The following is a 243,793-nucleotide window of genomic DNA, read 5'->3' on the forward strand; positions in this document are numbered from 1 at the left end:
CCAGACACCCACACTCCAGGACAGGCAGGTCCGTGTCTGGTGAGGGCCCCCTCCTCAATGGCCATCTTTTCACTGTCCTCGCATGGCAGAAGGGGCAGATGAGGGCCTTGGGGCCTTTTTTTTTTTTTTTTTTGAGACGGAGTCTTGCTCTGTCACCCAAGCTTGAGTGCAGTGGCACGATCTCGACTCACTGCAACCTCCACCTCCCGGGTTCGAGCGATTCTCCTGCCTCAGCCTCCCGTGTAGCTGGGACTACAGGCACGAGCCACCACACCTGGCTAATGGTTTGTATTTTTAGTAGAGATGGGGTTTCACCATATTAGACAGGATGGTCTCGATTTCCTGACCTCCTGATCCGCCTGCCTTGGCCTCCCAAAGTGCTGGGACTACAGGCATAAGCCACCACGCCCAGCCGCCTGGCTAATTTTTTATATTTTTGGTAGAGACAGAGTTTTGCCATGTTGGCCAGGCTGGTCTCAAACTCCTGACCTCAAGTGATCTGCCTGCCTTAGCCTCCCAAAGTGCTGGAATTACAGGTGTAAGCCACCACACTTGGCCTTTTTTAAAAAAATTAAATTTTATTTTATTTTCTGAGACAGGGTCTTGCTCTGTCACCCAGTCTGGAGTGCAGTGGTGCAGTCTCGGCTCATTGCAGCCTCCACCTCCCAAGCTCCAGCAATTCTCCCACCTCAGCTTCCTGAGTAGCTGGGACAATAGGCGTGCACCACCACGCCTGGCTAATTTCTGTGTTTTTTGTAGAGATGGGAGTCCCACCATGTTGCCCAGGCTGGTCTTGAACTACTGGGCTCCAAGTGATCCACCTGCCTCAGCCTCCCAAAGTGCTGGGATTATAGGCATGAGCCGCGGCACCTGGCTGTGATGAACTGCTACAGTGAATTTTACCAACTTGTTTGGAGACATCAGATGCCGTCAATACTTTGTAAATGTTGTGCATGAGAGACACCTGTGACCTACTTCTTCTCACACCGGTGCTGGGTCCCACCCCTAGAAATTCTGGTTCTATTGGTCTGGGGTGTGACAGTGGGTGGTTTAAAGCTCCCAGGTGATTCTAATTTGTAGCCAAGGCCAAGAACCTCTGCCCTGGAGCCTGCTCCTCAAAGTCTGCTCCCGAGAGTCCTCGGAGGGCAGAGAGCAGGCAGTCAAGGAAGGCTTCCTGGAGGAGGAGTGAAGAGGTGGCAGATAGCATTCCAAGCAGAGGGCAGGGCTTAAGAGAAAGCACAGAACAAAAAGCACCATCAAGGGGCTCAAGAGAAGGCACAGAACAAAAAGCAGCATCAAGGGGCAGGAAAGAACAAGCTTGATGTTTCTGAATGTCGTAGCTGGGATACTGTGTGTGCAAATTGGAGAAGACCCAGCCTAAACAGGCTTGTGTGCAAAGGGAGTTTACTGGTGTCAGCATCAGCCCCATCTGGGAGCTGGTTTGAAAGGCAGGACCTCAGGCTCCTCCCAGGCCCCTTGAATCGGAATCCGCATTTTAACAAGATTCCTGGGTCTGCTCACTCATGTTTGAGAAGCACGGCTTTAGAAGATGAGAAATGGAAGCTAAAATTTAAGCATGTCTTTTTCATTTTCTTTTTTTGAGACAGAGTCTCGCTCTGTTGCCCAGGCTGGGGTGCAGTGGCACGATCTTGGCTCACTGCAACCTCCACCTCCCGGGTTCAATTGATTCTCCTGCCTCAGCCTCCCGAGTAGCTGGGATTACAGGCACTCATCACCACGCAGGCTAATTTTTGTATTTTTAGTAGAGACGGGGTTTTGCCATGTTGGCCAGGCTGGTCTCAAACTCCTGGCCTCAGGTGATCTGCCCACCTCGGCCTCCCAAAGTGCTGGGATTACAGATGTGAACCACTGCACCCAGCTATTCTGTCTTTTTCCACAAGCCAGCACAGCCCATACTGTATCTGCACATCACATCTCCCAGGCTTTCTTGTCTTTGCATACAAGTCCCAGGAATGCTACTTGTTGCTCGATGATGGGGCAACCCAAATTTTCCCTGCTTTACCCTCTGATCAGTAAGACCATGTCTTTTTTTTTTTTTTTTTGAGATGGAGTCTCGCTCTGTCGCCCAGACTGGAGTGCAGTGGCACAATCTCGGCTCACTGCAACCTCTGCCTCCTGGGTTCAAGTGATTCTCCTGCCTCAGCCTCCCGAGTAGCTGGGACTACAGGCATGTGCCACCACATCTGGCTAATTTTTTGTATTTTTAATAGAGACGGGGTTGCACCGTGTTAGCCAGGATGGTCTCAATCTCCTGACCTCCTGATCTGCCCATCTCAGCCTCCCAAAGTGCTGGGATGACAGGCGTGAGCCACTGCGCCTGGCCGAGACCATGTCTTATTCATCTTTGTACATCAGCATAGTGTGTTGCAAGAATCCTGGAATGAGTTGGGTATAAAATCAGTACAGTACCCTAAAACTTAAAGTATGATAAAATAAAATAAAATAAATAATAATAAAAAAGAAAACACTGATAACAACAACAACAACAACAACAACAACAACAACAACAAATCAGTGGCCGGGCGCAGTGGCTCACGCCTGTAATCCCAGCCCTTTGGGAAGCCGAGGGAGGCGGATCACAAGGTCAGGAATTCGAGACCAGCCTGGTCAATATGGTGAAACCCCATCTGTACTAAAAATACAAAAATTAGCCGGCTGTGGTAGCGGGTGCCTGCAATCCTAGCTACTTGCGAGGCTGAGGCAGGAGAATCGCTTGATCCCAGAAGGCGGAAGTTGCACTGAGCCGAGATCGCGCCACTGCACTCCAGCCTGGGAGACAGAGTGAGACTCCATCTAAAAAAAAAAAAAAAAAATCAGTTTACAATTGATCATGTGGAATTCGAAATCATGGGCTCAAACGATTCTCTCACTTCACCCTCCCAAGTAGCTGGGACTACAAGTGTGCACCACCATGCCTGGCTAAAGTTTAACTTTTTTTAAGAGATGAGGGCTTGCTATGTTGCCCAGGTTGGTCTCAAACTCCTGGGCTCAAGTGATCCTCTTGTCTTGGCTTCCCAAGGTGCTGGGATTATAGGTGTGAGCCACCATACCCAGTGTAATTCTTATTTTTTTATTTTTTAGACCGAGTCTTGCTCTGTTGCCTAGGCTTGAGTGCAATGGCGTGATCTTGGCTCACTGCAATCTCTGCCTCCTGGGTTCAAGTGATTCTCCTGCCTCAGCCTCTTGAGTAACTGGGATTACAGGTGTGCACCACCACGCCTGGCTAATTTTATATTTTAGTAGAGACGGGGTTTCACCATGTTGGCCAGGCTAGTCTTGAACTCCTGACCTCAGGTGATCTGCCCGCCTCGGCCTCCCAAAGTGCTGGGATTACAGGCATAAACCACTGCACCCAGCCTCCTGATTCTTTTTTTAAGGGACGATTAGTAAAAATAAATGTCAGCAACTTGGGAGCAGTGCTAAGCCAAGCCCTGTGTTTGCTCTACTTCCTAACCCCCAAACAAATGTAACTAAGCCACTGGGGACCTCCACCGTGTGGATACTCCCCTCCCTTCCAATTGTGAGCTCCTCAAAGATGAGGGCAATGCCGGCTCCAAAAAGCACATGACGCATGAATGAATTTGTGAGTGGGTGCAGACAACCTGTCTACACAGGTGTCAGCTTTCCTACTAGTGAAGCAAGCTCCAACAAAAGATTTTTTTTAAGGCAAAGAAAAAAGAAAAAAGAGAAAAAAGTCTCCCATAGGTTGCTTGCCTCATGTGTCCACAGAAGATAATGGATTGCGTTGAAATCCAGGAGCCTTTTCTCTGAAACCCAAGGTCTGTGAGCAGCAGAAAGCGGGTGGTCAGAAGATCTGATAAAAGAGTCTAATATTCAAAACAGCCTGGTTAAATGTGCACAGCCTCAAATGCAGACGTGAGCCCCATGCTCTCAGGATGCACTGACATTGTTTCGTTATCGAGATGAGGCACTAATGTTTCAGAAGAGTGATGGTGGAAGACAGCTGAAGATTTCCTGTCATTTGAGTGTTTATTTATAATCCCTCCCAGTCTCAGTCATTGCTCCTAAAAGCGTCCGCATCAAGATGATGATTAAACGCAAATACCTCATCAGGTGTCCCCTAAATCCCGGGGTACAGATGGGTAATCTGGAGGTACCTTCCGCCCTGCACAGAGGGAGCATCGAAGCTGCAACCCAGGCTGGACCAAAGGAGGACACGCCAAGCGTTCTCCTTGGGGATCCCCCGATAAGGAGGAACAAGATCCGTCCATAGCTGAGTTGAGCTTTTCCTCAGGAATTCAGCTCCATCCACCTGTAACAAAAAACCCAATTTAGGGCTGCGTGCAGTGGCTCACACCTGCAATCCCAGCACTTTCGGAGGCCGAGGTGGGTGGATCACTTGAGGTCAGGAGATCGAGACCAGCCTGGCTAACGTAGTGAAGCCCCTGTCTCTACTAAAAGTATAAAACTTAGCCGGGTGTGATGGCGCATGCCTGTAGTCTCAGCTACTCAGGTGGCTGAGGCAGGAGGATTGCTTGAGCTTGTGGGGTTGAGGCTGCAGTGAGCCAAGATCGCGCCACTGCACTCCAGCCTGGGCGACAAAGTGAGACTCTGTCTCAAAAAAAAAAAAAAGGAAAGAAAAACAATCAAGCTATTTAGAGGAAATAATACACACGTTATTTATAAAAGTCTGAAACCAGGCTGGGCGTGGTGGCTCATGCCTGTAATCCCAGCACTTTGGGAGGTTGAGGCCGGAGGATCGCTTGAGCTCAATGGTTCAAGACCAACCTGGGCAACATGGCAAAATCCTTTCTTTGCAAAAAGTACAAAAATTAGCCAGGTGTGGTGGTGTGTGCCTGTAGTCCCCGCTACTTGAGAGGCTGAGATGGGAAGATGGCTTGAGCCCAGGAGGCAGAGGTTGCAGTGAGCCGAGATCACACCAGTGCACTCCAGCCTGGGCAACAGAGCCAGACCCTGTCTCAAAAAAAAAAAGAAAGAAACAAACAAAAAGTCTGAAACCAAATTGCAACTTGTGCATCTTATGCAAATTGTACAGAAGTCGTACGCTACTGATTACACTGAGTGGCTTTATGCACTCACTGTAGGGTTACCCTTAGGAATTTCTGATTCGAAACCCACCGAGGCAGCTCTGATTTCGCTGATAACTCCATCGCTCTTCTCTACCTTCTCCACCATGGCTCGGCAGTTGGCCCATCCGTACCTGGCTGCTCAAAGGCTTGACTTTGACACAATAAACGGGAACTCGTTCACAATGAAGCCATCTCACACCAAATCTATGTGTTCTACAGTGATTCCAATGCTAGTCGGGGAATAAAAGTTTAACACAGACTTTACAAAACAGGAGATTGCCAGAAACAATATTTAGGTGTTTCCTTTACCATGAATTCATGTTAGAAGGTTCTGGATGCCTAGGAAAATATAATTCGACATAACTTAATTTTTTTGTTTGTTTTTGAGATGGAGTCTTGCTCTGTCACCCAGGCTGGAGTGCAATGGTGCAATCTCAGCTCACTGCAACCTCCGCCTCCCAGGTTCAAGCGATTTTCTGCCTCAGCCTCCTGAGTAGCTGGGATTACAGGCACGCGCCACTACACCTGGTTAATTTTTGTATTTTTAGTAGAGACGGGGTTTCACCATGTTGGTCAGGCTGGTCTCCAACTCCTGACCTTGTGATCCGCCCGCCTTGGCCTCTCAAAGTGCTGGGATTACAGGTGTGAGCCACCTCGCCTGGCTGACATAACTTAATTTTAAGAATGTAATAGAGGCCGGGTGTGGTGGCTCGTGCCTGTAATCCCAGCACTTTGGGAGGCCAAGGCCGGCGGATCACTTGAGGTCAGGAGTTTGAGACCAGCCTGGCCAATATGGCGAAACCCCGTCTCTACTAAAAATACAAAAATGTGTCGGGCATGGTGGTGTGCCTGTAATCCCAGCTACTTGGGAGGTTGAGGCAGAAGAATTGCTTGAACCCGGGAGGCGGAGGTTGCAGTGAGCCGAGATCACACCACTGCACTCACTCCAACCTGGGGCTCCTTCTCAAAAAAAAAAAAAAGAAATTACATTAAATTTTATTTTGTTTTTGAGATGGGGTCTTGCTTGGTCACCCAGGCTGAAGTGCAGTGGTACATTATGGCTCACTGCAACCTCAAATTCCTGGGCTCAATTGATCCTCCTGCCTCGGTCCCCCGCGTAGTTTGGACTACAAGTGCTCACCAGTATGCCTGGCTAATTTCATTTATTTTTGTGTTTTTAGAGACAGGGTCTCACTAAGTTGCCCAGGTTGGTCTGGAACTCCTAGCTCATGCAGTCTGCCTACCTTGGCCTCCCTAAATGCTGGGATTACAGGCGTGAGCTACCGTACCCAATCCACATGTCCTTCTGTTTTTTTGTTTTTTGTTTTTTTTGAGATGGAGTCTCGCTCTGTTGCCCAGGCTGGAGTGCAGTGGCACGATCTCCGCTCACTGCAACCTCCGCCTCCCGGGTTCACGCCATTCTCCTGCCTCAGCCTCCCAAGTAGCTGGGACTACAGGCATCCGCCACCACACCCAGCTAATTGTTTGTATTTTTAGTAGAGACGGGGTTTCACGGTGTTAGCCAGGAGGGTCTCGATCTCCTGACCTTGTGATCCACCCGCCTCGGCCTCCCAGAGTGCTGGGATTACAGGCGTAAGCCACTGTGCCTAGCGTGTTTTTTTTTTGTTTGTTTTTGCTTTTTTTTTTTTTGAGATGGAGTTTTGTTCTTGTTGCCAGGCTGGAGTGCAGTGGCGCGATCTCGGCACACCACAACTTCCGCCTCCCAGGTTCGAGTGATTCTCCTGCCTCAGCCTCCCGAGTAGCTGGGATTACAGGCATGCGCCACCACGCCTGGCTTATTTTGTATTTTTAGTAGAGACGGGGTTTCACCATGTTGGTCAGGCTGGTCTCGAACTCCCGACCTCAGGTGATCCACCCACCTCAGCCTACCAAAGTGCTGGGATTACAGGCGTGAGCCACCACGCTGGGCCGCGCACGTCCTTCTTCTAAAGCATCAGCCGTTGGCGGCAGAGCCCGCTCGAATCCAGCACGTCCTCCTCTTCACTAATTACAGCCAGTCCTCACTATAGGCTTTTGGAAACTGCAACTTTAAGGAAAACGACATGTAACAAAAACTATTTTTTTCCTTGTTAACATTATAATGAAACAACAAACAACCTAATCTGAAGACCTGTTTTACTTTGTTTTGCTTAAAGTCAGTTTCCAAAGATCCACTGATGATGTTAAATGAAAACTTCACATCTTATTTTGTAGAGATGGGGTCTCGCTATGTTGCCTAGGTTGGTCTCAAACTCCTGGGCTTAAGTGTTCTCCCCGACCTCGGCCTTCCAAAGTGCTGGGATTATAGGCGTGAGCCACCTTGCCCGGCCCTTTTTAATTTTTAGTTAATTAATTATTATTTTTTATTTTTAGAGACAGGGTCTCGCTCTGTCACTCAGGCTGGAGTGTAGTGATGCAATCATGGGTCACTGCAGCCTGGAACTCCTGTGCTCAAGCGATCTTCCCGCCTCAGCCTCCCAAGTAGCTGGAACTACAGGGCGCCACCACAGCTGGCTCAGGAAAGGGCGTTCTAAGGAGGAGACATTTAAGCTGAAACCTTGTGAGTGAGAAGCAGCCAGTCATGTGAAGAGGGTTCCAGCAATATAGAACATGCTGCGCAAAGGCCCCGGGCCGGGAAAGAACTTGAATTGTTCCCAGCACTGGAAGAAATCCAGAATGCTGGGCTTGCTGAGCTTTGGTGAGGAAGTCACAGAGGCAGGGCGTCCCAGGCCTTGCTGGGGGAGGTCCTGAGCCCAGGTTGTCGGATAAAATGTAGGGCTCCCAGTTAAATTTTTTTTTTTTTTGAGACAGAGTCTTACTCTGTCACCCAGGCTGGAGTGCAGTGGTGAGATCTTGGCTCACTACAACCCCTGCATCCCAGGTTCAAGCGATTCTCCCGCCTCAGCCTCCCAAGCAGCTGTGATTACAGGCACCCACCACCACGCCTGGCTATTTTTTTTGTATTTTTATAGAGATGGGGTTTTGTCATGTTGATCAGGCTGGTCTCGAACTCCTGACCTCAGATGATCTGCCCGCCTTGGCTTCCCAAAGTGCTGGGATTACAGGCGTGAGTCACCACACCCGGCCAACTCAAAATTTTAAAAACATTAAATGGTACCTTACATGTAGAGAAGTTGAATAAAACGTAGTTTTTCCCCCATGATGTTCTTTTAGAAGTTTTGTGTTTTTTTTCTTTTGAGACAGGGTCTCACTCTGTCACCCGGGCTGGAAAGCAGTGGTGCCATCTTGGCTCACTGCACTGCAACCAGCCTGGGCAACAAGAGCAAGACTCCATCTCAAAACAAAACAAAACACAAAAAACAAAAAACAGCACCCCTGCATAGGACAGCTTCATCTGACGGCACCACCGTCTTCTATGTGGACTGAAAAAAATTTAATTACAAGCTGGGTTGGGTGGCTCACGCCTGTAATCCCAGCACTTTAAAGGCCAAGGCCGGGCGGATCACCTGAGGTCGGGAGTTCGAGACCAGCCTGAACAACATGGTGAAACCCTGTCTTTACTAAAAATACAAAAATTAGCCGGGCGTGGTGGCGGGTGCCTGTAATCCCAGCTACTTGGGAGACTGAGGCAGGAGAATCGCCTGAACTGGGATTACAGGCACACACCACCACGCCCAGTTAATTTTTGTATTTTTAGTGGAGACAGGATCTCACCATGTTGGCCAGGCTGGTCTTGAACTCCTATACGATCCCACACCAGCATTCCTCAAAACCGTCCAGGTCACCAGAAACACTGTCACAGCCCAGAGGAGCCCAGTGAAACATGGTGACCAAAGGCGATGTGGGGGCCTGGAGCAGAAAAGAAAATTAGGGGAAGAGTAAGCAAACCTGAATCAACTACCGACTTTGGTTAGTACTAATGTAGCAATATGGGTTTATTCATTGTAATAAATGTACCATACTAATATATTTTTATTTTATTTTACTTTATTTATTTATTTTTGAGACTGAGTGTTGCTCTGTCGCCCAGGCTGGAGTGCAGTGGCTCGATCTCGGCTCACTGCAACCTCCGCCTCCTGGGTTCACGTGATTCTCCTGCCTCAGCCTCCGGAGTAGCTGGGATTACAGGTGCGTGCCACCATACCCAGCTAATTTTTGTATTTTTACTACAGATAGGGTTTCACCATGTTGGTCAGGGTAGTCAAACTCCTGACCTCAGGTGATCCCCCCGCCTCGGCCTCCCAAAGTGCTGGGATGACAGGCGTGAGCCACTGTGCCTGGCCCACACTAATATGTTAATAATAGGGGAAACTGGGCATAGGGCATATAGAAACTCCCTGAACTAGCTTCTCAATTTTTCTATAAATCTAAAACTCTTCTAAAAAATAACATCTATTTTTAAAATTCTATTAGACAATTCTCATATCAACTTTCTGTAAAGGACTGACAAAGATTCTTCTATACTACATTTTTACTTTTTTTTTTTTTTTTTTTTTGAGACGGAGTTTTGCTCTTGTTGCCCAGCGGAGTGCAATGGCACGATCTCGGCTCACCACAACCTCTGCCTCCTGGGTTCAAGCGATTCTCCTGCCTCAGCCTCTGGGTAGCTGGGATTACAGGTGTGAGCACCATGCACCACAACACCTGGCTAATATTGTATTTTTAGTAGAGACGGGGTTTCTCCATGTTGGCCAGGCTGGTCTCAAACTCCTGATCTCAGGTGATCCACCCGGCTCAGCCTCCCAAAGTGCTGGGATGACAGGCGTGAGCCACCGTGCCCAGCCCTTTTTTTTTTTTGAGACAAGGTCTTGCTCTGTCACCCAGGCTGGAGTGCAGCGGCACAATCACAGCTCACTGCAGCCTCAACTTCCCTGGGCTCAGGTGATTGTCCCACCTCAGGCTCCCAAGTAGCTGGGACTACAGGTGAGCCACCACGCCTGGCTATTTTTTGTAGAGATGGGATTTTACCATGTTGCCCAGGCTGGTCTCAAACTCCTGAGCTCAAGCAATCCATCCGCTTCCACCTCCCAAAGTGCTGGGATTACAGGCGTGAACCACTGTGTCTGGCCCATTTTTACATTTTCAAAAAATGTATTGAATATTATACACATAGAAGTGCCCAAGCCATCAGTGTACAACTCAATGAATTTTCACAAAGGCGACCATTTACCATTGCTCAGACCAAGGAACAGAAGGTAACCAGCACCCCAGAACCCCCCTCACTCCCCTTCCTCTGCCTACCCCCTCCTCAGCAAGAGTAACCACGACTGGAACTTGTAAAGCTATGTATTTGTTCTGCTTATTTTTAAATCTTATGTAAATGAATCATAGATGATCTCACACTGCATTTTAATAGACACCACCATTCTCTTTCTCCTCTCTAGGGCTTTCAGCACTTCTCAAATCTTACAAGTTGTGAGAAAATGTATCATTCTTTTACGCTCAGCTGTGTCAAACATCCTAAATAAAGTTCCCAAACCCAGGAAAGCCAGGGACGGTCTGCGATTTGCTGTTCCCAAACCCACGAAACCCAGGGACTATCTATGATTTGCTGTGGCTTCACCTGTTTGGGTCTAGGTTGCTCACGCCCACCTGTTCACCCTTATGAGAACCCATCACATTAAGAAGATGGAAAACAGGCCAGGTGCAGTGGCTGACGCCTGTAATCCTAGCACTTTGAAAAGCTCAGGCCAGGATCACTTGAGACCAGGAGTTCAAGACCAGCATGGCCAACATGGCGAAATTCCGTCTCTACTGAAAAAACAAAAATTAGCCGGGCATGGTAGCACATGCCTGGAATCCCAGCTACTCGGGAGGCTGAGGCAGGAAAATCGCTTGAACCCGGGAGGCAGAGGTTGCAGTGAGCAGAGATCGCGCCATTGCAATCCAGCCTGGGCCACAAGCGCGAAACTCTGTCTCAAAATAAATAATAAAAGTTTATCATATTTTATTATTTAGTCATAGCTTATTTAGACGATACTTGTATTGATTTGCCCACAGAGTCACTCTGGGTTGAGACAGAAAGCAGTCAGAAGCAATTCGTGCTCTCTGTTGGCATTAGCGCTAAGAATAAAATAAGTCAATACAGTCGCTTCCACAGTATGACAAAAGGTTCCGTCTTGATCAGTCATTTTCTGACCCAAGGTCACAGCTCTTGCAAAATTTTACTGTAGCTCGACAAACTCTCCATATCAACTCCACATTACAAGATCTTTCATTTCTTCAATTAAACAACTGGAAATGGATACCATCCATGCTCTCAGATTTATGATGTCAATAAAGCCCATTATGATCACACCCTGCTGTTGAAAAATGGGATGGCAGGGAACTGGCAGGCTGTTTTTAGGTCACCGTCTTACACAATACCAACCGCCCATCAGGTTGTTTCAAAGGCTTTCAGCCACTGACTAATAGAAAAAGAGACTGCATACAACGTTTCATTCATGTTTTGCCAGGCTAGATACATTTGTTGTAGCGGTCTCATATTTCTAAGTCCGTGGAAAAACCTGAAAGTATTTTTTTCTTGAAAATTTTTTTGAAAAAAAAGGTATTCTTTGTACAATAACTATAGAGAAAATATGTTAAAATGTCACAACAGTGATTCCATATACATTCAGTTTCTTTTTTTTTTTTTTTGAGACAGGATCTCATTCTGTTGCCCAGGCTGGAGTGCAGTGGCGCAATTTCAGCTAACTGTAGCCTCGACCTCCTGGGCTCAAGCGATCCTCCTACCTCAGCCTCCTGAGTAGCTGGGACTACAGACAAGCTCCACCACACCAGGCTAATTTTTGCATTTTTTAAATAGAGACGGGGTCTCACTCTGTTGCCCAGGTGGAACTCAAGCTCCTGGGCTCAACTGATCCTCCCTCCTCGGCTTTCCAAAGTGCTGGGATTACAGGCATGAGCCGCCGCATTCAGCCCAAATTCACCTTGTTTTTCTTTTTTCTTGAGATGGAGTTTTGCTCTTGTTGCCCAGGCTGGAGTGCAATGGCTTGATCTTGGCTCACTGTAAACTCCACCTCCCGGGTTCAAGCGATTCTCCTGCCTCACCCTCCTGAGTAGCTGGGATTACAGGCATGCGCCGCCACGCCCAGCTAATTTTTGTATTTTTAGTGGACATGGGGTTTCACCATGTTGGCCAGGCTGATCTCCAACTCCTGATCTCAGGTGATCCACCCACCTCGGTCTCCCAAAGTGCTGGGATTACAGGTGTGAGCCACTGCAGCTGGCTCAAATTCACTTTTAAAGTATTATTTTATGATGGGAAATATTGATAGAGGGTACATGTTGCATTTATAAGTTTTAATATAATTTTTCATTTATTAACTCATTGGACAACCCAGTAAAATGCCATTAGGAGTGAGAATCAGGAATGATGGATTCAGGGTCTAGTTGCAAGACTGATCACAGGCCATTAACCTCTGAAAAGCCTTTATCTGCTTCGGTGAGTGCTTCCAGAGTTTGCAGCATGAATATATGTCCACGAATATAAGTTTGATACGATAGTGAGAGTCTGCCTATTCAGAAGAAAAAGTTGCCCAACTGGATTTAGTTTATCTTCGTCTCAGTGTTCTTTGTTTTAATTTTAAAATATTTGAGTATTAAAGATTGAATTCTCTTTGGGATGATGGAAACATTCCAGAAATAGACAATGATGATGGTGATACAACCTTATTAATGTACATAATGGCACTGACTTACGCCCTTAAAAATGGTTTAGGCCAGCCTGGCGCGGTGGCTCATGCCTGTAATCCCAGCACTTTGGGAGACCGAGGCGGGTGGATCACCTGAGGTCAGGAGGTCGAGACCAGGCTGGCCAACATGGTAAAATCCCGTCTATACTAAAAATACAAAAAATTAGCCGGGGGTGGTGGTTTGTGCCTGTAATCCCAGCTACTCGGGAGGTTGAGGCAGGAGAATCACTTGAACCCCGGAGGTGGAGGTTGCAGTGAGCCGAGATCGCGCCACTGTACTCCAGCCTGGGTGACAGAGTGAGATTCCGTCTCAAAAAAAAAAAAAAAAAGTTTCAGTGGTACATTTTGTTATGCTTTTTTTTTTCTTTTGGTAGCGACAGGGTCTCACTAATGTTTCCCAGGCTGGTCTCAAACTCCTGGACTCAAGCATGTTAGCATATTTTATCACAATTTAAAAAATAAAGGCCAGGTGGCTGGGCATGGTGGCTCACGCCTGTAATCCCAGCACTTTGGGAGGCTGAGGCGGGTAGATCACCTGAGGTCAGGAGTTCAAGACCAGCCTGGCCAAGATGGTGAAACCCTATCTCTACTAAAAATACAAAAAAATTAGCTGGGCGTGGTGGCGGGCACCTGTAATCCCAGCTACTCAGGAGGCTGAGGCAGGAGAATTGCTTGAACCCAGGAGGCGGAGGTTGCAGTGAGCCGAGATCATGCCATTGCACTCCAGCCTGGGCGACAGAGCGAGACTCGGTCTCAAAAAAAAAAAAAAAAGGAAAGAAAGAAAGAAATTATCTGTGATCCTTAGATTGTTTGTGAATCAGTGGCCGCTTTGGCTCCCCGTGGGGTTCGTTTTAGTGTTCTATTTCTCCCCCACATCACTACCTTCTCCCAACAGCCACTGCATCTGCCTCACAGTTGCGAGATAAAATACAGGATGCCGAGGCCAGGCGCAGTGGCTCGCGCCTATAATCCCAGAGCTTTGGGAGGCCGATGTGGGAGGATCGCTTGAGCCAGGAGTTTGAGACCAGCCTGGGCAACGTAGCAATGCCTTATCTCTGCTAAAAATAACAATAGTAGGCCACCACAGTGGCTCACACCTGAAATCCCAGCACTTTGGGAGGCCGAGGCAGGCAGATTGCTTGAGCCCAGGAGTTTGAGACTAGCCCAGGCAACGTGACAAAACCCTGTCTGTCCAAAAAAATACAAAAATTAGCTGGGTACAGCCGGGCGCAGTGGCTCACACCTGTGATCCCAGCACACTGGGAGGCCGAGGCGGGCAGATCACCTGAGGTCAGGAGTTTGAGAACGACCTGATCAACATGACGAAACCCCCTTTCTACTAAAAATACAAAAAATAAATAAATAAATAACTGAGTGTGGTGGTGCATGCCTGTCGTCCCAGCTACTCGGGAGGCTGAGGCACGAGAATCGCTTGAACTCAGGCTGCAGAGGTTGCAGTGAGCAGAGATCACGCCACTGCACTCCACCCTGGGTGACAAAGTGAGACTCCATCTCAATTAAAAAAACTTAGCCGGGCATGGTGGGGCATGCCTGTAATTTCAGCTACTCAGGAGGCCAAGGTCGGAGGATCACCTGAGCCCAGCAGTTCAAGGCTACAATGAGCCATGTTCATGCCACTGCACTCCAGCCTGGACAACAGAATGAGACCCTGTCTCAAAATAAAAAGACATTTTAAAAAAGGAAATGATTTAAGGGACCTAGCAGAGACTATAATTACCTTTTCTCTTGTTTAATTAATAAAGGGATGTCTAGAACATTTTACTGTGGCTAATATTCCCAGAGAGAATCACTTCTTGATTTGCTGATAACACAAATACAGGGTCCCAATAGCATCCAATAATTCACAAAGTAATTTTTTCAAGATTAGCACCATGTTCCCACGGGAGCTCACGTTGCTGTCATCCACACTGCACACGTTGCAGGCAAGAATTTTATTCACCTGTTTATTCTGCCTCTTAGAAAATCTATTTTAATTATTTAGGAAACGTTACCAAGTAAAATTTTAACCTCAACGGTTGATCAAAGTCACATTACAAAGTTGTATTTGCCTTATGTGCTGGTGAAATACTTTAACACTTGTCTACACTTCAAACGAGAATTTACAAAGTGAAATGAGAGGACTCAAAATTTAATTTTTTTTTTTTTTTGAGGCGGAATCTCACTCTGTCGCCCAGGCTGGAGTGCAATGACTTGATCTTGGCTCACTGCAACCTCAGCCTCCCGGGTTCAAGCGATTCTCCTGCCTCAGCCTCCCGAGTAGCTGGGACTACTATATACTGAGGAAGCTTTTCTGGTTTTTTAAGAAAAAAGTGGCTGGGCATGGTGGGTCACGCCTGTAATCCCAGCACTTTGAGAGGCCAAGGCAGGCAGATCACGAGGTCAAGAGATCGAGACCATTCTGGCCAACATGGTGAAACCCTGTCTCTACTAAAAATACAAAAATTAGCTGGGTGTGGTGACCCACGCCTGTAATCCCAGCTACTCGGGAGGCTGAGGTAGGAGAATGGTGTGAACCTGGGAGGCGGAGGTTGCAGTGAGCCGAGATCTCGCCATTGCATTCCAGCCTGGTGACAGAGCGAGACTCCGTTTCAAAAAAAAGAAAGAAAGAAAGAAAGAAACAATTGAGATGCCTCCTGAAAAAAAGAAGAAAAAGGTGGAGAAAAATAAATTTTTTTTTTTTTTTTTTTTGAGACAGGATGTTGCTGTGTGGCCCAGGCTGGAGTGCAGTGCTGCGATCACGGCTTGCTGCAACCTTGAACTGCTGGGCTCTGGGGATCCTCCCACTGCAGCCTCCCAAAGTGCTGGGATTACAGGCACACACACCACACCCAGCTGATTTTTTGATTTTGTGGAGATGGTGTTTTCCCATGTTGCCAAGGCTGGTCTCGAACTCCTGGGATCAAGCGATCTTCCCGCCTTGGCCTCCCACAGTGCTGGGATTACAGCGCTGGCATGCCTGGCGAAAATGTGATGTTAAAAGTGTTAGAAACCAATACAAGGGAAAGAATTTCCCACTTTGTGAGCTGTGGGTGTCCCTTGAGTGGAACTAGGACACCCATAGAACGCTGCTGTGGCCATGAGCCCTCTGGGGCCATTTGCATGTGAGCCCCAAGAAGGAAGGTGGTGGGAGGAATGGACACACCGAGGAAGCTGGTCTGTTAACAATGACTATTCTCTGCTTCTTTTGTTTTTTTTCCCTACTTAATTGAAGGAAAATATGAACTGAAAGAGGGGAATGAATGGTAAAGCCAGTTCAGCAGGTGCAGTCTTATGCAACCCATGTTAGTAACAGTTATCCACAGAATGTAGCCTTTCATATTTTCCCATCCATTGTTTCAGAGTATGCTAACTTTGACCTTTATGAGCTTTTTAAGGGAGTTATGTTTATCTACATTTTACACATTGTTTTAAGGTTCTAGAGAAGTAACTTCTAATATCTTACAGCAAATTATTATTATTATTATTTTATTTATATTTATTTTTTTGAGATGGAGTTTTGCTCTTGTGGCCCAGGCTGGAGTGCAATGGTGTGATCTCAGCTCATTGCAACCTGCGCCTCCCAGGTTCAAGCGATTCTCCTGCCTCAGCCTTCTGAGTAACTGAGATTACAGACGTGGGCCACCACGCCCGGCTAATTTTGTATTTTTAGTAGAGATGGGGTTTTACAATGTTGGTCAGGCTGGTCTTGAACTCCTGACCTCAGGTGATCTGCTCACCTTGGCCCCCCAAAGTGCTGCGATTACAGGCTCGAGCCACTGCGCCTGGCCAAATTATTATTACTGTTATTTTTTCAGACAGGGTCTTGCTCTGTCACCCAGGCTGGAGTTCAGTGGTGCGATCACAGCTCACTGCAGCCTCAACCTCCCCAGCTCAAGTGATCTTCCCACCTCAGCCTCCAGAGTAGCTGGGACTATAGGCGTGCACCACCACGTCTGGCTAATTTTTTTTTTTTTTTTTTTTTGGAGAGATGGGGTCTCACTGGGTTGCCCAGGCGATCTCGAACTCCTGGGCTCAAGTCTCGGCCTCCCAAAGTACTGGGATTATAGACATGAGCCACCACACCCAGCTGATCATACAGCAAATTAAATTAAGGGCTAAAACTAGCAGCAAGCGCTATGGTACCAATCTGCCAGTCTCCCTGTCATAGCATGCAGCAACCTAGATATGCCCTATCAAGTGAATTTAATGCCTTCTCCCCTTTTTTTGCAGCTTTGTTACATATCAGACGCAGATATTACTTACGAGTATTGAATGATCCCCTCAGTAAACACCAGCTATGCAGGAGGTGCTACCTTAGCAATAGGAGCTTCAGTCTGGGAGGAGAGTGGGACATAGAAGCAAATAAATACATCACGTTTCCCACAGGGCGCACATTTTGTGTTCATCTTCGTCCCACGTCCCACTGGATCTGTCCAAACTTTTCATTTTTGACAGACAAGGAAAATGAAGTTCAGATGCTTGAGTGACACAGCTAATTAGTGGCAAGGCTGAGACTTTTGACCAGACAGCCTGACTTTTAGTTTCTACCATGCATGTTAACTCCTCCTAAACCCCATTTATTTTCTCATTTCAGACAACTGCGCAATAACACTGCTAAGATAAAAGCGCTCTGATTAATGCACACTGAAATTAAGCAGGTTAAGAAATATCTATTGTCCTTTTCTCAGAGTGATAATTTTAAAAACTGAAATTGGTCTTTTGCACTCGCAGTTTTCTCTTGCTTCCTTAATTAAACATTTGCGAAATATGAGAACAATATAAATAGGTTCTCAAGCTCTGAGCAAACCCTTAACCATGTAAATAAGCCCCATAAAGAACAAAGCCTGGCCGGGTGCGGTGGCTCACGCCTATAACACCAGCACTTTGGGAGGCAGAGGTGGGAGGATCACTTCAGCCCAGGAGTTCGAGACCAGCCTGGGGAACCTAGGGAGATCCTGTCTCTACAAAAAATACAATAAATTAGCTGGGTGTGGTGGGGGCACGCCCGTAGTCCCAGCTACTCGGGAGGCTGACGTGGGAGGATCACTTGAACCTGGGAGGTTCAGGTTGCAGTGAGCTGTGATTACATCACTGGACTCCAGCCTGGGTGACAGAGCAAGACCCTGTCTCAAAACACAAATAAATAAATAAATAAATAAATACATAAATACATAAAATAAATAAAAGTAGAGTAGAGTTGGTTCATTGCAACAGATACTGTCTGGCCCACAAAGCCCTTTACATATAGCAACTTACAGAAGAATTTGTGCCCCTGTGATAGATAGCATTGGAGGTTTCCGCCTAGGGAAAGCTGTGGTGCAGCCCTGAGAAGCGTCATGTGGTAAGATTCATCCCTCTGAGGGCATGAGATGGGCTGGGGCAGGGGAGATGAGAGCCCCTGCAGCGTGCTGCTCCATCCCCTGACAACACTGCCAGAGCCGCAGGAGGGTGGCAGCAACAGATGTGGAGAGACAAGGGCAGGTGCTAAGGAAAAACAGAACCTGGCTCCTGATGATGAAAGTGGAGGAGAAGGGAGGATTCAAGGCTGCCTTTGAGACGCTGAGCTTCAGTTACCAGGTGTTTTCCATAGAATTGGAAGGTGCTGAGCTGGCTTGGGGTGAGCTTAGGAGCTGAACTTTAGATACTTGGCAATGCTGCAGACGGCTGGCAAGGTGGGGCTGGAACAGCTCAGTCAGAGATGTTGTTAATGGCCACATAGCTGGCAAAGGTACGCTGCAATGATTTAGGAGGGTTTAAAAAATTATATATGTTTATGGCTGAACGCGGTGGCTCATGCCTGTAATCCCAGCACTTTGGGAGGCTGAGGAGAGCAGATTATTTGAGATCAGGAGTTCAAGAGCAGCCTGGCCAACGTGGTGAAACCCTGTCTCTGCTAAAAATACAAAAATTAGCTGAGTGTGGTGGCGCGCACCTGTAATCCCAGCTACTTGGAAGGCCAAGACAGGAGAATCGCTGGAACCCGGGAGGTGGAGGTTGCAGTGAGTCAGGATTGTGCCACTGCACTCCAGCCTTTGTGACAGAGCGAGACTCTATCTCAAAAAAAAAAAAAAATATATATATATATATATATACGTGTGTGTGTGTGCGTGTGTGTTTAATATAAATGGTGCTGAAACATGGCCATGACAGCACTCCCAAGACATGGGCCCTTCCTTCTGTTGTCACCTCAGTAAATTTCCCGTGGGATAGGCTTCCAAAGGTCAAAGCCTGTGCCTTGTGTGCTTATGCCCTCTTCTGCTCCCTCTAGTACGGGGTGCCAGACATGCAGCACGCAGGAACCACCCCAGGTCCCTGGGCACGGACTACAGACGCTGAGTTATTTCAAGCCCAGCAGGTTACTCACTTCAGCTCAGCACCTCTCACCTTGTCCTGCGGCTTTCAGTTCCTTTTTCAATTCACCGTTCAACCTTTTTTTAAATTTTTATTTATTTATTTATTTTTTGAGATGGAGTCTTAAAGAGCTTAGGAGCTGAGCTTTACATACTTGGCAATGCTGCAAATGGCCGGAGCGCAGTGGCGCGATCTCGGCTCACTGCAACCTCCACCTCCCAGGTTCAAGCATTCTCCTGCTTCAGCCTCTCGAGTAACTGGGATTACGGGCACCTGCCACCACAACACATTTTTGTGTTTTCAGTAGAGACGGGGTTTCGCCATGTTGCCCAGGTTGGTATCCAACTCCTGACCTCAGGTGATCTGCCCACATTGGCCTCCCAAAGTGCTGGGATTATAGGTGTGAGCCACCACGCCCAGCCTCCAGTAGCTCTTAAATTGCTTCTTTTTGGCCCTAAACATGATTTCCACATCTAGTTCTTCCAGTCCCTTTTGCAGGTTACCTCACTCCTCTTCTCTACATAAACTTCTGCAAAAGTTTACAAAAAATCTGTAAATGTTAGTGTATCTACAACCTATTTATTTATTTATTATTATTATTTTTTCTGAGATGGAGTTTCACTCTTGTTGCCCAGGCTGCAGTGCAATGGCGCAATCTTGGCTCACTGCAACCTCCGCCTCTCGGGTTCAAGTGATTCTCCTGCCTCAGCCTCCTGAGTAGCTGGGATTACAGGCATGTGCCACCATGCCGGCTAATTTTTGTATTTTTAGTAGAGATGGGGTTTCACCATCTTGGCCAGGCTGGTCTCGAACTCCTGACCTCAGGTGATCCACCCGCCTCAGTCTCTCAAAGTGCTGGGATTACAGGGGTGAGCCACCACGCCTGGCCTACAATCTATTTAAAACATGATTAGGCCAGGCACAATGGTTCATGCCTATAATCCCAGTGCTTTGGGAGGCTGAGGCAGGAAGATTGCTTGAGTCCAGGAGTTCAAGACCAGCCTGGGCAATATAGCGAGACCCCATCTCTACAAAAAATACAAAACTTAGCTGGCGTGGTGGTGTGCACCTAAGGTCCCACGGGAGGCTGAGGTGGGAGGATCACCTGAGCCCAGGGAGGTCGAGGCTGCAGTGAGCTGTGATCATGCCACTGCACTCCAGCCTGGGTGACAGAGTGAGACCCTGTTTTGGGAGAAAAACAAAAAAGATGATCAGTCCTTTGATGGAGTGAGGAGTGGGGGTGAGACTAATTATGCCAGTAATTGATCTATTAGTATTTCAGCTCCTGGGAGGAAGACCATAGTCACAGGATCAATGTTGGAAAAGTTATAGTTTTGTTAAATAAATAAAAGCTTATCTTGTAATTCATTAAAATAACTGTCAATTTTTTCTACTGATTAGAACGTGTAAAGTTTATGACTATATATTTTGCCTGTCACTCCTTTGTGACAGCTCCTAGATGTTTTGACAGCTGGCATGCTCTGGGGAGCTGACCATGTAGCCAACTACCATTTCTTTAGCCAGACATGTGAGCTATTTCAGCTCTGACCCTTGTTCGCTCACCCTTGACTTCTGCATCAAGCGGCAAGGGCAAGCTAGCATTTCTAGTCCTTATTTCTGTTCGTGTACATCCAAAATATATTGACAAGTCAATCCTATTGTTAAGAGCAAGCCAATTTCACAGAACTGCTATAAAAAATGGAAGAAACAAATTCCGTACACAACAAGGGAGACTTAATTTCACAAGCGTGAAGCAATTCCACTCTTTTAGGCTTGTATTTTGAAGCGTCATGGCTTATGAGAAGCCTGTTGTGTCCTGGCGAGGCTGACACTGTTTGCTTAACCTTATTTAGCTTTCTGCAAAAATTAATTTAATAAAACGTGACAAAATTAAAAATTTTTTAAAATATTATTGCTTCACTGAGGCTCAAATGAAAAATGCATGAAAACTATTTTTATATTTTTTCCTCTCCTTTAAGATGGACTTAAAATGCTAGTTTATTTTATTTTGTTATTTTGTGTTTTTTTTTTTGAGACAGAGTCTCTCTCTGTCCGGCTGGAGTGCAGTGGCCCAATCTTGGCTCACTGCAACCTCCACCTCCTGGGTTCAAGCAATTCTCCTGCCTCAGCCTCCCGAGTAGCTGGGACTAAAGGCGCATGCCACCACGCCTGGCTAATTTTTTGTGTTTTAGTAGAGACGGGGTTTCACCGTGTTGCCCAGGCTGGTGGCCAACTCCTGAGCTCAGGCAATCCACCCACCTTGGCCTCCCAAAGTGCTGGGATTACAGACGTGAGCCACCACCCCCGGCCACTAGTTTATTCTTTAGGAAAGATAAAGATAGGTTTTTTTTTGTTTTTTTTTTGGTTTTTTTTTTTGAGATGGAGTCTCCATCTGTCACCCAGGCTGGAGTGCAGTGGCGTAATCTTGGCTCACTGCAACCTTTGCCTCCCAGGTTTAAGCGATTCTCCTGCCTCAGCCTCCCGAGTAGCTGGGATTACAGGCTCCCGCCACCATGCCTGGCTAATTTTTGTATTTTTAGTAGAGATGGGGTTTCACCACGTTGGGCTAGTCTGGCCTCGAACGCCTGAGCTCAGGCAATCCGCCCTCCTCGGCCTCCCAAAGTGCTGGGATTACAGGCATGAGCCACCAACCCCAGCCAAAAATATGTTCTTTTAAAGGCAGAGACTGGAAAGGAATAGGGACGATTTAAAAACCCACCTCTTCCCATTATATTTGAACTGGTGAAATGCAAGTACTTTATTTTGCTTCCCAGTATTATTTGGGAAATTTAAAAAAATGAGGAAAAGAAAAACTGTATTTTAATAATAACATAAAACTTTGTTCTACAGTGGTATTTTTCTTTTATAATATGTGTGTGTTATATGCACCAAAGTTGTTCTTCTCTTTTTAAAGAGAAACTTAAATAATGCTACATGTGGACAGTAGTAGGTGACAAATTTAATGGACTTAGTTTTTGGATCTTACTTGCCCTGGGTTGTACTCTGTTAACAAAAATTAGTATAAGTCATTAAACTAAAAAGATTTCTAAATGGAAGTAATTAAAAACATGAAGAGCTGAGAAAATTTTTGTCAGATTCACCTAAGTCCAATCCTTAGCACATCTAATTATATATATATTTTTCATACATAGATATACACATCTAGGGTTTTTTCTTTCTTTTTCTTTTTTCTTTTCTTTTGAGACGGAGTCTCGCTCTGTCGCCCAGGCTGGAGTGCAGTGGCGCGGTCTCAGCTCACTGCCAGCTCCGCCTCCCGGGTTCACACCATTCTCCTGCCTCAGCCTCCGGAGTAGCTGCGACGACAGGCGCCCACCACCACGCCCGGCTAATTTTTTGTATTTTTAGTAGAGACGGGGTTTCATCTTGTTAGTCAGGATGGTCTCCATCTCCTGACCTCGTGATCCGCCCGCCTCGACCTCCCAAAGTGCTGGGATTACAGGCGTGAGCCACCGCGCCCGGCCCATCTATGGGTATTTTCTTGATGTACTACATGCTAAATGTATCATTAGATATAGATATATTATATTAATTAATTAATTAATTTTGTAGAGACAGGGTCTTACTCTTGCCCAGGCTGGAGTGCAGTAGCGCCATCATAGCTCACCACAGCCTTGAACTCCTGGGCTCAAGCGATTCTCCCCCCTCAGCTTCCCCAGTAGCTGGGACTACAGGCATGCATCATCGCGCCTGGCTCATTTTTTCTTTTTTTTTTTTTTTTGGAGACAGAGTCTCACTCTGTTGCCCAGGCTGGAGTGCAGTAGTACAGTCTCGGCTCACTGCAACCTTCCTCTCCTGGGTTCAAGCGACCTCTCCCGGGTTCAAGCGATTTTCATACCTCAGCCTCCTGAGTAGCTGGGACTACTCGGGTGGGCGGGCGGCGCCACAAGACAACCAGGCACTCACCACCACGCCTGGCTAATTTTCGTATTTTTAGTAAAGACGGGGTTTCACCATGTTGGCCAGGCTGGTCTTGAACTCCTGAGCTCAGGTGATCCGCCCGTCTCTGCCTCCCAAAGTGCTGGGATTACACGCGTGAGCCACCGCGCCCGCCCTTCATAATATAGATAGATAGATATGTTTATTTTTTTCCGGCGCACCGTCTTTTGGAATCCAGCGACCACAGAGCCACACGCGGCTGTGAGAGCGCACGGAGACCCCTCCCCGCGCCTGCGGCTGTCTTGCCCCTCTAACTCCCAAGAAGGAAGAAACGGGAACCGGGCTCCCCTCCCCTCCCCCGAGGGCTGAGTCTGAGCGCGTTGGGGGCGGAGCCAGTGAGCGGTGGGGGCGGAGCCAGTGAGCGGTGGGGGCGGAGTCGCTGAGGACGGGGCGGGGCCTCGCGCTAACGGTCGCGTGGCCGTCGCACCTGCACGAGGCTGTGGCCCGAGCGTCCTGTGGAGAAGCCGCGAAGCGCGGGCGACCCGGGGGTCGGGCGGGCCAGGTCCGCGAGGCCGCGGCTGCAGCTGTGCAGGCCCGGGGAGCAGCCGGCGGGCCAGCCTCGGGTAAGCAGCGGCGTGGACGGCCAGGTGGCGACGCGGGCCAGGCCTCCAGCTGTGGGGCGGCGTCCGAGGAAGGGAGCCCGCGCGGGTCAGGGCCCGGCGTTCGGCTGGCGGAGGCCCTGTGGGAGCGGCGGGCGCGCGCGTGCCGGGAGGGGAGCGGGCGGAGCCGCGCAGCGTGTGGGGTACGTGCCTGCGCCCTACGCGGAGTCCGGTCGTGGTCGCATCCTCGGCTCACCGCGGGGTTGGCGGGGGCAAGTTGTCTTGTGGCGCCGCCCGCCCTCCCAGCGCCTCCCGCGGCCCCCGAGCTTTGGCCCTCCCGGGGCTTCTCGCGGCTGGTGCCGGAGGAGGATACGCGGGAAAGCTCCTCCCGGAGCTGAGAGCGGCGGACATGTGGGTCCTACTTTGAGTTTTCCAAGCCCCGACCTGGCAGTTAAAAAGTGCAGTGGTGGCTCACGCCTGTTTTCCCAGCACTTTGGGAGGCCGAGGTGGGCGGATCACCTGAGGTCAGAAGTTCGAGACCAGCCTGACCAACATGGAGAAACCCCGTCTCTCCTAAAAATACAAAATTAGCCGGGCGTGGTGGCGCGCGCCTGTAATCCCAGCTACTTAGGGAGGTTGAGGCAGGAAAATCGCTTGAACCGGGAGGCGGAGGTTGCGGTGAACCGAGATCTCGCCACTGCACTCCAGCCTGGGAGACAGAGCGAGACTCCATCTCACAAAAAAAAAAAAAAAAAAAAAAAAAAAGGCCGGGCACGGTGGCTCACCCCTGTAATCCTTTGGGATTACCTCAGCTTTGGGAGGCCGATGAGACCAGCCTGGCCAACATTGTGAAACCCCATCTCTACAAAAAATACAAAAATTAGCCAGGCGTGGTGGCGGGCGCCTGTAATCCCAGCTACTCGGGAGGCTGAGACTGGAGAATTGCTTGAACCCAGGAAGCGGAGGTTGCAGTGAGCCGAGATCACGCCACTGCACTTCAGCCCCCGCGACAGAAAAAAAAAAAAAGTGCAGATGTCTGCTGGGTGCAGTGGCTCGTGCCGGTCACCCCAGTGCTTTGGGAGGCCGAGGCGGGAAGATCACCTGAGGTCAGGAGTTGGAGACCAGCCTGGCCAACATGCTGAAACCCTGTCTCTACTTAAAAACAAAAACAAAAACAAACAAACAAAAAACAAAAATTAGCCGAGCTTGGTGGTGGTGCCCCTGTAATTCCAGCTACTTGGGAGGCTGAGGCAGGAGAATCACTTGAACCCGGGATGCAGAGGTTGCAGTGAGCCAAGATCGTGCCGTTGCACTCCAGCCTGGGCAACAGAGCGAGATCCTGTCTCAAAAAAAAAAAAAATCATGGGAAATCATGGGAACCTCATCACTGAGCTCCCTGGAAACTTCTTCATTTGTCTACAATAGCAAGATAGAAATCACACTTGTTCCCATAACTTCAGTGCATGTTATAAATGTAAAATTAGCTGTTAACTACAATTCTGTGTCTCCAAAAGGCTAATTGTAGCAATATTATCCTCAGTTTACAAATTAGATCGCTTTTAAAAGGGCTCATGTATTCATTTACTGAGCACATACCCGGCAGCTGCTGCCTGTGAGGCCCTGAACTGCGTGGTCACTGTGGGGTGCAGTGAGGGCGTGGCTCTGTCCTGACGAACTACCGTGTCATGAAGGAGAAAGACAACACAGCAGGCAACTAGCAGTGTCCCCAGGGGAGTTCAGAGGCACGACTGCATAAGGCAGGGTGGCAGGAAAGGCCTCTACTAGAGACCTGAGGAGAGCCTGTCCTGGGAAGACGGGGATGCTCGAGAAAGAGGCGCTGCATCTGCAAAGGCCCGAGGCCCAGGCTGAGGAAATGCAGCCAGGGTACCGGAGAGCGGTTCTCAGGGCAGAGGCCAGGTCAGCTGGGCATGGCACGCTGCCGCAAGGAGTCTGGATTTGAGTCAAGGTGCAATGGGAAGGGTTTTTTGTTTGTTCGTTTGTTTTTTTTTTTTGAGACAGAGTCTCGCCCTTTTGCCCAGGCTGGAGTGCAGTGGTGCAGTCTTTGCTCACTGCAACCTCCTCCTCCCTGGTTCAAGGATTCCCCTGCCTCAGCCTCCCAAGTAGCAGGGATTAGAGGCGTGCGCCACCATACCTGGCTAATTTTTTTGTATTTTTAGTATAGACGGGGTTTCACCATGTTGGCCAAGCTGGTCTCAAATTCCTGACCTCGCGATCTGCCCAACCCCATCTCTACAAAAAATTCAAAAATTAGCCAGGTGTGGTAGCAGGCTTCTGTAATCCCAGCTACTGTGGAGGCTGAACCAGGAGACTCGCTAGAACCTGGGAGGTGGAGGTTGCAGTGAACCAAGATCGCACGATTGCACTCCGGTCTGGGCAACGGAGCAAGACTCTGTCAAAAAAAAAAAAAAAAAAAAAAAAAAAAAAAGAAGAGCTGGGCGCGGTGGCTCACGCCTGTAATCCCAGCACTTTGGGAGGCCGAGGCGGGTGGATCACAAGGTCAGGAGATCGAGACCATCCTGGCTAACACGGTGAAACCCCGTCTCTACTAAAAATACAAAAGATTAGCCGGGCGTGGCGGCGGGCGCCTGTAGTCCCAGCTACTCGGGAGGCTGAGGCAGGAGAATGGCGTGATCCCGGGAGGCGGAGCTTGTAGTGAGCCGAGATTGCGCCACTGCACTCCAGCCTGGGCGACAGAGCAAGACTCTGTCTCAAAAAACAACAAAAAACAAAACAAAACAAAATTGTAGGGTAAAAGAGACAGTAGTTGTTGAATGAAGTCATCTCTGAATTCTCAGATTGAGCTCTTTAGTTCATGTTAATTTTGTATCTGTTAAAGTGGCCAGGTAGAGAAGCAAGTCATATTTTTTGTGGGCAGACACTAATGTCTATTACCATATACCTCTAACGGTAGCAGACAAATAAGGGAATTCAGAGAGATAATAGGATACCATGTCCCACCAAGAGATGCTAAGGGGTAAAAATGTGGAGAAATCGCTTGGTGTGTAGGTAGTTGTGTTTGTACAGAATATTCAGCCACTGAGTCAAATGTCTGACTCATCCTCTCGACTCACATGTCTGGCAATTTGGGCTGTAAATAAATATTAGTTGAATGGTTGGATGAGTGAATGAATTTGTCACAGTTCGGCAAGTGTTTTAGATAGTGACATTGCATTGTGAGCCACATCAGACCAGGCCAAAGAATGAATGAAAAACTTGACACAGCTTAATTCCCAAATGTTTCTTCTGGCACTGAAAGGCCTTGAATACAAAAACTGGTGCATTGGATAATATTGACAAGCAGTGCCATCATTGATTGTGAGCCTGTGTACATCCAGGCATCTTGTATACACTGTTTCTACTTTTCACTGCCAGGTGGATGTTATCCACAATTTAAGGATGAGGAAATTAATGTTTAGTAATGTTAAAACACACGACTACAAACTAGTGGTGCTGCAATTCAAAATCATATTTGACTAACTCCACAGGCTGCCTGAAATTCAGGTGTCATGAGACACGTCCTTGAACTGGAGCGGGTGGGTGTGGGCATTCCCAGAGTTAAAGAGGCCCTGGATTATAAAGTGAAGTCAATTTCTTTGGTGTAGCTTACAATTTTTCTACAATAGAACCTTTTAGAGTGATGATATTGAGGGACAAACCACCATTTCGTTCATCTGATATTTATGGTTTTCAGTTATGAAATACATACATAAAAATATGTAAGATGCCACCTCTGCCCTCATGGAGTTTTACTATGTAGAGGTGTGTTTAAAATCAATACTTTTCCCGGGCTGGGCTCAGTGGCTCACGCCTGTAATCCCAGCACTTTGGGAGGCCGAGGCGGGTGGATCGTCAGGTCAGGAGATCGAGACCATCCTGGCTAACACAGTGAAACCCCATCTCTACTAAAAATACAAAAAAATTAGCTGGGCGTGGTGGCACATGCCTGTAGTACTAGCTACTCGGGAGGCTGAGGCAGGAGAATCGCTTGAACCTGGGAGGCAGAGGTTGCAGTGAGCTGAGATCGTGCCACTGCACTCCATCCTGGGCGACAGAGCGAGACTCCGTCTCAAAAAAAAAAAAATCACTACTTTTCCCTTTACACAGTATAATCAAATGCTCAATTTGAGGTGTTTACAGTAGATTTTTGCTGTATTTTTTGAGGTAAGCTTGATGCTAATATATATTTAAATCCTTAAATGTCCCACTGAGGCCGGGCGTGGTGGCTCATGCCTGTAATCCCAGCACTTTGGAAGGCCGAGGTGGGCGGATCACGAGGTCAGGAGATGGAGACCATCCTGGCTAACACGGTGAAACCCCATCTCTACTAAAAATGCAAAAACAAAATTAGCCAGGCGTGGTGGCAGGCGCCTGTAATCCCAGCTACTCGGGAGGCTGAGGTGGGAGAATGGCGTGAACCCAGGAGGTGGAGCTTGCAGTGAGCTGAGATTGCACCACTGCACTCCAGCCTAGGCAACAGAGTGAAACTCCATCTCAAAAAAAAATGTCCCATTGAATCATCTTGCATGTAAAACTCTAAATTTGGCTGGGCTTGGTGGCTCACACCTGTAATCCCAGCACTTTGGGGGCGGGCGGATCACTCGAGATCAGGAGTTCGAGACCAGCCTGGCCAACATGGTGAAACCCCGTCTCTACTAAAAATACAAAAATTGGCTGGGCATGGTGGCAGGCGCCTGTAATCCCAGCTATTTGGGAGGCTGAGGCAGAAGAATCGCTTGAGCCTGGGAGGCGGACGTTGCGGTGAACTGAGATTGTGCCACTGCACTCCAGCCTGGGACACAGAGTGAGACTGATGTCTCAAAAAAAAAAAAAAGTTAAAAAAAATTAAAAAATAAAATAAAACTAAATTTACATGGTGCTCAAAAACTACTAAATTTTACATGGTTTTAGAAATGAAAGTTAAAAATTGAAACCTACAATAGCTATATCATTCAAAATTATAAAAGGACATTCTGAACATGTTTTCTGTAGGTTTAATCGGTATTAATTTACATTTTACCATTATAATAAAAATTTTCCAAAGCAGTAAACTATCCAGTTTTTCCTAAATAATATTTTATTTTATTTTATTTATTTATTTTTTGAGATGGAGTCTCGCTCTGTCATCCAGGCTGGAGTGCAGTGGCGCCATCTCAGCTCACTGCAAGCTCCGACTCCCGGGTTCACGCCATTCTCCTGCCTTAGCCTCCCGAGTAGCTGGGACTACAGGTGCCTGCCACCACGCCCAGCTAATTTTTTGTATTTTTAGTAGAGACGGGGTTTCACCATGTTAGCCGGGATGGTCTCGATCTCCTGACCCCGTGATCCGCCCTCCTCGGCCTCCAAAAGTGCTGGGATTATAGGAATGAGCCACCGCGCCTGGCCAATAATATTTTATTTTATTTTATTTTATTTTGTTTTGTTTTATTTATTTTTGAGACAGAGTCTTGCTCTGTTGCCCAGGCTGGAGTGCAGTAGTGCGATCTCGGCTCAGTGCAACCTCTGCCTCCCAGGTTCAAGCACTTCTTCCTGCCTCAGCCTCCCAAGTAGCTGGGATTACTGGTGCCCGCTACCACGTGAGGTTTCGCCATGATGGCCAGGCTGGTCTTGAACTCCTGACCTCAGGTGATCTACCCACTTCAGCCTCCCAAAGTGCTGGGATTACAGGTATGAGCCACCATGTCCGGCCCTAAATAAGATTTTAAACTCTTGGAATTTTTTAAATGATTTATTTCATTTATTCAATTTAAATATCTAAATTATATTTTCTAAAATGCAGATTAAACAAATGGCAAACTCCTTTGCAACGAGGATTTTCACCACCCTTTCAGATCTGCAGCCAAATATGGCTAATCTGGTAGGTTTCAATAATGTGGTGATTTGCTTACTAATGACATTTTATGTGATAACATTACATCAATGTTATTGATTCATTCAACACATGCTTTTATAATTGGCAAGTATATAGATACTCATTGCATTGGTATAATTGTTAGATATTAATTATACCTAAATTACTTTGTATTTATGCCACCTAGATGAAAATTAATCTTTATTTGTGTGTAGAGTAGAAGATATGATTGTAGATATGACTAGTAATTGTTCAAAATGATCAATAGATGTATTATTTTACTTAATATTTTATAAAGTGAAAAATTTAATAAATGCTCAAATTTAGCATTGTAAAATTAAACCAGGCCAGGCACGGTGGCTCATGTCTGTAATCCCAGCACTTTGGGAGGCCGAGGCAGCTGGATCACCTGAGGTTGGGAGTTTGAGACCAGCCTGATCAACATGGAGAAACCCCATCTCTACTAAAAATACAAAATTAGCTGAGCGTGGTGGCTCATGCCTGTAATCCCAGCTACTCAGGAGGCTGAGGCAGGAGAATCGCTTGAAGCCAGAAGGTGGTCTCAGTGAGCCGAGATCGCACCATTGCACTCCAGCCTGTGCAACAAGAGCGAAACTCTTCTCAAAAAAAAAAAAAAAAAAAAAATTAAACCATTTTGTTCAGCAGTAGCAATTTTCTGACCAAATTATCCAATTTATGGTCTAAGTACTTGACATTATGCTGCTTTTATGATATAGGTTTGTAACAGGTGTGTTTTCTAAAATGATTATGTGAAAGTTGACTTTTTGAGTAGGAGTTACAGGGGAATGCAATGATTTTGAACACACCTCGACTGTTACTTACTTAAAAGAAAACTAGGTGGAATCATCTTATAAGTTAAAGAACTTATTGTAAAGCAGCCACCACACACCCTTACCTTTCCTGCCCCTGAGCAGTCTGCTATTTATATTTTGCTTTTGCAAACTAGATTTCTTACAATGGGATACATTTACATATAACTTTAATAATTTAAAATTTAAAAATATTAAAAAATAACAATTGTTATAGTTTTTCTTGAAAGGTAAACTATTTGCTAATAATGGTCTCTTCAGATAGAAAGTTTTACTCAACATTTCCATTAGTTGGATTTTCCAACAAAATTCAGTGAGATCTGCATGTATAAGGAATTGAAGAAATAATATCAATGTGTCTAAATAAGCAATAAGGCTAGCTAATAGCTCAGCTAGAATGTAGGAGTCTTAAAAGCCTGATTGTAATTTAAATGTCAAGATTATTGTAAGGTTAAAATCAGTTGCTGCAATTAGCAAAAGAAGTTTAGTTTTTTTCCTTTCAGAAAAGGTATTCATTTTTATTTTTTATTTTTTTATTTTTATTTTTATTTTTTGAGATGGAGTCCTGCTCTATTGCCCAGGCTGAAGTGCAATAGTGGGACCTTAGCTCACTGCAACCTCTGCCTCTGGGTACAAGCGATTCTCCTGCCTCAGCCTCGCGAGTAGCTGGGATTACAGGCACCCACCACCACACCTGGCTGATTTTTTGTATTTTTAGTAGAGATGGAGTTTCACCATGTTGGTCAGACTGGTCTCAAACTCATGACCTCAGGTGACCCACCCGCCTCAGCCTCCCAAAGTGCTGGGATTACACGTGTGAGCCACTACACCCGGCCCATTTTTATTTCTGAAAACACATTTAAATTTTTTCTTCAGTAGTCACTAAAGAGAACATTAAACATTTTGAGGAGATGTTAATATCTCTAAGGTTTAAGATCTAGGACTTTAGAATTTAGATTTATTAGCAGCAAAATATAAGTTTTGTTACAGTCTAATTTATATTACTGTCCAGCATGTTTGGATTAAGAAGCTAAGTGATTTTATGTGGATTGTTAGAAAACCCTATATAAAGGAAAGCTTTGAAGACTGTGGCAAATTAAATTGCATTATACATGTGCTTTGGATGAATTCAGTAAGGATTGATAGCATAGGGCAGTTATTGTGCTCCATCTAGTGATTGAAAATAAAGTAGAAATATGCTAAGTATTAAATGATTATATTTGTAATAGTAGTTAACTTTTGGATTACTTTATACTATTCCTTGTGGAATTGAACATTTATGAACTTCTTTTAGATGTTTGCCTGGAATAAATACATTTAAATGGTTCCTAGTCAGAAATGTTTGTTAGAGCCAGTAAAGTATAACAAGCCCATGAAATTAAATTTATCAAGTACATCTGTGTTTAATATTGGTCTTCTGTGACCTTTTTGTTTTTCAGAAAGTTATCGGTATAGTTATTGGGAAAACAGATGTCAAAGGCTTTCCAGACAGAAAAAGCTGAGTTCTGTTTAACTCTTTGTTTCATTTTTCATCAACTTTGGCTTATGACTACAACAAAGTATATTTAAGTGATTAATTTTTCTATGCCTGTTTAACTCCTTAAGAGCAATGGTCATGCTCTCTATTGGATGGTCAAGTACCTGATTCAAGGCTCTCTCCCTCCCTCCCACATTCTCCCTCTCTCTCTATATATATGTATATATACACATATATGTGTATATATGTATACGTGTATACACACACGTGTGTATGTGTGTGCATGTGTGTATGTGTGCGTGCACACGTGTGTGTATGTGTGTGTATATATGTATATTTGAGCACATGTGTTCTCTCTTTTTTTTTTTTGAGATGGAGTCTCGCTGTGTCACTCAGGCTGGAGTGCAATGGCACGATCTCGACTCACTGCAACCTCTGCCTCCGGGGTTCAATCGATTCTCCTGCTTCAACCTCCCGAGTAGCTGGAATTACAGGCACATGCCATCATGCCCAGCTAATTTTTGTATTTTTAGTAGAGATGGGGTTTCACCATTTTGGCCAGGCTGGTCTTGAACTCCTGACCTCAAGTGATCTCCCTGCCTCGGCCTCCCAAAGTGCTGGAATTACAGGTGTGAGCCACCATGCCCAGTCCCTGGTTGATTTAAAAAAAACAAAAATTTGTAGAGACAGAGTCTTGCTCTGTTGCCCAGGCTGGTCTCAAACTCCTGGGCTCAAGTGATCATCCTGCCTCATCCTCCTAGAGTGATGAGATTACAGGCATGATGCTTTTATCTTTAAGGTAAATAACCAAGCTGTCATCTGGTACCCATATCATTTGTGCCTGCACTTTATTTCATCTTAACTAATTAGATCAGAAATACTAAATAAATAGTGTGAGGAAGTCTATATATCTTTTTACCAAATTTCAGAAGGCATCACTTAAAATGTGTGAATTAGAAAAAAGTAGTTATTAAAATACTTGCTAAAATTATAAAAATGAAATATACGGTTTTTCGCCAGGCACAGTGGTCACGCCTATGATCCCAGCACTTTGGGAGGCTGAGGTGGGCGGATCACCTGAGGTCAGGAGTTTAGGACCAGCCTGACCAACATGTAGAAACCCCCTCTCTACTAAAAATACAAAATTAGTCAGGCATGGTGGCAGGCACTTGTATTCCCAGCTACTCGGGAGGCTGAGGCAGGAGAATCGCTTGAACCTGGGAGGCGCAGGTTGCAGTGAGCCGAGATCACGCCATTGCACTCCAGCCTGGGCAGCAAGAGCGAAATTCCGTCTCAAAAAAAAAAAAAAAAAAAAAAAAAAGAAATTCACAGTTTTTCACCTATCAGACTGTGAGGGAAGGAGAAAAACTTCTGTGTTGTTTGACTTCTTTTTATGATGACATCTGTGGTATTCCTTTTTTGGCGGAAGTATGCTTACTGACTTAAAACATTGTACATATAACATTATATTTTTATCAAAAATTCCAGCAGTACCAAAGGTCATAGATTTGAAAAGTGAAATTCCCCCTTTCAGCTCCTCACTCGTGCCAACCTAGTCCTCTCCCCAGAGGTAGACACTAATAGATAGTTCAGAATATGTCTATAATTTACATGTATATTAGGTTATATTAATTTTTTTTAAAATTTGAGATAGGGTCTCGCTCTGTCACTCAGCCTGGAGTGCAGCAATGTGAATACAGGTCACTGCAGCCTCAACCCTGGGCTCAAGTGGTCTTCCTGCCTCAGCCTTGCATGTAGCCCGGACAGGTACATGCTACCATGCCTGAATAATTTTTGGAGTTTTTGTAGAGACAGAGGGTCTCACTTTGTTGCCCAGTCTCGAACTCCTTGGCTGAAGCAATCTTACCCCCTTGGCCTCCCAAGGTGCTGGGATTATAGGCAGGAGCAACTGCACCCAGCCAGGTTGTAATTTTTAATTAGCAAAACCAATATGAAATTTCTATTTTGGAAAAAAAGTATTTGCTGACCCCTAGTGGTCCTCATTAAGTAGCACATAATTTGTTTTGAAATAACTTATTTTAATTATTTTTAAAATTTATTTTATTTTTTTTAGAGACAGGGTCTCACTCTGTTCTTCCCCACCTCTACTAAAAAACCTTGTCTCGCCAGGTACGGTGGCTCATGCCAGCACTTTGGGAGACTGAGGCAGGCGGATCACGAGGTCAGGAGTTCGAGACCAGCATGGCCAACATGGTGAAACCCCGTCTCTACTAAAAGTACAAAATTAGCTGGGCATGGTGGCAGGTGCCTGTAATCCCAGCTACTTGGGAGGGTGAGGCAGGAGCATTGCTTGAACCCGGGAGGCAGAGGTTGCTGTGAGCTGAGATCGCGCCATTGCACTCCAGCCTGGGTAACAAGAGCGAAACTCCGTCTCAAAAACAAACAAAAACGAAACCCGTTTTTACTAAAAAAAAAAAAAAAAAAATACAAAAATTAGCCTGGCATGGTGGTGTGCGCCTGTAGCCCCAGCTGCTCAGGAAGCTGAGTCCCAGCTGCTGGGAGGCAGGGGTTGCAGTGAGCCAAGAGATCGCGTCACTGAACTCCAGCCTGGGTGGACATTTCATAAACACCCTGAACTCATTCTTCCCAAGCTGGAGTGCAGTGGTGCATTCAAAGCTCACTGCACACTTAAACTGGGCTCAAGCAACCTTTCCTCCTCAGCCTCCCAAGTAGCTGAGACTAAAGATGAGTGCCACCACTAATTTTAAAATTTTCTGTAGAGATGGTGTCCTTCTATGTTGCCCAGGCTGGTTTTGAACTCCAGGCCTCAAGTGATTCTCCTACCTCACCTCCCAAAGTCCTGGGATCACAGGGGTAAGCTGTTGTGCCTGGCCAATTTTTATTTTTATTTTATTATTTATTTATTTATTTATTTATTTATTTATTTTTGAGACAAGAGTTTTTCTCTTGTCACCCAGGCTGGATCTCGGCTCACTGCAACCTCCGCCTCCTGGGTTCAGGCGATTCTCCCGCCTCAGCCTCCCGAGTAGCTGGGATTACAGGCGCGCACCACCATGCCTGGCTAAGTTTTGTATTTTTAGCAGAGACAGGATTTCACCATGTTGGCCATGCTGGTCTTGAACTGACCTCAGGTGATCCACCTGCCTCGGCCTCCCAAAGTGTTAGGATTACAGGCGTGAGCCATCGCGCCCGGCCTATTTTTATTTTTGGGACGGGGTCTTGCTCTGTTGCCCAGGCTGGAGAGCAGTGGGGCAATCACAGTTTGCTGAAGCCTTGAACTTTTGGGCTTAAGCCTTGAACTTTTGGGCTTAAGCAGTCGTTCTGCTTCATCCTCCTAAGTAGCTGGGACTGAAATAACTATTTAGATCTTAATTATGACTTAGGTTGAAACAACAGTAAGAAAGAAAACAAGAACCTAAAGTAATACCTGGATGGCTGAAGTTTACATGTTTTTCCCTCCAAATACACAGATCACCAGGGAAGGGAGCAAGGGGGCAACCTGTTACCACTTCAGTTTGAAATTCATAGAAGCATGTTATAGAATATACATCTGAAAGAACATTTTGTACTATGCATTTGAGTATTTTTATTATCATAATCAATAGTTATTTGATTAAACAAATAATCATTTGTTTATAATTGAAATGAAACTTTTCATGTAACACTTATCAAAAGGCAGAGAAGCGATTGAAACTCTTCATTTGAAAAATAAAAGCATTGGTTTTCCCTTAGATATTGGATCAGAAAGGTACACTTTCAGCTTCACCATTCGGGATTCACCAGCACATTTTGTAAATGCAGCTTCCTGGGGCAATGAAGATTACATCAAGTCTCTTTCTGACAGCTTTAGGGTTGGTGACTGTGGTAAGTTGGCATTGATTCTTAAACTTTTTCCATCATAGTGTTATTCCTGTGGTATGTTTATGGTAACTATACTGAAGGAGTTGAAATGAGACACAGTTCATAATTCTCAAGAACTTTATCAGAAAAAATCAAGTGTTAAGAGTATAATGCAGTGGGGCACGGTGGCTCATGCCTGTAATCCCAACACTTTGGGAGGCTGAGGGGGGGTGGATTGCGTGAGTTCAGGAGTTCGAGACCAGCCTGAGCAACATGGCAAAACCCCATTTCTACAAAAAATACAAAAAATTAGCTGGGTATGGTGGCGTGGGCCTGTAGTACCAGCTACTAAGGAGCCTGAAGCAGGAGGATGGCTTGAGCCCTGGAGGTGGAGGTTGCAGCGAGCCAACATCGTATCTCTGCACTCCAGCCTGGGTCACAGAGTAAGACCCTGTCTCAAAAAAAAAAAAAAAAAAAAAAAAAAAAGACTGCAATGCAAGGTATTCAGAATGTTACTTGAAGCATACAAACGTGATAGTTATATTTTTACTAGATAACCTTACTGTCTTTGGTTTATTACATATTTCAATTTGCATCAACCCATATTATTGTTACAATTGGTTATCTTTCTATAGACATATAATACGGCCACTGAATATATTTTTATAAAAGTTGACATTTGACCACTGAATAGATTTTGATAAAAACTGATATTTAAATTGTTAATGGGATTTTAAGGAACTTTACTTTTAGTTGAAATACCAAATCTTTTACATCTATTCACCCCAGTATCTCTTTGACAGAACAGCCTCATATAGTAGAAAGAACAGGAGACTTTGAAAACACAGAGGTCTAGATTCAAATCCCAGTTCCAACATTTACTTACATTATGGCTTTGAGAAAATTTCTTAATCTTGTTGGGTCTCAACTATGAAATAATACCTCATTAGGTTCTTGTAAATATTAAATGAGATGGTGTACCTAGTATAACGTGTGGAACTTAGTCACTCAACAGATAACTTTTATGAGCCCTAGCCTCATAAAAGGAACAAGAAAGCATGTATACTAGTTCTTCACGATAGGAAAAGAGAAAAAAGTAATGCAGGTAATGAAAACACTCCTCTTTCATACTGTGGTCTCAAGCAGCCAACTCCCCATACCAGTTATTTAGAACCTAATCATATATTGCCTTGTATTGTTAACTTTCAGGACAATGTATGGTATCTCTCTAGTTGAATAATAGGGTCATTGAACATATGGACTATGAAGGCAGAAAGCTTCACAAACTTCTTAGGGCCCAGTATAGCTATAGACATCCCTTGAATAAATGCTGGAATATTAGTTACATATGGAGATAAAGATTTCAATTTTGACATCTCAGTATCAAAATATGTTATATGTTGATGATGGAGAAGATGAATGAGGTGAGAAATTTTTAAAGCCTAGAGTCGATGATGATCATAAATTAAACAGGATGTTATTTAGGATGTTAGTGTTTATCTTGTTACTGTTTTGTAATATCATCATACTTTGCCCTCTGTTTTAGTGATAATTGAAAATCCTCTGATCCAAAGAAAGGAAATAGAAAGAGAAGAAAAATTCAGCCCTGCAACTCCTAGGTAAGCATCTGTCTAGCATAGAGATTGTGCCAGAATGATCATTACTAATAATGTTGTATCAGATTAGCAGAGATCTTACTAAAAGTGTTCTGTTTCTATTTCAATAAAAATGAGGAGTTTAATTTTCTCTTACAAAATTCATCTTTGATTATGACATAATTTACTTTGATACAGAGTCACATGAAAAATGGCTTTGGTTTTAGTACTTTGATTCTCATTCTTAGATTTACAAAAATTTGACTTTGTCATGTTAAAACTGAATGAGGAGAAAAGATAAACTTTGGAAATTACATCTGTCTTTTTTCATGTCAAGGTATCCTTCTACTCACAGGCTTACCATCTTAGGGCAGATTCCTTCGAAGCAGAGCTTGAGAGGAGGACTCTTGTGGGAGTGGTTGGTTGAGGGTGAGCTCTCAGGGGAACCCTGCGAGGATAGACCAGGAAGCAGCTGAGCAGAGAAGTGGGTTCACCTGGAGCCTCAGCTGGAGCCGGGAGGGAGCTCTGGAGTGGGAGTGGTCCCTTAGAGTAGTGCCCTGGCTGTAGTCCATCCACTCCCCAAATCCCCAGGATGGGGCGGGGCATCAGCTCAAAGGCGGGTCTGGCAGTTCTGGAGAGAAGGATGTAGCTGTGCCCTGTACCAGCCTGTAAAGGGCTCTTGGTGGGCACGGCAGTCTACGGCATTTACACTCGCATCAACTGTGACCCGTTCCCACCTTCTTTTCTGACCTCATCTCATGCCAGACTCTCAAGCCTCATTTCTCTGTAGCCACAGTGAATTTCTTTATATTTCATGAACACCGTGAACTCATTCTGCACTAAGAACTTTTGTATTTCCTTTTATTTTTATTTTTTATTTTTTACTGAGACAGAGTCCCACTCTGTTGCCCAGGCTGGAGGGCAGTGGCACGATCTCGGCTCACTGTAACCTCTAACTCCTGGGTTCAAACCATTCTCCCACCTCAGCCTCCCAAGTAGCTGTGATTACAGGCACACGCCCCACACCCAGCTAATTTTTGTATTTTTAGTAGAGGTGGGGTTTCACTATGTTGGCCAGGCTGGTGTCGAACTCCTGACCTCAAGTGATCCACCCGCCTCGGCCTCCCAAAGGGCTGGGATTACAGGCGTGAGCCACCGCGCCTGGCCAAACTTTTGTATTTTCTATTCTCTCTCTGCATAGAACATTCTCCCATCTGTTTGACTGTTTGCTTCTTTGGGTTATTGACTCACAGCTTAAATGTCATCTTCTTCAACCTTCCCCATCTACTCTGTTTGTGGTAGCGCTAATGGTCAATTACTGGGATTTTGCCCTGGCTTTTGTCACCATAACCCAAGTCACCGTCTGAGATTGTTTGATTCATTGTTCTTGGGTCTCCCCCTCACATATGTGAGCCTCATGAGATCAAAGGTCTTGTCTGCCTTCTTCACCACCATATCCCTTGTGCCTAGCATAGGGTCTGGTATATAACAGATTCTCAGTATTCATGGAAGTGATGGATGGATGGTTAGATGGAGAGAACATTCTTGGTAGAGGGAAGAAACAGGAAACCTCCTGTCTTTTCCAGAACAGTTAATATTAGGTTGAGCCATATGAAACTGCTGATGTTTTACTATTTTTCATCTAGAAATACCAATTTCGTAATGTAATAGTCTGATACGGCTGGAATGCAGGGCATGGGCAGGAGGAGAAGCTTAAGGTGGAAGCAGAGATATTTTACAGACAGCTTTGCTTTCATACCGAGTTATTTCCTTTGTGACTGGTAGCCACAATGACGGTCTTTGAGCTGGGAAATAATATTTTCATATTTGTGGTTTAGGAAGATCACTTTGCTTATGGAGGATGGACTGTAGGGGAATGAAGCTTAGTTAGGAGAGCAAGGCAGTGGCTTGGGAGAGAAGTGATGAGGTAGGTAAGTGAGGCCGAGCAGTGGGGAGGAGGTGGGGCTGGGTTAGAGGACTGCTGGGGCACAGAGTCCAAGGGCCAGGAGGGACTCGGTGCAGGAGGGAGAGCTCCTCAGTTCGGGCTCACTGTGCCAGTGTTCTGCGTCTGCTCCATGCAGAGCTCAGCAGGGGTAGGAAAAACACAGTCCGTGACCTGAGGCACTAAGGCAGAACAGCCAGGTCCATAAGAGAGAGAAACAACCAGTCCTTGGGTTTGTATACCTCTGAAAGTTTCAGAGCGCTTTTATGGTCCTATTTTTTTGGAGAAGGAAACAAGCGCAGAGTCTTGGGCAAGATCAGACAAATGGTATGCTTAGAACCCCGACACAAATCAATTCTCAAAACATTTCCTTAATGAAAGTGCACTGTAAACAAAAAATGTTTTGCTGTATTATTCAATGTTTCTAAGAGTAAAAAGTATATATTAGTATTGTCTAAATTTCAATGAAAAATGTAGTTTAAATGTGGACCTGGAAATATTTTTCTATCCAAAGATCACTTTCAAATAACTTTCTTGTGTTTTTGCAATTTAGCAACTGTAAACTGTTGCTCAGTGAGAATCACTCAACAGTAAAAGTTTGTTCCAGTTATGAAGTGGACACAAAGTTACTTTCTTTGATACATTTACCTGTTAAAGAGTCTCATGATTATTATTCACTGGGTGACATTGTTGCAAATGGACACAGTCTTAATGGGAGGATTATTAACGTGCTTGCAGCTGTGAAGTCGGTAAGTTAAAACCCTGACAAAGCCAAGTGCATTTTGGCAGGGGAGGTGCAGTCACTTGTTCTGTGTTTGGGATGGAGTGGTCACGATCAGCTGGGGTAACTTTTCTTCTCTATCTTGGTAGTATGCTGAATTAAGAAAACAGTAACACTTCTCATTAAAGGAAAACTAGCTTTTTATCTGTGGATGAGTAGTAAAATAAAATTGTATTTGAATGCTAAATGCAGTGTTCCACTCTGCTCATAAATGATCTGCTAACTATAGGATAACTTTTTATACATTGCTTAAACAAAGATGTAAATGGAAAGGGTAAGCTTATTGACTCGAAAATCTCCATGACCTTCCTTGAAGGGGCGTAGTTGAATAAGTTAAGGGATCAGTTCTGTGCCTTTGTGCTCAGAGCTGCCCAGCAACCAGGGAGAGAGTGGGAATACACACTGCCCTGCTGTAGGGCTCCATGGTCTAATAGGTGGAGTGGGACCATGCTGGTGAGGTGCACGGGAGGATGGCACTCCATGGGGCACCAGGGGGGTGTTCCCTTCTGGTGCATCAGCGTCTGTCTGAATTACTGTAGCAAGTTCTGAGCTCTGTAGTTGGACAGACCAGAGCCACAAGACAGAGATTGAGATGTAGACCTCAACAGTAAAGTTTCACAAAATAAAGTACATGAAAATTAGTCCAGGCACAGTGGCTTACACCTGTGATCCTAGCACTTTGGGAGACCAAGGCAGATGGATCACTTGAGCCCAGTTTAAGACCAGCCTGGGCAACATGGTGAAACTCCATCTCTACAAAAAATACAAAAATTAGCCGGATGCGGTGGTGTGTACCTGTAATCTCAGCTGCTTGGGAGGCTGAAGTGGGAGGATCACCTGAGCCTGGGAGGTTGAGGTTGCAGTGAGCCAAAATCATGCCACTGTACTCCAGCCTGGGCAATAGAGGGAGACCCTGCCTCAAAAAAAAAAAAAAAAAAAGTCCTGGCATGGTGGCTCATGCCTGTAATCCTAGCACTTTGGGAGGCTGAGGTGGGTGGATCACAAGGTCAGGAGTTCGAGACCAGCCTGGCCAATATGGTGAAACACCATCGCCACTAAAAATACAAAAATTAGCTGGGTGGCCTGGTGCGGTGGCTCACGCCTGTAATCCCAGCACTTTGGGTGGCTGAGGCGGGAGGATCACGAGGTCAGGAGATCGAGACCATCCTGGCTAACACGGTGAAACCCCGTCTCTACTAAAAATACAAAAAATTAGCCAGGCGAGGTGGTGGGCGCCTGTAGTCCCAGCTACTCAGGAGGCTGAGGCAGGAGAATGGTGTGAACCCGGGAGGCAGAGCTTGCAGTGAGCCAAGATTGCGCCACTGCACTCCAGCCTGGGCGACAGAGCGAGACTCCGGCTCAAAAAAAAAAAAAAAAAAAATTAGCTGGGCATGGTGACAGGTTCCTGCAGTCCCAGCTACTCGGGAGGCTGAGTCAGGAGAATCACTTGAACCTGGAAGGTGGAGGTTGCAGTGAGCCGAGATCGTACCACTGCCCTCCAGTCTGGGCGACAGAACAAGACTTCGTCTCAAAAAAAAAAAAATTAGCTGGGCATGGTGGCAGGTACCTGTAGTCCCAGCTACTCAGGAGGCTGAGGCAGGAGAATTACTTGAACCCAGGAGACAGAGGTTGCAATGAGCTGAGATGGCACCACTGCACTCCAGCCTGGGTGACAGAGCGAGATTCTGGGTTGATAAATAAATAAATAAAGAGGCAAGAGTAATTTCTTAATATAGAGAGGGATGATAGTCAAGAGACAAAAAAAAAAAAGGAAAAAACACACATGCTTATGATAGTTCATGTAAGTAAATGTGAATTGCTTGTCATATTAAATGGTGACTGAGAGAACGTGACCCTTTCAGATTGCAGGGCCCTGGCTGTGGAGGACATGCCTGCCACCTGGGGAGCATCTGTATACTTTAGGGAGAAGGAATAAGCCCGCTATATGATCATCTTGAAAAGCAGGAGAAGTCACTTTGTAGGCAGTTTATGTTCAATCCTATTCAGTTGTTCAAAGGAGTGCTCAATTGTTTGCGATTTCCCCAAATTCTAGACAATGCTATTACATTTATAATGAAGTAAGAATTGTCTACAACCCTGAATGAATATAGTAGTGTAAGCAGGAAACTGCGGCAGCTTTCCCACCCCCTCAGTGAGTCTGGAACCTTTCATATGTCACGTCACTTCTTCTCATGCCTTTCATCTCCCCTTTGGCTTTCAGCCCTCTTACATTTTCTTTTCTTCATACTTTTTTTTTTTTTTTTTTTTTTTGAGATGGAGTCCTGCTCTGTCACCCAGGCTGGAGTGCAGAGTGCAGTGGCGTGATCTTGGCTCACTGCAACCTCCACCTCCCGGGTTCAAGCAATTCTCCTGCCTCAGCCTCCCGAGTAGCCAGGACTACAGGCGTGCACCACCATGCCCAGCTAATTTTTGTATTTTTAGTAGAGACAAGGTTTCACCATATTGGCCAGGCTAGTCTCGAACTCCTGACCTCGTGATTCACCCACCTCGGCCTCCCAAAGTGCTGGGATTACAGGCGTGAGCCACCGAGCCCGGCCACTCTTCACACTTTCATTTAACCTGTTGTTTCTTCCTCTCACCCCCACTGGCGTTTCACTTTAAAACTCCTTTTTAATACAGTGTTCTCCACCTCTCCAACCCCAGATGTTAGGCTGACCTCTCAGCCTCTGGCTGTCCTTTCTAGGTCCCTTTCTCTGGGCACCACAGATGCAGTGGTGGCAGAGGTGGGGGCGGCCAGTGACTGTCCATGCTGGGCCTGCTGCTGTGCATCTCTCAGAGGTGCCTGCCGTTCCCACATGAGAAGCCACTAGGTGGAGAGAAGGGTCCTAGTTTCAACTCTTCTTTTTTTTTTTTTAACTTGCTTTAATGGGCAAGAGCATTTCCACTTCTTTGATCATCTCACCCCACAATGGACAGAATTGGACAGTGTCAAAATTTCCTGTGTATCTTGCATGTGGCTCTCACCATGGTGCCCTGTGGAGAAGGCAAAGGACATATCCTATATTTGTTTGTTTCCTGTGGACACTTTTTATACCACAGATATGCTATATTTGATGTTCACTAAGACGGAGATGCTGAGCCCCAGAGAGCCTGAGTCCATTCAGTCATATGAGTTCCACGCTGAGCCGTGGGGATACACAGGTGCTGGAAACACAGTCCCTGCCCTCGAGGAGTCCACGTAGATGCCCCAGAGGGGCCTGTCGTGGAGCTTTGTTGTGACATGTTAAAAAGACTTTCAGTCTCTACTTCAAGCACCTGTCTCCCTGTGTCTCTTAAAAGTGTTGTGTGACTTACAACTTCAGTTATGTACATGTAGTTTAGAGATAGAAGATGCTTTAAAATAATCAACTATATATTACTGGTTCTTGCTAGTTTAATATTTCTAATTTGGTGTTTAAAAGGGGAACATTTGAGTATTTTCATCAACAAATACTTAAGTACTTCTACATACAGGTGAAGAGTAATGATTTATTTCCATTTCTAAGGTTGGAGAGCCAAAATACTTTACAACTTCAGACCGGAGAAAAGGCCAGAGGTGTGAAGTTAGACTCTATGATGAAACAGAGTCTTCTTTTGCGATGACATGGTAAACACCGACGTCTGTTCCAAACTGTGAAATCCCTGTTGTTATCACCAGGACATTTTCATTTTATCAAAAATATGATGGACTTCATATCAAGAGAGGATAATGATAGGAGATGAATGATATTTTAAAAAATAAATCTCACTCTTGAATGTTGAGTTGTTATGGACACCACCTTAAAATGAGGTCTTTAGATGGCATGGAATTGCTTAGGAGGACTCCACCGTGCCCAGTTTTATTATTGAATTCTGTCGTATAACAAATGATGTTTTATTAGGTCCCATGGAACAAGCCAGAGTTTCCCTCTGTGCTTCCTGGGAAGTGTCCTGGAGCAGGGCAGGACACAGGGGCACGTGGGCCAGGGTGGGGACTGCACCCTGAAGCACTGCCAGGTACAACAAGGCATTGTCTAGACCTCTGATGCCTGGGTACCAAAGGAACTGATTTCAAAAATGTCTTCAACCCATCAAGGCCCCTGAGCAGTTTATCCACTGGGGGACACTCACCTTCATGGTCTGAAAGTGTGAGTTTAAAGTCTTCAGGCTTTAGTTCTAACTAGCCTGGAGTGATTAAGTGTTGGAAAAATAAATAAAGAATTGGCAGAGCAGAGTATTACTAGAGGAGAGTGTGTGTTGAAGGAATGTTCTCTCATGGAGATGTTAAATTCTCCCTAGGAGGAAGCTGGCATCCTTAAGACTGGGAGGTCTTTGACCACCTTGGGGATGGCTGACCCCAGCCACTGAAGCTTTCTTTTATTGTTGTAAATAATATGTCACTATCAGTTTTTTCTAGTGTATTCAATTTGTATTACTTCTTTTTAAACAAATGCAGTTGGGATAATGAATCCATTCTACTTGCACAGAGCTGGATGCCACGAGAAACAGGTATTATCATTCAATGATTGTGTCCAATATTTGTCATTTTATATCCTCCCATGTAATAATTTTAAATGGCTTTTTTCCCAAACAGTAATATTTGCCTCAGATGTAAGAATAAATTTTGACAAATTTCGGAACTGCATGACAGCAACTGTAATCTCAAAAACCATTATTACAACTAATCCAGGTAAAAAACTTTGTGAAACCTTTTATCCCTTTGGAAATGACTGAACACATTTCAATATTTATACAGTATATTTAAGAATGAAAATTCAGCCTGGATTTAATTCAAATTAGAAGTAAAAATTGCTTTATATAACTTTTTTAAAAACTTACAATGAACTTTGATATCTTTACTAAAGAAATGTGAGGCCGGACGCGGTGGCTCATGCCTGTAATCCCAGCACTTTGGGAGGCCAAGGCAGGTGGATCACCTGAGGTCAGGAGTTCAAGACCAGACTGGCCAACATGGTGAAACCCAGTCTCTACTAAAAATATAAAAATTAGCTGGGCTTGGTGGTGGGCGCCTGTAATCCCAGCTACTCGGGAGACTGAGGCAGGAGAATCACTTGAACCCAGGAGGCGGAAATTGCAGTGAGCTGAAATTGCGCCATTGTACTCCAGCCTAGGCCACAAGAGCAAGACCCCGTCTTAAAAAAAAAACAAGGCTGGTGCGGTGGCTCACACCTGTAATCCCAGCACTTTGGGAGGCCAAGGCAGGCTGCTCACAAAGTCAAGAGATTGAGACCATCCTGGCCAACATGGTGAAACCCTGTTTCTACTAAAAATAGAAAAATTAGCCGAGCGTAAAAGTGTGCGCCTGTAGTCCCAGCTACTCGGGAAGCTAAGGCAGGAGAATCACTTCAACCCAGGAGTTGGAGGTTGCAGTGAGCCGAGATTGCACCACTGCACTCCAGCCTGGCGACAGAGCCAGACTCCGTCTCAAAAAAAAAAAAAAAAAAAAAAAAAAAAGTGAAAAACCAGATTAATTTTAAAGTATAATTCATTGTGATAATTTTTGAGAGATCGATTTTATTGCTTGGATGCTAAATTATTGACTAATAGGTAAATTCAGTTTTGCTACATTCAAATAACTTTTACTGCTAGGACATTGATAACACATGCATACGCGTGCACACAGTACTCTCTGTGTAGTATCATTAGCTCATAACTGCACATTAAATGCCCAGACGATCCCCTGGAGTGGTTGTTGAAGGAGTTACAGTTTACTACAGCATGAAATCAAGGGAGCCAGACTGGGGAGATGAGGGATTAGTGCCTGTGAGCATTCCCAGGGTGCTTTATAGTGCAGACATAACTGTCAAGCCAGTACTGCCAAAGAAATGGAGTAATCAATCCTTCGCCATCTCATGAAGCTATGAGTATAGTATGTAGTGTATCATTTAAAACATACGCTCACTCTGCTGGTCTGTAACAAAGCATCAGCAGTGACAGAATTATAAAGCAATGTGTGCTTTTGACCAAACCATTATCAGCATTTTTAAAAGATAGAATTACTATGAGGAATGGTGTAAAATATTGAGACTCTGGTTTTTATATGAGTACTCTGAATCTTGCACATCCAACACATGGATGTTGTCTCCTTGAAGGCAGCACCATGGGAGGAGATGTGCATGCCCCGAATTGCTCTTCACTGAACTAATTTACTGAGCATGTGCTGTATGTTGGGTGCTGTTCTGGGGTGCAACGACAAAATGGATAAATATTTCCACCCTCATGGAGTTTACCCTCCAGCAGGGAGAGACAGAGAATAAATAATGAAGATAATATGTCCGTGAATTATGAAATATTTAAGGAGAACAGGTGGAACAGAGTCAGGAGGACCTAGAGAGCCACAAGGTGGTCAGGCACGCCGCATGGGAGAGTGACGTTTGAGCAAAGACTTGATGAGGAGGCTAAAGGGATAACCAAGGGAAAGCCCTGTGCCTATGTGTGGGAGGAACGCCCAGGGGCTGGTGTGGCTGGAGCCCAGGAGTTCAAGGCCAGCAGGAGCTGTTCTGAGAAGAGATGGGGCACCCAGGAAGAAGGCCTCGGAGGCTGTTAGAGTGCACTGGCTTCTGCTCTGCATGGGGTAGCAGGCTGGGGTTTGGAGCAGAGCGGTGACAGCATCTGACTTGGCTCTGAGAGGTTTGCTCTGACTGCTCTGTTGGAAATTGATGGTAACACACGATAGTCTATTATCAACACTCAGGACAACAGCGTGACACTCTTCAGTTTTTTCTTTCCTGGAGGGAGGTACTATGTATGGTTTATTTATTTTAATTTAATTAATTTTTTTTTTTTTGAGACCGTCTCACTCTGTTGCCCAGGCTGGAGTGCAGTGGTGCGATCTCGGCTCACTGCAAGCTCCGCCTCCTGGGTTCACGCCATTCTCCTGCCTCAGCCGCCCAAGTAGCTGGGACTACAGGCGCCCGCCACCACAGCCAGCTAATTTTTTTGTATTTTTTAGTAGAGACGGGGTTTCACCATGTTGGCCAGGATGGTCTTGATCTCTTGACCTCGTGATCCACCTGCCTTGGCCTCCCAAAGTGTTGGGATTACAGGTGTGAGCCACTGTGCCTGGCCTAATTTTTGTACTTTTTGTAGAGATGCGGTTTTGCAGTGTTTCTCAGGCTGGTCTCAAACTGCTGGGCTCAAGTGATCCACTGGTCTTGGCCTCCCAAAGTGCTGGGATTACAGGCCTGAGCCACCGTGCCCTGCCTGAGCATCTTATATACCTTTTGCCTATCTGATGGGAGCTTATGACCCTCTCCCCAGAGTAGTGCTATTCCCATGTGTAGAATTTGCATAAACTGTCATATTCCTGGACCCCAAATCCATGAAGCCTAGGCTGAGGCTCTTCTTTTAAAAGGATTTTGCTGGCCAGGCGCAGTGGCTCATGCCTGTAATCCCAACGCTTTGGGAGGCCGAGGTGGGCGGATCACTTGAGGTTAGGAGTTCAAGACCAGCCCGGTCAACATGGTGAAATATCATCTCTACTAAAAATACAAAAATTAGCCGGGCATGGTGGTATGGTGCCTATAGTCCCAGCTACTAGGGAGGCTAAGGCAGGAGGATCGCTTCAGCCGGGGAGGCGGATGTTGTAATGAGTCGAGATCATGCCACTGCACCCCAGCCTGGGCAACAGAGTGAGACTCTGTCTCCAAAAAAAAAAAAAAAAAAAAAAAAGGAGAAGGGATAGGATGATAGGATTCTCCTTATTGCTATTGCTGGCTTATGCCAGACATGCAGGAGGGACCAGGAGGAAAAGAGGGAAGTTTTAGATCACTCCCTGAAGGCATGTTCTGTAGCATAGTTCTAGGAGATGAGTTACCTAGTTATCGTAGATGATGCTTAATTCACCTGAAGAGATGAAGAGAGTAACAATGGAATTTAGCATGAAATAATGTATTCTGCAAGCCACATTACATTGTGTGGAAGAGGAATTTTGCTATTGCTTTTGTGGAGGATATTTAATGTGTTTAATATCAGTAGCAGTCACTGATAGAAAAAGATACTACTGGATCAAAATTTATCATCTTTTTGCCTACAAGAAGGGACAAGCCATAAGTGAGACTCCATCTCTACAAAAAATTAAAACAAAAATAGCTGGGCATGGTGGCATGTGCCTGTGATCTCAGCTACTCAGGAGGCTGAGATAGGAGGACCGCTTGAGCCCTGGAGGTAGAGACTGCAGTGAGCTGTGTTCATGCCACTGCACTGCAGCCTCGGTGACAGAGCAAGACCCTGTCTCAAAAAATAATAATAATAATAAAATAAAGCCGTGATGGTTACTTTGGAAACATTTTTTAAAATGTTGGCATTATCATTTGTAGATAATGCCATTTCAGGAAACTTGAGAGAGCACACAGGCATTCAGCGAGCTGTGAGGTAAACTTGATAGAGTGTATTTCAGTCCCTGCCCTGCCACACAACCCTAAAACGGGGACAGGAATGACAGTGTCTACAGCCGTTTTTAGGCTACTCAAGGGCAGCCCGATTTATATGGGAACTTTGTTTTCTGATCAGTAGGTCATATTAAAGTAATCACAAAGTAGTTCCTTCTTTCTCTCTCTTTCTTTCTCTTTCTCTGTTTTTTCTTTCTCCCCTGCCCTCCCCTCCCCTCTTCTCTTTTCTTCTTTTTTTTTGGGGGGTCTCAAACTCCTGACCTCAAGAAATCCTCCTGCCTCAGCCTCCTGAAGGATTACAGGTGTGAGCCACCTTGCTTGGCCCAAAAATAGGCTTTGTTTGTTTGTTTGTTTTTTGAGATGGAGTCTTGCTGTGTCACCCAGGCTGGAGTGCAGTGGCGCGTGCTCAGCTCACTGCAACCTCTGCCTCCTGGGTTCAAGCAATTCTCCTGTCTCAGCCCCCCAAGTAGCTGGGATTACAGGCGCGCACCACCACACCTGGCTAATTTTTGCATTTTTAGTAGAGACGGGGTTTCACAATGTTGGCCAGCCTGGTCTTGAACTCCTGACCTCAGGTGATCCACCTGCCTCAGCCTCCCACAGTTCTGGGATTACAGGCGTGAGCCACAGCGCCCGGCCCAAAAATAGCTTTTTCTCTTTTTTTGAAATGGAGTCTTGCTGTGTCGCCCAGGCTGGAGTGCAGTGGCGTGATCTCAGCTTACTGCAATCTCTGCCTCCTGGGTTCAAGTGATTCCCCTGCCTGAGCCTCCTGAGTAGCTGGGACTACAGATGTGTGCCACCATGCCTGGCTAATTTTTTGTATTTTAGTAGAGACGGGGTTTCACCATGTTGGCCAGGATGGTCTTGATCTCCTGACTTCGTGATCCGCCCGCCTCAGCCTCCCAAAGTGCTGGGATTATAGGCGTGAACCACCACGCCCAGCCCATCATCTAGGTTTTAAGCCCCACATGCATTAGCTATTTGTCCTGATGCTCTCCCTCCCCTCACCCCCCATTCCCCAACAGGCCCCAGTGTGTGTTGTTCCCCTCCCTGTGTCCATGTTATCTCATTGTTCAGCTCCCACTTATGAGTGAGAACATATGGTATTTGGCTTTCTGTTCCTGTGTTAGTTTGCTGAGAATGGCGGCTTTCAGCTTTATCCATGTCTCTGCAAAGGACATGATCTCATTCCTTTTTATGGTTGCATTGTATTCCATGGTATACATGTACCACATTTTCTTTATCCAGTCTACCACTGATGGGCATTTGGGCTGGTTCCATGTCTTTGCTATTGTAAATAGTTATATCAGTTTTACTTTTAATTTCCTGGGCTACACCTGCCTTATAGAAATTAAGAAGCTCTAAATGGCTTGTGTTCATCCTAGCCAGGTGTCCAGATTCCCTTGTTTCTTTCTCTGCCCTGAGAGTGCTTATCAGATAGTGAGGCCACAATTCCTGCCTTTCTCTGACAGTCAGGATAACCCTATTGTCAGTGAGGACCTGCAGTGCTGGTACCCACCCATCCCTGCCAGCCCCCATCACAGGAAGCTTGTTGGCTGGATTTCTGTGGCCTCACTCCAGCAGATGCTCCCATCTGAAGCACAGCAATTCATGGTGCATATCTCTCCAAGTTAATAGAGTTCTGCATTCATTCATTTGCCCATGACCTTATCAGTATTTTTGAATGCCTTTTACTTGCCAAGAATTGAGATAATGTAAATTTCTGGAACAAGGAAGGAGATGAGTGGCTGGTCAGATGGATGTGAGGATAGTCATCACGTGGGACACTGCGTGCCGGCAAGGATTTGACAACCTAGTTCTGAGAAAGAACAGGTAGAAGACTTGTATTCTGGGAGCAAGGAGGAAGAAATGCCCAGATCTTCCCAGGGGAGTTAGGAAAGTGCAGACATTGTCAAGACCATTTGTAGAATATTCAGGGGGGCCTGGGGTACTTAATCATATGCCAGAGGCTGGGGTCCTGGGGTCCAAGGGCATCATGGGGGAGCTCTTTCCAAACTCGCGTTCCTGCCTTCTGGCACAACACCCCTGACCCTTGAGCACACTCATGTGCCAACGTCTACTAAAAATACAAAAAAGGCTGGGCGCGGTGGCTCACACTTGTAATTCCAGCACTTTGGGAGGCCAAGGCAGGCAGATCACGAGGTCAAGACCATCCTGGCTAACATGGTGTCTTTTGATGAACAGAAATTCATCAGCCTATTTTATATATTTCAATTGCCTTTTGAAAACCTTTTTTTTTTATGATGAGTAAAGAAATACATATAAAATTCAGAAAAAATATATAAAAACATAAACAGGGAAAACAAAGATCACCTACAATCCCACTGTCTAGAGAGAATCATTTTTTCATATATATTCTTCCAGATAATTTTGCATTTATATATGTATTTTTTTTTTTTAGACAGAGACTTGCTCTGTTGCCCAGGCTGGAGTGCAGTGGCCCTATCTCAGTTTACTGCAAGCTCCGCCTCCCAGGTTCACGCCATTCTCCTGCCTCAGCCTCCCAACTAGCTGGGACTACAGGCGCCCACCACCACGCCTGGCTATTTTTTTTGTATTTTTAGTAGAGGTGGGGTGTCACCATGTTAGCCAGGATGGTCTCCATCTCCTGACCTTGTGATCCACCCGCCTCAGCCTCCCAAAGTGCTGGGATTACAGGCGTGAGCCACTGCGCCCGGTCCCTTATATATGTAGATTTTTTAATTAAAAGGGTATTGAACCACATAGGTTAGTAAGCTGCTCTTTTCACTAACATCTGTTTTAGATGTAATGTGGTGTACCTCTCTATGTTTACAGAATTCTACATCACATTGTTAATGGCCACGTAATATTCTATTTGATTATATTCGTACATGTCTTCACTTTTTACTATTAAAATGATTTTGGATGATTTAAATGTGATTTAAATGATAATCAGTTTGCTTTTTACTTATTATGCATTTTCAATTTAAGATACACCAGAAGCTAACATTCTGCTGAATTTTATACGAGAAAATAAAGAAACAAATGTTCTGGATGATGAAATTGACAGTTATTTCAAAGAATCCATAAATCGTAAGTGACCCTTTAAATATATTTGGATTTTTTTTAAAGGCCGAAATTGGGCCTGTAAAGGTTTGTTTGACATGGTAAAAGATACCAGATTCCTATTCTGTAACTCCTACATTTCTACTTTCTAAAGGTAGCTTAAAATAGTGGGCATCTTTTTCTTTTTCTTTTGAGCCCAGGAGTTCATGAGACCAGCCTGGCCAACATGGAAAACCCCGTCTCTACGAAAAACACAAAAATTAGCCAGGTATCATGGGATGTGCCTATAATCCCAGCTGCTCAGGAGGCTGAGGCAGGAGAATCCCTTGAACCTGGGAGGTGGAGGTTGCAGTGAGCTGAGATCCAGCCTGGGTGACAGAGCGAGGCTACACTCCAGCCTGGGTGTCAGAGCAAGACTGTATCTCAAAAAATAAAAAAATAAAAGAAACACAATACAGAATGCTTGGCCAGGTGTGGTGGCTCACGCCTGTAATCCCAGCACTTTGGGAAACCAAGGAGGTCAGGAGTTTGAGACCAGCCTGGCCAACATGGTGAAATCCCATCTCTACTAAAAATACAAAAAATGAGCCAGGCATGGTAGGGGGCACCTGTAATCCCAAATACTCAGGAGGCTGAGGCAGGAGAATTGCTTGAACCCAGGAGGCGGAGGTTGCAGTGAGCCGAGATCGCACCACTGTACTCCAGTCTGGGCAACAGAGCGAGACCCCGTCTCAAAAAAAAAAAAAAAAAAAGAAACATAATACAGAATGCAACAAAGAGCCCCAAATAAACAGTTATTTGGTTAACATCTTTTAATCTATCTTTTTGTGCATATATACTAATAGAAGGATAAAGACATAAAAATATTATAGATAAATAGTTACACATCACCATCTTTTTATTGAAGAAAATTAAATTTCATGCACTAGACATCAACAAAAGAAAAGAAACCAATGAAGTGCTGAAGGAACCGGATAAGTTCTCATAAAAGTTTTCTAACCCAAGTAATATTAGTTCCTGGAAGATTCTTCTAAGATAAAGAAAAATAAAAATGAATAATAGGTTATTGTTTTTAGTTTTGTAAAGTTTATTTTTGTTGTTGCTTCACATCCTCACTAATGTTGTGTTATTACTCTTTTAAATGTTAGGTGTTTAATGGAATTCTCTTTTTTTTTTTTTTTTGAGATGGAGTCTGGCTCTGTCACCCAGGCTGGGATGCAAAGCCGCGATCTCGGCTGAGTGCAACCTCCACTTCCTGGGTTCAAGCGATTCTCCTTCCTTAGCCTCCCAAGTAGCTGGGATTACGGGCACACACTGCTACACCCAGCTAATTTTTTATTTTTAGTAGAGACAGAGTTTTGCTGTGTTGGCCAGGCTGGTCTCAAACCCCTGACCTCAAGCGATCCACCAGTCTTGACCTCCCAAAGTGTTAGAATTACAGGCATGAGCCACCACATCCGGCCTACTCTTGTTTAATTTGTATTTTCCTGATGATTATTGAGGCCAGTACGTGTATTGGCCATTTTGATAACTTTTTTTTGTGATGTACTTTATTTATTTATTATTTTATTTTATTTTATTTTTTGAGATGGAGTCTCGCTCTGTCGCCCGGGCTGGAGTGCAGTGGCGCGATCTCGGCTCACTGCAAGCTCCACCTCCCGGGTTCACGCCATTCTCCTGCCTCAGGCTCTGGAGTAGGTGGGACGACAGGCGCCCACCCCACGCCCGGCTAATTCTTTGTATTTTTAGTAGAGACAGGGTTTCACCATGTTAGCCAGGATGGTCGCGATCTCCTGACCTCGTGATCAACCTGCCTCGGCTTCCCAAAGTGCTAGGATTACAGGCGTGAGCCACTGCGCCCGGCTGTGATGTACTTTTAAATTCTCTTCCCCATTTAAAAAATTGAGTCACTGTCGCCGGGCGCGGTGGCTCACGCCTGTAATCCCAGCACTTTGGGAGGCCGAGGCGGGCGGATCACGAGGTCAGGAGATGGAGACCATCCTGGCTAACACGGTGAAAACCCGTCTCTACTAAAAATACAAAAAAAATTAGCCGTGGTGGCGGGCGCCCGTAGTGCCAGCTACTCGGGAGGCTGAGGCAGGAGAATGGCATGAACCTGGGAGGCGGAGCTTGCAGTGAGCTGAGACCGCGCCACTGCACTACCGCCTGGGCGACGAACGAGACTCTGTCTCAAAAAATAAAAAATAAAAATAAAAAAATAATTTAAAAAAATCGAGTCACTGTCTTTTTTTTTTTTTTTTTTTTTTTTGAGATGGAGTTTTGCTCTTGTTGCCCAGACTGGAGTGCAGTGGCGCCATCTTGGCTCACCACAACCTCCACTTCCCGGATTCAAGCGATTCTCCTGCCTCAGCCTCCTGAGTAGCTGGGATGACAGGCATGCACCACCATGCCTGGCTAATTTTTTTTTTTTTTTAAGTAGAGACAGGGTTTCTCCATGTTGGTCAGTCTGCTCTCGATCTCCCAACCTCAGGTGATCTGCCAACCTCGACCTCCCAAATTGCTGGGATTACAGGCATGAGCCACCATGCCCAGCTGAGTCACTGTCTTTTTCTAATTGATATTTAAGAATTCTTTAGATAATTCTGGATGAGTCCTTCATCTCATTGCAGACTGCTAGCATCTCCCACTCTGTGGCTTGCCTTTTCACTTTTTAATGGTGTCTTTTGATGAACAGAAATTCTTCATTTTAATGAAGACTAATTTCATTTCCTTTTTTTCCTTATGTTTTGCTTTTATGTCCATTTATAGAATCAGTGTTTATATAGCTAACATAGTAATTTTTCTGTTACTTAAGCTACTGCATGTTCTCATTTGTCATATCTTTCCATTCGGATGTAATCTTTTATATTTTTTAGACTATATACAGAACTGTAATACTTCTTTCTGTTTTTAGTAAGTACAATAGTTGATGTCTACACAGTTGAACAATTAAAGGGAAGAGCTTTGAAGAATGAAGGAAAAGCTGATCCTTCCTATGGCATCCTTTATGCCTACATTTCCACACTCAACATTGATGATGAAACTACAAAAGTAGTTCGAAATAGATGGTAAGGATCCGTGTCACTTTTAGCAAATTCATTTTTGTAAGAAATAATTATTGTTAATAAATTTTAAGCTCTCTAAAAGTTAAAGCTGTTTGTTGACGTAACAGGGGTTATGTATTTGAGATAAACGTATAAAAAACTATACTGAAAAGTTTCCATAGCAAACCAGATTAAAATATTATAATTGCCTTTTAAAATATAATCTGTATTTCCATAATTCTAACATATAAAGATACAATGTGAGAAACTTTTGACAAACTTGTCTAATGATTTGGCAGAAAGCTATTTTGGTTGCTAGGCCCTATAGCAATGTAGTGACAGCATTTAAAAAAAATTATTTTCAAGCCAGGTGCAGTAGCATGCGCCTGTAGTCTCAGCTACTCAGGAGGCTGATGTGGGAGGATCGGTTGAGCCCAGGAGTTTGAAGAGTTTGAGTCCAGCCTAGGAAACATCAAACCTCTTGTAGATCAAAGTTAGTATTTACTTGCATAGAAAGTAAACTCCAGGCCCGGCACGGTGGCTCACGCCTGTAATCCCAGCACTATGGGAGGTCGAGGCAGGTGGCTCACCTGAGGTCAGGAGTTTGAGATCAGCCTGGCCAATATGGTGAAACACCATCTCTACTAAAAATACAAAAAATTAGCTGGGTGTGGTGGCGGGCACCTGTAATGCCAGCTACTTTGGAGGCTGAGGCATGAGAATTGCTTGAACTCAGGAGGCGGAGGTCGCGGTGAGCCGAGATTGCGCCATTGCACTCCAGCCTGGGCGACAAGAGTGAAACTCTGTCTCAAAAAAAAAAAAAAAGAAAGAAAAGAAAGTAAACTCCAGTAGATTTAATACTCTTAGCTAAAAGATGCTTGGCAAGAAATGTGTAATATTATTAGGAAAGTCTCTCTATGGATTTTTATAACTGAATTTTCATTGAGATAATCCTAGATTCACATGGAAGTATAAGAAATAATAAGAGGGCTGGGCGCGGTGGCTCACGCCTGTAATTCCAGCACTTTGGGAGGCCGAGGCGGGTAGATCACGAGGTCAGGAGATTGAGACCATCCTGGCTAACACGGTGAAACCCTGTCTCTACTAAAAAATACAAAAAAATTAGCCGGGCATGGTGGTGGGCGCCTGTAATCCCAGCTACTCGAGAGGCTGAGGCAGGAGAATGGTGTGGACCTGGGAGGCAGAGCTTGCAGCGAGCCGAGATCGCGCCACTGCACTGCACTCCATCCTGGGCGACAGAGCGAGACTGTGTCTCAAAAAATAATAATAATAATAATAAGAGAGATCCCTTGTGGCTTTTGCCCCGTTTCCCCCAGTGTTACCATTTTGCAAGTGATAGTACCATGTCACAGCCAGGATATCAACACCATTCAATCCACTGGTCGTATTCAGATTCCTCCAGGTTCACATGCAGTCGTGTGTGTGTGTTCTCATTAGTTTTATCACACTTGTAAGTTTGTGTATCTATTGCCACAGTCAAGATATTGACCTCTGAATTTTTAAAACATTTTATGATGTGGTATTAAAGTTGAAAAAACTAATGTGGAGGATGCTGTGTAAGGCCTTGTATTCATTTTTTGAAAAATAGTTTTCAAAAATTGAAAAACTAATTTTTTTCCCTGTACATTTATTATTGATATCTGAGGAAAAGCATCTAAAATTTGCTAGACCAAGTGATCTGTGGTTAGATAAGAAACCACTATCTTCAGTTTATTTCCCCTATTTGAGAAATTTGAATTAGTTTCCCTGTTTAAAATTGCTAAAGTAAGGCTTGCTTCAGAAATATGGAATAGCATAAATCACTGAAAGAGAGGAGAGTGTATCACCAGCAGTGTTAATAGCATCTGGGTGCTACCCGGCCAGCCTTGCAAGGCTTTCTGTATTTGTAGAGAAGGCCCCGTGCAGGCCCATCCAGTGAGCAGCTGTTGAACTCGTGCTTTCCAGGCACAAGACACAGTTCCTGCCCTCAGAACTCCCAGCCAGGGAGGTGAGAATAAGGAGCTGATGCAACAGCACCAGTCAGTCCTGAGGCGTGCACTCTGCTGCTGTTCCAAGAGAGAAAGGCTGCGGGCTGGGATACGAGAAGGGAGGGCCCCAGCAAGGAAATGAGACTGGGATGGACCTCGAGGGCTTGGCCGAGGGAGGGAAGGAGGGCAGGCAGAGGACTGGTGTACGCAGTTTCAGATGACTCCTGAGAATGGCTGCGTAGAAAGTGTGTTTTACTGTTTTTTACGACTGTCTTGTAGACCGCATAGCACTGAACACTCAGTAAGTTTTCCACACACTGTCGTAGAGTTTTTAGTGATAATTCTTTTTCTGCTACAGATGAAATTTGTGGCTTAGGGCATCACATTTTATCATTGTCTTTGTTTCTTTTCAGTTCCAGCTGTGGTTATATTGTAAATGAAGCATCTAACATGTGCACAACTTGCAACAAAAACTCCTTGGACTTTAAATCTGTCTTTCTCAGTTTCCATGTGCTGATTGATCTGACTGATCACACAGGCACCCTTCATTCCTGTAGTCTCACAGGAAGTGTTGCTGAGGAGACTTTGGGCTGCACGGTAAATAGCAAAAAGGAAGAAATGTTTAGAATATTTCCAAAGTGAATGCTTTTTCCCAAAAAAATATAGGTTGTTTTGTCAAACATTTGATAGAAATTGATTCACTAATAAACAGCCTGGGAAAAAATCATCTTGCTTTAAACACACATTGCTTTGATGAACAAATGTTACATATTTTATATCAAAATCCTCGCTAATATTTACTATTATGAGTAATGACTGAGGCCATTAGCCTAAATGGATAAATAAACATGATGTTTTAGGGCTGGGCACCGTGGCTCACGCCTGTAATCTCAGCACTTTGGGAGGCCAAGGAGGGCGGATCACTTGAGGTCAGGAGTTTGAGACCAGCCTGACCAATATGGCGAAACCCCATTTCTACTAAAAATACAAAAATTAGCTGGGTGTGGTGACGTGCACTTGTAATCCTAGCTACTCAGGAGGCTGGGGCACGAGAATCACTTGAACCCAGGATGTGGAAGTTGCAGTGAGCCAAGATCACGCCACTGCACTCCAGCCTGAGTGATAGAGCAAGACTTGTCTCAAAATAATTAAAAAAAAAAAAACACCAAGGAAACATGATGTTTGATATAGTCAAGTAACGATGGGTAAAACAACAAGTCGGAGATGTTGATCAGTCATAAGGTGGTTTTTCTAGGAAGATTTGGCTGTGTTTCACCTACTCAGTTACATAAAGTCAGCTACATGTTTTCTCCTTGGTTTGCAGCTATACAACAGCAGCAGATACTTAGGGATTAGCATGTGCATTTGGCAATAGGCACCTGTTTTTTATTGTTAAAACCAGCTCATGAAATTTACCATTAGACTTTAGTTCCAAATTCTGCTTCCACTTTATTGAGGGGATTTTTCCTTGCTGAGATACCTGATTACCTTTGGAGATTTTGCTTATATAGCCTTTCCTGCCTTATCTTCTCTATCAAAACAATTGAGTTGGCTGGGCATAGTGGGTCATACCTGTAATCCTACCACTTTGGGAGGCTGAGGCAGGAGGATCACTTGAGGCCAGGAGTTCAAGATCACCCTGGGCAACATAGTGAGACCCTGTCTCTACAAAAAATAAAACATAAAACAATTAGCCAGAGAAGAGTAGTGCATACCTGTAACCTCAGAAATGGGAAGCTGAGGGAGGATTGCTTGACCCCGGGAGTTCGAGGCTGCAGTGAGCTGTGATAGCACTGCTGCACTCCAGCTTGGGCGACAGAGTGAGACCCTGTCTCTACAAACAAAAACAAACGATTGAGCTGTAATTACTGCAAATAAAATTTCATTTCTAATGAGAAAGTTTGTTTCCCACTGTTGTCAAAAATGAATTTTCTTTGTAAACTTCAAATATATTTGTCTCATCTTTTTTTTTTTAACCAGGTACATGAGTTTCTTGCAATGACAGATGAACAGAAAACAGCATTAAAGTGGCAATTTCTCTTGGAAAGAAGCAAAATTTATTTAAAAGTTAGTGCATTTTATAGTCCCATATTATTCTATATATTTATTATTCTGTATATTCAAACCATAAGAAAAACCTAGATAAATTCGAGAATTTATTATTTCTAATGCCCAGTTCCCAGATGCGCATAAGGATTCAGCTATCCTAAAAGCAAAGGAAATAGCCAGGGGTTTTTTCATATTGTATAAAGGAGTTACCAAAGACATCAAAGAAAATAGACCAACAAAGAAAATATCCTTTAAGGTTAAATCCAAAACAGGGGAAAGGGCTTTAAAATCAGAGCTGATGGGTGCAATAGTGCACACCTGTAATCCCAGCTACTTGGTAGGCTGAGGTGGGAGGATCGCCTGAACCCAGGAGTTTGAGGCCAGCCTGGGCAACATAGTGAGACCCCTCTCTTGGCCCCTGAACCCCAAAAGGTCAGACTAGGTTGTCCCCACCCCCACCCACCCTGTGGCATTCCCTTCAGTTAGTGAGGCAGTGTAAGATAGCACAATGAAGTGCTTGGATTGTTGCGGGGAGACAGATCTGGTCTGAATCCTAATCCCACCACACCTCAGCCTGTGAGACCCTGCAGAGCTTAATTAAATGTGCTAACCTGCAAAATTCCATGATCCTCCAACCCTGAAGGGCCACAGTTGCCTCCTGAGGCACTTCAGTGTTGGAGGATCCTCGAGTCTTAGTGTTCAAGGTGTCAGAGGAGGAAAAGTGCAGTGAGACAAACTCCCCTATTGCAGATGAGAAAAGTGGGACCAAGAAGTGTTGCCACTTGCCCTGGGTCACAGGTGAGACTGGACCCAGCCAGCCTCGTTGCTTCACTTCATGGTTCTCAACTCTTTTCTCTTGTATTCTCCTGCAAGTTAATGTGCTCCCGTTTGTGTGGTTATATCTACTGATACTTGCTGTACTGCAGCTTAATACTGAAAAAATTTTAAAACATTCTAGAGCACACATTCCATTTGTGTCAGACTAATGGTATCATGGAGCCTCTAGAAAACATTGCGTGCTGATGAGAGAATTAGTGTTATTATGAAATTAGTTTTCATCTCATGGACATCCTGCAGGAGCATTTGTGAATGCTGCATCTCCTCCATCTCAGCCTCATAAGCAGGTTTTCCCATTTTCCATGGCCACCAACACATCTGAATAGTTTGCAGACATGGAGTCTCCAGTGGCCTTACCAATATTTCTAGGACCTCGGCTTGAGGCCTCTTCACTACCAGGCCAAAGGCAGAAAAGTTGCAGTAAGATGCTGCATCTCTTCAACGGTTAGCATGGGCCCCTAAATACTGTCTCTTTGCAAGTCAGGGCACGCTTAGGTCCTTGACCGACCCTGTATACTTTCCCTCCAGACAGGAGGCACCACTTGCTAATGAGTCTGATCAACTTAAGTTCATGGGAACTTAAGAGTTTTCTAAATTTGATTCAAATACAACAATGAATGACCCTCAAGTGGATACTGCACTTTCCCAGAGAATGTGTGTAACAGGTGTTCCAGGTGGCTTTAACAAATATTCATAATTATGGACAAGCTGCTTCATGCATTAGGTAACACAGTATTTTACAAATAAAAAGATGTAAAATCCAAAACCAAAATCCAAAAACCATGATGCATACAAAAATAAAATAACACATGTTGAAGATTTAACTCATTAATTAATGAGGGAACCAGTAAGATATAGGGGAGAAGAAGGATTCAAAGGGGAATTGGTTCATGACCAGCCTGTCCAAGATAGTGAAACCCCATCTCTACTAAAACTACAAAAATTAGCCGGGCATGGTGGCAGGTGCCTGTCATCCCAGCTACTCAGGAGGCTGAAGCAGTAGAATTGCTTGAACCTGGGAGGCAGAGGTTGCAGTGAACCGAGATCTCACCACTGCACTCCAGCCTGGGTGACAGAGTGAGACCGTGTCTCAAAAAAAAAAAAAAAAAAAAAAAAAAAAAGGAAAGAAAAAGGAATTGGAAGAATAGATACATAGGCAGGCAATGCAAAATGCTGAATGGGTTTGCTTGTAGATGAACCTCTGGGCTCCTCTATAGGGCAGAAGCAGTGCATCTTCACTCAGACAGACTTCATGGGGATTCCATGAGCAGGGTCATTCGAATCACTGTCAGCTTTCTACAACCTAGTTCTAAAACAGCTCAGTCCGTGCAATGGGAGATGTAGCCCCTGTAGAATCAGACAGCTCTGAACGTGTTCTAGCCAATGTCAGACTACCACAACATTCCATTGAAAGGGTACCCACTTATTGTTATTGCCCATTTAAAGTCTTTCACAGTTTTCCCTGATGTTGGTACTTTTTTTTCTCTCAGTCTTGAAATTAAAGTGGTTGATATGTCCTTCCACTCTATATTAAATAAAATGTTGGTTAAAGTGCTGTATAAATTATAAAAAATAAGACTATTAAAATAAGACTATTATTAAATTATGTCATCATATTCCTGTAGTCTCACAGATTGAGTCCCTGCTACAGCTTAAAGTCTATCACAGTTGGTAGTCTGAACACACATTAAGCCCTTTTTCCTATGTTATACTTTTTTTTTTTTTTTGAGACAGAGTCTCACTCTGCTCGCTCTGTCACACAGGCTGGAGCATGTGGTGCGATCACAGCTTACAGCAGCCTCAACCTTCCCAGGCTCAAGTGATCCTCCCGCCTCAGCCACCGAGTAGCTGGGACCACAGGTGTGCACCACCACACCTGGCTAATTTTTATATTTTTAGTAGAGACAGGGTTTCACTTTATTGGCCAGGCTGGTCTTGAACTTCAGGCCTCAAGTGATCTACCTGCCTTGGCCTCCCAAAGTGCTGGGATTACAGGCATGAGCCACCTCACCCAGCCCTGCATTAGACATTTATTTTACTTGGGGGGGTGGAGGGGACAGAGTTTCGCTCTAGTTGCCCAAGCTGGAGTGCAATGGCACAATCTCTGCTCACTGCAACCTCTGCCTCCCGGGTTCAAGGGATTCTCCTGCCTCAGCCTTCTGGGTAGCTGGGATAACAGGTGTGTGCCACAATGCCCGGCTAATTTTTTGTATTTTTAGTAGAAATGGGAGTTTCACCATGTTAGCCAGGCTGGTCTCGAACTCCTGACCTCAGGTGATCCACCCGCCTTGGCCTCCCAAAGTGCTGGGATTACAGGCGTGAGCCACTGCACCCGCACCCGGCCACATTAGACTTTTCATCCCAACTTTCATACCTGAGAGAAATAGCATGAAAAGTGACAAAATTTTTACAAAATCAGTCAGAAGCTGGGCCTGTAAATTAACTGTACTCCGAGACTGGAACTCTTCCCATCATCTTACAGCTCTAATGGAAGTTTATATTAATATCTGTAAACAAAACTTTCATTGCAGTTCTCTATTCGTGATCATTGATTTTTCAACTTGATATACAAAGGGATTTTAAAAATTAACCTTTTGTCTCTTTTTCTGTTTCTCCTCGCAGTTCGTTCTATCACACAGAGCAAGGAGTGGATTGAAAATTAGTGTACTCTCGTGCAAGCTTGCAGATCCTACTGAGGCAAGCAGAAACTTGTCTGGACAAAAACATGTTTAAAACGGTCTATCATTTTGAACTCTGGAAAAGTATAAGGGTTTTAACTCCCTTTAAAATGGAATATTAATTTGAAAATTATGGGGAAAATTGCATTTTGTTTACATGTGGTGAACATGTTTCTAGAAATTGTTATGGTGGAGGTGGTCTGGGTGAGTCTGAAGGCCTCTCTCATCTGACCTCCCTTCTTAGAAGGCCTCCTACTGTCTTTGCCTTGTCTCCTCCCAAGTTGGAAAATGTTTACATGAATTAATAAACAGATTTAATCTTCTACAGATTTGAATGATTTATTTTCTTTTCCACATAGTTGAACGGCTTTGAGTGAGTTTCTTAATCCTGAGTGAATGATTTATTTTCTTAAGCCAGTTTATTATTTGTCTTGGTTCCCTGGAAAAAGAGTAGGACCTCAAGGCCTGGGCACGGTGGCTCATGCCTGTAATCCCAGCACTTTGGGATGCCAAGGCAGTCAGGAGATCGAGACCATCCTGGCTAACACAGTGAAACCCCATCTCTACTAAAAATACAAAAAATTAGCTGGGTGTGGTGGCACGTGCCTGTTGTCCCAGCTACTCGGGAGGCTAAGGCAGGAGAATCTCTTGAACCTGGGATGAGGAGGTTGTAGTGAGCTGAGATCCAGCCACTGCACTCCAGCCTGGGCGACAGAGCGAGACTCTGTCTTACAAAAAAAAAAAAAAAAAAAAAAAAGACCCCTAAAGACTACTTTCTGAGAGCTGGGTGGTGACTCGTCATCTGACAGATCTGACAGGATGAGGGCAAGGGGCTCTTGGCGCTGGGTGGGAATAGCCAAAGTCGTGGGCAATCCTGTGTGACTGCTTTGAGCACCTGGGGCTCTTCTAGTCCCTGGTCTTCTCTGGTGACACGCTGGAGTGCCCAGTGCTTGTGGAGGCTTGCTGGCTCAGGGCTGACATGACTGAGTCTGAATCAACTGGGAGGAGACCAACTTCAAAAGGTTCATGAGCGTGCCTGGGTCTCAGAACTCTGAGGGGGACCTACTCAGGACATGAGGACGACAGCTGCCACTTTATCTGTTTGCTTTGCAGCAGCCACAAAGTAAACGGCTCAACTGCACACCATTGAGAGTCACTTGCTTCAGGGCGCAGACTCCAGCTGTGAAGACCCACCGCTAAGGTCAGTGTTGACCCACGGCCTGGGAGGTTTGACCTGGTACTTTAGAAGGCTACATGCCCTCCACCACAGGATTGAAAAAAAAAGGAAAAAGTGAGTATATGAAACTGTTTCCTAAGGCTGGTGTTGGGAGATAAACCATCTTGTCAGTCATGTTTTATCTGGCTTTTACCATGTGCAGCCACAGAGGAGGGATGCAGGTTCCCCCCCAAGTGTGCAAATTGTGGTGATAAGGTAATGAACGACTTGACCTAGTTGTGCAGAACAGGACTTCCATCCTGCCTTGGGGAGAACTGGGGGGTTTGTGAAGCCAGGTGAATGGGGAGGGTGGACAGGGAAGGAAGGAGAGGAGAGAAGTGAGGGTGTCGTGGTTGGTGCTGGCTTGGCTCCCACTGTTGGTTCAGCAAGAGTGGGTATGGTGCCCCCTCCACTGAGCCCCGTGTCCAGGAGCTCAGGAGAAGCCACCTTACTCGGTTAATTTTAAAACATTTTGTAGAGACAGGGATCTTGGCATTTTGCCCAGGCTGGTCTTGAATTCCTGGGCTCAAGTGATCCACCCACCTCGGCCTCCCAAAGTGTTGGGATTACAGGCGTGAGCCACCGTGCCCAGCCGACACTTATATTTTTTTAAAAAAGAGGAAAATAGGCAAGGCGCGGTGGCTCACGCCTGTAATCCCAGCACTTCGGGAGGCTGAGGTGGGTGGATCACGAGGTCCGGAGATGTAGACCATCCTGGCTAACACGGTGAAGCCCTGTCTCTACTAAAAATACAAAAAAATTAGCCGGGTGTGGTGGCAGGTGCCAGTTGTCCCAGCTACTCGGGAGGCTGAGGCAGGAGAATGGCGTGAACCCAGGAGGCGGATCTTGCAGTGAGCCAAGATCATGCCACTGCACTCCAGCCTGGGCAACAGAGCAAGACTTTGTCTCAAAAAAAAAAAAAAAAAAGAATGACCATAGCCATGATGCCCAGCCTTAGCTGGGGTGTCGGTGTAAAGGTATTCTTAAACAGTCTTGTCAAGTGCAACATGGTAGTTTTTTTTCCTCTGCAATTTGGCAAAAAGTGTCAAAATTTCAAAGTGCAAACCATTTCATTGATTTCACTTCTAAGACTTCCCTAAGGAAACAAACAAGTGCCAATGATGTAGAGCAGGGGCCCAAACTTTTTGGCACCTGGGAATGGTTTGGTGGAAGACAGTTTTTCCATGGATTGCCGGGGCGGGGGGTGGGGATGGTTTCAGGATGAAACAGTTCCACCTCAGATCCAGGCATTAGATACTCATAAGGAGTGCGCAACCTAGATCCCTCGCATGTGCAGTTTACAAAAGGGTTCACGCTCCTGTGAGAATCTAATGCCACCACTGATCTGACGGGAAGCAGAACTCGGGCGGGAATGCTCACTTGCCTCCTACTGTGTGGCTCCGTTCGTAACAGGCCACGGGCTGGTAGCAGTCAGTGGCCTGGAGGCTGGGGGACCCTTGCTGTAGAGTATATGGAGGATGCCCCTTGCATCATTGTTTCTAATAGCAGAGCATCTGAACCGTGTGCAATCTGTCGGGGATGCTCCACCCAGAAAATCTTCACTTGCTGAAGTCCCTCAGCTTCTATGAGGGTCAGAAAATTACCTGAGGAAGCTATGGAAGGGGCGGGGAGAGCAGATTCTGGTGCCAACAGACTCCTTGCTCCAGAGCTTCCCCTTGGGTTCACCAGCTGACTGAAGCTGATATCCAGCCCAGAGACCACTTTCTTCCTTGGAGTTTGCTCCCTGCCCTTTCTGCTTCATTACACTTCTCTTCTCCTGAGAGCACTCCTTCAGCAAATCACGGGAACAAGAATCCCCATCTTAGGCTGTGCTTCTGGGGTACATGATCTAAGATACAGCCATTAAAAAGGGTACCTGTACTTATATTCACTGACCTGGAAATATGTTCATAATATATTAAGTGGATGTGTAATACTCATTTTTTTATAAAAGCCCAATGAACATGTTTTAAAAACACAACAGAAGAACAGATGTCAAACCATACATTCTGTACAGACTAATACACTGTGGAATTATTTTCTTAAGCGTGATAATGGTTTCATTTCCATGTAGGAGAATATCCTGATTCTTGGGAGGTGTACGCTGAAAGGGCGGAGTCTTTCTGCAGTCACCATCCCAACGCATTTCCAAAATATGGGGTTGGGGTGTGTGTGTGTGTGTGTGTGTGTGTGTGTGTGTGTGTGTGTGTGTAGAGAGAGAGAGAGAGGTGCATGTCTGCATATATACACATATATGGCGGGGAGGAAGGGAGAGACGTAGGACCAGAGGACAAACATAGTGAATGCTGGTAATTGTTGAAACTATTAAAGGGCATATGGAGTTCATTGTATTGGTTTTTAAACTTTTTCATAGGTTTAAATGTATTCAAAATGTGGAAAAATGTTATCTTCTGAATGCTAGGATTACTATGATTTTAGCAATATCAGGAATTGTCGGACTTGGTGTCTCTGTTTTTGATTCTTGCACGTAAGGACTTTGTGTGCCTACACCTGCAATGCTGATGTCAATGTTTGTGACAAAGCTTGTTCTACCACTGTGGTGAACACTGACCCCAGGGGCACTGTACTCGGTGCTGGCTTGTGCCACCTACTAGGGCTGCATGTGAGCACTGCTTCTACTTTATAACTTTGACTTTAATAGTCTGTCAACTTGGTAGCTATATCTCAGCTGAACCGTGTACCTGGTAGCAGACTAATAATACACTTCCAGCATGAGCACACCCTTTGATCCAACTCTTCCACTTATAGGAACCTAGCCAAAGGAAAAAACAGCACATGTGCTGATACTAGCAAATCATTAGAGACAATCTCAAGGTCCAAAAATGGAGGCTTGACTTCAGAATCTTATGCAATCCATCAAAGTTGTACTGCAGAAATGTGTCAGCTAACAAGGAAAAAGATGGTCACAATATACAGTGAAATAAGCAAATTAAATAATTGTATGGTATAGCTGGGCGTGGTGGCTCATGCCTGTAATCCCAGCACTGAGGTCAGGAGTTCAAGACCAGCTTGACCAACATGGTGAAACCCTGTCTCTACTAAAAATACAAAATTAGCCGGGTGTGGTGGCGCATGCCTGTAATCTGAGCTACTTGGGAGGCTGAGGCAGGAGAATCACTTGAACCTGGGAGGCAGAGGTTGCAGTGAGCCGAGATTGTGCCACTGCACTCCAGCCTGGGCAAAAAGAGTTAAACGCCATCTCAAAAAAAAAAAAAGAAAAAAAAAGAAAAGTGTATGGTATGAGCAAACTCTTTAAAAAATTACAATTATATCCACAGACTTGGAAGAACTTGCACTAAATGCTTAACTTTGGCTGTCTCTGGGTAGATGAAATTTTTGGTGTTTTGTTCTAATTGCTAATCTCTATTTTCTGACTCTTCTGTAATTACATGCATTGCCAAGCAATGAAAAAAATAATACTAAAAGTAGTTAAGATAGCATGATACTTAATAAAGAAATCCAATTATGGCACTTCCTCATACTAAATTATAATTTAAGCATGGGGTTGCAGCATACCTAAGTGTCTGATTCTTCTTATGTGTCTACTTACAAGATGCAGCCCGCATTGTGGTCAAAACTTCAGGTTCTGGTCTTGGGTGAGCTGGGTTACATCTTGGCTCTGCCGCTAAGCTGAGTGACTTTAGCCAGCCTTCCTAGCCTCTAGATCTGTCTTCATCTGAGTAATGGGGATGGTAGTGATCATACTAAGCTTATGGCTTGGTTGCTGGTTACACAACACGTGGAAATACAGAATAAACTGCTTGGCATGGTGCCTAACAGTACTGTGTTCAATACATGGTGCCCGTTACTACTCAATCAGATGTCCTCGGCTTTCTTCAGGGGCCAGCAGATGATGTGAAAGCGAACAGGAACCCCTGCCGAAGCCCAAAAGACTCCTCCCGGCATTGACAGCTACGCTGTGCATCTTGCCTGGATGTTTTTTCAGAGGAGGGTGCAGGCAAGAGCAAAAGCAGCAGTCCCAGGCTATTCAGCTTCCACAAAGCCTCCTTATCTCCGGTTGGGAAGTACAGTTGCTGATTAACTGTGTTAACACAGCACAGTGCTCAGAAGGCCAAAGGTCAAAGACTAAGGTTTGAAGCCCCACAAGGAGGAAATATCCCTCCTCGTCATTACTGGGGGAAAAAAAATTACACTTGTAAGCCACTTAAAAGGGAGCACCTTTATTTGGAAAACAGTAATTTCAAAATCATCTCCCGAACTTAGAATCGATGGGTCTGGGTAGATACCCTAAGTAAACAGGTGAAATCTTCATTAATTGTTCACTTATTAAGTAAAATTTTAAATTAACCGATTATGTACAGGAGTGTTTTTCACATTTCCTGATAAGAATCACTTGGAATGCCCTGTAAACACAGCCTCACTGGAGATTAATCCTATCAAATTGATTCAGTGAGTCCGAGATGGGCCAGTAATTTGGAAATTTTTGTTTTTACAAATGCTTCCTGATGATGACCAAGTCCAAGAAAATTTGGTAAACAACGGAAAGTTATCTGGAACATAACTTTCAGTTTTCTCCGCAGTTTTTAAATGCTGAACTACTAATCATCCTAGAGATAACCCACTGAAAAGTCTTCTCTAATCCAGTTTTACAAAAGGAAAGTCTTTTTAACATATGGTTTGATAAAATGTTTTCCGAAGAAATACTTTACTTGCCTGTTTTCATTTCTGGCCCATCCGTTCTACTTCACGTTTTCTTGAAGAGTCCATCTTCTATGAGTTGAGGCATAGCAATCTAATCATTTTTAAAATAAATGGTTTCTTTTTTTTTTTTTTTGAGACGGAGTCTCGCTGTTGCCCAGGAGTACAGTGGCGCAATCTCAGCTCACTGTAAGTTCCGCCTCCCAGGTTCAACTGATTCTCCTGCCTCAGCCTCCAGAGTAGCTGGGACTACAGGCGCCCGCCACCATGCCCGGCTAATTTTTTGTATTTTTAGTAGAGACGAGGTTTCACCGTGTTAGCCAGGATGGTCTGGATCTCCTGACCTCGTGAGCCGCCCGCCTCGGCCTCCCAAAGTGCTGGGATTACAGGCGTGAGCCACCGCGTCCGGCCAACAAATGGTTTCTAATTAAAGGATTGTGACATTTAATAGCCGTTGCTTGCTCTTGTCTTGCTCCCTTCTCTCTCGAAACTTGTTAAGAAATAACTCAATATTCTGGCTTTTCCACTTTAAATCTCATACTGACCAGCCCGTGTATGCCAGCCTCGATCTCATCGTTTTCTTTAACCGGTCCAACTCCCTTTGGCGTCCCAGTCAAGATAATATCTCCTTCTTCCAAGGTTATGATCTTAGAAACATAGCTGATGATGTAGGGGATGGAAAAAATCATGGAAGATGTCTCACCCTCCTGTCTGAGTTCGCCGTTGACCTTGAGCCAGAGCTTCAGCTTGTGAGGGTCAGGGATCTTCTCCTTGGGCACGAACGCGCTGACCGGGCAGGACGCCGTGAAGCTCTTCGCCAGAGTCCAGGGCAGCCCCTTCTTCTTGCACTCGTCCTGCACGTCCCGGGCGGTCATATCCAGGCACAGGGCATAGCCGCCCACGTAGTCCATGGCCGCGGCCTCGGGGACTGCGCGGCAGCGCTTGCCCATCACCACGCCCAGCTCCAGCTCGTGGTGCAGGTTGCGAGTGTACGCGGGCATGAGGATGGGCGAGCCCTCGGGCGCGTAGGCCGTGGACGGCTTCAGGAACAGCACGGGCTCGCTCAACACCGCGCTGCGCATCTCCCTGACATGGTCCGCGTAGTTCCTCCCCACGCAGACGATGTTCTTTCCCCACTCCCAGAAGCGGGACAATGGCCTGGATGCTGCCATGATTCCCATCAAGTGCCCCTGTAGTCACGTGGGCTGGGCCGGTCAGCTGATGCCTACGGCATCCCGGAGAGGACCAACTGCCTCGGAACGCTGTCCCCCGCAGCGACGGCCCGTTCCACCTCGCGATCTGCCGGGTACCCGGGCGGCGTGGCGCTCGGCCTCCAAGGATCCACTGTGCGGTGCCAAAAAAGAGGCAGAGGCTCGCGGCACAGCTCTCCCGGCGCAGCTCTCGGGCCGCCGCCACCGCTCCCAGGCCCGTCTCCCGGCCCGTGGCAGTCGGGGCTCGCGGACAAAACAAGTTGAGCGCGAGCGCGTTGATTGGTTGGCGGACGGTGCGAGGTGGACGCTGATTGGCTGAGGGCAGCGCGAGGCGGGCGCTGATTGGCTGCGACGCGCCGACGCCGGTGTTTTGCAGCCCTGGGCAGCTCGGCAGTCCAGCCCGGCCCGGGTCATGGTGGTGGGCCGCGGGCTGCTCGGCCGCCGCAGCCTCGCCGCGCTGGGAGCCGCCTGCGCCCGCCGAGGCCTCGGTGGGTGCAGCGGGGCGGTGCGGGCCGGGGGACGCGGGCCTGGCTGGGCGGGCAGCGGGCGGCGCCGGGCCGTCGTTTGGCGACCGCTGACGCGGTGTCTGTTGCGCAGGTGCCTAAGGCCGCGCTGCGGGGCTGGAGCGGAGGCGGCGCAGGCGCTGAGGCTGGCGCGGAGCGGGCGCGGGGCCGCGGGTGCGGAAAGCGCTAGGTAAGCAGGGCCAGGCCTGCGTCCGCCGCGGCCTCCACGCTCGGGCTGGGCCGGCCGCGCCCCTGACGCCTCCAGGGCATCGCGTCCTGCCCGGGCCGGCGCCGAGGAGAGCCTGGGGCGCGGCTCTAAGGCGCAGCGGGCAGGGCCCCGGGACGCCTGGCCCACCCCGCACCTGCTGCCCCGCTGCAAGGACCGCGGTCTCGCGGCGCCGCTTGCGGTGGTGGAGCTGCCCGCCCGGCGCCGGAGCCCCCCTGTCTGGGGACCCGGCGTGTCATTCGCCCGAGGTGGTCGCGAGGCCGGGCCAGGCCAGCGCCCCGGGCGGGTGCGCAGCGCAGGGCACTGGGCGGGCGGAGGCGCAGGCAGGGAGGCGTCCCTGGCGGTTTCCAGGTCTCGCCGAAAGCTGTCAAGGCTCTGCAGGGGGTAGAATGTCGCCATTGCTAAGGAAAGGACATGGATTTTGAGGTCCTCAGAATTACAGTTTTAGGGACATTCATAAGGGTCCAGGCAGAGAGTTCCAGCGGGACTGTGTGCATCGGCACGGCGTGCGTGCCCCATTCTAAGGGAGGCCCCAGCCCCCGTATTTGGTGCCGCCCAGTTCAAGGGAAGCAAGATGCTGTGAAACTTCCTGATTTAAAAAAGAAGTGCAGTGACGCACGCCTGTCATCCCAGCACTTTGGGAGGCCGAGGCGGGAGGATCGCTTGAGTCCAGGAGTTCCAGACCAGCCTGGCAACATGTTGAGACCTCATCTCTACAAAAACTAAACAAAATCAGCCGGGCGTGGTGGCACACAACTGTAGTCTCAGTCACTTTGGAGGCTGAGGTGGGAGGATCGCTTGAGTCCAGGAGGTCGAGGCTGCAGTGAGCCTTGATCGCAGCACTGCACTGTAGCCTAGGGGACAGAGTGAGACCGTATGTCCATTTTTTTTGTTGTTTTTGGGGCCAAACCGAACATGTTCCTGGACTTGGCCCAGGCCCCAGGCTGCAGGTCCTTGACCTGTACAAAGTATTACAGTTACAAAACAGCAAGCCGGGAACATTTGTCAGGCAGTGCTGGGCTGAGTGATATGGAAAGGGAATAAGGTTTCTGCTGGTGTTGGCACCAGCTGCGTCTTTCCTCAGAAATAAAGGCACCTCCCTGGGTTGTCAGCTTCTTCAGGAGGCTGTGATGGTCCCCAGGGGAGGCTGAGCGCCAGTTGTAAATGACATTTTCTTCGCCTGGGCAGTGCAGTGGCCAATCTCGGCTCACTGCAACCTCTGCCTCCCGGGCTCAAGCGAGTCTCCTGCCTCAGCCTCCTGAGTAGCTGGGACTACAGGCGCGCGCCAACACGCCCGGCTAATTTTTGTATTTTAGTAGAGAAGGGGCTTCACTGTGTTGGCCAGGCCGCTCTCTTAACTCCTGACCTCAAGTGATCCGCCCGCCTCGGCCTCCCAAAGTGCTGGGATGACAGGCCTGAGCCACCGCACGTGGGCAGTATTTTTGTTTGTAATGTTCTGCTCTTTGTTTGTAATGGAGCTCCTTTCCAGGAGGACGCCCGGCACTCGGAATCCTGTCGCAACCCTTCTGCACCCCACTTGCAGCCCCCAGCACCCACACTCTGCTTGGTGTGCTCCTTGAGCTGGGGTGGTACTGAGGCTAAGGGGAAGGGGAATATCACAGGAAGCTGCTCATATAGAAACCTTGGTATTATTGTTCCTGAGGAGAATGATCTGGAAAATGCCCAGCTGGTTGTCAGGCGGGTAATAGGATATCTTTGTGCAGTGATTGAAACTATAGTTTGGGCAGTTTCCCCGGCTGTGGAAATAAGGTCGGATTCCGCATTTCGATGGGCCCTGGAGACGCGTGTGTCTGTCAGTTGGTGGCTGCTGCCCATTTCTGGATCCCTTTTGGGAGAAGCCCCTGCCGTGGCACCTACCCCAGGACTGCACTGTCCTCTGCCACCTTCTGTGGTTTCTTCCCCGTGTAGAGCGGAACTGAAGGTATTGTCGGGGCCCCCGTGTATTGTTAGATTTAGTAGGAGTTTCATTGCTGAAAATATTTTTGCATTGGTCGACTGGGTGGCAGACACTTTTGTCCCTTGGTCACCCACTCCTCTCAGCTCCTGGGCCTTCTGGGCCCCTGTGGCAGAGTCCTTTGGGTCAGTTGGATGGTGGTTTTGTGTCCTCCACACTTGAATCTGGGGCAGTTGTGGCCAACTTTCCGTCTCAAAGGAACTGCTGATTTTTTTGCATATCTCACATTCGTGCTGTTCAAGAGCAAGTATTGTTTTTTTTTTTTTTTGAGACTGTCTCACTCTGTTGCCCAGGCTGGAGTGCAGTAGGGCGATCTTGGCTCACTGAAACTTTCACCTCCCGGATTCAAGCAGTTCTCCTGCCTCAGCCTGCCGTCAAGTATTGGTTCTTTCTGGCTAGAGGCTGAGAAGGGCTGTGAGTAACTGCATGGAACGCAGGCTCGCTTAGTCAGTGGTGGCAGCACAGCTTGCTGGAGGGCAGATGGCCAGGCGGGGGCACCCCTAGTCTGTGTTCCCTTCTTCACATTCTGTCCCTGAGTCCGGGGTGTGAATAATCCAGCACTGGCAGTGGTTCGCCTCACAATCAAAAGCTGGCCATCCTGTCCTTTTAGAGTTCTCAAAAAAGAAAATAGAGATCATAAGTCTGAAACAATTGATTTCCATGAATGTGAGCATGAGTTAGTTCCTGTGTTCTCGTCAGGGATATATGAAGATATTCCTTTTTTTTTTTTTTTTTTTTGAGGAACAGGTTATTGTCTTGTCACCCAGGCTGGAGTGCAGTGGCACAGTCATAGTTCACTGCAGCCTCAAACTCCTGGGCTCAAGTGATCCTCCTGCCTCAGCCTCCGGGGTAGCTGGGACCACAGGCATGCACCACCATGCCTGGCTAATTTTTAAATTTGTAAAGACAAGGTCTTGGCTGGGCGCGGTGGCTCACACCTGTAATCCCAGCACTTTGGGAGGCTGAGGTGGGCGGATCACAAGGTCAGGAGATCGAGACCATCCTGGCTAACACCATTAAACCCGTCTCTACTAAAAAATACAAAAAATTAGCCGGGTATGGTGGCGGGCGTCTGTAGTCCCAGCTACTCAGGAGGCTGAGACAGGAGAACGGCGTGAACCTGGGAGGCGGAGCTTGCAGTGAGCCGAGATCTCGCCACCGCACTCCAGCCTGGGCGACAGAGCAAGACTCCGTCTCAAAAAAAAAAGAAAAAAAAAAAAGACAAGGTCTTGCTATGTTGCCCAGGCTGGTCTCAAACTCCTGCCCTCAAGCAGTCCTCCCACCTCAGTCTCTTAAAGCGCTGGGATTCCCGGCAAGAACCACCATACCTGGCCAGAATATTCTTTTTCAAAGGAACCTAGAAAGGCTGGGAAGCACTGCAGCTTGCGCGTCCTGTCGTGGAGGGCCTGGCGTGGACGCCCGCTGAGTTGTGCTCTGTGTCTGCAGGTCCAGCCCTGCTGGGAGTTTTCTGCCACACAGATTTGCGGAAGAACCTGACCGTGGACGAGGGCACCATGAGGGTGGAGGTGCTGCCTGCCCTGACCGACAATTACATGTACCTGGTCATTGATGATGACACCAAGGAGGCTGCCATTGTGGATCCGGTGCAGCCCCAGAAGGTGCGCATGGCTGTGCCTGGCTCTCCCTGCCCTGGTCACCCAGCTCGGAGTCCTCACCCCCGATGGGTTTCCTAACCGCAGTGTCCTTGCAACTTTGCCTAAGCTAAATGGAAATTAGTCTCCGGCCACTCTGTTAACAGGGCCCCAAGAAGGGTGGAGGCGAGAGGCAGTGACACAGAAAGCACTGTGCAGTACAATCCTGGGCACTTGAGTCTTCTTGGGGGCTTTCTGCCCCTGCATGCTGCCTCTGGGGGTGGTGCCCTCAGAGCTGGAGGGGCTTGGAGCGGTCGTAGGTGGTTGCAAGAGTGTCAGGCTGAGCAGGAAGGAGAAGGTGCTTTCACTGGCTCTCCTGGAGCAGGGGAAGCCGGCAGGGTCAGGACGGGCCACGTCAGCGGCCCCTCATGGCGTGTCCTGGGTTCTGCTGGGCACCCTACCATGTAGGCCAGCAAGCCAGGCCTAGGAGTGTGACAGGCCTTTGTCCTTCCCCGGGGCCACTGCAGGTCGTGGACGCGGCGAGAAAGCACGGGGTGAAACTGACCACAGTGCTCACCACCCACCACCACTGGTAAGTGCCGCGTCTCACCTGGGGGTGTGGGACCTGGCTCACTTCTCGCCCCGGTGGGTTTAGGGACATCAAGGCCTGTCTCCCCCCACAGCTCTGTCTGCTTTGTGAGGACAGGCCCCCAGCAGACTTCTGAGAAAGACCCGGGACTCACCGTAGACCCCAAGGGGCAAGTCTGGTGCTCAGTGACTCTGAGGCCCCGAGGGTGAGGGGAGAAGGCTACAGCCTTACCCTCAGGCCCCACCCCCCGGCTCTCTCCTGGGCCATGCGGGCTTGTGCCCTGGCACGTTGGCCTCAATGTTGGGGAGGAAATGAGTCTACAGGTGAGTGGTTTTTTTTTAAAAAAAAAACAACAACAAAAAAAACAAGCAGCCAGCCGGGCACGGTGGCTCATGCCTATAATCCCAGCACTTTGGGAGGCTGAGGTAGTTGGGTCACTTGAGGTCAGGACCAGCCTGGCCAACACGGTGAAACCCAGTCTCTCCCGAAAATACAAAAATTAACTGGGCGTGGTGGTGGGCGCCTGTAATCTCAGCTACTCGGGAAGCTGAAGCAGGAGAATCACTTGAACCCGGGAGGCGGAGGTTGCCGTGAGCCAAGATCGTGGCATTGCACTCCAGCCTGGGTGACAGAGCGAGACTCCGTCTCAAAAAAAACAAAGACAAGCAGCCATATCTGGAGAGGTTGGGTTTTTAAAAATCCTTGAAAATGGATGAATAAAATGCCCTGTCTGGGTTCTAGGGTTGGCATTGCCTGCTCAAGGCCGTTGTTCGGCTTTTAGAAATTTTTGAGGCTCTTCAAAACTAGAGAGACTTACTTCTTTTTGCCAAGCAAGCGCCCGAGGGCAACCGGCACCTTTCTCCTGAGCCAGGACCCGTCTGGCACTGCCCTAGGGCCTCTCAGCTGTGGCTTCCCCAGCCTCTGTGTTGGGGTGAAATGAAGCCTTTGGTCCTCTCCTTGGTGGTGGGAGCGCTGTGCTGGTGGCTTGGCCAGGGTTTGATGGAAGCGTCATGGTTCACACGCAGCTGGACTTAGGCCTGGAGAGTCTCAGGCTCTGTGAGTTGGGCCCCACGAGCCTCTTCGGGGTCATCAGAGGTGTCCGTGCAGGGACCTGGGCTTGAGGGGCGGTGCCTGCAGCCTCCCTGGCCCTTGTCCTGTGTGGCTGAGCTGCTGTCTCAGCACATTGGCCTGCCTGTCGTGCGAGGCCCCTGCTGCCACCATGCCTCCTCCTGGGGACCCTGGTGGTGGCCTCTGTGTGGCTGCCTGGCGCATCACAGCTTGCTGCAGCTCCCTGCCTCTCCCGGCCTCGCCGCAGACGTCTCTTTCTAACACTGTGGTGCTTTTTAGTTCCCTGGCCCCTCTAACATTCATGCCGACACGTGAAGTCCTAAGCCAGGCCCTAGCTTCAGCGGGGTGGGGTTTGCTCACCGATGGTGGGTGGTGATGGGCAGACCAAGGCCTGTGGTGCCGTGCCCTCCTGAAGGGTGGGAGGGGCAGAGGGCAGCGGCCACCACTCCACCCTGTTATCTTGGGGCCCAGTGGTGCCAAGGCAGGCGGTTTCTGGTGTGGTTGCTGGAGTCTTCATGGGAGGCACACGAAGGAGTCTGTGATATCATGTGAGACCCGGGAAGGGCCCCTTCAACCGCCCCTTTCTGAAATGCGGGTCAGGCAGGCTCCCCTGGGGAAACCTGGGCGCGTAGGAGGCACCTCCACCTGCTGGAGCTGGCCCAGGCTGGCCTCCCCTGCAGACAGACCGCGTCTAGGGCCAGCTGCTCATCCCAGACGCACCCAGGTGATTCCCATGCTGAACAGTTTGATCTCCTGCCAGAGTGTCGGGCCACAAACTGGGCAGCACATCAGGATCACCTGGGGGCCTTCAAAAATCAAAAATCCACCCCCAGGCCATGCCCCAGACCCACTGCACCAGGACAAGAAATCCACCCCAAACCACGCCCCAGACCCACTGCCCTAGGATGTGGGGGTGGGAACCAGGTGGTGCTTTGTAAAGACGTGCAGGTGGTAACCCCAGGCCCCCACGCTCAGAACCCTGGCCACAGGATCATCCAGGTGTCTGTGATTTGCTTCCTCGGTTTCCTTTGTGAGTGCAAAATAAGTGTTGCGTTTGACTAGGGTTTAAGAGCAGCAGGCAGCCCCCTCAGCTCAGCAGGCAGCCCAGGTCTCCTATTTGACTTCCAGGGACCATGCTGGCGGGAATGAGAAACTGGTCGAGCTGCAGTCGGGACTGAAGGTGTACGGGGGTGACGACCGTATCGGGGCCCTGACTCACAAGATCACTCACCTGTCCACACTGCAGGTAAGGAGTGAGCCCTGGAGGTGCTCCAGCGTGGCCCTGCCAGGAGCGTGGGGGAGGGGGGTTCCCTCCCCGCATTCTCTCTGCTCCCTTACCCCAGTGACCTGGGAGTGCTCTCAGTGGTCCTCTGTGGGAGCGTGGATGGTCTTCTCTGTCTAGGCACAAGGAGAGGAGTGTGCAAAACGCGGCTGTGTGCGGGGCTGTGAAGCAGGGCTCTGAGACCCTGGGGGGCAGGCCATGTGGGCAGGGTCTTGGTGCCAGAGCACAGCACACAGGTGGGAGGGCACTGCGAGGGGGTCTTCAGCCTTTTTGAGGGTGTGAACATTTTTGAAGTAAAGAATTGGGGCAGATTGGGACAGGAAAACAAAAGGCCATGTGTGGGAAGGAAAGCCGTCTTTCCTAGCCAGATGGCGAGCGTGGATTTGGCCCAGTTTTGAAGGAGGAAACAAGCCCCTTGGTTTTTTACACGCTCTTGTTCCAGGGTGGCCCTGCACTTGGGGCGCACCCATGGAGTGAGCAAGTCCCCCAGTCCCGTGGTGGGGAGCACCTGCCCCACCTTCACGGGCATTTCCCTCGGAGCTGAGGAGGCCCAGTAGGGCCCAGGCGGCGCGCCGTGACCCCGGGAGATGGCTCTCCAGGGTGTCTGGGAGCACACGCGGTTGCCTGCTTTGTTGAAGGTGGGGTCTCTGAACGTCAAGTGCCTGGCGACCCCGTGCCACACTTCAGGACACATTTGTTACTTCGTGAGCAAGCCCGGAGGCTCGGAGCCCCCTGCCGTGTTCACAGGTGCGTGTTCGGGTGTGGGTGGGGGCGGGGGTTCTTCGTGAAGACCCTGTGTCTCCTGCCAGGCAGGCTCACAGGGCAGCTTCGTGGCCTTCTCTGTTGCACCGGTGTGAGGGGGCCCAGGGGTGGGTGCTGGGGAGCCTCATGGTGGGGCTGGCCGATTCCTCCCATGATGTGTTTGGATCGTGGTCTGGAAGGAAGTTACGCTTGCAGCAAGGGCTGTGCTGGCGGAGACTACTGGACAGCTGGGGTCCGGGCGGGTCCCACGGGAAAGGAGTCAGTTTCTTCTAGCAGGGCGAGGGGTGGCTCAGCCCTGGGGCCGTGTTCCTTGATGCCGTAGTGTGGACTCAGGGACCTGTGCTAGTCTGGGGGCCCTGCCTGCCTCCCAGGGTGGTTGCAGACCTGTGGAGCCACCTGTGGAGGTCATATGGCCGGGGGACGGCCTCACTGTAGGCCGAGCCCTTCATGGCTGCGGCCTTCTAAGGCAGTGTGGAGGCTGCTGGTGGTGGGGGCTGCCTCCCGTGCTTGTTACTGTGGCCTTGTCCTGACTGGCCTCACAGTGCGGGGTTTCACCCGGTAACTCGATGTGGGCATCGTACGGCTGGGAGGCCTCCTGGTGGGAGGTGGCAGCCCCAGCCTTGAACCCAGGTGGGAGTGACCCAGGGCCACACTCGGACCCCTGGGTGGAGTCAAACCAGGGGTGCAGGGAGAAGGTGTGGCCAGGGAGCCCCAGAGGAGGGCGGAGGGCATGGCGGGAGGGACGGGCGCCTCGCTGTGAGGGATAAGGCGCCTTCAGGCTGCAGTGCGCAGGGCTGGGGGATGAGCCTGGGTGGTGCTGGTGTAGGAGGGATGGAGTTGGGGACCTCAGATTTAGGATTCTTCTCAGGGCAGCGAGCACTGAGTCCCTGGGTCTCACCTGTGCCTCCTGGGCTGTGTGCCTGGCACAAGGACAGCCCTGTGGAGCAGAAGCCCCAGGCCCCAAGTTCGCCTCTGTCTGCCCTTCCCTATCTCTGGGGACTCCATGGCCTCCTGCTGGTCCTCAGACTCGAGGTCTAGGGCCCTTCAGGGGAACAGGCTCCCCACCGTCCATTCCCATCTCTCGTGCCCAGGAGGACTCCTGGCCTTGGCCTGTGCCCAGCACCGCTGCATGCTTCTCTGCCCCAGGCGGTGAGGAGAAGTGGGGCGGCCTCACTGTGCTGGGTGCTGGGCACCCTCCTCTCAGGGGACTGCCCTGTTTCTGGGGCCGACGGCCACGTGAGGTCAGCGAGGCCAGGACAGCCGCGAAGCAGCAAGAGGAGGGCAAGTGGGGACAGAGGCCTGGGCAGTGATGGGGTGGGGATGCCGTCCTGAGGCCGAGGCCAGAAGGAGCCTGGGTGCGCCTGAGGTGCCCAGCGGTGTGGGCCGCATCTTCCGCCGTGGGTGAGAGGTGGTCCCGCTCAGCTCAGCCAGGGTGGTGAGACCTTGGTCACAGGGTGGCGCTGGTGGCTGGGGCCAAGGGAAGATGGGAGCCAGGCATGGGCCTGAGAGGGGCTGCTGCGTGTTCGGGGAGAGGGCTGGGTTTGTGAGGGTCTCAGAGCCACAGTTGGTGGGATTGGGGGCAGTGAGGGAGGAGTGACTTGGGTTTCGGGTCTGCACGGCCAGTTGGGTGGTTGGACTGTCAGCTGAGACTTGGAAGGAGATGTGGGAGCCGGAATGCAGGGGGGCTGAGTCTGGGCAGCCGTGGCCGGAGGGCAGCCAGGGTTCGGGGCCTGGGCCTTGCCGGTGAGTGTCACCCTGCTCCTGGCCCCTCCTGAGTCCTAGCCACCAGCCTCGAGTGGCCCCCACCTCGTGGCTGTCCTTGTTTCCAGGTGACACCTTGTTTGTGGCTGGCTGCGGGAAGTTCTATGAAGGGACTGCGGATGAGATGTGTAAAGCTCTGCTGGAGGTCTTGGGCCGGCTCCCCCCGGACACAGTAGGCAGCGCCTCCCTGCGGGCCAGGGTGTGGGGGGCCTTAACCAGGGCGGGGCTGCTCTCCCTCCTGGCACCCTCTCACCGGACACCCCCCCGGGGGCATCCAGGTCCCGTCCCTGAGGACTTTCACGGGTGGTAACAGCCTTCCGAGCTCACCTGTCACCTCTCTCCTCAGAGAGTCTACTGTGGCCACGAGTACACCATCAACAACCTCAAGTTTGCACGCCACGTGGAGCCCGGCAATGCCGCCATCCGGGAGAAGCTGGCCTGGGCCAAGGTGAGTGGGGCCGACACTGCGCGGTGCCTTCCTGTGGGCTGCTCAGGGCCGCTGTGCACAGCGGGGTCGCCAGAGTGGGTAGACACTCACACTCTGAGCCCAGAGAGCAGGCCTGGGATTCAGGCCAGTGTGGCCCAGCTCGCCCTGCACGGCAAACCCAGGGGTTCTATCGAGATCCCTCTGCCTCGGAGGGTCTGGAGTAGGCCTCAGACGCTGCGTGTGTAAAAAGTGCCCAGCCTGTTCCCACATTCTGAGCAGTAGGGTCAGGCTGGCAGCACGTGGCTCTGCTGGCTCTCCAGGCCACAGAACGTGGCTCTGTGCCCAAAGGACTCTTATCTCCACGGTGGCCCCACGTGAGCCTCCATGGCGTAGCCCAGGCCAGCTGGGCCAAAGACTGCCAGGAGCAGGACGGGGTTCTCCGGGGGTGTGTTTCCCCGAATTCACTGGAAACGGTGTCACAAGCACGCACGCCTGGGTGGTCTCAGGCGTGGGCTCCCTCTGCTGAGTGGAGTGAGAGTCGCTGCCTCTGACAGGGTTGTTTTAAATAAATCACCCGTTTTTTTGAGCATTTTTTCAATTTCTTAGAGTAGAGGTTAACATTATTTTACAATATTTACTCGTACAAATTCAAACTCTAAATCAGATGAATCATAAATACTCATCTTTTTTTTTTTTTTTTTTATTTTGAGACGGAGTCTCCCTCTGTCGCCCAGGCTGGAGTACAGTGGCGTAATCTCAGCTCACTGCAACCAGCACCTCCCGGGTTCAAGAAATTCTCCCTGCTGGCCGGGTGCGGTGGCTCACGCCTGTAATCCCAGCTACTCAGGAGGCTGAGGCAGGAGAGAATCGCTTGAACCCAGGAGGCAGAGGTTGCAGTGAGCCAAGATCGCTCCACTGCACTCCAGCCTGGTGACAGAGCGAGACTCCGTCTCAAAAAAAAAAAAAAAAAAAAAAAAATTCTCTCTGCCTCAGCCTCTTGAGTAGCTGGGATTACAGGCGCCAGCCAACACGCCCAGCTAATTTTTCTACTTTTAGTAGAGATGGAGTTTTGCCATGTTGGCCAGGCTCGTCGTGAACTCCTGACTTCAGGTAATCCGCCTGCCTTGGCCTCCCAGAGTGCTGAGATTACAGGCGTGAGCCACGTCACCTGGCCCGTGTGTCTGTCTTGAGTGGACAGATTGCAGTTTGAGGAATGTTGATGATGTTTGCACTTGTGTAATCCCCTCCACAGTCCAGATGTGGAACTTTCCACTACCCCAAAGGCTCCTGTGTCCCTCCCATGTGGCGTCCCCGCCAGCTGTTGCTCTGCTGTGACCTCAGGTCACTTTCTAGTTTCCCATGAACAGAATCTCATTGCTCCGTCATCTCTGTGGCATTCTCGGCCCCGCTGATGTTGGTGAGGGTCAGCCACGCTCTTTGCTTCTGAGTAGCCCATTGTGTGGAAATGCTACAATTTGTTTATGCATTTGTCTGTTTCCAGTTTTTTGCTATTTGAATAAAGCTGCTATGGACATTTGTGTACAAGTCTTTTGTGGACATGTTTTTATTGCTCTTGGATACTACCTAAGAGTGGAATTGCTGTGTTGTGTAGTTAAAGGTGTGAACCGTTTTCCAAAAATGGTTGTACTGTTCTACAGTCCCCCACCAATGCTTGAGTTCCGGGGCCTCCATGCTGTGCCAGCACTGCTTGGTGGTGTCGGTCTCTCCAATTTTTGCCATTCTGACTTGCCTGTGGTGGCGTCTCACTGCCTTTAAAATGTGCATTTCCCCATGACTAGTGGGGTTGACCATCTTTTCATGTGTGTCGGCCTTTGGATGCCTTCTCATGAAGTTTATGTTCAATCTTTTGTCCATTTTAAATATTGGGTTTGGCCTGTTGGGCTGCTCTTGTAAGAGTTCCTTATATCATCTGGAAATAAGTCTTTGTGAGATATATATAGATGTGTGTGTGTGTGTGTATATTTATTGATTTATTTGTTTGTTTGTTTTTTGAGACAAAGTCTTGCTCTGTCGCCCAGGCTGGAGTGCAGTGGCGTGATCTCGTCTCACTGCAAGCTCTGCCTCCCGGGTTCATGCCATTCTCCTGCCTCAGCCTCCTGAGTAGCTGGGACTACAGGTGCCCGCCACCACGCCCAGCTAATTTTTTGTATTTTTAGTAGAGATGGGTTTCACCGTGTTAGCCAGGAAGGTCTCGATCTCCTGACCTCGTGATCCACCCGCCTCGGCCTCCCAAAGTGCTGGGATTACAGGCATGAGCCACCGCGCCCGGCTGAGATATATATTTAAAAGTTGTTTTTCTCTCCCAGCTCATGGCTTGCCTTTTCATTTTCTTAACATTGTCTTTTGGAAAATAGTTTATAGTTTTGGTGAAGTTCCATTTACTTATTTTTTGTTTGTTTCTTTTTTTTTTTTTTTTTGAGACGTAGTTTCACTCTTGTTGCCCAGGCTGGAGTGCAGCAGTGCGATCTCAGCTCACTGCAACATCCACCTCCTGGGTTCAAGCGATTCTCCTGCCTCAGCCTCCCGAGTAGCTGGGATTACAGGCGTGCACCACCACACCCGGTTAATTTTGTATTTTTAGTAGAGATGGGGTTTCTCCATGTTGATCAGGCTGGACTCGAACTCCTGACCTCAGGTGATCCGCCCACCTTGGGCTCCAAAAGTGCTGGGATTACAGATGTGAGCCACTGCGCCCGGCCTACTCAATTTTTCTTTTATGTTTCTTGTGCCCTTTCTAAGATCTTTGCATACCCCTAGCTCACAAAGACTTTCTCCTGTGTTTCTTCCTAGAAGTTTTAAAGTCTTAGCTTTTATATTTACAAACAATTTACAGTGTTCCCTTTCAAGATGGTGTTTGTGTGTGGTGCGAGGTGAGGGTAGAGGTTCACCCTCTCGCAGTGTGACCCCGACGTGTTCAGCGCTGTCTGTCGAAGGACTGTCCTTTCCTCCCTGGATTGCCTTGGCACCTTTCTGAAAAGAATGGGCCCTCTATGCCCGAGTCTGCTTCTGGTCTCTGCTCTGTTTCGTTGGTCTCTATGACTTGCCACGGTGTCCGAGGACAGCACCTTGATGACTGTAGCTCTGTGCTGAGTCTTGGCACTGGTATGTGTGAATCCTCCAGTGTTCTTTTTCAGAATGGTTTTAGTTGTTTTAAGCCTGTTGCATTTCCGTTTTCAGAATCGTCTCGTGAACTTCTATGAGAAAAGCTAGACTGGCTGCTGATTGGGACTGTTGTGATAACTGATGTGGCGAGAATTGCGATCTTAACATTGAGTGTTTCTGTGAGCTTTCCATCTATGAGTGTCTTTAGCTTTGCTCAGCAGTGTTTTGAAATGTGCGTGTTCAAGGTCTTGCACGTGTTACTAAATGGGTCCCTAAGCACTTCTGGTCATGATTATTTGTTGATACTAGTTAGAAATACAGTGGATGCATATTAACTTCCTGGGTGTCTTAGTCTGTGTGGTGTTGCTATAAAGGAATACTTGAGGCCGGGTGACTCATAAAAGGAGGTTTATGTGGCTCATGGTTATGCAGGCTATATAAGCAGCATGGCCTGGGCGTCTGCACCTGGTGAGGCCTCAGGCTGCTTCTGCTCATGGCAGAAAGGGAAAGGAGCTGGTGGGTGTGAAGCATGTGGCCAGAGGAAGGAGAGAGTGGGGGAGGCAAAAGGTTCTTTTAAACAACCAGATCCTGTGGGAACTAACAGCAAAAACTCGCACTTGGAGCAGGGCACCAAGCCGTTCACAAAGGATTCCCCCCATGATCCAAACACCTCCATTAATTGGGGATCAGATTTGAGCATGCATTTGGAGGGATGGACATCCCAGCCGCAGCCCCGTGTGAACACCCAGAAGGGAGTGGCCGGGCTGGACGGGAGGTGTGTTTGACTTTTAAAGAAACTGCCAAACTCCCCTTCCCCGGTGCTTGTGGTGTTTGCTTTCCTGCTGGGAAGGCGTGGGCGCACCAGCTGGTCCCCGTCTTTCGTCTTTCGGCATGCGGTGGAGCGAGCCGTTTGAAAGGAGGTGCTGGAGCCCGGTCCCTGGTGAGAGGCCGCCTCCTGCAGGGCGCCTCCCATTCTGCCGCCTCTGGTTTTCTTAGCAGTATCTTTTGAGCAAACATTTTTAATTTTGATGGTCCAATAGATTCTTTTATGCTTCATTCTTTTTTGTCTCCCATCTAAGAAATCTTTGTTTATCCCAAGGTCAAAAAATTTTCTCCTGTATTTTCTTTTTGGAATTTGTATAGTTTTAAAACTTAGTATGAACTCCCACCCCCCAAATGTCTGCTGGATCTGTAATGATATTCCTGCTTCTATTCCTGATTTTGACAATTTGTGCTTTTTTTTTTTTTTTTTTTTGAGACAGCGTTTCGCTCTTGCTGCCCAGGCTGGAGTGTAATGGCGCGATCTCGGCTCACTGCAACCTCTGCCTCCCGGGTTCAAGCGATTCTCATGCCTCAGCCTCCCAAGTAGCTGGGACTACAGGCATGTGCCACCATGCCTGGGTAATTTTTATATTTTTAGTAGAGATGGGGTTTTACCATGTTGGCCAGGCTGATCTCAAACTCCTGACTTCGTGATCTGCCCGCCTCAGCCTCCCAAAGTGCTGGGATTACAGGCGTGAGCCACTGTGCCTGGCCTGTCATTCTTTTTTTTTTTTTTGGTTGGGGAGAGACAGCGTCTTGCTCTGCCGCCCAGGCTGGAGTGCAGTGGCACAATCTCGGCTCACTGCAACCTCCGCCTCCTGGGTTCAGGCGATTCTGCTGCCTCAGCCTCCCGTAACTGGGACTACAGGCCTGTGCCATCATGCCTGGTTAATTTTTGTATTTTTGGTAGAGAGGGGGTTTACACCATGTTGCCTAGGCTGGTCTCGAACTTCTGGGCTCAAGTGATCCTCCTGCCTTGGCCTCCCAAAGTGCTGGGATTACAGGCATGTGCCACCACGCCCGGCCTCATTCTTTTTGATAGGTGTAAAATATACTATTGCGTGGGTGTCACCCATAAATCATTTTACCAATCCCAATAGGAGGGACGTTGAGAGTTTTCAACTCCTTTTGCACCCTGGAGTCCAGAACCCACACAAGGTGGAGCTCTTCTGAGCTGTGCTGCAAGGACTGAGCTTATTTTTTTATTTTTATTTTTATTTTTTTGAGGCAGAGTCTCACTCTGTCACCCAAGCTGGAGTGCAGTGGTGCGATCTCGGCTCACTACTGCAGCCTCTGCCTCCCGGGTTCAAGCGATTCTCCTGCCTCAGCCTCCCAAGTAGGTGGAATTACAGACATGTGCCACCACGTCTGGCTAATTTTTGTATTTTTAGTAGAGACGGGGTTTCACCATGTTGGCCAGGCCGGTCTCAAACTCCTGACCTCAGGTGATCCACCTGCCTCGGCCTCCCCCAGTGCTGGGATTACAGGTGTCAGCAACCGCGCCCAGCCTGTCGTTCTTTCTTTGGGAGACAGTGTCTTGCTCTGCTGCCCAGGCTGGAGTGCAGTGGCATGGTCTCGGCTCGCTGCAGCCTCCACCTCCTGAGTTCAAGTGATTCTCCTGCCTCAGCTTCTCGAGTAGCTGGGATTACAGGCGCCCGCCACCACACCTGGCTGATTTTTTGTATTTTAGTAGAGATGGGGTTTCACCATGTTGCCCAGGCTGGTCTCGAACTCCTGAGTTCAGGCAATCCACCCACCTCGGCCTCCCAAAGTGTTAGGATTACAGGCGTGAGCCACTGCGCTCGGCTGACTGACCTTATTTTTGTCTTTAAATGCTTCGTACTTGGTAGGAAAAATAGCTAGAACATTAAAACTCATTTTAATAGGTAACCTAAAAGCTTATGACAGTTTGTACTTCCTCTGTTTTAAAGGTCTCCTTAGAAGTGTTAACTTTGCTTCCCTCGTAGGAGGCAGAGGGAGATTTCTTAGGATTGAGAATGTTGGTGGGAATACAGGGAATATTTTAAAACATTCTCAGATTCTTTTCACCAGAAGGGAAGAACAGATTAGTGAGAAACCATCTTGGCATCCACCAGACCCCCGCTTGGTGCAGCTCTACCAGCTGAAGAGTCACTCACCGACACCACTGCCCATAGCAGGTGGGGAACCTCGGGGGTGAGGCGCGGTGGTCTTGAGCGTGTGCGTGGGCACCAGCAGCTTCTGTCAGAGCTCTGCCCTGAGGCCCTCCTGGTGCGGCTGCGGTAGAAGGGCCGGGGCTGCGTGGAGACCCCGCTGTTGCCGCCCTGTGTTTTCCTGCTAACTGTTGGCCCCGTGGCTGGGTTTGCATTCTCCTCCCCCCGCCCCCACCCCCTCTGCCCTGGTCAGTGCTGGTCAGAAGGGAGACCATCTCCATCTCGAGAGGAGGTGACCAGCTGCGTGCCTGCAGGGGCTTGGGTGGCCTCCCCTGCTGCTGGTCCCTGTGCCCCTCCTCCCCGTGCTTGCTGTGAGGGTGCAGCTGTGGCGGTTTCTTTTCTGTGTCTCCTGCATTGCTGTTACCTCCATAACGTGAAATGTAAACCACGTGAATGAAAAGGAAGCTCCGTCCCTGTCGTCCTCTCCAGGCCGGTGCGGGAAGGCGGATGTGTGGCTCATCCCGGACGCTGGCTTCTCTTCCCTCTTCCACACGCGCACACCCGCCGGGCTCTGCTCACCTTGCCTTCTCAGCCTTGTCAGTCAGGCAGTGTCCTAAGGTTACCAGGAGGTGTTCTGAAGCATCTTTTTTGAGACGTGATGTCGCTGTCACCCAGGCTGGAGGGCAGTAGCACAGTCTTGGCTCACTGTAGCCTCGACCTGTGCCCAAGCGATCCTCCCACCTCAGCCCCCTGAGTAGCTGGGACCACAGGTGCCTGCCACCATGCCTGGCTGGTTTTTTGTATTTTTAGTAGACACAGGGTCTCGCCATGTTGTCCAGGCTGGTCTCAAACTCCAGGGCTCAAGTGATCCATCTGCCTTAGCCTCCCAAAGTGCTGGTATCACAGACGTGAGCCTCCGTGCCTGGTCTGCCATCCTGTGAAGTTCCCGTGATAAAGTGGCGCGTTTCTCTTGCAGGAGAAGTACAGCATCGGGGAGCCCACAGTGCCATCCACCCTGGCAGAGGAGTTTACCTACAACCCCTTCATGAGAGTGAGGTGAGGCCCAGGGCAGGTGGTGGGCGCGGGCCTCTCCCCTCTGGCAGTCCCACTGCTGCACACACAGCCGGTACGTCCGAAACCCCAGATGGCTGAGGCTGCCTTGGGGAGCTGTCGCAGGTGCAGCCGCAGAGCCCGAGCACTCTTCTTGGGGGGGTCCGGCCTTTCCTGGCACCTTGGCCGGGGTGTGAGTCCTTCTGGACCCTGGAGTTCAGAACCTGTCAGAAGGGGAGTGGCTGCCTCCTCCCCGCCCTCCGTGTCCTCTTAGGGCTGGGCTCTGCCAGCACGAGTTGCCTTCCTCTGCAGTGGCCCTGGCTCCTCGGGTGGGCGTGGCTCGGCACAGCCTGCAGCCCGGTGCTGGCCTCCGCAGGGAGAAGACGGTGCAGCAGCACGCGGGCAAGACGGACCCGGTGACCACCATGCAGGCGGTGCGCAGGGAGAAGGACCAGTTCAAGATGCCCCGGGACTGAGGCCGCCCTGCACCTTCAGCGGATTTGGGGATTAGGCTCTTTTAGGTAACTGGCTTTCCTGCTGGTCCGTGCAGGAAATTCAGTCTTGATTTAACCTTAATTTTACAGCCCTTGGCTTGTGTTATCGGATGTTCTAATGCATATTTATAAGAGAAGTTTAAAAAGTATTTATTCCCATAACTTCCCCTTGCAGACTGTTTTCTTCTGGCCTTTGGCCTCTGCTTGTCCCCTCGGGCCTCCTTCCTCCTCTGTGAGCCACTGCAGTCCCCCCACCCACGCTTCAGGTCAGGCGTGAGCTGGTGCCTTTGCTGTGGCCTTGGCTGGGTGCTGTTGCGACTGTCAGGCCCACTGCTGCGGTCGGTACCTTTGCAGCCTGTGCTTGTGGTCTGATCTGCTCAGGCCCCCGGCAGGGAGAGGTGGCCGTGTCTTCTTCCTGGAGGTGGCCAGATCGCACGACCTCCAGGCAGTGCTCCTGCTCGGCAGCACCCACCTGCCTCTGCTTGAGAAAGCACAAACCGCCCTCTGGGGAAGCAGCCAGCTGGGGAGTGCTCTCGGCCTGTGACCCCGGGAGAGCTGGGTAGGTGGCCACATGTCCTGCCCGGGCTCTGGGTGTGGCTGGTGGCAGAGGGTCTATGAGGGAAGGGCAGGAGAAGGCAACCCCTAAGGCTAATCTCTAGGGCTAATCTGAAACTTAGGGCTGGGCATGGTGGCTAAGCCTGTAATCCCAGCACTTTGGGAGGCGGAGGCAGGTGGATCATGAGGTTAGGAGATCGAGACCATCCTGGATAACATGGTGAAACCCCGTCTCTACTAAAAATACAAAAAATTAGCCAGGTGTGGTGGCGGACACCTGTAGTCCCGGCTACTCGGGAGGCTAAGGCAGGAGAATGGTGTGAACCCAGGAGGCGGAGCTTGCAGTGAGCCAAGATAGCGCCACTGCACTCCAGCCTGGGAGACAGAGCAATACTGTCTCAAAAAAAAAAAAAAATTAATAATAATATTTTTAAAAAGTTACCTGGGCAGGGTGGTGTGCAGCTGTAGTCCTAGCTACTCAGGAGGCTGAGGCAGGAGGATCGCTTGAGCCCGGGAGTCCAAGGCTGCAGTGAGCGTTGCTTGTGCCACTGCATTCTGGCTTGGGGAACAGGGAGACCCTGTCTCAAAGAAATTAATTAATCATGCAGTTGAGTGGCATTTAGTCCATTCACAATGCTGCAGCCGCCTCTCGCGTGTTCTGAAACATTTGACCTATTCACTGACTGACTGACTGCTCTGTCAGTGAGCTGTGAGGGGAGGTGACTCTGTGTGGGGCCCACACCCTCTGCCACCTGGTCCTGTAGACAGACTCTTCTGAGTGGAGGGGCAGAGCGGCCCTGGGACCTAGGAGCAAGCCTGGCCCGAGGCTTGTGGGTTGAAGAGGAAGGCTGGCACTGCACTTCTAGACCACATGCATGCCCTCCCCCCGGAGGGGTCACTGGTCTGTTCGCATACTCACAGACCCCTCTGGGATGCCACCGAAGCCAGGTGTGTGTGAGGAGGCAGGGCAGATTCCTTCTCCGGCTTTCTTCTCCCACTACCCCCACCCCAGCGCAAAGAGTTTGTTCTATTGGTCAGCAAATATTCTTAGGCCAGAATCTTAAATGTTTCCATTGTATAACACTGTGCTCATTTGTCAACCAATAAGTAATTTTAACAGCCCTCTTTGGATGCAACAAATGCCTGACATGTCATCTTTTATTTTCTTGAGACAGGATCTCGCTCTGTTGCCCAGGCTGGAGTGCCATGGTGCAATCTCGGCTCACTGCAGCCTCTGCCTCCTGGGCTCAAGTGATTCTCTTGCCTCAGCCTCCTGAGTAGCTGGGATTACAGGTGCCCACCACCATGCCCGGCTAAATTTTTGTATTTTTAGTAGAGATGGGGTTTCGCCACGTTGGCCAGGCTGGTCTTGAACTCCTGACCTCACGTGATCCACCCACCTCTGCCTCCCAAAGTGCTGGGATTACAGGTGGAAGGCACTGCACCTGGCCCTGATGTCTGATCTGAATGGTAGGGGTGGTGGGGCAGGCAGTAGTTGTGGGAGTTGACAGTGCTTAGAGGGAAATTTATAGCTTTAACCACCTATGTAATAAAAGGGGGTCTCAAATAAAAAATGTTGGGATGGGTACAGTGGCTCATGCCTGTAATCCCAGCACTTTGAGAGACTGAGGTGGGCAGATCATGAGGTCAGGAGATCGAGACCATCCTGGCTAACATGGTGAATCCCTGTCTCTATTAAAAATACAAAAAATTAGCCAGGCGTGAACTTGGGAGGTGGAGCTTGCAGTAAGCCGAGATCATGCCACTGCACTCCAGCCTGGGCAACGAACAAGACTCTTGTCTCAAAAAAAAAAAAAAAAAAAAAAAATTGTCTTTGACCAGGTGCAGTGGCTCATGCCTGTAATCCCAGCACTTTGGGAGGCCAAGGTGGGCAAATCACATGAGGTCAGGAGTTTGAGACCAGCCTGGTCAACATGGAGAAACCTGATCTCTACTAAAAATACAAAAATTAGCTGGGCGTGGTGGCATGTGCCTGTAGTCCCAGCTACTCGGGAAGCTGAGGCACAAGAATCGCCTGAACATGGGAAGCAGAGGTTGCAGTGAGCCAAGATCATGCCATTGCACTCCAGCCTGAGTGACAGAGTGAGACTTTGTCTCAAAAAAGAAAAAAAGTACAATTCTACCTTAAATTAGATTAAATTAGAAAGCAGAACAAATGAAACCTAAAGAAAGATTAGAGAGGAACTTAGTAAACTAGAAAGCAGAAAAACCAAAAGTTAGTTCCTTGAAAAGATCAACAAAATTGGCAAACTCTTAGCTAGACTGACTACCAAAAGCATGAAAGAGGGGACATCACTACCAATCCTACAGAAATGAACAGGACTTGGCCGGGCAGAGTGGCTCACGCCTGTAATCCCAGCACTACAGGAGGCCGAGGTGGGTGGATCACTTGAGGTCAGGAGTTCAAGACCAGCCTGGCCAACATTGCAAAACCCCATCTCTACCAAAAATACAAAAATTAGCTGGGTGTGGGGATGCATGCCTGTATTCCCAGCTACTTGGGAGGCTGAGGCAGGAGAATCGCTTGAACCCTGGATGGGGAGGTTGCAGTGTGCTGAGATCGTGCCACTGCACTCCAACCTGGGCAACAGAGTGAGACCCTGTCTCAAAAAATAAATAAATAAAAATTAGAGCATATAGAAATGAATAGGCTGGGTGGGGTGGCTCATGACTGTAATCCTAGCACTTTGGGAGGCCAAGCCAGGCGGATCACCAGAGGTCAGGAGTTCAAGACCAACCTGGCCAACATGGTGAGACCCTGTCTCTACTAAAAATACAAAAATTAGCAGAGCGTGGGGGCACATGCCTGTAATCCCGGCTTCTAGGGAGGCTGAGGCAGGAGAATTACTTGAACCCTGGAAGTGGAGGTTGCAGTGAACCGAGATCATGCCACTGCACTCCAGCCTGGGTGACAGAGCGAGACTCCGTCTCAAAAAAGAAGGAAAAAAAAAAAAAAAGGAAATGAATAGTAATGAGCAAACATCATAGAAAATCTATGGGGATGCAGTCAAAGTTATACATGGAGAGAAACGGATAACTTCACTTGTTTTTATTAGTTAGCATGAAGAATCAAACCAATATATAAATTAAGTATTTATTTCAACATTCTAGAAAAACACCTGTAAAATAAACCCCCCCAAAAAGATGGAAGGAAATTAGAAAGTAAAGAGCAGAAATTAGTTACTTTAAAAGAAAGAGTAGGCTGGGCCTCAAAAAAAAAAAAAAAAAAAAAAAAAGAGTAGAATTGATGAATAAAATCGAGCTATTTAATAGATATAGTTGCTAAGATTTTTCTAGGAAAAAATTCTGGTAAGTGTGACTGAGAGAAAAGGAGAGAGAAAAAGAAAATATGGGACATTCAGATGAAGAATGAAGGTTTATTCACAGAGATGAAAAAAGTTAAAAATTATAAAAGAAAATTATGTGCAATTGTTTGCCTACATTTTTGAAATCTATATGGGATGCTTATATGTTACAAACTGTAAAAACCAATTCTAGAAAAAATTAAAACCCCAAATAGACCAATAACAAAAGAACACATTGAAAACGTATCAAAAGCCATGTCAGGAAAAGACACTTAATCCAGATCTTTTTGTGGATGAGTTCTATCAAATGTGGAAGAATCAGATAATTGTGATTTAATTTAGACTCTTAGAAAACAAGGCTGGGCACGGTGGCTGACGCCTGTAATCCCAACATCTTGGGAGGCTAAGGCGGGAGGATCCCTTGAGCCCAGGAGTTCAAGACCAGCCTGGACAATAGTGAGTCCCCCATCTCTATAAAAAAACTAAAAAATTGCTGGGAGACTGAAGTGGGAAGACTGCTTGAACCCAAGAGTTCGAGGCTACAATGAGTCGGAACCGCATCACTGCACTTCAGTCTGGGTAACAGAGTGAGACCCTATCTCAAAAAAAAAATAAAAATAAAAAAGGGCAGGGTGTGGTGGCTCACACCTGTAATCCCAGCACTTTGGGAGGCCGAGGCAGGTGAATCACGAGGTCAGAAGATCCAGACCATCCTGGCTAACACGGTGAAACCCTGTCTCAACTAAAATACAAAAACAAAAATTAGCCGGGTGTGGTGGCGGGCACCTGTAGTCCCAGCTACTTGGGAGGCTGAGGCAGGAGAATGGTGTGAACCCGGGAGGTGGAACTTGCAGTGAGCCGAGATCGCACCATTGTACTCCAGCCTGGGCGAGAGCCAGACTCTGTCTCAAAAAAAAAAAAAAAAAAAAAAAAAAAATTAGCCAGGCGTGGTGGTGGGCACCTGTAATCCCAGCACTTTGGAGGCCAAGGCGGGTGGATCACCTGAGGTTAGGAGTTCAAGACCAGCCTGGCCAACATGGTGAAACCCTGTCTCTACTAAAATACAAAAATTAGCCGGGCGTGGTGGTGGACACTTGTAATCCCAGCTACTCGGAAGGCTGAGGCAGGAGAATTGCTTGAACCTGGGAGGCAGAGGTTGTAGTGAGCCGAGATCGAGATGGTGCCATTGCACTCCAGCCTGAGTGACACAGCAAGACTCCATCTCAAAAAAAAAAAAAAAAAAGAGAAACGTTGCAAGGAAAGCACTTGGTGCAGTCTGGGGTAGTCAGTGATTGTTACGGTTACGCAGGGGTCTGTTTTGTTCATCGACAGGGATCCCTGCACCTGCCGTGAGGCCATGTGTGTCACTCTGAGGCTGCCGGGAGAGCCTCCAGCCAGGAGCCCTGATGCTGCCTCCTCCAATGGTTAAGCGGACGCCCTCACTCAGCTCAGGCGCAGGAAGCCAGCACTGCTGAGAGCAGGCAACTGGCTCCGTAGGAGTGAGGATACTGCTCTGACAGCCACAGAGGCGCACATGACTCCCCCGTTAGCTCATCTTCTGTGTGGCAGATCACCTCTGCCGCCTTCCCGTCTGGGAGCACCTGAGTCACTGTGGTCACGTCTGCAGGCAACAGACAAAGGGTCCCCATTCGGACAGGGATGGACACCTGTTTGTCCCGACCCACCCGGTAGGGCCTCAGGGCCACCATGGTGAGCAGGCTGAAGGGGGGTGACCTCTTAGGAGGACACCAGACTGCTGCACACCTGGACACCGGAGAGAGCTTACCTGTGATGTCACCCACGTGCTGGGGTGACTCAGTGCTCCTCTCTCGGGTGGAAGTTGCGTTCGGTGCTGCCGCAGTTCCTCCAACGTCTCCATGGCAACGTTCACACAGATTTCATAGAACATAAGGTGTTTGAGCTGGAAGGGACCTCAGAGATCGGCTCCTCCTGCCCCCTCATTTCATGGAGAGGGGAGCAGGCCCAGACAGGGAATGCCACATGCCCAGGGGCACATAGCAAGCCGGGGACCCCGCGGAGGGCACAGACCGCTGAGCTCCAGAGGAGGGTCTTGGGAGGTGCCCTGGGGGCACAGGCCGTGGCAGCTTTGCCACTCCCTGGCTTGCTAAGAGCCCCTTGAAGTCCAGCCCAGCTCTCTGCTGCTCAGCCACAGAGCTCTCCCTCGAGTGCCTGGCGGGAACAGGAGTAGGCAGGACAGGGCCCTGTCCTCAGGAGGCTCCCAGGCTGCTACAGCGGCCATGCAGCCGCCGGGGAAGGGCTGGAGAGCATCCAGGGAGCCAGAAGTGGGGCAGGAGGAGCCAGGGCAGGCTCCCTTGAGGGTGGGGCTCCAGGCAGAGTCTGGAAGCCTGAGGAGGCCTGACTCGTGCCTGCGCCCCCTCTCCTGGCACACAAGGGCCAGCCCGAGGGCCCCACTCTGGGGGCAGAGTGTAGGGAAGAGACTGGAAAATGGGGGCCAGAAAGAGACTGTCCTGATCCATGGCTCCCAGGGGTCATTTTGGCTGGGGGCTCACAGCACACATCCTTCCAGACACCCAGGACAGTCAGAAGGAACCGGCAGGAGTTAGAGGGCACGGTGTAAGGATGCCAGGGGGCCGGGCCGTCAGAGGGTAACAGGAGCGAAAGTCCCAGAGCAAGGCCCCAAGGAGACCCAGGGCGCTCTCTCCCCTCGAGGACAGGAACCCATGGAGACCTTCCGCTCCCTGGCAGAGCCAGCTCTGCACCAGAAGGGTGCGGGGCTGTAGCACCCCTCCCAGGGGAACACGGACCTCACTCTCCGCCCCCAGCTCCCAGGGCCCATCTCAAACTTGGACCCTGTCTCAGGGACCTGCCCTGGCCCACAGGACTCCTCTGTTCTCCAGTTCTGAAGATGCCAAGAATCCGGACATCCCAAGGCCTCCCTGCTGAACTTTCCCACCATGCCGGCCCCTGCCTTGCCCTCGCTGGCCCCCGCCTTGCCCTTGCTGGCTGCCTGTTCTAGTTTTATTTGTTGTTGTTGTTGTTTTTTGAGATGGAGTCTTGTTCCGTCGCCCAGGCTAGAGTGCGGTGGTGCGATCTCAGCTCACTGCAAGTTCCCCCTCCCAGGTTCACACGATTCTTCTGCCTCAGCCTCCCGAGTAGCTGGGACTACAGGCGCCCGCCACCACACCCGGCTAATTTTTTGTATTTTTAGTAGAGACAGGGTTTCACTGTGTTAGCCAGGATGGTCTCGATCTCCTGACCTCGTGATCTGCCTGCCTCGGCCTCCCAAAGTGCTGCTGGGATTACAGGCGTGAGCCACCGCGCCCGGCCTTTTTTTTTTTTTTTTTTTTTTGAGACCAAGTTTCGCTCTTGTCGCCCAGGCTGGAGTACGATGGCGCGATCTCAGCTCACCACAACCTCCGCCTCCTGGGTTCAAGCGATTCTCCTGCCTCAGCCTCCTGAGTAGCTGGGACTACAGGCGCCAGCCACCACACCTGGCTAATTTTGTATTTTTAGTAGAGACAGGGTTTCACCATGTTGGCCAGGCTGGTCTCAAACTCCTGGCCTCAAGTGATCTGCCTGCTCAGCCTCCCAAAGTGCTGGGATTACAGGCGTGAGCCACCACACCTGGCCTCTTTCACCAATTTAATAGCTGCTTATGGAGGCCCAGAGCTGGCTGCTGGGGACAGCAGTTGACCAAGACAAGCTGCTTCCTGTGCCCGGAGAGCTTACACTCCAGAGGGTGAAACAGATGGCAAACACAGCAACCAAGAGACATAATGATCAAAGATTCCGAGGCCTGCTGGAAGCCAAGAGAGGGGTCTATGATGCAGGCACCCAGAGCTCCCCATTTTCAAGAGAAACCAGAGACTTGGATTTGTATGTAAACTCTCCTAATTTTAAAGGTTGCCAGCGCAAGCCCGTTTCCTCTGCTCTCTCAAGGCTCCCCTCCCCGCCTGGCCTCCCACTTTCTCCAGCGCGCCTGCCTCCTCCTCTTCCTGGGGGCCCCATCCGCACTCCTCCCCCTGCAGGATGCCCTACTTGCACCCAACTCCTCCTGCTGCCCGCGCCCTGGGGGTACCTGAGCAGCAGCTGGCAGGACGGGGTCCACTGGACTGGGAGTCCACTGCCCAGGACCCTGGGGCCAGTGCACAGCAGCTGCTGAGGCCCCCAGCTCAGACCCTGGGCCAGCCATCCTGAAAGAGGCCTTGTAGCACGGGTGGACACCTGGAGTCCCCAGGGCTGCAGCTGCAGAAGCTAAATGCCTCTACCCGGGCCCAGTGCACACACACTGGGGGTTGGTCTGGAAGAGCTGGGGGGCCAGAGGAGTGAGACAAGGAAGGGTTCTGAGAGGGCTTCCGGGTTTGCCCCCCAGCTCTGCCAGGTTCCTGGGGATTAAGTCTACAGGGATTTCTGCCATGGGACGGTTTATGTTCTCTGGAGCTGGAGTTCCCAGGAACAAATCCTAGCTCTGCCCTTCCTAGCCTGCTGACCTTGCACAGGCTCCTTGCCTTTCTGGGCCTCGGTTTCCCCATCTGGACACTGAGGGCAGTACCCACCTTGCAGGATAACTTTGAAGAGGTCGTGTGCCTGGCACACAACAGTGCTTGCTGTAGGGCAGGCTTCCACGGCCTCTGCCAGGCCCTCTCGAGGAATCACTCTGCTGGGCAGTGCCCCTCCATCTGTGTTTTCTCAGGCCTCTGACCCGAGAGGCAGCCAATTGTTTGGACTCTGGGCACTGCCAGCTGGGAGGGCTCAGGTCTCTGAAGGGCCCAAGGTCCTGGTGACAGCTGTCAGGTCTCCGGGGACAGCCGGGTCATCTCTCCAGCTCCCAAAGAAACACCAAGAAGCCCCCGCATGCCAAGGACACCACCCCTCTGGACCACTGTGCCCCAGCTCTGACCACTGCATTCCCATCTTCTCTGTGAGAGGGGGTGACAGAGCTCCAGTGCAGCCCAGGTTGGGGAGGTGGGTCTGCCAGGGACCAGCTTAGGATTTGGAGAATCGGCCCCGGCCACCTGAAGGTCCGAACCTGGAGGGGAAGGACAAGGGGCCAGCCACACAGCCTGGGCAGGGGCCTCTGCTTTCCACCTTTCAGACCCTGAGGGCAGAGTCCCGTGGGAGGGGACCCTCAGGGCCCGGGGGCTGGCTGCCACAGCGACTTCCTCCTTCCCGCAGATCCCCAGGCGTGCACAGCAGGCAGAAGCTGTGGGGGAGATCGCCGCGCCCGCTGTGTCCTCCCGGTGACCAGCTGTCACCTGAGCCCAGGGCGCCTGCCCCAGCAGCCTGGTGTGTTTGCCAAGCCAGGGCTGGAGCTTCCTGGACCCGCCTACCCTGGAGGGGATGGAGCAGTGAAGGGCACCGGGCCAAGCGCTAGGCATCTGGGGCTAAGGAGACAGAAGCCCGCGGTGCCCGTCCATGCGGGCCCTCTGCCCCAGCACCCACATCTCAGGACACCCCTTCCTCCCAGGTCTGGCGGTCCAGTTTGGGGGTCACCGAGCTGGGGTGGTGTGCAGCCAGCAGAGGGGATTCAGGATCCCGGGGTGACTCCTGGCCCAGGCCTGTCACCCCACAGCTGGCTCCTGGCCCCAAGGCAGCCCCGGGCAGGGGTCGTGATCGGGGGCGGGACGGGGCCCGGACCTCCTGACCTCCCCCGCCCCGCCGAGCGGGGGTGTATTTGCATGTCCCCGCCCCACGCACGGCATTGGCGGCGGCGGCGGGAGGCCGGGCCTGAGTGGCTGCGCGCCCGTGGAGCGGCGGGGGCGGGGCGCGAGCCGGGCGCCCGGGATGATGCCGCCGCCGCCGCCGCCGCCGCCAGGGGAAGGGTTCGGGTTCGGGTCCGGGTCGGGCTCGGCTGGCGCGGGGTGCGGGACGGCCCAGGGCACGGCGGCTGCAGCGGGAGCACACTGAGCGCCCGCCCGCCATGTCCAGGAAGAAGACCCCCAAGAGCAAAGGGGCCAGCACCCCCGCTGCCTCCACGCTGCCCACCGCCAACGGGGCCCGACCGGCGCGCTCCGGGACTGCGCTTTCCGGCCCCGACGCGCCGCCCAACGGGCCCTTGCAGCCCGGCCGGCCCTCGCTTGGCGGCGGTGTCGACTTCTACGACGTCGCCTTCAAGGTGAGCCAGGCACCCGCCCCCCAGGCCAGCGCAGCAGGTGGCGCCCGGCCTGAGCCATGGGTTGGGGGTCGGACAGGGGGTGCAGGGCCTGCGGCCCCAGGGCGCGGAGCCCACGCGGGAGGAACCCCGTGGGGCTTGCACGGTGCATCGTGCACACACAGCTGTCCATCCCAGGTCTGGGGTATCCAACAGCTGGCAGGGCCTGTCCCCCACCCCCCAGGCGGCATGGTGGCACAAGGGTCCCGCGACCATCAGTGCCTGCGTCCCGCGCCCCAGTGCCCTGGCCCCCGCCCGGGGTCTCACCATTTCCCATATGCTGCCCTCCCTCAACCCAGTTGGCTGTGGGGCTTTTTTTTTTTTTTTTTTTTTTGCTGGGGGGAAGAGGTTTGCCAGATGGATGGGGAACCCTGGGACTCCAGACCAAGGCAGAGGCTGTGTGGACTTGGCAGGGGGCCGGGAGGACCATCTTTGGGTTTGGTAGCACAGGTTTCGGGGAGAAGGCCTGACTGCTGCCCACTTGCACCTCCCCCCAACCTCAGACTTGGCCCAGGTCTCTCTTCAGATCGAGATCTGATCCTAATGGGGCAAATTCCTCTTGAGCCTTGCTGGGGTCATGTCCCTACTGGGATGTGGAGAAGCCCCCGGTAGAGGCCTCCCCAAGTCTCTTAGGAGGTACCCAGCTGCCACCCCACCTGCTCCCCTCCCAGATGATGTCCACCGTGTGGGGGTATGGACGTTAGGGAGGGTCCGGGATGCAGGTGGCTGCCCTCACTCCCCGCTGACTGAGACGGCCACTGTGCAGAAGGACAGAGCAGCCCCAGCCTTTCAGAGGCAGACGCTGGGTGTCCAGCCCATCGGGGTCCCTGGCCCCGCTGAGCCTGCAGGCCTGGGCTGCCTCCCTCCACTCCTCACCTGCAGCCCCCTTCTGACCAGGCCAGCTCAGGGCAGACCAGACTCCCCCCAACCCTCCTGCTTGTCCTAGGTCATGCTGGTGGGGGACTCGGGCGTGGGGAAGACCTGTCTGCTGGTGCGATTCAAGGACGGTGCTTTCCTGGCGGGGACCTTCATCTCCACCGTAGGCATTGACTTCCGGGTGAGTGGAGGCCCTGGCCTGGCCCCACATCAGAGTCCTGCCGGTACCCCTGAGCAGCAAGATCTCTGTGATCCCCGTGGTACCGACAGGCTCGAGGCCTGGACCCCAGAAGCTGCCTGCCTCGACCTTCCAACACCTGGGCTGGTGGCTGCACCCGACAAGCATAGTTAGTTGCCCTATGCCAGGGGCTGGCATTACCCAGGGACCATATCCTGTGCCTTGGGGGAGGCGGACACTGTTGCCTACAGGGTGGTGGGTCAGAGGAAGTCAAGGGCCACGTCCACTTGGGGCCAGCAGTGCTGCCTCGGTACAGAGGCCTTACTGGGCCCTAGAAGCACGTGCTCCCTGCAGAGCCTGAGCGAGGGTTTCCAGGGCTTGCCTACAGGAGAGGACCCTGCTCTTGGGTGAGGAGCGCCCACCCTCACCCCCACCAGCTGGAATTCCTCGTGCTGAGGTGCCGGCTTGTCCTCAGCAAATCTTAAATTTGCATTTTTCTCACCCTTTAATTAGAGCCAGTTAGAGGGAGGATGGAGGAAGGGCTGTTCCAGGGACAGGAAAAGGGGCTCCCTCCAGTCTGGGGAGCTGTTCTCTACCCCGTCTGGGGGGTTCCAAGTCCCCTCAAGTCCTCTGGGATGGAGTGACGACTGAAGTGCCCAAGGGGGCCAGGCCAGTCCTGTCTGGTCCCCACTTCCCCACCTCCCTCTTGGCTCTCGGGCAGGTGGTAAGAGGTGAGGCCATTTGGTTCGCACTCTCGTTCAGGGTGCCAGGGAAGGCGGTGTCCTCCCCAGCCCAGCAGATGGCCCTGCCTGGTTCCCGGGAGACCCAGAAGCACTCTGACAGCAGGAGCTCAGGCTGAGGGAGGTGGCACAGGTTCCAGCTGCCCAGGGCCTCAGACTGCGGCTGAAGCCCCCCGCCCCCACCCCAACAGATGGGACTGGGGCTAGACCACTCCTTGCCTTACGTCTACTCGTTAACTGGGAGGGCCCGGCTGGGGACGCTGCCAGGCAGTTCTGGGATCTGCGGTTACTGCCTTGGGTCAGACAGGCCCAGGCCCAGCCCTGACAATCCCAGCAAGGAGTGGCTTTAATTTTTTATTCTTTTGAAGCAGGGTCTCACTCTGTCGCCCTGGCTGGAGTGCAGTGGTGATCATGGTGGACTGCAACCTCCAACTTCTGGGTTCAAGCCATCCTGAGTCTTTCAAATTAGCAAAAAGAGCTACTGGGAAGGCTGAGGCATTGCAGCTCGTTAGTTCCTGCACCCATGTGCAGATGAGGAAACCGAGGCAGTGTCAGTAAGAGGCCTGGTGGGGTCATGAGTTCAAATAAGTCAGCGTAAGAGGCTCTAAGCAGGAATAGTGCAGAGGCTGCGGGGAGAGGCCTGCACTTGCAGGTGTGGGTGAGGTCAAATTGGCTTAAAGGAAGCCTGCAGGGGCTGGGCTGGACCTGGGAGCTGGGAGGTCTCAGGGGACAGGAAGGCAGTGAAGCTAGTGGGGCCAGAGGCTGGGCTGGGCCCATGCCAGAGCTGCCTGGTTCTGTCTGTTTCAGAACAAAGTGGATAACTCAGCATCCCAGCCTAGGCCAAATGCCACTGAAGATGGACCTGCCCCCTGGGGACCCAGGAGTCCTACCACTCAGCTGTCCCCAGGAGTGCCCAGACCCTCATTCTTATCCAAGGACCTAGGAGCCCTACCCCTGGCCTTCCCTCATCAGCCATAAATGATGATTTACTGCTGTTACCATCATCACTGCCTTCAGTGACCAAGGGCCTTCCAAGGTGCCAGCTCTGGAACGAAGGATGCCCTTGGGAGGTGATGACACTCAGGTACACGGGTGCTCAGCAGATTGCTTCCTCCTATCCTCAGACGGTCTTTGCATGCATGCAGCCATTGGCACTCCCATTGTATGGAAGGAAACCAGCCCAGGGTCACACAGCTGGTCAGCAGCAACATAGCTGGTCTCAAATCTAAGGTGCCTGGCCATGCCTCCATGAGGGACCACCTGCAAGGGAGGTTGATCCTGGCTTTGGGGAGCCTTTCCTGGGCTGCACGAATAACCTCCATTGTTTGAGACCCCAAACTCTGCTCACATCTTCCTTTCCCTGTCTCTGCTTGGGCTATGATCACGGTGACTCTAGCAACCCTTCATGGACATTATAGTACTCTCTGCTATTCACTTTTGGTCTAATCTGACTTCAACCCCCACTTACTGGGTCTCTCCTTTTACAACCAACACAACCGAAATCTAGGGCTTTTTTTTTTTTTTTTTTTTTTTTTTTTTTTTTTTTTTTTGAGACAGAGTCTCATTCCATTCTGTCACCCAGGCTGGAGTGCAATGGTACGATCTCGGCTCACTGCAACCTCCGCCTCCCGGGTTCAAGGGATTGTCCTGCCTCAGCCTCCTGAGTAGCTGGGATTACAGGCGTGTGCCACCATGCCTGGCTAATTTTTGTATTTTTAGTAGAGACGGGGTTTCACCATGTTGGTCAGGCTGGTCTCGAACTCCTAACCTCGTGATACGCCTGCCTCAGCCTCCCAAAGTTCTGGGATTACAGGCATGAGCCACCATGCCCAGCCAAATCTAGGGCTGGAACATGGCTACAGCATATAAATAGAATTGAATTCCATAGTTTTGTTAACCCTGTTATTTGTTTGTTTGTAGTTGTTGCTGTTTTTGAGACAGAGTCTCGCTCTGTCGCCTAGGCTGGAGTGCAATGGTGCAATCTCGGCTCACGGCAGACTCTGCCTCCCGGGTTCAAACTATTCTCCTGCCTCAGCCTCCCAAGTAGGTGGGACTACAGGCGCCCACCACCACACCCGGCTAATTTTTGTATTTTATTAGAGACAGGGTTTCACCATATTGGCCAGGCTGGTCTGGAACTCCTGACCTTGTGATCCGCCCACCTCGGCCTCCCAAAGTGCTGGGATTACAGGCGTGAGCCACCACACCCAGCCCCTGGTTTGTTTTTGTTTTGCTTGTTTCTTAGGGTTGTTTTTCTATTTATGGTAAAGGCATTGGCTTTCCATTTGTAGCATCAATAGAATATTTCCTGTTAACAATAACCTTATGTCATAGTAAATGGTAAAGGGATTTAAAGCAGTGGTTTTCAGCTGCCAGAGGCCTGAGTGAGTTTGGGCACACTCTGTGTGATCGGGCAGAAGGCCTGTGGGAAGTTTAGCTGAGGACAGGGCCAGGAAAGGTGATGGACAGTGGGGGTCTGTCCTGGTCACCAGGCCCCTGGGTCCTGCCCACCTGCTTGGAGCTCCCCACCCATCACACATGATGCTGCCAAGCCCTCTGGGTATTGTGGGCAAATACCTTAAGAGAGAAGCTGATGAACTTTGTTTCTTGAAATGCACAGATTCCTTGGACATCCCTGAGAGATCAATCATGAAAGTCAACTTGGTTTTCTCCCCCTCATTTGGGTTCAGAATTTAAAGTCCACACACACAGGCAGTAAGATGATATAGATAAGGACATCATCACTTGGTTTCGGATGTTAAAATGTCTAGGTGGGTTAGGGGTGATTTGAGATCACACAACCTTGTGCCACAAAGAGGAATTCCCAGGCCAGAGGGAGACATTTTATTGCCATGTTATGATCTTATCATTGAGTTGAAAGGCAATCTTGTTTCATTTTGGATTCTTTCTTATGTTTATGTCTTATAAGGGCACTTTGAATTTCCAAGCAAATAATAATTTTGAATTAGCTTTTAATCATTGACTTCTAGCACAGTTATATGATCAGAAACATGCTGTGTGATTTGATTGCTCTCAAATATATTGAGATTTGCTGGAACAAAATAAGTCAGGTTAATTTTTGTAAATGTACCATGCATGCTTAAAATGAATGTATCTACATTTGTTCCTGAGATACAGGTTGATGGGCGGATGGCTACATGGATGTGATGGAGATGGTTTACTATCGGGACCTTCCGTATCCTGCTGATGCTTTGTTGCTTAAGATATGAATGGCTGAGCAGAGGCTGTAAAACCTGGCACTCTGCTTGGGTATGAGGTTTTTCCTGCCATCCTGCCATCATTTGTTTTTTATGTTTTGTCGCCAAAAGTGACTTTGAGGAACCGTGGGAGCTCAGGAAGGAAGGAGCGCCCAGAAGCAGGGACAGGGAGCTGGTTGGGGAGGACCAGAAATCAGGTTTGTGAAGGTTCCAGAGAGGACCTGTCCTTGCGAGGAGTATGGGGGACTGAGATGGGGGAGGGGTCATTGGAATGATGCGGGTGCTAGTTGGAATGTCCATTGTGAGGCACTACCGGGGTCATCAGGGATTGGTGGAGAGGGAGTATAAAGCCCCAGGGTTGCTAAGGGAGGGCCCAGACCGAAGGTTTGGTGGATAGCAGAACGTTTGTCTCCCTCTAATTGCTCCTAAGCCTCACGCTCCCTTGCCGCATGTGTCCTGTTGCTTCCCTGATCTTCTCCGTGACCTGTAGCTAAACCTTCCACCTGCGCTTGGGAACTTAATTTGAACCGGATCCTTTCCCAGACCCCTTTCTTCTTCTCCTCCTCCTCCTCCAACTCCTCCAGGTGCCCAACAGCCCCCTTCTCCTCCTTTCCCTTCCCTTACTTCCCCCCTTCCCCTCCCCTTCCCCTCCCCTCCCCCTCCCCAACTCAGATCCGGCCCCGGTCCCGGTCCCCTTCCCTCCCCCCTGCCCTAAGCCACCTCCACCTCTGTCCTGGCCGCCTCAGGGCGCCTGAAAGGACCAGGACATGCGGGTGCGGTGGCTGCTCTTTTGGCTCCTCTTTTGGCTCCTGCTGGCATTTATCAGCCATCAGTCCACCTGTGTGAGTGGACGGGTGCTGTGGCTGCTCTTTCGGCTCCTCTTTTGGCTCCTGCTGGGATTTATCAGCCATCAGTCTACCTGTGTGAGTAGACGCTGGACCCGCGGGGTTTCTTCCTTTTTACTGGGCTGTGTCACGCGGCATGAAATGACACAGCTCAGGCCTGTAATCCCAGCACTTTAGGGGGCCGAGGTGGGCAGATCACTTGAGTCCAGGAGTTGAAGGCTAGCCAGGGCATCATAGCGAAACCCCATCTCTACAAAAAATTCCAAAAAAGATTAGTCGGGCCTGGTGGTGTGTACCTGTTATCCCAGTTACTGGAGAGGCTGAGGTGAGAGGATCGCTTGGGCCCAGGAGCTGGACGTTGCAGTGAGCCGGGATGGCCCCGCTGCACTCTTGTCTCTAACAAACAAAACGGACCAAAACAAAGTGAAATGTCATTTGATTTGTGTCATCTGGTTTGATGACTTTTTTTTTTTTTTTTAAGACAGTCTCACTCTGTCGCCCAGGCTGGAGTGCAGTGGCAAGATCTCGGCTCACTGCAACCTCTGCTTCCGGGGCTCAAGCAATTGTCCTGCCTCAGCCTCCTGAGTAGCTCAGATTACAACGCCCGGCTAATTTTTGTATTTTTAGTAGAGACTGGGTTTCACCATGTTCGCCAGGATAGTCTCCATCTCTCGACCTCGTGATCCGCCTGCCTCGGCCTCCCAGTGCTGGGATTACAGGCGTGAACCACCGCGCCTGGCCAAAATATATAACCTTAACTGTAAGTTTACTAACTTTGGAAAGTACATACACCAGCATAAACCAACCCCCTTTCAAGATCTACATTATTTTATTTATTTATTTTTTTGAGACAGTTTCTTCCTTGTTGCCCAAGCTGGAGTGCAATGGGGCAATATCAGCTCACCGCAACCTCTGCTTCCCAGATTCGAGCGATTCTCCTGCCTCAGCCTCCCGAGTGGCTGGGATTACAGACATGTGCCACCACTCCCAGCTAATTTTGTATTTTTAGTAGAGATAGGGTTTCTCCATGTTGGTCAGGCTGGTTTTGAACTCCCGACCTCAGGTGATCTGCCCGCCTCGGCCTCCCAAAGTGTTGGGATTACAGGTGTGAACCACCTTGCCCAGCCAAGATCTACACTCTTATGTCACCCCAGAAAGTGAACTCTCACTCTTCCCAGCCAGTCTCTTTCTTATCATAGGTTAGCTTGCTTATTCTGGAATTTCACGTATACAGATGCATGCCATGCCATAGGTACTCTTTTGTGTCTGCTTTATTCTGCTCAACACCATGTTTCTGAAATCATTACCATTGTTGTATGGTTCTCTAACTCCATCATTTCCATTTCAGACTGAGCATATGCTGAGTTCAACCTGTTGAAGGGCTATCTCTGTTTAATTCACCATCTTGAAAGAAACATTGAAAATTGAGATGTTTTCAAGAATATATAGTTAAATCCTGAGGAATCGATGTAGAAATGTTATCACAAGCTGTCTGAACTTACTCAGGGGAAGTCTTCGTCTTCACTCACATAAGAGTCTAATGGAATTAATGTCAACAATCTTAGAGAAATCCCACACTATTCATGCCATTTTCATGATCTCCACCTTGGTAATTTTTTTTTTTTTTTTTTTTTTTTTTTTTTTGAGACAGAGTCTCGCTCTGTCCCCCAGGCTGAAGTTCAGTGGTGCGATCTTGGCTCACTGCAACCTCTGCCTCCCGGGTTCAAGTGATTCTTCTGCCTCAGCCTCCCAAGTAGCTGGAAGTATAGGTGCGTGCCACCATGCCCTGCTAATTTTTTGTATTTTTAGTAGAGATGGGTTTCACCGTGTTAGCTAGGATGGTCTCAATCTCCTGATCTCGCGGTCCACCCACCTCGGCTTCCCAAAGTGCTGGGATTGCAGGCGTGAGCCACCACGCCCAGCCCACCTTGTTAATTTTTAAGCACTAAAATTGGATTCTTATTTGTGAATGAAGTAATCTCTTCATTGTTTTTTTTTTTTTTTAACTTATGCTGAGGTTTAAATGACAAAGATTCATATAATCCAAGAGAGAAGTATTATTTAGAGGGATTCTTTTACCATGTGATATATAATAAATGCATCCAATGTTATACATCAATTTAAAAAACAAGTAAATAAAGAAAAGATAACTACTGGCCAGGTGCAGTGGCTCACACCTGTATTCCCAGCACTTTGGGAGGCCGAGGCAGGTGGATCATGAGGTCAGGAGTTGGAGACCAGCCTGGCCAAGATGGTGAAACCCTGTTTCTACTAAAAATACAAAAATTAGCCGAGCGTGGTGGCAGGCCCCTGCAATCCCAGTTACTCAGTAGCTGAGGCAGGAGAATCGCTTGAACCCGGGAGGCGGAGGTTGCAGTGAGCTGAGATCATGCCACTGCAATCTAGCCTGGGTGACAGAGCAAGACTTTGTCTCCAAACAAAAAGAAAAGAAAAGATAAGATAATTACTTTATACTTAGCTTGTCTTAGCCATGAGTGACGGGCTGCATGTGGCCCAGGACAGTTTTGAATGCAGTTCAACACAAATTTGTAAACTTTCTTAAAACATTAGGAGATTTTGGCCAGGTACAGTGGCTCATGCCTGTAATCCCAGCACTTTGGGAGGCTGAGGCGGGCAGATTACCTGAGGTCAGGAGTTCGACACCACCCTGGCCAACATGGCAAAACCCCATCTCCACAAAAAATACAAAAATTTGCTGAGTGCACTGTCAGGCACCTGTACTCCCAGCTACTCAGGAGGCTGAGGCAGGAGAATCACTTGAACCTGAGAGGCAGAGGTTGCAGTGAGCCGAGAGCACACCACTGCACTCCAGCCTGGGTGACAGAGTGAGACCCCATCTCAAAAACAAACAACAAACAAAAACAAAAACAAAAACAAAATGGCCGGGCACGGTGGCTCACACCTGTAATCCCAGCACTTTGGGAGGCCGAGGCAGGCAGATCGCCTGTCGGGAGTTCAAGGCCAGACTGGCCAACATGGTGAAACCTCATCTCTACTAAAAATACAAAAATTAGTCGGGCATGGTGGCAGAGACCTGTAATCTCAGCTGCTCGGGAGGCTGAGGGAGGAGAATGGCTTGAGCCCAGGAGCTGGAGGTTGCAGTGAGCCGAGATTGCACCACTGCACTCCAGCCTGGGCAACTGAGTGGAGCGGAACTCTGTCTCAAAAAAAAAAAAAAAAAAAAAAGTTTTTTTTTTTAGATCATCAGCTATTGTTAGTGTTAGTGTATGTTATGTGTGGCTCAAGACAACTTTGCTTCTTTTAATATAGGCAGGGAAGTCAAAAGATTGGATATCCCTGCTTTATACCAAGAAAGACAACACCCCACATTTGCAATGCCTAAAAACACTACCAGCCATCTGAAAAACATGTGGCTTCTAACTTCTGTTCTTTTTTGTAGCAGTGGAATCCCACGGTGATATCTGAGGGATGTGGTTACCTTTTGGAGGAGGTTGACGGTTTCTAAGGATGATTCTTTCTGAGTGAAATATTGTCAGTGTCATTGACCTTTTCATTATTTCAACTATTATTATTCCAGGTTATCAATACTCTGGCTGACCTTCGTCATCGTGGAACTGACTTTGGTGGAAGTCCTTGGTTACGTATCATTACTGTGTTTCTGAGAAGTTATAAATTTGCCATCTCCCTCTGCACAAGTTACCTTTCTGTGAGTATCCTAACTTTCTGTAGAGGTATACTTGTAATCACAAATAAGAATAAATTATATGAAACAATTCACGTTTCTGGACTTCATTATGAATATGTGGTTTTACCCCAAAAATCAGGGAAATGATTTATTAGCATAAGAATTATGAAAATACCTGCCATTTACATGATGAAAATTAAATAGGTCGGTGTTTGTTTAATAGAATGTCAACAGAGCTTTTGGTCAAAAATAAGTTTTTTTAACCTTTGTGCTATTTGTCACAGATGGAGTATGAGGTTTTGTCACTTAAATAGGAAAGTCTTTCTAAACTCTTCTGCTTTGTAGTTCTATCGTATGGGTGGAAGGAAAGCTTCCAGTCTCCTCTCTGAAGATTCACTGCAGAAATGAGCTGACAACAGACAGCTTAACAGGAAAAGAAAAACATAGAACAGGCATAAACATGGGAACCAGCTGAAAAATGAGACTGCTAGAAGGGCTGGATGGTTGATGCTTAAAGAGCACCCTCTTCTGAGGGGAGAGGGAGATAGATGGAGATGTAGGCCATTTAGAGGGGCAGCAAATGATTTTTAGGGGAAATGAAAGAGCCCAAGGAACAAACAATTGGCCTGAGACAAAGTTCCTCTGAGGTCATAGGGACGAGGTGACAAACTGCCGGAAGGTGAAGGGCAGAACTGCACTGTGTCTCATGATGCAGAGAAAGCCCCAGAGAATCTCTTAGAACTGCCCTCCAAGAGAATCAATGAAAAGTGTGTCTGGGCAGGGTAATTTTGAATGACATCATTCAAAGTGCATGTTCCCACTTGCAACTGGAGAGAGATCAGTATGTCAAAAGTCTGTACTTGGTAAGAATTTGGCTGCTAAGTTGTGCCATAATTTGTCTTTTGAGCCTTTTTTCCTTTGGGTAAGTTGAGCTCTACATTTTGTCTTGCCATTCATGACAGTAAAAATGTGGTCGTCTGGGGGCTGAATCTCCTTCTGAACAATGATCCAAGATAAAAGTACTAATACCACAAGGCTTTTTTATATTCAAGGGAAGAGGAAGTATGTTTCAGTTTTACCACCTAGATAATTACACGTCATTTGGCACTGCCTTTCAAGATATGTAGAAAACAGAAAATATATGAGTTATGAAGATATCTAGGCACATTTAACATTCTCTATGCCACTTAGTCCTGAACAGAGAATTTTCGGTATAAATTGGAGGAAGCTTTTTTTTTTTTTTTTTTTTTTTTTTTTTTTTCTTTCCTCACCCCCAAGACGAGTCTCCCTCTGTTGCCCAGGCTGGAGTATAATGGTGTGATCTCGGCTCACTGCAACCTCCACCTCCTGGCTTCAAGTGATTCCCCTGCCTCAGCCTCTCAAGTAGCTGGGATTACAGGTGCCCACCACCATGCCCAGCTAATTTTTGTATTTTTAGTAGAGTCGGGGTTTTACCATGTTGGCCAGGCTAGTCTCAAAACACGACCTCAAATGATCCACCCGCCTCAGCCTCCCAAAGTGCTGGGATTACAAGCGTGAGCCACCACGTGAGCCAGGGGAAGGTTTTAAATTTACCACTTTTTAACAATTCCATTTAGGAAAGTTCAGTTGAGCTGTTGGACTTGGACAACTTCGCACCTCTCATCTTTGTCCTTGTCATCTAGTCACCTATACCATTACCTCCTAAGCAGGGACATCATGGGTGCCATGAAGCATTCATGCGTGATGGCATTTCTTTGCTTCTCATTTCTTCATGTGTTTGACATTTCTCCTAGCTCCAAACTGGACCAGCTACCTTTCCTATGAAATCTAGCAGTAGCTGTGGGATTGACGTGGTTGCTCTTTTCATCTTTTTAGATTACCCATTGCTTCTCTCGAAATCCTAGTACATGATTTTTTTTTTTATCCTATGTGCAGAAATCAGGAAAAAACAAATTCTACAAAGAATTTGAAAGATATTATTTCAGGCCAGGTGTGGTGGCTCATGCCTGTAATCCCAGCACTTTGGGAGGCTGAGGCAGGTGGATTACTTGAGGTCAGGAGTTCAAGACCAGATGGGCCAACATGGTGAAACCCCATCTCTACTAAAAAGACAAAAATTAGCCAGGCATGGTAGCGGGCACCTGTAATCCCAGCTACTTGGGAGGCCGAGGCACAAGAATCGCTTGAATCTGGGAGGTGGACGTTGCCGTGAGCCAAGGTAGCGCCACTGCACTTCAGCATGGTTGAGTGACACTCCGTCTCAAGAAAAAAGTCATTTCAATGACTACCTCAGGAGATTCATAGGTATCTGACCCACATCTGAGATGGGATTTGCATTGCATTTTAGTTATGATGAGAACAAATATTGAATATCTTCGAAGATTAAAAGCATACTGTGATAACATGGAAATCTTGGTGGGAATTCAGTCATTAGTGAGAATGTTTTGCGTTAAGTTCAAGCCAGCCTCAACGAAGCTGATGTGAGGGAAGGGAAAGTGAACTCTGAGTAGAGCAGGGACAGAAGGAAGATGCTCCAGTGCAGATCAGGAAGGAGCAGGGGGTGAAATGTTACAAATTCTAGAACTCAGAGAGCTGAAGGTAATTACTTCCTTTTCAAGTTGTGAAACATGTTAACCTGTGGTAAAATACTTACAAGATGATAATTACCATCTAACCGTGTTGAAGTGTGCAGTTCAGTTGTGTGAAGTATATTCATGTCATTTTTTTTTTTTTTTTTTTTTGAGACGGAGTCTCACTCTGTCACCAGGCTGGAGTGCAGTGGTGGGATCTTGGCTCACTGCAACCTCTGCCTCCTGGGTTCAAGCAGTTCTCCTGCCTCAGCCTCCTGAGTAGCTGGGACTACAGGCGTGCATCACCATGCTCAGCTAATTTTTGTATTTTTAGTAGAGACGGGGTTTCACCATGTTGCCCAGGATGGTCTCCATCTCTTGACCTTGTGATTCACCCGCCTCGGCCTCCCAAAGTGCTGGGATTACAGGCGTGAGCTACCGCACCTGGCCTATTTTTTTTTTTTTTTTTTTTTTTTTTGAGACAGAGTTTCAATTTTGTTGCCCAGGTTGGAGTGCAGTGGCACAATCTCAGCTCACCACAACCTTTTCCTGCTGGGTTCAAGTGATTCTCCTGCCTCAGCCTCCCGACTAGCTGGGATTACAGGCATGCACCACCATGCCTGGCTAATTTTGTATTTTTAGCAGAGACAGCGTTTCTCCATGTTGGTGAGGCTGGTCTCAAACTCCCGACCTCAGGTGATCCGCCTGCCTCGGCCTCCCAAAGTGCTGGGATTACAGGAGTGAGCCACCGTGCCAGCCTCATGTCATTCTTGTGTGTGTGTGTGTGTGTGTTTGTGTGTGTGTGTGTGACAGAGTCTCATTCTGTCGCTCAGGCTGGAGTGCAGTGGTGTGATCTCGGCTCACTGCAACCTCCGCCTCCCAGCTTCAAACGGTTCTCTGCCTCAGCCTCCCGAGTAGCTCGGATTACAGGCGCCCGCTGCCATGCCTGGCTAATTTTTGTATTTTTAGTAGAGACGGGGTTTTACCATCTTGGCCAGGCTGGTCTTGAACTCCTGACCCCGTGATCCACCTGCCTCGGCCTCCCAAAGTACTGGGATTATACGCATGAGCCACCGTGCCCAGCCGTCATTCTTATATTATTATTTCCTAGGTGTCTTTCCTGAAGACTATCTTCCCGTCTCAAAATGGACATGATAGATCCACGGATGTACAGCAGAGAGCCAGGAGGTCCAACCGCCATAGACAGGAAGGTATGGCTCTGTTGGAGTCCCCATAGTGTGGAAATGAGTTTGCCCTGGAAAGGGAAAGAACAGCTTCTTGCCCTCAGGTTTCTCACCTTCTCCTCTCCTCACTCTTACCAAGGGCTGAGGTCCATTTGTATGCACACAAAGAAAAGAGTTTCTTCCTTTCCAGGAATTAAAATTGTCCTGGAAGCCATCTTTACTTTATGGAGACAGGTGGAAACCAAAGTTTGAGCTAAAATCCATAAGATGAAGGTGACAACAAAAGTCAACCGTCATGACAAAATCAATGGAAAGAGGAAGACCGCCAAAGAACAGTAAGATGTGCCTTGACACAAATACTGTTGTATGAACCATGTGCCAATCAAAGTAGACAACTGTAAAGTCCTTGAGAATATTTTCTACAATATTTGTGGCAAATTCAGTGGGTTCAAAATTGAGTTTGTCCTTTCTGCTTCATTAGTTTAAGATGTATAATTCCTTTCCCTTCCTACATTCTTGTTTGTAATTTTATGGGGGGAAGAGGAGATGCTAGTACTGGCATTGGTTTTCCTTTCTCTCTCTCTTTTTTTTTTCCTGAGATGGAGCTTTGCTCTTGTTGCCCAGGCTGTAGTGCAATGGCACAATCTCAGCTCACTGCCTTTTGGGTTCAAGCAATTCTCCTGCCTCAGCCTCCCAAGTAGCTGGGATTACAGGTGCCCACCACCAGGCCCAGCTAATTTCTGTATTTTTACTAGAGATGGGGTTTCACCATGTTGTCCAGGCTGATCTCGAACTTCTGACCTCAGGTAATCCACCCGCCCCAGCCTCCCAAAGTCCTGGGATTAGAGGCATGAGCCACCACACCCAGCCTTTTTTTTTTTTTAATTTTGAGATAGAGTCTCGCTCTGTCGCCCAGGCTGGAGTGCTATGGTGCAATCTTGGCTCACTGCAACCTCTGCCTCCCAGTTTGAAGCAACTCTGCCTCAGCTTCCCGACTAGCTTGGATTACAGGTGTGTGCCACCACATTCGGCCAATTTTTTTTTTTTTTTTTTTGAGACAGAGTCTCACTCTGTCACCCAGGCTAGAGTGCAGTGGCATGATCTTGGCTCACTGCAACCTCCGTCTCCCAGGTTCAAATGATTCTTATCCCTCAGCCTCTTGAGTAGCTGGGACTACAGGCATATGCCACCATGCCCGGATAATTTTTGTATTTTTAGTAGAGGCGGGGTTTCACCATATTGGCCAAGCTGGTCTAGAACTCCTGACGTCATGATCCGCACACCTCGGCCTCCCAATGTGCTGGGATTACAGGTGTGAGCCACCGTGCCCAGCCCAATTTTCGTATTTTTAGTAGAGACAGGGGTTCACCATGTTGGCCAGGCTAGTCTTGAACTCCTGACCTCAGGTGATCTGCCTACCTCAGCCTCCCAGTGTGAGCCACCGCACCCAGCCTGGATTGTTGAATTCAATGCTTAGGTCACCTCCAGATTCATTTTCACACTCTTTCATGTTTTGGTCATCCTTACATTGTATTTTGCTGCCATATGACTGATCTTTTGTTGTTAAATGTGAGATACTTGTTAAAAAATATTTAGCAATGAATTGAGGCCTAGTAGCATGTTATCTTGCTGCAGAAGAGATGGGAGTCTACTTCTGGGGGATGGTCAGGGGTCCTCCATACAGGCTGCAATTGAGGTCGTCGGTGCAGGCTCAGTCCCTACAAAGGCCAGGGTATTTCCTGTCCACCTCTATTCTGATGCATGACTCTTCTGGGTCTCAACCAGAGCCAGTGGACTTCAGTATGGGTCGCTTTCATTGGCAGACCCTCAATCCACTTGTTTTCCATCTAACCCCACGCATGTGTGCAAAAGCTGCTCTGCTTCTTTGCATCTCGGTAGTTCCTTCTGGAATTCAGCAATGAAACTCAGGGAAATGGGTTCCAAATGCGAGGCTGACTTTCGTCCTGGGTTTCCTTCTTCTCCGTCTTCACCTCATGTCTGTTTACTGCCATGTTAGCAATTTGATGTATTCAATCATGGGTTTTATATTCTGTTTGGTGTCCCCCATTGTTCTCATCGGAGATCAGAAGCTTCAGATGCACTTATGTCAACTCAAGAGTAGAATGCTTCCTTAGCTTCCCTCCAGAGTCAGGTTTTGTGTTTCTAGTTCCCAAGTGCACAGCAGGAGTAGTGATGTCCTCACTGGCTTCTCATTTGCATTAAACTGTGAGCTTCTGTAGCGTGGGGACAGGACCCTGCTCCCATTGCATTCTCAGCACCTCACCACACACTCCTTGTTGGAGGCCACTCCAGACAGCATGTGCTGAAGGATGCCCTGTGGTCAGAAACAAGTTCATTAACTTTCTCTTTGAAGTGTTTTCGTCCCTGTTTCATAGCGTTCTGGGAGTTTTACACATCCTTCCTATAAAACCAAGTATCAGGTGAGATCCTTAGGATCAGGACCATGAATCAAGCGGTGTGAGGGCAACACAGCAAACTTACCCTTTTTAGGCCGTTTCCTTTTTCTGCCCTCAATCTCTGTGAACTGAACCTTGTTAAAGTCAGTCAACACCAGGGTGGATGGTTTGCCGTTGTCACCTATTTTCAGGACATAACACCCTGACTTAGGAGCCATTCCAATCATTTCCAATTCAATAGATGCGCCCAGCATTCAGATTGCCTTTTCAGGATCTTTAAAGTCGATGACAAGAGTTCCAGTCCTGAATCATGGCAAAGTGCAGTAGTGAACTGTGGGGTTAATGACACCATATTCTGGAAGGATCTCTCTATGGCTGATGGTCTCAGTTCCGGCATCAGCCTCTGACTGAGAATCAGGTCTCACACAGGAGGAGTCAGATGAGGAGCAATCCTCTGCTTCCGATGGAGTTAGTTGTGATGAATTGGTGAGGTCTGGTTTTTCACACTGAACTAAAATGAGCTTTTGCTGTGTCAAGCACAAGACTGACCCCAGAGACACACATAGTGCACCTCATAGAAGCTTTTAATAGTCTTTATATTTACTAAAGAATAGGACTAACTATGGAACTATGAAGATGAGCTGGAAATGACAGGTGACTTGCCAGCAGGCCAGAGTGTGATTTATTTTTGTCCCTCAATGGGAGGTGTCCATTCTTCCTTCAGTTGTGAGAATCAGTTGGTTCATTTATGGGAAGGTTGCAGGGGGGGATCTTTGAATCACAGCCTTCAGATGCCAGAAGGGCAGAGGGAATCCCACATGGGCTGGTGGATCATGTGTGTGCATTTCTCTCCCTTCTAGTCTGAGGAAACTAAGCATCAAAGAACGTGAGCATGCAGAAAAGGAGAGGCAGCTATCAGAGGCAGAGGAAAATGGGAAATTGGATATGAAAGAAATACACACCTACAAGTGAGTTCAGAAACTGAACCCCACCCTCTTGGGAAACGCCCATTGGAGTGTTGTTTTTAACCTTTGTACAATGTTTAGACCCAGTAAATGCATAAATAGAAACAAATGGTCAGAAGACATATCGTGAGAGAGAGAGAGAGTTCACAAAACAGAAAACAAAGTACCTTAATATTTACCAGTGACCAAAAGATGTGAAGCAGCAAAACGTCTCCTGACCCCATTGCCAGCTAGACTGTGTGGAAACTCGGTTCATACCAGCCATTCTAGGGGTGGGGTGAGTTGTTGTCATCCTTAGGAAAGTGTGTTGTTGTAGGATCAACCACATCCTTCAAAAGGACTATGCCTGTTTATAAGCCCAGCTGTTTCTGCCCTGTGAAACGCGGTAAGGATATTAATACAAAGAGAATACAGCTTTACGATAAAAGATACTCAATGAAGGATGAATTAGGGATATACTGAGAATGGGGAAGGAAACTATCATCTCAGAAGTCAGCAGGCAGTAAGCGAGAGGAGGAATCAATATAGCAACAGTTTGGATCAGACTGTACGGTTTTTTGGTTTTTGTTTTTGTTTTTCTGAGATGGAGTCTCGCTGTGTCACCCAGGCTGGAGTGCAATGACGTGATCTTGGCTCACTGCAACCTCCGCCTCCCAGGTTCAAGTGATTCCCCTGCCTCAGCCTCCCGAGTAGCTGGGATTACAGGTGCCTGCCACCACGCCCGGCTAATTTTTTGTATTTTTAGTAGAGATGGGGTTTCACCGTATTAGCCAGGATGGTCTCAATCTCCTGACCTCGTAATCCATCCGCCTCGCCCTCCCAGAGTGCTGGGATTACAGGCGTCAGCCACCGTGACCGGCCCAGACTGTACTCTTACAGCCATCTGAAATACGTTTTCTAGGTAGAGATAGATTGTGTAAGGGTACAGTTGTGAGGATAACAGAAACATGGCAGATTATTTAAAATCATCCTGAAAGTGGTGCTTTATCTGATGAAAGTGATTGTAATCCATAGGGAAATGTTTCAACGTGCGCAAGTGTTGCGGCGGCGGGCAGAGGACTACTACAAATGCAAAGTAAGGAGCTTCCTCCCCGCAGCTGCAGGATAGTTCAGTGCTGATGCAGATGATGCCATGGCCCTTAGACTCTCTCATCATTCAATTTCTCATGTGTTGGCTTTTTCAGATCCCCCCTTCTGCAAGAAAGCCTCTTTGCAACTGGGTAAGTTTGCTTGTTTTCCTTGCTTTTGGACATAGTCTGCCAGGTCAGGACATGGATACATTTTTCTCCCTACGGCTCTGTGCTCAAGCCCTGCAGAGGGAGATGGCAGAGAGAAAGGCTGCCTACAAGCATCACAGTCCCATCCCTGTTGGTAACCGTGTTGTGCAAAAACACCTTCATCCCCACCCAGTGGGGCCCCGATCTAATATTCTAAGTGTCAGAGGTTCCGTATTTGTAATAGCAAATGGGCCCTGACTGTAAATTAGTGAAGAGTGAATGTAACTTATTACCCACAGGGACAATTCCAAATGAAGGCCTTAAATGATGCTCAGCTAAGCTGGTTCTTGTGTGGCCTCTGTACCTTCAAAAGCTGCCGAGTCCTATGATTACACGTGATGGGACTTGTACACTTGAAGTGAAACACAGTTTTAAAACTTGCTTTGTTTAGAATTCCCACCTCATTTTTCCATGGACAAAAGTATCCTTTATGTCCTAGTGCACTTACAATTTGGTATTACCTGGGAGTGAAAAGAAATATTACAGCCATCCCTAACTGACTTCTTGAGGTAAGATTGTTCTGTCAGAAAACCCTCTCCCAGTCCCCCTGCAGCTCTTCAGGAATCCACATCTCTCCAGAGCTCTTTGTTCTCATGGGTGGCACCTCCAGAGTGAAGAAGATTCTTTGTCAAGAAGGGAAACAGAGGGGAAATGAGAGGGTCCTGCAGGCAGAGCTGGAATCAACTTCCACTCTGCCTCTTGCAAGCTGTGTGACCCTGGGCACAATTTCTCCTTCCTCTGGAAACCTCTGTTTTCTTGGATTTGGAGCAGGGTGGTCGCACTGACCTTGCAGAGTTCTGAGAATCAGAGACAGAACATAAAAGGCCTGGAAAACATTCTCCAAAAAGAAGCTGCAACATGTGTGGACAATGGGCTTTTCATGCCTCTCTTACTGTCTCTTACTGTCTGTTGACCTGGTGCAAGAAACATGCTCTGGTGATGGCTGTGAGGGAGGAATGAGGATAGACATAGACAGTCCTGTGTCTCAAACATGCTTCTGTATTACTCTGTTATGACTCTGTCTTCCCTGGGGCAGGACCCCAGCCTGCCTACATTTGCAGACAGACACAGTGGCATGTGGAGACAACAGTGTGTCCCAATGACTTTTCTTTACCCCCCAGCTGTCGGCAGTACTCAGTGGAAGGGTGATATTATGACACTGATACTGCTATTTTGAAACCTGGAGGATGGAAAGGTGCAAAAATCTATCACCAGCAACAGAAGGTGCAGACTGTGTTGGTGGCGGTAATTTTGTCCATCAAATGAATATGTGTGAAAACATTCCCTCCTTTGGCCCTACAGGTCAGAATGGCGGCAGCGGAGCATCGTCATTCTTCAGGATTGCCCTACCAGCCCTACCTCACAGCTGAAACTTTAAAAAACAGGATGGGCCGCCAGCCACCTCCTCCAACTCAACCACGTTGTATAATTCATAGCACCCTGAGCCTCAAGACACCTCCCAAGTGTCTGCTCCATCCCCTTCCACCCTCAGCTCCACCCTCAGTGGATGATAATCTCAAGACACCTCCCGAGTGTCTGATCACTCCCCTTCCACCCTCAGCTCCACCCTCAGTGGATGATAATCTCAACACACCTCCCGAGTGTGTGCTCTATCCCCCTCCACCCTCAGCGGATGATAATCTCAAGACAACTCCCGAGTGTCTGATCACTCCCCTTCCACCCTCAGCGGATGATAATCTCAAGAAACTAACAAAGAATAAATAAATAATATAAAAATAAAATGAATACTGCAGTCCTTATGTTATTGCTTTGTTTCAATATCTGGTATGATTGCCTGAGGGACCTGAGGTTTTTAATCGTAGGGTTTTTTTTTAATCTTTAGAAGTGGTTGGTTATGTAAAATATTATTATTTGGTTTTTTTTGAGACTGGATTTTGCTCTGTCACCCAGGCTGGAGTGCAGTGGCTCGATCACAGCTCACTGCAGCCTCAACCTCCTGGGCTTCAAGCAATCCTCCTGCCTCAGCCTCCCAAGTAGCTGGGATCACAGATGTGTGCCACCACGCCTGGCCAATGTTAAAAAATCCTTTAACTTTTTTGTAGAGATGCACCCCTGGACTCAAGCGATCCTCCTACTTGTCCCGACCACCAGCCTCTTTCTGGTAAACATTTACACTGTTTATTATCTGATGCCATTTCTATCTTCTTCCTTGTCGTCCAGACATCAAAGAATTAGGTTTCTTCAGGGTTTTCTTTTTCAAGTGCTCAGTGTTAAAGATCACTCACATTAGGGCCAGACACCACGGCTCATGCCTGTAATCCCAGCACTTTGGGAGGCCGAGGCGGGCAGAGCACTTGAGGTGGGGAGTTTGAGACCAGTCCAGCCAACTTGGTGAAACCCCACCTCTACTGAAAAAAATACAAAAATTAGCTGGGCGTGATGGTGCATGCCTGTAGTCCCAGCCACTTGGGAGGCTGAGGCATGAGAATCGCTTGAACCCAGGAGGCAGAGGTTGTAGTGAGCCGAGATCACATCAGCACACTCTAGCCTGGGTGACAGAGCGAGACTCTGACTCAAAAAATAAATTAAAAAAATATCACTTACATGAGATATACCCAAGGGGTGTCTATAGAGAGTTGGAAGCAGTGGTTATTGCAACAGGGGCACGGAAGTCATCTGGCTATGCCAGGATGCCGAGGGGATACTTGGGGTGGGTGGCATGGTGCTGCTGGGGACTCACCGCACAGGATGCTCTGATTGACGCACTGCCAGGAGTAGCGCTCTGTCTTGGGGCTGCAGCCGGCCTCCTCAGCTCGAGTGTAACAACAGTCATGGCCATGGCAGCACCTGCGGATGTCACATGGGCAGGACAGCAGGTGGGTGAAGCTCTCTCCTGGCCCTCCTCTCTTGCCAGGACCATGGGTGACTGAAGACCCCCAGGGAGGCACAGCATCCTCTTATCTAAGATTTTTTTTTTTTTAAGAGACAGGGTCTTTCTCTGTCACCCAGGCTGGACTGCAGAGGCACAATCATAGCTCACGGCAGCCTTGAACTCCTGGGCTCAAGCGATCCTCCCACTTCAGTGTCCCAAGTAGCTGAGACTACAGGCACACGCCAGCATGCCCGGCTGGTTTTTTAATTTGTATTTCCTTTGAGACAGCGTATCTCTCTGTTGCTCAGGCTGGAGTGCAATGGCTCAATCAGCTCACTTTAGCCTTGAACTCCCGGGCTCAAGTGACACTGCCACCTCAACTTCCCAAGTCTGCTACTACAGGAACACAAACTCCTTTTTTAAAATCTTTTGTGGATATGGGGTCTCACTACGTTGCCTAGGCTGGTCTCGAACTCCCAGGCTCAAGCAGTCCTCCTACTTCAGCCTCCCCAAATGCTGGGATTACAGGTGGGAGCTACTGTACACCTGGCCTTATCTAAGCTGTTTCCCTGAAAATCCCCGTCTTGGGTAATGATTCCATTGGCCCCACCATGCCCTGTCCTGCCTTCCTGGCTGTGCCCAAGCTTGGTCCCTGCCTGCCTGCCTGCCTCACTCTCTGGGTCTCGAGCTCCTGTGACACATGACTCCTCTCTCTTCCTGGAGTGATCCAAGCCCTGCCACTTCCTGACTTTGCCCACACTGTACCCTCTGCCTGGGGCAACTTCATGTCTGCCCATTGTCCCTTAGGCCTCAGCCCAGGCACAAGCCCCTGCCTCCGGAGGTCATCCAGGCCTCACCAGGCTACACCCTCTCGTAAAATTGGATTCCCTCCCTTCAGGGCAGGTTTATAATGAAATCCTCCTCAGAGGCCAGGTGCGGTGACACCCATCTGTAATCCCAGCACTTTGGGAGGCTGAGGTGGGAGGATCACTTGAGGCCAGGGGGTCGAGACCAGCCTGGGCAACATAAGAGAGACTCTTGTCTCTATAACAAATTTAAAAATTAGCTCACCAGGCCAGGCTCAGTGGCTCATGCCTGTAATCCCAACACTTTGAGAGGCCGAGGCAGGTGGATCACGAGGTCAGGAGTTCGAGAGCAGCCTGACCAACATGGCAAAACCCTGTCTCTACTAAAAATACAAGATTAGCCAGGCATGGTGGCACGCACCTGTAATCCCAGCTACTCGGGAGGCTGAGGTAGGAGAATTGCTTGAACCCAGGAGGTGGAGGTTGCGGTGAGCCAAGATCACGCCATTGCAGTCCAGCCTGAGCAACAGAGCAAGACTCTGTCTCGAGACAATAAAAACACACACAAAATTAACTCGCCATGATGGCACATGCCTGTAGTCCTAGCTACTTGGGAGGCTGAGGTGGGAGGATTCCCTTCAGCCCAGGAGTTTGAGGCTGCAGTGAGCCACTGTGATTGTGCCACTGCACTCTAACCTGGGCAAAAGCGAGACCCCAGGCTAGAGTGCATGATTTTGGGTCACTGCAACCTCCACCTCCCAGGTTCAAGTGATTCTCCTGCCTCAGCCTCTTGAGTAGCTGGGACTACAGGCATGTGCCACCACGCCTGGGTAATTTTTGTATTTTTAGTAGAGACAGGGTTTAGTAGAGACCACGGTGAAACCCCGTCTCTATTAAACAAATCTCTACTAACCCCATCTCTACAAAAAACAGCTGGGCGTGGTAGTGCACACCTGTAATTCCAGCTACTTGGGAGGCTGAGGCACGAGAATCATTTGCATCTTGGAGGCAGAGTTTGCAGTGAGCCGAGATCGTGCCACTGCAGTCCGTCCTGGGTGAAATAGCGAGACTCCGTCTCAAAAAACAAACAAAAAAGACCGTGCCTATCTGTCTATCTCCCTCATAGGTCAGTTTCCACCTGATTGTAACCACGTGAAGTATCCTAGTATATTTCATATTTACAGAAAAGTAAATGGGCAAATACTATCATTTACAGAGAACCTGCCCTGTCCTGTACACTGTGACATATTTTGTGGTTTGTGATTATGTGCTCTGATCCTTACGATAGCTCTAAAATAGCTCAAATAGTTATTCCCATTTTGTACATAAGAAAATTGAAGTTCTGGAAACATAGGGCAATTGCCCAAAGTAAGAGAGTAAATTACAAAGCTAGGATTTCTTTCTTTCTTCCATTAATTAATTAATTATTTGAGATAGGGTCCCTGTTGCGGGATGCAGTGGGGAGATCATAGCTCACTGCAGTCTCGACCTCCTGTGCTCAATTGATCCTCACGTCTCAGCCTCCTCAATAGCCGGGACTACAGGTGCACACCAACACTATGGCTGATTTTTGTATTTTTCTGTAGAGATCTGCCTAGGCTAGGCAGAGATTCTGGCTAGGCTGCTCTCAAACTCCTGGGCTCAAGCAATTCTCCTGCCTCACCCTCCCATATAGCTGGGACTGCAGTGTGTGCCACCACTCCCAGCTGACTTGTTTATACCAGTGGTTCTTAATTGGAAGAGTTTTGTACCCCAGGGACATTTGGCAACATCTGGAGATATTTTTGAATGTTACTGTGGGGAGGAGGGGAGTGCTACTGTCATCTACTGGGTAGAGGCCAGGGATGCTGCTGAACATCCCACAGTGCACAGAACAGCCTCCTCCCCAGCCAACAGAGAAGTATCTGGTTGGCCCAAAATCTCAATGATGCCAAGTCTAAGAAACTGCTTTGTATTTCTCTGAGATACTGGGATGCGGAACGCTCTAAATTAGTTGTCTTTGAGGATAATGTACATATACATACACATGTATGTGTATACATGTATATAACTAAAGATATATAGTTGAGATCTTGCATTTGTGTTAATGAATGTAGTTTTTATAAAGATAATTGATGCATAGAATAATTGTTGACTCTTTGGAAAGGAAAAAGGACAAATGAGATACATGCTATTGGTTTTGTTATTTAGAAATTGTTCGTGTGGATCCTCCCTACCATTCAGCCATTTGCAAACCATTAGTTGAGCATAACTTAATCCCTTCTAGTTCACAGCAAAGATTCACCAAAAGCCATTTGGTGTACTGTCACCTCATCTCTCTACCAGTGTTGATTAGATTACAGGAGGGTTACAGGAGGGCACCTTATCCAAATTGGCCAATGATAAATTCTTTTTTGGTACCTTACTATATATTTGTATCCTCAGAACAAATTCTCCTTTTCTGCTTAAGCTGGCTTGGTTTCGTTTCTTTCACTAGCAAACTAAGAGGCTTTGGCCAACAGAACTACTCTAGGGGTAGCTGTAAAATTTATCTCTAAAGAAAGGCTGCTCTTTTGACAACACAGTTTAATGGGTCTTCTGGATATATGACGATAGTAAAGCAAAATTTTGTTCTGGAATGAAGAAGCTGATTACAATGTTGTATTACAAACAATATATTACTCAGTGAAGTGAAAGGCCACACTGTGGGCAGGGTGGTGACTTTGCAGATAGCATGTTAATCCTTGCATGCTTTTTGTTGTTTCTCTTTTTGGAGGGGGAGGGTCTTAATTTTCTTTGTCCCTCCCCCACCCCCTTTATTTTCTCTGGGGAAGGCAAGACTGGATAAGGAGGCTTTTATCCTGCCAAGATGAGTTGGCCCACAGGACAATTTGACTGAATAGAGGCTCCACAAAGAACGGACATGGCCAAAGAATTACAACAGGAAATTATGCATTTAGTTTCAAGGTTTCCTTTTTCTCCTTTTTTTTTTTTTTTTTTTTTTTTTTTTTTTGAGACCGAGTCTTGCTCTGTTGCCCAGGCTGGAGTGCAGTGTTGCTATCTCGGCTCACTGCAACCTCTGCCTCCTGGGTTCAAGCGATTCTCCAGCCTCAGCCTCCCGAGTAGCTGGGATTAGAGGCACCTGCCACCACACCTGGCTAATTCATATTTTTAGTAGAGATTGGGTTTCACCATGTTGGCCCGGCTGGTCTTGAACTCCTGATCTCAAGTGATCCACCCACCTCAGCCTCCCAAAGTACAGGGATTACAGGCATGAGCCACAGGGCCCGGCCAGTATTTTTCTTGTATAATGCTCAGTTTCTTTTAAATCTTTTTAAAAACTTGGCAGCCTTAGTCTTAACTGTGCTTTGGGAAAATAAGGAGCTGCACTCAAGGTTAAGAAGATATTGCTGGAAGTGTACATTGGCACAGCCTTTGAAAATCTTCTTGGTGCCCTCCTGTAACCCAATCGACACTGGCTAGAGAGAGGAGGTCATATTGCATCATATGGCTTCCAGTGATTCTTTGCTGCGGACAAGAAAGTCGCTCTTTTTCTTTGAGAGGGAGTTTTGATGCCTAGGCTGGAGTGCAATGGCGGTGATCTCGGCTCACTACAACCTCTGCCTCCCAGGTTCAAGTGATTCTCCTATCTCAGCCTCCCGAGTAGCTGGGATTACAGGCATGTGCCACCATGCCAGGCTAATTTTGTATTTTTAGTAGAGACAGGGTTTTTCCATGTTGGTCAGGCTGGTCTCGAACTCCCGACCTCAGGTGATCCACCCATGTTGGCCTCCAAAAGTGCTGGGATTACAGGTGTGAGCCACCACGCCCGGCCAAGAAGGTCACTCTTTATGCTCAACAAATGTATTGCAAATGGCTGACAGGTAGGGAGGATCCAGATGAACAATTTCTAAATAGAAACACTAATAGTAGCCAGACACGATGGCTCACACCTGTAATCCCAGCATTTTAGGAGTTCGAGGCAGGCAGATCACCTGAGGCCAGGCATTTGAGACCAGCCTGGGCAACATGGAGAAACCCCATCTCTACTAAAAATACAAAAATTAGCCAGGTGTGGTGGCAGGCACGTGTAGTCCCACCTACTCAGGAGGCTGAGGCAGGAGAATCGCTTGAACCCGGGAGGCAGAGGTTGCAGTGAGCTGAGCTTGTGCCACTGTACTCCAGCCTGGGCAACAGAGTGACACTCTGTCTCAAAAAAAAAAAAAAAATCGTAGATATTCAATTTGTTCCTTTCTCCTTTCCTAAAAGCTTTTTGTGCCCCCTCCAACCCAACAGTTCCACCCTAGAAAAACACTTGTACACATACATCAGGACATGATACAAGAATATTCAGGCTGGTCGCGGTGGCTCATGCCTATAATCTCAGCACTTTGGGAGGCAGGGGTGGGAGGACGGCGGGAGACCATGCCACTGAACTCCAGCCTGGGCAACAGAGGGAGACTCCATCTCAAAAAAAAAAAAAGAAAAAGCATAATGTTGAAAACAAACAGCAGTATAATACAGCATGGAGATAACTTTATAAAATGCAAAGACAAATAAAAGTAAATATAGTGCATTGTTTAGGAGTATAAATATGGTAATTATGCAAAGAAAACTAAAATGACTTTTAAAAATCATGATGGTGACTATTTTTGGGAGGAAAGCAGGTAGAAGGTGGGATCCGAGAGCAGCACACAGTAAGTGTCAATTGTCCTAGTTAATGTTCGGCTTCTTAAATTGGGTGATATGTTCACAGGTGTTCATTATGCTCTTTTTTTTTTTTTTTTTTGAGACGGAGTCTGACTCTGTTGCCCAGGCTGGGGTGCAGTGGCACGATCTCGGCTCATTGCAAGCTCCATCTCTCGGGTTCATGCCATTCTCCTGCCTCAGTTTCCCAAGTAGCTGGGACTACAGGTGCCCGCCACCATGCCCGGCTAATTTTTTTTTTTTTTTTTTTTTTTTTTTGTATTTTTAGTAGAGACGGGGTTTCACCGTGTTAGCCAGGATGGTCTCGATCTCCTGACCTCGTGATCCGCCTGCCTCGGCCTTCCAAAGTGCTGGGATTACAGGCAGGAGCCGCTGCGCCCGGCCCATTATGTTCTTATAACTTACATTAACATATTATTTTATACATGTCAAGCTTTTTTTCCCCCTTTTTTTTTAAGAGATGAGATTTTGCTTTGTCACCCAGGCCAGAGAGTGTCGTGGTGCAGTCATAGCTCACTGCAGCCTCCAACTCCTGGGTTCAAGTGATTCTCCCACCTCTGTCTGCCAAATAGTTGGAACTACATGCACGTGCCACCATGCCTGGGTAAGTTGTTTTTTTTTTAATTTTTTATTTATTATTATTATACTTTAAGTTTTAGGGTACATGTGCACAATGTGCAGGTTAGTTACATATGTATACATGTGCCATGCTGGTGCGCTGCACCCACTAAGTCGTCATCTAGCATTAGGTATATCTCCCAATGCTATCCCTCCCCCTCCCCCCACCCCACAACAGTCCCCAGAGTGTGATGTTCCCCTTCCTGTGTCCGTGCGTTCTCATTGTTCAATTCCCACCTACGAGTGAGAAGATGCGGTGTTTGGTTTTTTGTTCTTGCGATAGTTTACTGAGAATGATGATTTCCAATTTCATCCATGTCCCTACAAAGGACGTGAACTCATCATTTTTTATGGCTGCATAGTATTCCATGCTGTATATGTGCCACATTTTCTTAATCCAGTCTATCATTGTTGGACATTTGGGTTGGTTCCAAGTCTTTGCTATTGTGAATAATGCTGCAGTAAACATACGTGTGCATGTGTCTTTAAAGCAGCATGATTTATAGTCCTTTGGGTATGCTGGGTACGTTTTTTAAAAGTGTTATTTGTAGAGACGGAGTCTGGCTGTGTTGCCTGGGCTGGTCTCAAACTCCTGGCTTCAAGTTATCCTCCTGCCTCAGCCTCCCAAAGCTCTGGCATTACAGGTGTGAGCCACTGCACCCAGACTCAGACTTTTTTTAAGGGAAAGAATGGGAGTGTAGGTGGGGAGACACACTTTGGGAGGCCAAGGTGGGAGGATCACTTGGGCCGGGGGTTCAAGACCAGCCTGGGCAACAAAGTGAGACCTCGTATTTACCAAAAATATAAAAAATTAGCTGGGCTTGGTGGTGTGGGTTTGGGAGGCTGAGGTGAGAGGATTGCATAAGCTGTAGGAGCCCGAGGCTGCAACGAGCCGTGATCGCGCCATTGCGCTCTAACTTGGGCTAGACAATGAGATCCTGTCTCAAACCAAAACAAAACAAAACAGATAATTGTCAGATTGCTGTTTTGCTGTTGTTGCTTTTTGTTTTTGCTTTGCTTTGCCTTGGAAGTGAAGAGGAGATTCTCATTTGAACAGTTATCTTGAAGTATCTTTGTGAGCTAGGGTGCAATTATTTCCTCTGTCCTTGAGACACAGATGATTCCTGTCCAACAATCCCAAGGAACTCAGTAAGGACCAAATAGAGACTCAGGAAAGAGAGTTACTGATTTTACACTGTTGCAAAACAGAGCTATGGTTTATGTTTAAGAAACTGCTGGCGGGGCATGGTGGCTCATGCCTGTAATCCCAGCACTTTGGGATGCCAAGGCGGGCGGATTACTTGAGGTCAAGAGTTCGAGACCAGCCTGGCCAACATGGTGAAACCCTGTCTCTACTAAAAATACAAAAATTAGCTGGGCATGGTGGCGCATGCCTGTAATCCTAGCTACTGGGGAGGCTGAGGCACAAGAATCGCTTGAACCTGGGAAGCAGAGGATGCAGTGAGCCGAGATCCCGACATTGTACTCCAGCCTGGGTGACAGAGCGAGACTCTGCCTCAAAAAAAAACAAAACACAAAAAAACCAAATTGCTGTATTTTATGTTGTGAAATAGGGTCTAGCTCTGTTGTCCAGGCTGGAGTGCAAGGGTGCAATCACAGCTCACTGCAGCCTTGACCTCCAGGGCTCAAGTGATCCTCCCTCCTCAGTTTTCAAGTAGCTGGGACTACAGGTATGCACCACCATATGTTGCCCAGGCTGGTCTTGAACTCCTGGAGAGAGATACATATAAACACACACACACACACACACACACACACCTTTTTTTTTTTTTTTTTTTTGAGACACAGTTTCTCTCGTCACCAAGGCTGGAGTGCAATGGCATGATCTTGGCTCACTGCAACCTCTGCCTCCTGGGTTCAAGCTATTCTCCTGCCTCGGCCTCCCAAGTAGCTGGGATTACAGGCACTGCCACCATGCCTGGCTAATTTTATATTTTTAGTAGAGACAGGGTTTTTTCATGTTGGCCAGGCTGGTCTCAAACTTCTGGCCTCAGGTGATCCACTTGCCTCGGCCTCCCAAAGTGTTGGGATAACAGGCGTGGGCCACTGCGCCGGGCCCATACATATGCATTTTTAAAAATTTATTTATTTATTTCAAGACAGGGTCTCACTCTGTTGCCCAAGCAGGAGTGCAGTGGTGCTATCTCCCAGGCTCAAGCAATCCTCAGCCTCCTGAGTAGCTGGGACTACAGGTGTGTGCCACCACACCCAGATAATTTTTATTATTTTTATTTTTTAAATTTTTTGTAGAGATGGAGTTTCACCGTGTCACCCAGGCTGGATATTTTTGTATTTTTGATAGGCCTGTACAGTTTCCAAAGTTGCAAACTTTCCCCCTCCCTGAGAGTAGGGGCAGCCCCTGCTCTCCCTCTACATCCTCCACAGTCCCGAGGTTTTGGCCTCTGTTTCCTATGCTTGGAACACCAGTCGCTCTTTTGTTGGTCTGGCTGACTTCTGTTCCTCTTTTAAAAATTTAAGTTTGGCCGGGCGCTGTGGCTCACACTTGTAATCCCAGCACTTTGGGAGGCCGAGGCGGGTGGATGACCTGAGGTCATGAGTTCGAGACCAGCCTGACCAACAGAGTGCAACCCCGTCTCCACTAAAAATACGAAAATTAGCCGGGTGTGGAGGCATGCGCCTGTAATCCCAGCTACTTGGGAGGCTGAGGCAAGAGAATTGCTTGAACTAGGGAGGCGGAGGTTGCAGTGAGCTGAGATCACGCCACTGCACTCCACCTGGGCAACAGGGCAAGACTCGGTCTCAAAAGAAAAAAATAAATAAATAAATAAAGTCAAGGGGGTAACACCTCTTGGTAACTCTCCTGTTGTTTCTCATGCCAGCATCATCACAGCCTTGAGGCTCTGGGGTAGGTCACTTCGTCGAGCTCGTTTCCACGAGGATAACGTTATCTTGGGTGTCTGTGAGAATGCTGCACTGAGTATAGGGCCCAGGCTCCTGGGTCAGCCGGGTTCGAATCCCCTTTCCTCCGTGAGGATCTGGGTCAGTCACAAGTGCTTCAGTTTCTTCGATTTGACTGAGGGAGGCTTTGACTCCAAAAAATTAACACTTGAGTGTACCCGGCCACAGCTTAGCACATCCAGGGTGTTTCCACCCTTTCTTTGGGATCCTCAGGGCTGGATGGAGCCGGTCCTTCCCGTCTCTCCTTATACTCGCGCACTCGCGCTGGCTGGAACTGGTCCTCCAAGTAGAACGAGGAGCGGGTTTTAGCGGCGCTCTAGCCCGCCGAGAGCATACGCCCGCCCCACGGGGGCCCCTGATTGGCTGAAGGTTGCGCTGGCACGCGCAACTTCCGGGACAGAGGCTGTGGCTGGAAGGAGCTGGGCATCCGGCCTGAGGCGCAGCGGTCGCCTTAGTTCGGCCCAATGGCGGCACCGCTGCTTCACACGCGTTTGCCGGGAGATGCGGCCGCTTCGTCCTCTGCAGTCAAGACGCTGGGCGCGTCGAGGACTCGGTAAGATTCAGGCCGCTTCCTTCTGCGTGTCTGGGACCAAAGCTCAGGACCGCGCTTAGAGGAGCGGATTGAAAGGATGTGGGACAAAGCTAATGGCGTGTGATAGGAGCACGGGGTCGAGGGTCATCTCACGTTCACAGAAATGAGCTCATTCCTCCTAACTGGGTAATAGACATGGGTGGGGCCTGGAAAAGTGAGTATGTTCTCTGTTCTGGAGGCCCCCTTTCCCGACCGTGTCTCTTCGTCATTTCCCAGGCCTGGGGACTGCCTTCTGCGCCTTGACCCCTCTTCCTTCCCTCTTCTTCGTCCAAATTTGGAAGGGATTTCCCTGGGCTATGTGGGTTATCAGCCGAATGTTGTCACTCGTGGCAAATTGAATATTACATCTTTTTTGTTTGAAATTTGTTTCGACACACGTATTTGTTTAGCAGTCTTTATTTTTCTCCACTTTTAAAATCCCTAACCCCCATAGCACTCTTGGCGTTTAACCTTCAGAGTCATTAGGATGCTATGTTTTTTCATTAATTTACTATGTGTAAGTGAAGCAAACCTTGTAAAACAATTAGCGTAATATGATTCATAATATTTATCGAGCTCCTGCTTACTGTGTTAAACACCGGGGACAGTGGTTTATCCAAAGACACTAATGTCCCTGCTTTCTACAGAGCTTACAGCATGGGGGGAAAGGCAGTACATAGGCCAATAAATAAACGAACACGGTGATTTCAGTTATACAACAAGGTAATGGGGGAGGGAGAAGGGAGAGAAGGAGCGTTTGAGATTTCTCATTGGGAAGACATCTGTCATTTGAGCTTCCACTTGAATGAAGACAAAAATCTAGGCCGGGCGCGGTTGCTCACGCCTGTAATCCCAGCACTTTGGGAGGCCAAGGCGGGCGGATCACCTGAAGTCAGGAGTTCGAGACCAGCCTGGCCAACTTGCGAAACCTCGTCTCTACTGAAAATACAAAAATTAGCCGGGCATGGTGGCAGGTGTCTGTAATCCCGGCTACTCAGGAGGCTGAGGCAGGAGAATTGCTTGAACCCGGGAGATGGAGGTTGCAGTTAAGCCGAGATCACACCACTGCACTCCAGCCTGGGCAGCAGAGCAAGACTCCATCTCAAAAAAAAAAAAAAAAAAAATCCAGCCACGTAGAGATTTGGGAAAAGAGTATTTCCAATAGAGTGAACAGTAAGTGAAATGAGAAACAGCTTGGCTTGTTTGAAGAGCAGAAAAGACATGATGGCTGTAGTAAAACAAGTTGTTGGAGATGAGGTGAGAGAGGTAGGCAGGGGCCAGATTAATGTAGGATCTTAAAGACCACACTGAGAGATTTGGATTTTTACTGTAAGTGCAGTGGGAACACAGTTATTGGTTGCTGAGCAAAGGAGGGATTGTTGGTTCAGAGTGGAAGCAGGGAGACCAGTAAAGAGGCCTTAACAATAGTCCCACTGAATTACGTTGGTTCAATAAATGTTGGCTATTATAATTTTTATTATTTTCATGAACTTAATAGCTTGTTGATCTTGGTTCCACAGGATTTCAAATATGCGTGCATTAGAGAATGATTTTTTCAATTCTCCCCCAAGAAAAACTGTTCGGTTTGGTGGAACTGTGACAGAAGTCTTGCTGAAGTACAAAAAAGTAAGAGGAGATAGTGTGTGAGGTTTGCTTTTGGTCAGGTCAGAATACAACTATTGCTGTTATACTAAAGACCAATAGAAATAGCAAGATTAATTAAGATACCAGTTGAAATCAAATATTTAATAATAGCATGATGCCGTCAGTGCAAAATTAGAGTAATAGTGTCCTTTTTTTCCCCCACCTTGGCCCATTTCACAGGTAATAATGAGAGAGTAATAATGTCTTTACTGAGGTTTCACCTCTTCAAATGCTTTATTTACCAAGCATCTTTTAACTTTAGCAAGTGCTAGAATTAAAAACAATTACAGCATTTTATTTATTTATTTATTTGTGTTGGAGTCTTCCTCTGTCACCCAGGCTGGAGTGCAGTGGCGTGACCTCGGCTTACTGCATCCTCCACCTCCCAGGTTCAAGCAATTCTCCTGCCTCAGTCTTCTGAATAGCTGGAGTTACAGGCATGCACCACAACACCTGGCTAATTTTTTTATTTTTTTTAGTAGAGACGGGGTTTCTACTAAAGGCCAGGCTGGTCTCGAACTCCTGACCTTGTGATCCACCCGCCTCGGCCTCCCAAAGTGCTGGGATTACAGACTTGAGCCACCATGCCTGGCCTACAGCATTTTATTTTTTGAGGAACTTACCTAAGCATTACTTTGGGACAGTAAACCAGTTCTCTGAATAGGGATTTTTGTTTTTGTGGTAGTTTAGAAGCATTTCTACTATATCTCAGCAGTAGAGGGAAAATGTTAAGTAACCATATGTTGATATGTAATATCCATTTGTATCCATATTTGAGTGAATACTTTTTTAGATCCTCCTGAATTAGATCATTATAGCTGGCTGTTTTTTTCCCTCATGCTTTTTGAGAATTCGCAGGAGTATCAACTATTATATTCAAATGTCAATACAGAAGTATATCTAAATGTAGTTTATCATTTTCCTTTTTCCAAGCCCTCTGGCTGCACTAACATGAGTGTTTAAATTTTTGTAGTCATGATTTTATAATCCACAATTGACATGTGAAAGTTAGTGTTCCTTTTATAATTTCATCTGATGTTAAAGTACGGTTAAAAGTCTTGCTGTTGATACTAAACAGGAAACAAAAGCATAACTTAATTCTTTCCCCTTCTTGTTAAGGGCGAAACAAATGACTTTGAGTTGTTGAAGAACCAGCTGTTAGATCCAGACATAAAGGTAATTAATTTTGTGTTTGATCATTAGCAAAATTATCGCCTCTTTATACAGACATAGTTTGCTCTTTGGGTCCCATTCTGTCCTCCAGAACTTGCTCTCTCCATGGTCCTCCCTTACTTTAATCTGGTGGTTCTCAACCAGGGACAGTTTTACCCCCTAGAAGACATTTGATGATGGCTGCAGATATTTTTGTCACAATTGGGAGGAAAGGGTGCTACTGGCATCTGGTGGTTGAATGACAGAGATGCTGCTAAACATCTCGCAGTGCACAGGGCAGCGTCCCATAACCAAGAGTGATCCAGCCCCAAATGACAACAGTGTTGAGGCTGGGAAACCCTGCTCTAATGCTTCCTTTCTATTAGGTTACTACCTCTTTCCTCCATGCTGCATGCAACTCTCTTGTCTCTTTAAAGCTAAAACAAACCAAAAAAAAAAAAAAAAAAACCACTGATTCAGCATTTCCAGGTTTGAGATACACCTATCATGTAGTAAAACCTTAATACATTTTGTTTCACCATTCTTGCTTTACTGCCCAGTTTTGAAGAGAATGGTTTATTACCACGGCAGTGGTAGTTAGATTGCCTGGAATGAAATTCCAATTTTATTATCCAGTGTGTGATCTTGAGCAAATTGTTTTAACCTCTCTGCCTCTATTTTCCACTGTGTGAAACCAAGAAAACAATAGAGATTTAAAAAAATATGGAGTGTTTTGTTTTTTAAGAGATGTGGTCTTGCTGTGTTGCTCTGGCTATTCACAGGTGTGATCATAGTGCACTACAGCCTCGAACTCCTGGCCTCAAATGATCCTTTCTCTTCAGCCTTCTAAAAAGCTGGGACTATAGGTGCATGCCACTGTGCCTGGCTTTAAACATGGAAATACTTAAGGATTCAATGAGCTAATATGCAAGAAGCACTTAGAACAGTCTCTGACTCAAAGTAAGGGCAGTAATTGTCATCTGTTGTTTTTGTTCCAGCTGACTGCGCTGTATCATTTCTCATTCACATTTAAGTCCACTGTTCTTATCACTGTAGTAATTACCGTGACAGGTTACCCATGTTTTTTTTTTTACATGCTGATTTCAGTGGACTTTTTTTTGAGACAAAGTCTCCTTCTTGTCACCCAGGCTGGAGTGCAGTGGTGTGATCTGGGCTCACTGCAACCTTTGCCTCCTGGGTTCAAGCAATCCTCCTGCCTCAGCCTCCCAAATAGCTGAGATTACAGGCACCTGCCACCATGCCTGGTTAATTTTTTTATTTTTAGTAGAAACGGGGTTTCACCATGTTGGCCAGGTTGGTCTTGAACTCCTGACCTCAGGTGACCTGCCCGCCTCGGCCTCCCAAAGTGCTGGGATTACAAGTGTGAGCCACTGAGCCCAGCCTCAGTGGACTTACTTTTTTAAGCCTTGTATTCCTTGTATCAGCCGACACTGTTGGCCACCCACTTCTTAAAACTTCAGTGTTTCTGATCCTCCTGTCTTCTGATCTTTTAATCTTTTTTTTTTTTTTTTTTTTTTTTTTTTGCTCTGTCGCCCAGGCTGGAGTGCAGTGGCGCAATCTCAGCTCACTGCAAGCTCCGCCTCCCGAGTTCATGCCATTCATCTGCCTCAGCCTCCCGAGTAGCTGGGACTACAGGTGCCCACCACCACACCTGGCTAATTTTTTGTATTTTTAGTAGAGATGGGGTTTTACCATGTTAGCCAGGATGGTCTCGATCTCCTGACCTTGTGACCCACCCGCCTTGGCCTCCCAAAGTGAAACTTTTCTTTAAAATAGAGATGGGATCTTGCTGTATTGCCCAGGCTGGTCTCAGACTCCTTGCCTTAAGCGGTCCTCCCACCTCAGCCTCCCAAATTGCTGGGATTACAAGCGTGAACCACTACGTCCAAGTGGAACTTCTTGAAATAGTTACATAATTTTTAAATCTGCTGGTGTAGAAGTTAATAAAGTGTAGAAATGAATAAATATTAAATATTAGATCAAGTTTCTCATGTTTACCTTAAAGTATAAAGATTTATCTTAAAGCACTGATTTTCACAAAATAACATCAGTGTGAAATTGGAAAAGAAACCAAGTATTTTATTTCATGTATCTGGGAAATGAGGTGCTTTAGTCAACTGAATCTGCCCAAAACTAAAAAGCATTCATTAAAAAGTACTTAACTCAGAAATTATAAAAATAGAAGACATCAAGAAAATACATTCTACACAGAATATGCCAACCATACACTACTCTTTTTTTGATAATAAAAAATGTACTTACTGAGCCAGGTGCGGAGGCTCACGCCTATAATCCCAGCACCTTGGGGGGCCAATGAGAGTGGATCAGTTGAGGCCAGAAGTTGGAGACTGTCTCATGTGTCTGCGTGAAGAGGCTACCAAACAGGCTTTGTATGAGCAACATGGCTGTTTATTTCACCTGGGTGCCGGTGGGCTGAGTCCAAAAAAGGAGTCAGCAAAGGGTGGTGGATTATCATTAGTTCTTACAGGTTTGGGGATAGGTGGTGGAGTTTGGAGCAATGTTTTGCGGGCAGGGGGTGGATCTCACAAAGTACATTCTCAAGGGTGGGGAGAATTAAAAAGAACCTTCTTAAGGGTGGGAGAGATTACGAAGTACATTGATCAGTTAGGGTGGGACAGTAACAAATCACAATGGTGCAATGTCATCAGTTAAGGCTATTTTCACTTCTGTGGATCTTCAGTAGCTTCAGGCCATCTGGATGTATACGTACAGGTCACTGGGATATGATGGCTTAGCTTGAGCTCAGAGGCCGGACAGAGACCAGCCTAGCCAACATGGCAAAACGCCCTCTCTACTAAAAATACAAAACTGAGTCAGGCATGGTGGCACATGCCTGTAATCCCAGCTACTCTGAAGGATGAGGCAGTAGGATCATTTGAACCCAGGAGGCAGAGGTTGCAGTGAGCCGAAATCATGCCACTGCACTCCAGCCTGGGTGACAGAGTGAGTCTCTGTCTCAAGAAAAAAAAAAAAAAAAAAGTCGGTTGTGGTGGCTCAAGCCTGTAATCCCAGCACTTTGGGAGGCCGAGGTGGGTGGATTACATGGTCAGGAGATCAAGACCATCCTGGCCAACATGGTGAAACTCCATCTCTACTAAAAATACAAAAAATTAGCTGGGCATCGTGGCAGGTGCCTGTAGTCCTAGCTACTTGGGAGGCTGAGGCAGAATGGCGTGAACCCAGGAGGCGGAGCTTGCAGTGAGCCGAGATCTCACAACTGCACTCCAGCTTGGGTGACAGAGCGAGACTCTGTCTCAAAAACAAAAACAAACGAACAAAAATACAAAAATCAGCTGGGCCTGGTGTCACGTGCCTGTAATCCCAGCTACTCAGGAGCCTGAGGCAGGAGAATAGCTTGAACCCAGAGGGTGGAGGCTGCAGTGAGCCGAGATCGTGCCACTGCACTCCAGCCTGGGAGACAGCAAGACTCCACCACAAAAAAAAAAAAAAAAAAGGTATTTACTAAAATAACAAATTGTGTATGTTTTGGAGAAAGAAATCTGGTTATTAAATCTTCATTTCAATTGAGTTCTATGTAAATTAAAATTCACTCTAAGAACTGTTTTTTGGTATAAAACTTCATCTGCCCAAAAGTGTTCAGGAGATAACCTGAGATTTTAGAATAGAAATGTAAACAATCAAAACCAAGTTTCCTGAAACTTGTGTTAAAATATTAGAAATATTAATTATTCTAAAATGCCACTTTGCCACTATTATTCATATTAACCAAAATATTAGAGAAGTAATATTTCAGACTAGAACAGGAAAAAATGTCTGAATACTATCCAAAATAATCATTGATAATTTTTTTAGAAGTGGGTGTATAAATAGTAGTAATTCCTCAAAATGAAGGGCATAATTGGCACATCAAATATTTTGTCTGCAGGCAATTCTGTGCATTTTAGGTCAAAAATGTGGTCCCTTTAAGAGAGTCCTTGACTTCTCATTTCTCCGGGGACCGTTCTGTGGCAGTGGTCCCCTTTGTATATAAAATGGTGAAAGCTGACTTGAATGTGCCATTACCACTCTGCTGGGAAAAACAGATGAAGGTGGCCCAGAGAAAACCACAGACTCCAGCATAAGCTGTTCTCCATTGAACAGGAACAAGGCTGAAGTTGGTCAGCTGGAACAGAGAGAGAGTCCGTTAGGGCCACATGGAAACCAAAGCCCTGAGTTCATATTACTGAGTAGGCGGAACTTACCTGTACAAAGGGCCAGTACATCAGTCCACTCTGGAATTGAAAAAAAAAAAAAAACCAATAACTTTATTAGAATGCCTTTTATTTTTTATTTATTTATTTTATTTTTTATTTTTTGAGACAGGGTCTCACTCTGTTGCCCAGAATGGAGTGCAGTGGTGCAATCTTAGCTCACCGCAACCTCTGCCTCCTGGGTTCAAGCAATTGTCGTGTCTCTGCCTCCTGAGTATCTGCGATTACAGGCACACACCACCTCACCTGGCTAATTTTTGTATTTTTAGTAGAGACGGGTTTTCACCATGTTGGCCAGGCTGGTCTCGAACTCCCGACCTCAGGTGATCCACCCACCTCGGCATCCCAAAGTGCTGGGATTACAGGTGTGAGCCACTATACCTGACCTAGAATACCTTTTAAGCACACAAAACAATTGCACAGTTCATTCCATAAAAGAGTAAGAAATACTAGGCCAACAAGATGCCTAGGTAGTACTATATTTCAGACTAAGCTGATTAAATTAGACTACTTAAGGCCTCTGGAGTGAGGGGGTTGGGGAGTTTTGGGGGAAAAGCTATTAGGTAGAAGACATTCCTATTAATTACATTTTTAACACCAGAATGAAAAGTCTACTAGAATCAGTACCAATTCTGGAAGACAGCAGCTTTGGAAATGACAGCATGTATTTATGCATCGCAATTTCCTGGTTACCATGAACAAATGATGCAGGAATATATTTGTAAATACAGAATCATCAATGAATTCTTTTTTTTTAATTAATTTTTTTTTTCTGAGACATGGTATCTCTATGTTGCCCAGGCTGGTCTTGAACTCCCAGGCAAAAGCAGTAGTCCCACTGCAGCCTCCTAAAGTGCTGGGGTTATAGACATGAGCCACCTCATCCTGCTGAATTATTTTATTTATTTATTTTGTTTGAGATGGAATCTCATTCTGTCGCTTAGTCTGGAGTGCAGTGGCAAGATCTTGGCTCACTGCAACATCTGCCTCCTAGGTTCAAGTGGTTCTCCTGCCTCAGCCTCCTGAGTAGCTGGGATCACAGGCGCCTGACACCATGCTCGGCTAATTTTTGTATTTTTAGTAGAGACAGGGTTTTACCACGTTGGCCAGGCTGGTCTTGAACTCCTGACCTCAGGCGATTTGCCTGCCTTGGCCTCCCAAAGTGGTAGGATTACAGGCGTGAGCCACTTTGCCCAGCCTTGAATTGTTGAAACTATATACCAAACCATTGTTTATGGAATGATTTTCTAATAATATATTGAAGCCATGTGATGCTATAGAACAAGTTTAGCTGAAATTTTCATATATTACAAAATATGTTAAATAGACATTTCACAAGCTTTATCCTACACAGTCCTATGAAAAAGTCATCATTATGATTTTTTTTAAAAAGTCTTCATATGTAAATTTATCTCAAAAAAAAGCTAGAGGTTTTCAAAAAAGTCCTTAAAAGTGGTATTACAGACTTATTTTCTTCTTTTTACTAATTTGTATTTTCTGAAGTTTCTAAAATGAACAATTGCAATAAAAGCTTTATAATATTTATGTTTATATTTAAAAGTAGATATTACATATAATGTGTGTATACATATACATATATACATATATATACACATATATACGTATATGTGTATCTATATATATATATTTTTTTAGATGGAGTTTTGCTCTTGTTGCCCAGGCTGGAGTGCAATGGTGCGATCTCGGCTCACTGCAACCTCCACCTCCTGGGTTCAAGCGGTTCTTCTGCCTCAGTCTCCGAGTAGCTGGGATTACAGGTGCACACGACCACGCCTGGCTAAATTTTGTATTTTTAGTAGAGACAAGGTTTCATGATATTGGCCAGGCTGGTCTCGAACTCCTGACCTCAGGTAATCTGCCCGCCTCGGCCTCCCAATGTGCTGGGATTACAGGCATGAGCTACCACGCCCGGCCATAATGTATATTTTATATATATATATATATTTTTTTTGAGACGGAGTTTCGCTCTTGTGCATCTCAAATTTCTGACCTCAGGTGATCCGCCCACCTCAGCCTCCCAAAATGCTGGGATTACAGGCGTGAGACACTGAGCCTGGCCCTTAATTGTTAAATATGCTTTAAATATAAAATATACCCCTGTAATCCCTGCATTTTGGGAGGCCAAGGCAGTCAGATCACCTGAAGTCATGAGTTTGAGACCAGCCTGACCAACACGTAGAAATCCTGTGTCTACTAAAAATAAAAATTAGCAGGACATGATTGCAGGAAACTGTAGTCTCAGCCTGTAATCCTAACACTTTGGGAGGCCAAGGTGAGTGGATCACTTGAGGTCAAGAGTTCAAGACCAGCCTGACCAACATGGTGGAACCCCATCTCTAGTAAAAAAAAAAAAAAAAAAAAAAATTAGCCAGGTGTGGTGGGGCATGCCTGTAATCCTAGCTACTTGGGAGGCTGAGGCAGGAGAATTGCTTGAAGCCAGGAGGTGGAGGTTGCAGTGAGCTGAGATCACGCCATTGCACTCCAGCCTGGGCAACAAGAGTGAAACTCCATCTCAAAAAAAGGAGGGGCCGGGTGTGGTGGCTCACGCCTGTAATCCCAATACTTTGGGAGGCCGATGCGGGCACATCATGAGGTCAAGAGATGGAGACCATCCTGGCCAACATGGTGAAACCCCGTCTCTACTAAAAGTACAGAAATTAGGCTGGGCACGGTGGCTCAAGCCTGTAATCCCAGCAGTTTGGGAGGCCAAGGTGGGCAGATCACGAGGTCAGGAGATCGACACCATGGTGAAACCCCATCTGTACCAGAAATACAAAAAATTAGCCGGGCGTGGTGGCTCATGCCTGTAATCCCAGCTACTCAGGAGGCTGAGGCAGGAGAGTCGCTTGAACCCAGGAGGCAGAGGTTGCGGTGAGCCGAGATAGCGCCATTGCACTCCAACCTGGGCAACAAGAACGACACTTTGTCTAAAAAAGAAAAATAAAAGGCTCTGCATTCCATGACTCATCATGGAAAAGATAAAATGATCCAAATTAAATATGTATTTCTATGCTGACTTATAAATTGCTAAAATAGTTCATAACCAATGTTTTGTTTGTCAAATCCATGTTCCTGGGAAGACAATCAAAGCTTCAGGTGCATTTGGCTACCTCATGGGCAATTTGAACATTTCAATTGTCAATTGTCATTTTCAATGCATGTTTTCTGGTTGCTTTCCCATGCAAGAGGGCTGATATTATAACAGTAGATCTATGGTACGGTATATTTTCACCAGATACTGAAAGCTTTTTATGGCTCACTGACTGGGGACAATCAATTCCTTCACAATCTAGAACCTGAAGATTGGATCTTCTGAGAACATCAGACATAGAATGTCCTTGCCATCCACACTACAGCAAAACTTCAGGACCTTGAACTTTGGCTTCATAATCTCACAAGAGGGAAGTTTTTCACCGGAAGAAGATGGCATCCTTGATGTGAACAGCTTTTCCCAAGATCACAGATCAAGACTTCTGGTTTTTATGATTTTTTTTTTTTTTTTTTGAGACAGAGACTTTTTTTTTTTTTTTTTTTTTTTTTTTTGACATGGAGTCTCGGTCTTCTCGCTCCAGCTGGAGTGGAATAGCGCGATCTTGGATCACTGCAACCTTCACCTCCCAGATTCAAGCGATTCTTGTACCTCAGCCTCCTGAGCCGCTGAGACTACAGGCACATGCCACCATGCCTGGTTAATTTTTTTTTTGTGCGTGTGTGTGTGTGTGTGTGTGTCTGTGTCTGTGTGTGTGTGTGTGTGTGACAGAGTTTTACTCTTGTTGCCCAGGCTGGAGTGCAGTGGTGCGATCTTGGCTCACTGCAATTTCTGCCTCCTAGGTTCAAGCGATTCTCCTGCCTCAGCCTCCTGAGTAGTTGGGATTATAAGCGCCCAATACCATACCCCGGGAATTTTTTGTATTTTTAGTAGAGACAGGGTTTCATCATGTTGGCCAGGCTGGTCTCGAACTCCTGACCTCAGGTGATCCACCCGCCTCGGTATCCCAAAGTGCTGGGATTACAGGCGTGAGCCCTGTGCCCAGCCTCCATCCCTCTCTTTCTCTCTCTCTCTCTCTCGACTGAGAGAGAGAGACTGACTGGGGACAATCAACTCTCTCTAGACTGACAGAGAGAGAGAGGGAGGGAGGGAAGGAGAGAAAGAGACGGAGTCTGGCTCTCACCCAGGCTGGAGTGCAGTGGAGTGATCTTGGTTCACTGCAACCTCCATCTTCCGTGTTCAAGCGATTCCTGTGCCTCAGCCTCCCAAGTAGCTGGGATTGTAGGTCTGCACCACCACGCCCGGCTAATTTTTGTGTTTTTAGTAGAGACGGCTTTGCCATGTTGGCCAGGCTGGTTTTGAACTCCTGACCTCAGGTGATCCTCCAGCCTCGGCCTTCCAAAGTGCTGGGATTACAGACGTGAGCCACCTCGTTTCTGGCCAAATGAAATAAAATGTTAAAGTAAATTCAGGACTACCCCTCCTCCAAGTCTTCTGTCCCCTTTGGGTGCCCAGGTGAGAGGGGGAGGGGCTGGGGGAATAATAACATCAAAAGAGGGCCTTTTCCTCCCTTATTCCGAGGAGACTTCCCTGGGCCTGACTCCCAGTCCTGTCCCCAGTGCCCCGCAGCCTCTCGAGCCCCTTCAGTGACCAAGATGCAGAGATCAGGACGCCATTGCGCCGCCCCAGGTGCCTGCCCCTAGCTGGCTCCGCCTGGGCCCCAAGGGAAGGTGAGGTCGGGGGCTGGGCTGGGGCATGGCAGCTGGGGTGTTTGTCCGCCGGGCTTGCTGCCTCCATCCCAGAGGGTGCCAGCATCGTCCCACCTCTGTCACCCTCCGATGGGGCCGCTACCTGTGTGCCTGCCAATCATGCTGCTCCTGTGGCTGCCGTCGCTGCTGCTGCTGCTTGGACCTGGCCCCGGGTCCGGCGAGGGTGAGTGAGGAAGGGGCTTTCACGGAACTCAGGCATTCTGGGATTCCTCCAGCCTTTCCTAGGGAGCCAGCAGCCCTGCCTCCCATCCCTCTTCAAGTTCCTAGTTGCCCTAGAGCCCCCAGCTCGCTCTTCTAATGCTCACCCACACTCTGGGTCCCAGCCCTCTGCAGGGCCCCCCACTCACTCCTCCCGGGGACCCAGAACTAGCCTAGCCCTTCCCCAGGGCCACAGAGTCCTGTCCTGGCTCCCTCCCCTAACCGGCTGTGACCCTCTCCAGCAGCCCGGAAGCTTCCCGGTTGTCCTGATCTGGGATCCGCAAACTTATCCTTCATTCCACCTGTCCCTGAGATGTGAGACACAAGAGGGTGGGAGGAGCAGGGGCAGAAAGGGCCCGGCTTGGGTGTGGGAGAAGAATATATTGTGCCCCTGTACAGCAAACCCCTGTGACCAAAAAAAAAAAAAAAACATACTGTCCCTATCCCACTATCCATCCTTTGGGGTCACTGTAGAGAGGTCTCCTGGGTGACTGCCCATTTCTGGGGTGCACAGATACATGTAGCCACAGAGTACTATGCAGACACCGCCAGCACACAGATGTGCAGGCACAGGACCAGCCCCAGACTCACCTGGCCCTCAGGTGTGCAGCTCACGGTGTGCTGCTCCCACAGGCAAAAATACTGAGATACCACTAGGGGGACACACACACACACACACACTGAGAGAGAGAGAGAGAAAGGCACAGACACACATATGTGCACATAGACCCTGGGGCTCACAGGATGCACAGACAACCCTGGCCCTCCCCGAGGAGGCTGCAGCGGGCAGACAGGGCAAACAGACCCCAGCGTGACCTGCCCCACCTATGTTGGCACAGAGGGAGTATTTTGCTTGGTTATAAGCACAGTGCTCATGCCTGCCCCATGCCTAGAACCCTCCCTCTATAGGGCTGTTGCTAGGGCTCTGAGATACCAGAGAGTGGTCAGGGAGTGTGGCAGGGGAAACTTTGGGGACAGCTTCAGGGTACTGTGTTGGGACTGGGACATTGTCAGAGTGCTCAGAGAGGGCATGTTCCCTGGGTCTTGGTGGATTTAGAGGTCAAGGGACCATTTCTGGAAGCTCACTGTGTGCCAGGGCAGCTTATATCAGAGCTCCGCTCTTTTTCTTTTTCTTTTTTTTAAGACAGAGTCTCACTGTTGCCCAGGCTGGAGTGCAGTGGCACCATTTCGGCTCACTGCAACCTCCACCTCCCGGGTCCAAGAGATTCTCCTGCCTCAGCCTCCTGAGTAGCTGGGACTACAGGCATGCACCACCACCACACCTGGCTAATTTTTGTATTTTTAGTAGAGACGGGGTTTCACCATGTTAGCAAGGCTGGTCTCGAACTCCTGACCTCAGGTGATCCACCTGCCTTGGCCTCTGAAAGTGCTGAGATTACAGGCATGAGCCACTGTGCTTGGCCAGATATCTGCTCTGGAAGACCCCCCAGGCTGGAGGGCACTGCCACAAGCAGACACTATGGCGAGGGTCCCTATGGCCACCTGGCAGGCAAGGTGGATTCTGGAGGGAGGTGACCTGGGAGCAGGCTGAGGATGGGGTGAGGGCATTTGAGCAGCAGAGTGTCTGCGTGACTGGGCATAACTGGAGGGACAGTAAATGACTCTTGTGTGAGAGGATGAGGGAGGGGTGAGAGGGGCTGACTACCCCCAGGACTTGAGGTGCAGTGAGACTCCTTAGCTTTATCCAGACTCGTGGGAGCCATGGAGGTTTGAGGCAGAGGCGTGGGCTGCTGGGAGAGTGAGGACTCACCATCCAGAGAGGAAGGTGAAACTTTCAACTCTAAATGCCGTTTTATTTTCGTGGTTTTTTTTTTTTTGAGACGGAGTTTCACTCTTATTGCCCAGGCTGGAGTGTGATAGCACGAGCTCGGCTCACTGCAACCTCTGCCTCCCGGGTTCAAGTGATTCTCCTGCCTCACCCTCCCAAGTAGCTGGGATCACAGGCATGCGCCACCATGCGTGGCTAATTTTATATTTTTAGTAGAAACAGGGTTTCTCCGTGTTGGTCAGGCTGGTCTGGAACTCCTGACTTCAGGTGATCCACCCGCCTTGGCCTCCCAAAGTGCTGGGATTACAGGCATGAGCCACTGTGCCTGGCCCCAAATGTGTTTTACATTTTCTTCCTATTTGATTCATCTTTGTCGTGCAACATAAATATGCTACTTTTCCACTGATAAAAAGACAAAATGGAATTTAAAATTGGCCTGGACTTCTCAAAAAAGTCAGTGTGATGAAAACATGTTCTAGATAATATAGAAATGAGACTGGGCATGGTGGCTCATGCCTGGAATCCCAGCGCCTTGGGAGGCCAAGGAAGGAGAATCACTTGAGGCCAGGAGTTTGTGACCAGCCTGGGCAACATAGTGAGACCGCAGATCTACTAAAACTTTAAAAATTAGCTGGCCATGGTGGTGCATGCCCGTATGTCTGGAGGTTGAAGCAGGAGGATCGCTTGAGCCCAGGATCTGGAGGCTGAGGCTGGAGGATCGCTTGAGCCCAGGATTTGGAGGCTGCAGTGAGCTATGATTGTGCCACTGCACTCCAGTGTGGGTGACAGAGTGAGACCCTGTCTCTATTAAAAAAAAGAGAGACAAGATGATCAGGATGAGCGCAGTGGCTCACGCCTATAATCCCAGCACTTTGGGAGGCCAAAGCAGGTGGATCACATGAGGTCAGGAGTTTGAGACCGGCCCAGCCTAGATGGTGAAGCCCGGTTTCTACTAGAAATACAAAAATCAGCTGGGTGTGGTGGGGCACGCCTGTGATCCCAGCTACTCAGGAGACTGAGGCTGGACAGTTGCTTGAACCTGGGAGGCAGAAGTTGCTGTGAGCAAGATTACACCACTGTGCTCCAGCCTGGGCAACAGGAATAAGACTCTGTCTCAAAAAAAAAAAAAAAAAAAGGGATGATCAAACACAATGCATCAACCTCCCGGAGCCGTATAAACCCTAAACCTAACCCAGGAAGCAGGCAAGCCTGTGTGTGAGTTTCCACTCTATTGCTGGTACCACTCGGCTCTGGCAACCTGGAAGGCCACCTTCCCCTGTTGTTACTGTGTAAGGAGGAAGGAGCACTGGTTTGCAAGTCAGAAGCCTGGGTTGAAGCCTCTGCTTGAGTTCCTGCTGGCTGTGGGAATGTGGGGTTACCTTTCCTGGCTGGCCTCGTTTCCTACATGTCCAATGCAGGGGTTCCAGTCACATGCATTGGGCACCATTACATGTCCAAGCTGTGCCAGGATCTAGAAAAATGGCTGGGCTCAGGCCAAGGGGCCTTCCTATCTGGCAGTGAAAATAAGAGGAGATACCAAGGGCCCTGAGCCTGAGTCTGGAGGAAAAGTCATGAGCACAGGGCAGTGCCAGGGCCTGGGAGCTGCCACAGAGCAGCCCACCTTGGTGACAGACACCTGTAGGCTTATATGATGCCGAGTGCCCAACACAGGGAACTGGACAAAGGTTTCATGCACGACTCTTTTCCCTCCTTGGCTACCTTGAGGACCTTGATTATAATAGTTAGCCTTTTTTTTTTTTCTTTTTTTGGGACTCTTGCTCTGTCGTCCAGGTTGGAATGCAGTGGCAAAATCTTGGCTCACTGCAATCTTCGCCTCTCAGGTTCAAGTGAGTCTCCTTCCTCAGCCTCCCTAGTAGCTGGGATTACAGGCGTGCACCACTATGCTCGGCTAATTTTTGTATTTTTACTACAGATGGGGTTTCACCATGTTGGCCAGGCTGATCTTGAACTGCTGACCTCAGGTGATCTGCCCATCTGGGCCTCCCAAAATCTTGGGATTACAGGTGTGAGCCACTGAGCCCAGCCGGATTATAATAGCCTTTTCATGCACCAGGGGCTTTATACTCATTATCTCATTTCATTCATATGAGTTGAAGTCAGCTTATCCCCCATTTCACAGATGAGGAAACCAAGGCCCAGAGAGGTTAGGAATTTGTCCAAGGTCACACTGCTAGGAAGTAGGATTCAAACCCAGACAGCCAGGCTGTAATACCTAGGCTCTTCTCAGGCTCATGCCCTTCCCAGGGGTCTGGGAAGCCCTGACCTGCAGCCTGTCACCTTTGTTTACCCCCCAGCCTCCAGGATATTATGTGTGCACCGACGTGGGATCCTGGAACTGGCAGGAATTGTGGGTTGTGTTGGTCCCTGAACTCCCATCGCCTATATGAAATATGGTTGCTTTTGTGGCTTGGGAGGCCATGGCCAGCCCTGCGATGCCATTGACTGGTGAGTGCATGCCTGGGACCAGGCTACAAAATCCCTCACACTCTGGGGTAGTCAAGCCTTATGAGGAAGTACCCAAAACTGAAGCTGGGGTTTGGTCCAGGGAGATCCCAGTGTGCAGTACTACTTTGCAGGCAGGCAGAGGCCTCTTGGATAACATGGCCAGTGAAGCCAGATCTTGGTACCAGCTGCGCCTTACCCTGGCCATGGGCTGAAAACGTTGCCTTAAAAAATTGGCCAGGAGCGGTGGCTCACTCCTGTAATCCCAGCACTTTGGGAGGCCGAGGCGGGCAGATCACTTGAGGTCAGGAGTTCAAGACCAGCCTGGCCAATATGGTGAAACCCCATCTCTACTAAAAATGCAAAAATTAGCTGTGTGTGGTGGCAGGTGTCTGTAATCCCAGCTACTCGGGAGACTGAGGCAGGAGAATTGCTTGAACCCGGGAGGCGGAGTTTGCAGTGAGTTGAGATTGCACCGCTGTATTCCAACCTGGACAACAGTGCCAAACCCTGTCTCAAAAGAAAAAAATAATAATAATATAAAGTGACCAGGTGTGTTGACTCATGCCTGTAATCCCACCACTTTGGGTCGAGGCAGGAGGATCACTGGAGCCCAGGAGTGTGAAACGAGCCTAGGCAACAGAGTGAGACCCTGTCTCTGTATTAAACACACACACGTGCGCGCGCACACACACACACACACATACACACACAAACAAAGGCAGCCAGACTAAGCACTAGGAACTGCCCTGGGAATCTCTTTGTGATCTCACAACAATCCCATTTCACATGAAGAAACCTAGGCACAGAAATATTCAGTAACATGTCCAGGTGCGGTGGCTCACGCCTGTAATCCCAGTACTTTGGGAGGCTGAGGCAGGCAGATCATGACGTCAGGAGTTCGAGACCATCCTGGCCAACATGGTGAAACACCGTCTCTACTAAAAATACAAAAATTAGCTGTGTGTGGTGGCAGGTGCCTGTAATTCTAGCTACTCAGGAAGCTGAGGCAGGAGAATTGCTTGAACCCGGGAGGCAGAGGTTGCAATTAGTCGAGATCACACCACTGCACTCCAACCTGGGTGACAGAGCAAAACTCCATCTGAAAAAAAAAAAAAAAAAAAGAAATATTAAGTAACTTGTCTGAGGCCACATAGTTACCAAGACGTGGGAGCTGGGACTTGAACCCAGGCAGTCTGGCTGGATTCATGCCTGCGGCCTCTGCACTCCTGCTACTTACTGTGTGAGGAGCGTCTGTTCTGTGGAAGGTTGTGGGCTGAGATCTTTCCATGACTTCCACTCATTTACCCCCAAGGCTGTTCTTAAAGATGGGCATGACAGTTATGCCCATTTTACAGATGGGGCACTGAGGCTCACAAGGGCACGCCACTCACCCATTTCCACAAAGCTATAGTTAGTTAGCAGAGGGCAGAATTCGGCTGCCTCTCCCCTAGCTTGAAGGCTGTGATTGACACAGAGGTTTTTTTGTTGTCGTTGCTGTTGTTTGTTCCTTTTTCTTTTTCTTGAGACAGGGTCTTGCTCTGTCATCCCAGCTGGAGTGCAGTGGTGTGATGTCAGCTCACTGCAAACTCTGCCTCCAAGATGCAAATGATTCTCGTGCCTCAGCCTCCCAAGTAGCTGGAATTACAGGTGTGCACTACCACGCCCAGCTGTTTTTTGTAGAGATGGGGTTAGTAGAGATTTGTTTAATAGAGACGGGGTTTCACCGTGGTCTCTACTAAACCCTGTCTCTACTAAAAATACAAAAATTACCCAGGCGTGGTGGCACATGCCTGTAGTCCCAGCTACTCAAGAGGCTGAGGCAGGAGAATCACTTGAACCTGGGAGGTGGAGGTTGCAGTGACCCAAAATCATGCACTCTAGCCTGGGGTCTCGCTTTTGCCCAGGTTAGAGTGCAGTGGCACAATCACAGTGGCTCACTGCAGCCTCAAACTCCTGGGCTGAAGGGAATCCTCCCACCTCAGCCTCCCAAGTAGCTAGGACTACAGGCATGTGCCATCATGGCGAGTTAATTTTGTGTGTGTTTTTATTGTCTCGAGACAGAGTCTTGCTCTGTTGCTCAGGCTGGACTGCAATGGCGTGATCTTGGCTCACCGCAACCTCCACCTCCTGGGTTCAAGCAATTCTCCTACCTCAGCCTCCCGAGTAGCTGGGATTACAGGTGCGTGCCACCATGCCTGGCTAATCTTGTATTTTTAGTAGAGACAGGGTTTTGCCATGTTGGTCAGGCTGCTCTCGAACTCCTGACCTCGTGATCCACCTGCCTCGGCCTCTCAAAGTGTTGGGATTACAGGCATGAGCCACTGAGCCTGGCCTGGTGAGCTAATTTTTAAATTTGTTATAGAGACAAGAGTCTCTCTTATGTTGCCCAGGCTGGTCTCGACCCCCTGGCCTCAAGTGATCCTCCCACCTCAGCCTCCCAAAGTGCTGGGATTACAGATGGGTGTCACCGCACCTGGCCTCTGAGGAGGATTTCATTATAAACCTGCCCTGAAGGGAGGGAATCCAATTTTACGAGAGGGTGTAGCCTGGTGAGGCCTGGATGACCTCCGGAGGCAGGGGCTTGTGCCTGGGCTGAGGCCTAAGGGACAATGGGCAGACATGAAGTTGCCCCAGGCAGAGGGTACAGTGTGGGCAAAGTCAGGAAGTGGCAGGGCTTGGATCACTCCAGGAAGAGAGAGGAGTCATGTGTCACAGGAGCTCGAGACCCAGAGAGTGAGGCAGGCAGGCAGGCAGGGACCAAGCTTGGGCACAGCCAGGAAGGCAGGACAGGGCATGGTGGGGCCAATGGAATCATTACCCAAGACGGGGATTTTCAGGGAAACAGCTTAGATAAGGCCAGGTGTACAGTAGCTCCCACCTGTAATCCCAGCATTTGGGGAGGCTGAAGTAGGAGGACTGCTTGAGCCTGGGAGTTCGAGACCAGCCTAGGCAACGTAGTGAGACCCCATATCCACAAAAGATTTTAAAAAAGGAGTTTGTGTTCCTGTAGTAGCAGACTTGGGAAGTTGAGGTGGCAGTGTCACTTGAGCCCGGGAGTTCAAGGCTAAAGTGAGCTGATTGAGCCATTGCACTCCAGCCTGAGCAACAGAGAGATACGCTGTCTCAAAGGAAATACAAATTAAAAAACCAGCCGGGCATGCTGGCGTGTGCCTGTAGTCTCAGCTACTTGGGACACTGAAGTGGGAGGATCGCTTGAGCCCAGGAGTTCAAGGCTGCCGTGAGCTATGATTGTGCCTCTGCAGTCCAGCCTGGGTGACAGAGAAAGACCCTGTCTCTTAAAAAAAAAAAAATCTTAGATAAGAGGATGCTGTGCCTCCCTGGGGGTCTTCAGTCACCCATGGTCCTGGCAAGAGAGGAGGGCCAGGAGAGAGCTTCACCCACCTGCTGTCCTGCCCATGTGACATCCGCAGGTGCTGCCATGGCCATGACTGTTGTTACACTCGAGCTGAGGAGGCCGGCTGCAGCCCCAAGACAGAGCGCTACTCCTGGCAGTGCGTCAATCAGAGCATCCTGTGCGGTGAGTCCCCAGCAGCACCATGCCACCCACCCCAAGTATCCCCTCGGCATCCTGGCATAGCCAGATGACTTCCGTGCCCCTGTTGCAATAACCACTGCTTCCAACTCTCTATAGACACCCCTTGGGTATATCTCATGTAAGTGATATTTTTTTAATTTATTTTTTGAGTCAGAGTCTCGCTCTGTCACCCAGGCTAGAGTGTGCTGATGTGATCTCGGCTCACTACAACCTCTGCCTCCTGGGTTCAAGCGATTCTCATGCCTCAGCCTCCCAAGTGGCTGGGACTACAGGCATGCACCATCACGCCCAGCTAATTTTTGTATTTTTTTCAGTAGAGGTGGGGTTTCACCAAGTTGGCTGGACTGGTCTCAAACTCCCCACCTCAAGTGCTCTGCCCGCCTCGGCCTCCCAAAGTGCTGGGATTACAGGCATGAGCCGTGGTGTCTGGCCCTAATGTGAGTGATCTTTAACACTGAGCACTTGAAAAAGAAAACCCTGAAGAAACCTAATTCTTTGATGTCTGGACGACAAGGAAGAAGATAGAAATGGCATCAGATAATAAACAGTGTAAATGTTTACCAGAAAGAGGCTGGTGGTCGGGACAAGTAGGAGGATCGCTTGAGTCCAGGGGTGCATCTCTACAAAAAAGTTAAAGGATTTTTTAACATTGGCCAGGCGTGGTGGCACACATCTGTGATCCCAGCTACTTGGGAGGCTGAGGCAGGAGGATTGCTTGAAGCCCAGGAGGTTGAGGCTGCAGTGAGCTGTGATCGAGCCACTGCACTCCAGCCTGGGTGACAGAGCAAAATCCAGTCTCAAAAAAAACCAAATAATAATATTTTACATAACCAACCACTTCTAAAGATTAAAAAAAAACCCTACGATTAAAAACCTCAGGTCCCTCAGGCAATCATACCAGATATTGAAACAAAGCAATAACATAAGGACTGCAGTATTCATTTTATTTTTATATTATTTATTTATTCTTTGTTAGTTTCTTGAGATTATCATCCGCTGAGGGTGGAAGGGGAGTGATCAGACACTCGGGAGTTGTCTTGAGATTATCATCCGCTGAGGGTGGAGGGGGATAGAGCACACACTCGGGAGGTGTGTTGAGATTATCATCCACTGAGGGTGGAGCTGAGGGTGGAAGGGGAGTGATCAGACACTCGGGAGGTGTCTTGAGATTATCATCCACTGAGGGTGGAGCTGAGGGTGGAAGGGGATGGAGCAGACACTTGGGAGGTGTCTTGAGGCTCAGGGTGCTATGAATTATACAACGTGGTTGAGTTGGAGGAGGTGGCTGGCGGCCCATCCTGTTTTTTAAAGTTTCAGCTGTGAGGTAGGGCTGGTAGGGCAATCCTGAAGAATGACGATGCTCCGCTGCCGCCATTCTGACCTGTAGGGCCAAAGGAGGGAATGTTTTCACACATATTCATTTGATGGACAAAATTACCGCCACCAACACAGTCTGCACCTTCTGTTGCTGGTGATAGATTTTTGCACCTTTCCATCCTCCAGGTTTCAAAATAGCAGTATCAGTGTCATAATATCACCCTTCCACTGAGTACTGCCGACAGCTGGGGGGTAAAGAAAAGTCATTGGGACACACTGTTGTCTCCACATGCCACTGTGTCTGTCTGCAAATGTAGGCAGGCTGGGGTCCTGCCCCAGGGAAGACAGAGTCATAACAGAGTAATACAGAAGCATGTTTGAGACACAGGACTGTCTATGTCTATCCTCATTCCTCCCTCACAGCCATCACCAGAGCATGTTTCTTGCACCAGGTCAACAGACAGTAAGAGACAGTAAGAGAGGCATGAAAAGCCCATTGTCCACACATGTTGCAGCTTCTTTTTGGAGAATGTTTTCCAGGCCTTTTATGTTCTGTCTCTGATTCTCAGAACTCTGCAAGGTCAGTGCGACCACCCTGCTCCAAATCCAAGAAAACAGAGGTTTCCAGAGGAAGGAGAAATTGTGCCCAGGGTCACACAGCTTGCAAGAGGCAGAGTGGAAGTTGATTCCAGCTCTGCCTGCAGGACCCTCTCATTTCCCCTCTGTTTCCCTTCTTGACAAAGAATCTTCTTCACTCTGGAGGTGCCACCCATGAGAACAAAGAGCTCTGGAGAGATGTGGATTCCTGAAGAGCTGCAGGGGGACTGGGAGAGGGTTTTCTGACAGAACAATCTTACCTCAAGAAGTCAGTTAGGGATGGCTGTAATATTTCTTTTCACTCCCAGGTAATACCAAATTGTAAGTGCACTAGGACATAAAGGATACTTTTGTCCATGGAAAAATGAGGTGGGAATTCTAAACAAAGCAAGTTTTAAAACTGTGTTTCACTTCAAGTGTACAAGTCCCATCACGTGTAATCATAGGACTCGGCAGCTTTTGAAGGTACAGAGGCCACACAAGAACCAGCTTAGCTGAGCATCATTTAAGGCCTTCATTTGGAATTGTCCCTGTGGGTAATAAGTTACATTCACTCTTCACTAATTTACAGTCAGGGCCCATTTGCTATTACAAATACGGAACCTCTGACACTTAGAATATTAGATCGGGGCCCCACTGGGTGGGGATGAAGGTGTTTTTGCACAACACGGTTACCAACAGGGATGGGACTGTGATGCTTGTAGGCAGCCTTTCTCTCTGCCATCTCCCTCTGCAGGGCTTGAGCACAGAGCCGTAGGGAGAAAAATGTATCCATGTCCTGACCTGGCAGACTATGTCCAAAAGCAAGGAAAACAAGCAAACTTACCCAGTTGCAAAGAGGCTTTCTTGCAGAAGGGGGGATCTGAAAAAGCCAACACATGAGAAATTGAATGATGAGAGAGTCTAAGGGCCATGGCATCATCTGCATCAGCACTGAACTATCCTGCAGCTGCGGGGAGGAAGCTCCTTACTTTGCATTTGTAGTAGTCCTCTGCCCGCCGCCGCAACACTTGCGCACGTTGAAACATTTCCCTATGGATTACAATCACTTTCATCAGATAAAGCACCACTTTCAGGATGATTTTAAATAATCTGCCATGTTTCTGTTATCCTCACAACTGTACCCTTACACAATCTATCTCTACCTAGAAAACGTATTTCAGATGGCTGTAAGAGTACAGTCTGGGCCGGTCACGGTGGCTGACGCCTGTAATCCCAGCACTCTGGGAGGGCGAGGCGGATGGATTACGAGGTCAGGAGATTGAGACCATCCTGGCTAATACGGTGAAACCCCATCTCTACTAAAAATACAAAAAATTAGCCGGGCGTGGTGGCAGGCACCTGTAATCCCAGCTACTCGGGAGGCTGAGGCAGGGGAATCACTTGAACCTGGGAGGCGGAGGTTGCAGTGAGCCAAGATCACGTCATTGCACTCCAGCCTGGGTGACACAGCGAGACTCCATCTCAGAAAAACAAAAACAAAAACCAAAAAACCGTACAGTCTGATCCAAACTGTTGCTATATTGATTCCTCCTCTCGCTTACTGCCTGCTGACTTCTGAGATGATAGTTTCCTTCCCCATTCTCAGTATATCCCTAATTCATCCTTCATTGAGTATCTTTTATCGTAAAGCTGTATTCTCTTTGTATTAATATCCTTACCGCGTTTCACAGGGCAGAAACAGCTGGGCTTATAAACAGGCATAGTCCTTTTGAAGGATGTGGTTGATCCTACAACAACACACTTTCCTAAGGATGACAACAACTCACCCCACCCCTAGAATGGCTGGTATGAACCGAGTTTCCACACAGTCTAGCTGGCAATGGGGTCAGGAGACGTTTTGCTGCTTCACATCTTTTGGTCACTGGTAAATATTAAGGTACTTTGTTTTCTGTTTTGTGAACTCTCTCTCTCTCTCACGATATGTCTTCTGACCATTTGTTTCTATTTATGCATTTACTGGGTCTAAACATTGTACAAAGGTTAAAAACAACACTCCAATGGGCGTTTCCCAAGAGGGTGGGGTTCAGTTTCTGAACTCACTTGTAGGTGTGTATTTCTTTCATATCCAATTTCCCATTTTCCTCTGCCTCTGATAGCTGCCTCTCCTTTTCTGCATGCTCACGTTCTTTGATGCTTAGTTTCCTCAGACTAGAAGGGAGAGAAATGCACACACATGATCCACCAGCCCGTGTGGGATTCCCTCTGCCCTTCTGGCATCTGAAGGCTGTGATTCAAAGATCCCCCCCTGCAACCTTCCCATAAATGAACCAACTGATTCTCACAACTGAAGGAAGAATGGACACCTCCCATTGAGGGACAAAAAAAAATCACACTCTGGCCTGCTGGCAAGTCACTTGTCATTTCCAGCTCATCTTCATAGTTCCATAGTTAGTCCTATTCTTTAGTAAATATAAAGACTATTAAAAGCTTCTATGAGGTGCACTATGTGTGTCTCTGGGGTCAGTCTTGTGCTTGACACAGCAAAAGCTCATTTTAGTTCAGTGTGAAAAACCAGACCTCACCAATTCACACAACTAACTCCATCGGAAGCAGAGGATTGCTCCTCATCTGACTCCTCCTGTGTGAGACCTGATTCTCAGTCAGAGGCTGATGCCGGAACTGAGACCATCAGCCATAGAGAGATCCTTCCAGAATATGGTGTCATTAACCCCGCAGTTCACTACTGCACTTTGCCATGATTCAGGACTGGAACTCTTGTCATCGACTTTAAAGATCCTGAAAAGGCAATCTGAATGCTGGGCGCATCTATTGAATTAGAAATGATTGGAATGGCTCCTAAGTCAGGGTGTTATGTCCTGAAAATAGGTGACAACGGCAAACCATCCACCCTGGTGTTGACTGACTTTAACAAGGTTCAGTTCACAGAGATTGAGGGCAGAAAAAGGAAACGGCCTAAAAAGGGTAAGTTTGCTGTGTTGCCCTCACACCACGTGATTCATGGTCCTGATCCTAAGGATCTCACCTGATACTTGGTTTTACAGGAAGGATGTGTAAAACTCCCAGAACGCTACGAAACAGGGACGAAAACACTTCAAAGAGAAAGTTAATGAACTTGTTTCTGACCACAGGGCATCCTTCAGCACATGCTGTCTGGAGTGGCCTCCAACAAGCAGTGTGTGGTGAGGTGCTGAGAATGCAATGGGAGCAGGGTCCTGTCCCCACGCTAAAGAAGCTCACAGTTTAATGCAAATGAGAAGCCAGTGAGGACATCACTACTCCTGCTGTGCACTTGGGAACTAGAAACACAAAACCTGACTCTGGAGGGAAGCTAAGGAAGCATTCTACTCTTGAGTTGACATAAGTGCATCTGAAGCTTCTGATCTCCGATGAGAACAATGGGGGACACCAAACAGAATATAAAACCCATGATTGAATACATCAAATTGCTAACATGGCAGTAAACAGACATGAGGTGAAGACGGAGAAGAAGGAAACCCAGGACGAAAGTCAGCCTCGCATTTGGAACCCATTTCCCTGAGTTTCATTGCTGAATTCCAGAAGGAACTACTGAGATGCAAAGAAGCAGAGCAGCTTTTGCACACATGCGTGGGGTTAGATGGAAAACAAGTGGATTGAGGGTCTGCCAATGAAAGCGACCCATACTGAAGTCCACTGGCTCTGGTTGAGACCCAGAAGAGTCATGCATCAGAATAGAGGTGGACAGGAAATACCCTGGCCTTTGTAGGGACTGAGCCTGCACCGACGACCTCAATTGCAGCCTGTATGGAGGACCCCTGACCATCCCCCAGAAGTAGACTCCCATCTCTTCTGCAGCAAGATAACATGCTACTAGGCCTCAATTCATTGCTAAATATTTTTTAACAAGTATCTCACATTTAACAACAAAAGATCAGTCATATGGCAGCAAAATACAATGTAATATGACCAAAACATGAAAGACTGTGAAAATGAATCTGGAGGTGACCTAAGCATTGAATTCAACAATCCAGGCTGGGTGCGGTGGCTCACACTGGGAGGCTGAGGTAGGCAGATCACCTGAGGTCAGGAGTTCAAGACTAGCCTGGCCAACATGGTGAACCCCTGTCTCTACTAAAAATATGAAAATTGGGCTGGGCACGGTGGCTCACGCCTGTAATCCCAGCACATTGGGAGGCCGAGGTGTGCGGATCATGACGTCAGGAGTTCTAGACCAGCTTGGCCAATATGGTGAAACCCCGCCTCTACTAAAAATACAAAAATTATCCGGGCATGGTGGCATATGCCTGTAGTCTCAGCTACTCAAGAGGCTGAGGGATAAGAATCGTTTGAACCTGGGAAGCGGAGGTTGCAGTGAGCCAAGATCATGCCACTGCACTCTAGCCTGGGTGACAGAGTGAGATTCTGTCTCAAAAAAAAAAAAAAAAAAAAATTGGCAGAATGTGGTGGCACACACCTGTAATCGAAGCTAGTAGGGAAGCTGAGGCAGAGTTGCTTCAAACTGGGAGGCAGAGGTTGCAGTGAGCCAAGATTGCACCATAGCACTCCAGCCTGGGCGACAGAGCGAGACTCTATCTCAAAATTAAAAAAAAAAAAAAAAAAAGGCTGGGTGTGGTGGCTCACGCCTCTAATCCCAGCACTTTGGGAGGCTGGGGCGGGTGGATTACCTGAGGTCAGAAGTTCGAGACCAGCCTGGACAACATGGTGAAACCCCATCTCTAGTAAAAATACAGAAATTAGCTGGGCGTGGTGGTGGGCACCTGTAATCCCAGCTACTTGGGAGGCTGAGGCAGGAGAATTGCTTGAACCCAAAAGGCAGTGAGCTGAGATTGTGCCATTGCACTACAGCCTGGGCAACAAGAGCAAAGCTCCATCTCAGGAAAAAAAAAAAAGAGAGAGAAAGGAAAACCAATGCCAGTACTAGCATCTCCTCTTCCCCCCATAAAATTACAAACAAGAATGTAGGAAGGGAAAGGAATTATACATCTTAAACTAATGAAGCAGAAAGGACAAACTCAATTTTGAACCCACTGAATTTACCACAAATATTGTAGAAAATATTCTCAAGGACTTTACAGTTGTCTACTTTGATTGGCACATGGTTCATACAACAGTATTTGTGTCAAGGCACATCTTACTGTTCTTTGGCGGTCTTCCTCTTTCCATTGATTTTGTCATGACGGTTGACTTTTGTTGTCACCTTCATCTTATGGATTTTAGCTCAAACTTTGGTTTCCACCTGTCTCCATAAAGTAAAGATGGCTTCCAGGACAATTTTAATTCCTGGAAAGGAAGAAACTCTTTTCTTTGTGTGCATACAAATGGACCTCAGCCCTTGGTGAGAGTGAGGAGAGGAGAAGGTGAGAAACCTGAGGGCAAGAAGCTGTTCTTTCCCTTTCCAGGGCAAACTCATTTCCACACTATGGGGACTCCAACAGAGCCATACCTTCCTGTCTACGGCGGTTGGACCTCCTGGCTCTCTGCTGTACATCTGTGGATCCATCATGTCCATTTTCAGACTGGAAGATAGTCTTCAGGAAAGACACCTAGGAAATAATAATATAAGAATGACGGCTGGGCACGGTGGCTCATGCGTATAATCCCAGTACTTTGGGAGGCCGAGGCAGGTGGATCACGGGGTCAGGAGTTCAAGACCAGCCTGGCCAAGATGGTGAAACCCCGTCTCTACTAAAAATACAAAAATTAGCCGGGCATGGCAGCGGGCGCCTGTAATCCGAGCTACTCGGGAGGCTGAGGCAGAGAACCGTTTGAAGCTGGAGGCGGAGGTTGCAGTGAGCCGAGATCACACCACTGCACTCCAGCCTGAGCGACAGAATGAGACTCTGTCACACACACACACACAAACACACACACACACACACAAGAATGACATGAGGCTGGCACGGTGGCTCACTCCTGTAATCCCAGCACTTTGGGAGGCCGAGGCAGGCGGATCACCTGAGGTCGGGAGTTTGAGACCAGCCTCACCAACATGGAGAAACGCTGTCTCTGCTAAAAATACAAAATTAGCCAGGCATGGTGGTGCATGCCTGTAATCCCAGCTAGTCGGGAGGCTGAGGCAGGAGAATCACTTGAACCCAGCAGGAAAAGGTTGTGGTGAGCTGAGATTGTGCCACTGCACTCCAACCTGGGCAACAAAATTGAAACTCTGTCTTAAAAAAAAAAAAAAAAAAAAAAAAAAGGCCAGGTGCGGTAGCTCACGCCTGTAATCCCAGCACTTTGGGAGGCCGAGGCGGGTGAATCACAAGGTCAAGAGATGGAGACCATCCTGGGCAACATGGTGAAACCCCGTCTCTACTAAAAATACAAAAATTAGCTGAGCATGGTGATGCACGCCTGTAGTCCCAGCTACTCGGGAGGCTGAGGCAGGAGAATTGCTTGAACCCAGGAGGCAGAGGTTGCAGTGAGCCAAGATCCCACCACTGCACTCCAGCCTGGTGACAGAGTGAGACTCCGTCTCAAAAAAAAAAAAAAAAATGACATGAATATACTTCACACAGCGGAACTGTACACTTCAACACGGTTAGATGGTAATTATCATCTTGTAAGTATTTTACCACAGGTTAACATGTTTCACAACTTGAAAAGGAAGTAATTACCTTCAGCTCTCTGAGTTCTAGAATTTGTAACATTTCACCCCCTGCTCCTTCCTGATCTGCACTGGAGCATCTTCCTTCTGTCCCTGCTCTAGAGTTCACTTTCCCTTCCCTCACATCAGCTTCGTTGAGGCTGGTTTGAACTTAACGCAAAACATTCTCACTAATGACTGAATTCCCACCAAGATTTCCATGTTATCACAGTATGCTTTTAATCTTCGAAGATATTAAATATCTGTTCTCATCATAGCTAAAATGCAATGCAAATCCCATCTCAGATGTGGGTCAGATACCTATGAATCTCCTGAGGTAGTCATTGAAATGACTTTTTTCTTGAGACGGAGTGTCACTCAACCATGCTGAAGTGCAGTGGCGCTACCTTGGCTCACGGCAACCTCCACCTCCCAGATTCAAGCGATTCTTGTGCCTCAGCCTCCCAAGTAGCTGGGATTACAGGTGCCTGCTACCATGCCTGGCTAATTTTTGTCTTTTTAGTAGAGATGGGGTTTCACCATGTTGGCCCATCTGGTCTTGAACTCCTGACCTCAAGTGATCCACCTGCCTCAGCCTCCCAAAGTGCTGGGATTACAGGCATGAGCCACCACACCTGGCCTGAAATAATATCTTTCAAATTCTTTGTAGAATTTGTTTTTTCCTGATTTCTCTACATAGGATAAAAAAAAAAAAATCATGTACTAGGATTTCGAGAGAAGCAATGGGTAATCTAAAAAGATGAAAAGAGCAACCATGTCTATCCCACAGCTACTGCTAGATTTCATAGGAAAGGTAGCTGGTCCAGTTTGGAGCTAGGAGAAATGTCAAACACATGAAGAAATGAGAAGCAAAGAAATGCCATCACGCATGAATGCTTCATGGTACCCATGATGTCCCTGCTTAGGAGGTAATGGTATAGGTGACTAGATGACAAGGACAAAGATGAGAGGTGCGAAGTTGTCCAAGTCCAACAGCTCAACTGAACTTTCCTAAATGGAATTGTTAAAAAGTGGTAAATTTAAAAACTTCCCCTTGCTCACGTGGTGGCTCACGCTTGTAATCCCAGCACTTTGAGAGGCTGAGGCGGGTGGATCATTTGAGGTCGTGTTTTGAGACTAGCCTGGCCAACATGGTAAAACCCCGACTCTACTAAAAATACAAAAATTAGCTGGGCATGGTGGTGGGCACCTGTAATCCCAGCTACTTGAGCGGCTGAGGCAGGGGAATCACTTGAAGCCAGGAGGTGGAGGTTGCAGTGAGCCGAGATCACACCATTATACTCCAGCCTGGGCAACAGAGGGAGACTCGTCTTGGGGGTGAGGAAAGAAAAAAAAAAAAAAAAAAAGCTTCCTCCAATTTATACCGAAAATTCTCTGTTCAGGACTAAGTGGCATAGAGAATGTTAAATGTGCCTAGATATCTTCATAACTCATATATTTTCTGTTTTCTACATATCTTGAAAGGCAGTGCCAAATGACGTGTAATTATCTAGGTGGTAAAACTGAAACATACTTCCTCTTCCCTTGAATATAAAAAAGCCTTGTGGTATTAGTACTTTTATCTTGGATCATTGTTCAGAAGGAGGTTCAGCCCCCAGATGACCACATTTTTACTGTCATGAATGGCAAGACAAAATGTAGAGCTCAACTTACCCAAAGGAAAAAAGGCTCAAAAGACAAATTATGGCACAACTTAGCAGCCAAATTCTTACCAAGTACAGACTTTTGACATACTGATCTCTCTCCAGTTGCAAGTGGGAACATGCACTTTGAATGATGTCATTCAAAATTACCCTGCCCAGACACACTTTTCATTGATTCTCTTGGAGGGCAGTTCTAAGAGATTCTCTGGGGCTTTCTCTGCATCATGAGACGCAGTGCAGTTCTGCCCTTCACCTTCCGGCAGTTTGTCACCTCGTCCCTATGACCTCAGAGGAACTTTGTCTCAGGCCAATTGTTTGTTCCTTGGGCTCTTTCATTTCCCCTAAAAATCATTTGCTGCCCCTCTAAATGGCCTACATCTCCATCTATCTCCCTCTCCCCTCAGAAGAGGGCGCTCTTTAAGCATCAACCATCCAGCCCTTCTAGCAGTCCCATTTTTCAGCTGGTTCCCATGTTTATGCCTGTTCTATGTTTTTCTTTTCCTGTTAAGCTGTCTGTTGTCAGCTCATTTCTGCAGTGAATCTTCAGAGAGGAGACTGGAAGCTTTCCTTCCACCCATACGATAGAACTATAAAGCAGAAGAGTTTAGAAAGACTTTCCTATTTAAGTGACAAAACCTCATACTCCATCTGTGACAAATAGCACAAAGGTTAAAAAAACTTATTTTTGACCAAAAGCTCTGTTGACATTCTATTAAACAAACACCGACCTATTTAATTTTCATCATGTAAATGGCAGGTATTTTCATAATTCTTATGCTAATAAATCATTTCCCTGATTTTTGGGGTAAAACCACATATTCATAATGAAGTCCAGAAACGTGAATTGTTTCATATAATTTATTCTTATTTGTGATTACAAGTATACCTCTACAGAAAGTTAGGATACTCACAGAAAGGTAACTTGTGCGGAGGGAGATGGCAAATTTATAACTTCTCAGAAACACAGTAATGATACGTAACCAAGGACTTCCACCAAAGTCAGTCCCACGATGACGAAGGTCAGCCAGAGTATTGATAACCTGGAATAATAATAGTTGAAATAATGAAAAGGTCAATGACACTGACAATATTTCACTCAGAAAGAATCATCCTTAGAAACCGTCAACCTCCTCCAAAAGGTAACCACATCCCTCAGATATCACCGTGGGATTCCACTGCTACAAAAAAGAACAGAAGTTAGAAGTCACATGTTTTTCAGATGGCTGGTAGTGTTTTTAGGCATTGCAAATGTGGGGTGTTGTCTTTCTTGGTATAAAGCAGGGATATCCAATCTGTTGACTTCCCTGCCTATATTAAAAGAAGCAAAGTTGTCTTGAGCCACACATAACATACACTAACACTAACAATAGCTGATGATCTAAAAAAAAAAACTTTTTTTTTTTTTTTTTTTTTTGAGACAGAGTTCCTCTCCACTCAGTCGCCCAGGCTGGAGTGCAGTGGTGCAATCTCGGCTCACTGCAACCTCCAGCTCCTGGGCTCAAGCCATTCTCCTCCCTCAGCCTCCCGAGCAGCTGAGATTACAGGTCTCTGCCACCATGCCCGACTAATTTTTGTATTTTTAGTAGAGATGAGGTTTCACCATGTTGGCCAGTCTGGCCTTGAACTCCCAACAGGCGATCTGCCTGCCTCGGCCTCCCAAAGTGCTGGGATTACAGGTGTGAGCCACCGTGCCCGGCCATTTTGTTTTTGTTGTTTTTGTTTGTTGTTTGTTTTTGAGATGGGGTCTCACTCTGTCACCCAGGCTGGAGTGCAGTGGTGTGCTCTCGGCTCACTGCAACCTCTGCCTCTCAGGTTCAAGTGATTCTCCTGCCTCAGCCTCCTGAGTAGCTGGGAGTACAGGTGCCTGACAGTGCACTCAGCAAATTTTTGTATTTTTTGTGGAGATGGGGTTTTGCCATGTTGGCCAGGGTGGTCTCGAACTCCTGACCTCAGGTAATCTGCCCACCTCAGCCTCCCAAAGTGCTGGGATTACAGGCATGAGCCACTGTACCTGGCCAAAATCTCCTAATGTTTTAAGAAAGTTTACAAATTTGTGTTGAACTGCATTCAAAACTGTCCTGGGCCACATGCAGCCCGTCACTCATGGCTAAGACAAGCTAAGTATAAAGTAATTATCTTATCTTTTCTTTTTGTTTGGAGACAAAGTCTTGCTCTGTCACCCAGGCTAGATTGCAGTGGCATGATCTCAGCTCACTGCAACCTCCGCCTCCCGGGTTCAAGCGATTCTCCTGCCTCAGCTACTGAGTAACTGGGATTGCAGGCACCTGCCACCACGCTCGGCTAATTTTTGTATTTTTAGTAGAAACAGGGTTTCACCATCTTGGCCAGGCTGGTCTCCAACTCCTGACCTCATGATCCACCTGCCTCGGCCTCCCAAAGTGCTGGGAATACAGGTGTGAGCCACTGCACCTGGCCAGTAGTTATCTTTTCTTTAGTTATTTACTTGTTTTTTAAATTGATGTATAACATTGGATGCATTTATTATATATCACATGGTAAAAGAATCCCTCTAAATAATACTTCTCTCTTGGATTATATGAATCTTTGTCATTTAAAGCTCAGCATAAGTAAAAAAAAAAAAAAAAAAAAATACAATGAAGAGATTACTTCATTCACAAATAAGAATCCAATTTTAGTGCTTAAAAATTAACAAGGTGGGCCGGGCGTGGTGGCTCACGCCTGCAATCTCAGCACTTTGGGAAGCCGAGGTGGGTGGACCGCGAGATCAGGAGATTGAGACCATCCTAGCTAACACGGTGAAACCCATCTCTACTAAAAATACAAAAAATTAGCAGGGCATGGTGGCACGCACCTATACTTCCAGCTACTTGGGAGGCTGAGGCAGAAGAATCACTTGAACCCGGGAGGCAGAGGTTGCAGTGAGCCAAGATCGCACCACTGAACTTCAGCCTGGGTGACAGAGCGAGACTCTGTCTCAAAAAAAAAAAAAAAAAAAAAAAAAAAAAAAAATTACCAAGGTGGAGATCATGAAAATGGCATGAATAGTGTGGGATTTCTCTAAGATTGTTGACATTAATTCCATTAGACTCTTATGTGAGTGAAGACGAAGACTTCCCCTGAGTAAGTTCAGACAGCTTGTGATAACATTTCTACATCGATTCCTCAGGATTTAACTATATATTCTTGAAAACATCTCAATTTTCAATGTTTCTTTCAAGATGGTGAATTAAACAGAGATAGCCCTTCAACAGGTTGAACTCAGCATATGCTCAGTCTGAAATGGAAATGATGGAGTTAGAGAACCATACAACAATGGTAATGATTTCAGAAACATGGTGTTGAGCAGAATAAAGCAGACACAAAAGAGTACCTATGGCATGGCATGCATCTGTATACGCGAAATCCCAGAATAAGCAAGCTAACCTATGATAAGAAAGAGACTGGCTGGGAAGAGTGAGAGTTCACTTTCTGGAGTGACATAATAGTGTAGATCTTGGCTGGGCACGGTGGTTCACGCCTGTAATCCCAACACTTTGGGAGGCCGAGGCGGGCAGATCACCTGAGGTCGGGAGTTCAAAACCAGCCTGACCAACATGGAGAAACCCTATCTCTACTAAAAATACAAAATTAGCTGGGAGTGGTGGCACATGTCTGTAATCCCAGCCACTCGGGAGGCTGAGGCAGGAGAATCGCTCGAATCTGGGAAGCAGAGGTTGCGGTGAGCTGATATTGCCCCATTGCACTCCAGCTTGGGCAACAAGGAAGAAACTGTCTCAAAAAAATAAATAAATAAAATAATGTAGATCTTGAAAGGGGGTTGGTTTATGCTGGTGTATGTACTTTCCAAAGTTAGTAAACTTACACTTAAGGTTATATATTTTGGCCAGGCGCGGTGGTTCACGCCTGTAATCCCAGCACTGGGAGGCCGAGGCAGGCGGATCACGAGGTCGAGAGATGGAGACTATCCTGGCGAACATGGTGAAACCCAGTATCTACTAAAAATACAAAAATTAGCCAGGCGTTGTAATCTGAGCTACTCAGGAGGCTGAGGCAGGACAATTGCTTGAACCCCGGAAGCGGAGGTTGCAGTGAGCCGAGATGTTGCCACTGCACTCCAGCCTGGGCGACAGAGTGAGACTGTCTTAAAAAAAAAAAAAAAAAAAAAAAGTCATCAAACCAGATGACACAAATCAAATGACATTTCACTTTGTTTTGGTCCATTTTGTTTGTTAGAGACAAGAGTGCAGCGGGGCCATCTCGGCTCACTGCAACGTCCAGCTCCTGGGCCCAAGCGATCCTCCCACCTCAGCCTCTCCAGTAACTGGGATAACAGGTACGCACCACCAGGCCCGACTAATCTTTTTTGGAATTTTTTGTAGAGATGGGGTTTCGCTATGATGCCCTGGCTAGCCTTCAACTCCTGGACTCAAGTGATCTGCCCACCTCGGCCCCCTGCAGTGCTGGGATTACAGGCCTGAGCTGTGTCACTTCATGCCGCATGACACAGCCCAGTAAAAAGGAAGAAACCCCACGGGTCCAGCATCTACTCACACAGGTAGACTGATGGCTGATAAATCCCAGCAGGAGCCAAAAGAGGAGCCGAAAGAGCAGCCACAGCACCCGTCCAGTCACACAGGTGGACTGATGGCTGATAAATGCTAGCAGGAGCCAAAAGAGGAGCCAAAAGAGCAGCCACCGCACCCGCATGTCCTGGTCCTTTCAGGCGCCCTGAGGCGGCCAGGACAGAGGTGGAGGTGGCTTAGGGCAGGGGGGAGGGAAGGGGACCGGGACCGGGGCCGGATCTGAGTTGGGGAGGGGGAGGGGAGGGGAAGGGGAGGGGAAGGGGGGAAGTAAGGGAAGGGAAAGGAGGAGAAGGGGGCTGTTGGGCACCTGGAGGAGTTGGAGGAGGAGGAGGAGAAGAAGAAAGGGGTCTGGGAAAGGATCCGGTTCAAATTAAGTTCTCAAGCGCTGGTGGAAGGTTTAGCTACAGGTCACGGAGAAGATCAGGGAAGCAACAGGACACGCGGGGCAAGGGAGCGTGAGGCTTAGGAGCAATTAGAGGGAGACAAACGTTCTGCTATCCACCAAACCTTCGGTCTGGGCCCTCCCTTAGCAACCCTGGGGCTTTATACTCCCTCTCCACCAATCCCTGATGACCCCGGTGGTGCCTCACAATGGACATTCCAAGTAGCGCCCGCATCATTCCAATGACCCCTCCCCCATCTCAGTCCCCCACACTCCTCGCAAGGACAGGTCCTCTCTGGAACCTTCACAAACCTGATTTCTTGTCCTCCCCAACCAGCTCCCTGTCCCTGCTTCTGGGCGCTCCTTCCTTCCTGAGCTCCCAGGGTTCCTCAAGGTCACTTTTGGCGACAAAACATAAAAAACAAATGATGGCAAGATGGCAGGAAGAACCTCATACCCAAGCAGAGTGCCAGGTTTTACAGCCTCCGCTCAGCCGTTCATATCTTAAGCAACAAAGCATCAGCAGGATACGGAAGGTCCCGATAGTAAACCATCTCCATCACATCCATGTAGCCATCCGCCCATCAACCTGTATCTCAGGAACAAATGTAGATACATTCATTTTAAGCATGCATGGTACATTTACAAAAATTAACCTGACTTATTTTGTTCCAGCAAATCTCAATATATTTGAGAGCAATCAAATCACACAGCATGTTTCTGATCATATAACTGTGCTAGAAGTCAATGATTAAAAGCTAATTCAAAATTATTATTTGCTTGGAAATTCAAAGTGCCCTTATAAGACATAAACATAAGAAAGAATCCAAAATGAAACAAGATTGCCTTTCAACTCAATGATAAGATCATAACATGGCAATAAAATGTCTCCCTCTGGCCTGGGAATTCCTCTTTGTGGCACAAGGTTGTGTGATCTCAAATCACCCCTAACCCACCTAGACATTTTAACATCCGAAACCGAGTGATGATGTCCTTATCTATATCATCTTACTGCCTGTGTGTGTGGACTTTAAATTCTGAACCCAAATGAGGGGGAGAAAACCAAGTTGACTTTCATGATTGATCTCTCAGGGATGTCCAAGGAATCTGTGCATTTCAAGAAACAAAGTTCATCAGCTTCTCTCCTAAGGTATTTGCCCACAATACCCAGAGGGCTTGGCAGCATCATGTGTGATGGGTGGGGAGCTCCAAGCAGGTGGGCAGGACCCAGGGGCCTGGTGACCAGGACAGACCCCCACTGTCCATCACCTTTCCTGGCCCTGTCCTCAGCTAAACTTCCCACAGGCCTTCTGCCCGATCACACAGAGTGTGCCCAAACTCACTCAGGCCTCTGGCAGCTGAAAACCACTGCTTTAAATCCCTTTACCATTTACTATGACATAAGGTAATTGTTAACAGGAAATATTCTAGTGATGCTACAAATGGAAAGCCAATGCCTTTACCATAAATAGAAAAACAACCCTAAGAAACAAGCAAAACAAAAACAAACCAGGGGCTGGGTGTGGTGGCTCACGCCTGTAATCCCAGCACTTTGGGAGGCTGAGGTGGGCGGATCACAAGGTCAGGAGTTCCAGACCAGCCTGGCCAATATGGTGAAACCCTGTCTCTAATAAAATACAAAAATTAGCCGGGTGTGGTGGTGGGCGCCTGTAGTCCCACCTACTTGGGAGGCTGAGGCAGGAGAATAGTTTGAACCCGGGAGGCAGAGTCTGCCGTGAGCCGAGATTGCACCACTGCACTCCAGCCTAGGCGACAGGGCGAGACTCTGTCTCAAAAACAGCAACAACTACAAACAAACAAATAACAGGGTTAACAAAACTATGGAATTCAATTCTATTTATATGCTGCAGCCATGTTCCAGCCCTAGATTTGGCTGGGCATGGTGGCTCATGCCTGTAATCCCAGCACTTTGGGAGGCTGAGGCAGGCGGATCACGAGGTTAGGAGTTCGAGACCAGCCTGACCAACATGGTGAAACCCCGTCTCTACTAAAAATACAAAAATTAGCCAGGCATGGTGGCACATGCCTGTAATCCCAGCTACTCAGGAGGCTGAGGCAGGACAATTGCTTGAACCCCGGAAGCGGAGGTTGCAGTGAGCCGAGATCGTACCATTGCACTCCAGCCTGGGTGACAGAATGGAATGAGATTCTGTCTCAAAAAAAAAAAAAAAAAAAAGCCCTAGATTTCGGTTGTGTTGGTTGTAAAAGGAGAGACCCAGTAAGTGGGGGTTGTGCCGCAGATTGCTACCCACAACGGACGGGTCACTGAGCAGGTCCGGCCAACTGGGCGTTCCCTCGCTGGAGGGCCAGCACACCAGACTGCAGGTGGCGCGGGTCAGCAAGGTACCAGGGGATGTGTCACACACACACCCCACCCCCGTCCAGTCACGCACGGACACCCCGGGCTTCCGAGCAAACCTGCTCCCAGGTGGTGTGACCACATGCAGCCACAGACACCTAGCAAGGACACGCAGCCCGCACACCCCCAGCACCCCAGACACAGTGACCTGCACCAGGGCTCGAGGTTTCTCTAGGGAACCCACCTCTTAGAATCATCCAGAAACAAGTCGCTCTTCATCTGTCCAGCAAAGGCCTGCTAAGAGGTGCACAGTGTCTTGAGTCCAAGCTGCGCCAAGGCGGCAGGACCCCCAGCCCAGCCCAGGACCCCCAGTAGAGCCCTCACCTCAGCGTGGAGGCCTGAGAACGTGAGGAAGGAGCTGTCCAGCACGGACGAGTCCAGGCAGCTGTCGATGTCCAGCACCTGCTGCCCGGCAGGTGTGGGGTTCGGGCTCCCAGCCACCTGCACGACGAGGGCAGTGGTCAGCGGGCGGCAGCTCAGACCTGCTCAGGACAGGGATGAGAAGCCACCTCCTCAGCAGACAGGACAGAGCCCGGTGCCATCTGACAGAATGTTCTACAATGCTGGATATATGGGACATCTGCACCGTCCGTGATGGCAGCCGCTCGCGACGTGTGCCACTGAACACTTGACAGCAGACTGGTGCAGCTAAGGAACAGAGTTTTAAATATCATTTTTTTTTTTTTTTTTAGATGGAGTCTCGCTCTGTCACCCAGGCTGGAGTGCACTGGCTCAATCTCAGCTCACTGCAACCTCCACCTCCCGCGTTCAGGCGATTGTCCTGGCTCAGCCTCCTGAGTAGCTGGGATTACAGGTGCCTGCCACGATGCCCAGCTAATTTTTTGTATTTTTAGTAGAGACGGGGTTTCACTGTGTTGGCCAGGCTGGTCTTGGAACTCCTGACCTCAAGTTATCTGCCCGCCTCGGCCTCCCAAAGTGCTGGGATTACAGGTGTGAGCCACCGCGCCCGGCCATCGTTCCATTTTAATTAACTTAAATACGAGCAGCCACATGTGGCCTCTGGTTCCTGCCACGGAATCGGGAGCAACCCCTCCTGGTAGCGGCTTATGCGCCTTCTCTGTGTGCTGCTGGGGTTAGTTTGCATGTAACCTCTTGAGGACCCCACGTGTGTATTCCTAAAGGGTGCGGCCTACCGTTTCCGTATGAATGGGAAGAATTCCCACCTGCTGTATTCTTGGAAAGAGGCTGTGAAGGATTGGTGTTAATTCTTCCTTAACTGCTTAGAAAAATTCTATCTTGAAGGCTCTGAGCCTGGGCTTTTCTTTGTGGGATTTTTTTTTTTTTTTTTTTTGGAGACGGAGTCTTGCTCCGTTGCCCAGGATGGAGGGCAGTGGCGCAATCTCGGCTCACTGCAAGCTCCGCCTCCTGGGTTCATGCCATTCTCCTGCCTCAGCCTCTCGAGTAGCTGGGACTACAGGTGCCCGCCACCATGCCCAGCTAAGTTTTTGTATTTGTAGTAGAGACGGGGTTTCATTGTGTTGGCCAGGCTGGTCTCGAACTCCTGACCTCAAGTGATCTGCCCGCCTCGGCCTCCCAAAGTGCTGGGATTACAGGCGTGAGCCACCGCACCTGGCCCTTTTTAATATTTTATATAGATGGGGTCTTGCTATGTTGCCCAGGCTGGTCTCAAACTCCTGGACTCAGATCCGCCCACCTCGGCCTCCTGAAGTGTTGGGATTACAGGCGTGAGCCACCACACCCGGCCCGGCCACTGGGAGGTTTCTAAGGGACTAACTCGGCCTCTTCACTTGCTATAGATGTACTGAGATTTTCTTCTGGAGTGCATTTCGGAAGCATGCACAGCCGCGTGCTTGCTTCTTCTGAGTTATCTGGCGTGCTGCTGTGCAGTTGTCCGTGGCGTCTGCTTAGCAAAGTGCCCTCGTTCTTTCACGATTCTGGCTTCTGAGTCTTCTCTCTTTCTCCCTGGTCTAGCTAAGGCTGCTCAAGTGTGTTGACCCTTCCCGAGCAGCCTTTGGTGGATGCCTTTCCCTCCGGCTGCAGCACTGGAAAGTGGCCCTGGGCATGGTGCCGAGGCCCAGGCTCCATTCCCAGTACTCCCGGGTCCCCAGCCCCAGCCCACCTTGCTCCGGGACATCCGGAAGAGAAAGAGGATGGCCAGGTAGACGCGATAGACAACCACGCTGGACACCAGGCCAACAGCGACTGTGTCGACGCTCAGCGGGCTCAGCCTGGACACACGCCCCGTGCTGTGTGGAGGAGAGGAGGCCACAGGAGAGGAGGCTGAGGGGCAGGAAGGGCTGGGCAGGAAGAGGCTGTCCCGACCCCTACGGCACCCACCTGTAGGCAGAGTCGCCAACAGCCCCGTACCACACGGCGTTGGCGCCCAGGAGAACGCAGCAGGTGGCCCTCTGGATGTGAGTGAAATGGCTACGAGGCGGCCGGTCCCGTATGGAGAGCCAGATGTGCTTGTCAAAGAAGCCGCGCTGCAGCTCAGCCACCAGCAGGCGCCGGAAGCGCAACAGGGCTGCGTCGCCTAGAAGGCAGGGAGGGCCGCACTGCAGGAGGCCACGGGGCAGGACCACCCTGCCCAACCTCCCACGGAGTGGGAACATGGAACGAGGCCTTACTCGCAGCCAGCACCTCCTTCTCCACCAGGCCCCCATTGGCCTCCGTCTCCACCGAAAGCCAGTCATTGACCAGGAAGAAGGCGCTGCGTGCCGTCTGCAGGTCCCTGACGATGATGTGCTGCAGGAACCAGGCAGGGCTGAGCCCTGCAGAGGCGCGGGAGGGAGGTCAGGCTCGCAGGGCGCCCCAATGCGGGGGCAGAGGGGCAGAGCTTGGCAGGGTCCGCACAGACCTTTGTTGTCGTGCCACACTCGGATCTTCCACACGTTACCCAGGCTGTGCGGGGTGGCGATCCGGAAGATGTCCAGGCTGTTGCGGTGGAAGGCTCTGTCGCCGTCCAGGTGCCGGTGGCCGCTCCGGCTGTCCACCCCATACAGCATGATGCCCACGTGGGCCGTGGTACCTGGGGGGCAAGAGGGAGGAGTGGGAGGCTCGGTCTGCTGCCCAACACGTGTGGCATCCCAGGCAAGTCATCTCAGCTTTGGCCTCCACGCACTCAAGGAGCCACACAGGCAGTCCCGGCTTTGCACGGCTCTGCCATACACGAGGAGCTGCGGTTACTGCAATTTGTCCAATAAACAGTAGGACCTCAAGGACATGATTAAGTTACATGGAAAGAACTGTAACTTGTGACATGCAAACATGGCTGCACACGCCTCAGTCCACACCACAACCAGTGACCCGCACTGCACACCTGTCCACGCCTCAGTCACGCCACAACTGGTGACCCGCACCACACACCCGTCCCTGAGTTCATGCACAGACTGCAAAGCGTGAAGCTGTGTCACCTCCTCTCCCAGTGACAGACCCAGGTGACAGTATTTTTTTTCTTTTTTTTTTTGAGATGGAGTCTTGCTGTGTCACCCAGGCTGGAGTGCAGTGGTGCAATCTCAGCTCACTGCAAGCTCCGCCTCCCGGGTTCACGCCATTCTCCTGCCTCAGTCTCCCGAGGAGCTGGGACTACAGGCGCCTGCCACCACGCCGGGCTAATTTTTTTGTATTTTTTAGTAGAGACAGGGTTTCACCGTTAGCCAGGATGGTCTCGATCTCCTGACCCCGTGATTTGCCTGCCTCGGCCTCCCAAAGTGCTCGGATTACAGGTGTGAGCCACCACGCCTGGCCGACAGTTTTTAAAAGTCAGTAATCAAAAGAAAGAACTGGGCAATGAAGATGAAAGCAGCACGGAGATAAAAAATGGGAACACGGCCAGGTGTGGTGGCTCACACCTGTCATCCCAGCACTCTGGCAGGCCGAGGCAGGAGGATCACCTGAGGTCAGGAGTTTGCCTGGCTGACATGGTGAAAAATTAACTGGGTGTGGTGGCGTGCACCTGTACTCCCAGCTACTCAGGAGAATCGCTTAAGGGGAATGGCTTAAACCCGGGAGCTGGAAGTTGCTGTGAGCCAAGATCACGCCATTGCACTCCAGCCTGGGCAACAGAGCGAGACTCCATCTCCAAAAAAAGAAAAACGAAAAAAAGGGAATGCCAGAAGGGCAATTCCAATGAAAGGAAAATGGAGGTATTGAAGAAACAGCCACGGGGAGGGTGCTGGCGCCTCCGTCTGAGAGACGAGCTATGCAGTCAGGATCCCGGGTGGATGCACAGTCTCCCACAGTGGTAGCGATGCTCACGTCACTTGTGGGGCCACGCTACCGTGCAGAACGTGGGCTGCCCACCCTGACTGACTGGCACCTACTTCCAGCTAGGAGCTGTCCTAGTCCTCAGCGACAGTGAGTGCTCACGAGGTCATTCCCAGGATGAACACACCAGCCCTTCACACAGCACTGCAAAAACTGCCTTGTTCTGACGCCTGCGACGAGACTCACTCCCAGAGGGTGCAACCAGCACAGCCAGTGAGAGCAGGGGAGGCCCTGCCACCCCGCTGCGCCCCTCACCTGAGCCCCGGCCCCAGCCTGTCTTGACGAGGATCTCGTACTTGAAGCGGCCCCGCTGCCCACAGAAGGGGATGGCGCGGCCTCGGCTGGCATCCAACTGGTCCAGCTTGTGCAGGATGGCGGCCATGACCATGTAGGTCACCAGGCACACAGCACATGTCAGCATGACGATGTAGTTTACATCCGCTGTCGGCTCCTGTAAGGACACAGCCGCCAGGCCCAGAAGGTCACGTGCAAGCTGTGCCTTCTCAGGATAGAGCCGAGCCCACCCAGGCCCTCCTCGACTCTGCAGAGGCTCCCAGGAGCACAGGGTCACTCACCGGAAAGACAAAGCGGACATGGCTTGGGGACATGAAGAGGCTGGCGCCGAAGGCGGTGAGGTGGCGGGTGAGGCAGACGGCCTGGCGGGGCGAGGTCTCCTCCAGGGGCAGCAGCCCCTCTGTCCTCCACACCATGTCCTTTCCAGCGGCTGCAGCGGCAGCAGAACCAATGCTTTAGGGAGAAATGAGGCACCGGGACCTGAGGCGCAGCAGCCCTAAGGGGCGAGAGGTGCTGCAGAGGCCACGGTGAACACAGGCAGGCCCCCTGGAAGGGACACAGCTGTGAAACTGCCCCGGGGAGGGGCACAGGCTCTCGCACCTGCCCCCAGGCATGGGGAGCAGCTCCCACCCAGGCCACGGGAGAAAGGAAAGAAGGAAAAGCCTGAAGATGTTTGGCCACACCTCATTTTCTGGAAAATCCATCAAGAGTGGCTGCTGCTGGGAGCTGACAAGCCAGGGCAGGGGTGGGGGCAGGTCAGCCGAGGACCCCAGAGCCCCCCCGCTCCCCGCCCATCCCACTGTGAACCAGGCCTGTGGGTGCCATGGACACTTCTTCCACGCCAGCAGGCAGCCCCGCCTGTCACCGGTTCTGGCCATGCACTCCCTGCGTGCCAGGCTCCAGGCTGGCTCCTTCTCCCGGCCCTCACCCCAGCCCAAGGCCCAGAAATGCAGCAAGGTCTTGGGGACCCCGCTCGGCCGAGCTCCCAGGGCCCAGGGCAGTGGAATGAAGCTGGGGCCCAGACAGGAGCCAGGTGCAGTCCCCCAGCCCCCAGGGTGTGGAAGCGTCTGCCCTGGGTAGGACTCAGGTGCCCCCTGGGTGTGGAAGCATCTGCCCTGGGCAGGACTCAGGTGTGGGCTTCAGGGACAGGGACCAGCACAGGGGTCCCCGTGGAGTCCTCGCCCCGCTTGCTCCCGTACTTTTCCACGTCTCCATCTGCTTTTGCCATCGCCGTTCTGGGGGAACGCCAAGGCCTAGCCAGGCAGCCTCGCGCCAGCCCCCCCACCCCGCCCCTCGGGCTTCCTCTGCACCCGCCAGGTGACATCATCGCCACTGTCTGATGCCCTGCCCCCACGTTCTGGTTCCCTGCAAGGATGGGGGACACAGCAGGGCCCAGGCATCTGGCAGCAGGACCACCGAGCGGCCCTAAGCCCAGGCAAGAGCACAGAGCAGAGTGCAGGGTCCTCTGGGGTCCCAGGCCCTTGCTGCCCCACGCACTCCTCACCCCAGTTCCTGCTATGAGCTGGAAGGGTGGGAGCCAGGTGCACAGGGACAGCCTGATGGGTGCCCGAGGGCCAGGATGTGCTCCCAGGGAAGCTGAAGCCAAGCTTGTCGGGAGGAGTACACCCCCATGGGGGGCAGGACGGTGCCCCAGCCCCGGGACACAAGGGGCCCCCAGCACCAAGCGTCCGATCTGGAAGGCAGGAGGAGTTAGGACCATCCTAGCGTGGGACCCAGCGGGCTCCTTAGCGGCTGCTGGGGCACCACTGGGTGGAGAAGGAAGTCCCAGGTGTGTGGCCACAGTACGGGTCTTCACCCCTTCCCAGCACCGTTGCCAATCCTGGAGCAGGAGCAGCAACAGCAGAGGGTGTGGCCAGGCCTGGAGGCTGCCCCTCCACACCCCTGTTACAGGTGGGGCCACGTCCCAGGGCTGTGGGCAGCAGGGCCAGCCTGCCGGCCCGAGGTAGCTGACACGTGTCTCATGCTGCAGCGGGTCTGCCTGCCACCCGGGCGTGTGAACCCCAGGTCGGGCCCCCTCGCCCTGGAGCCTCGGCCCCTCAGGGGTGTTCCCAGCCAGGCGCTGGCTCTCCTGTCCTCCCCCTGGGCTCTGCCCACAGTTGGCGCGAGGGTGGGTGAAGCCTGAGGCTGGCAGGGCCGGGAAGTCTTGGGGCTGGGCCTTCTGCCCCACAGGCGCTCCTGGGCCGGGGGAGACGGGGTCGGGGCGTGCAACAGTGGGACTGAGGAGAACTTCCCTGGGTGTGGGGCAGCTCCCGGGGCCCTCCCAATCCACAGCAGAGGGAATGGCCCCAGACAAACCAGACCTGCCTCAGAGCCTCACACTCAGAGCTGAGTGCCCCAGGCGCCCACTCCCCAGACCAGATGCTGAGTGGGGTCTGGGGGCCGGACGGAGCTCCCAAAGAAACATCTGCACATTCCAGACGCATGTGGTCAGCGGCGGGCGTGCGCCAGGCCCGGCACCCCCACCTGCGCTGGCCGCCTTACTGGAAACTGGGCTGGGGGGACCGGCTCGGAGGGGCCGCCTGCGGAGCTTATGTAACCGCTCCTCCCTCGGCAGGGGCTGGACAGGACGCCAGACCCAGGGAGGCCCCATGCCCCCTGCCAGGCCCCGTCCTCTCCTGGAGGAGCCGGTTCCCCTCCGCCCAGCAAGAGGACCCCCAGGCCCGTCCCTCCCGAGAGCAGGCCCAGGGTGAGGAAATGGGCTGCAGTGTGGGCGCTGGAGAGGACAGGGGACAGGCGGCAGTGCCACCCCCACTGCGGCCCCTTCCTCGCTGGGCCAGCCGAGCCATGACCTCATCTGTTTCCCTCTGTGCTGTGCTCCTTTCCATTTAAGGAGAGTGAGGCGGCTTCCAGGGCCGGAAATGATCCTGTTTAAATTAACGGGCTGCAGTTTGGGACGGTGCTCACTTGAAAAAAAACAGTGCAGCCCCGGGCTGGGCAGACGGCTGCTGGCTCCGCCTACCACTTCCATGGGGAGGGCCAGGGAGGCCGGCCACAACCCTGGCCCCACGAGGGGTGGGGGTTGCAGCCTCTGATAGAGGACGAGGCTGCCAGGCCCCAGGCAACAGAGCCCTGCACGAGGGTCTCTGGGTCCCAGACACGGGGTGTGAGACTAGCCAGGGAGCCCCAGGCTCAGCGGCATTCTGTCCTTACAGATCCCTCCCACGGCTGAACTGTCCCCAGCATGAGACGCCGGGGGTGACATGGGCAGCCTCGGGTCCTCCCGGGACCCACAGGCAGGCACAGGGATGGAGACTCCGGCCTCGGAGGCTGAACGAGGGAGACGAGAAAGGGGAGTCTGCAAGGTCCTTGCCTACACTGATGGAAAACACAGCCAGCTCAAAAAGGGCCGTTTGGAGACGAGCCCACCTGTGGGGTGTAGGAAGGAGAGCGCTTCATACGTATGCCACCTGCCGCTGGGGTCGGGGCCACCCTTCCAGTTCAAGGGGAGAATGAGGGCCGGCTCCTGGTGCCCCTGCACGCAGCTGACATGGAGCCAGGCGTTGCGACCCCCTTGCATCCCTCTCCACTCCCACCCTTCACAGCCTGTGTGGGCAGGTGCTGCACTGGCCCTATGCTCCTCATGGGCACACTGAGGCTCAAGGGGCCCTCCTCCTCCCCCAACACCATCCCCCAAACACCTCCCCGGGCAGCCAGCAGGGTCCAGTGTGTCAATGGAGGAAGCCAAGTTAGGAAGGGGGGGGGGGCAAGCAAACTGGCCATCTGCGCCCGGCTGTGCGGGCACAGCAGTGCCCTGGAGAGGGCAGCAGCACAGATCCAGCGGGGCAGCCGGAATCCCATCACCCACTCGGCTGTGGGCACAGCCAATGATGGCATGAGCCATCCTGAGGCCAGGGCCACGATGCACAGTGGACGGGCTCAGAACCCGGAGCCCCTGTACTCCCACAGCTGTGACGTTCCCTGGGCATGGGCTTGCCCCAGCGCTGGCCTCATTCCTGCCTCAACCAGAAGGAAGAGCTGGCTTCCGCCTCTGCCTGGGCACAAAGCCCTTTCCGAGGTGGCCTCACAGAAGCCAGCCTGTCTTCAGATCATGGCGCTCCTAAGGTCAGGAACGCCAGGCTGGGCCAGGGCTGGGCCTCGGGAGCTGCAGGGAGAAAAGGACCCAGCCCGCCTCAGCCCCAGATGTAGCCCTTCTCCTGCCACCAGTGCCTGGGCACCCCGGCCCCTAGGCGAGGACAGCTGCCAAGCCATGAAGAGCGAGGTGTTCTGGGAAAGGGCGTGAGCTGCATTTTCCAGCTGCGCTCACTCTGCAGGGAGACTGTGGCGCCCCCGCCGCTGTGCCCGCAGACGTGCCCGGCCTCAGCCAGCTGGAGCGCAGGCAGCAGAGTGCAGGCCAGGCCCAGACGGCAGCGGGATGTTTTCATTCCAGGGTGCTTGGCGGGCTGGGCTGCCGTGGCCACTGCAGAGCTCCGGAAAAGAACACGTGTGTCTCCCTCCAAAGTATGTTCCTCGCTGGAAAGCAGATCCCAGGCAGGGTCTCCCCCACGAGCAGGGGGAGAGGCACCCCAAGGTGGGGGAGCGAGGGCAGTGGCAGAACCACCCCATACCCTAGGGGACCCAGGGAGGGGCTTGCAGATGCGGGACCCACATTTGGCAGCGGTGCCCGGCCACTGTCACCAGATGGTGGCCAGCGCATCACCCACACGTGGGCCAGGATGGCAGAGGAGATCCACAGAGATGGCTCCAGCAGGAGGCCCTCACAGAGATGCCCTGGCCTCAGAAGAGCCAACAGAAAGCCGGGAAGGGGGACGTCGAGGCTCAAGCTTGGCACAACCTCCCCAAAGCTCCCAAAGGCTCTCGGTGCCCACCAGCGACAGCGCACACCGCCACCACCTAACAGCAAGGATGCAGCAGGGTCCGCACGTCAGGGCGGGCACTGAGCGGAACTCAGGCAGCGCCACTCGCCAGCTTACGTCAAAAGAACAAAAGGAGTGAGGACGGTACTCGCGGCTCTGCCAACACTTCCCAGCCCCGCATGTCTCACACACACCAGAACGCGTCAAAAGGCACCAATGGGCAAACACCCAGATGTAGGCACAAGCAGGAGTGGGCCGGGTCTTGTGAGCCCCCACAGCCACTCGGGCCTGCGCTGAAGGCACCGAGGTTGGGTGCTGAGGGGTCCATAGGAGTCCACCCGCCCAGGCTGCACTGGCTCCCGTCGTCCAGTGTCCGGTCTAAGCACAGGCACAGTGCCTGGCTCTCACCCTCAGGCTGTTACACTCTGCTCTGTGGCAGGGCAGGTCTCACAGTGCATGGAGGACAGGGGAATGCGCCCCTGGAACCCCTGAGGGAACCGACAGAGCTACTTTAACAAGTTGATTGTTGGGGCTGCCAGTGGCTGAGCCAGGTCACTGCTACACTGCCCTGCAGGGTGCATCTAATCATGGAGCCCACTTTACAGGTGAGGAAACTGAGGCTGAGAGACGGGACCAAGGTCACACCAGAAGTGGAGGCGCTGGGACGTGAACCCAGGTCTGACTCCAGGGTGCAAATTCCCTACATCTGGGTTCCCAGCCTCCTTCCTGAAACTGAACAGGAAACTAGAGGGAAGGGACACAGCAGGGATGAGCCAGGGAGGGAGAGGTGGGAGGGGCTGGCAGCACCCAAGCAGCTGCACCTGGGAGCAGGGCCCCTCGGCCCCTCAGCCCCTCGGGGAGTGCAAGCACATCCCAGCCCGACTCGGAAGCGCCACTGCCACCTCTGTCTATAAACCAGGGCACTAGTGTGGGCCCCAGGCACCCTGTGCGGCTCCAGGGGTCTGCCCCAGAGCATGCTGATGAAATCATCTCCACCACGGCTTCTCAGAGCCTCAATTTCCTGGTCTGTAAAATGAGACCAGGAGTGGCTGCAACCCTGCAGTGCCGTGATGAGGTATGGAGAGACAAGAACACGGAGAGCTCAGCGCGGGGCCCGGCATGGCCACGGCCGGGAGAGCGTGCGGACTCTTCCTAGACCTTTTCTTTTTGAGACAGAGTTTCACTCTGTCTCCCAGGCTGGAGTGCAATGGTGCAATCTTGCCTCACTGCAACCTCTGCCTCCCAGGTTCAAGCGATTCTCCTGCCTCAGCCCCCAAAGTAGCTGAGACTACAGGCATGCGCCACCATGCTCAGCAATTTTTTTTTTTTTTGAGACAGAGTCTCGCTCTGTTGACCAGGCTAGAGTGCAGTGGTGTGATATTGGCTCACTGCAACCTCCGCCTCCTGGGTTCAAGTGATTCTCCTGCCTCAGCCTCCTAATTAGCTGGGATTACAGGCGCCCACCACCACACCTCGCTAATTTTTGTATTTTTAGTAGAACGGGGTTTCACCATGTTGGTCAGGCTGGTCACAAACTCCTGACCTTGTGATCCGCCCACCTTGGCCTCCCAAAGTGCTGAGATTACAGGCGTGAACCACCGCGCCCACCCTGTTTTGTTTTTTGTTTTTTTAAAGACCGTTTCCTAGTCACCCAGGCTGGAGTGCAGTGGCACCATCACAGCTAACTGCAGTCTCAACCTCATAGACTCAGGGAATCCTCCCCCCTCAGCCTCCCAACTAGCTGGGACTACAGGCGCCACCACTAATATCTATTTATTGGTCTCGCTATGTTGCCCAGGCTGGCCTCAAACTCCTGGCCTCAAGCCATCTGCTCTCCTAAAGTGCTGGGATTACAGGCGTGAGGCACCGCGCCCGGCTGGACAGTGGTTTTGATTTCCGTTTCCCTCATGACTAATGAGGCCGACCATCTTCTCACACGCTGTTGGCCATCCGTGCGTCTTCTTTGGAGAAATCTCTGTTCAGATCCTGTGGGGGTTTTTTTGTTTTTTTGTTTTTTTGTTTTTTTGAGACAGGGTCTTGCTCTGTGACCCAGCCTGGAGTGCAGTGGTGTGATCACAGCTCACTGCAGCCTTGACCTCCTCGGCTCAAGTGATGCCCCACACCTCAGTCTCCTGAATAGCTGGGACCACAGATGCACACCACCACACCCGGCCAATGTTCTTTTATTTTTTAGAGACCGGGGTCTCACCCTGTTGCCCAGGCTGGTGTCAAACTCCTGGGCTCAAGCGATCCACCCACCCTGGCCTCCCAAACTGCTGGGATTCCAGGCGTGAGTGACCCCTTGTCCATGTTTAAACGGGGTCCCTGTCTGTTGTTGAATCATAGTGTTCCCTGTATGATCTGGATGCAAGCCGATACTGCATGGATGACCTGCAGGTGCTCTCTGTCTCCACAGTCGCCTCTGCAGTGGGAGCTCGGGTGCCCTACATTCCCAACTGCTGCAGACACAACCAAAGCCTCCCCATCCCTTCCCCCACCCCTGCCGGCAATCGCGTACGGGACTGAGCGTGTGACTTCTTGTCCACATTTTTGTCCACAAGTTTGGCGAGTTTGCATCCGTGTCTAATAAAGAAACTACCGTTTCTCACGCAGGCACGTTCTGAACGCCCGAGTGCGGGAGCGACGTAAGACCCGGCTCAGGGACCCCGGATGAGGCCAGCTGGACATGCAGGATGCAGGTCCTCATCACTGCCTCCGCTCTGCTGCCAGGGCTCTTCCTAGAAGACACGGGCCTCTCCTAGGCTCTCCTGACAGAGGCCCTACCCCTGCCCCCGAGTCACCTTGCCCCTTGGGGACTCTCTCTGGGCAGCTCCCTGTGGGAGCTTTGAAACCTGGCTTCAATGTCACCTGCACTGGGGGTCCTTCCAGGCCAGCCCCCTCCCCATCATCCATCTCTGTCCTTGGAGAATCATCTGCGTGTTGGTTGAACGCGGGCTCCAGTGATAACGGAGCCCTCGAGGGTGGCCCTCCTTCTGCTGAGGGCTCATGGAGGCCTTGGTGACAATCCCTAGTCCTCGCTCTCAGGATCCAGGGACCAGAAATGGGAGCCAGGGGCCCCTCCGTGGCCTGGCCAGCCCCCCAAGGAAGCTGTGTCTCTGGCAGTTGCGCTCTAAGGCATCAGGCCTAGGGGTCGCTCCAGAATGCCTGTCTTCCCCGACGCCAATCCCAGGCAGGGGCCCCGGGATCTGCGCCTCCTGCCCCTACACTCTCCCACACTCTCCTGTCATTCAGGGATGCAGGTGGGAAAGGGCAAGGCCCCGGGTGCTCCTATATTTTACATCAGTGAACCAAGCACCTACCAAGTCCCTCGATGTGCCCAGTCCTGGACCCCAGCATTTGCGAGACAGCAGCAGACCCAGGTGACCCCCAGCCAGGGTGAGTGGCAACCAGCACCAGAAGTGGCCTTTAGAGCAGGGGGCCCTGAGCTGATGACATCTACACCTAGGTCAGTGCCAGCCAGGACAACCTCTGGGACAATGGGATGTCGGCTCCAATGACCAATTTACAAGAAACACGAAGGACACACTCACAGCACCACGGAGGTGACACCATGGAGGTGGCACCCCCAAGACACAGCGAGAAATCCAGGCTGCAGGAGCCAGTTTCTTCAACAAATTGCACAAGGAAAAAGAGAGGAAGGGAAGCTCCTAGGCATCATCGGACACTTAAAAGACAGGCGGTGGCTCACGCCTCTAATCCCAGCACTTTGGGAGGCTGAGGCGGGCGGATCACGAGGTCAGGAGATCCAGACCATCCTGGCTAACACGGTGAAACCCCGTCTCTACTAAAAATACAAAAAATTAGCTGGGCACGGTGGCGGGCACCAGTCCAGACTACTCGGGAGGCTGAGGCAGGAGAATGGCGTGAACCCAGGAGGCGGAGCTTGCAGTGAGCCGAGATGGCACGGCTGCACTCCAGCCTGGGCAAGAGAGTGAGACTCCATCTCAAATAATAATAAAAAATAAATAAATAAATAAATAAATAAAATGCATCACTCACACCTGTAATCCCAGCACTTCGGGAGGCCGACATGGGCAGATCACGAGGTCAGGAGATCGAGACCATTCTGGCCAACACGGTAAAACCCCGTCTCTACTAAAAACACAAAAATTAGCTGGGCACGGTGGTGCATGCCTGTAAACCCAGCTACCAGGTACTCGGGAGGCTGAGGCAGGAGAATCGCTTGAACCAGGGAGTCGGAGGTTGCGGTGAGCTGAGATCATGCCACTGCACTGTGGCCTGGAGACAAGAGCAAGACTCCGTCTCAAAAAAAAAAAAAAAAAAGACATCAACTAATTGCAGTGTGTGGACCTTATTTGGCTCTTAATTCAAACTATTAAACCAAAAATGTGAACACACCAGGCCTTCGGTGGCATGAAGGAATTGTCTGTTGTGTTAGGTGGGTCTGCAGTATTGCGATGCCCTCCAAAATGCTTGCAGATAAAAGGGTGGCTGGAATTTGGTTCAAAACATGGGTCAGGGCTGGGCGTGGTGGCTCATGCCTGTAATCCCAGCACTGTGGGAGGCCGAGGTGGGCGGATCATCTGAGGTCAGGAGTTCAAGACCAGCCTGACCAATATGGAGAAACCCTGTCTCTACTAAAAATACAAAATTAGCCAGGCATGGTGGTGCACGCCTGTAATCCCAGCTACTCGGGAGGCTGAGGCAGGAAAAGCGCTTGAACCCAGGAGGCGGAGGTTGCCATGAGCCGAGATCGTGCCATTGCACTCCAGCCTTGGCAACAAGAGTGAACTCTGTCTCAAAAAAAAAAAAAAAAAATACATGGGTCAGGAGGGAGAAGGCTCGGGGCAGGGAGGGCAGGGCAGGCTCTGGGGTGGGGGGTCTGTGAGTCAGCCACGGCTCTGCCCACGTCTCCCCACGAAGCTTCGAGCCACGCAGAGCAGCACGTTTTGCAGTACGCCATCTTTTCCAAAAGCCACCACCTCTCGGCAGCATCATTAACCCAAGGCAGGCTGTGGCCTCAGAAGCCCTGGCTGTCCTCCACCTGGAACTGGACACAGCTGTCCCTGCTGAGCTTCAGCAGCCAGGGAGCCACAAGTGGAGAGGCACCTGCGTGAGCCCCCCAGGAAGGCTACTGGTGACACCCCGACAGCAACGCTCCTGGACCCTTAAACACCTGCCAGCAGCTGTGATCTGTGTCCTTCACCTCTCCCAGCTTGACCCCTCTTCCCTGGGGAAAACCCAGCCGTCTCCCCGAGGAGGAGTTTGCAGGGTAGACAGCAAAATGGCTGGGCTGCCCCCACAGCACAGAGGGTGGCCTGGGGGGCCAGCCAGGGCCTTAACATCCTTCCTAAGGCCCTAGTTTCCCATGGGTCCCCTCACCCCACCTTCCAGAACTCTCCCAGCGGCGGCCCCAGGTGTGTACAGAACAGCACCCACCTGCCCACATGAGGTCACCCTGTGCCCTGTTGCACACTTGAGGGGCCTGGCATTCGGAATCTTGCCAGCTCAGGCTGGGACAGGCCACCAACTCCCAGGGTCCCCCTCCTCCAAACCCCAGGACCAGAGCCTAAGAGGATAACACAAGGCAGGGGCGGGGGCTCCACTGCTGTGCCAAGGGCCTGGAGAACACGGGCCTTGCTCTCCGCTCAGCAGCCACCAGCGCCCTTCTCTCCTGGACAGCTCCTGAGGGGCTGCTCTCATGGACACCATCAGGTGCTGGGAAGCAGGAACCACCAGGACCTGGACAGAGTCCCCAGTGACCGGCCTGGCAGACAGAGGAGCCCTCAGCTACAGCATCAGAAACAATGGGTGGGGTAGGTCTGATGCAATTCTGTGGGCGCTGCTGCCAGGCAGGAGGAGGCCATCTCCACAGAGACAGCCGCGAGACACACGCGTCCGCAGTCAGGGAGCGCAGGAGCAATGTGGCCCCGAGGGGCACGGGCTCCATTGGTCCAGGAGAACCCATTCTTCTCCCACCCTCGAGACCACCCAGCAAAGCCCCAAGGACACAAGGCTCCCCTAAGGAAGGGTGGCCACAGGCGGGAGTGACCCAGAAACGTTACAAAACCAAATGCCAGAACCCACCCAATGTTTAGCAAGCCTGGGGATGTGCCACGTCCCCCAGGGATCCAGCACGCACCCAAGGAGACACTGTCCCGGCGAGGAGCCTGGAGCCTGGGAAATACAAGGCATCAGACTGGTCCCAAGACTCTCCCCAGCGCTGGGGACAACTGTCTGCTTATCTTAGTCCCCTGCGCCCTTTTCAATCCAACCCTGGGTCCTGGGCACCTCATAGTTCCAAACCCCTGCTATGCACATCCCGGCTGTGATGCCTGGGACAGGTCGTGTCACCTCTCCAAACCTGTTTCCTCATCTGTGAAATACAAATCTCCACGGTCCCTATGCCCTGGATGGTCAGAGTCAAGATTCCGCATGACGACCCCCAACAGGAGCCTAGCACAGACCTGGCTCTGGGCAGCGTCTCCATAAAGGCCACCTGCTGTTTTTACCTCCCGAAAGCGAACATGACAAGGCTTTAACCCCCCACGGCAATCCCCCCTCACCCCTGTTCTCAGGATAGCCTTGGAACCCAATAGCAGAGCGCCTGAGGCCCTTCATGACCCCAGCCCACCCGCGAGCCCACCTCCCACCCTGCCCCTACCCCTCACACCTCCCGTGGCCAGCCTCCAGCCTCACGGTCTTTGCTCACACCGTTCACCCCCCTTCTTCTGGACCCACCTCATCGCCCCTTCCTAAGCATCAGCCCAATTCTTGCACATCCATCAAATCCTTGTCCAGACACCTCCTGGAACTCTTCCCTGCCGCCCCCTACAGCCATCCCCACCTCTCCGGGTACCCCGCAGCCCCAGGCCGCATCCCAATTCCTCTCCAATTAGCGACTGTTTGTCCTCCCAGCTGAGCGCGGCCTCCGCGCCCCGCCCCCGCTGGCGTCTGCAGAGCCCCCGGGTGGGACGTCTGTCTCCAGACCCGGGGTTTTTCGGCTCCCCGGGGCCGTGCCAACCGCGGCTCCAGGCGTTCCTTATTTAGCAGGGCCGCCGTGCCGCGCCGGAGCCTCGCCCTGGGAGCGTCCTGGCCCGCGTCCTGCTTCCCGTCCCGGGCCAGGGAACGCGCCCACGCCCGCCCGTCCCGCGGCCTCTCCCGGATGCCGCTGGGCCCGCTACTCACAGCGCTGTGGCGTCCGCGGGGATGCGCAGCGCGGGACCGAGCGTCCGCAGCCCGCGGCCCGAGCAGTTGACGCGGCAGGCGGCGCCGGGCGCTGGGCCGCAGAGGCAGGGGGGCTCGCAGGGCCCGCAGCCGCGCCCAGGGCCCCCCGCCAGCGCCCCGAGTCACAGGCCCAGGCCCAGGGCCAGCGCCAGGCGGGCGGGCGCGGCGGGCGGCATCGTTAGGGCAGCGCGCGCATGGCCCCGCCGTCCCCAGGCCCGCCCGCGCGCGGAGGCCGCCTCAGGCGGGGCCCGCGGACGGCATGGCGGGCGCGGGGCTGCATGGGGCTGCGGCCGCGACCTGCTGCTGAGCGACGCCCGCTCGGGGGTCGGGGCCAGGCCGCGCCGGGAGCTCGGCCGCCCGCTCGGACGCTGACGCTGCAGTGCGGACCCCGCCGCGGCGGCTCCTCCTCCTCCCCGCGCGGCGCGGGGCGGGCCGGGCGAGGGGGGGCGGGGCGGGTGCAGGCTCCGCCCCCTTCGCCACAGCGCGACCGGGCCAGCGATGAGTGACTGGCATCCGGAGGCTTCACCCTTCGCTCCACAGGGTCGGCAGCAGGGCGGGGCCTCCGGAAGCTCCGCCCCACGCGTTCCCGGGGCGCATGCGACGTGGGGCGGAGCGTCTGGAAGCTCTGCCCGTCGCACTGCAGAGTCGGCCGAGGCGCACGAGTTATTTTTCACGCTCCGCCCCGCTGCAGGCTAAAGTGCGTGGGCGGGAAGCGGTGGGCCGGGTGCCATCTGGCTCCGCCCTTCTCCTGTGGTGTGGGCCAGGCGGCGGGTTCCTCCTCCTGCAGCAGCCACAGGCTCCACCCTGATCCTTCTCCCGCGGCTTGGATCTTTCTCCCGCGGCTTGGATCCATCTCCCGCAATCTCCGTGCGCGTCCCCAGTCAGTACCCGCAGCCTCCCGACGCACCCGCTGGCTCCAAGCCTCCCTACCCCAGGTTTCCTGGCTAAGAGAGAGACAGAGGGAGAGGGGGAAGAAAGAGAACAGGCAATGGGAGGTTGATGGTGAGAGCTTATTGAAAGACAAGAGGGAGGAAACCCACATCCTTCATTCCCCATCCATTCATTTATTGCCTTATTTATTCCATTGAATCTTCACAGCTCTAGAAAAAGCGTGCTACAATTATTCCCTTTATTAAATGAGGTCACTGAGGCACAGACAGTTTAAGAAATTTGCCAGCGGGCACAGTGGCTCACTCCGGTAATCCCAGAACTTTGAGAGGGGGAGGAAGGTGGATCCCTTGAGCCCAGGAGTTGGAGAACAGCCTGGCCAACATGGCGAGACCCCGTTTCTACAAAAATTAGCCAAAATTAGCCAAACTGGCTCACGCTTGTAGTCCCAGGTACTCGAGAGGCTGAGGCCGGAGGAGCGTGTGAGCCCAGGAGGCAGTGGCTGCGCTGAGCCCTGATTGTGCCACTGCACTCCAGCCTGGGCAACAGAGTAAGACCCTGTCTCGAAAAAAAAAAAAAGGAAAAAAGAAAAAAAGAACTGGCTGGGAGTGGTGGCTCATGCCTGTAATCCCAGCACTTTGGGAGGCCGAGGCGGGCAGATCACAAGATCAGAAGTTCGAGACCAGCCTAGCCAACATGGTGAAACCTCATCTCTACTAAAAATACAAAAATCAGCCAGGCATGGTGGCAGGCACCTATAATCCCAGCTACTAGGGAACCTGAGGCAGTAGAATCGCTTGAACCTGGGAGGCAGAGGTTGCAGTGAGCCGAGGTTGCGCCACTGCACTCCAGCCTGGACAACAGAGCAAGACTCCGTCTCAAAAAAAAAAAAAAAATTTACCAGGTCACACAGCAGGTGGATGGTAAGGCTGCGATTGTATTCCAAACCCAGCTTTTAATTGCAGTCAAATGACAGACTTAAGATTCAAGGACTCCAGTGGAGGGAAGAAACAGCCACAAGAAACTGCTGCCAAATGAGCAAAACAGATTAACCAAGTCTCAATGATTGTTTGAAGGCGGTTGTGGAATAAAATGCAATTGTTTAGAAAGGATTTCTTAAATAGAAAAGACATATGTTTAAAGAAGCAAATTAGTTACCTGGAAATGAAATTCTAAACTATTTGAAAAACTGTGGGCAGGGCACGGTGGCTCATGCCTGTAATCCCAGCACTTTGGGAGGCCAAGGTGGGCAGATCACAAGGTCAGGAGTTCGAGACCAGCCTGACCAACATGGTGAAACCCCGTCTCTACTAAAAATACAAAAATTAGCTGGGGGTGGTGCCACGCGCCTGTAATCCCAGCTACTCAGGAGGCTGAGACAGGAGAATCGCTTGAACCCAGGAGGTGGAGGTTGCAGTGAGCTGAGATTGTGCCATGGCACTCCAGCCTGGGCAACAAGAGTGAGACTCCATCTCAAAAAACAAAGAAACAAAAAAACAAAAACCATGTGGTGAGACAGAGCAAATAAAATGTGCCAGAGATCTTGTTTGGTTCAGGGAAGAAGACATGGGGGAAATGTTTCTTGATAAAATACAGACCTGAGGGTTTTTATTAACAGTTAATAATTGTTAGCCTAAAAGGGGGAAACTAGAAGAGGAGAAAAGAAACAAGAAAGCCAGGCCAGGCACAGTGGCTCACACCTGTAATCCCAGCACTTTGGGAGGCCAAGGCAGGCGGATCACATGAGGCCAAGAGTTCGAGACCAACCTGGCCAACGTGGCAAAACCCCGTCTCTACTAAAAATACAAAAATTAGCCAGGCATGGTGGTGGGTGCCTGTAATCCCAGCTACTCGGGAGGCTGAGGCAGGAGAATCACTGGAACCCGGGAGGCGGAGGTCGCAGTGACCCGAGGTCACCCCACTGCACTCCAGCCTGGGTGACAGAATGAGACTCCATCTCAAAAAGAAAAAAAAAAAAAAAGTCCAGGCACAGTGGCTCATGCCTGTAATCCCAGCACTTTGGGAGGCCGAGGCGGGTGGATCACGAGGTCAAGAGATTGAGCCATCCTGGCCAGTATGGTGAAACCCCGTGTCTACTAAAAATACAAAAATTGGCTGGGCATGGTGGCACACAGTTGTGGTCTCAGCTATTCGGGAAGCTGAGGCAGGAGAATCGCATGAACCCAGGAGGTAGAGGTTGCAGTGAGCCGAGATCCCGCCACTTCACTCCAGCCTGGGTGACAGAGTGAGACTCTGTCTCAAAAAAAAAAAAAAAAAAAAGACAGGAAACTGCAAACAAAGTAAGTGTGCCAGTATTGATACCAGAAAAATAAACCTAAGGCAAAAGGTGTTAAATGGGAAAAGAGTCTGTTTATCTACACATAACAGGTATAGTCTATGTAGAATATATTATGAACCGTTGTGTTCTCAAAAATAGAACATTGGCCAGGTGCGGTGACTCACGCCTGTAATCCCAGCATTTTGGGAGGCTGAGGCGGGCGGATCACCTTAGGTCGGGAGTTTGAGACCAGCCTGACCAATATGGAGAAACCCCATCTCTACTAAAAATACAAAATTAGCGGGGTGTGGTGGCGGCACCTGTAATCCTAGCTACTCGGAAGGCTGAGGCAGGAGAATCTCTTGAACCCAAGAGGTGGAAGTTGCAGTGAGCCAAGATCACACCATTGCACTCCAGCCGGGGCAACAAGAGCAAGACTGTGTCTCAAAAACACACACACACACACACACACACACACACACACACACACAAACAAAATAGAACATCAGCCCACGAAGCTAAACTGTAAAATACAAAGATTTTGAAAAACAAAGACATTGCGGGAGGGTTTATTACACCTTCCCTCGAAGTTTATAGATCAAGTAGACCCAGGAGGTTGACGCTGCAGTGAGCCATGATCACACCACTGCACTCCAGCCTGGGGAACAGGGTGAGATGCTGTCTCAAAAAGTTTACAGATCAATTTTTGTCTGGACACAGTGGTTCATGCCTGTAATCCCAGAACTTTGGGAGGCCAAGGAAGGAGGATCACTGAGGCCAGCGTGGACAACACAGAGAGACCCCATTTCTTTTTTTTGGTCGTTGTTTTTTCTTTTTTTGAGACGGAGTCTCGCTCTGCCACCCAGGCTGGAGTGCAGTGGCGCGATTTCGGCTCACTGCAAGCTCCGCCTCCCGGGCGCACGCCGTTCTCCTGCCTCGCCTCCCGAGTAGCTGGGACTACAGGCGCCCACCACCACACCCGGAGAATTTTTTGTATTTTTAGTAGAGACAGAGTTTCACCGTGTTAGCCAGGATGGTCTCGATCTCCTGACCTCGTGATCCACCCGCCTTGGCCTCCCAAAGTGCTGGGATTACAGGTGTGAGCCACCGCGCCCAGCCAAGAGACCCCATTTCTACAAAAATTACAAACAAAAAATTAGCCAGGCATAGCGGAGCTCGCCTGTGGTCCCAGTTATTTGGGAGGATGAGGTGGGAGGCTCACTTGAGCCCAGAAGGTCAAGGCTGCAGTAAGCCATGATGGCACCACTGCACTCCAGCCTACATGACAGAGTGAGATCCTGTCTAAAAAAAAAAGAGAGAGACAATTTTTTTTTCTTTTGAAACAGAATCTCGCTCTGTTGCCCAGGATGTTGGAGTGCAGTGGCACAATCTCAGCTCACCACAACATCTGCCTCCCAGGTTCAAGTGATTCTCGTGCCTCAGTCTCCTGAGTAGCTAAGATTACAGGCGTGCACCACCACACCTGACTAATTTTTGTAATTTTAGTAGAGACAGGGTTTCACCATGCTGGCCAGGTTGGTCTCTAACTCCTGGCTTCAAGTGATCCACCTGCCTCGGCCTTCCAAAGTGCTGGGATTACAAGCGTGAGCCACCGTACCTGGCCAAAGAGACAATTTTTTTATGTCAGTAAAGATATAGAGACTTTGAGTAGCACAGTTAATAAGCTGTATTGTACACAAAATAGGGCTTGTTAACTATTTTGGCATTACAGATGTTAGGCAAGGTCAGAGGAAAAGCTTAAATAAGAACGTGGCCTTTGGCCGGACGCGGTGGCTCACGCCTGTAATCCCAGCACTTTGGGAGGCCGAGGTGAGTGGATCACCAGGTCAGGGGATGGAGACCATCCTGGCCAACATGGTGAAACCCCGTCTCTACTAAAAATACAAAAATTAGCTGGGTGTGGCGGTGTGTGCCTGTAATCCCAGCTACTCGGGAGGCTGAGGCAGGAGAATAGCTTGAACCCAGGAGGTGGAGGTTGCAGTGAGCCGAGATCCCGCCACTGCGCTCCAGTCTGGCGACAAAGCTAGACTCCATCTCAAAAAAAAAAGAAAAGAAAAGAAAAAAAAGAACGTGGCCTTAAACACCACCGCCCCCTAGAGGCTCTTTTGGGTACTTTCACTTGCTCACTGCATCAAATCTTGAAACCAGATCAAAACTGAAGCTCCCACAAGCACACCCTAATTCAGGGACTCCCACCTGAGTAGAGAGGCCTGAAGAACCATCCGCAGAGGGTCACAGGACAGCTGGACACCCTGACAGCCCAGATCACTGAAAGGTAAAGATGGAAATCATGGACTGGGTGCGGTGGCTCACGCCTGTAATCCCAGCACTACAGGAGGCCGAGGTGGGTGGATCACTTGAGGTCAGGAGTTCAAGACCAGCCTGGCCAACATCGCAAAACCCCATCTCTACCAAAAATACAAAAATTAGCTGGGTGTGGGGATGCACGCCTGTATTCCCAGCTACTTGGGAGGCTGAGGCAGGAGAATCGCTTGAACCCTGGATGGGGAGGTTGCAGTGTGCTGAGATCGTGCCACTGCACTCCAACCTGGGCAACAGAGTGAGACCCTGTCTCAAAAAATAAATAAATAAAAATTAGAGCATATAGAAATGAATAGGCTGGGTGGGGTGGCTCATGACTGTAATCCTAGCACTTTGGGAGGCCAAGCCACGCGGATCACCAGAGGTCAGGAGTTCAAGACCAACCTGGCCAACATGGTGAGACCCTGTCTCTACTAAAAATACAAAAATTAGCAGAGCGTGGGGGCACATGCCTGTAATCCCAGCTTCAAGGGAGGCTGAGGCAGGAGAATTACTTGAACCCTGGAAGTGGAGGTTGCAGTGAGCCGAGATCATGCCACTGCACTCCAGCCTGGGTGACAGAGCGAGACTCCATCTCAAAAAAGAAGGAAGAAAAAAAAAAGGAAATGAATAGTAATGAGCAAACATCATAGAAAATCTATGGGGATGCAGTCAAAGTTATACATGGAGAGAAACGGATAACTTCACTTGTTTTTATTAGTTAGCATGAAGAATCAAACCAATATATAAATTAAGTATTTATTTCAACATTCTAGAAAAACACCTGTAAAATAAACCCCCCAAAAAAGATGGAAGGAAATTAGAAAGTAAAGAGCAGAAATTAGTTACTTTAAAAGAAAGAGTAGGCTGGGCCTCAAAAAAAAAAAAAAAAGAAAGAAAGTAGAATTGATGAATAAAATCGAGCTATTTAATAGATATAGTTGCTAAGATTTTTCTAGGAAAAAATTCTGGTAAGTGTGACTGAGAGAAAAGGAGAGAGAAAAAGAAAATATGGGACATTCAGATGAAGAATGAAGGTTTATTCACAGAGATGAAAAAAGTTAAAAATTATAAAAGAAAATTATGTGCAATTGTTTGCCTACATTTTTGAAATCTATATGGGATGTTTATATGTTACAAACTGTAAAAACCAATTCTAGAAAAAATTAAAACCCCAAATAGACCAATAACAAAAGAACACATTGAAAACGTATCAAAAGCCATGTCAGGAAAAGACACTTAATCCAGATCTTTTTGTGGACAAGTTCTATCAAATGTGGAAGAATCAGATAATTGTGATTTAATTTAGACTCTTAGAAAACAAGGCTGGGCACGGTGGCTGACGCCTGTAATCCCAACATCTTGGGAGGCTAAGGCGGGAGGATCCCTTGAGCCCAGGAGTTCAAGACCAGCCTGGACAATAGTGAGTCCCCCATCTCTATAAAAAAACTAAAAAATTGCTGGGAGACTGAAGTGGGAAGATTGCTTGAACCCAAGAGTTCGAGGCTACAATGAGTCGGAACCACACCACTGCACTTCAGTCTGGGTAACAGAGTGAGACCCTATCTCAAAAAAAAAATAAAAATAAAAAAGGGCAGGGTGCGGTGGCTCACGCCTGTAATCCCAGCACTCTGGGAGGCCGAGGCAGGTGAATCACGAGGTCAGAAGATCCAGACCATCCTGGCTAACACGGTGAAACCCTGTCTCAACTAAAATACAAAAACAAAAATTAGCCGGGTGTGGTGGCGGGCACCTGTAGTCCCAGCTACTCGGGAGGCTGAGGCAGGAGAATGGTGTGAACCCGGGAGGTGGAACTTGCAGTGAGCCGAGATCGCACCATTGTACTCCAGCCTGGGCGAGAGCCAGACTCCGTCTCAAAAAAAAAAAAAATTAGCCAGGCGTGGTGGTGGGCACCTGTAATCCCAGCACTTTGGGAGGCCGAGGCAGGTGGGTCAACTGAGGTTAGGAGTTCAAGACCAGCCTGGCCAACATGGTGAAACCCTGTCTCTACTAAATACAAAAATTAGCCGGGCGTGGTGGTGGACACTTGTAATCCCAGCTACTCGGAAGGCTGAGGCAGGAGAATTGCTTGAACCTGGGAGGCAGAGGTTGTAGTGAGCCGAGATCGAGATGGCGCCATTGCACTCCAGCCTGAGTGACACAGCAAGACTCCATCTCAAAAAAAAAAAAAAAAAAAGAGAAACGTTGCAAGGAAAGCACTTGGTGCAGTCTGGGGTAGTCAGTGATTGTTACGGTTACGCAGGGGTCTGTTTTGTTCATCGACAGGGATCCCTGCACCTGCCGTGAGGCCATGTGTGTCACTCTGAGGCTGCCGGGAGAGCCTGCAGCCAGGAGCCCTGATGCTGCCTCCTCCAATGGCTAAGCGGACGCCCTCACTCAGCTCAGGCGCAGGAAGCCAGCACTGCTGAGAGCAGGCAACTGGCTCCGTAGGAGTGAGGATACTGCTCTGACAGCCACAGAGGCGCACATGACTCCCCCGTTAGCTCATCTTCTGTGTGGCAGATCACCTCTGCCGCCTTCCCGTCTGGGAGCACCTGAGTCACTGTGGTCACGTCTGCAGGCAACAGACAAAGGGTCCCCATTCGGACAGGGATGGACACCTGTTTGTCCCGACCCACCCGGTAGGGCCTCAGGGCCACCATGGTGAGCAGGCTGAAGGGGGGTGACCTCTCAGGAGGACACCAGACTGCTGCACACCTGGACACCGGAGAGAGCTTACCTGTGATGTCACCCACGTGCTGGGGTGACTCAGTGCTCCTCTCTCGGGTGGAAGTTGCGTTCGGTGCTGCCACAGTTCCTCCAACGTCTCCATGGCAACGTTCACACAGATTTCATAGAACATAAGGTGTTTGAGCTGGAAGGGACCTCAGAGATCGGCTCCTCCTGCCCCCTCATTTCATGGAGAGGGGAGCAGGCCCAGACAGGGAATGCCACATGCCCAGGGGCACATAGCAAGCCGGGGACCCCGCGGAGGGCACAGACCGCTGAGCTCCAGAGGAGGGTCTTGGGAGGTGCCCTGGGGGCACAGGCCGTGGCGGCTTTGCCACTCCCTGGCTTGCTAAGAGCCCCTTGAAGTCCAGCCCAGCTCTCTGCTGCTCAGCCACAGAGCTCTCCCTCGAGTGCCTGGCGGGAACAGGAGTAGGCAGGACAGGGCCCTGTCCTCAGGAGGCTCCCAGGCTGCTACAGCGGCCATGCAGCCGCCGGGGAAGGGCTGGAGAGCATCCAGGGAGCCAGAAGTGGGGCAGGAGGAGCCAGGGCAGGCTCCCTTGAGGGTGGGGCTCCAGGCAGAGTCTGGAAGCCTGAGGAGGCCTCACTCGTGCCTGCGCCCCCTCTCCTGGCACACAAGGGCCAGCCCGAGGGCCCCACTCTGGGGGCAGAGTGTAGGGAAGAGGCTGGAAAATGGGGGCCAGAAAGAGACTGTCCTGATCCATGGCTCCCAGGGGTCATTTTGGCTGGGGGCTCACAGCACACATCCTTCCAGACACCCAGGACAGTCAGAAGGAACTGGCAGGAGTTAGAGGGCACGGTGTAAGGATGCCAGGGGGCCGGGCCGTCAGAGGGTAACAGGAGCGAAAGTCCCAGAGCAAGGCCCCAAGGAGACCCAGGGCGCTCTCTCCCCTCGAGGACAGGAACCCGTGGAGACCTTCCCCTCCCTGGCAGAGCCAGCTCTGCACCAGAAGGGTGCGGGGCTGTAGCACCCCTCCCAGGGGAACACGGACCTCACTCTCCGCCCCCAGCTCCCAGGGCCCATCTCAAACTCAGACCCTGTCTCAGGGACCTGCCCTGGCCCACAGGACTCCTCTCTTCTCCAGGTCTGAAGATGCCAAGAATCCGGACATCCCAAGGCCTCCCTGCTGAACTTTCCCACCATGCCGGCCCCTGCCTTGCCCTCGCTGGCCCCCGCCTTGCCCTTGCTGGCTGCCTGTTCTAGTTTTATTTGTTGTTGTTGTTGTTGTTGTTTGAGATGGAGTCTTGTTCCGTTGCCCAGGCTAGAGTGCGGTGGTGCGATCTCAGCTCACTGCAAGTTCCACCTCCCAGGTTCACACGATTCTTCTGCCTCAGCCTCCCGAGTAGCTGGGACTACAGGCGCCCGCCACCACACCCGGCTAATTTTTTGTATTTTTAGTAGAGACAGGGTTTCACTGTGTTAGCCAGGATGGTCTCGATCTCCTGACCTCGTGATCTGCCTGCCTCGGCCTCCCAAAGTGCTGCTGGGATTACAGGCGTGAGCCACCGCGCCCGGCCTTTTTTTTTTTTTTTTTTTGTTGAGACCAAGTTTCGCTCTTGTCGCCCAGGCTGGAGTACGATGGCGCGATCTCGGCTCACCACAACCTCCGCCTCCTGGGTTCAAGCGATTCTCCTGCCTCAGCCTCCTGAGTAGCTGGGACTACAGGCGCCAGCCACCACACCTGGCTAATTTTGTATTTTTAGTAGAGACGGGGTTTCTCCATGTTGGCCAGGCTGGTCTCGAACTCCCGACCTCAGGTGATCTGCCTGCCTCGGCCTCCCAAAGTGCTGGGGTTTAGTCCATCTTTAATCCACTGCAGCATCCCACTGGTCTCTGCCCATGGGCATGGACTCTGACCCTCCCTTCCCTGCCTCCAGGCCTACAGCTTCTTTCCTGAAGGTCCTCTCTGTTCCTATTACCCCTCCCCTGGGTGACTGCAACCCCCATCAATCTCATCTCCAGGCCTACAGGCTCCACCATCCACCCCCTCCTGCCAGTCCCCAATATTCCTGTAGCACAGCGTCCTCTGTTGTTCTGCTCAAAAGCCACGCACAGCTCTCTACTTCCCGCTGTACAATTTCCAAGCTCCTAGGAATAACACTCAGGTTTCCCTTCCCAGCTGACCCCATCCTACCTTACCAGCTTGATTACCTCCCGCTTCCTCCAAGGAACTGGGCCACACTTTGGCCACCTCGGCACAAAGTGCCCATCTCCTAGCACTCTCAGCCTATGCATATTGACTCCCTCCACCTGGGGACTGTCTTTCTCTCTCGTGTCAGACTCTAGCTCAATCCTCAAAGCCCAGTGCAAACCCTCCCTCCTCCAGAAGCCTTGCCCTCACTACTGATCACACTTGCCTTAAATCTTTGTTAGCAAGGACATGTCCTCCTGAAGTGAGGCCTGTGTTTCTAAGTCACATTTCTTTCTCTGTTCTTTTCTTTCTTTTTTTTTTTTCCCCAGAGTCTCGCTCTGTCACCCAGGCTGGAATGCAACAGCACAATCTCAGCTCACTGCAACCTCCTCCTCCTGGGGTCAAGCGATTCCCCTGCCTCAGCCTCCCGAGTAGCTGGGATTACAGGCGTATGCCACCAGGCCCGGCTAATTTTTGTATTTTTAGTAGAGACGGGGTTTCACCATGTTGGCCAGGCTGGTCTCAAACTCCTGGCCTCAAGTGATCTGCCTGCTCAGCCTCCCAAAGTGCTGGGATTACAGGCGTGAGCCACCACACCTGGCCTCTTTCACCAATTTAATAACTGCTTATGGAGGCCCAGAGCTGGCTGCTGGGGACAGCAGTTGACCAAGACAAGCTGCTTCCTGTGCCCGGAGAGCTTACACTCCAGAGGGTGAAACAGATGGCAAAGACAGCAACCAAGAGGCATAATGATCAAAGATTCCGAGGCCTGCTGGAAGCCAAGGGAGGGGTCTGTGATGCAGGCACCCAGAGCTCCCCATTTTCAAGAGAAACCAGAGACTTGGATTTGTATGTAAACTCTCCTAATTTTAAAGGTTGCCAGCGCAAGCCCGTTTCCTCTGCTCTCTCAAGGCTCCCCTCCCCTCCTGGCCTCCCACTTTCTCCAGCGCGCCTGCCTCCTTCTCTTCCTGGGGGCCCCATCCGCACTCCTCCTCCTGCAGGATGCCCTACTTGCACCCAACTCCTCCTGCTGCCCGCGCCCTGGGGGTACCTGAGCAGCAGCTGGCAGGACGGGGTCCACTGGACTGGGAGTCCACTGCCCAGGACCCTGGGGCCAGTGCACAGCAGCTGCTGAGGCCCCCAGCTCAGACCCTGGGCCAGCCATCCTGAAAGAGGCCTTGTAGTGCGGGTGGACACCCGGAGTCCCCAGGGCTGCAGCTGCAGAAGCTAAATGCCTCTACCCGGGCACAGTGCACACACACTGGGGGTTGGTCTGGAAGAGCTGGGGGGCCAGAGGAGTGAGACAAGGAAGGGTTCTGAGAGGGCTTCCGGGTTTGCCCCCCAGCTCTGCCAGGTTCCTGGGGATTAAGTCTACAGGGATTTCTGCCATGGGACGGTTTATGTTCTCTGGAGCTGGAGTTCCCAGGAACAAATCTTAGCTCTGCCCTTCCTAGCCTGCTGACCTTGCACAGGCTCCTTGCCTTTCTGGGCCTCGGTTTCCCCATCTGGACACTGAGGGCAGTACCCACCTTGCAGGATAACTTTGAAGAGGTCGTGTGCCTGGCACACAACAGTGCTTGCTGTAGGGCAGGCTTCCACGGCCTCTGCCAGGCCCTCTCGAGGAATCACTCTGCTGGGCAGTGCCCCTCCATCTGTGTTTTCTCAGGCCTCTGACCCGAGAGGCAGCCAATTGTTTGGACTCTGGGCACTGCCAGCTGGGAGGGCTCAGGTCTCTGAAGGGCCCAAGGTCCTGGTGACAGCTGTCAGGTCTCCGGGGACAGCCGGGTCATCTCTCCAGCTCCCAAAGAAACACCAAGAAGCCCCCGCATGCCAAGGACACCACCCCTCTGGACCACTGTGCCCCAGCTCTGACCACTGCATTCCCATCTTCTCTGTGAGAGGGGGTGACAGAGCTCCAGTGCAGCCCAGGTTGGGGAGGTGGGTCTGCCAAGGACCAGCTTAGGATTTGGAGAATCGGCCCTGGCCACCTGAAGGTCCGAACCTGGAGGGGAAGGACAAGGGGCCAGCCACACAGCCTGGGCAGGGGCCTCTGCTTTCCACCTTTCAGACCCTGAGGGCAGAGTCCCGTGGGAGGGGACCCTCAGGGGGCCGGGGGCTGGCTGCCACAGCGACTTCCTCCTTCCCGCAGATCCCCAGGCGTGCACAGCAGGCAGAAGCTGTGGGGGAGATCGCCGCGCCCGCTGTGTCCTCCCGGTGACCAGCTGTCACCTGAGCCCAGGGCGCCTGCCCCAGCAGCCTGGTGTGTTTGCCAAGCCAGGGCTGGAGCTTCCTGGACCCGCCTACCCTGGAGGGGATGGAGCAGTGAAGGGCACCGGGCCAAGCGCTAGGCATCTGGGGCTAAGGAGACAGAAGCCCGCGGTGCCCGTCCATGCGGGCCCTCTGCCCCAGCACCCACATCTCAGGACACCCCTTCCTCCCAGGTCTGGCGGTCCAGTTTGGGGGTCACCGAGCTGGGGTGGTGTGCAGCCAGCAGAGGGGATTCAGGATCCCGGGGTGACTCCTGGCCCAGGCCTGTCACCCCACAGCTGGCTCCTGGCCCCAAGGCAGCCCCGGGCAGGGGTCGTGATCGGGGGCGGGACGGGGCCCGGACCTCCTGACCCCCCAGCCCCGCCGAGCGGGGGTGTATTTGCATGTCCCCGCCCCACGCACGGCATTGGCGGCGGCGGCGGGAGGCCGGGCCTGAGTGGCTGCGCGCCCGTGGAGCGGCGGGGGCGGGGCGCGAGCCGGGCGCCCGGGATGATGCCGCCGCCGCCGCCGCCGCCGCCGCCGCCGCCAGGGGAAGGGTTCGGGTTCGGGTCCGGGTCGGGCTCGGCTGGCGCGGGGTGCGGGACGGCCCAGGGCACGGCGGCTGCAGCGGGAGCACACTGAGCGCCCGCCCGCCATGTCCAGGAAGAAGACCCCCAAGAGCAAAGGGGCCAGCACCCCCGCTGCCTCCACGCTGCCCACCGCCAACGGGGCCCGACCGGCGCGCTCCGGGACTGCGCTTTCCGGCCCCGACGCGCCGCCCAACGGGCCCTTGCAGCCCGGCCGGCCCTCGCTTGGCGGCGGTGTCGACTTCTACGACGTCGCCTTCAAGGTGAGCCAGGCACCCGCCCCCCAGGCCAGCGCAGCAGGTGGCGCCCGGCCTGAGCCAAGGGTTGGGGGTCGGACAGGGGGTGCAGGGCCTGCGGCCCCAGGGCGCGGAGCCCACGCGGGAGGAACCCCGTGGGGCTTGCACGGTGCATCGTGCACACACAGCTGTCCATCCCAGGTCTGGGGTATCCAACAGCTGGCAGGGCCTGTCCCCCACCCCCCAGGCGGCATGGTGGCACAAGGGGTCCCGCGACCATCAGTGCCTGCGTCCCGCGCCCCAATGCCCAGGCCCCCGACTGGGGTCTCACCATTTCCCATATGCTGCCCTCCCTCAACCCAGCGGCTGTGGGCCTTTTTTTTTTTTTTTTTTTTTTTTTGCTGGGGGGAAGAGGTTTGCCAGATGGATGGGGAACCCTGGGACTCCAGACCAAGGCAGAGGCTGTGTGGACTTGGCAGGGGGCCGGGAGGACCATCTTTGGGTTTGGTAGCACAGGTTTCGGGGAGAAGGCCTGACTGCTGCCCACTTGCACCTCCCCCCAACCTCAGACTTGGCCCAGGTCCCTCTTCAGATCGAGATCTGATCCTAATGGGGCAAATTCCTCTTGAGCCTTGCTGGGGTCATGTCCCTACTGAGATGTGGAGAAGCCCCCGGCAGAGGCCTCCCCAAGTCTCTTAGGAGGTACCCAGCTGCCACCCCACCTGCTCCCCTCCCAGATGCTGTCCACCGTGTGGGGGTATGGACGTTAGGGAGGGTCCGGGATGCAGGTGGCTGCCCTCACTCCCCGCTGAGACGGCCACCGTGCAGAAGGACAGAGCAGCCCTAGCCTTTCAGAGGCAGACGCTGGGTGTCCAGCCCATCGGGGTCCCTGGCCCCGCTGAGCCTGCAGGCCTGGGCTGCCTCCCTCCACTCCTCACCTGCAGCCCCCTTCTGACCAGGCCAGCTCAGGGCAGACCAGACTCCCCCCAACCCTCCTGCTTGTCCTAGGTCATGCTGGTGGGGGACTCGGGCGTGGGGAAGACCTGTCTGCTGGTGCGATTCAAGGATGGTGCTTTCCTGGCGGGGACCTTCATCTCCACCGTAGGCATTGACTTCCGGGTGAGTGAAGGCCCTGGCCTGGCCCCACATCAGAGTCCTGCCGGTACCCCTGAGCAGCAAGTTCTCTGTGATCCCCGTGGTACCGACAGGCTCGAGGCCTGGACCCCAGAAGCTACCTGCCTCGACCTTCCAACACCTGGGCTGGTGGCTGCACCCGACGGAGCATAGTTAGTTGCCCTATGCCAGGGGCTGGCATTACCCAGGGACCATATCCTGTGCCTTGGGGGAGGCGGACACTGTTGCCTACAGGGCGGTGGGTCAGAGGAAGTCAAGGGCCACGTCCACTTGGGGCCAGCAGTGCTGCCTTGGTACAGAGGCCTTACTGGGCCCTAGAAGCACATGCTCCCTGCAGAGCCTGAGCGAGGGTTTCCAGGGCTTGCCTAGGGGAGAGGACCCTGCTCTTGGGTGAGGAGCGCCCACCCCCACCCCCACCAGCTGGAATTCCTCGTGCTGAGGTGCCGGCTTGTCCTCAGCAAATCTTAAATTTGCATTTTTCTCACCCTTTAATTAGAGCCAGTTAGAGGGAGGATGGAGGAAGGGCTGTTCCAGGGACAGGAAAAGGGGCTCCCTCCAGTCTGGGGAGCTGTTCTCTACCCCGTCTGGGGGGTTCCAAGTCCCCTCAAGTCCTCTGGGATGGAGTGACGCCTGAAGTGCCCGAGGGGGGCAGGCCAGTCCTGTCTGGTCCCCACTTCCCTCTTGGCTCTCGGGCAGGTGGTAAGAGGTGAGGCCATTTGGTTCGCACTCTCGTTCAGGGTGCCAGGGAAGGCGGTGTCCTCCCCAGCCCAGCAGATGGCCCTGCCTGGTTCCCGGGAGACCCAGAAGCACTCTGACAGCAGGAGCTCAGGCTGAGGGAGGTGGCACAGGTTCCAGCTGCCCAGGGCCTCAGACTGCGGCTGAAGCCCCCCGCCCCCACCCCAACAGATGGGACTGGGGCTAGACCACTCCCTGCCTTACGTCTACTCGTTAACTGGGAGGGCCCGGCTGGGGACGCTGCCAGGCAGTTCTGGGATCTGCGGTTACTGCCTTGGGTCAGACAGGCCCAGGCCCAGCCCTGACAATCCCAGCAAGGAGTGGCTTTAATTTTTCATTCTTTTGAAGCAGGGTCTCACTCTGTCGCCCTGGCTGGAGTGCAGTGGTGATCATGGTGGACTGCAACCTCCAACTTCTGGGTTCAAGCCATCCTGAGTCTTTCAAATTAGCAAAAAGAGCTACTGGGAAGGCTGAGGCATTGCAGCTCGTTAGTTCCTGCACCCGTGTGCAGATGAGGAAACCGAGGCAGTGTCAGTAAGAGGCCTGGTGGGGTCATGAGTTCAAATAAGTCAGCGTAAGAGGCTCTAAGCAGGAATAGTGCAGAGGCTGCGGGGAGAGGCCTGCACTTGCAGGTGTGGGTGAGGTCAAATTGGCTTAAAGGAAGCCTGCAGGGGCTGGGCTGGACCTGGGAGCTGGGAGGTCTCAGGGGACAGGAAGGCAGTGAAGCTAGTGGGGCCAGAGGCTGGGCTGGGCCCATGCCAGAGCTGCCTGGTTCTGTCTGTTTCAGAACAAAGTTCTGGACGTGGATGGTGTGAAGGTGAAGCTGCAGGTAAGGTGACTGGCAGAGGACAAGTTGGGGGACAGGGGACACCAGGGAGGGGCTGGACAGCCTGACCAGTGCCTGTCGCTGCAGATGTGGGACACAGCTGGTCAGGAGCGGTTCCGCAGTGTTACCCATGCCTACTACCGGGATGCTCATGGTGAGCCCCGGGGTACCTGGGCTGGTTGGGGCGGGGGTCTGAGCACCTGAGGGTGCAGGTGATGGTGGATGTCCTCACTGCCCTCTGTCCCCAGCTCTGCTGCTGCTCTACGATGTCACCAACAAGGCCTCCTTTGACAACATCCAGGTCAGTGGCTTTCCTGGTGGGGTGAAAGGGCCCTGATAGGGCCTGACCCATCCCAACCTCCTTCTGGTAGATGGCATCAGGGTTCCAAAGGACCCCGCTGAGAGAGGGGAGGGGGAAATGACAGCCTTCTGGGCTGGAGATGGCCCAAGTGGACCTGAGTGCCATTCCAGCTCCCTCAGCAGGAGCCTTTGTGTAAGGGACCTGTAAGGTGGGCTTCTGTATGTGGTACACGGGGGGTTATCACTTCTAAAGACAGGTATCCTGGCCAGGCATGGCGGCTCACCTGAGGTCAGGAGTTTGAGACCAGCCTGGCCAACATGGGGAAACCCCATCTCTACTAAAAATACAAAAATTAGCCGGGCGTGGTGGCACACACCTGTAATCCCAGCTACTCAGGAGACTGAGGTTGCAGTGAGCCAAGACTGTGCCACGGCACTCCAGCCTGGAGCAAAACTGTCTCAAAAAAATAAAATGGGCTGGGCGTGGTGGCTCACACTTGTAATCCCACCACCTTGGGAGGCTGAGGTGGGCGGATCACGAGGTCAGGAGTTGGAGACCAGCCTGATCAACATGGTGAAACCCTGTCTCTACTAAAGATACAAAAAATTAGCTGGGCGTGGTGGTGCGTACCTGTAATCCCAGTCACTTGGGAGGCTGAACCCTCCCAAGGTTCTCTGAACCCCAGGAGAATAGCTTGAACCCAGGAGATGGAGACTGCAGTCAGTCGAGATGGAGCCATTGCACTCCAGCCTGGGAAACAGGGCGAGACTCTGTCTCCAAAAAAAAAAAAAAAGATAAAGACAGGTGCCCTCTACAGTGTGTCCTGGAGGGCCAAAGTTCTGGGGCATGGGGCAAGCCATGCAGGGAGCCCCAGCCTGGTCTGCTGCCTCCCACAGGCCTGGCTGACCGAGATCCACAAGTACGCCCAGCACGACGTGGCGCTCATGCTGCTGGGGAACAAGGTGGGAGGCCTGGCTGTCCTCACCTGGGCCACAGGGCAGGGCAGGTGAGGGGGCAGGGGCCAACCATGGGCCAGCTGTCACCAAGACCCTGTGCCTGGGCCAGGTGGACTCTGCCCATGAGCGTGTGGTGAAGAGGGAGGACGGGGAGAAGCTGGCCAAGGTGAGTCAGGGCAGGGGGGTGGTGAGGGGGTGCCCCTGGAGGCTGCGAGCCTAGGCTGTCCCCGCCAGGCCACCACCTGGCTGGCAGCAGCTGTTTACAGGAGTATGGACTGCCCTTCATGGAGACCAGCGCCAAGACGGGCCTCAACGTGGACTTGGCCTTCACAGCCATAGCAAAGTAAGTCCTGCCAGTCACCAGGACTCCCCCAGCCCAGGGCCTGAATCCTCATTAGAGTCCAGGCCATCGTGTCCCCTTGTCACCCCCACTCCGCAGGGAGTTGAAGCAGCGCTCCATGAAGGCTCCCAGCGAGCCGCGCTTCCGGCTGCATGATTACGTTAAGAGGGAGGGTCGAGGGGCCTCCTGCTGCCGCCCTTGAACCTGGCTGAGCTCAGTCCTCTGGAGGAAGCCGCCCAGCCCCTAGAAGGCTGGACAGAGGGTCTCCAGGCCCTTCTGACTTTGTTGCCCTGTGGCCAACGCCCGAGTGTCTGTTTTCAGGAGCCCCAGGTCAAGCCTTGTCCCTTCCTCCTCCCAGCAACAGTCCCGACAAGCAGGCTTCTGAGAGCCCGTGGCCGCACACTGGCCGCCACGGAAAAGCAGTCTTCTGCACGGGACGGGGAGCAGCAAGTGGACAGACTTTGCCACGGTGCTCTGCTGCCCCCTCCTGGGCACGTCCAGGTGAGGGAGGGCTGGGGCTGGCACCACGCACAGTGCCTAACCCTAGAAAAGCCATGTCTTCAGCCGCACATGCTCAGGCAGCTAAGGGAGGACGCCTGCCCACGCCTGGGACAGAAGGCTTCACTGCTAATCACATCGTGCATCTGTGTGTCCTGGGAGCTGCCTGCTCCCCGCCCACCCTCTAGGAGGCTCTGGCTCAAACAGCAATAGGGTCTTCCTCACTGACCTTGGAGGATGCCTGTGGCCTTGTGATAAAATGTGGGAAATCACAGAAAACACCAGAAACAACAACTGCCAGCCCGGCCACAGCTGAGGTCTGTGATTTCCGAGCACGCTCCACCTTGCACTCAACTTGGCCTTTTGATTGCAAGCCTTTGTTTTCAGTCCTAGTGAATAAAGTTGTGTTTTCTGGAGCGTCCGTCTCATCTGTTGACAAAAATCCACTTCTAGAACAGGATGCTGGAGTTTGAGAGACTCAGCAAGGCCCAGAACCCTCAGCAGGTGTGTGGCTACCATTCCTCCATGGCCCATGGCTGCCTCCCTAAGGAGGCACATGGGAACCCTAGGTGGTGTCAACTTCCCTCCACAAATCTCAAAAGCCTTTTTTGGACTCACCCTGGGGCAAAAGGCATGAAAAACAGTATTTGGCTGGGCGTGGTGGCTCACACCTGTAATCCCAGCACTTTGGGAGGCTCAGGTGGGCAGATCACCTGAGGTCAGGAGTTTGAGACCAGCCTAACACGGAGACACCCTGTCTCTACTAAAAATACAAAATTAGCCGGGCGTGGTGGTGGGCGCCTGTAATTCCAGCCACTTGGGAGGCTCAGGCAGGAAAATCGCTTGAGGCGGAGGTTGTGCCATCGCACTCCCGCCTGGGAAACGAGCAAAGCTGTCTCAAAAAAAAAAAAAAAAAAAAAAAAATCACGGGCAGAAATGGAGAAGGCAATCCCGAGATGAAAAGTCACTGGTAACGAGCTTCCGTTTTCATGTCTCCACCCTTTTCCAAGATTGCCTGTGGATCAGCCAGACCTCTGGGGTGCCAGAATAGGAAAATAAAGACACTTGAGAGAAAACCGAATCAACTCACTACCTTTGCTTTATTGCTAAGCACTTCAATAGACACAGCGCCCACCTTACCGCTAGGCCCTCCGGATTGAGGTTTACTTAGGTTCAAAACTTGCAGCCGGCTCGCGACGAAACCTGAAAGTCAGCGCCAAAATGTAGACATTAAGTCCCCACTCCTTCGTTTCGGGCAACACCTATTTCCACTCTCAGCTCCCCGTCAGGAGTGCGCACCCTCAAGCCTCAGTCTTGCTAAATAATCAGACTGCACGTGCAGTTTTCATACGAGGTGTCAGAAGTCAAAGCAATTCATCACAGACTGGGAGAATAAGGGAACCCAAGCCCGGCCCAGTCTTACCTGCAGGTAGCTGAGGGCCTGAGATTCGGGAAGAAACCTTTAAACGCTAAGGGACAAAGTGGAGCGTAGGCCAGGCCTGGACGCCCAGGGACCTGGCCGGCCTGCAGCGTTCGGACGGCCCTCAAAGCCACGCTCGTGGCTCAGTTCGTCCCAAGAGCGTAGCACATGGCAAACATATTAACAAACCTCTTCCGCTTCGGACTCGACCTCGAAAAGACAGGGGCGGGCGAGGCTCAAGCTTTTATAGAAACTGTCCCACCTCTGTCATTGGGCTATCCTGGCGGAAGTGCCCGCCTTACCTTGCCGCTGGTACGCTCCGCTCCCTGCCGCGTTGTTTCCACTAATCGTACCGTGGCATTTCTTCTGGAGACGGTCTCTCAGACCCAGACCCGAAGCTCCTCCCTTATGCAGAGTCCGTGAAGCCTAACGGTGAGTGACGGATGAACAAAGCCAATCAGACTTCGATCTGCAACATAGAGTGATTCTGAAGCTGCCAATCCCGCCCCGCGACGACGAGGCCGCCGGAAGTCGTAGTTTCGGAAGTGCCGCGCGTGAGGCAGCCGTCCGGGCCCGGAGAGGCGGGGAACTACACGTCCCGGCGGGCGCAGCGGCCTGGCGCTTCCGGCTCGCGCGTCTAGTCCCTTTCCCGGCCGGCGGCCGAGGGGGCATCATGAAGCGGGCTGGCGGCGCTGCCGCTCCCGGGCGGCCGCGGGCGGGTGAGTGTCCCCGCGGCGCGCCCGACCCGGGGCTCGCGCCTCGGGACCGCGCGGTGGGGCGGGATCGGGCGCGTGGAGATCGAGGCGAGGCGAGGCGAGGGGTCGGGCCGGGGCGGGGAGGGGGGGGGCGGGGCTGAGACGGTCGGGGTCGGGGTCGGGGTCCGCGTCGCTGTCCGTCCGCCTGTCAGTAGTCCGTCCCTCGCTCCGTCCTGTTCTCGCGCAGTTCTTTACTCATTCCTTCTTCCTGCATTCTCCGAGACTCCTGGGTGCCAGGCACTGTTCTGGGCGCCGGGAGACTGCGGAGAACACGGTCCCAGTTCTCCTGTGCTCGGCGTCTGCTGCAGGGTTCCCCAACCTCCGCACCATCGACCACGCGGCCCGGGTCGCTTTTTGCTGCGAGGAGCTGCCCTGTACATTGTAGGATGTGGAACAGCTTGCCTGGCTCCTGGCCGCTAGATACCAGTAAACACCACCCCTTCCTCAATTGCGGTAACAAATGTCTCCATGCATTGGCAAATGTCTCCTGCGGAACAACTCCCCCCATCCCCGATCTAGACAGACAGGGTGGTGGGATTGACAATAGGTAGTTAAAATCATGGGGAGCGGCGGTATGTGCTGTGAAAGAAAGAAAGAGGGTGCTGAAAAAGTGAGTACTGGCCGGGGGTAGGGGCGGCGCTACCGTTAGCCAAAGGCCTGTTGGAGAAGCAGCCAGTCCCAGGACATGCAGGAGGAGCATTCCAAGTAGAAGGAGCCAGATGTACATAGGCCTGGGGTGAGAAGGGGCCTGACGCACCCCAGCAAGCACTGGCAAGTGGAGAGGTGAAGTCGATGAGGCCGGACCAGGTTGACAGGGTGCATGGCGGGGGTGGAGCGGGGGGGTTATTGTGCTGGCAAATGACTTGGGGTTGAGGAAGCGCTGGAGAGGCGGTCCGATCTAGGTCCAGTAAAGAGCTTTCTAACTGTGTGTGGACCACAGACTTCAGAGTTCACTGGGGAAGCAGGAGAGAGGGAGGCTAGGCCATCGTCTCCTAGTCCCCACTGAGGTCCTGCTGTCAAGATACGGTTGTCTTGAGCCAGGCCAGAGTGGTCAGCTGGGGTTGAGTCTGGAGTCCAGGGGCAGGGGCCTGCTGGAGCCCACCCTGCTCTTGGGGGTGACGGGCTGCTGGCTTGCTCAGGAATTTCATGCCGCCCAGCCTGTCTGCCCACCTTTCTCACTACCCCTCAGACCCCTTCCTGGGCACACACAGGCCCCCTAGCCCTCGCCAAGTGAGGAGCCTCCCTCTTCCTCATTCCTTCTCTTTGGGCCTCTCCCTTCCTAGACCCCTTCCCTGTGCCTCTCTGTTGCGAACATCCTGACTTCACTGTTCTGGGCATTCATAGTTCTCTGTGGAAGCCTCGGGCCCCATGTCCTGAGGGGGAGCAGTGGTATGGGCAGCCTGGCCTAAGGAGGGGAGGGGCTGGGAGTCGGCACCCCAACCTGACGCCCCAACCTGAGGGTCTCTGGTGAAGTGACTTCCACCGTGGCCCACTGGGGCCAAGTGTCACGATATTTCTGGAAGTGAATGGAAAAGTTCAGGGTCTTTGGCACCCACTGAAAAGTGCCTTTGGCAGATTGAGTGGCAATTGGTGGGGCTCCTGCCCCTCTGTCTGCCTGTGTCCCCCACCAGGCTCCTAGCTCCTCCCGGGTCAGATTCGTGTTCAGCCATCACACATCCCCACCCTCCCGCATGGGGCCTGGCACCCCGTGGTTGGTGTGACTCTCGGCCAGCTGGTTGGACAAGGAATGAGCAGTTTGGGGAAAGGAGGAAGATGCAGTTGAAGAGCCTCCTGGCCAGGAGGCCTGGGCAGCCTGGCTCTGGGATGCAGCCACTCCCCAGCTTGGCATGGGACTGGCTCAGGCGCTGCCGGGGCTCCTGGATGTGTGGCAGCCGTGGACGAAGCAGAAGGAATGGGACTCTGGTCACAGCGGCACAGCCTGCTGGCTGTGTCCCTGGGCCGGCCTCTCCGCCTTCCTCAGCCTCCATGGTCCACTCAGCAGAGGAGCTGCTGTCTGGGGTGCCTTCACTCTTGACGGATCCGTCTTCTCTCGGCTCCTTCCAGACGGGGTTCTGGCTCTATTCCGTTTTTCGAGAAGCCCGAGGCCAGGAGGGCAGGTACACAGCTGTGAAGTGGTAGAAGTGGAATTTGAACCCAGCTCTGTCTGAGCCCAGTGCCTGTGGCCTTGACCACGGTGTCACAGCATCTCCTGGATGGACACCCTGCGGGGTCAGGGAGGGCATGTGGGGAGGGCCGAGAGCTGTTGGCTGTGTGTGTCTCAGTCCGGCCTTCTCGGTGGGTGGGCACCGAGGACTTCACCAGGCCCTCTGTGTGGATCATGCGGGGGGAACCTGTGGAGAGGGACCCACCACCCCCTTAGTCTTTGACAGATCCGCTGCTGTCCCCAGCCTTGCTCCCTGGAGGAGGAGGGTGCAGCCAGGTGGGGCAGGTGAAAGGGGAAAGCGGGCACTGGAGGCTGGGGCTGGTCACGTGTAGACCCGGACACCCTCACCCGGCTGGAGGAGGCCGGCTGCCTGGAAACTCGGGGTGGAGGTGACCCAACCCCAGAAGCACCCAGGTGGGAAGTAGGGGGCAGCGACGCAGAGGGCCAGGACTGAGGGCCGTGGGACAGTGTGGGAAAGGAGGTGGCAGTGTGGTGGCACGCTGGCATGAGGGCGCTGGGTGACTGAGGGGGGTCAGTGGTCTCTGCCCTTACATTCCTGTTGCCTCTTCGGGCCCATGTATGGCCAGTGTTTATGTCAGCTCCCTGCTGCTGCAGGGCAGAAGGAAGGAGGGAGCCCGGGAGACCGAGCCACACAGGAAGCAAATGAGAACACAGCGTGGGACTGGGAAGCGTGGGCTCGGGGCGGGGGACACTGCCACCCTTGGCTCTTGGGCAAAGCTCACGACCTGTTTCTGAGAGTCTGAGGCCCACTTGACTTGGGTGAGAGCCAGGAACGCACTCCCCAGCTCAGGGCTGTGAAGCTGGGGTCTCTTCCTGTGCCCCAGGATACTCTCCCCACTCTGGATCCCAGCAGCCTCATCCTCCAGGAAGCCCTCTGGACTTCCCCTCGACTGGGCCAGGTCCCCACACAATAGACAGCCATGAGATACGGGGGAAAAAAGGACTGAGAGATGTTGCCAGCCCCCAAGGGGTCGGAGGGGCAGCAAAAGGCATCCTTACTGTGAAGTTGGGGTAAAGCCTTGGCCGAGCTGTGGGGACCCCCTCCCTGGAGCAGAGGGAGATATGGATGCTGGAGGGGCTTGGCCAGGGCAAGACAGGCCTGGAGGCTGAGTGGATGCAGTAGGAGCAGAGCTGGGGGAGGAGTTCAGAGGCCTCTGCAGAGCTGGGGCTGTGGGTGTTGGGGGCAGGGACAGGCAAGGGGGGGCACGGTGCTAGGAGGGAAGCGGGGCCAAGCCGGCCTCAGACCAGGGCCTGCTGGGGTTCTGAGGGGATCCTAAGGACCAAGGCTGGCAGAGGCCGGGGCACCCCAGGAGCCTTCGACGTCACACCCTGCCTATTTGGGATGGAAAAAACGTTCTAAGGGACGTCAGGGAACAGCGGCGGAAGTGCGTGTGGCTTTGCTATGGCAACCAGGCCTGTTTCTATAGAATTTAGCGGCCTGGGCTTGGGCCAGGGGGCTGAGGCAGGGGCTGGGCTGGGGCGGGCAGTCTGTGGGTGCCCTGGGCAGGCTCTGTGATGCCAGGGGCCACGCTCGGAGCTCTGGCCGCAGTCCAGCCAGCCGGCCACACACAGCCCTGTGGCAGGCGGGGCGGAGGCTTCTGGAGCCGTCCCAGGCTCCTCCCAGGGCAGTTGCAGGCCTCACAGGCACACCCACCCATGGCTTGCGCCCCACACATGTTCAGGGGACCCCCACACCCCACCTGCTCCGGGTTGCTGGAGGAGCTGCTTTAAGGCCGGGCCTGGCCCGAGCAGGGAGCTGCATCTGGAAGCCCCCATCTCCCCCACTCAGCAGGGCCCCCCAGGCTGCTGCCAAGTGGGCGGGACCCCTGACCCAGACCCCCTCCAGGTGTGTCTCCAGGGAAAGGGGTGGGTGTCCGCATCCCACATGCCCCCAGGGCGATGCCCCAGCAGAGCCCTCTAAGCCCAGCTTGTGGGAGCTAGGGAGGGGCTCCTGAGGGATTTGCCGAAGAGGGGCTGGGGTGGAGGCAGCAAGGCGCTGAGGAAGACTTCCGCTTCCTTATTGCACAGTGGGTGCCCCCAGGGCCCCAAAATCCCTCCTACGTGAATGTGGGGTGGACAAAGACCCTGGGCCTGAATCCCAGATTCAGGTGAGGTCAGGGAGGGGCTGCCCTGCGTTGGCCCCAGCTGGAGGGGACGGTGGGGGGCCAATCCTGCCCTTCCCCTCTGCACGGTGCTGACCCACGCACCTCGCCCCTGAAGGTCAGCACTGGCCTTCCCCAGGGTGGATGCTGCACTTCCTCAATGACTTTTCTCTTTCAAAGATCGAATACCCCTGGAGCATCCAGCATGGGCAGTGTGGACGGGCAGGTGGTGTGGACGGGCAGGCGGTGTGGATGGGCGGGCGGTGTGGACGGGCGGGAGGTGTGGACCGGCAGGCGGTGTGGGTGGGCGGGAGGTGCTCGGGCAGGTGGTATGGACGGGCAGGTGGTGCTCGGGCAGGCGTGGTGGGGACATGGAAGGGAGGGGTAGGGGGGCTGATGGGGAAAGCCCTTTCTCAGCCACTAGCTGCCCCCATGGCTTTTCCCGGTTTGGGAAGAGTCTCTCATTCTATGGAACACACCCCCACTTCCCCAGCACTGGGAACTGGAGGGCAGAGAGGCCAGAGAATTGAAGGGGAATTCTCACTCCGGTTGACAACTTCCTGCCCGGCCACCCCCCAGCCTCGATGACTGTGGGGTGGGTAAGAGGCACTCTCCCTCTGGGGGGCCAGGGCACGCCCCCAGAACAGCCTCCCAGCCATCGGGGGATGCCGAGCTATTGTGCTTCCCAGTTGTGGCCCGAGGGGTCCTCTCCCTACTGGGGAAACTGTTACTGCAAAACCCAGTCCCTGGGGACTGGGCTGAGGGGAGGCCTCGGGCATCTTGCTCAATTCCGAGGTGCGGGGATGGATCCTGCCTTAGGGTGGGACACAAACGTTCCCTGGCCTCCAGCCCCAGGGTCCCGCCCGCCTCCATGTCCCTGGCTGGGGCTGAACACTGAACCCGAGTGAACTGGGAAGCAGCCTCCTGTGCAGAGTATCCCCCTCCTTCCCTCCCTCCCTCCGTCCCCCTCCCTCCCTCCGTCCCCCTGCCTCCCTCTGCCCCCTCCCTCCCTCCGTCCCCTCCCTCCCTCCTTCCGTCCCCCTTCCTCCCTCCATCCCCCTGCCTCCCTCCGGCCCCCTCCCTCCCTCCGTCCCCTCCCTCCCTCCCTCCCGCTCAGCTGGCGCTCGATGGGGTCTTGCGCACACCCCACAGATCCTGTGGTGTTGTCCCTGTGGCCCGGCTGCTGTTGGCCAGCTGGGACTTTCTGGCTGATTTGCACATTGCCCTGCGTGCCTTTCTGTTCACCTCACTTCAGAGTGAGGGGGAAGCCAGACAGTTGCTCTCCCAGACTGTGAGCAACAGGCACTGAGGCCAGCCCGACCCATCCCAGGGGAGTGCCTGCTGGGGTCCTGGCCACCTGGGCCCCCGGGCAGGCATCACTGGCAGGGCTTGCAGCTGGCCTTGGGGCCCCGGAAGCTTGCAGTGCAGGGAGCTGATGGGTTTGTAAAATGCAGGTCAGTGTCTCCTAGTGGCTGCCCGGTGATCCCCTCCCTGCTCCCAGAGGGCAGGAGCCAACCTGGGGCTCCCAACAGGGCTGAACCTCCTGTGCCGAGTCATGGCGCCCTGCAGTTCAGGCTATCAGGGTCTTACCCCAGCTGGGACATCCTCACCCCAAGCACAGTGGCAAAAGGCAAGCCCTGGCCAGCTCTCCCCGACCTTCCTGCCGGGAGCTGCTGGAGACGGGATAGGCGTGTGCCAGGGCAGAGCAGCCTTGTAGACACACCACGACCACACCTCTGTCCCAGGGCTGACTCCTCTGAGCCTGGCTGCAGGCGTGTGGCACTGCCCACACTCAGGAGCCCGTGCCTCTTCCACAAGAGAAGTCCCCCGAAAGCCTAGTCTGGGTCACACAGGGCCAAGCCCCTCGAGTCGCAGTGGGGCCTGGGGAAGGCCGAGGGAGGCTTTGGCCAGGCCCCATCTCCCGAGACCATGGGACGCAAAGATCAGGTGGGGCCAGGTAGCTCGTGGCGCTGCCAACTGCAGGGGCTGAGATGTCGGGTTGAGCCCGAGTCCTGAAGGCTGAGTGGCTCCAGGGTGGGTGGCCTTCCAGGTGGCATTGGAAGGGACAGGTGGGCCTGGGCAGCCTAGAGAAGGGGAGAGGAGACAGCAGGAGTGGTAGACAGCCCAGGAGCTCAGGTGCAGGGAACCAAGGGCTTGAGAGCCAGCCCCTCCCTGCACACCTGTAGGCCGGGCTGGGGGGCCCCAGGCCAGACTGTGGGCACGGTGGTGGGTGATGAGTGGCATCTTGAAGGCCCATGCAGGGCGGGCATTGCCAGAGGGACCCAGTCAGGAGGGACTGATGGAGGAGGTACTCGAGCCAGCTGGGCTCAGTGATGCCCCCTGAGCTGTGCTCCTGCTGGGTGGGGGCAGAGACCAGCTCCGCCACTTTGGCCTGGGACTGGGACTGTCCTGCTCCTCTCAGGCCCCTGGGGCCTTGGTTTGCAGCCCGGCTTCCCCAGGGTGAGAGCAGGGCCGCAGGAGTGGGCTCCCTGCTGCTGCACCGCCCCCAGAGCAAGCTTGTTCTGAGGGCTCCTGCCTTGGGAGCTGAGCCCATGGTGTGTCCTCATGGGGTGCTGCGCATGGGCCTCGAGGTGGACAGTGCAGGTGGGCCCGGGGCAGGAGTCCTGGGCGCGTGGCCTTCCTCCCCACAGGGAGCTCAGCTTCAAGCCGGGGCTCGGCGGCGCTATCCACTGCCAGCAGGAGACAGGGCTGTCCCAGCTGCATTCTGCCAGGCTCCTAGCTTCCAGGCTGCCCAAGTCCTGAAAGTGGGACCTGCTCGGGAGGAGGGGCGCCTGCTGACAGAGCCTGGTGCCTCACCGGGGGAGAGTGGGCGTCATCCAGCATGGACAGCCCCTTCCCCGGGCTCTGTCCTGGGTGTGACCTATTGGCTGGGTCTCTTTTTCCCTCTAATGTTTACCTTCCCCTACTGGTGTCCCTGGGCCTGGCCAGCACTCCCAGCACCCACGGAGGGGCCACGTCTCCCCCAGGCCCACCAGCCCCTCTCTTCTGGGGAGGGTGATTCCCGCATGCCTTCTCCCTGCCCCCCCACCCACCAGCCCCTGAGCCCCTGTGGCATGGCTGGGAGTGTGGGTGACCTGCACGGGTTCCAGGGGCGGGCTCATCTCTCTCCTGTGCTTTTTTCCGTACAGTGCGGTTTGTGTGGAGTTGGGCTCTGGTGACTCACCCTGCAGGTTCTTTCTCTGGGGTGTGGCTGATGTCTCCCCGCTACAGCCTGGTGCTGGCTGGGTCCTGACCGCACCTGTCGTGGCAGGAAACACATTCGTCGTGCCTTGGCTGGTCCCTGTGTGACTGCGTCCCGCCACGTGGGCCACACCCTGGGCCTACCCACCAAGGCCCAGCCTTGGCCTCAGGGACATTCAGCCTGGAGGTGACTGGCTGTGACTCAGGACCCAGAGGAGTAGAGAGAGCCAGGCAGGGGTCCCTCCACCTCGGGGAAGAGCTGGATGGGCTCTTCGGGAGCTCAGAAAGGCTAAGCCTTGAGGGACGGTGACGCAGAGCCACCTGCCTGCCCGGGCCTCTGCATACCTGGGATCGGGGTGAAGGACCTTTGCCTCCTAGAGGCCTGCCTGAGCCGGGGCTGGTGGTGGAAGGCTGCTGTGGCGGCCCCACGGTGGCCCACAGCAGGTCTGCACACTTGCAGCAGCCCATCTGGCTCACAGAGGCCTGGGCTCCATCTCTCAAGCCCCTCATTTGTGCTCCACCCGCAGGAGGTGCTGCCCAAGGACCGTAGATGCCTTTCTAGAGCATGAGCTCAGGCAAGAGTGCCCGCTACAACCGCTTCTCCGGGGGGCCCAGCAATCTTCCCACCCCAGACGTCACCACAGGGGTAAGGGTGTGCCCCGAGGGTAAGGGTCTGCCCCTCTGCAAGCCCAACATCCCCAGGACCCCCAGCATGCCCCAGGGATCTGGTGCTGCCTGCAGAGCTCCCAGCGCAGTCCCGTCCCGAGCTGGGGTCTCAGGGGAGCTGGTGTGTGTGTGTGTGTGTGTGTGCGCACGCATGTGTGGTTGGGGCGTGTTAGTGCTGCGTGGCGCAGCCTGGTTGCATGGTTAAGCGTGTGAGTGCTGCGTGGCGTGGCCTGGTCGCATGGTTAAGCGTGTGAGTGCTGCGTGGCGCGGCCTGGTCGCATGGTTAAGCGTGTGAGTGCTGCGTGGCGTGGCCTGGTCGCATGGTTAAGCGTGTGAGTGCTGCGTGGCGCGGCCTGGTCGCATGGTTAAGCGTGTGAGTGCTGCGTGGCGCGGCCTGGTCGCATGGTTAAGCGTGTGAGTGCTGCGTGGCCTGGCCTGGTCGCATGTTAGGCGTGTGAGTGCTGCGTGGCGCGGCCTGGTCGCATGGTTAAGCGTGTGAGTGCTGCGTGGCATGGCCTGGTCGCATGGTTAAGCGTGTGAGTGCTGCGTGGCGCGGCCTGGTCGCATGGTTAAGCGTGTGAGTGCTGCGTGGCGCGGCCTGGTCGCATGGTTAAGCGTGTGAGTGCTGCGTAGCCTGGCCTGGTCGCATGGTTAAGCGTGTGAGTGCTGCGTGGCGCGGCCTGGTCGCATGGTTAAGCGTGTGAGTGCTGCGTGGCGCGGCCTGGTCGCATGGTTAAGCGTGTGAGTGCTGCGTGGCGCGGCCTGGTCGCATGGTTAAGCGTGTGAGTGCTGCGTGGCGCGGCCTGGTCGCATGGTTAAGCGTGTGAGTGCTGCGTGGCGCGGCCTGGTCGCATGGTTAAGCGTGTGAGTGCTGCGTGGCGCGGCCTGGTCGCATGGTTAAGCGTGTGAGTGCTGCGTGGCCTGGCCTGGTCGCATGGTTAAGCGTGTGAGTGCTGCGTGGCCTGGCCTGGTCGCGTGTTAGGCGTGTGAGTGCTGCGTGGCGCGGCCTGGTCGCATGGTTAAGGGTGTGAGTGCTGCGTGGCGCGGCCTGGTCGCATGGTTAAGGGTGTGAGTGCTGCGTGGCCTGGCCTGGTCGCATGGTTAAGCGTGTGAGTGCTGCGTGGCCTGGTCGCATGGTTAAGCGTGTGAGTGCTGCGTGGCCTGGCCTGGTCGCATGGTTAAGCGTGTGAGTGCTGCGTGGCCTGGCCTGGTCGCATGGTTAAGCGTGTGAGTGCTGCGTGGCCTGGCCTGGTCGCGTGTTAGGCGTGTGAGTGCTGCGTGGCGCGGCCTGGTCGCATGGTTAAGCGTGTGAGTGCTGCGTGGCGCGGCCTGGTCGCATGGTTAAGCGTGTGAGTGCTGCGTGGCGCGGCCTGGTCGCATGGTTAAGCGTGTGAGTGCTGCGTGGCGCGGCCTGGTCGCATGGTTAAGCGTGTGAGTGCTGCGTGGCGTGGCCTGGTCGCATGGTTAAGCGTCTGAGTGCTGCGTGGCGCGGCCTGGTCGCATGGTTAAGCGTGTGAGTGCTGCGTGGCGCGGCCTGGTCGCATGGTTAAGCGTGTGAGTGCTGCGTGGCCTGTGCTGCGTGGCGCGGCCTGGTCGCATGGTTCAGCGTGTGAGTGCTGCGTAGCCTGGCCTGGTCGCATGGTTAAGCGTGTGAGTGCTGCGTGGCCTGGCCTGGTCGCGTGTTAGGCATGTGAGTGCTGCGTGGCGCGGCCTGGTCGCATGGTTAAGCGTGTGAGTGCTGCGTGGCGCGGCCTGGTCGCATGGTTAAGCGTGTGAGTGCTGCGTAGCCTGGCCTGGTCGCATGGTTAAGCGTGTGAGTGCTGCGTGGCGCAGCCTGGTCGCATGGTTAAGCGTGTGAGTGCTGCGTGGCCTGGCCTGGTCGCGTGTTAGGCATGTGAGTGGGCTCCACATGTGCATGTCCTCCTTGTGTCCCGGAATGAGGCCAGGTCTCCTCCGTCCTCCCTCTAGACCAGAATGGAAACGACCTTCGGACCCGCCTTTTCGGCCGTCACCACCATCACAAAAGGTGAGCCCTTAAGCCAAGGCCAGCCCAGGCTGGGAATAACTGGGGCACCCCCATGCCCACCCTGCTAAGGACTGAAGGACACTTCCCAGTGAGCTGGTGTTGGGTGCCAGTGCTGGGCGCGGGCAGCCTCACACCCCAGCCTGTGTCCTCACAGCCTCTCAGCCCTGGGCCTCCCCACTGGACAGGAGTCGGGTGTCCTGCTCCTTGTGCCTCGGTGACTGTGCTGTGCCCTCTCTCCCTGCCCTCTTCATCCCCTCTAGGGAGGCTTGCCCTGACATCTCCAGCACCACCACACAGCCCTGTCCCTTGTCACAGTGACCCCCAGCTTGTCCCCAGTCTCAGGCTCCTGGCCAGCCTCCGAAAGGTCCTGTGTGCCCGGAGGTCTTCTCTCGAGTTTGGCCCTAGGGCTTCAGTAACAGTGCTGCAGTTGTAACATATTAATAGGAAGAGAGAGAGAGAGTGGAAGAGATCCATAAGTCTGGTTTGTTTTTTTGAGACGAGTGTCACTCTGTCACCCAAGTTGGAATGCAGTGGCGCAATCTTGGCTCACTGCAACCTGTGCCTCCTGGGATCAATCCTGCCACCTCAGCCTCCCAGGTAGCTGGGACCACAGGCACCACCACACCTGGCTAATTTTTTTTATGTTTGGTAGAGATGAGGTCTCACCATGTTGCCCAGGATGGTCTCAAATTCCTGGGCTCAAGTGATCCTCCTGCCTCGGCCTCCCAAAGTGCTGGAATTACAGGCATGAGCCAGCAAGCCAAGCCCAATAAATCTTCACCTGCACAAGACCACTGGGCGGGATACACGACAGAAACCTGAAGCTTCCCTGCTGCTTCTCAGTCCTATCCCCTAAAAACCAGAGTGCTGCGCTTTGAACGCAAGCGCCGTGCTCAGGGAGACCATGCGGAAGTGGCAGTGCCTTCTTCCCGAGGTGCAGGGCCAGGGACCCTCGTTCCGGGGTGGGGTTCTGGGGTGACTTTGTTCTCTCTCCTTTCTGGCACTCTGCCCTTTGTAGAAGCACACTGGCTGCTAATTAGCTTTTTAATTGCTCTGATACACCTGGCCATGGGGTCACAGGGCCGCCAAGGACACCTGCTCACAGTAGCGCCTCTTTGCTGCTGGTGACCCCCTCAGGGGCTCTCCAGGGGCCCTCTTTTTTTTTCTAATCCTACCCCCCAAAAAACGGTGCCTTTTCATCTACCCTTAGAAGCCCCATGGCCCCTGTCACATGGCGGAAGTTACCCAGGTTGGGGCAGGGCACGGCTGCTATGCCTGGCCCCTCGGCGGCAGGGATGGGCAGAGCCAGGCAGCAGGGCGCCCACAGGTGCCTCACCTGGCCCCTCATGACAGATGGGGAAACCGAGGCCCAGTCACACGGCAGCCTCTCGAGGCCTCAATCTCGAGCCCAGGGCTCGTCGTGACATCTGAGCTGGGCTGGTCCTGAGTCCGGGAGGTGTCTCTCTCTGCCTCCCACGTGGACTGACTGGCCGGTAGCCCTGCCCTCTGGCCCTGGCCAAGCTGGGGTGACGTGTGGGCAGGAGGAGAGAGGGCACTTCAGCTCCTGCCCCAGAGGAGGCCACCAAAGCTGGGGCCACTTCCTGGTCCTGGCTGTGCCAGGGACACGAGGACGCAGTCCTGGCCCTTCTGTATCCCAGCCCACACCTTAACATCAGCTTCCCCCTCTGTGAGTGGAGGCTGTCAGGGAACTCACCTGGCAGAGGTGCCTCAAGAGGCAAATAAAATGGCACCCCCAGCTGCTGCCAGGCGGCCTTCAGAGTGATGGCTGCGTGCTGGCCATGAGCCTCAGCTGGCTCAAGTGGGGTGCTGGGGAGCTTGTAGAGGCCCTGAAAGAAGACCCTGCCTGGGGTAGGCAGGGCTGGGGCAGGGGCTGCCGGGCTCAGCGCTGGGACTGTCCAGATGTAGACCGAGCCCAGCATCCATGCTCCTGGCACTGGTTTGACCTTGAGAGGGAACCCAAGCTTCCCCCGTGCCATCCCTGCATGCTTTCCTGCCTGCCTGGCCCTGGGGAGGGCTGTGAGCTACAGGGGACCCACAGGGCCGGGTATCCAGCATGGGCCCCACCTCCCCCACATCTGCTGAGGGAGCCCCCACTCAGACACCAGCCCTCTTGCCTTGCAGCTGACGGGACCAGCACCTACAAGCAGCACTGCAGGACACCCTCCTCCTCCAGCACCCTTGCCTACTCCCCGCGGGACGAGGAGGACAGCATGGTAGGTCCCTACCCCCAGGAGCCCGTGTGAGCCTCAGCCTCCCCCCATCCTCCCTCCTGGGGGAACCAGGTCCCAGGAGGAGTTGACAGTGAGCTGGTGAGGCACAGGAGAAGAAGAGCACCTGTGGATACCCTGAGGCCTCGGCAGACATGGCAAATCTGTGAGAAAGGAGGCTCCTGTGGCTGGACTGTGGGTGGCAGGGGCAGCCAGTGAGGGCAGCTGGGTCAGAGGGCCTGGCACCTGCAGGCCAGAATGAGGCATATTTGGCTCCATCTTAAGGGAGGTGGAAACCACAGAAAGTTCAGTCAGGAGGATAGCACAAAAAAATACATGCTTTGAAAGCTTCCTTTGCTGCTGGGTAGGGAATGAGCGGGGTTGCTGGGTCCAGGCAGGGTTTGAGGAGGGGTCCTGATGAGGCGGCGGGGGGAAGGTGTGTGGACCTAAGCTGTGGGGACACCAGAGGCAATGGGGTGGGGGTTGCGGAACCTGCGCCGAGTGCTGGGGGAGCCGGAGAATTCCCTGTTGCTGGCTGTGTGAGGTGCAGAAAGGATCAGGGCAGTCGGGGGCTGGCTGCTGGTACCTGAGCCCTGTGGCCAGCATCTCAGGGCCATTCCCTGCCATCCTGGTCAATGGCGCTCATTGCTGGGCTCTGGGCCCACCCAGGGGACAGAGGCCAACTCTACCCTGGGCATGAAGGACTGGCCCAGCAGGGGGTGGGGGTGTGTGGGGCCTCTCTGGCAGCTGCCTCTCTCCAGTGCTTGGACACCAGGTGTGGCGGCCCTGCTGGCCCTCTTGGGACCGAGGCCTTTTCTTTTTTCCTTTTTTCTTTTTTTTGAGACGGACTTTTGCTCTTGCTGCCCAGGCTGGAGTGCAATGGTGTGATCTCAGCTCACCACAACCTCTGCCTCCCGGGTTTAAGTGACTCTCCTGCCTCAGCCTCCCGAGTAGCTGGGATTACAGGCGTGCACCACCACTCCTGGCTAATTTTGAATTAGTAGAGATGGGGTTTCTCCATGTTGGTCAGGCTGGTCTCGAACTCCCGACCTCAGGTGATCTGCCCCCTCCTTGGCCTTCCAAAGTGCTGGGATTACAAGTGTGAGCCACCTTGCTCGGCCAGAAAAGAAGTTTTTAATTAATTGAACAAACACACCTGTGTGCCGGGCGCTGTGCTAGGCCGAGGGCGAGTTGGGTATGTCTGGGCCCCGTCCCCTGGGCCTCTGCCTGCCTCGGTCTCCACAACCCGAAGCCACGAGTCCTCCATGTCTGTGGTTCCCATAATCACCTGCTATCCCCATGGGTCACGGTGGCTTTCAAGAGAGGCGGGTGCCTTCTCTGTTTGCTGATAGGCCCACACAGGGAGTCCCCCTCCTGCCCTTCCCCCGTCCCCCAGGCCTGCCTGCTGTCAGCCCCCACACCCAAGAGGGTGGGAGACTCTGGGGTAGCAGTGGGCAGGCCGGGGAGAGTGGTTCCCGTGCCAGCTCCTGCTCTGCTCTTGCCCCTGGGGCTCCCCCTGCTGCTGTGGGGCCTTGTGACTCACTTTCTCTGACTCCCTTCTGTTCCCCATGTGCTGCTTCCATGCAGACGGGCCTTTGGGACCCAAAGGGAGGTGGGCACATGGCACACAATGCCCCCCGCCGGCCTTGGGACTGGTTTGCCTCTGCGCTCTGTGGGTTTCATACCCAGGCTGCCGGGAAGGGGGCCAGAGGCTCGGCAGAGCAGCAGCTGGGCCCCTCTGCAGTCAAAGCACCAGGAGAGAAGCCTTGGGCAGTGTGGCTCTTGGAAACTTCTGGAGGTTTCCAGGCCAGAGGGGAGGAAGGGACAGCGTCTGCCCCTCCCCCAGGCTCCCTTGTCGGTGGCTCAGCCAGAGGCAGGCACCTGTGGCCCTCACTCCTGCCCTCGGGAAGCTCAGCCGAGGTTCTTTGGGGGCCTGGCCCTGCCTTCCCTCTGAGCCTCCCAGCTGGGCCTGGTGTCCCCCACCAGCAAGGCCAGACAAGCAGCCAGGCCCGGGGGGCACCTGGAGCCCAGCCGTCGCTCCCTGCCAGCATTCCTGGCCCTTCCATCCTGCGGTCACGGCCTCGGCTGCCCAGGATTGGCTGGTGGAGGTGCCCCCTCACGGCCCACATTCCCCCACGGGAAGCAGGAAGCAGCCCGGGTATATGGAATTGAATAGCAGGAAGTCTCTCCATTTACACAAAGAGAGGTGGCAGGCGTGAGCGGGCAGCCCAGCACCCCGGCCCAGGCCGCCCAGGCGGGCAGGCAGGGACCTGGGTTGCATCAGCTCCCCACGCCCACCCACGGCCCCCGTGGACGAGGAGAGCACCCGCAGGGACCGGGGTGGCCCCAGGGGTGCTGCTGCCCTCGCGCTTCCGCCGGGCTGGGTCCTGTCCTCCCCGAGGCTCTGACCCCGTGCGGAGCCCCCCGACAGGCGCCTCTCCCTCCACACAGCCCCCCATCAGCACTCCCCGCCGCTCCGACTCCGCCATCTCCGTCCGCTCCCTGCACTCAGAGTCCAGCATGTCTCTGCGCTCCACATTCTCACTGCCCGAGGAGGAGGAGGAGCCGGTAGGTGTGGGGGACTCAGCGCAGAGTGGCTTCCAGGGCTGTCACCGCAGCCGTGGCACGGAGGCACCTTCCCCTCCGCCATGCCAGCCCAGCTCGCAGGGAGAGGGCGGCTGGGGCCTCACGGGAACTGCAGTGCTTGCTGGTCCGTGGTGGGGACTCGAGGGACCAGGCCGGGTCCCCTGGGCATGTTCCCCCACTCCCCCTTCTCAGGGCTGCCCGGGAACTGGCAGCGGGAAGCACAGGGCTCCAGCAGGGCCCTTTCTAGTCTCACCCCAGGAAGGAGGCGGGCGAGGGCGGCCAAGGCTGGGCGGCTGAACTCATCCTCCGGGGCTGGGCCCTGCCTCTGGGGCCACAGACCTCGCTCTCCCTCCTGGGCCCCGATCAAGCCCCCCAGCTCTAAGCAGGCCTCTCTCAGGACGTGACCCCGTCCTCAGAGGACAGCCAGGCCTGGAGCAAGAGCGCCTGGGTGCCTGGGTGGTGGCGGGGCTGAGGGTGGCCTCCCGCCATCGCCTGCCTTTCCCGCTTGGTTCCAGGAGCCACTGGTGTTTGCGGAGCAGCCCTCGGTGAAGCTGTGCTGTCAGCTCTGCTGCAGCGTCTTCAAAGACCCCGTGATCACCACGTGTGGGGTGAGCCCACCGCCCTTCCCAGCCCCCCTGCTGCCGGAGGCCCCCACAGGACCCCAGGGCTCTCGGGGGCCGGGGCTGTGGCGCCCTGGCCTTGGTCAAGGCCTGTCCTGGCTGCACTGGGCTTGGGGTACAGCGAGGCCTGTGGCTGCCATGGCCATGGACTAGGGAAAAAGAGGACCCTGCGCCACCCTCAAGCCCGCCCTTTGCCTCCACAGCACACGTTCTGTAGGAGATGCGCCTTGAAGTCAGGTAGGTTCGTGCCCCGGCCCAGGCCTGGCGCCGACCGTGCCCATGGCTGCCGAGCAGAGGCGGGCGGCTTCTCCCTTGTCCCCTGCACAGCGTCCGGCCCTGTTTGGCCTCTGCTGGGGTTGGGACGGGGCTGCAGCCGTCCTAGGGACGCTCAGGCCGAGGCTCGGGACCTCCATGAGCAGAGTGGGGACACCCCAAATTCCAGTGTGTCCAGACTCAGAGACCCCACAGTGGGTGTGGGCCGAGGCTCCCCATGCCAGGGTTGGCACCCTCTGGGGAGGCCTTTCTCACTGGCAAGGCTGTCGTCCTCCCGCACGGTGCCCGCTCCTGCCTGCCTCTCCGCACTCTGCCCTCTGCCCTCTTGGCCCCACCCCACACTTTTCCGGGCACAGCTGAGTGTCACAGGTGACACTCCCTCAGCACCTGCTGCTCCTTCTTGGTGGCCCACCTGTGCCCCCGTTCCCATGTTGCGTGCCTCAGAGGCGCAGATAGACAGATCTGGCCCCCATTAGAGGCTCATGCCCACCCGGGTGAGGGAGCGTGTGCCAGGCAGGCCGTGAGGGTCAGCACGCCCTCCTCTCCCAGAGAAGTGTCCCGTGGACAACGTCAAACTGACCGTGGTGGTGAACAACATCGCGGTGGCCGAGCAGATCGGGGAGCTCTTCATCCACTGCCGGCACGGCTGCCGGGTAGCGGGCGGCGGGAAGCCCCCCATCTTTGAGGTGGACCCCCGAGGGTGCCCCTTCACCATCAAGCTCAGCGCCCGGAAGTAAGTGCCCCTCCCTGGGCACCTCTGCCTCCCTGGGGGCTGCTTCTCAGGGCTCTGGCTGAGGCCTCCCCGCATCCCGCCCTGGCACAGGGACCACGAGGGCAGCTGTGACTACAGGCCTGTGCGGTGTCCCAACAACCCCAGCTGCCCCCCGCTGCTCAGGATGAACCTGGAGGCCCACCTCAAGGAGTGCGAGCACATCAAATGCCCCCACTCCAAGTACGGGTGAGTGGGGGGCGGGTGGGGGCGGGCCGGGGTGGGCGCAGGCCCTCCACAGGCTCCGCTGAGAGCTGCCCGCTTGCTGGTCCCGGGGAGGTAGGCCGGAGCTGGGGCCACACCGGGGTCTGTAATCCTCTCTGAGGCCCAAGGCCCTGGAAACCCAGAGGGGGAGCCGAGGGCGTCCAGGAAGGCGGGCGTGGACGCTCCCGCAGCCGGCCCGGCATGGGCGGATTTGAGCAAATGCTGGGGTTGAGAGCTTTGGAGAGGGAGGTGGGGGTGGGAGGAGAGGCAGGAGCCCAGTTCTTCAGGGCAGGGAGGCGGGCAGGGAGGCTGCCGAGCAGCGTGGGTTTTATCCTCAGGAAGGGAGGACCCCTTGAAGAGCTCTGCGGGGGTGACGTGATGGGACCTCACTTGTGAAGCAGACGGGGGGTAGCTGGATGGGGAGGAGGGGCAGGACGGCAGGTGTGGGTGGGGGCAGCTGGACCTGGGGTGCAGCGGCCACAGGGCTGGAGCATTTGAGGGGGATTCTTGGGGATGGGGAGGCACCGGCAGGGACCCGCCAGGCAGGCAGCTGTCCTGTCCCCGCAGGTGCACGTTCATCGGGAACCAGGACACTTACGAGACCCACCTGGAGACTTGCCGCTTCGAGGGCCTGAAGGAGTTTCTGCAGCAGACGGATGACCGCTTCCACGAGATGCACGTGGCTCTGGCCCAGAAGGACCAGGAGATCGCCTTCCTGCGCTCCATGCTGGGAAAGCTCTCAGAGAAGATCGACCAGCTAGAGAAGAGCCTGGAGCTCAAGTTTGGTGAGGGTGGGCACCGGGGCAGGCAGGGGCCTGGCCACTGCTCCGCGCACCAGTGACACCCCCTCTCCTCCTGCTACTCAGACGTCCTGGACGAAAACCAGAGCAAGCTCAGCGAGGACCTCATGGAGTTCCGGCGGGACGCATCCATGTTAAATGTGAGTGGGCGGGGCTGGAGGGGCTGGGTTTTGAGACCCGGGGAGGCTGGCGGCCCCGGCAAGGAGGCCTCCCCTGGCCTTGCCTCCACTAGTCAAGATCAGGGGTCTTGTGTGTGGCAGGGGCTGCTGTCACCCCTGCCCACCCCTGGCCCAGGGCAGCAGGGGCAGAGAGGCTGCACTGGCCCCACAGCAGCCCTGCCCACCTGCCCTCTGCCCTGCCCTTGGCCCTGCAGGACGAGCTGTCCCACATCAACGCGCGGCTGAACATGGGCATCCTAGGCTGTGAGTATGGACCCGCCATGGCTCCCACCTGCCCTCCCCCCGGGCCCCAACTGGGCCTTCACCCACTGCTCCCATCTCTGCAGCCTACGACCCTCAGCAGATCTTCAAGTGCAAAGGGACCTTTGTGGGCCACCAGGGCCCTGTGTGGTGTCTCTGCGTCTACTCCATGGGTGACCTGCTCTTCAGTGGCTCCTCTGACAAGACCATCAAGGTGGGCAGGGTCCTACCTCAGTCTCTGCAGCCTGGCTGGGCTGGGCACTGCCACATGCCTGGCACTGCCAGCCTGCCTATGGGTGGGACCTTCTGGGCAGGGCCTTCTCCCATGGGCGGGGCTCCCTCACTCATTCCTGTCATGCTGCCCCTTGACACTGGGCTGACCTCGCTGGGACCCACTGTGGCCCTGGTCTCTGCAGGTGTGGGACACATGTACCACCTACAAGTGCCAGAAGACACTGGAGGGCCATGATGGCATCGTGCTTGCTCTCTGCATCCAGGGGTGAGTCCAGGCACATGTGTGATCAGTGATTCCCAGGACAGGAGACGTGGCGCTGCCACCCCGTGGGCCGTGAGCCATGAGCTCGAGCCTGTGTAGCTATGTGTGTGCCCCACCTATAGGGCACCCTCCACCCGGAGCAGCACTGTTCCCTGGGTAGCAGTGTGTGGGCCCTTGTGTGGCCTACACCATCTCCAAAGTTGTGTGTTCCCAATATCTGGCGCAGCCAGCCTCCCAGCAGAACCTTGTCCTGGCCCAGGTGCACCTTGTGCAACCAGAAGATAGGGGGGACCTTAGGGGGTGAAGGCAGGAGCTCAGCTCTCCCCTGCCTGCAGCCAAAGCCCAGGGCATAGAGACTACGGAGCAACTACCTTGGCCACCTTCTTGCCTCCAGGTGGCCCGCCTGCCTCCTGTCTCCTGTCGTGAGGCTTTGTGGGAGCGAGCAAGTAAGCGTGTGCGTGAGAGATGCTCGCTTTCAGGAGGCGGCAGCTTGACTGCCAGCAGCGGGCCCTGGGACTGACTCAGGGCTAACGGGTGGGTAATTACCTCCCAGCTCGCTGTCAAATGCTTTCCAGGCAGGCATCAGGGGCTGGCCCGCCCCTTCCAAGGTTCCCATGTGGAGACTGGAAAATAGGCTGACGCTTAGGGACACAGCAGTGGCCTTGGCCCTGAGCCATGCTGCTGGTTCCTGATGGCTGGCATGGACCTCGGGCCCTGCCAGGGCGGTGTCAGCAGGGACACAGCTTCTCCCACCTTGACACATTGTCTCTGCTTCCCCAGGTGCAAACTCTACAGCGGCTCTGCAGACTGTACCATCATTGTGAGTGGGGCCTACAGGCGGGTGGGCAGGAGGCGGCCCAGGCCCGCCCCAGTCTGTAGGTGCCCCAGGGACGTGTTTCTCCCCGTCTGGGCTCCAGACTCCAGGTGGCAGGGCTTGGTGCCCTGAGGCTGCCGGTCCTTCCCCAATCAGGTGTGGGACATCCAGAACCTGCAGAAGGTGAACACCATCCGGGCCCATGACAACCCGGTGTGCACGCTGGTCTCCTCACACAACGTGCTCTTCAGCGGCTCCCTGAAGGCCATCAAGGTACGGGTGGAGGCTGTGCCTACGTGTGTGAGTCACTGAGGCGTCCCTTGCCCGCCCAGCCCACAGTTGCAGCAATCCCTGCAGGTCTGGGACATCGTGGGCACTGAGCTGAAGTTGAAGAAGGAGCTCACAGGCCTCAACCACTGGGTGCGGGCCCTGGTGGCTGCCCAGAGCTACCTGTACAGCGGCTCCTACCAGACAATCAAGGTGCGCCTGGGCACACCTGGTGGCCACAGGGCCTTGCCTCCTACCAGCACTTCCCAGGCCAGCACCTGGGGCTCCATCTGCCCTGTTCCTACCTTCACACATCCCCTGGCTGGGTGGGTGGGCTGCCCAGCAGTGCTGAAACCCTGGGAGTGCGGGGGCCCTGGGGGTGAAGCACCTGGCCTGGGACCAACTAGCCCACGATTACTCATAGATCTGGGACATCCGAACCCTCGACTGCATCCACGTCCTGCAGACGTCTGGTGGCAGCGTCTACTCCATTGCTGTGACAAATCACCACATTGTCTGTGGCACCTACGAGAACCTCATCCACGTAAGGCCTGGGCATCTGGGTGCAAGGCCAGACTGTGGCCCCGTCTCCCCCGCCTTGCTCAGTGTCTTTGACCTGCCTGTGCCCACCCCTCCCAGGTGTGGGACATTGAGTCCAAGGAGCAGGTGCGGACCCTCACGGGCCACGTGGGCACCGTGTATGCCCTGGCGGTCATCTCGACGCCAGACCAGACCAAAGTCTTCAGTGCATCCTACGACCGGTCCCTCAGGGTGCGTGCTGGCCCAGCGGTGGCAGGAGGCTCAGAGGGCTGGCAGCTGAGCTCCGGCGGGCCCTCACGTCCCATGTGCCCCCAGGTCTGGAGTATGGACAACATGATCTGCACGCAGACCCTGCTGCGTCACCAGGGCAGTGTCACCGCGCTGGCTGTGTCCCGGGGCCGACTCTTCTCAGGGGCTGTGGATAGCACTGTGAAGGTCAGTGCCCGTGGCTCAGGCCATTCAAAGGGGCTGCACAGGATGGAGTGGGGGTGGGGATGAGGAGCTGGCAGCCCCAGCACAAAGTGGTGGAGGGCAGGTACGTGTGGCAGGTGTGGCTGGGGCAGGGCAGCCGGCCGCAGGACACCCTGGTGAAGCAGCCCTTTCTCTGCAGGTTTGGACTTGCTAACAGGATCCAGGCCAGGCTGTGGTTTCCCCTGAACCAGCCCTGGACCTTTCTGAGCCAGGCTGGCCACATGGGGTGGTCTCGGGGTTTCTGCCTGCCCCGTGGGCACAGGTGGACAGGCTCTGGCAGCCGGGCAGTGCCCTCCCCGTCCCATGCTCGGCGAGCCTCCCTCTACTCGGCACTGTCCTCGCTGCCCAGCCCCTCTCTGGGTGCCAGGTACGACGCTTGCCCCGGCCCACCCTCCATCCCCACCCTAGATGGAGCGAGGGCCTTTTTACTCACCTTTTCTACTGTTTTTAGACTGTATGTAGATTTGGTTACCTCCTGGTTGAAATAAATGCTCCACAGACTGTGGCTGTGAGTGGGGACAGCTCCTCGGGACAAGGGGGCTGTGTGTGGCCTTGAGGTTGGTGTGCACAGGCACTGGCTGCTGTGAGTGGGGGGGCATGGGGCAGTTTCCTTTGGTGGACCCCAGGACTTCGGCCCACTCCGGGGCCTCCCCTCCCTGCTAGGAGGCAACTCGTCACACCCAAGCTGCTGGCCTCCAGTCCCATCTCCCCCAACACATGTGCCCCCAAAAAGTGAGCCAGGCACCTCTGTTTCCTGCTGTTTATTGACAGCCGACGGCAGCGCCTTGCCCAGACCTCCCCTGCCCACCTGCTGGAGCCCAGCCTGTGCCGCCCTCTGAGGAGAGGCCTGGGGGGACAGCTGGGCACGTCCACTCACAGGGAAACGGGGTGAGACAGCAGGAAGGGGCCCTGCACGCCGGGACGCCACCTCCGCCAGCCGCCTCCACCCGCCCCACACCACAATCGCTGGTTTTCGGCATTTTTTAAATTTTTTTTTTAAGAAACGTCAAAGTTGTGCCCAACACTGTAGATCAGCAAACACGATAGAGGAGACCAGTCAGTACTTCTTGGAGGGGGCAGGAGGAGAGAGAGGAAAAGGGAGGGCGAGAATGACCACACAACACAGCCTTGGACCATGAGCAGAAGCATCCGTGGGAACTCCACTGGTGTGGATGGGCTGCCTGCACAGCCCCTGGAGAGGGGGCCAGGCACACCCTCAGAGGAGCTGCAAGCCCGTGGCCTGGCCTGCTACGTGCCCTGCTTCCACGTGGCTGCCACGCTGACACACCCACATTCACCAAACCCACCCGCGCCCTGGGACGCAGCCACGCCAGGAGGAGGACACAGCCGCCGAGAGCAAGGCACAACCTCGAGTTCTTGGGGCGCAGAGAACTTACTTAGGAGAGAAGCACGGAGGAGCCCCCGGCAGAGCACCCGCCCCCGGGCCCCAGCCTTCCACCTGTGCTAGCAGCCTGGGGCCTCCACTCTGGCCGGAGGGAGGAAGGACCGCAGGCAGACAGCCTGGGCCTCTAACAGCTTTTGTCCGGAGCTAGACTTCGTGTCCTTTTCAGTTGGTAAATGGTTTTCTATAGAATCAATAATATTTCTTTCTTTAAATATATATTTGTTAAAGTTATACCTTTTTGTTTCTCTGGGGGAAATCCGCCTCAGCTCATTCCCAATAAATTAATACTCTTGATAGCTTATATTCTGGGGGTGCGGTGGGGCAGGGGGGCCCTGACCTTGGTCCCCTGTCCCTTGTGCTGCGCCCGAGCGGCTGGCCGGGCGTCCCGATGGGCAGTTCTGTGCTGGGCCCGGGCTGTGCGCTGCCCCATCCCTGGTCCCGGGGCGCCCTCCCCTCCCGCGCGGGCAGGAGGCCCAGCAGGTATTGCACGGGGAGCAGCAGGTGGGGAGGACCCGCGGGCGCAGGGTCTGCCTAAAGAGCCCTTGGAGCCCCCGGCCAGGCGGTCCCCGGTGGGCGCCCCGGCCCGGGCCCAGGGGCCGGAGTTGTGCTTCTGCAGGGCCCTGCCCGGCCGCTCGCGCCGCGCCCAGACGCGCCCATCCTGAGGTATAGGTCAGTGTGCGGGGAGGGCCCGGGCGGCGCGGGCGGGCCCGGCCAGGCGGCGTTCACTCCAGCATGGCATCCAGCTGGTCGGCCAGGTCGTCGAACATGCTGCCGATGTCGTCCAGGATGCTGCCAGTGCTCTTTTCCGCCGCCGAGTCGCTGCGGGGCGCGGGGCAAGGGGCGTGAGTGGGCGGGGCGGGTCTGGCCACGCCCACCTCGACCAGGACACGCCCACGGCCCGCATCTCCGTCGGCTTCCGCCTACCGCACGACGACCTCGGCTGATCCCCGCTCACGGCACGCCCATCTCTGCCGAGCCCCGCCCTCCGCCCGCCAGGCCCCGCCCCGCACCTACCGCGGGCCCTGCGCGTCCTCCTGCCGGATCTTCTCCTCCACCGCCTGCAGCGCCGCGGCCAGGCACGCGCTTGTCTCCTCCAGTTTCTGCCGGGCGCTGTCCCCTGGCGAGGCGCCTTCGGGCGGGGCGGGGGGCGCGGCGGCGGCGGCGGCGGCGGCGGCGGCGGCTCGCGGGGGCTTGGCGGGCACGTGCAGCGCGGGCGCGCCGGGGGACGGGGGCTTGGCGGGGCTGGCGCCCAGCGAGGGCGGCGTACCGGGCGGCTTGGCGAGGGCGGCGGGCGGCTGTCGCGCGGGCGAGGGTGCGGGTGAAGGGCCGGCGCTGCCCGAAGGCAGCCCCGCGACCGCCTTGACGGGCTTGGGCGCTGTGGGCGGCGGCGGCGGCTTGGGAGACACGGGCGGCGGCGTGCCGTGGGCGCGCTTCACCTCTGCGGGGAGGACCACGCTGGCACCGAGCGGGCACGAGTTCCGCCGCCGCGCCCCCTGCCCCAGCCTCCCGCGGCTTCCTCCCCAGCGGACCGGGAAAGACCCTGCTCACCTTGCCCCCAGCCCTGGATGGATGAGAGGGTCTGGGGACATGTTCCCACACCACCTGGGCTTCCATCAAACCCAAGAAAAGGAAAACCCCTCAGACCACCGAGTAAGGAGGTGGAGCAGGGTCCTGTCGCCCCCTCACCCCACCCTGGCTGGCCCCATGCACCTACCTGGGCTGCCAGGGCCTGGCAGCGGCACCTTCTTGGAGGTGGGTGTGGGCGAGCCCTGGAGCTTGGGCACAGGCTGCGTCAGGACGGGCTTGGGAGAGACAGGCGGCTTGGCCGGCTTCCGGGCTTCGCCCTCGGGCGGGGGCAATGGGGGTAGGTGCGCCAGGTCGGTGGGCGGGGGTTCGGCAGGCGGGGGCGGTGGAGGCAGCTCCGGAGGCCCAGCCTGCTCCGAGGCCGGTCGGCGGCGCACGGTGCCAGTGCCATTATGGTACACGGACAGTGGCGGTGGTGGCTCAGGCCCGGCCTCCCGCTCCTTGGCCTTGGGCCGGCGCTTGACCGTGTCGGACTCGGTCAGGATGAACTTGACGTTCTCCTGCTGGTTCTGCTTGGCCCGGATGCGCCTCTTGAGTGTGGCGCTGGCTTCCACCTTGGCCAAGGGTGGGCCTTCGACACCCGCCTCGCCCTTGGAGGGACCCCGAGGCCGCTGCCGGCCAGTGCCATCCTCCACAAAGGGGCCTGGGTCTGCCGACTCCCCAGGCCCCCGGCGGGCAGTGGCCAGAAGTCCGGTGACTGGCCCGCTGAGCGTGCGGCGCCGGTTCACCACCTCCCCGCCAGGCCCGATGGCCTCTTTGTGTTTCACTGAGGCCAGCACGGTGGCCACCCGGCCCGGCTCTGGGCTGGCAGGGCGGGGAGTGGGGTGGCCCTCAGGAGGCCTGCGGGCAGCCCGGCCCCCACCCCCAATGGAGGACAGCTCCAGCATGGCCGCGATGCTCTTCACACTGCCGGCACTGCCTGTGTCCACGCTGCTGGCCAGGTCACTGGCCCGCCGGCACTGTGCCCGGACCCCCAGCAGGCCATCCTCAGGCTCGGCGTCCGGCACCGGCTCATCCGCCAGGTTGGCACTAGCCAGGGCCGAGCTGGAGCGCTTGGGTGGGGGCGGCGGGGGCCCCTTCTTTCGGGGCCGCACGGCAAAGGACTGGCTGCGGTTGACGTTCTTGTCGGCACCTGCGGGCGCCCTCACTGAGTGGCTGCGGCCCACGCGCCGCTGGACCGTGGCATAGGGGCCGGCAGCCGCAGGCACCAGCAGCTCGTCCCGCTCCGGCTCGCTGTCGGACGCCGCATAGCGATTCAGGCTGTGGGCCCGCTTCTTGGGCCGCCCCGGCTCCGCGTCGGCCTCGGGGGGCAGGCACAGTGTGGGCACAGCCGTCGGCACGGGTAGGGGCGCAGGCCCCAGGGCAGCCGGCCCCACCTCGCCCTCCACGGGCTGGGGCAGCACGTAGGCAAAGCCGCGGTGCGTCGGTGACTGAGGCAGGGAGCGGGGTGACATGGGGCGCTCTGTCGGTGGCAGCAGCTGCGGGGTGGGCTTCACCTTGGCCGTAGCTGGGGCTGGACCATGAGGTCCCCCAAGGGCCTGGGGAGAGCCTGGTCGGGTTTTGGTGGGCGTCTGGGGGGGCGTGAAGTGGCTGGTGCCTGGTGGGAGGACCTGCCGTGGCTTGCCAGGCACGGGGGGCACGCTGGCCCTCTTGATGCTGTGGCCGTGGCGGCCGGGCCGGGCCTCCCTGGGCGGGGTGCCGGGGGCGGGGCCCTCATCCAGGAGGTACTCCTGGCTTCGAGACATGGGGCTGCTGGGCCCAGGGGGCCCATCTCCCAGCAGCTCCTGCGAGCTGCTCATGTGCCGTGCCCGACCACCCAGGCTGGAGTCCTGCCGCGTGGTGGCCCTCGGGGTGGGTGGCAGGTGGCTGGAGGGCTTCTCAGCGGTGGGCCCCACCTCAGCCGGGCCAGTCATGGCAGCCTGCAGCTCGTCACTGAGCTCGCTGTCCTGGAAGGTGGTCATTTTAGGGGACTGGCAGTCGGCCGGTGTGGGCTCAGGTGGGGGCGGCGACTCGATGGTCATCACTTCAAGAGATTGGGGCGCCTTCCGGCGCAGGGGGCCCCCCTCATACTTGGCGTATTCAGCCTTCTGCAGCTCTGCCAGCTTCCTCACAGCGAGCATCAGCTTCTTCTGGTGCCCTGAGTGGGGCGCAGGGGGCAGGTCAGGTGGACCAGGAGGCGGAGGGGCAGGGGCCGGGCTAGGGGCGGGGCTGGGCTGGGCTTGGGGCCCAGCTTGGGGCTGGGGCTGGGGCTGAACCAGCTTGGGGCTGGGCTGGTGGCTGGTGGCTGGTGGCTGGGGCTTGGGCTGGGGACGAGGGCTGGGGCTGGAAGCTGGGGCTGGGGCTGGGGCTGGGGCCTCACCCAGCTTGGTGATGCCGATCTCCTGCAGGTCCTCCCAGGTGATGTCGGTGATGAAATCAATGTTCTCGTAGCCATTGTCCACCAACACCTTGTAGTACTGGGCCAGGCCAATCATGGACAGCCACACGGCCAGGTTAGCCTACAGAGCAGACATACAGAGGAGCCACCTGGGCTGGCTGCCCGCACCCTGCCCATCTACCTGGAGCTGGAGGAGGAGGGGTCACCGGGCCAGCAGGGCACAGACAGACAGGAGGACAAACGGATAGGCCGAGGTGTTGGCACCAGAAATGTAGGCAGAGCCTTGGCTCAGGCACCGGACACTGCATGCCGCATATCACACACATGCGCACACACGCACGGCTGCCCACATCCACAGGACACCCTTGTCGGGGGGGGCAGAAGAAGGCACTTTCCCACCTGGCCAGGCAGCCACGAGTACAGCACCATGGGGAGACACACCCCAGAGTCATGGACACAGACGCACGGGGCCACACCTGGTACAGGAACACGCACATGATTTGCACGCTGCGCTCCCAGCCAGGCACAGGCACCGGCACCCCATCCTGTTTCACACTCTGACCTCTCACCCACATCAGACACAGGGCCACACACATGCCACACAGCCACAACACACACACGTGCCAACACCCACAGCAATCTGCACCGAGAAACACCCGATCACTCCCCGAGCGGCATTCAGGCGTCCACACTTCCAGCTGGAATTCACTCATGCAACTGCTCTTGAACACTCAGCCACCCCCAGGTGCGCGGCAAGGCCCGTGGGACCCGGACCTGACCCCTAGGAGGACCCCCGAGCCACCAATTGAGTGAGGCAAGGCAGGGTGAGTGCAGACCCACGCGCCAGGTGGCTTTTGACAGCCACCGATCGCCTCTCCCATTGGGAGCCCAGAGCTCAGTGTGAGGCCCAGAGAGTCCGCTTCAGTTGGGCTAGGCCTGGGCCCACCTTCTTCAGGCCCGGAACCCATCCCACTGCACAGGCACCTCCCTGTTGTTTTGCTTTGTTTGAGACGGAGCCTCGCTCTGTCGCCCAGGCTGGAGTGCAGTGGCGCAATCTCGGCTCACTGCAAGCTCCGCCTCCCGGGTTCATGCCATTCTCCTGCCTCAGACTCCCAAGTAGCTGGGACTATAGGCACCCGCCACCACGCCTGGCCAATTTTTGGTATTTTTAGTAGAGACAGGGTTTCACTGTGTTAGCCAGGATGGTCTCGATCTCTTGACCTCGTGATCCATCTACCTCGGCCTCCCAAAGTGCTGGGATTACAGGCGTGAGCCACCGCGCCCGGCCGCACCTCCGTGTTAATGACGATTGGCCATGGCGTGTGCAGGTATCGCTGAGAACGGGGGTGTCAGCTATTGGTGAGGGCCACACGTGCGGTGGAGCATGTGTGCACGCACACAAGTTGGTGGACGCCTGCAGGGTGTTCCATGCACACCTGCCAGGCGTGTGGCTGGCACGTACCTGGGTGCCTGTGAGCATAGGTCGTAAGCATGGCCCCCTGCAGTCTGCATGTGAGTGGCAGTGCTTGGAGGCTTGGTGGCTGGGGGTCCCTGTGGGGCAGCCTGCGTGTGGAGGGAGTCCTGGTGAAAGCATGGACGTGGGGAGGGGACTCTCCTGGCTTCAGGCTCCCTCAGCAACGATGACCCCTGGACAGCATCACCTTGCCCCTGCCCCAGTGACAGAACAGGGGCTGATCGGGAGGCTCCCTGCTAGCAGGGCATCCTCCACTCTCCTCTCCCTCAAGCCCGAGGGCGGGTGGGAGCTGTGGCCAGGGAGGCAGGTTCTCTGTCTGTCTGTCTGTCTGCCCGTCCTGGGCCCAGCCCCTGGGATGCAGGTGGCCTTACGGGTTTGTGCTCAGGCAGCCAGTCGGGGATGCTTAGGCCGCTGATCTCTGCCGCGATCTTCTTCCGGTGGCCCGGCTTGGTGACACCAATGGCCGTGAGGTCCTAGGCAGTGGGGAGGCTTGTCAGCTAGGGGCTGGGCCCATCTGTGGGACGCAGCTGGCGCTGGCGGCGCGTGGAAAGCTCACCTCAGGAGTCATGCGGCTGATGGTGGGCAGGTCGTAGCCGGCGCTGATGAAGTTGGGGGCGTAGAGCTGCAGCTGGAACGCGGTGAGCCACTGGCTCACGGCCTCGGAGCTCTGGAAGACACAAGGCACCCACTGCAGGCTCGCCTGCCCGGCCGCGCCCTGCCACCACAGTGCCTCCTTCTCTGCTTGGCCGGCCAGCCGTGCAGCCACTGCGTCCGCTGTCCGCTGCTCCATCTGCAGCAGGCCCCGGTGAGCCTGGCCCGTGAGTGATCCTCAGTCCGCGGTCCCGGAGGCGCCTCCTGGAGCATCCTCCACCCTTCCGCCTTCTTCTGGGATCTCCACCGGTGGGGGGAGGGGGGCAGGGGTGCTGCTACTGTCCGCCACACGCCTCCCTGACTGTCCCCTGCTCCTGCACCAGGGACGCCCCACGCCATCTTGGGGATGCAGGTGGTGTGGCCCCTTGGGAGGGGCTCTGGGAAAGGGGCCTCGGGCTGGACCGGAAGGTGGGCTCTGTGCCCACAGGCAGGGGCACCTTGCCTCCTCCACCGTGCAGGACTCAGCCAGCAGCGTACAGCTCTCCGGCACACGAGTGTACTCACACACCATACGCCGTGCCCATGCACACGCTGCACCATCTCATACCCATCCCCTTCCACCTGTACACAGACACGCGTGCCCGGCTCGCAGTCACACCATCACACACACACATGCACACACAGAGGCACAGGTTGGCCCACACGCACAGCCTGCACAACGACGACACCCGTACACACAGGCGGACACACACACAACGCACAGACTGACAGACAGAGGAGAGGGTCTGGCCTGGCAATGCCCCCGACCCCGCCGCTGCCAGGCCAGGCAGGCCGTGTAAGCACCCATCAGCCCATCGGCCTTACAGCCTCCCCCCGGAGCCCACGCTGAGAACACCCCCAAGCCCTGTACCTTGCCCTCCGATGCTGGCTCCAGCTTCTTGGGTGGCTGCTCCCCATAGACCTGCCTGGCGTGGGCCACTGGAGGCTGGGACCGGGCCACACCTGAGGACGAGAGTGGGTGGGGGACAAGGGCTGTCGGGCTGCTTTCCTCCGTCGGGCTGCATGGCAGCACCCTTGCTCTTACCTGCAGAGCCTTCCGGAGGCTTGGCGGTGCTGTCCCCCGGGCTGGACTCAGAGACGGACTTCTGGGAAAGCACCGTTGCCAGGAGCTGCAACCCAGAAACCCCAGCTTGTCGCCTGCTCCCAGCCCTGGCCACCCTGGCCCCGGCCACTACCCCACCTACCTTGACGCCCTCAGAGCCCGCATGTAGGGCGTGACCCCCGCTGCCCCGGCCGCCAGCCATGCCGCTAATGCTGCCGCTTCGGTCCCCACCTGCCAGCACAAGGGAGCAAGATGAGGCCAGTGCCGGCCCCTGCCTGGCCCCACGGTGGTGCCTTGTGGAAGTCCTGCCACCTCTGCCCTTCAGGGACCCAGCCTACCTGCAAAAGGCTTCCTCAGCACCCAGATCTCCTCTGGGGGTGCAGAGGGTCCCGATGAGCTGCTTCCCTGGGGCAGGCTTGGTTCAGTGCCTGCTCGGGAACCTGTGGGTCAAGCAAAGCCTCCTAAGTCCTGGGCCAGCAACGGCGGGTGCTGACGCAGGGGAGGCAGGACAGAGACTGGCGCAGCCACAGCCGGGGGTCCTCTCTGCCCACCATTGTCTCCAGGGAGCTGATAGCCCCTCGGAAGACCCCTCCCACCCCAGACGTTTAGAGCAGGAGAGAGGCAGAGGCAGCCAAGCCTAGGCATCCTGCCGGTGGCCCTGGGGTCCTGTGGGCAGGGGGCCAGAGATTGCTGGACGGTATGAAAGTCTCTGTACTGGGGAGTGGGGGGCAGGCAAGAAGCCCCCCACAAGCTAGAGCCAAGGCTCCCACTCAGGAGCTAGATGGCCATGGTCGGGGGCTGGCCCTGCCTGTCAACCTCCATGTCCTCCATCAGAAGTAAACGGGCCCCTGGTCCCTTGGAGCCGCCACATGGGGCTTCACAGCCTGGGCCCCTGGCCTAGTCCCTCTCCTCAGCCTCCTGTTCCTCAGATGTACCCAGCTCTTGCCTGCCTCAGCGCCTTTGGTTTTTTCCTTTTTTCTTCACCAAGAGCAAACACTTGAGTGCCTTTGTTTTAATCATTATTTTTTTTTTGAGACAGGGTCTTGCTCTGTCACTCAGGCTGGTGCAATCTTCGCTCACTGTAGCCTCCACTTCCCAGGCTCAAGCAATCCTCCCACCTCAGCCTCCCAAGTTGCTGGGGCCATAGGCGCACAACACCGTGCTTGGCTAATTTTATTTTTTGTAGAGATGGAATCTCACTATGTTGCCCAGGCTGATCTCGAACTCCTGGGCTCAAACAATCCTCTCGCCTCGGCCTCCCAAAGTGTTGGGATGACAGGCATGAGCCACCACGCCTGGCGCCGCCCGCTTTTAACGCACAGCCCCTGCCACCTGGAACCCACCTGCCTCTCAGAGCATTCTCTGGCCTTCTCTGACTGCCTCATCTCAAGCAGGCCCTCCCTGTGCTCCGGGTCACATGTCCTTTCATGTTTACTTCGCTGTCCCCTGCCCCCTCCTGCCCCAGGACGAGCTCCTTGGGAGTTGGGTCCCCATCTGTTCTAGTGGCCAGTTCAGAACCAGACATGGCAGCACACAGTGCTTGGTAGAACGCATAAAGGAATAGGTGTGGGAACGGACGAGTAGACAGCCGCTGGGGCACCCTGATGCTCCCCACTCAACCCCACGCTGGCACCCAGAAACCCAGCCCTGCTGGGCCCCCACACCCTTAGCACACTCGCTGCTTCCAGCCCCCAAGCCCAGGGGCTCCTGCCTGCCCCCCAGGGTGGGGTGGAACTTGCCTGCTCGCTTGACAATGGCCTCGCCCAGGGAGGACGGGAAGTAGCCCACCCGGTCATTGCCCGTCCGGTTGTCATGGATGCAGCCCTTCCACCGGCCATCCGGATGCTGCTCGAGGACCTGGCCAGTAAGGTGGGGGGCGCTCAGGGAGATGCCCCCTTTCGCAGAGTCTCCTGCCCAGTGCCCCCCAGTTGCGGCGGGAGGGTGTTCTGGGGTGCGCACGCCCAGGTGCCGCCCCCTCCCTGCCGAGACGGCCCCTGGGGCCATGCTTACTGTGATGATGTCCCCTGCCTTCACGTTGAGGCTGGTCAGGTCGTAATTGTTGCAATAATCCTTGGTCGCCCGGACCTGCAGGGCCGCTGAGGCCTCTGGGGATACAGGAGGGGGCCCCCCAAGTCCTGCGGGCTGATCTGGCCCAGCCCCAGCCCCAGCCACTGCCCCTCTGCCCTGCCTGGGCCCACCTCGCAACAGCTGCTTGATCTCCCTGCTGGCCTGGGACGTGGTGAACTGGTGCACGATGTCCAGGGCTGTCTGGCTGTAGGTGTTCCTCACATGGGCATTGATCCCGCTCTGCACATGTGAGAGATGAGGCTCTGTCAGGAGCCCCTACAGCCCACTGGGCCCAGCGCCCCTGGGCCCCACACTCACATCCAGCAGCAGCCGTACCACCTCCGTCTTTCCGCAGAGCGCAGCCTCGTGCAGGGCCGTGCCGGACTTGGTCTGGCGGTTAATGTCGATGCCGGCTTGGAGGAGGAGCCTGGCGGGAAGGCAAGGTGGACAGGCGGGGCCTTCCAGCAGGAGGCCGGCCCCAGCACCCCCAAGCCAGGCCTCCATTTCCAGGTACCCCAGCAGTCAGCTTGGGGACTGAGGACCGTCCAGCCCTGCCCCATGTCTCTGACATTCACTGAGTGCTGAGCGTTTTTTCTTTTTGAGACGGAGTTTCACCCTTGTTGCCCAGGCTGGAGTGCAATGGTGCGATCTCGGCTCACTACAGCCTCCACCTCCTGGGTTCAAGCGATTCTCCTGCCTCAGCCTCCGGAGTAGCTGGGATTACAGGCACCTGCCACCACACCCAGCTAATTTTGTATTTTTAGTAGAGACGGGGCTTCACCATTTTGGCCAAGCTGGACACGAACTCCTCCCAAAGTGCTGGGATTACAGGCGTGCGCCACTGCACCTGGCCTACTTTTTCTAAGACAGGGTCTCACTCTGTCACCCAGGCTGGAGTACAGTGGTGCAGTCATGGCTTACTGCAGCCTCAAACTCCCAGCCTCAAGCAGTCCTCCTGCCTCAGCCTCCAGAGTAGCTGGGATTACAGACGTGTGACCATTCCCAGCTTTTTTTTTTTTTTTTGCCTTTGTTTTTGTAAAGACCATGTCTTGCTATGTTGCCCAGGCTGGTCTCAAATTCCTGGGCTCCTGCGTCAGCCTCCCAAAATACTGGGATTGCAGCATTTTGAACCACCGCACTCAGCTGCTTTTTTAATAAAAAGTAGAGATGGGGTCTTTCTCTGTCACCCAGGCTGGAATGCAGTGGCACCATCCTGGCTCACTGCAGCCTCGACCTCCCAGGCTCATGCGATCCTCCCACCTCAGCCTCTCAAGCAGCCGGGACTACAGGTGTGCGTCACCACAACCAGCCGATTTTTTTTTTTTTTTTTTTTGAGACAGGGTCTTGCTGTGTCACCCAGGCTGGAGTACAGTGGCACAATCACCGCTCACTGCAACCTCAACCTCATGGGCTCAAGTGATTCTCCTGCCTTAGCTTCCCAAGTAGCTGGGTCTACAGGTGTGTGCCAACACACCCGGCTAGTTTTTGTATTTTTTGTAGAGATGGGGTCTTGACATGTTGCCCAGGCTGGTCTCGAACTCCTGGCCTCAAGCAATCCTCCCTCCTTGGCCTCCCAAAGTGCTGGGATTACAGGTGTGAGCCGCCGGGGCACCCAGCCCACAGTGAGCACTGTTGAAGGGCCCTCCCTGTGCTAAGACTTCCCAGCTGTTATCTTGTCTGATGCTAGTGTAGGCGCTGCTGTGAACCCCACTTTACGGATGGGAAAGTGAGGCTCAGGGAAGTTCAGCACCTCCTCGAGCGCACCCAGGAGCGGTGGGGCTGGGACAGAGACGTCGCAGAAGCCCCCTTCCCAGCCCCTCCAGCTCATACTGTACATGGGCCCTGGAGGCCATGCCAGAGGCCTGACCAGGGACCTGGGACCCTGCCTGCTCCCGCCCTATCCCCAAGCCAGAAGCTGGTGCCCTGAGCCCCAGGCTGCTGCTGAACCCTGGGGACCCTAAGGCTGAGGCCCTCCCTGCTACCGGCTCTACCTGATGATGTCGATGTGGCCGTTTTTGGCTGCGAGGTGCAAAGGGCTGGTGCCGTTGGGGTCGGTGGCGTCTCCCGGCCGGGGCTCCAGCAGCGCCGCACACATATTGCTGCTGAGGAGCAGCTGGACCACCTTGAAGGAGGGGTCAGGGTAGGGGGGTCCTGATGTGGGGCTCCCCAGCCCCACCCCACAGGGCTCCACAGGAGACTCACCCCAACGCGGCCGAACTCGCAGGCCAGGTCCAGGGGCGTCTTCCCCGAGTTGTCCACCATGCACGGGTTAGACTGGTGCTGTAGCAGCATCTCAGACTGGTGGCCAAGGGCGCAGTCAGGTCCGCACATCCTCAGGCCACGCTGCCCCGCCCCCGCTGCCCCGCCCCCGCTGCCCCGCCCCCACTCGGGCCTCACCACATCATAGTGACCATGCTGGGCCGCCAGGTGCAGGGGGATGTGGCCCTCATCAGACGGGATGTTCACGGCCGAGCCCGCCTTCAGCACCAGCTTCATGGGCTCCTTCCGGCCCTGCCAGGCCGCATAGTGCAGCGGCCGCATGCCTGGGGGGCGAGGGGATGCTGGGAGCTGACCCTTGACCCCAAACCCAACCCTGGAGGATAGGGGGGTGCTGGGACCTGACCCCTGACCCCAAGTCCAACCCTGGGGGGTGGGAGGGTGCTAGGAGCTGACTTCTGACACCAAGCCCAACCCTTGGGGTTGGGGGGGGTGGTTTGCTGGGAGTTGACCTCTGACCCCAAGCCCAACCCTGGGAGGTGGGAATGCTGGGAGCTGACCCTTGACCCCCAAGGCCAACCCTGGGAGGTGGGGGGAATGCTGGGAGCTGACCCCTGACCCCAAGCCCAACCCTGTGGGTTTGGGGGGTGCTAGGAGCTGACCCCTCACCCCAACCCCACCCCTGGCCTCCAGGACCCTGATCCCAGGAGGACCTGCCTGAAATCAGACTGAGACCCTGGGCTGAGACCTCAGCCAAGGATCCATGCAGGCCCTGGGGAGCCCCCCTCGCTGCCCCCGCCCCTGCCCCCACCAGAGGCCCTCGGCTAGTCTTGCCTTTGTTGTCCTTGATGTCCACAGCGGCCTGGGCCTCCAGCAGCAGGCTGATCAATTCCGTGTTGCCGTTCAGGGCCGCGTGGTGCAGAGCCGAGAAGCTGGCATGTGCAGAGGACACATAGAGCAGAGGCCCTGGCGCCCCGGCCTCCCCGGCACCCTGCCCTCCCCCGGCACCTAGGCCTCTCTAGGAGCCACCCTCCCTTCCAGGCAGACACCACCCGGCTCAGAACTCACCCATCCGGGTCCTGGAAGTTGACATTGATCTTCTTGGTGGAACCCAGGAGCTCTGGGGATGGAAGGAGACTCGGTGAGGGGAGGCTGTGCCAGCCCCTCCAGGCGGCCTGAGGGCAGGGAGAGGGGGCCAGCCATCTCCCCGGCAGGCACAAAGCTGCTGGGCTCTCTGTCTGCAGACACTCACTCGTCCACTCGTGCACTCACGCGTTCAGCTCTGCCCCGCAGCCTGCCCCAGGTGCCAGCTGCTCGGGCCTTGGTGTCCCATTGCCCTGAGATGTGGGGGTTCACAGTACTAAGACTCCGGCTTGGAGTCCTTGTCCCCACCTGGGGATAGGAGGCAAGGCTGTGCACCCACACAGGCACACACATGTGCACGCACACCCCTCCCTCAGGACACTGGCTGAGCACCTGCCAATGGTGGGAGGGAGAGAGCCGGCCCAATCTGTCTCTCAGAAGGATCCAGATGGGGCCGGGGGTGGCCAGGGAGGCTGGAACACCCGGAAATGGGGGTATCTCTGGGGGAGGATCTGCGTCTCCACCGTGCAGCACCCCCACTGCCAGCCCTGGGCCACAGCCAGTGTGGATGAGCAGAAGTGGGAGGCAGGCGAGTGGGCTGGCACCTCTGAGCAACCTCACGCGAACGGCTGCCTGCTCCCTGGCGACTCGGAGCACCTGAGGCCAGAGGGGCCCACGCCCTCCCTTCAGGGCCCCAGCGTCCTCCTGGGGCCCCCCGCATCCTGGCCTCCCCCAGCCAGCTGCCAGAGGAGGGAAGCCCACCGATGCCCTCCCAGTGGGCTCTAGTCCAAGCAGACTTGGGCCAAACCCCCGCCTATCTGGGCCGTGGTTACATAACCCATTTGTGGGTCAGTCACTCTGAGAGGGGAGCTGGCAGGACAGAAGCCCCTTTGTCCAGGCCCAGGACAGGGTGGGGGCAGGAGCTGAGGGCAGGGGAGTTGAGGGAGTCGAGGCACAGGGCTGTCTGCAGGGCTTGCACAGTGACCCACAGCAGCCCCTGCTGCCCCAGCCTCAGTCCCAGCCACTGGACACAGGGTGCGGGTCCCCTGATGACCCACGAGGCTGGCCGAAGGAGCCAGACTGCTGTGAATTCGAATCTCTGCTCTGCCACTCACCAGCCTGTGTCCTTGGCTGCTGGCGCCCTCCCTGAGCTGGAACCGCGGGTGCTAACAGGGCCTCCCGGAGGTGTGAGAGCATTCCCAGACATAAAGCGTGCACGGCCTGGCACGAGTCAGGACTCGGTGCGTGGCGATTACTAATATTAGCCGTACAGGAATCCCACCCCCAGCTCTCTCCAGCCAGGGGTTTCTTCTGGCAAGCAAAGGCGTCTCCAGCCTCACCGGCCCCTCCCCCTCTGCTCAGACACTGCTGGCACCAGTGTCCCTCTTGGTTAGTGGCAATGCCATCCTTCCTGACCATGGCCCAGGCCAAAACCTTGGAGCCAGGCCTGGGGCCTTTCCTGCACACCTATAGCTTGTCCGTCAGCTCTGCCTCCCAGACATCCCCAGAGCACACTTGGAACCCTAGCCCTTCTCCCCACAGCCACTGTCACCAACCTGGTCCAGGCCGGCATCTCTGGCAGGATAAGTGCCATCCCCTCCCCACTGGTGTCGCCAAGGTCTTCCCACATCCTTCGGTCCAACCTCCACACCCACCCCGTCGGGGTTCCCTGGGAAATCATGAGTCAGGCTCTGTGCCGTGGCTCACGCCTGTAACCCCAGCACATTGGGTGACTGAGGTGGGAAGATCACTTGCAGCCAGGAGTTCAAGACCAGCCTGGCCAACATAGCAAGACCTTGTCTCTACAAAAAATAAAGGAAAAAAAAAGTAGCTGGGCACGGAGGGGTGTGCCTGTGGTCCCTGCTACTTGGGAGGCTGAGGCGGGAGGATCGCTTGAGCCCAGGAGGTTGAAGCTGCAGTGAGCCGGGATCGCACCACTCACTGCATTCCAACCTGGGTGACAGAGCAAGACCCTGTCTCAAAAAAAAAAAAGGAGAGAGAACATGAATCAGATCTTGCCACGCCTCTCCTGAAGACCCCCTGGCAGCACTGGTCTCACTGGGAGGGGAGGCCGACAATGGACAGTGGCTGTGCTAGGAGGGGAGGCTGAGACTGGACAGTGGCCGTACGTGGGGCTCCTGCTTTGCTCTCAGTTATCATTACTTCCCTCATTCCTGCTGCAGCTACACAGGCCTCCAGACGTTCCTCCAACATATCGGCTGCCCTGTCCAGGGCCTTTCCACATGCCCTGTGTGCACGTGCGGCCTCCTCTTCCCTAGTTAACCCCACGGCCTCCCTCACATTTTTCAGATCCTTACCCACAGGCTGCTCACTCAGCATGCCCTCCCCATCCGAAGTGACCCTGCCCGCCCCGCAGCTGCTGTGCCTGGCTCTGCAGCCCTCGTCACCACCAGCCACGTCAACTTCCTTCTGCTCTTGCTCCTACCCATCTCCATCACTCAACTACCAGCACCAAGGGGACAAGGGCCGTCATCTGTTCTGCTCACGGAGGAATCCTCGGTGGCTAAAATGGTGCCCCGCGCAGCTGAGGTGCTCAGTTGCGGACTGGATCGATCTCCTCATCCCCCACACCCTGCCTGGCCGCCGAGGCGACTTGATGGCTGTGCGGCCTGTGCTTGGCTCAGAAGGACCCCATGCCTGCGGATGCTCTCCTGTCGCCATCTCGAAATTCTTTTTCTTTTTTTTTATTGGAGATGGAGTTTCATTCTTGTTGCCCAGGCTGGAGTGCAATGGTGCGATCTCGGCTCACCACAACCTCCACCTCCCGGATTCATGCAATTCTTCTGCTTCAGCCTCCAGAGTAGCTGGGATTACAGGCACGCACCACCACTCCTGGCTAATTTTCTATTTTTAGTAGAGACGGGGTTTCTCCATGTTGGTCAAGGCTAGTCTCGAACTCCCGACCTCAGGTGATCCGCCTGCCTCAGCCTCCCAAAGTGCTGGGATGACAGGCATGAGCCGCCATGCCCGGCCTGAAATTCTTATTTTTGAGCAAGGGGCCCTGCGTTTACATTTTGCATGGGGACCTGGGAATTATGTCGTGGGGCCTACCACCATCCCTTGCCATTAGCTAAAGGGAGTGCAGGTGTCACTGTCCCGTGCATCCCCGCCAGGACCACACTCAGGAGGTTCTCCCCACAGAACGCTGACCCCCGCTCTTCCCAGCTCCAGGGTGGACAGCCCTCAGCATGTCCCCAGGACTGTCCAAGCCAGGCCCTGTCCTCCCTCCCACAGCTGAGGCAGCCAGTGTGGAAACCACCTTCTCACCCAGCCACACCTTCAGGGGCTGAAATCTCGGAGAGGCTGGAGGTCAAAGCCCAGAAAGTAACATCTGCCAGTGGGGGAGGGTGTCTCCCTCAGGAAGGGGACCACCCCCATGTGAGGAGGGGCGCCTTACTAAAGCCATCTCGTCCCTCTCCCCACTTACGGTCTCCTCAAGGGGGAAACTGGCTGAAATTGGATGGCAGCAACTTGAGGTCTTGGGACACGCTAACCCCCATTCCTGTGGGGGGACAGTGGGTACCCAGGAAGGTCCTAGAACTGAGAAGGGCCTGGGGCTGGGGGCTGTTTTCACCTGGAAACGGGTTCTCTGGATGAAGCAGGAGCAGAGCATGGCTGGAGGGGGCCGGGGCCAGGATGAAAGTCCAGGAGCCCCCCTCCCTCTCCACGAGGTCCCTAAGCCCTGTGACTCTATGACAGTAAAGCCCTTACCCCCGACCAGCCCTCTCACTGCTATCCTGAGCCTGTCCCCACCTCTGGGGTCCAGTCCATATCCCAGGCTAGAAGGGAGCTACCAGTGGGCTATTAGAAGGTGAGAGGGGGATGGGGCGCTGGCCCTCGGTGCTCAGGGGTGTCCTCCACGGCATTCTTGGGCCTGCCTCCATGGACAGCGGGCCTCCATGGATAGGGTCCGGGTCAGAGGGAAGAGTGGGTCCCTCCCGGCCAGCAGGAGGCCAGCCCCTGCCCCGGCATCTCCCCCAGAACAGGCTCCTCTTCCCCTCAAGGACAGCTGCTAAGTGTGTGCGTGCGGGCACGGGAGGCTCCCTTCAGGGCAGGGCGAGTGGGGGGCTGGCTGAGCCTGGGGTGACTCTGGAGCAGGGGCTGGAGGGAAGGGACTGGGCAACCAGAGGGGACCATGGAAGCAAAGCTCATGGGGACAGCCCTGGGCTCATGCGGCCCTGGAGGACACTGCGGGACACCCCCCACCTCGTGGCCCAAACTCAGCTGTACTTTACTGAATCAAAATACATCTTACTCCAAAGCAGGCCAGCGTTGCCATGACGACGGAGCTAATTCATGGAGGGATTTCTCCTCTGATTTATTACACCCGCCCCTGTGAGTCAGAGAGCAGGAGCCGGGGCCAGGGCAGGTGTCTCTCCTGTCCCAGAGGCCAGGCAAGATAGGCAGAGACCCAGGTGAGGGTGGAAGCCCCCACACCTCCCCCAGAATGGCCACAATAGAAGGGAGGAGGAACCTCCCCAGAGCTGAAGGCCCCACTTCCCCAGCCCCTGGCCCTGGGCCGTCCAAGACTGCGGTCATTGCTGGCATTTACTGAGCACTTACTGAATGCCTGGGCTGCAAGTGCCCAGGCTCACTGGTCTTAGGACCCCACCGTGAGGCTGACATCCCATCCTACAGACGAGGAGACTGAGGTCCACTGAGCTGGAGTTGTCTGTGTCCAAGGTCATGCGGCCACTAGGTGGAAACCTTTACCTTGCCTTCCCTCAATCCCTACACCTGCTCTCCAGGCTCAGCTGAAGCTGCCTCTGCCCACAAGCTCTCCCTTTCTGAGCCCCCGGACCTGAAATCAGCTCGGGGCCAGCCTGCAAGGCACCGGTGCCCCCTCTCTCTTACTGCACAGAGTGGACAGGAGCTAGCCAGTCATGGGCTGCTGGTGAAGTGCGGGGGAGGGGGTCCTCCTGGGACTCTAGGTGCCCCCATCAACCTCCCAGAAGCCAGTCCCAGTTCTCGGCATCCCCCCGGAGGAATGGGAGGGGGACTCTCCGGCTTACAGTCTGTGGGGGTGGAGGGAGGAGGGAGGACGCCCAGACCCCACGTGCCGACCTGCAGAGCCCTGTCCGTGCCCGCACAGGTGCCCTGACACACTGACACGGCTATACGTGCGCAGCCGCACACGCGGCTGGTCCACACGCCCATCCATCCATCTCTGGCGGCCCCCAGGGAGGCTACGCGCTGAGCCAGGATGAGTGCTGGGACCAGGGCTCCAAGCTCCCAGCCCTTTCCTGGGGCCGGCCATAGGGCAAGCTGGGGATGGCCAGTGGTGGTCCCCCACTCCCTCATGGCCTCCTTTCCCAGCAGGGAAGCTGGAGACCCGGCTCTGCTGGAGCCTGCCTGAGCAGGGCCCCAAGCCCTTGCCCCCAGGCCGGCCCTGCCTGGAGTCCAGCCTGCCCTGGGCTGGGCGACCTTGGGCCTCTGCTCTCCCATCAGTAAATGGCACCCCACCGGCCATGCCAGGGCAGCCACACCCCCAGCGTGGTCCTGCCCCCACCTTCCCTGCAAAGCGTGTTATTAAACGTGGGGCGGGGAGGGGCTCTGCTAGGGACTGTCAGCTCCCGGGTCGCCCCTCGCCGCAGGGGCCCCCTCCCTGTCTGCCCGGTGCGTGTGGTGGGGGGGGCATCCGCCTCGCCCTTTGAAGGCCCCAGCAGAGACCTCCAGCTGTCAGCCCGCAGCCTGGGAAGGGAGGGGGACAGAGGTAGAGAGAGAGGGATGCGAACGCCCGCGGCCCGGGAGGCGGGTGCCGCCAGGTGCCCGCTGGGGGGCTCACGGTGACGGCCGGCTCTCGGGGCCGCCCCATCTCCAGTGCTGGGGGCAGCGGATGGAGGGCACGAACCAAGGGTCTGGGCGCTGCTGGCCCCGCCCCGCCCCCGGGGACCTGACAACGTCCCCTCCCCGCCCGGCGCCGGGTAGGGGGCTCCGCGCCGGGGAGGGGCCCCCGGAGCTCCCACCCGCGCCCCGCGCCCCCGGCACTCACTGGCCTTCCCGGGCCGCGGCCTCTGCAGCAGCCTCTGCGCGGTCCCTACGTCCTCCGCCTTCACCGCCTGCACCAGCTCCTGCTCCTTCCCCATGGCGCGGCCGGGGCCGCAGCGACGCGGCTGCGCTCGTGCGCTCGTGCGCTCGGCGCGGCTCAGAGGCGGCGGCGGCCCCGCGGCACCGGCCGCCTCCCCCGCCGCCTCCCCCGCCGCCTCCTCGCCGCCCGCCGCCCCTTCGCCCTCCTCGGGCTCCGGCTTGGGCTCGGGCTCCCGGCGCGGAGGGGGCGGGGAGCGCGTCACGGGCGGGGGGCGGCCCGGGGGCGGGGGCGCGCGGCGGGCGCGGGGCGGGGGCGCGGCACCTGGCGCCGCCTCCCGGACGCCGGGGTCCGCTCCCCGGCCGCCGACCTCCGTCAGCCCGCGCCGGCCGCGCGCCCGGGCCCGTGGCTCCGCCCTCCCCGCCCCCGCCCCGGGACGCCCCCTCCCCACGTGCGCGCAGCGCGCTCAGGCCAGGCCTCTGCGGACGCGGGCGGCCTGGGGCTGCTAGCCGGGCTGGGGACGCGGCCGCCGGGGGTGCACTGGGAGCCCCGACGCGGCGGCGGCGCGGGGCTGAGCCCAGAGAGGCTTCCAGAGGCTGCGGGACCCGCGGGGGACGGTTCCGAGGCAGCGGGCGGGCGGGGACCGGGCGCCGAGAGACCTGGGCGCCAGTGCCCCTGGAGCCGGCCCGCCAGGCTGTCAGGCGTTCCTGGCCCAGGGTTCCCGTGGGAGGTGTCGAGGGATTGTGAAGAGGAATCTCCCAATAATGAATTCGGTGTCAGGGAACCCGCACCCCCAACCCCCAAGCATCCTCCTGCTCCTCTCCGCAAATAATGCGGGCGCCACAGCTTCCCCCAGCCTCAGTCCGAAGCCCGACCCCAAGGTAGCCCCCACCACCCCCACTGAGGGAGCTCAACTCCCCACTCCCCGCACCGACTGGGGGTCGCCTCCATCTCCATCCACAGGGGCTGGAACCTCCCGCCGGCACCAACCGACCCCCGGCCCACGTCTGCCCACTCTCCAGCCTGCAGCCCAGGCAGGCGAGTCCTGCCTCCTGGGTGCTGGAGGCCCCGACTTGTCACCCTCTGAGCTCCTGGCTGAAGGCTTGGGCCACCCTGCGCCTCAGGCCGTCTCCCGTCAGGCCTGCAGCATTCTAGAGGCAGATCAGTGGGGGTCTGAGTCCCGACTCAGGCTCCGTTTCCCTCATCACCCAAGCGGGCAAGGCCGTTTGGAGAATTTGGGGAGGGTCGCACCCATTCTATGAGGCATGGCCTGGCACCCCACTCTGTGTGGCCCCAGACCACTGAGCAGGTCCAGGGAGACAGAGGAGGTCAGACAGCAGGGACAGGGAAGGTGACAGGCACCGGGGTCCCGGCATCCTGTGGGCAGCTGGCCGTTCCCGTTCCCTCCGTGGGGTCTCCTGTTAGGTTCAGGTAGCAGCCCTTGGTCTCCCAGCACTCCTGGGAGGGGTCCCCAAATGCTAGGGCCTTTCCTCTTGCCCTTTCCAATGACCAGTTGAGTACCCGCTGGGTCAGGCACTGTGCTGGTCACCTCCTAGATGAGGTTGGACTCACTGTCCCCATTTTACAGATGAAGAAACTGAGGCTCAGAGAAGCCAAGGGGCTCACCTGGGGTCCCAGAGTCTTGAGGTTGTGTCTGGGCTTTGCACCCGCACCT

At 52.5% G+C, this 243,793-nt stretch overlaps 11 protein-coding genes, 4 long non-coding RNA genes and 1 other non-coding gene across 64 annotated transcripts in view; 9 read left to right on the plus strand and 7 right to left on the minus strand.

The window, feature by feature from the left end:
• The window catches only part of LOC134808730 (uncharacterized), a 3,352-nt gene extending 1,770 nt beyond the window's left edge, over nucleotides 1–1,582 (plus strand). The window contains exon 2 of the long non-coding RNA XR_010152236.1: nucleotides 760–1,582. This is a non-coding gene — a long non-coding RNA (uncharacterized LOC134808730). The remainder of the gene's footprint in view (nucleotides 1–759) is intronic.
• A 9,723-nt stretch (nucleotides 1,583–11,305) lies between these two features.
• Nucleotides 11,306–17,390, plus strand: LOC101059457 (uncharacterized). Its single transcript, XR_170430.4, has 3 exons — nucleotides 11,306–11,580; nucleotides 12,377–12,477; nucleotides 16,958–17,390. It is a non-coding gene; the product is annotated as an uncharacterized LOC101059457 (long non-coding RNA).
• A 5,979-nt stretch (nucleotides 17,391–23,369) lies between these two features.
• MEIOB (meiosis specific with OB-fold) lies at nucleotides 23,370–62,249 on the plus strand. Of its 3 annotated transcripts, XM_016929181.4 has the most exons (14): nucleotides 23,370–23,598; nucleotides 29,372–29,449; nucleotides 31,713–31,770; nucleotides 35,465–35,596; nucleotides 37,119–37,191; nucleotides 39,663–39,858; nucleotides 43,397–43,497; nucleotides 44,326–44,378; nucleotides 44,464–44,559; nucleotides 51,254–51,355; nucleotides 54,243–54,396; nucleotides 56,774–56,957; nucleotides 58,341–58,427; nucleotides 61,869–62,249. In XM_016929181.4, exons 2-14 carry the CDS (start codon nucleotides 29,381–29,383, stop codon nucleotides 61,977–61,979), a joined length of 1,416 nt encoding a protein of 471 aa, XP_016784670.2. In that variant the 5' UTR covers nucleotides 23,370–23,598; nucleotides 29,372–29,380; the 3' UTR covers nucleotides 61,980–62,249. The 3 variants fall into 3 exon arrangements, with proteins under 3 accessions (XP_016784670.2, XP_016784671.2, XP_024205818.1); XM_016929182.3 differs by lacking the exon at nucleotides 58,341–58,427 and having other exon boundaries at nucleotides 23,428–23,598; XM_024350050.2 differs by lacking the exons at nucleotides 29,372–29,449; nucleotides 31,713–31,770 and having other exon boundaries at nucleotides 23,433–23,598.
• Nucleotides 62,250–63,018: 769 nt separating this feature from the next.
• Nucleotides 63,019–86,999, plus strand: LOC112204145 (hydroxyacylglutathione hydrolase, mitochondrial). Of its 7 annotated transcripts, none has more exons than XR_010152220.1 (10): nucleotides 69,384–69,519; nucleotides 73,182–73,354; nucleotides 73,855–73,919; nucleotides 76,113–76,230; nucleotides 76,905–77,013; nucleotides 78,858–78,961; nucleotides 79,136–79,237; nucleotides 85,214–85,320; nucleotides 86,270–86,349; nucleotides 86,720–86,999. XR_010152220.1 is itself a non-coding variant. In XM_063796490.1 (10 exons), the coding sequence occupies exons 3-10, from the start codon at nucleotides 73,250–73,252 to the stop codon at nucleotides 86,817–86,819; spliced, it is 783 nt and encodes a 260-aa protein (XP_063652560.1). In that variant the 5' UTR covers nucleotides 69,387–69,519; nucleotides 69,629–69,724; nucleotides 73,182–73,249; the 3' UTR covers nucleotides 86,820–86,999. The 7 variants fall into 7 exon arrangements, 6 of the variants coding, with proteins under 6 accessions (XP_054524716.1, XP_024205832.1, XP_063652560.1 ...); XM_063796490.1 differs by lacking the exon at nucleotides 85,214–85,320 and adding an exon at nucleotides 69,629–69,724 and having other exon boundaries at nucleotides 69,387–69,519; XM_024350066.3 differs by lacking the exon at nucleotides 76,905–77,013 and adding an exon at nucleotides 69,629–69,724 and having other exon boundaries at nucleotides 69,387–69,519.
• LOC741017 (acylpyruvase FAHD1, mitochondrial) lies at nucleotides 67,327–69,016 on the minus strand. The gene has a single exon (XM_001145622.8). The coding sequence runs from the start codon at nucleotides 68,999–69,001 to the stop codon at nucleotides 68,327–68,329; it is 675 nt and encodes a 224-aa protein (XP_001145622.4). The 5' UTR covers nucleotides 69,002–69,016; the 3' UTR covers nucleotides 67,327–68,326.
• Nucleotides 87,000–87,104: 105 nt separating the features above from the next.
• Nucleotides 87,105–99,199, plus strand: LOC134806982 (uncharacterized). 2 transcript variants are annotated; one of them, XM_063796495.1, is made up of 5 exons: nucleotides 87,105–94,576; nucleotides 95,876–96,167; nucleotides 96,629–96,815; nucleotides 97,798–97,908; nucleotides 99,014–99,199. In XM_063796495.1, the coding sequence occupies exons 1-5, from the start codon at nucleotides 94,477–94,479 to the stop codon at nucleotides 99,098–99,100; spliced, it is 777 nt and encodes a 258-aa protein (XP_063652565.1). In that variant the 5' UTR covers nucleotides 87,105–94,476; the 3' UTR covers nucleotides 99,101–99,199. The 2 variants fall into 2 exon arrangements, with proteins under 2 accessions (XP_063652565.1, XP_063652566.1); XM_063796496.1 differs by having other exon boundaries at nucleotides 99,017–99,199.
• Nucleotides 99,200–99,630: 431 nt separating this feature from the next.
• Nucleotides 99,631–116,516, plus strand: LOC112205918 (nuclear pore complex-interacting protein family member A9-like). Its single transcript, XM_063796483.1, is given in 9 exon segments — nucleotides 99,631–99,729; nucleotides 101,784–101,915; nucleotides 106,268–106,396; nucleotides 110,039–110,138; nucleotides 110,302–110,446; nucleotides 113,389–113,496; nucleotides 114,508–114,568; nucleotides 114,678–114,713; nucleotides 116,073–116,516. Coding segments are annotated over 8 exon segments (1,065 nt in total). The 5' UTR covers nucleotides 99,631–99,729; nucleotides 101,784–101,852; the 3' UTR covers nucleotides 116,496–116,516.
• Nucleotides 115,175–119,432, minus strand: LOC129137381 (uncharacterized). The gene is made up of 2 exons (XR_008539903.2): nucleotides 117,472–119,432; nucleotides 115,175–115,567 (listed from the first exon to the last, which is right to left on the minus strand). It is a non-coding gene; the product is annotated as an uncharacterized LOC129137381 (long non-coding RNA).
• Nucleotides 119,433–127,020: 7,588 nt separating this feature from the next.
• Nucleotides 127,021–161,909, plus strand: LOC107972351 (putative RRN3-like protein RRN3P2). 27 transcript variants are annotated; one of them, XR_010152221.1, is made up of 8 exons: nucleotides 127,030–127,206; nucleotides 128,745–128,850; nucleotides 129,988–130,044; nucleotides 137,588–139,215; nucleotides 143,355–145,152; nucleotides 145,567–145,684; nucleotides 146,937–147,043; nucleotides 148,948–152,912. XR_010152221.1 is itself a non-coding variant. In XM_063796499.1 (7 exons), exons 1-4 carry the CDS (start codon nucleotides 127,118–127,120, stop codon nucleotides 143,445–143,447), a joined length of 345 nt encoding a protein of 114 aa, XP_063652569.1. In that variant the 5' UTR covers nucleotides 127,030–127,117; the 3' UTR covers nucleotides 143,448–143,505; nucleotides 145,035–145,684; nucleotides 146,937–147,043; nucleotides 148,948–152,912. The 27 variants fall into 27 exon arrangements, 10 of the variants coding, with proteins under 10 accessions (XP_063652569.1, XP_063652571.1, XP_063652568.1 ...); XR_010152224.1 differs by having other exon boundaries at nucleotides 127,031–127,206; nucleotides 143,355–143,505; XR_010152227.1 differs by having other exon boundaries at nucleotides 127,031–127,206; nucleotides 143,355–143,505; nucleotides 150,649–152,912.
• On the minus strand, nucleotides 147,999–162,659 carry LOC107973199 (nuclear pore complex-interacting protein family member A9). Its single transcript, XM_054668733.2, is given in 8 exon segments — nucleotides 147,999–148,442; nucleotides 149,802–149,837; nucleotides 149,947–150,007; nucleotides 151,019–151,126; nucleotides 154,075–154,219; nucleotides 154,383–154,482; nucleotides 158,101–158,229; nucleotides 162,594–162,659. Coding segments are annotated over 8 exon segments (1,065 nt in total). The 5' UTR covers nucleotides 162,657–162,659; the 3' UTR covers nucleotides 147,999–148,019.
• On the minus strand, nucleotides 162,449–181,046 carry LOC112205917 (polycystin-1-like). 8 transcript variants are annotated; one of them, XM_054668719.2, is made up of 9 exons: nucleotides 169,340–181,046; nucleotides 169,020–169,215; nucleotides 167,356–167,526; nucleotides 167,126–167,269; nucleotides 166,836–167,031; nucleotides 166,618–166,744; nucleotides 164,841–164,957; nucleotides 164,701–164,750; nucleotides 162,732–164,476 (listed from the first exon to the last, which is right to left on the minus strand). In XM_054668719.2, the coding sequence occupies exons 1-9, from the start codon at nucleotides 169,472–169,474 to the stop codon at nucleotides 164,200–164,202; spliced, it is 1,413 nt and encodes a 470-aa protein (XP_054524694.1). In that variant the 5' UTR covers nucleotides 169,475–181,046; the 3' UTR covers nucleotides 162,732–164,199. The 8 variants fall into 8 exon arrangements, with proteins under 8 accessions (XP_054524703.1, XP_054524700.1, XP_054524694.1 ...); XM_054668718.2 differs by having other exon boundaries at nucleotides 164,701–164,753; XM_054668728.1 differs by lacking the exons at nucleotides 162,732–164,476; nucleotides 166,618–166,744 and adding an exon at nucleotides 162,449–162,534 and having other exon boundaries at nucleotides 169,340–181,043.
• A 12,440-nt stretch (nucleotides 181,047–193,486) lies between these two features.
• On the plus strand, nucleotides 193,487–199,746 carry RAB26 (RAB26, member RAS oncogene family). 3 transcript variants are annotated; one of them, XM_024350060.3, is made up of 10 exons: nucleotides 193,487–193,911; nucleotides 194,381–194,567; nucleotides 195,549–195,659; nucleotides 197,197–197,238; nucleotides 197,323–197,389; nucleotides 197,484–197,536; nucleotides 198,433–198,498; nucleotides 198,602–198,658; nucleotides 198,759–198,835; nucleotides 198,932–199,746. In XM_024350060.3, the coding sequence occupies exons 3-10, from the start codon at nucleotides 195,552–195,554 to the stop codon at nucleotides 199,032–199,034; spliced, it is 573 nt and encodes a 190-aa protein (XP_024205828.2). In that variant the 5' UTR covers nucleotides 193,487–193,911; nucleotides 194,381–194,567; nucleotides 195,549–195,551; the 3' UTR covers nucleotides 199,035–199,746. The 3 variants fall into 3 exon arrangements, with proteins under 3 accessions (XP_024205828.2, XP_054524717.2, XP_024205826.2); XM_054668742.2 differs by having other exon boundaries at nucleotides 193,620–193,911; nucleotides 198,727–198,835; XM_024350058.2 differs by lacking the exon at nucleotides 193,487–193,911 and having other exon boundaries at nucleotides 194,207–194,567.
• A 665-nt stretch (nucleotides 199,747–200,411) lies between these two features.
• On the minus strand, nucleotides 200,412–201,211 carry LOC750068 (uncharacterized). The gene is made up of 2 exons (XR_128867.6): nucleotides 200,754–201,211; nucleotides 200,412–200,533 (listed from the first exon to the last, which is right to left on the minus strand). It is a non-coding gene; the product is annotated as an uncharacterized LOC750068 (long non-coding RNA).
• Nucleotides 200,634–200,716, minus strand: LOC112205940 (small nucleolar RNA SNORD60). Its single transcript, XR_002940076.1, has one exon. It is a non-coding gene; the product is annotated as a small nucleolar RNA SNORD60 (small nucleolar RNA).
• A 58-nt stretch (nucleotides 201,212–201,269) lies between the features above and the next one.
• Nucleotides 201,270–223,808, plus strand: TRAF7 (TNF receptor associated factor 7). 4 transcript variants are annotated; one of them, XM_001162318.6, is made up of 21 exons: nucleotides 201,270–201,469; nucleotides 209,521–209,639; nucleotides 211,628–211,685; nucleotides 213,828–213,919; nucleotides 216,365–216,481; nucleotides 217,015–217,107; nucleotides 217,323–217,356; nucleotides 217,942–218,125; nucleotides 218,216–218,350; nucleotides 218,933–219,150; nucleotides 219,232–219,305; nucleotides 219,539–219,587; nucleotides 219,671–219,798; nucleotides 220,001–220,083; nucleotides 220,861–220,900; nucleotides 221,051–221,167; nucleotides 221,252–221,374; nucleotides 221,586–221,705; nucleotides 221,801–221,932; nucleotides 222,017–222,136; nucleotides 222,312–223,808. In XM_001162318.6, exons 2-21 carry the CDS (start codon nucleotides 209,559–209,561, stop codon nucleotides 222,324–222,326), a joined length of 2,013 nt encoding a protein of 670 aa, XP_001162318.1. In that variant the 5' UTR covers nucleotides 201,270–201,469; nucleotides 209,521–209,558; the 3' UTR covers nucleotides 222,327–223,808. The 4 variants fall into 4 exon arrangements, with proteins under 4 accessions (XP_001162318.1, XP_009428375.1, XP_024205811.1 ...); XM_009430100.5 differs by having other exon boundaries at nucleotides 201,285–201,469; nucleotides 218,216–218,344; XM_024350043.3 differs by having other exon boundaries at nucleotides 201,300–201,469; nucleotides 211,606–211,685.
• Nucleotides 222,919–242,361, minus strand: CASKIN1 (CASK interacting protein 1). 2 transcript variants are annotated; one of them, XM_016928623.3, is made up of 20 exons: nucleotides 242,086–242,361; nucleotides 236,058–236,109; nucleotides 235,824–235,921; nucleotides 235,170–235,315; nucleotides 234,975–235,070; nucleotides 234,764–234,894; nucleotides 233,091–233,199; nucleotides 232,904–233,012; nucleotides 232,716–232,810; nucleotides 232,445–232,562; nucleotides 231,044–231,145; nucleotides 230,848–230,936; nucleotides 230,688–230,772; nucleotides 230,514–230,605; nucleotides 229,569–229,679; nucleotides 229,384–229,485; nucleotides 227,521–227,659; nucleotides 225,292–227,298; nucleotides 224,592–225,015; nucleotides 222,919–224,396 (listed from the first exon to the last, which is right to left on the minus strand). In XM_016928623.3, exons 1-20 carry the CDS (start codon nucleotides 242,177–242,179, stop codon nucleotides 224,300–224,302), a joined length of 4,296 nt encoding a protein of 1,431 aa, XP_016784112.2. In that variant the 5' UTR covers nucleotides 242,180–242,361; the 3' UTR covers nucleotides 222,919–224,299. The 2 variants fall into 2 exon arrangements, with proteins under 2 accessions (XP_016784112.2, XP_016784113.2); XM_016928624.4 differs by lacking the exons at nucleotides 229,384–229,485; nucleotides 229,569–229,679 and having other exon boundaries at nucleotides 224,206–224,396; nucleotides 242,086–242,242.
• Between the last annotated feature and the right edge of the window lie 1,432 nt (nucleotides 242,362–243,793).

The sequence above is a fragment of the Pan troglodytes genome, chromosome 18, assembly GCF_028858775.2.
Source record: "Pan troglodytes isolate AG18354 chromosome 18, NHGRI_mPanTro3-v2.0_pri, whole genome shotgun sequence".
Classification (NCBI taxonomy): Eukaryota; Metazoa; Chordata; class Mammalia; order Primates; family Hominidae; genus Pan; species Pan troglodytes.

Coding starts and splice junctions, on each gene's coding strand:
- MEIOB (XM_016929181.4), top strand. CDS start 29,381: ATGGCAAACTCCTTTGCAACGAGGATTTTCACCACCCTTTCAGATCTG. Junction 29,450..31,712: donor AGCCAAATATGGCTAATCTG/GTAGGTTTCAAT, acceptor TTTGTTTTTCAG/AAAGTTATCGGTATAGTTAT. Junction 35,597..37,118: donor CTTTAGGGTTGGTGACTGTG/GTAAGTTGGCAT, acceptor CCTCTGTTTTAG/TGATAATTGAAAATCCTCTG.
- LOC741017 (XM_001145622.8), bottom strand. CDS start 69,001: ATGGGAATCATGGCAGCATCCAGGCCATTGTCCCGCTTCTGGGAGTGG.
- LOC112204145 (XM_024350064.3), top strand. CDS start 69,444: ATGGTGGTGGGCCGCGGGCTGCTCGGCCGCCGCAGCCTCGCCGCGCTG. Junction 73,355..73,854: donor ATCCGGTGCAGCCCCAGAAG/GTGCGCATGGCT, acceptor GGGCCACTGCAG/GTCGTGGACGCGGCGAGAAA. Junction 73,920..76,112: donor CTCACCACCCACCACCACTG/GTAAGTGCCGCG, acceptor TTTGACTTCCAG/GGACCATGCTGGCGGGAATG.
- LOC134806982 (XM_063796495.1), top strand. CDS start 94,477: ATGATCAAAGATTCCGAGGCCTGCTGGAAGCCAAGAGAGGGGTCTATG. Junction 96,168..96,628: donor AGGACACCCCTTCCTCCCAG/GTCTGGCGGTCC, acceptor CGCCATGTCCAG/GAAGAAGACCCCCAAGAGCA. Junction 97,909..99,013: donor CCGTAGGCATTGACTTCCGG/GTGAGTGGAGGC, acceptor ATTCTTTTGAAG/CAGGGTCTCACTCTGTCGCC.
- LOC107972351 (XM_063796498.1), top strand. CDS start 127,118: ATGGCGGCACCGCTGCTTCACACGCGTTTGCCGGGAGATGCGGCCGCT. Junction 127,207..128,744: donor CTGGGCGCGTCGAGGACTCG/GTAAGATTCAGG, acceptor TTGGTTCCACAG/GATTTCAAATATGCGTGCAT. Junction 130,045..143,354: donor TGTTAGATCCAGACATAAAG/GTAATTAATTTT, acceptor TTTACCCCCCAG/CCTCCAGGATATTATGTGTG.
- LOC112205917 (XM_054668718.2), bottom strand. CDS start 169,474: ATGGTGTGGAGGACAGAGGGGCTGCTGCCCCTGGAGGAGACCTCGCCC. Junction 166,745..166,835: donor GTTGGCGACTCTGCCTACAG/GTGGGTGCCGTA, acceptor TCCTCCACACAG/CACGGGGCGTGTGTCCAGGC. Junction 164,754..164,840: donor TCTCAGGCCTCCACGCTGAG/GTGAGGGCTCTA, acceptor TGCACCTCTTAG/CAGGCCTTTGCTGGACAGAT.
- RAB26 (XM_024350058.2), top strand. CDS start 194,373: ATGTCCAGGAAGAAGACCCCCAAGAGCAAAGGGGCCAGCACCCCCGCT. Junction 197,390..197,483: donor CTACTACCGGGATGCTCATG/GTGAGCCCCGGG, acceptor CTCTGTCCCCAG/CTCTGCTGCTGCTCTACGAT. Junction 197,537..198,432: donor CCTCCTTTGACAACATCCAG/GTCAGTGGCTTT, acceptor TGCCTCCCACAG/GCCTGGCTGACCGAGATCCA.
- TRAF7 (XM_001162318.6), top strand. CDS start 209,559: ATGAGCTCAGGCAAGAGTGCCCGCTACAACCGCTTCTCCGGGGGGCCC. Junction 209,640..211,627: donor CCCCAGACGTCACCACAGGG/GTAAGGGTGTGC, acceptor TCCTCCCTCTAG/ACCAGAATGGAAACGACCTT. Junction 219,306..219,538: donor GGGACGCATCCATGTTAAAT/GTGAGTGGGCGG, acceptor TTGGCCCTGCAG/GACGAGCTGTCCCACATCAA.
- CASKIN1 (XM_016928623.3), bottom strand. CDS start 242,179: ATGGGGAAGGAGCAGGAGCTGGTGCAGGCGGTGAAGGCGGAGGACGTA. Junction 234,895..234,974: donor GCGAGTTCGGCCGCGTTGGG/GTGAGTCTCCTG, acceptor CCCTCCTTCAAG/GTGGTCCAGCTGCTCCTCAG. Junction 232,563..232,715: donor AGGCAGGGGACATCATCACA/GTAAGCATGGCC, acceptor CTTACTGGCCAG/GTCCTCGAGCAGCATCCGGA.